Below are 225,488 nucleotides of genomic sequence, written 5' to 3' on the forward strand. Positions count from 1 at the left end.
AAATTGTTTGCACAAAAGTCCAGGCCTGTGGCTTTTCTGGTAATTAGTTTAATAGGATAGAACATGCAGTTAATTCCAAGGAAAAACTGTGCAATTGGTTAAAAATACTACAGTTTTGACAGTGTGAAATAATAATTTGCTTTATATTTTTCTACATAGTTCATCATATGAGATTATGTAACGGTCACATTTACTCTTGATTTAAATTTACACAAAGTAAATTCTAAATTTGATACATCATTTATCTTCAAAAATTATAGACCAATTATAGACTTCTTTCCCATAATTTCTCATTTAGCATTTCTTAATTAATGATTAATTTTTCAGTGTTACAAGATTAACTGTTTATGTACAATACCCAGTGCCCCATGCGATATGTACCTTCTTTAATGCCCACCAATAAGCTCACCCAAACCCTCCACTTACCTCCTCTCCAAAACCCTCAGTTTGTTTCTCAGAGTCCACAGTCTTTCATGGTTCCTCTCCCCACTCCCGATTTCTCCCAACTCACTTTTCCTTTCCTTCTCCTAACGTGCTCCATGTTATTCCTCCTGTTTCACAAGTAAGTGAAACCCTATGATAATTGACTTCCTCTGCTTGACTTATGTCACTCAGCACAATCTCCTCTAGTCCCATCCATGTTGATGCAAGTTTTGGATATTCATCATTTCTGATAGCTGAGTAGTATTTCATTGTATATATGGACTACTTCTGTTTCCATTCATCTGGTGAAGGGCATCTTGGTTCTTTCCACAGTTTGGCTATTGTGGCCATTGCTGCTATGAACATTGAGGTACAGATGGCCCTTCTTTTCACTACATCTGTATCTTTGAGGTAAATACCCAGTAGTGCAATTGCAGGGTCATAGGATAGTTCTATTTTTAATTTCTTAAAGAATCTCCACACTGTTTTCCAAAGTGGTTGCACCAACTTGCATTCCCACCAATAGTGTAAGAGTGCTCCCCTTTCCTCACATCCTCTCCAACATTTGTTGTGTCCTGTCCTGTTCATGGTCATTGTAACTCGTGTAAGGTGGTATCTCCTACGCTTTTGATTTGAATTTCCCTGATGGCTAATGATGATGAACATTTTTTCCTGTGTTTGTTAGCCATTTGTATGTCTTCATTGGAGAATGTCTGTTCATGTCTTCTTCCTGTTTTTTGGCATGATTATCTGGTCTTTGGGTGTTGAGTTTGAGGAGTTCTTTATAGATCTTGGATATCAGCCCTTTGTAGTGTTATTTGTGAATATCTTCTCCCATTCCATGGGTTGCTTCTTGGTTTTGTTGACTGTTTCCTTTGCTGTGCAGAAGCTTTTTATCTTGATTTTTGCTTTTGTTTCTTTTGCCTTTGGAGACGTCTTGAAAGAAGTTGGTGAGGTCAATGTCCAAGAGGTTACTCCCTATGTTCTCTAGGATTTTGATGGATTCCTGTCTCATGTTGAAGCCTTTCATCCATTTCAAGTTTATTTTGTGTATGGTGTAAGAGAATGGTCAAGTTTCATTCTTCTATACATAGCTGTCCAATTTTCCCAGCTCCATTTATTGAAGAGACTGTCTTTTTTTTCCACTGGATGTTTTTCCCCTGCTTTGTTGAAGATATATTTGACTATAGATTTGAGGGTCTATATCTGGACTCTCTACTCTGTTCTGCTGGTCTATTTTTTTGTTTCTGTGTCAGTACCATGCTGTCTTGATACTTACAGTTTTGTAATGAAGTTTGAATTTAGGCAGCATGATACCCCCAGCTTTGTTTTTCTTTTTCAACATTTCTGTAGCGATTTGGAGTCTTCTGGTTCCATACAAATTTTAGGATTGTTTGTTCCAGCACTTTGAAAAATGCTGGTGGAATTTTGATCAGGATGACATTGAAAGTATAGATTGCTCTGGGTAGTATAGACATTTTTTAAAATTTTCAGCCTAACAGTATTCATTATTTTTGCACCACACCCAGTGCTCCACGCAATCTGTGCCCTCTCTAATACCCAGCTGGTTCCCTCAACCTCCCACCCCCCACCACTTCAAACCCCTCAGATTATTTTTCAGAGTCCATAGTCTCTCGTGGTTCACCTCCCCCTTCCAATTTCCCCCAACTCCCTTCTCCTCTCTAACTCCCCATGTCCTACATGCTATTTGTTATGCTCCACAAATAAGTGAAACCATGTGATACTCGACTCTCTGCTTGACTTATTTCACTCCACACAATCTCTAGTATAGACATTTTAACAATGTTTATTCTACCGATCCCTGAGCATGGAATGTTTTTCCATCTTTTTGTGTCTTCTTCAGTTTCTTTTATGAGTGTTCTGCAGTTCCTCGAGTATTCATCCTTTACCTCTTTGGTTAAGTTTAGTTCAAGTTGTATTATGGTTCTTTGTATAAATGGAATCGATTCTTTAATTTCCCTTTCTATACTTTCATTGTTAGTGTATAAGAAAATAAATGATTTCTGTGCCCAGATTTTCTGTCCTGCCACATTAAAGAATTGCTCTATGAGTTCTAGTAATTTGGGGGTGGAGTCTTTTGGTTTTCCACATAAGGTATCATTTCATCTGCAAAGAGAGAAGGTTGACTTCTTTGACAATTTGAAAACTTTTATTTCTTCTTGTTTTCTGATTACTGTTGCTAGGACTTCTTATGTTGAACAACAGTGATGAGAATGGGCATCCTTGTTGTGTTCCTGCTCTCAATGGTAAGGCTCTCAGCTTTTCCTCATTGAGAGTGATACTTGCTGTGGGTTTTTCATATGGATTTTATGAAGTTGAGGATTGCTCCCTTTATACCTACACTCTGAAGAGTTTTAATCCGGAAAGGATAACTATATTTTGTCAAATGCTTTTTCTACATCAATTGAGAGGACCATATGTTTCTTCTCTCTTCTCTTATTTATTTGTTCTATCACATTGATTGATTTGCAAATGTTGAATGACACTTGCAACCCAGGGATAAATCCACCTGGTCATGGTGTATAATCTTTTCAATGTACTGTTGGATCATGTTAGCTAGGATCTTGTTGAGAATCCTGGCATTCATATTCATCAGGGATATTGGTCTGAAATTCTCCTTTTTGACAGGTTCTTTGCCTGGTTTTGGGATCATGGTATTGCTGGCTTCATAGAAAGAGTCTGGAAGTTTTCATTCTCTTTTTTTGGAAACATCTTCAGGAAAATAGGCATTATTTCTTTGAATGTTCGGTAGAATTCCCCAGGTTGTCCATCAGGTTCCAGACACTTGTTTTTGGGGAGTTTTTTGATCAACGCTTCAATCTCGTTACTAGATATTAGTCTATTCATATCATTTCTTCCACTTTCAGACTTGAAAGTTTATATGTTTCCAGGAATGCATCCATTTTTTCTAGGTTCCTTAACTTATTGGCATATAACTGTTGATAATAATTTCTGATGATTGTTTCTATTTCCTGGGTATTAGTTTTCATCTCTCTCTTCTCATTCATAATTTTATTAATTTGGGTCATCTTTCTTTTCTTTTGGATTAGTTTGGCCAGTGGTTTATTTGCCTTATTAATTCTTTCAGAGAAAAAGCCTGTAGTTTTATTGATGTGTTCACTGTATCTCTGGTTTCTAAGTCCTTGATCTCTGCTCTAACCTTAATTATGTCCCTTTTTGTGATGGGGTTGGTTTAGTTTGTTGTTGATTTTCCAGTTCTTTGAGGTGTAAAGAAAGTTTGTGTATTTGGGATTTTTCAGTTTTTTTGAGTGAGGCTTGGATGGCTATGTATTTCCCGCTTAGGACCGCCTTTGCCACACCCATAGGTTTTAGACCAATGTGTCTTCATTCTCATTGGTTTCCATGAATTATTTAAGTTCTTCTTTGATTTCCTGGTTGATGTGAACATTCTTAAGCAGGGTGGTCTTTTAGATTCCAGGTGTTTGAATTCCTCCCAAACATTTTCTTGTGGTTGAGTTCTAGTTTCAAAGCATTGTGGTCTGAGAATATGCAGGGAATAATCTCAGTCTTTTGGTATGAGTTGAGCCCTGATTCGTGACCCAGTATGTGGTCTATTCTGGAGAACGTTCCATGTGTGCTTGAGAAGAATGAATATTTGGTTGTTTTAGTTGTTCTGTAAATATCTATAAGGTCCATCTGGTCCAGTGGGTCATTCAAACCTATTTTTCCTTTGTTGATTTTCTGCTTTGATGACCTGTCTACCGCTGAGAGTGGCTCATTAAGATTCCCTACAATTAATGTATTCATATCAATATAACTCTTTATTTTGATTAGCAGTTGGGTTATGTAGTTGTGTTATGTATTAGCAGTTGGCTGCTCCCATGTTGGGGGTATAAGTATTTACAATTGTTAGATCTTTGTGGATAGACCCTATAAGAATGATGTAGTGTCCTTCTGTATCTCTGACTATAGTCTTTAGCTTTAAATCTAATTTATCTGATATGAGAATCGCTACTGCAGCTTTCTTTTGAGGCAGTTTGGCATAAAATATAGTTCTCCATGTATCTTTAGGTTCCTAATGTGTCTTGTAGACAGCATATGGATGGGTCCTGTCATTTTGTCCAGTCTGCAACATCTCAGCATTTTTATGGGAGCATTTAGGCTGTTCACATTGAGAGTGATTATTAAAGAAAAGTCTTTATTGTCATCATGTTTCTTGTGAAGTCCTTGTTTCTGTAGACTGTCTCTGTAAATTTCTGTTCTGTGTGACTCTTGGGTTCGCTCTTCTTTTTTTGAATCCCCCTTAATATTTCTTGTAGTGCTGGGTTGGTGGTCACATAATCTTTTAAACTTTGCTGGTCTTGGAAGCTCTTTATCTCTTTTCCATTCTGAATGGCAGCCTTGCTGGATACATTCAACATTTCCTAAGGTAGCATGTTTTCATATAGTGTTGGGGCAAGAATTACTGTTCTGTTTAATGGCTGTATTTTATTCACAGTTTCCATGCCAACTACTTTCATTTGTTTTAAATTTCCAAATTTTGACTTCTACCATCCTGAAGTTTTCTATGTTTTATATAAACAAGTTATGTAAGATAAAGATTACTGTGAATAAAATATTAACAATATATCAAAACTTGAAATAAGAAGGCAAGGCACATGGTTATTTCAGAAGTCATATGAAAGTTGTTGTACTAGGTTGATGAAATGGAAATATTGAGAAATAATGTGATTTTTTATGCATTTTGAAAGTATTGTCAGTCCTACTTGATAAAGTGTTGAATGGTGGGTGAAACAAGAATGGGATTCAAATAAGATAGTTGTGATCATGCCTCACTAAATGTGTAAATGGGAATACCATTTACTATGCTAGACAGAGTTGATTTTCTCAAAATGCATGGTAAGAAAGAGATCTATTTTGCCAGTTTTATATTCATATGATACCCATGGGTTAAGATTTTGACTTTTAATGTAGAAATAGGGCTCAGGCAAGGGCACAGGGTATATGCTGGGGACTGAGTTACTACATTTAATGAATCAGTACAGGCTCTTATTTATGGCAATTTGAAAGGCTGACACCTAGAGATGGTGTATAGGTAGGAGTAGGAATATATTCACCCTAAGACTGTGCCACCACTGGGCTCCTGGGTGGCTCAGTGGGTTAAGCCGCTGCCTTCGGCTCAGGTCATGGTCTCAGGGTCCTGGGATCGAGTCCCACATCAGGCTCTCTGCTCAGCAGGGAGCCTGCTTCCTCTTCTCTCTCTCTCTGCCTGCCTCTCTGCCTACTTGTGATCTCTCTCTGTCAAATAAATAAATAAAATCTTAAAAAAAAGACTGTGCCACCACTAGAATTCGATATGTATTGAGTAAATGAGAATTTATTAAAAGAGATTATCAAGTATGGCTTGAGTCACTGTGTGAAATTTAAAGGATTTCATTGTTCCTGAAGGGAAATGAATGCATTAAAAAAATGAAATCGCAGTTGGCCTTCATATGGCATTGAAAGGCATAGTTAATTTTCAAATAAATAGAATGTCATTGACTTTAAGTAAAAGTCCTGTGTGGTAGGGGAGGATAGGTACTGCTTTTAATCAAAGGAGCCATCCAAGTCCACAATTTGCTTTGTAATATTGTTAGCAGTGTCAACCTGGCATAGAAACATGCTGATGTCTTCTGAGTTTCTTGCATGAATCATAATAAAATGAAGATAATCTCAGTTGTACAATTTGAGATCCTCTTCAGTATTATACATTATATGCATACAGGATATAATTGGTTGTCTTCATTACAACTACTCAGTCTTCCAGTAATAAACTTTGTGCATTAATAATGAATTTTGGAACACCAAAAAATAAAATAAAATGTAAAAATAAAAAATAATAATCTTTGTGCAACTTTATCCATTGAGTTCCCACTTGTGTTGATCTGATTCTACATCTATTGAACACAGTAGCATTTTTCATTATGGCAAAACTGCTTTGTAGTTCTGGAGATCTTGTTTTTTGTGATATGTTGAGCAAAGGCTATTGAGGAAAGGAGCAGGTGAGGAGACAAGGAAAAGAAAAGCCAACAGCCTAATCATGTACAAATGAAAAAGTCATGAAGAAAGGATGATGCTAGGCATCAAGTGAGTGAAGCAAGACAAAATGTATAGAAGGAAGAATTTTGACAGAAAGAGCTATAAGGACAAGGTTAAAGTGTGCTGAAAGTACATTTTAAATACTAGTTCTGCAGGATAGTAAATATAAATGACACCTCTAAGGTCAAGGAGAAGATAAGAATATGGAAAGTGATCTTTCTTAATTGAATCTGGAATACTTTTCAAAAATTTACTATACATTGTCATTCCCTAACGTTTCAGGAATGACCGTGGAAATTTTTATCTGACTGGTCTGAATTACCACCATTTATACCATTTATATCATGCTTCTAACATTTCAGTTGCCAGATTTGGGTTTGTTTATGTGTCTTAGCAGACTAGAAATAATGAGCTCCTCTTGACAGGGATGTTTTCCTATTCATATTTAACTTTCTGTTACCTTACAGAGCCTAGTATGTAGCAGATACATTAAGGTGTAGATAATGTAATTTTGTAATTGTGTTGACTAACTTCTTATTTAGTGTGTGGATGAATGAGATTTTGATGAATTATTCACTTAAAGGGTTAGGAAAGTAAAATTTATCAAGACCGAGTATGAGGCAGCTCCTTGAGAATATTTTTTAGGGAATATTTTGGCCATGACTGAGGAAATCTTAGATTCTTTAGGCGTGCTTTGTTGGAAATTGCAAATCTAGATTATAGTACAGGAAAATTGAGTATCTCCTGGATTAGACTTTTTATGTTGAAAATTATGGGTTGAGTTATAAATTCCCATTGACAATTATGGTGGAATAAAATACCATCCTTGTTTACTTCCCTGCTTGCTTGGTATGGCAGACTTTTGGATGGTAGACTTTTGGTGGAATTATTGATTATAGACTTTTTCTTCTGGATAGAATGAACATGTTTTGTAGTATTTATCTTTTTATGTGTAATCTGTCCCTGAGAATACATTTATTTTCTATGTATTATACACTTCTCTACTTTTAAAATTACCTTGCCAAAAAAAAAATCGTCTTGAAAGAGAAGAGTTGTTCTTGAGGAGAGACTGAGGACAGGTCAATTTAATGATAATACATTAAGGTGTAGAATATAGTCACTAAGGACATTCAGTCATGGAAAGGAACACTATAAATAATATATATGACTGACTTTAGTGAGACCATTCAGTGTCCCTAAACTGTATTAATATTGCTGTCTTTGAATTTTCTAACTTATAAAAATTATTCTTTTGTGTATCTGTATGCCATTCTACCATGCTAAGTATGATGGGTATTCCCCAGAAGAGAATGTTAGTTATAACCATTTATGTGACCCAGTTTATTTATTTAGTATTAGGATTCAAGGAGTGCTGAAGAAAAGTCTACTAACTAATGATGGATGGGGATTATATGTAGGTGTTTTAAATGGTAGTCTAGAAGAGACAACAAGGAAAGGTAGGAATTGTACATGGGCCTTTCTTGTTACTCTTAGGTTGGAAAGTCCAGAAAAGTAAGAAGAATCACCTTTGTGGAGACTATGAAGAGATGATAACTGCCCTTTCAGTAAGGGCTGACCAAGTTGTCAGAAAGTGTTGAATTCCAGAAAGACAATGAAACAATAGGTAAATAAGATCTGTACTCCTTGCTTTTCTTCGGGCTTTTCAGCAGTTCTGAGTAAGTTTAAGATATCTTATGACTACATTACCTTTAGAATTCCTGACCTTCAGTAACTTCAGAAAAGTACTGCTATTGATTCAATTTGGAGGAGTGATAGATCCAACCAATGCCTTGTTAAATTGTGTCATCGATTAATGGTTATCTTCATTCATAATAATATTGTACGTTGTCATTCCCTAATGGTTTAGTAATACTTGTATGCTCATCATGGGGCTTGAACTCATGACTCTGAGATTAACAAGAGTCATGTGCTGTACTGACTGAGCCTGCAGGAGCCCCAAGTCTAGAAATGTTTTGTCCATCCTGGATACCCACACCCATACCTCCCCTCCATTAGTGGAGAAAATGCTGGTTTGGAGAGAGCATCTGAATGGATTCTTTTTTTTTTCCAATTTATTTATTTTCAGAAAAACATTATTCATTATTTTTTCACCACACCCAGTGCTCCATGCAAGCCGTGGCCTCTATAATACCCACCACCTGGTACCCCCCACCTCCCACCCCCCCCCCGCCATTTCAAACCCCTCAGACTGTTTTTCAGAGTCCATAGTCTCTCATGGTTCACCTCCCCTTCCAATTTACCCAAATTCCCTACTCCTCTCTAATGCCCCTTGTCCTCCATGCTATTTGTTATGCTCCACAAATAAGTGAAACCATATGATAATTGACTCTCTCTGCTTGACTTATTTCACTCAGCACAATGGTCTCATCCTAAATTTACCATTTTATTCATGAATAAATTATTTTATTCATGAATAAAATGGTAAATTTAGGATGAGACCATTGTTGAATGGCACCCATATCTGAAGTGTCTCAGGATTGGTCCTTACGCCTTAATGTAAATAGCTGCATTCATTGAATCCTATTTGCTTTGGCTCCCTACTTCCAGCACTTAAGTGTTTTGTTTATATCATTATCAATGCACACACCAATTTTGATTCATTTTATGCCTGGCTTTACACATACATTAATTATACATTATTTATATTTACACACATACACAGAGACACATATATAGATTAGATATAGATATAGATATAGATATAGATATAGATATAGATATACACACACATGAGCTCCTACTTGACAGGGACTTTTTTTCTATTATGTTGCAATACCTGAAAGTAAGAATTTCATTAAAGTTGGGAAAATAAATTCGTGATAAAATGAGTGAGAGAGGTCATAAATAATGAGAGAGAATCTAACAATAAAAGAATGAGAGTGTGATTCAGAGAGACAAATCATATTTGAGTAATTTGACAAGCTCATGTTTGACAATGTTGAAAGAAAAGAACATTAGATTTAGTGATTATTTTTTTCTGATACATCGACATGGAGATATTAACTCTGAGAATAAAATGGTTTACAGATAAACCTCTCATAAGTTGAAAATGTCATATGTTGAAAATACATTTAATACACCCAACATACCAAACATCATAGCTTAACCTACCTTACTTTAAACATGCTCAGAACATTTCTATTATCCACAACTAGGCAAATAATCTAACACAAAGCCTGTTGTATAGTAAAATATTGACGTTAATGTAATATGTTGATTAATGAAAGTGAAAAAATGGTTGTATAGGTATTGAGTGATTATAAGTTTATCAGTTGTTTACTCTAATGATCCCCTGGCTGACTAGGAGCTGCTACTTGATGCCTCTGACTAGAATCACAAGAGAGTATCATATTGTATGTCACTATCCCTGGAATAGATTAAAATTCAAAATTCAAAGTTTAGTTCTACTGAGTATATACAACTTTTAAGCAACATAAAGTAAAAAAATCATTAAGTCAAACCAACATAAGTCAGGGATGTCTGTATTTAAAAATAATGGTTGAAGTGCATTGAACATGTCTAAATTTGCGAAATGAGAACAGGATTATTCTTTGGGCCTCCTTTCTAAGTATGTATTGGCACTTGGCTAACTCTTGAACTTATGCAGGGAAGGGAGAGGGCCACCCTGATACCACTTTAGTTTTGTCTGCACGTTTTTTTGTGATGCAAAGAAAATGCTCTCTCTGTTGTCTATGGAAATATAAGGGCTTATTTGTATCAGTTCCCACTGCTTAAAAAATCTTTGATACTGCTTAAAAATCTAACTAAATTTTGGTCAGTTTTATTGAGGTATGACCGATATATATGATTGTAAGATCTTGAAAGTATGATGTGAATTTGTAAGATCTATAAAGTGATAATTAAGGATGATTTGATATATATAATACACATATGCACATATTGTATATGATATATATTACACAGACATAACATACACATGTGTATATATGTATACAGATATTTAATTAACATATGTATATATACACTTGTGTATACATGCATAAATACATATATACACACAATATGAGAGGATTTCCCCTGTGAAGTTAATTAAAATATCTATCATCTCATATATTTGCTTTCTTTTTGTGAGAATATTTAAGTTCTGCTCTCTTAACAAATTCATCCTCTATAAGACAATGTAACAAATTATAGTCAACATATTTTATATTAGATCCTCAGATGCCCTTCATCTTATAATTAAAACTTCATACCCTTTCCCAGCTTCTCCCTATTTACCACAACCCCAAGCCGATGGAAACTGCTTATCTACTTTGCTTAGGAAGTTTACATTTTTTTTTTTTTTTAAGATTTCTCATGTAAGTGATACCATGCAGTATTTGATTTGTATTTTGATCTGGCTTATTTCACTTAGTGTAATGTCCTCCAGTTTCATCCATGTTGTCACAGAAGACAAGATTTCTTTGTTTTTAAGCGTTAATGATATTTAATTATAGTATAGTAAAATATTACATAATTACAATTATATATTATAAATTTTATATAGTTATAATTTAATCTCTTATCTATCTATATCTATCTTATATATGCACACCATTTTTCCTTATTGAGTTATTTGTTAATGGACACATAGGCTGTTTCCATTCGTTGGCTACTATGAATAATGCTGCTATGAAAATAGGAGTATAGCTATGTTTTCAAATAATTTTATTTCCTTTGGATGTATACCCAAAAGTGGGATTGCCACTTGAGGAGGTTGTTCCATTTTTAATTTCTTGAGAAATCTACTTACTGTTTTCCATTTATATTCCCACTAATCCTGTACAAAGGTTCACTTTTCTCTGAAGTGTCACCATTTATGTCCTGTCTTGTTTTCTTTTTTTATTTAATAATTTATTTACTTTAAAAAGAACGATTGAGAGAGAGAGAGAGAAAAAGGAATAGGGAGAGGAGGAACACACATACCTTCGAGATTGGGGAGAAGGGTAGAGGGAGAGAACCTTCAAGTAGACTCCCTGACTTGGAGCTCTATCTCATAACCCATGAGATTATGACCTGAGCCAAAACCAAGAGTCAGATATTTAACCAGCTGAGTCACCCGAGTGCCACTGGTGTCTTATTAACATCAGACATCCTAACAGGTGCCAGGTAATATCATATTGTGGTTTTGATTTGCATTTCCTTCATGATTACTGATATTGAATACATTTATATGTGCTATTGGACATTTGTTTGTCTTTGGAAGATACAGGTCCTTGCCTTTTTAAAATTTGAGTTATTTGTTTGTTTTGTTACTGAGTTCTATGCATTATATGTGTATTTTAGCTAATTAACCCCTATATATGTTGTTTACAAATAATTTTTCCCATTATATAGGTTGCCTTTTGATTTTGCTGATGGATTTCTTTGTGGAACAGAAGCTATTTAATTTTATGTAGCCTCAGGTGAAATCCCAAAAACTGTTGCCAGGACCAATGTCAAGGACCTTTTTCCTACGGAGTTTTATGATGTCAGGTCTTTTATTCAAGTTGTTAATCCATCTTGAGTTGATTTTTTTGTGTATTGTATAAAATAAGAGCCTAGGTTTTTTTTCATTTTTTTTAAAGATTTTATTTATTTATTTGAGAGAGAGACAGTGAGAGAGAGCATGAGCGAGGAGAAGGTCAGAGAGCGAAGCAGACTCCCCATGGTGCTGGGAGCCTGATGTGGGACTCGATCTCGGGACTCCGGGATCATGACCTGAGCCGAAGGCAGTCGTCCAACCAACTGAGCCACCCAGGCATCCCGGTTTTTTTCATTTTTTAAATATGTGGCTGTCCAGGGTTTCATTATTATTTATTGAAGGAACTGTTCTTTCCTTCTTATGTATTCTTGGCTTTTTTGTTGAAAATTAATTGACCAAAGCTGAATGGATTTATGTCTGGACTCTCTATGTAGTTCTACTGATCTATGTGTCTACTTCTGTACTATACTGATTACTCTATCTTTGTAATATAGTTTTGAAATCAGGAAGTGTGATACCTCTGGCTTTGTTCTTCTTTCTGAAGATGGCTTTGGCTGACCAGGGTCTCTTCTGGCCTCATAAAAATTTCAGAAATTCTTCCTACTTTAGTAAAAAAAATTCCATTGGAATTTTTATAGAGATTGAATTTAATCTGTGGTTTGCTTTGGGTAGTATGGCCATTTAACTATTAATTCTTCTAATCCCTAAAGACAGAATATTTAATTTCATTAATTAATCAATTTCTTTCATTAATATCTTATAGGTTTTAGTGAACAGATCTTTTACCTCTTTCCTTAAATTTATTCCTAAGTATTTTATTATTTTTAATGCTGTTGTAAATTAAATTATTTTCTTAATTTCTCTTCAAAAGTTTATTGTCCATGTATAGCAACAGAATTGATTTTTGTATATTGATTTTTGTGTCCTGCAATTTTACTGAAATTGTTTATTACTTCTAACAGTTTTTTGTTCGAGTCATTAGAGTTGTCTATATATACCATGTCATATGTAAATAGTTAGAGTTTTACTTTTTTCTTTCTTATATGGATTCCTTTTATTTCTTTTTATTGCCTGATTGCATTGTTTGGGACTTCCAGTAGTGTTGAAAGTGGCAAGAGTGGGCATCCTTGTTTTGTTCCTGATCTTAGAGGAAAAGCTTTTGGCTTTTTACTTTTTTTTTTTTTTAAGATTTTATTTATTTATTTGACAGAGAGAAATCACAAGTAGATGGAGAGGCAGGCAGAGAGAGAGAGAGAGAGGGAAGCAGGCTCCCTGCTGAGCAGAGAGCCCGATGCGGGACTCAGTCCCAGGACCCTGAGATCATGACCTGAGCCGAAGGCAGCGGCTTAACCCACTGAGCCACCCAGGTGCCCGGCTTTTTACTTTTTTGAGTGTGATGTTAGCTATGGGAGTGTCATATTAGCTTTCATTATGTTGAGATACATTTAAAACCACCTTGTTGAGAGTTTTTAATCATGAATAGATGTTGATTTTTAAAATGATTTAAATAACGATTCTATGATTTTTATTCTTCATTTTGTTTATGTGGTATATGTTGAGATACATTTAAAACCACCTTGTTGAGAGTTTTTATCATGAATATATGTTGATTTTTAAAATGATTTAAATAACGATTCTTTGATTTTTATTCTTCATTTTGTTTATGTGGTATATCATATTTATTGATTTGCAGATGCCAAACTACCTTGTATCTCTGGGAATAAATCTCACTTTATGGTGGTCTATGATCATTGGTTCATTTTAATGTATTATTCAATTGGTTTGCTAAAATTTTGTTGAGAATTTTTACATCTGTGTTGATCAGGGATATCAGCCTATAATTTTCTTTTCATGTGTGTTTTTGTCTGATTTTGGTAATGTTGGCTTTATAAAATGTGTTTGGGAGTGTTCTCTTATCTTCTATTTTTGGCAATAATTAAGAAGGTTTGATTAGTTCTTAAATGTTTTATAGACTTTACTAGTGAATCTATCTGGTTCTGGATTTTTCTTTGTTGGAACGTTTTTGATTACTGATTCAGTCTCCTTACTAGTAGTTAATCCGTTCAGATTTTCTATTTCTTCATGATTCAGTCTTCATAGGTTTTATATTTTTAGGGATTTGTCCATTTATTCTGGATTATCCAGTTTGTTGGCATACATTGTCAAAGTAGTCTCTTTTTTTATTTTTTATTTATTTTATTTTTTTTAATTTATTTATTTTCAGAAAAACAGTATTCATTATTTTTTCACCACACCCAGTGCTCCATGAAATCCATGCCCTCTATAATACCCACCACCTGGTACCCCAACCTCCCACCCCCCCCGCCGCCTCTTCAAACCCCTCAGATTGTTTTTCAGAGTCCATAGTCTCTCATGGTTCACCTCCTCTTATAATTTTTTGTATTTTTCTGTATCTGCTCTAATCTTTCTAATTTCTTTCCTTTTGTTAACTTTTGGCTTAGTTCTTTTTCTTATTCCTTGAGGTATAAAGTTTGTTTATTTGATATTTTTTCTTAATGTAGGTGCTTATCACAATAAACTGCTCTATTAAAACTGATTTTGCTGCATATTGAAGTTTTTATATTTTTCTTTGATATATTTATTTTTCTGAAGCATATTGTTTAATTTTTATATATTTGTGTATTTTTCAGTTCTCTTACAATTGATTTCTAGTTTCATACCACTGTGGTAAGAAAAACTGTTTAAATGATTTCAATCTTCTTTTTACATTAACTTTTTAAAATTTGAATTCAGTTTAATTAACATATACTATATTATTTCAGAGGTAAGATTTAGTGATTCATTAGTTGCACATAACATCCTGTGCTCATTATTTCAAGTGACCTTCCTAATGCCCATGCCCCAATCACCCCACTTCCCTCCAGCAACCCTCAGTTTGTTTCCTATTGTTAGTAGTCTCATGGTTTGCCCTCCTCTCTGTTTTCATCTTATTTTATTTTTCCTTCATACTTTATTTTATTTTTCCTGTGGTCATCTGTTTTGTTTCTTAAGTTCCACATACTAGTGAAATGATATTTTTTCTTTCTCTTACTGAATTATTTCACTTAGCATAATACTCTCTAGTTCCATCCACCCCTTTGCAAATGTCAAGATTTCATTCTTTTTGATGGTTCAGTAACATCCCGTTGTATATATATAACACTTCTTCTTTATCCATCTATTGATGGAAATCTGGGCTCTTTCCATATTTTGGCTATTGTGAACATTATTTCTATAAACAATCTTCTTAAATATATTAAGACTTGTTTTGTAGTCTTATATTTGTCCTAGAGAATGTTCCCATGTTCACTTGAGAACAATTTGCATTTTGCTGTTTTTAGATCTAATAAGTAGTTTAAGTTCAGCATTTCTGTATTGATTTTACATCTGGATGATCTATTCATTGTTGAAAATGGATGATTGAAGTTCTCTGTTATTATTGTACTATCCTATCTTTCTCTTTTTGGATCTGCCAATGTTTGCTTTATGTATTTTGGTGTTAATGTTGGGTGTATAAATTTTGACAGTTGTCATATCCTCTTAATGAATTGATCCCTTTATTTTTGTATAATGACTTTTATGTCTTTTCTTACAGTCATTGGCTTAAAGTCTCCTTTTTTCTGATATAAGTATAGGTACCCCTGCATTATTTTGGTTTCTGTTTGCATGGAATATATCTTTCCATCCCTTCACTTTATTTCTATGTATGTCCTTAAAGTTTACTTGAGTCTCTTAAAAGCAATATATAATTGGGTCTTAAAGGCAATATGTAATTGGATCTTGTTTATTTATTTTTTGTTACTAATTAAAAATATTCTGTCCAGCCACTTTGTCTTTTGATTGGAGACCTTGGTCCATTTACATTTAAAGTAATTATTGATAGGTTTGAATTTACTCTTCTTGTTTTTTAAGATTTTGTTTATTTATCTGAGAGAGAGAGAGAGAGAAGTGAGAGAGAGAAAGAGAGAGAATGAGAGGAGGAGAGAGAGCATGAGAAGGGGAAAATCAGAGGGAGTAGCACACTCCCTGCCATGCATGATCCCAGGACTCCAGAATCATGACCTGAGATGAAGCCAGTCGCTTAACTGACTGAGCCACACAGGCGCCCCTACTGTTGGTATTTTAATTGTTTTCTAAATTGTTTTGTAATGCCTTTGTTTTCTTTTTCCTTTCTTAATCTGTTACTTTGTGATTTGATGATTTTTTTTACAGTAGTATACTTTGGTACCTTTGTTTTTATCTTCTGTGTATCTAGTATAGGCTTGTATTTTGTGATTACCATGAAGAATGCATAAAAAATCTTTTTTGTATAACAGTCTGTTTTAAGCTGATAATAACTTCAAATGTATAAAATATGCCCTAACCCAACATATTTTTGATGTCACTATTTACATCTTTTTTATGTTGTGTATCCATCAATATATTGTTATAATTTATTTTTTCTTTTAATCTTTATTCCTGTTTTAAGTGATTTACTCATTACTCTTTTAACTTTAGACCACTATGAATTTATCTCTATATTTAACTTTACTAGTAATTTTATACTTTAATATGGTTTCTTATTATTAATTAACATCCCTTATTATTAATTCTTTCTTATTATTCATCCTTTCTTATTATTAATTAACATTCCTTATTATAATTAACATCCCTTAACATCCTTTAACATTTATGGTAGGCCTTGTCTAGTAGTGATGAACTTTTTGATCTTTTGTTTGCCTGGAAAACTCTTTATCCTTTTTTAATTCTGAGGAACGACTTTGCTGGGTAGAGTATTCTTCATTGGTAGTGAGTTTTTGTTTGTTTGGTTGGTTTTTGGTGTGTTTGTGTTTTTTTTTTTCCTTTTTAGCAGTTTGAATATATCCTCATACTCCTTTCTGGCAATAAAGATTTCTGCTGAAAGATATATTGATAGTCTTAGGGGGGTTCTTCATCCATTCATTTTCTTGGTATTTAAAAAAAAACAAAAACAATACAAAAAAATATATAGGGGCACCTCACTGGCTCAGTCAGGAGAATATGTGACTCTTGATCTCAGGGTTGTAGGTTTGAGCCTCATCATGGGTGTAGAGATGACTTAAAAATAAAATCTTTTTAAAAATTCACTATCTCTGTTGAAATTCTTACTTTTTCTTTGTTCATGCATTGCTTTCCTGACTTTGGTGAACATATATGTGACCATTACTTTCATCATATTTTGATCAGGTAATTCACTTATCTCCATTTTATTAAGATTTTTAAAGACTAATTAAATTTTTTAATTAGATAGAATGATCTGTTATAGAAGAGGAAATACACTGATCAACTCAGCCTGAGTTCCTTTCAAACCTTCATTATTGTCAAAGCCTTCTTTGTACTTTGTGGCTGTGGGTGTACCAAAACCCATAAGTGTCCCAAAGGGGAGGATCAGTCAGCACATAGATGCAGGAGATGCAGGCTAATTATATTCTTGCTTCTTAGGCAGCAGGTGGGAAACTGAAGCCCCTTCCAGAGGTAACGTGTGTGTGTGTGTGTGTGTGTGTGTTTGTTCATAAAAATATTTCTGCCAAATCATTTCATGATTTGGATTCTCTCTCTCTCTCTCTTTTTTTTTAAACCTGCTTCTTCTCCTGTGACCTGGGTGTATAGCCATGGGAGTGTGCTCCTGAAGTCATTAGGAACTACTTTGTTTGCTACTGTCCTTTGGAATTTGTAAATGCAAGCCCTCTTGGCTGTTAAAACCAGGTGATCTTAGGGCATGTCACTCAGGTGAATGTTGCAAAAATTGGGGCTCCAGATGTGTATAGAAAGTTCTTCCAGGTAAATAATGGTAACTTGATTTTATTATTGGAGCAAGGTAAAGGGAGAAGGTTCAAGAAGTGTCCACCTACTTTCTTGGTTTTTGTAGAAGATTGCAGCCAGCTCTTAGATGCCTGACAGATTAGAAGCTCAGCTAGTTTCTGTATCTCTTTCAGAGGAAACTACTCAATCTGTAGCTGTACATTCAGTCTGTCTGAGGGAGGAGATAAATTTAGGATTGTCCTGAGTCTCCATATTAGTTGATTCTCAATAATTTTTAATCGTTCTCAATCAAAATCGTTGACTTTGTTCTAAAATTGTTCCACACCCCAAAATTTGAAATATTTTCTTCAACTATATTTTAATAACAGAGTTTTCTTAGCTTTGGGTAAGATTCCTTAATTTAAAAACAATAAAAAATTTATTTCTGTCAAATCTTTTCCTGAAGTGTGGAACCATTCTTCAAGAATTGCATTTTAGTTCTTTGCAGACTTCCCCCTTCATGTAAGGTTTGGTTAATCTTAAAACAGTGGAAAATAATAGTTTCATCAGCTACAACAGATTAGCTACACAAATATTTATTTCCCTCACCATTTCTGTTTATATTTTAAAGAGTGTGTGTGTGTGTGATTTATTTTACTGACAGAGATCACAAGTAGGCAGAGAGGCAGACAGAGAGAGAGGGAGAAGCAGGCCCCCGCTGAGCAGAGAGCCCATGGTGGGGCTCGATCCCAGATCCTGGGATCATGACCTTAGCTGAAGGCAGATGCTTTAACCCACTGAGCCACCACCCAGGAGCCCTCTTTATCTTTAAAGGTATTTTATTTTATGGATTTCTAATCTTTTATGCTTATTGAAGGAAAATTTAAACAAAAGTGCATTTGTTCTTAAGTCATGGGCTATAGTGTTTTATAAATGTATATTAGGAGAGGTTTGATAGTATTTTTGTATTCTTCTATGCTGATATTTTGTCTTGTTTTATAAATTACCAAAGGAGTTGAATTTAAAATAATCAACTATGATTATGGATTTGTCTACAACTCCTTTTATTTATATCAGTTTCATTTCACATAATTTGAAATTGTTATTAGTCACAAGCATTCATAATTATTAATGTATTCCTTATAATTTGACCCTCTTAGGAAATATTTCTATCTCTGGTAACATATTCTTGAAGTTTACTTTATCTGAAATTAATAAAGCCATTCTAGTCTTAATATGCTAACTGTTTGCATGGTATATATTTTCATCTTTTTTTCCTGCCAACCTATATCTTTAAAGTTTTATTATTTTAGATAGTATATAGTGGGTATATGTTTTAAGCTTTAACAGATGGATTATTTATTCTAATTTGCACTTACTATAATGTTTATGGTAATTATGTTAGAGCATAATTGATCATGTTAATTATGTTAATATAATTTTTATGTTTAAATGGTGGATTTAGGTCTACCATTTTAATCATTTATTTTTAAGTGTGAACTACTCTCCCTTGTCTCTCTTCTGTTTTTTGTTCTTCTATTCCTTCTTCTCTGCATCCTTTGATTGCATTTTTTCAGATAATTCCATCTCCTCTTATCTTTTTAACTCGATCTCTTTACATATTTTAGTGGACATTCTAGTAATTAAAGTATACATAATTGGTTATTTTCAGTATTTTAAGACTAAGTATTATATCACTTCACATAAACCATAAAATTTACAACCGTATATGTTCACTTCTCTAGTTCCTGTCCCCCCCCTTTTTTTAAATTTTATTTTATTTTTCAGTGTTTCGAGTTTCACGGTTTTATGCACCTTACCCAGTGCTCCATGCAATACATCCCCTCCTTAATAGTCACTAACCCGCTCACCCATCCCCCCATCACACTCCCCTCCAAAACCCTCAATTTGTATCTCATGAGAGTCCCGTCCACTTTCCTCCCTTCACTTTTCCTTTAATTCCCCTAATGTCCTTCATGTTATTCCTTATGATCCAAACATAAGTGAAATCATATGATAAATGACTTCTTTTTCTTGAATTATTTCACTTAGCATAATCTCCTCCATTCCCGTCCATGTTGATAAAAAAAGTTGGGTATTCATCCTTTCTCATGGCTGCGTAATATTCAGTTCTATATATGGACTCTATCTTCTTTATCCATTTATTTGTTGAAGGGCATCTTGGCTCCTTCAACAGTTTGGTGATTGTGTTCATTGCTGCTTTGAACATTGGGGTACATATGGCCCTTTTTTGCATTACATCTGTATCTTTGGGGTAAATACCCAGTAGTACAAAGGCAGGGTCATAGGATAGCTTTATTTTTAACTTTTTTCAGGAATCATCACACTGTTTTCCAAAGTGGCTGCACCAACTTGCATTCCCACCAACAGTATAAGAGGGTTCCCCTTTCTCCACATCCTCTCCCACACATGTTGCTTCCTGTCTTGTTAATTTTGGTCATTCTATCTGGTGTAAAGTGGTATCTCAGTATGCTTTTTTAAAAATTATTTTTTAAAAAAGATTTTATTTATTTATTAGAGAGAGAGAGAGACAGAGAGAGATATCACCAGTAGGCAGAGAGGCAGGTGGGGGTTGGGGGAAGCAGGCTCCCTGCTGAGCAGAAAGCCCAATGTAGGGCTCAATCTCAGAATCCTGAGATCATGACCTGAGCCGAAGGCAGAGGCTCAACCCACTAAGCCACTTAGGCCTCCCTCAGTGTGGTTTTCATTTAAATCTCCCTAACGGCTAGTGATGAGGAACATTTCTTCATGTGTCTTTTAGCCATGTGTATGCCTTTTTTGGAGAAGTGTCTGTTTATATCTTATGCCTATTTTTTGACATGATTGTCTGTTTTGTGTGTGTTGACTTCGAGGAGTTCTTTATAGCTCTTGGATATCAGCCCTTTGTCTGTAGTGTCATTTGTGAATATCCTCTCCCATTCTGTGCATTGTCTCTTGGTTTTGTTGACTGTTTTCTTTGCTGTGCAGAAGCGTTTTATCTTGATGAAGTCCCAAAAGTTCATTTTTGCCCTTGTTTCCTTTGCCTTTGGAGATGTTTCTTGAAAGAAGTTGCTGAGGTTGATTTCAAAGAATCTGTTACTGCCTTTGTTCTCCTCAAGGATTTTGATTGATTCCTGCCTCACATTGAGGTTTTTCATCCATTTTGAGTTTTTCTTTGTGTATAGTATAAAAGAATGGTCAAGTTTCATTCTTCTATACATAGCTGTTTCCCAGCACCATTTATTGAAGAGAATTTTTTCTACTGGGTATTTTTTCCTGCTTTGTTGAAGATATATTTGACCATAGAGTTGATGGTCCACATCTGTGCTCTCTATTCTGTTCCATTGGTCTCTTTGTCTGGTTTTTTGCCAGTACCATGCCATTTTGGCGATCACATCTTTGTAATAAAGTTTTAAATCAGACAGCATGATACCCAAGCTTTGTTTTTCTTTTTCAACACTTCCTTAGCTATTCACAGTCTTTTCTTGTTCCATATACATTTTAGGATTGTTTGTTCTAGCACTTGGAAATGTCTATATTGCCCAGAGCAATCTATACTTTCAATGCCATCCTGATCAAAGTTCCTGTCCCCTTTTATGCTAGAGTTGTCATATATCTACATTTGCCAGAAACCCTATAGCCCTACACCAATGATATAATTGTTCTAAATAGGTATATTTTCCTAACAGAAGAGGAAAAAATCCTATTTATTTAAATATTAACCAGTTTCAGTGCTCTTCTATCCTGAAGATCCATGTTTCCTTCTGTTTTTATTATCTATCTTTGTAAGGAATTTTTAGCACCAGAATTACTGGTGGTAATTCTCAGTTTTCTTTTATATGGCAGTTTTCCTTTATCTGACAGTAGCTTTATTTAGCATTTTTTTTGAAATTTAGCAGTCTTTATTGAGGTATGTTGTTACTGAATATAGAATTCTGTTTTTACTTTTTTATCACTAGTACTTTAAAGATATTTAAAACAATATTGCACATTTTTTTAAATTAAAAGAAAAGTTTCCTTCTTTGGATAGTTGTAGAAAATAGTAGAAACAAAAATTTTATCTAGTAGAACAGGATTTGATACTTTAATAAAGGGTAGTTCTGAAGAGTTCCTAATTGTCTTATGTCTTCCTCTCTGTTTCTCTTTCATGGTTTTGATAAAATGAGCTCCTTTGACAGGGAATTGGTTTTTTTAAAATATATATTCATATCTTATATGCAAAGTCATAAAAATAATCATTCCATATTTTTAAATGGTTGGCTTAGCTTTCATGGTATTATAGTGAAAAAATAAGTTAGAGAGTATAAGGATGACTTAAATGGTTGCAGGAGTGTTAAGAAAAAGGGTAAAAAGATTGGGGTGAATTGATGATAGAAGTCTGATTTCATTTAATTATTTGGTTACCCTGTCATTATGGTAAAAGCATAGAAATATGGAATGTTTTGTGAATTGTCCTGTATTGTAAACATTTGATGTGAATTCTCAACACAGAATTGATCTAGCTCTTAAAATTTTATTTTTATTAAAGATAAGTGGGGCATAGGCATTTTATAACTTCTGAATTTGGGAAAGATAACATTTGATATGAATGGAATTTTTTTTCACTTTGGCTTGTCTCCCGTGTGTCAACCCCCATGACAATCAGTGCAGAAAAGGAAAGCTGTTGTAGTTTTTTTCCCATGCACATCCTTACAAAACAAACTACTGTTCATCTATGATCTTATGAGAAATTTAGAACTAACATTCCAGTGAATGTGTACGGTAAATACAGTTTTGTAGAAACAGATGCTCAGTTTTTTTAAAAATTAAATTAATTTATTTATTTTCAGAAAAACAGTATTCATTATTTATTCACCACACCCAGTGCTCCATGCAATCTTGAGAAACACTCTGATTGATGTCATTAGGTCTTATGTTAATCCCAGTGCTCCATGCAATCTTGAGAAACACTCTGATTGATGTCATTAGGTCTTATGTTAATGATTTTCAAATTCAGTCCTATTCTGCTTTCATCTATCTACCTGACAATATATTTTCCATAATCTGTTTATCTCGGCCTACCAATAATTTGTCTGTCATTCATTTTACCTGTTAGTCTATCATATATTTGTTGGCTTATCTGTATATCCATCCTGCCATTAGATATGGGAGGAAGAAGAAGGTAGAAATGGAGGACCAGGGAGTTATTTCCCATGTGTGAGGACAACGGTAACAGTGTCCCTGTGGTGATCATGTATAGAAGGAGAAAGCAAAAACAAAGCATGAATGAGAAAAATTAGTTCAAGGACCTGCCTAGTAGGAACCCTGGCCTTATTATTATACTTAAACTCTGTCAATCAAAATATAGCTGCTTCCATTATATGTCAGACTTACATGAGAAAATTTAAATATGAGGACTTTACTTTTCCAGTCTTCCTTTACTTCCATATTTTAATATTCAAGTTCTAATTACTTGGAATTATCACCTCAGTCCATATTATAGCAGACCATGGATTAGCAAGTCTTTGCTGTAAAAGGCCAAATAACCTTTCTAATTTTTCAGGCTGTTGCAGTTGCCATTGCTCTCTGCTGTTCTGGTATGAAAGCAGCCAAACACAATGTGTAATTGAGTAAGTGTTGCTGTATTCCAGCAAAAGTGTTGTGGTTTTTTTTCCAACAACAGACTTTAGGCTTGAATTTACCAACCCTTGAACTAGAGCTTTGGTTAAACAGGTACCTGAACAATTATCAGATTAATTTAGACACATGGTAAAAATATCTGAGAATTGTATCTCCATTTTATTTTCATTAAAATTATTTTAGCTCCTTTGCTATATTTTCTTCACAAGAGAGTCATATAAATGTGTGGTATATATTATGATAACCTAAACAATGTGAAACAGCACTTTATAAGGAGTTAGAGTAAAATGAACCCCTTTCCAGTTAAAACCAATAAATTAAATTTCAAAATTGAAAGTATTTCTACCACATTCCATTTGTAATGGCACCAAGGAATTAGTGACCAAAATCTTGCCTGCTTTCTTTTCTCCTTTCACATAGTTTGAGTTGAAATGTTGTCTAAGCCTCCTCTAGTATTCTTTTTTTTTTTAAAAAAGATTTTATTTATTTATTTGACAGACAGAGATCTCAGGTAGGCAGAGAAGCAGGCAGAGAGAGAGGGGGAAGCAGACATCCTACTGAGCAGAGAGCCTGATGTGGGGCTCTATCCCAGGACCCTTGGATCATGACCTGAGCTGAAGGCAGAGGCTTTAACCCACTGAGCCACCCAGACTCCCTGGTATCCAGTATTCTTATGCAATGGCTCAATTAAACTGTGACTTCCAAGTTTACTCCTGTTTTCTCGTGTTATCTGCATGAAGGGATTAGAGGAGAGAAAAACAGAATCTCTAAAACTTGGTAACTTAAGATTAGGCTATTTCTTTGCAGTCAAATAAAAGTATATGTGTGTATTTATTTAAAATTTATATGACAAATTCAGTGTTAATATTCTCTGAAAGCCTCACTCACATCAGTTTAGAAAAAGACAAGCATCCCAGTACAAGAAGGGTAAGCATATAAATGAACAATTGATAAGAGAAGAGCATTGTGAATGGCCAAAAGCATAGAATAATATCCTCAGATCTGCCACTCTTTATAATTAAATATATATGAAATTATTATAAACTATTATAAATATAATGAAATTTAAATGTGTGTGAGCACATGTATATACACATGTAATGCCATGAATCAACAATTGTCTTTTTTCACCTATCAGATTAATAGGTACATTTGTTAATCAAGAATGGAGAATTTGGATTTCCTAGTATGTTAAAGCCTTTCCAGAAGACAGTGTAAAATATATTAGATGGAAATAAACACATTTTGACTAACAATTTTATTTTTAGTAATTTACCTAAGTTTGTAATGGGAAGTGTTCCAAGATGTATGTGAACTCAAGGGTAATCATTACAGCCTTAGTTGTACTTGTAAAATTGTAAGTTACCTGTTTACCTAAAATCATAATTCTAAGTAAATTCATGTTGATACATTTATCCAGTTGGATTATATTCTGTTATATATGACAATGTATGTTTGAATTAATTGATATGCAAATCCAAGCCTTTCATAAGTTTATCTACCACTTACTGAGTATCAAGTATGTTTGAGGCAATAACATTGTATTTAATTCATGTAAAATGATATAAATATGTGCTTGTGCAGATATGATCAATAAACCAATTTTATAGAAAGAATATTAAAAATGTTGATAATGAGTTCTGGTCATTATTTTGCTGTTTCATTTGTGCGTTGTGTTGTATGTGTGAGTATGTGTGGTTTCAGATACACATTTTAATTACATATAGCAGTCACTGAGTTGTTAGTCTAAGTCAGTCTATCAAATGCCAAAAGAAACACTACTTAATGAATTAGCTCAGTCAATGCTAATAATAATCCTAGAAAGTAGGGTATTTATGCCTTTTCTAAAAATAGGAAAATAAAAACTGAGTCTTAGGCTATTTGTGCAATCCATACTGTTGTTTGCAACTTAAAAATAAAAACGCAACCTTATGGTGTAACAGCTAGTGAAAGATATTAATCAAAAATACTTATACTTTGGGGAAACTGGCTGGCTCAGTCAGTGGAGCATCAGACTCTTGATCTCAGGATTGTGGGTTCTAGCCCCATGTTGGACATGGAAGCTACTTAAAAAATACTTATATTCTGCTAAATAATTTGAGTAAAACTGTTTTGGGGAAGAACATTACATTTCTGACATCATATTCATTCTCCCTGTGTTTTAAAGATCAGAGCAATAAAGATTTTCAAGTGCAATTCCTCAGGCTAAAAAGTGTAGCTGTTGAGATATTGCAGGAATAGGAGAAAATAATGTCTGGACACTGGTTTGTGGAAAATTCCATGACATAAAGCGACAAGGAATGATCTCTAGAAATATTGGGTGCCAGTGCTTAGGAGATGGGCCACTGTCTTTTTTAGCAGAAACCATCTCATTGATAGAACTCTGGGATGCCATGGGAGCATAGATCAAACTCCAAATGCCAAAAGGAAGAGTGTCACTAAATAGAATAAACCAACTTAGTAGGTTTTTTTATTTTTATTTTTATATTTAATTTTTTATTGTGTTATGTTAGTCACCATACAGTACATCATTAGTTTTTGATGTAGTGTTCCATGATTCATTGTTTGTGTGTAACACCCAGTTCTCCATGTAATCTGTGCCCTCCACCAGGAGGAGTACCCATCACCAGGCTCACCCATCCCCCTCCTCTAAAACCTTCTGTTTCCTGGAGTCTAGAATCTCATGGTTCATCTCCCATCCTAACTTTGGAATAGATATGATATGATGGCAGACAATATGCAGGCATAAATACTGCAGGTAGTAGGGAAAAGGCCAATGACGATCTCAGGGTGAAGAAGCAATCCCCAACTGATAAAATTTTAAATGTTATGATTTCCTATCAGGATATTTTTTCTTTCTGTAATTTATGACCATGTAGTCTGGATTCTAAACCGTTTACCTCCATTGAATATGGGTTTCACAATTAGTTTACATTCCCTAGCTATCTGTATTCATTCTAGCCCTTCTCTAAAAATAACACTTGGTGTCTTGCAAGTATAATTATCAACTCAGAACTAGTAGCTAAAATGTTGGCCAAAATGGTAAAGACAATTGTGACAAATTCTGCCTGACTATGCTATAACACTGGTTAGATTATGTTTAGAATTTGACTGGCTTATAATGTAAGAAATGTGCAAAGCTATTCTAACTTTGCCTTTTTATCTTCTGGCATTTTGAGGGGAAATGGACTATGTACAATACTCCCAGTTGGGTCTCTAGAACATCCGGAATGCTGAAGGAGGAGTAGAAGTACAGAAGGAGAAAGCTTTCACAGATGGATAAGGCTGCATCCGCCAAAGATGCTTGACATTGAGGAGTGAGCCACCTCTTGTTTTGACTGATAAAATTCAGGCATGTCTGGACATGGTAAATCTCTAAGGAATGAAAAAAAAAACATTAATAATGATAAAATGTTTATAATGAACTAATATGTGAATGAATGAGTGAGTGAAGGGTAAATAGGGTAGAAAGTAAAATGCCATATAACAGCTGTAATAAATGAGGTAGAAATGATATAAAATAAAGACATTTGGAATGATCATAATTTTTTTCAATCAGGAAACCTCAAAGGATGCTAAAACTTCTTGGAGGAAATTTGAGGAGAAACAGGATATTTTTATAGATTTTATTATCTCCTTCATGATACACTTACCAGTTGCAAAGAAAAGGTAATTGTGGAGAACCTGGAAGATACCACCCGAATTAAGTAAGACATGAAAGATAATACTCCTGTGATGGAATCATCTGGCATCACTGATAGGAAGCACTGGGAAGAACCTAGCCTTATTTCTGAAGTATCTCAGACTAAAGTAAATAAAACTGAATCAACTCATGAGAAAATAACAGACCCAAGTTAAGTAAAATTCTATAAAACAAAACAAAACTCCCACAAACTGCCATTTAGTCTACAAACGTTAATATCACTACTATCACTGAGGAAATGTTCTAGATTATGTTAGACTAAATAGGTATGAAAACAGTACAATATTGATTTAGGATTTCTATAAAAGACATTAAGGGAAACACTGGAAAAATGTAAAATTCCATTAATAGATTATAGTATTATATAAGGATGGTAATAATTGCCTAGCCTTAATAATAATAGTATTATGGCTATATAGTAGAAAATCCTTGTTTTGAAGAAATTAAAATGACTTAAGGGATAAAAGAAAATCATAGCTTTTTGTAAGGTAAATTGTTGAAATACAGGTACAGACAAATATTTTTACTCTTAATCACTTAGCAAAATATTCTCACAGTTAAGCCATGTATCATGTATCAGAATCTCATTCCCTTTTTATGGATGAGTAATATTTCACTGTGGGGATATATCACATTTTGTTTATCCATTTATCAGTTAGGGGATATTTGTGTTTTCACCTTTTGTATATTATGAATAACTTTGCCAAGAACATTTGTGTAGAGGCTTTTGTGTATACCTATGTTTTTTAACTTTTTAGGAGTGAGAATATGATAAATCTATGTTACTATGTTGGGGAATTGCTTGACCAGGATTTTTAAGATCATATTTGTTGCAATTAAAAGAAAAGTCTATGCACAGTTAATATTATGCTAAATAGTGGTGGAAACTCTTACTGTAGATATAATTAAGTCAATTGAGTAAGTGTTATATACCATTGAAGTCTATTTCCTTATACCTGTTGACTTAGTGGATGTAAATATTTTTTTATCATAGAGTTTTGCTTTTGTATTTTCATGAGAATTCTAGACGTATAGAATCAATGTCAGTTTGAATATAAAGCATTTCCTTGTCTTGTAACGTCAAGATGCAGAAAGGATGTCTAGGATAAATGAGCTGCATAATACTCAAAGATAGTAGAGATTGTTAAAATCAGTAGAATTTTGCCACAGAAATCATGTCAATTTTTTTTTAAAACTAATGTTCATGTAGACTACAGTGAAAAACTTTCGCTTATGGAGTTCGTAACTGACACAGCCATCATTTATTATCATCTCCAGTTTTTATGTGTAAATCAAGTGGTTCAGTATGTTTTAGGTTTATGAAAATTTGTGTGATTTCATGGGTGACTTCAAGGTCATAAACATCAAGTGAAAAGTACCCTTTTGAATGAATGTAAAAAATGTGAAGAAAATGAGAGACAAAACCACTGTTGGTGAACAGTACACTGTTTCTATTATAAACAGATGAAGGTGAACTTCTACTTACTCATTTAAGTGCTAGCTCACAATTTTTATGGTTTTGAATTCTACCAGTTTTGCATGTATTAAATATTTAATCAATGAGTATCTTGTTCTTTGGTTAAATGGTGTTCCTTTGCTTGTGTGCCTGCTAGCAAATATATGAGCTTTTATTTTTTTTTAAGATTTTATTTATTTATTTGTCAGAGAGAGAGGTAGAGCAAGCGCGAGCACAAGCAGACAGAGTGGCAGGCAGAGTCAGAGGGAGAAGCTGGCTCCCTGCAGAGAAAGGATCCCAATGCGGGACTCGATCCCAGGACGCTGGGATCATGACCTGAGCCGGAGGCAGCTGCTTAACCAACTGAGCCACCCAGGCGTCCCTATATGAGCTTTTAATACATGAGAGTGTGAAGTGAATATATGTCTGTCCCAGCCTGTTTTCAATTTTATATTTGTACTTTTAATTTTTTTTTAAATCTTACCTGCAGTAAAATTCACTATCGTGCAGATATATGTGTATTTTGACAAGTGTATAGAATAGTATATCTAACACCACAAATATGATATGGAGGAGTTCCATTACCCATAAAAACCCTCTTCATTTTACTCCTTTCTAGTCAGCCCCTCATTCTACCCTATAATCTCTTGTGACCACTATTATTATAGTTTTGCCTTTAACAAAATGTCATTTAAATGGAATCTAACATTACATAACCTCTGAGGTACAGCTCCTTGTACCAAGCATTTTGAGTCCCCCAGTTCACTAGCAAGCATTTATCCTTCAAATACCTATGCTAGCCAATCAATGAACTCTTAGGATAATTAATTGCATTCTGTTTTGAATAAAAATCAGCTATGGTTATTCTATCTCAGTCCTCTTACGTCTTGATCTTCTGATGTTCTTTTCCATTTTGTTCTATTTTATAATTTCCATATCTTATGAAATTTTTTGACTGTTTTTTAATTTTTAAAATTGTTCCATTAGTTTTTATATGTTGTAATATATTTTCAAAGTTCTTATCTCTTACTTCAAAAATATAAGTCTTACAACACCCCTATCATGTGCCTTTAATTTATGCATCAAAAAGCATCTTCATAAAGGCTTTATTTGGTAGAATACAACCTTAGGGTTTCTCATTCAAAAAGAAAATTGCTGTGCCACCACTTTATATAGCATGGTAGAGAGGATTATTAATGATTTGAAGAATGAATAATTCAGAGAGGAAATAAGTGAAGACATGAATGGCAAAGATGGTTAAGAACCATCTGTGGTTGATAGTTGATGGCTAAGAACAAATGATTGTGATTTATTTTTAAATGGATTTCATGTATTCTGGGCTCTAACTTATATTATTTGTGATGTTTTCCTGCAGGACAAAGACTGGACCATGTAACATACTTTAGGGAAGAGAGATGTGCAGCTATCTGATGCTTTTAAATTTCTGTGTGTGTTGTGACCAGTGATGTCAGAACATCACATTCTCTCGGTTCATTATTTCAAAAGTCCAAGGTAGAATATTTTGATAATAGGTTTCTTTTCCCCATAAATGTGCCTACTTTGTTAAATGAATATTCATTATTACTTCTCTCCTTCATTAAATTAAAAAAGTCTCTTCTGGAAGTAACCTCTATAATTTCTGGGAGTCATTGATGTATTTCCTTTTTGTACTATTTTATAGTGTATGCAAGTAATCTGGTAAAGAAAATGAAATGAACCAAAATATTCCTTTATTTATCTTTTTATTATTGGCAAGTCCAGAATATAAATGTTTCAACTCCTATTCTACTGTAATCATACCTTATTTGCTACCACATTTATGAATGCATCCCTATTTCTCCTTGAAATTTTAGTTGACTATTTTTAAAATTTTCCCAATTGATTTTGTGTCATTTTATTAGAAAATCCAAGGTTATATGCCTTTTGTTTTATGTACATAAGAGTTCCATTATTCAGATACTAAATAAAACATCTCTTGTGCATTTACTAGTCTTTATAATGCAGTAGATAAGCCTGAAGAAAATAAGCCTGGCTATGGAAATGCTTATTTGTTTGAGAGGATGTTTGTCTGGATCAATGATGAGCACAATTGTCTGAGGATGCTGAGGGACTCATTCCAGATGTCAATCTGAGGTCCAGATGAGTGGCCCTCTGCTAGGACAAATAAGACTCTCAAAGCCTGGCTGTATTTGATGACTTTAAGTGAAAAAAAAAAAACAATACTGCTGTGAGCATGCCTTTTATTTCTCTTGGAGCAAGGTGTTAGCCTCCTATCTCATGAGGAAGTATGCAACTTTAGGTACATTGTATGGCCCCAGACTTGCTTCATTTTGCTCACATTGAAAATAGAGTTACCAATAGATATTTGTATATAGGGAACATTTTCTTGTGTAATACATGAAACAAAAGAAAGATTAAATTAAGAGTTCAAGCAACTGTGATGAGTACTTGAAGTGTCATTAGAGTTGGCTAAAAGAAGGAAATATTGCATACTTATATTAAATATTGACAATGAAATCAATTTTACTGCTTGTTATTTTTCAGTGTAGACAACTTTCAGAGATTACATGTTTGCTTTTCTTTCTGTCATATTTTTCTGAGGTAGATGGGATGGAATGAAGTTCTCCACTTCAGAGAAGAGCAGTGAGTAACTACACCAGCATCCTTTAAATTCATATGTCTTGTGTTCTGTGCCTCATCCTGAGGTCTCTGTGTTCCATCTTTTCAATGACTTACAGGATGATATCTTCCTTATGTCTCATTTTTAAAAAATATTTTATTTGTTTATTTGACGCAGAGAGAGTGAGCTCAAGAAGGAGAAGTGGCAGGTAGAGGGAGAGAGAGAAGCAGACTCCCGGCTGAGCAGGGAGCCCAACATGGGGCTCAATCCCAGCACCCTGGGATCATGACCTGAGACAAAGGCAGATGCTTGGTTAAGCCATCTGAGCCATCTGTGAATCCCCATTATGTGTCATTTTCTTTGGTGAGTGTCTTCACCCTCCTTTCCAAATTTTAAATTTTATTTTATGAGTTCTATATGGATTTACAGTTGTAGAACTTTGGAAAATTTATTGATTTTAGTTTTATATTGCAGTGAAATATTCTTTTATGAAATTAAGCTACAATTGGAGTTCCTTAAAATTGTGATAGTTTCATAATGTTGACTCCATGATTAAGATTATGATAGATGATTTTGTTCAGATCTGTAATATCATTATGGATCATTATTGCTACTTTTTGCATCATTGGGACTTTACATTTATCTTTTCATTTTTTGGTGTGAAAAACTATATATTTTATAAAATCTTTCTAAGGGCTTAATTTTATTTTAAAATGTTTTAATTATGTATTTATGACATATCATGAGCTCACAAGAGTGGGGAGAGACAGAGGGAGAGAGAGAATTGCAGGTAGACTCTAAGCTGGGCCCAGAGCCTGATGCAAGATTTGATCTCATGATCTGAGACCATGACATGAATGAAAACCAATAGTTGGGTGCTTAATTCATTAACACAACCAGGTGCCCCCTAAGGCCTTTATTTAAATGATAAAGAACCAAATTAAAAAACGATTTTTCTACAACACAAAGAAATTCAATTTTCCATATGGTCTTTGTCTCATAAACACTATTATTTTGGATTAATCCAGTGAATAGATAACAAAATTGCATATATTAATTTATTAATCATTTTTTTATAATTTGAAATATCCATAAATAAGAAAAATAGTCTGTGTCTTCCTTGTCAGGATAATATAGAAGGTTTATGTTACCTGGAACCTGGTGTTTAATGTTTTAGGAAGAGGTCAATGTTTTTTTCTTGACAATGTTCTTGTCACACATTTTTACAATGAGTAGTTGTATTTGTGTTTTCTTTATACTTATATATTTGTGTATGTATGTAGATATATATTTACATATTTTAAAGTGTGTATTTATTTTTCCAGAATGTAGCAAGGTCATTCAAATGAAATCAGTAGTAATGAACAAAATAGACTTGAACACTAATAATTGTAACATCATAAATTAAAAGAGCTTTATCAGATACTGAAGTAAACTACAGAATTTCCACTATTAAAATAAATATGTGTCTATATATATATCTATATCTATCTATCTATATATTGAGAAAAATATTTGAGGACGAATATAAACGATAGGAACACTAGAATATATTTCAGTATAATCAAATGATCCTACAAATAATCACTTGTGTATTTTCCCATCTGTATATTTATATAATATTTATTTTAATATAAAAGTGAATTTGTAGTGCATGGTTGTTGTTTCAAGGTATAGAAGTGTATCACATATAATATTTATTCTTTAAGGGGCAGGTATTAAAAATGTACTACCTTGGGGCACCTGGGTGGCTCAGTGGGTTAAGCCTCTGCCCTCGGCTCAGGTCATGATTTCAGGGTCCTGAGATCGAACCCCACATAGGGCTCTCAGCTCGGTGGGGAGCCCGCTTTCCCCTCTCTCTCTCTGCCTGCCTCTCTGCCTATTTGTGATCTCTGTTTGTCAAGTAAATAAATAAAATCTTTTAAAAAAATGTACAACCCAGGGGCAACTGGGTGACTCAGTTGGGTAAGTGTCTGACTGTTGGTTTCAGTTCAGGTCATGATCTCATGGTCATGGGATTGAGCCCAAGATCAGGCTCTGTTCTCAGCATGGAGCCTGCTTGATATTCTCTCTCTCTTCTCCCTTTGCTCCTTCCCCCAATTGTCTCTCTTTAAAAAAAAAAAAATATTTTTTTTAAATTAAAATAAAAATGTACAACCCAGTATGTTTTAAAAAGACGTCCTTTTGGGGTGCCTGGGTGGCTCAGTGGGTTAAAGCCTCTGCCTTCAGCTCAGGTCATGATCTCAGGGTCCTGGGATCAAGCCCCACATCGGGCTCTCTGCTCGGCAGGGAGCCTGCTTCCTCCTCTCTCTCTCTGCCTGCCACTCTGCCTACTTGTGATCTCTGTATGTCAAATAAATAAATAAATTAGATCTTTAAAAAGAAGTCATTTTTTCTAAGATTGTGAACAAGACAACAATGTCCTCTCCTATCACATCTATTTATATGGTTCTGTATAGTCATAAACCAAGAAAAGGAAATAAAAAGCATAAAAATCAGAAAGTAAGAAAAAGGGCTTTTTTTTTACAAGAAACTCAATTACCTGTATTAGAAAAAATCAAAAAAATCTACAATAACAATCCCATTTATTTGATGTTTGTTTATTTATTTGTTTATTGATCTTGTATCCTGCAATCTTGCTAAACTCAGTTTTTTAGAGTTTAGCAAACTGAGTTTAGCAAGATTGCTAAACTGAGTTTAGCAATCTGAGTTTAGTAAGACTCAGATGTTTGAGTCTGAGTTTAGCAAGACTGCAGGATACAAGATCATTATATAAAAGTCAATTATATTACTATATACTAGCAATAAACACATGGAATTTGAAATAAATGCCATTTTCAATAGCACAAATATGAGCTACTTATGTAATAAAATGCAGTACAATATATGCAGTATCTCTATGATGAAAATGCAAAACACGGATTAAAATTATCAAAGAAGACCTAAGTAAATACAGAGGTATACTCTGTTCATGGATCAGAAGTCTCAGTATTGTATAGTTGTTAGTTATTCCAATTTCATGTGTAGATTCACTACAATGCAAGTAAAGATCACTGTAAGCCTGTTTGTAGTTATCAACAAGATATTTCTAAAATTCATACTAAAGGTAAAATAACTAGAATAGCAAAAGAGATTAAGAAAATGTAAATAGAGGCACCTGGGTGGCTCAGTTGTTAGGTGTCTACCTTTGGCTCAGGTCATAATTCCTGGGTTCTGAGATCGAGCCCCACATCAGGTGCCTTTCTGAGTGGGGAGCCTGCTTTTCCCTCTCTTACCCGCTCTGCTCTGTTCCCTCTTTCGATGTGTCCCTCTCTGTCAAAATAAATAAATAAAATCTTTAAAAACAAGAAAATGTAAATAAATTTAGAGAACTCACATTATGTTATTTTTAAAGCTTACTGTAAAACTATAGTATACAATAAAGTGTTAGTAAAGGTATTAAAGCACAAAGAAGATAACATCAGTTCAAGAGTCATGCAGAAAGATAGCATGGGTGGTTTCTGTAATGCTGGCAATGTTTGTTTCTGGATATGTTTGTTGGAAAATTTCTGTATTGAAAGATGAAAATGAACTTACCTCTATAATTGAAATCATGCACATTACTGTATCATTATTATACTTCAAAAAAAGTTTAAAATATTATATAAACTTGCCATTTTGGAAGATTAAAATTAATTGAGCTCAATAATTTAAGAATACACTTTGCTCTATATTAGACTTGGAAAAAAGGTTAAAATATCACATATAAATACTGTAAATACTAGATAATACATTACCAAGAAATGTATTTAATTTAAATGTAGATAATACATTACCAAGAAATATTATTGAATACTGTGTTTCTTGGGGCCTGATGTTCTCAGGATATTCAAGAGTGTTCTTCTTTTGGACAACATTTCAATCAGCTCTTGAACAGGGGTGGTAAATTCAATCACCATAATGAAAATGGAGCTTACTTAAAAAAGAGCATTATCTATTTAACCACAGGCAAGTCAGAAAACCATAAGCTCATTATGTATATAAGTATTCATATTTTGTACATATTAAAATATTTTTGATTAGTTTATTGAATTCCAAGTCCATGTTATGATGAAGGGAGACATATTTACAAAAATAATTTTGGCAATATTTTACTCCTACATTAATTGACATGAAAATCATCATTTCAAAATTACTATACAGAAAATTCTATTGACTTATAAATCCTGATGGTGGAATATGGGCTCACCACTGAACAGAGATGTACCGGGCAAGGAGTATTTGCATGTTTATTTGGAGGCACGGCCTACAAAGGCCCCTAGCTGTGGACAGATCAGTACCCTGGGTGGGAAAGGGCCCGGCATTCAGTCAGGAGTTAAGCTGGCCCTCAATGGGACAGGGGCACTGATTGCCAAGGGTTGTGCTGCCTGCACGGCAAGGCACTTTCAGCTGAGTGTGCGGACATGAGGCCTATGCAGAGTTCATGGCCGCCCCAACTATCGCTAGGGCTTTGGGTCAGTGTAAGGCGTGGACCTCAAGACCCAGGAGTGGCAGGCTTCAAGTGTGCCCTGGAATATTATTGATGCTTGCTGAGGATCTGTCTCCTCCAGGCACGCTGCGACCATCAGCAAGACAAACACCACATTGCAGAGGCCTCCCTTCCCACCAGCAAGTGCAAAGGGAGACAGTATGCTGTGCAATGCCAGAAGGACATGAACAGAGGGTGTGTCTGGCCTTTTTCAGCAACACCCTGGGGGTGTAAAAAGTGGAGACTGGAGATTCTGTGGAACTGATCTTGTGGCGCAGCAAAGAAGGCCGGGCGGACAAGAGTCCTTGTCCAGGAGGGCTGTATCCGGGCTAGTAGGACTACTCCAAAGGGCGACCACCCGATGGCCACCCCGACTGAAGAATCATACTGACCCACCACCTCCCTCCAAACTGGCCACGGGGCCTACAAGGGCTCCCCACCCTCACACGCCAACAATACACTTGGTCACACCCAACAATACACCACTTCTGGACACATGCATTAACGCGCCCCTACACACACACAAACACACACACACACACACACAGAGACACACCAGCAAACATCCACACACAGATTCAATACATGCAGACTCACACCCGACCCCACAGATACCATGCGCAACCAAACCTGCGGGACAGAGAGTAAGCACGAGGCAGAGGCAAGGCTTCCCCCCAGGAACGTTCTGAGCCGTGTGGCGAGCTGCGCCCTTGGGTCCGTGGCTAACGCGTACGTGCTCCTTCTCCACACTTGTCAGGTGCAGTGGCCACGCCAAGCGGGCTCCCGGTCGGCACAGAGAAGATGGCCTTCCTGTCCTCGAATGCGGGGAGTTTGGCCGGGTCGCGGAAGACGTGCAGTCCAGCGCGGGCACCCTGCAGATGGATCGGCGAGACGGTAAGCCTTCCCCTGTCTCAGGTGGAACTGGTGACGGTGGGATAGCCCGCGCCTGCCCCAGAGGCTGCCAGTGCTCGCCAGCCTTGCGGCGAGCGGGGTCTGGTTCTCGGTGCGAGGTTGCAGCGTTCCTCTTGCTCAGGGGCGTGGGTCCGGATGGGCCGGGATGCCGCAAGGCTCTGAGGCCATCGGCTTACCCTCCGAGCCACCCAGCCTGGCCTGTTCAGTTACCAGGCGGCCCCGAATGTGCTCGGATCGATGATGACTCCCTCATTCTGCATTCCTTGGAAAAGCTGAACAAAATGAGTGAGAACTCCCTACCGTCGTTCTCATCGAAACTGAGGTCCAGCACGTTGTCTCCCCCGGGGCAGAAGGTAGGAGCGAGGGACAGCTTCCCCTCGGTCACACGCTGGTAGCCACCACCACCACCAACACCAACACCACAACCTCCACCACCACCTCCACCACCGCCGCCGCCTCCGCAACCGTCGACACCGCCAGCACCGCCAGCACCACCAGCTCTAGCCCCCGAGGGACCTCGGCCTGGGAAAGCCGCATGTGCGGCTCAGGGCCCGGGAGGCGTTTCCCCGCCTTAGCCGTTCGGATGTCCTGGGAGGCGCAGCCGGGCTCTTGTGTCGAATTGGGCAGATGGTATCCCGTTCGTGGGAGTCCCCCATGGAGGCGCTTGGTGAGGCCCTCTGAGCGCCTGTCCCGGAGCAGCGTGGGCCGGGGTGGCGTTTCAGGCAGAGCTCCTGGGGAAGCGTGTGTTAGAGGGTGCAGCGGCAGGCGCCATGGGTTGCGAGAGCCCTTGGGCCTCTCACCCCGGTGGCATCGTTGGTGATCCCCGGGGGCTTGTGGGTAGAGGGCAGAGGCCCACTGCCAGGACGCTGCCCTTGACAGCACCTGAAGGTAAGCCCGTGGAGGCCCAGTGGGGCCCCACAAGGCCCGAGCCCTGAGACCAGAGCGAACATGGAGCCGCCGTGCAGGCTCTCGGCCTACCCAGAAATGGCAGCGCGGGGGGGGGGGGGTAGGCAGGTGGGCTGCTGGCGGGGTGCTGTGTGGCCCTAGCCTCTGGTTGTATTCTGCCACACGTGGTCATGGCTTTGGTGGCTGTGGGGGCCGTGCCCGACATCACCCGTCCCCGCTGGGCGGCCTCCTGGTGGCTACGGGGACTGGCTCTGGGGTGCGTCGGGGCCGCGTTTCGGTCCCTTAGCGGAGTGGGCCCGGGGTCTCCATCCGCGAGTTGCGGCGATCGGTGGGCGTCTTCCCAGCGACCCCCAGGAGTGCGATTGATTGCGATGAACCCCAGCAGGGCCGGGACTCTGTCCCCCGGGCAAGCCATGGGAGCCGTGGAGGGCTTGCTCCCCACCCCCCGGGGCTTGGGCACGCACAGCAGTAGGTATTTCTCAGAAGGCCCCAGAAACTGGTAGGCCAGATGCCCCGATGCCAAGTGGGATGGGGTACACTTGAGACCTGTCCTTGCTCGCCTGCGCCCTAGGCAGGACGGGGCAAGCCCCACGAGCACGGATCCTAGTCCGGCGCTGTGACCTGGCCAGATGTGGAGTTGGGTAAAGGGCAGCTGTCGTGGGGCTGGAGGAGAGGTGGCTTCCTTCCCTTGCTCCTCGCGCCATTCCATGGCGTCGCAGTGGGTGAGCGATGCTGCCAGGGCCGGGGGACTCATTCCTGCGCGGAGTGAAGGGCCCTGCCTAGCTGTCACTCTCGCCAGCAAGAACGACCAGGAGACTTCAGCGAAGCAAGCTTTATTTCTGGGTAGCTGTTGGGATCTCTCCCACCCCCGCCTGTGCATGTCTATATATATCAAAGTTGCACAACCAATCACTTGCCGCCACATAGATACAAACAAAATCCTCAGTTCCGCCTACTGGCTCGCAAACAGCCGTCATCTTAATGGCGTGTTTACTTTCGGGCACCGACAAAGTCGTGCGGCGCCCAGGGCTCCCCTGCGGGCCCAGCCGGAGCAGCTCCGCATGGTCGCCACCAAGAAGAACAATAGGCAGCCGCTCACCCGGCGGCAGCGACGGCTTGAGGCAGCGGCAGCCGAGGCAACAAGCGGGCATGGCAGTCTCAGTGGAGCCCAGAAGCATCACCGCGGCTGCTCCGGCTCCGTGCTGGCCCTGCACACAGCCCAACCCGCTGCGCATGCACCACAAGCCGCTCGGGCACTGACATCTCCCCCTTTTCTTTTATATTAGGCATGCAAGGCAGGAGATCGTGCCTGTCTTAGGTTGTCAGCTGCCATGAACATGCTTACCCATCATCGGATAATTCCCCCTGGTTGGGGAACTCCTGGCTTAGGTTGCTATGTGCATGCAGCCAATCTTACCCGTCATTGACTACCGGTCTAACGCTGCCAGCCAGATTTGGGGAAATGTACCAGCTTCCAGTGTCATGCAAGCTTGTACTAGCGCCAACTGTTGCCTACGTTGTTGTTTACGTAATGATGCAAAATGGCATAACATAAGGATTTACAACAGACACCCAATCCCGTAATGGAGCTATGTCAGTCTTATCTGCTTAACTCTTTCGACAGATTAGCAGCAATAGAAAGGTCATTGTAGACCACGGAGGTTATGCAAAGTCCAGAAAGTGATTGGATGCATCTGGTCGTCAATAGTTTCTGGAGAATGTCCACTTGTTACAGACGTGGTGAGAGCTACAGCTGCTGCAGTTGCTGCAGCTGTGGAGGCCGCTACAGCCGCAATAATGGCTGCAGTGATCCCAAAGTCTCTTTTATGTCTTGAGAGCAATACAGGCAAATCGTTAGGATTTACAGAAACGGGCATGGGAATGAAAGTAGGTATACAGGAGGGAGGATGGCGGACTCATTCGTCAGTGGCATGGGGAACGGCCAGGCTTTCACTATTGCCCATTGGTGCATCTGTTGAAGGGATGCTGGTGTCACCAGGATCGCTATCAGGCCGAGCATCAGGACGGGTCGGGCCATGTTGATTGATTCTTCTAATTAGTCGCTCCAGGACACAGATAGGCACTTGGGCATCCTGTGGAAAAAGACAAACAGAACCTCGGTGCCATCTTAGGACCGGGTCAGGGCCTCTCCATTGGCCCGTGAATATATCCTTCCACTTTTCCTGGGCTAGAGTGCGTTCGGTAACCGCTGCATGCCTGTCTGCTGCAGATGTACCATTATGGTCCAAGGACAAAAAATTTAAAATGTAAAGGGTGAGAGATGTAAGATCACGGGGTGACTTGTAGTCATTCCCTATTCCCCCTTTTCTTATTTTTTGTAAGCATCGTTTGAAGGTGCCATTGGCACATTCAATTATTCCTTGACCTTGTGGATTGTAGGGTATACCTGTAGCTATTGATTGGGGGCTGTATATAGTTCCAGTTGTCAGGCGGACGCTCATCTGTTCCAAAACGTCTCGTCCCCAGAGGGAAATAGGAATATTGCAGACATAGGGCTGAAAAGTTCCCCTATGGCCTTCGTCATCCTCCCACTCAAGGGTAGCTGCGCTTTGATCAGGACTTTGAGTGATTCCTAAACCCCTGAGTGTTTGTTTTGCTTGTGTTAGGGGCCATCTCGGAGGCCACTCTTGTTGGCTGATGATGCTCTTATCGGCGCCCATATCCAGTAACCCTAAAAATTTTCTTCCTTGCACCTTGAGGGTAATTATGGGCCTATCAGTCATATCCAGGGTCAGGCATGTTAGGTCAACTCCCGTAGACCCCAAACCTCTCGTACCTTTTTCTTTTCCTTTACTGGGAAAGGCTTCATGATGGCTAGGGAGTATGAGAAGTTGAGCTATCCGATCTCCTGGGCTAATTGCAGTAACTGCCCTTGGTGAAGACACCAGTATCTTGATCTCTCCCTCATAATCTGAATCTATTACCCCAGGGTGAACTATCAGACCTTTGAGATAAGTGGAGCTTCGGCCAAGTAATAAACCTACAGTACCATGAGGGGGGCCCCCTCTTAGATCGGAGGCCAGTGCTTGAATGCCCATCTCTGGTGTTAGGACCATTCGGGTGGCTGCTCTGATATCGAGCCCTGCTGATCCAGAGGTTGCAAGCCTTTTTCCGAGGGAGGATACCATGTCCTGGGCATTTGCGTTAGTGCCCCATAAATTTGTGTTGGGCCCCGGGATGCGGGGCCCTGCTTCCCGTTTTTTAAGTCATTGGATTGAATCCAATTATTCGGCGGCAGGGGATTTCCTTGAATATCTTTCTAGGACCTACATTCATTAGCCCAATGATTCCCTTTACGGCAACGAGGGCACAACCCAGGTGCGGGCTTCACTGGTCTAGGAGGTCCTTTACCCTTTGGACAATCCCTCTTAAGATGACCGTCCCTCAAGATGGCGGGGTACTAGGAAGAGGCGTCTTTTCAGCTGGTACCCAAAAGTGAGCTGATTACCTACCAAAGAACTCTGATCACCCATGAAATCAGCCTGAGATCAGAATTATACACGTCTGGATCTCTACAGGGGCAGAAGATGCCAGTGAGCAGGTAAAGCGGAATGGGAACAGCGTACTGATACCGGAAGATAAACAAAAGGGGGAAGGAGCCACCAGAGGCAACCGGTGCAAAAGTAATACCCCGATACGAGCGAGAGTGCCCTGCGTCTGGGGACCAGCATTAACTTGGAGACTGGTTGAAAGCACTCCAAAAGAGCAAAGGATTGCGGGGGCAAATTGTGGGAATCGGGGCGGCTTGGGACAGGGGCTTAAGTCCCCGGTCCCAGAAGGCCTCCCCGGCGCGGAGGCAGAGAGAGTGCGGCGGAGAAACCGGCTCCTGGTCCCTAAGCCGCCAGCGCGCCCTAGAGCGCGGGGGTTCCGGCTCCTGTGATGGGATGGGAGCTGCACCGGTCTGCAGAACGCGCACTAGCCCTACCACAAAGCTTGAGATGCGCGCGCATGTCCCTCCAGCTCTCCTGGGTTTCTAAGGCCCGGGGGCGCTTCTTGACCCGCGCCATTGTTTCAAAGTCTAAGGCGCGCGCGAAACTCTTCCCCGGACACAGGCGCGCAAAAGCCTAGCCTGCAGCTTACGGACCAGCGCCCAGTTCTCAGTGCCCCAGACGCGCGCCCGACCCACAGCCGCCTCTGAAAAGAGGTGCGCGCATTCCGGGCACTCCCAGCCCGGTCCGGTGGCAAAATCTCAGTGTGCGATCACTGCTTGGAACCTCTCTGGTGGTCAGGAGCTCCCAGACAGCCGCCACTGCCTTGGCTTTGGGGACGAGCAAGAGATCCTGCGCCCCCAGGGTCTTTAACTTGGAACCTGCACTGCCAGCGTCCAAGGGGGAATTTATTCAGCTTCTGCACCCAGACTGAGGCTTCTCTCTGAGACGGAGATCAGGAAGTGTTCCAGGGTGCACCTTGACTGCACCAGAGTTGATACATCCAGCTATATCTGTTCAGTCTTCTCCCACCAAAATGACTAGGAGGAGGAATGCCCAACAGAAGAAAAATACAGAGGATGGACCTTCTGCAATAGAGCTAACGGCTATCAACATAGACAATATGTCGGAAAGAGAATTCAGGCTAACAATTATCCAGGCAATAGCTAGGTTGGAGAAAGCCATGGATGACCAAACAGAATTGATTAGGGCCGAACTGAAAGCGACCAGACAGGATGTTCACAATGTTAGGGCGGAGCTTAAAGCTACCAGGGAGGAGGTCCACAATTCTCTCAATGAGTTCCAATCCAATCTAAACTCTCTCAAAGCTGGGGTAACTGAGACAGAAGATAGAATTAGTGATCTGGAAGACAAACAGATAGAGAGAAAGGATCAGGAGGAAGCCTGGAACAAACAGCTTAGATCCCACGAAAGCAGAATTAGGGAAATAAATGATGCCATGAAGCGTTCCAACGTCAGAATTATTGGAATTCCTGAAGGGGAGGAGAAATAAAGAAGTCTAGAAGATATCGTGGAACAAGTCCTTCATGAAAATTTTCCGAATCTCGCGAATGAAACCAGCTTTCATGTACTAGAGGCTGAACGGTCTCCACCCAAGATTATACACTCCAAAAAAACATCACGACACCTGATAGTCAAATTGAGAAATTATAATTGTAGGTATAATCTCTTGAAAGCTGCGAGGGCAAAGAGGCTCCTTACTTACAGAGGGAAGCCCATCAGAATAACGTCAGACCTGTCCACAGAGACCTGGCAAGCCAGAAGAGGCTGGCAAGATATATTCAGGGCACTAAATGAGAAGAACATGCAGCCAAGAATACTTTATCCAGCAAGACTGACATTTAAAATGGATGGAGAGATAAAGAGTTTCCAAGACCGGCAAGGCTTAAAAGACTATGCAACCACCAAGCCGACACTGCAGGAAATATTAAGGGGGGTTCTATAAAAGAGGAAAAATCCCAAGAATAACATTGAACAGAAATATAGAGACAGTCTACAGAAAGAAAGACTTCAAAGGTAACTCGATGTCAATAAAAACGTATCTATCAATAATCACTCTCAATGTGAATGGCCTAAATGCACCCATAAAACGGCACAGGGTTGCAGATTGGATAAAACGACAGGACCCATCCATATGCTGTCTACAAGAGACCCATTTTGAACCTAAAGATACACGCAGACTGAAAGTGAAGGGGTGCAGAAGCATCATTTATGCCAATGGGACTCAAAAGAAGGCTGGGGTAGCGATTCTCATATCAGATAAATTAGACTTCAAACTAAAGACTGTAGTCAGAGATACAGAAGGACACTACATAATCCTTAAAGGGACTATCCACCAAGGTGATCTAACAATTGTAAATATCTATGCTCCCAATATGGGAGCAGCCAATTACTTAAGAAAACTGTTAATCAAGATAAAGAGTCATATTGATATGAATACACTAATCGTAGGAGATCTTAACATGCCTCTTTCAGAATTAGACAGATCATCGAAGCAGAAAATCAATAAAGAAACAAGAGCATTGAATGACACATTGGACCAGATGGACCTCATAGATATATACAGAACATTCCACCCTAAAACAGCAGAATACTCATTCTTCTCAAGTGCACACGGAACCTTCTCCAGAATAGACCACATACTGGGTCACAAATCAGGACTCAGCCGATACCAAAAGACTGAGATTATTCCCTGCATATTCTCAGATCACAATGCTTTGAAACTGGAGCTCAATCACAAGGAAAAGTTCCGAAGGAACTCAAACACCTGGAAGCTAAAGACCACCTTGCTTAAGAATGCTTGGATCAACCAGGAGATCAAAGAAGAACTGAAACAACTCATGGAAACCAATGAGAATGAAGACACTTCGGTCCAAAACCTATGGGATAAGGCAAAGGCGGTCCTAAGGGGAAAATATATAACCATCAAGCCTTACTCAAAAAAATTGAAAAATCCAGAACACACCAGCTGTCTCTACACCTTAAAGAACTGGAGGATCAACAACAAATCAAACCAACTCCACACATAAGAAGGGAAATCATCAAGATTAGAGCTGAGATCAATGAGGGAGAAACCAGAGATACAGTAGAACGTATCAATGAAACTAGAAGCTGGTTTTTTGAAAGAATCAATAAGATCGATAAGCCACTGGCTACACTAATCCGAAAGAAAAGAGAGAAATCCCAAATTCATAAAATTATGAATGAAAAGGGAGAGATCACAACTAACGCCAAGGAAGTAGAAACAATCATCAGAAGTTATTACGAACAGTTATATGCCAATAAGCTTAGCAACCTAGATGAAATGGATGGATTCCTGGAAAAATATAAACTACCAACATTGAACCAGGAAGAAGTCGACAACTTGAATAGACCGATATCTAATAACGAGATTGAAGCAGTGATCAAAAATCTCCCAAAAAACAAGAGCCCAGGACCTGACGGATTCCCTGGGGAATTCTACCAAACCTTCCAAGAAGAAATAACTCCTATTATCCTGAAGCTGTTTCAAAAAATTGAAGCAGAAGGAAAACTTCCAAACTCTTTCTATGAAGCCAGCATTACCCTGATCCCCAAACCAGGCAAGGACCATACCAAAAAGGAGAATTTCAGACCAATATCACTGATGAATATGGATGCTAAGATTCTCAACAAGATCCTAGCCAACAGGATCCAACAACACATTAAAAAGATTATCCACCATGATCAGGTGGGATTCATCCCTGGGCTACAAGGATGGTTCAACATTCATAAATCAATCAATGTGATACAACAAATTAATATGAGAAGAGAGAAGAACCACATGGTCCTCTCAATTGATGCAGAAAAAGCATTTGACAAAATGCAGCATCCGTTCCTGATTAAAACGCTTCAAAGTATAGAGATAGAGGGAACATTCCTGAACCTCATCAAATCTATCTATGAAAGACCCACAGCAAATATCATCCTCAATGGGAAAAAGCTTGCAGCCTTCCCGTTGAGATCAGGAACAAGACAAGGATGCCCACTTTCACCACTCTTGTTCAACATAGTATTAGAAGTCCTAGCAACAGCAATCAGACAACAGAGAGAAATAAAAGGTATCCAAATTGGTAATGAAGAAGTCAAACTCTCTCTCTTCGCAGATGACATGATTCTTTATATGGAAAACCCAAAAGACTCCACCCCCAAACTACTAGAACTCATACAGCAATTCAGCAGCGTGGCAGGATACAAAGTCAATGTGCAGAAATCAGTGGCTTTCTTATACACTAACAATGAAAATACAGAAAGTGAAATTAGAGAATCGATTCCATTTACTATAGCACCAAGAACCATAAGATACCTGGCAATAAACCTAACTAAAGAGGTAAAGGATCTATACTTGAGGAACTATAGAACACTCATGAAAGAAATTGAAGAAGACACAAAAAGATGGAAGACCATTCCATGCTCTTTGATCGGAAGAATAAACATTGTTAAAATGTCTATACTGCCTAGAGCAATCTATACTTTTAATGCCATTCCGATCAAAATTACACCGGCATTTTTCAAAGAGCTGGAATAAATAATCCTAAAATTTGTATGGAATCAGAAGACACCCCGAATCGCTAAGGAAATGTTGAAAAACAAAAATAAAGCTGGCGGCATCACCTTACCTGATTTCAAGCTTTATTACAAAGCTGTGATCACCAAGACAGCATGGTACTGGCATAAAAACGGACACATAGACCAGTGGAACAGAGTAGAGAGCCCTGATATGGACCCTCAACTCTATCGTCAATTAATCTTCGACAAAACAGGAAAAAATATACAGTGGAAAAAAGACAGTCTCTTCAATAAATGGTGCTGGGAAAACTGGTCAGCTATATGTAGAAGAATGAAACTCGACCATTCTCTTACACCATACACAAAGATAAACTCAAAATGGATAAAAGACCTCAACGTGAGACAGGAATCTATCAGAATCTTAGAGGAGAACATAGGCAGTAATCTCTTTGATATCAGCCACAGCAACTTCTTTCAAGATACGTCTCCAAAGGCAAAGGAAACAAAAGCGAAAATAAACTTCTGGGACTTCATCAAAATCAAAAGCTTCTGCACAGCAAAGGAAACAGTCAAAAAAACAAAGAGGCAACCCACGGAATGGGAGAAGATATTTGCAAATGACAGTACAGACAAAAGGTTGATATCCAGGATCTATAATGAACTCCTCAAACTCAACCCACACGAAACAGACAAACACATCAAAAAATGGGCAGAAGATATGAACAGACACTTCTCCAATCAAGGAATACAAATGGCTATCAGACACATGAAAAAATGCTCATCGTCATTAGCCCTCAGGGAGATTCAAATTAAAACCACATTGAGATATCACCTTACACCAGTTAGAATGGCCCAAATTAACAAAACAGGAAACAACATGTGTTGGAGAGGATGTGGAGAAAGGGGAACCCTCTTCCACTGTTGGTGGGAATGCAAGTTGGTGCAGCCTCTTTGGAGAACAGTGTGGAGATTCCTCAAGAAATTAAAAATAGAGCTTCCCTACCACCCTGCAATTGCACACCTGGGTATTTACCCCAAAGATACAGATGTCGTGAAAAGAAGGGCCATCTGTACCCCAATGTTTATAGCAGCAATGGCCACAGTCGCCAAACTATGGAAAGAACCAAGATGCCCTTCAACGGATGAATGGATAAGGAAGATGTGGTCCATATACACTAACCAAGATGCCCTTCAACGGATGAATGGATAAGGAAGATGTGGTCCATATACACTATGGAGTATTATGCCTCCATCAGAAAGGACGAATATCCAACTTTTGTAGCAACATGGACGGGACTGGAAGAGATTATGCTGAGTGAAATAAGTCAAGCAGAGAGAGTCAATTATCATATGGTTTCACTCATTTGTGGAGCATAACCAATAGCATGGAGGACAAGGGGCGTTAGAGAGGAGTAGGGAATTTGGGTAAATTGGAAGGGGAGGTGAACCATGAGAGACTATGGACTCTGAAAAACAGTCTGAGGGGTTTGAAGTGGCGGGGGGGTGGGAGGTTGGGGTACCAGGTGGTGGGTATTATAGAGGGCACGGCTTGCATGGAGCACTGGGTGTGGTGAAAAAATAATGAATACTGTTTTTCTGAAAATAATTAAATTGGGAAAAAAAAAAAAAAGATGACCGTCCCTTCCACAAAGGAAACAAGCCTTGGAAGAACTCCTGGTTCCTCCATTGAAACTTCTTATCCCTTGGGCTACTGCTGCTGCCACAACTTGGCCCCGAACAACTGTATCAGTGATGTCTCGACACACTTTGATATACGTAGTCAGGTCCTTAGACTTTTACACCATTTATTTGCTTGTTCATAGGTTAATTGTTTAACAAGGGGCATTGCTTGGTCACATCCCCAAATATGCGCCTTGCTACTTGAAGCAGACGATCTACAAAGTCAGCATAGGGTTCTCTAGGCCCCTGCAACACCTTGGAAAGTTGTCCCTGCAAATCGCCAGAACCTTGTATGGTCTTCCAAGCCCTAGTGGCTGCAGCTGCTATCTGTACATACACCCCTGGGGGGTACCCAATCTGATTGTTTTGTCCCACAAATTGACCTCCTCCCATGAGCATGTCAATATTCTAGTGGGGATTCCCTGATGCGGCGTTACGCTGGGCAGTTTCTGAGCTACACTCTCGCCAAGCAGTTTTCCATATCAAGTATTGTCCACCAGACAGAGTTGCTTTTGCCATGTTAGTCCAATCGTCTGGGGTAAGGTTCATGCTACCGACTGCTTCCAAAAGTGAAAGTGTATAAGCAGCCTGTGGCCCATAAGTAGTGACTGCTTCCTTAAACTGTTTAATAAGTTTGAAGTCTAGTGGTTGATGAAACCTCTGTTGATTTTGATCTTCTAACACTGAGTATGCAAGAGGGGAGGGTTTAGTAAAGTCCGTAATGTCCCTCCATCCTGCATTTCTACATTCTGGACAACCGCATGCCCCTTGGGAGCATGAAGTGTTATATGTTGGCGGCCATTCTGCAGGTGGTGCTATAGGCCTACATTCAGGGGTAGGAATTCTTGACCTTCTGACAGAGGGCGCTAGGGAGTCATATTTTTTCCCGGCTTCTTTGTATGTCTTTCCCTTTAAAGGTTCATTAGGGACTTCCTCTTTTAATTTTAAGTGTGTCATGGCTTCCCCAAGCTCATCTTCAGAGGAGCTCTCCTCTGAATTTTCTCCCCCTCTGCTATCCTGCCTTAGAGGCTTCTCTGATCTGCTTCTTGATAACATTTTTAACCGTTTTATGGTTAGAATTTAGCGGAGTGGGTTAGCCTTAAGCACTTCCGTCAGTAATCCTCCCATCTTAGTAAACTTTGATTCCATTATTTCTCATCCTATGCCTAGGAACCCTTTTACTTCTCATCCTATACGTAGGAACTTTCTTACTTCTCGTCCTATACTTAGGAACTTTCTTATCTGAAATTTTGTGCGCACTTACTGGATCATTGCGTTCACTGAGAACTCCTCAGATTCTGAGGTTTCCCGGGTTTCGGCACCACTTGTCGCTCTCGCCAGCAAGAACGACCAGGAGACCTCAATGAAGCAAGCTTTATTTCTGGGTAGCTGTTGGGATCTCTCCCACCCCGCGCATGTCTATATATATCAAAGTTGCACAACCAATCACTTGCAGCCACATAGATACAAAATTCTCAGTTTCGCCTATTGGCTCGCATCCGGCCGCCATCTTAATGGCGTGTTTACTTCCGGGCACCACAAAGTCATGCGGCACTCGGGGGCCCCCCCGCGGGCCCAGCCGGAGCAGCTCCGAACCTTCGCCACCAAGAAGAACAATAGGCAGCCGCTTACCAGGCGGCGGCGATGGCTTGAGGCAGCGGTGGCCGGCCGAAGCAACGAGTGGGCACGGCGGTCTCAGTGGAGCCCAGAAGCATCACTGTGGCTGCTCCGGCTCCGCGCTGGCCCTGCACACAGCCCAACCTGCTGCGCATGCGCCACAAGCCACTCAGGCACCGACACCTAACGTCCCGCATGGTGTGTGACAGAAACGTCCACTGGGCTTGTGGCCGAGCGTTTCAAGATCCCTGCCTTGGAGGAGCGAGGCCCGTGGGAGCCCAGGATGGGGGGGACTTGCCGAGCCGGCCAGAGCCTGCGCACGTGGGAACCGGGCTGCCGGATGAGAGCTCGTTGCCTCAGGGGTGGGACCCACGAAGCCCGCTGGTCGTAGACACACCCGTGCCCTGGGTGGAAATGGGCCCTGCATTCAGTGGGAGGGTCAGCTGGCCCTCGGCGGGTCATGGGAACCGCTTGCCACAAGGTGTGCTGCCTGACCCGGCAGGGCCTTTCGGCTGAGAACACGGGAGGTGGCGCTTGGCCTGGACTACAAGCCCCTTCTCCTCTCATGAGGGCCTTGGGGCGGCATAGGGCCAGCGCCTGATGTGCCAGGGCATGCCGTTTCCGTGGGCCCTGGGATTTTGTCGGTGGTCACTGAGGGTTTCTTTCCTGCGGTCACGCTGGGTGATGCTTGGGCAAGCATCAGGGTCACAGAGTTCACATCGCAGTGGCCTCCTTCCACGGCAGTGGGTGTGGCTAGCCAGATCCGGCGTGCTCTGCTTTGCCAGGAGACATTGGACACGCGATCTGTCTGGCCTTTTTCCCGTCAGGCCTCGGGGGTGTCGAACGTGGCACTTGGAGATTCTGTGGCACCGATCTTGCGGAGTGGCGTGGCAGGCCAGGAGGCCAGGGGTCCCCGTCCCGGGAGAGCTCTGAACAGGCCTGAGGCCCCCTCTAAGGGCGACCACCTGGTGGCCACCCCGACTGCGGAAACGTGTCCACACGCCACAGCCCTCCCACAAGTCCACGTGGCCCACAAGGGCTCCCCGCCCATACACGCCAGGGACAAACCCAACCATATACCACTTCCACAAAAACGCTCGCATGCACGCACCCCTACACACACACACACACATACATACACACACACCCATCAACACACGCAAGCACGCACACTCTGCACACACAGACTCACACCCGACCCCACGGAGACCCACGCATCTGCGGCCATGCCTGGCCGACCCGCGTGGCATCCTGCCCGGCTGCCGCCAAGCCTGAGGGACTGAGGGTCAGCACCAGGCAGAGGCAAGGCTTCCCCCCAGGCACGTTCTGAGCCACGTGGCGAGTTGTTCCCCTGGGTCCGTGTCTCACGCGTGTGTGCTCCTTTTCCACACCTGTCAGATGCGGTGGCCACGCTAGGCCGGCCCATGGTCAGCGCAGAGAAGATGGCTTTCCTGTCTGAAGAGATTGGCCGGGTCCGCGGAAGACATGCAGTCCAGCGCGAGCACCCTGCGGACGGATCGGCGAGACGGTAAGCCTTCCCCTGTCTCAGGTGGATCTGGTGACGGTGGGATAGCCCGCGCCTGCCGCAGAGACTGCCAGTGCATGCCAGCCTTGCGGCGAGCGGGGTCTGGCTCCTGGTGCTAGGTTGCACCGTTCCTCTTGCTCAGGGGCGTGGGTCTGGATGGGCCGGGCTGCCGCAGGGCTCTGAGGCCATCGGCTTACCCTCCGAGCCACCCAGCCTGGCGTGTTTAGTTGGCCAGGCGGCCCCGAATGTGCTCGGATCGATGATGACTCCCTCATTCTGCATTCCTTGGAAAAGCTGAACAAAATGAGTGAGAACTCCCTACCGTCGTTCTCATCGAAACTGAGGTCCAGCACGTAGTCTTCCCCGGGGCAGAAAGTAGGAGCGAGGGACAGCTTCCCCTCGGTCACACCCCGGTAGCTGCCACCACCACCACCACCACCTCCACCACCACCAACACAACCACCTCCACCACCACCGCCGCCTCTGCAACCGCCGACATTGCAGCACTGCCAGCACTACCAGCCCGAGCCTCTGGTTGTATTCTGCCACACGCGGTCATGGCTTTGGGGACTGTGGGGGCCGTGCCCGACATAACCCATTCCCACTGGGCGGCCACCTGGTGGCTACGGGGACTTGCTCCGGGGTGCGTCGTGGCCGCGTTTTGGTCCCTTAGCGGAGTGGGCCCGGGGTCTCCGTCCGCGAGGAGCAGCGATCGGTGGGCGTCTTCCCAGGGACCCCCAGGAGTGTAATTGATTGCGATGAACCCAGCACGGCCGGGACGCTGTCTGCCGGCGCAAGCCACGGGAGCTGTGGAGGGCTTGCTGCCCCCCGCGGGGCCTGGGCACGCGCTGCTGTAGGTATTTCTCAGAAGGTCCCAGAGACTGGTGGGCCAGATGCCCCGATGCCCAGTGGAATGGGGAACGCTCGAGACCTGTCCTTGCTCGCCTGTGCCCTAAGCAGGACGGGGCCAGCCCCGCGAGCACAGATCCCAGTCCGGCGCTGTGGCCTGGCCAGACGTGGAGCTGGGCAAAGTGCAGCTGTCGTAGGGCTGGAGGAGAGGTGGCTTCCTTCCCTTGCTCCTCGCGCCTTTCCGTGGCGTCGCAGTGGGTGAGCGATGCCACCAGGGCCAGGGTCCTCAGTCCTGCGCTGAGTGAGCGGCCCTGCCTAGCGTCCCGCACGGCGTCTGATGGAAACGTCCGCTGGGCATGTGTCCGAGCGTTTAAAGATCCCTGCCTTGGAGAATCGAGGCCCGTGGGAGCCCAGGGTGGGGGAGACTTTCCGAGCCGGCTGGAGCCTGCGCACGTGGGGACCGGGTTGCTGGATGAGAGATCGTTGCCTCAGGGGCTGGGCCCATGAAGTCCAGTGGTCGTGGACACACCCGTGCCCTGGGTGGGAATGGGTCCTGTGTTCAGTGGTAGGGTCAGCTGGCCCTCGGCGTGTCATGGGAATCGCTTGCCACAAGGTGTGCTGCCTGACCCGGCAGGGACTTTCGGCTGAGAGCAAGGGAGGTGGCACTGGGCCCGGAGTCCAAGCCCCTTCTCCTCTCGCAAGGGCCTTGGGGCAGCGTAGGGCCAGCGCCTGATGTGCCAGGGCTTGCTGTTTCCCTGGGCCCCGTGATTTTGTCGGTCGTCGCTGAGGGTCTCTCTCCTGCGGTCATGTCGCTCTCGCCATCAAGAACAACCCGGGGACACTCAGGGTGGCAAACTTCTTTATTGTGCTCTCTTCATAGCCTCGCCTCCTACACGGAAGTTCACACATATATATATACAGTTTGCAACAGCCAATGAGAAGCCCTTACATGCAGCGTGCGCGTGATCATTCCCTTCCACCACCTAAGGGTCACGCAGTGTTCATGCATCTCTTACATAAGCTGTCAGCCAATCACATCTAGTTCCTCAAAAGCACATGCGCCATCTTGTTCTTGTTCTGCCAGCATGGCTCTCGACAGCTCCCCCTTTTTTATTTTATTTATATGTGATGCCTGAGACCGTGCCTGTCTTAGGTTGCCGATCCTCACTACCCATGCTTACCCGTCATTGGGTACTCCTCCTGGTCTAGGGGCCCCTGTCTTAGGTTGCTATGGTGTGGGATCAGTTTTACCCGTCTTTGACTACCGGTCTAGCATGCTTAGCCATACTTGGGGGGAGGTACCAGCCTCGAGAGCCATCATGGCCTGGGCCATGAGTTGTTGCTGTCGACGCTGTCAACGACTGAGGCTACAAAACCAGCGTATCATAAATACATTGGCTATCACTAGCAGGATGGCCAAGGCTCCCAGGCCGGCCCATTGTTTGAGGAACGAGACTGATTGCTGCAGCATGTTAAGCCAATCTTGGACTGAGGCAATGGGCACCTTAGTGGCATTTAGGGTGACAATTTGAGCTCTTAACTGTCGGTTTAAATTCTGGAACTTGAGATTCCAGGTACCATTGAGCATATGTCCCAGCTGTTTGGAGAGATTTGCTGCAATAGTTAAATTACTATAAGTTACTGGGGTAACACAGAGTCCTGGCATGTTGCTTATGCATCCAACAGCCAATAATGACCCCAGGATATCAACCTGTTCTTGTACTAGATCTACTCTCTGATTTACAATGAGAATCCCTGCATGTAAATGTCCATTGGTTTGGTCTTGTGTTGCGAAAGCCTTGGCCACCAGTCCTGTGACGTTGTTGAGAGTTGTAGCAGTTTGTACTGATGTTGTTAGCGCTATTGCTGCGGCGGCTGTGGTGGCTGTAGACGCTGCAATGGCTGCAATTACGGTTGCGGTGATCCCAAAGTCTCGTTTGTGGCAAAGCAACACCGGCAAATTGTTCGAGTCCACTTGTACTGGCATTGGGATATACATAGGGATTCTGGTAAGTATTGCAGAGTCGCCCCTCGAGGTGTTCCAGCATTCAGACAGGAGGCAAGTCTGCGATGTACAGGGGAGACTAGAAACATGGTTATCGGAAGCATTAAACATTATAAAGAAAAAAGGAGCTTTAACACAGGCGGGGGTGGGTAGAAAAGACCGTGATTTTGCTGTGCTACAACTGGCTGTAACGTTTGTCTCAAAGGTACTGCTGTGGTAAGAATATGAACAGTTAGACCACGTAGAGCCATTAAGGAAATGTAGGGCCTCTACACCCGTACATGCTTGAGCTGAGTTGCATTACAGCCATTTATCAAAGAGATGGGCTGATGCGGCTTGGGCGGGATTTTGAAAGGTAAAATTGTAACCTGAAAAGGTGCTATTGGAGTAGGTGGAGAACTTAGGACTGAAAAAGTACCCCGTTCCTACCCAAACCCCTGAAAGACTATTATGGCAACCACTCCATAAGGGGGGCCAGTTCTGCTGAGGCTGGCACAAAAATCCTCTCCGAGTCCCGATGGGCACCGAAAAGTTCCATATGGCTTTTGGGAGTAACCGAGGCACAAGGCCTGTACTAACAGTAACATTCCCCTGATGTTTGGCAGTAGCATTAAAGGGCTTGAAGGCTCCTAGAGTTTGATTACCTAATCTGATACAAGGCGTCACAGCACTGTTATTCCAGACCAATTTAGTAGTGAAGCAAAGACTACCAGCTAATTCTAAGGTTATGTTGCTAATGGGTTTTTCTTCAGCGGTGTAGGGAATCCAAGGCAATCCTGTAGAAGCATTAGTGGTAAAAATGGGGGGTAGAATATCTGATTCATTTGCCAGGGACAGTGGGAACAGCCATGCTTTCACGAGAGCTCACAGCTGAACTGGCTCCGCCGTTGTCTTGGTGTTGGGATGTAGATTTATCATCATCATCATCCACAGGGTCCACAGGCTGCATGACCACCATCCTTGTGAGCCTCTCCGGCACCCAGATTGGAGTTGGCGCATCCTGAGGAAAAACACAGAGAGATCCTTGGTGCCGTCGGAGCACCGGGTCCGGGCCTCTCCAGAGGCCTGTAAGTATATCTTTCCATTTGACCATCATTTGCATCTTTTTTTGCTGGCCCCAATGTTGCTCTGCAGCGGAAAGGCCATCTTTGTCCAGGGTTAGAAAATTTAAAATGAAGGTTACTAGGTTAGTGAGATCATTAGGTGTGTTGTAGTCCTCCCCTATTCCCCCTTTTTTAATTTTTTGTAGGGTTGTTTTAAATGTCAGGTGGGCTCTCTCCACCACTCCTTGACCTTGTGGATTATATGGTATTCCAGTGCTATGTTGAATATTGTAGCATGCTAAAAAACTCTTAAGAGTTTTGGAGGTGTAAGCAGGTGCGTTATCTGTTTTTAGGTTTTTAGGTACTCCCCAGCATGCAAAGCTGCGCAAGCAATGGGTCATCACATTCTTTGCATTTTCACCCCTTAGGGGGGTTGCACTGATTATTCCAGAGCAGGTGTCAACACTTAAGTGTAAATATTGTTGCTGACCAAAGGATGGTATGTGAGTTACATCCATCTGCCAAAGATGATTAGGCAACAATCCTTTTGGGTTTACTCTAAGGAGGGTGTAGGAAGGTGCACAGTGCAATTACCGCATCCTTTCACTATATCACGTGCGTTTGCTCTTGAAATATTAAATCGCGTTTTTAGGGTTAGGGAGTTCACATGCCATTTTTTATGATATTCTCTAGCCTCTTCTATTGTCCCACAGAAATCAAATTTTGCATTAGCATCGGCTATTTTATTTCCTTCTGCCATAGACCCTGGCATTTCTGAATGAGCTCTAATATGTCCAATGTAGAAGGGTGTGTGCCTAGCCAACACTGCCTCCTATAAACTTGTCAGCAAAGAAGAGATAGGTGATTGACTGGTGGAGATAATGGCTGTTTCTATCAGCTGAGTGGCGGCAACTGCATATTTACTGTCTGAGATTATATTGATGGGTTGATCACCAAATCTTTGTAAGACTATGATGACCATTAGCAATTCAGTTCATTGGGCTGAGTTTTCAGGCACCACCACAGGTGTAACTTGTCCATTAATGACGTAAGCACCCGTTCCTTGCTTACTGCCGTCAGCGAATATTGTGGTGGCACCAGCTAAGGGTTCTAGCCTGCATGTCTTTGGCCAAATGAGTTGGGTATCCTTACAGAAATCAATTAATGGGTGTGATGGGTAATGGTTATCAAATCTGACAGGATAGGAGGTTGTTACAATGGCCCAATCATCGACAGTGTTTGTAAGGATGTCTAGCTGGTTCTTGTCATAAGGGACTACACATATGTCAGGCAGCCTTCCGAGAATTCGTATGCTTGCCTTAAGGACTTTGTTAGCTACAGTAGCCACCGCAGTGGTGTAAGGGGTAATGACCCGGGTAAGGTTATGTGGTAAATAAATCCACTGTAGGGGTCCTCCTTGCCATAACACTCCCGTAGGCGATCCCGGGGATGGGATGACTATGGCATATACAGGCTTTTCTAGATCACATCTGTCTGCTGTCGTTAGGGCTAACCTATTTTCAACTAACTGTAAAGCTTTGATGGCATTCGGGGTGAGTGCTCTTGGAGAATCCAATTTAGGGTCCCCAGGCAGGATTTCAAATAATGGCTTCAACTCTGATGTAGTTATTTTTAAGTATGGTCGTATCCAGTTAATATCTCCTAGAAGTTTTTGAAAATCATTTAATGTTTTGAGCTGGTCTTTACGGATATGCATTCTCTGTGGTGTTATTATAGAATTGGAGACTTGTAAGCCTAGGTATTCCTTTAAATTTCCCATTTGAATTTTTTCTGGGAAGATTGTTAACCCCCATATAGCCAATTGTTGCTGTAAATAGGTCAGCGCCGCTGGGAGAGTCTGCGCATCATTACCACAAATTAGAATATCATACATATAGTGATAACAGTAAACATTTGGGAACGCATTTCAGAATGGCTTTAGAGCCCTGCTGACATATATCTGACACATGGTCGGACTATTGGCCATACCTTGAGGGAGCACTGTCCACTCATATCTGTGATCAGGCTCAGTATGATTGATGGCCAGCAAGGTAAAAGAAAATCTTTTTGTGTCATCTTGATGTAGGGGTATGGAAAAGAAACAATCCTTGATATCAATTACTATAGAAGGCCAATCTTTAGGCAAGGCAGTGACAACTGGGAGACCCAGTTGGATGGGTCCCATTATTTGCATCTGGCTATTTATTCGTTTTAAATCATGTAATAATCTCCATTTTCCTGATTTTTTCTTTATAACAAATATGGGGGTATTCCAGGGAGATACTGATTCACGTAAGTGCCCAGCTTTAAGCTGTTCCTCAACCAAATGTTTTGCAGCTGTTAATTTTTCTTTTGTCAATGGCCACTGAGGCACCCGTCGTGGTTTGTCATCCTTCCATTCAATCTTTATTGCCTCAGTGGCCACTGGGAAAAACCCTGGCCTCCCATGGGTGTTGGTTCAGGAGTCCCCTGCCCTTTTGGGCCCAGGCCGTGACCAGGTTTATAGCCCATGGCTTTCGTCATATTTCTAGCGTTGTCACTATAAATTCTTTCTGTGGTTAATACAACATCCATTTGTTCAAGTACATCTCGTCCTTAGAGGGTTATTGGGAGAGAACATACATAGGGCTGAAAAACTCCCTTATGGCCTTCCTCATCCTCCCAATCTAGTGATGAGGCACTGATATCTGGGCTGGTAGCTACTCCTAACACTCTCAGAGTTTGGTTGGCCTTAACGAGTGCCCATTGTTTTGGCCAATCTGCTAGATTTATTATACTCTTATCTGCTCCTGTATCCAATAGTCCCCAGAATTGTTTTCCTCTTATTTTTAGAAATGTCATAGGCCTATCTTTCATGTCCATTGTTAAACAGGCTAGAGAAGTCCCTGTTGATCCAAACCCTCCACTCCTTTGCCTGCCTGTAGATTCATAATTGTCATGTTTACTAGGCAGTATCAAAAGTTGAGCAATTCTATCCCATGGATTGATAACTGAGATGCCCTTTGGGGATGACACTAGGATTTTTACCTCCCCTGTAAAATCTGGATCGATCACCCCAGGGTGGACAATAAGGCCTCGCAGGGTGGAAGAGCTTCTGCTTAGAAGTAGTCCTACTGTGCCCTCCGGTGGGCCCCCGTGAAAGTTGGAGGGCAGTGCCTGCACTCCCATTTCTGGGGTTAAGACCAATCTGGTGGCGGCACAGATGTCAAGTCCTGCTGAGCCTGAGGTGGCTCTTCTGGGCCTGTCGGTGGGTACGATTGTCTCAGCATTTGTGGCAGCATCATAACCGCCCCGTACATTTGATTCGGGTCCTGGGGGGACGGGCCCTGCTTCCCGTTTTTTGAATTTCCCCAATTATTTGTGGGAAGGACGTTTCCTTCAATATCAGCCACAGAGCGACATTCGCTAGTCCAGTGATTTCCTTTTCTGCACCTCGGGCAAAGTTGCGGTTTAGGGCCTCCCTGCAGTTTAGCCAAGGGTGCTCCTTCTGGCCTTACAAACTTAACTGGCTGCGGCTGTTTCTGTCCCCCCGCTTGGGTCCCTCGTTTTGGGCAATCCCTTTTCAGATGGCCTTCCTGGCCACAGAGGAAGCACCCTTTGGGACGAGTCCCCCCAGCGCCTTGTAAGGCCTGTGTGAAGGCGGCGGCCATAACTTGACCTTGGACCATTGGTCCCGAGATGTCTCTGCAGACTTTAATATATGCTGACAAATCCTTCGCCCTCCAAGGCCTAATGGCTTCTCTGCACCATTTATTAGCATTCTCAAAGGCTAGCTGCTTGACCAATGGCATAGCTGCGTCCGCGTCCCGGAACATTCTGCCTGCTGTTTGCATTAATCTGTCCACAAAGTCTGCATAAGTTTCATTTGGTCCTTGTATCACCTTGGACAGTTGCCCCTGTAAGTCTCCTGCCCCCCGCAGAGTCTTCGAAGCCCTTAAGGCTGCAGTTGCTATCTGCTGATACACTCCAGGTGGATAATTGCTCTGTGCATGGGATCCGAGGTATTGTCCTGTGCCTGTTAACATGTCTATGTTCCATTGAGGATTACCTGTGGTTGCATTTCTCCGCGCTGTGTCCTGACAGTTATCCTGATTTTGGATCTTCCACTCCAAATATTGACCTCTGGTCAAAACCGCTTTAGCTAGGTTGCCCCAGTGTGAGGAAAAGGCTCCCTATAGTTTCTACCAGGGACACAGTAAAGGCAGCCTGGGGCCCATAAGACATGACTGCCTCCTTTAATTGCTTTACTAGTTTAAAGTCCAGAGGTTGGTGATATCTCTGTTGATTCTGATCCTCCATAACAGGGAAAAACCCCCTTTCCGGACCAAGAACCTCCCTCCAGTTTTGAGCAGTGCAAGTTGGACAATGGCAAGTTCTGGAACAGCTAGATTTATAAGGTGGAGGCCACTCATAAGGTGGAGCAGTTGGGCCGGGATGCGGAAGAGTAGGGTCCACATGTCATTTAGCTCACTGTCCGAGAGCCCTTCTGAGCTTTCACTTTCAGAATCGGAGTCTCGTGAGGACCCTTTACGGGACTCCTCCTTCACTTGCTCAAAAATTCCTGTTCCTGTTGCACTGCTTGCTTTAAGGGGTCTCATGTAGATTGTAAGCAGACCCTCACCAAAGACCACAAGGCAAGAGTTCCAGGTGCGATATTTGGACTGTGCCTGAGATCTTCCCCTAAATGCTCCCATTGCGGAATATTCAGCAGCCCCTCCTCTAGGAACCAGGGAGCGACCTCCCCCACCTCTCTTAAAAATGAGCGGGCCGTTTTCGCTTTCAAGGGTGTGCCATTTGCCTTAAGGTCCCTTAACGGCCCCTCCATTCTATACCTTGCCATCTCGTTTCCCATTCCGGAAACCTTTACTTTTCTTGTCCCTAAGGAACTTCCCTGTCACAAGACAGAAATGGGTGCACTCTTACCTTATCATTGCCTAGCTCCTGTGTGTCCTCCCATCACTTAAGCGTTCCCGGGTTTTGGCACCACCTGTTGCCCTTGCCATCAAGAACGACCCGGGGACACACAGGGTGGCAAGCTTCTTTATTGCGCTCTCTTCATAGCCTCGCCTCCTACACAGAAGTTCACACATATATATACAATTTTCAACAGCCAGTGAGCAGCCCTTACATGCAGCGCGTGCGTGATCATTCCCTTCCACCACCTAAGGGTCACGCAGTGTTCATGCACCTCTTACATAAGCTGTCAGCCAATCAAATCTAGTTCCTCAAAAGCACATGCGCCATCTTGTTCTTGTTCTGCCAGCGTGGCTCCCGACGCGGTCACACTGTGTGATGCTGGGGCAAGCGTCAGGGTCACAGAGTTCACATCGCAGTGGCCTCCGTCCCCGGCAGCGGGTGTAGCTAGCCAGAACCAGCGTGCTCTGCTTTGCCATGAGACCTTGGACACGCGTTCTGTCTGGCCTTTTCCCGTCAGGCCTCGGGGGTGTCGAACTTGGTGCTCGGAGATTCCATGGCACCGATTGCGGAGCGGCGTGGCAGGATGGGAGGCCAGGGGTCCCCATCCTGGGAGAGCTCTGTGGGCCTGAGGCCCCCTCCAAGGGCGACCACCATGTGGCAACTCCGACTGCGGAAACATGCCCATGTGCCACCGCCCTCCCACACGTCCATGTGGCCCACAAGGGTTCCCCACCCTCACACGCCAGGAACAAACCCAAACATACACCACTTCTGCAAATCCCCTTGCATCCACGCTCCACTACACACACACAAACACACACACACACACACACCCATCAACACATGCACGCACCCTCGAGACACGCAGACTCACACCTGATACCCCGGAGACCCACACATCCGTGGCTTTGCCCACCTGGCACGTGTGGCATCCTGCCCTGCTGCCTCTAAGCCTGATGGACAGAGGGTCAGGACCAGGCATAGGAAAGGCTTCACCCCCGCCCGTTCTGAGCTACATTGGGAGCTGTGCTCCTGGGTCCGTGGCTTACGCATGTGTGCTCCTTGTCCACACTTGTCAGGTGCAGGGCCCACGCTAGGAGAGCCTCCGGTCAACCCAGAGATGATGGCCTTCCCGTCCTCGGATGCATGGAGCTTGGCTGGGTCCGCGGAAGAATGTGTAGTCCACCGCGGGCACCCTGCGGATGGATCGGCGAGATGGTAAGCCTTCCCCGGTCTCAGGTGGATCTGGTGACGGTGGGATAGCCCGCGCCTGCCGCAGAGGCTGCCAGTGCACGCCAGCCTTGCGGCGAGCGGGGTCTGGCTCCCTGTGCGAGGTTGCACCGTTCCTCTTGCTCAGGGGCGTGGGTCCGGACGGGCCGGGCTGCCGCAGGGCTCTGAGGCCATCGGCTTACCTTACGAGCCACCCAGCCTGGCCCGTTCAGTTGGCCAGGCGGCCCCGAATGTGCTCGGATCGATGATGACTCCCTCATTCTGCATTCCTTGGAAAAACTGAACAAAATGAGTGAGAACTCCCTACTGTCGTTCTCATCGAAACTGAGGTCCAGCACATTGTCTCCCCCGGAGCAGAAGGTAAGAGCGAGGGACAGCTTCTCCTCGGTCACACGCCGGTAGCCACCACAACCACCACCACCACCTCCTCCACCATTGCCGCCGCCTCCACCACCACCGCTGCCGCCTCCGCAACCCCCAGCACCGCCGGCACCGCCAGCAACGCCAGCACCACCAGCTCTAGCCCCCAAGGCACCTCGGCCTGGGAAAGCCGCATGTGCGGCTCAGGGCCCGGGAGGCGTTTCCCCACCTTACCCGGTCGGAGGTCCTCGGAGGCGCCGCCGGGCTCTTGTGTCGAGTCGGGCAGATGGTATCCCGTTCATGGGAGTCCCTTAAGGAGGCACTGGGCGAGGCCCTCGGAGGCCTGTCCGGAGCAGCGTGGGCCGGGGTGGTGCTTCAGGCAGAGATCCTGAGGGAGCGTGTGGTAGAGGGTGCAGTGGCAGGCGCCATGGGTTGCGAGAGCCCTGGGGCCCGTCACCCCGGTGGCATTGTTGGTATGCCCCGGGGGCTTGTGGGTAGAGGGCAGAGGCCCACTGCCAGGATGCTGGCCTTGACAGCACCTAAAGGTAAGCCTGTGGAGGCCCAATGAAGCCCCACAAGTCCCAAGCCGTGAGACCAGGGCGAACGTGGAGCCGCCGTGCAGGCTCTCGGCCTACCCAGAAATGGCAGGCCCAGGGTGGGGGATGGCAGGCGGGCTGGTGGCGGGGTGCTGCGTGGCCCGAGCCTCTGGTTGTATTCTGCCACACACGGTCATGGCTTTGGGGACTGTAGGGGCCGTGCCCAACATCACCCGTCCCCGCTGGGTGGCCACCTGGTGGCTACCGGGAGTGGCTCCGGGGTGCGTCGGGCAGCGTTTCAGTCCCTTAGCGGATTGGGCCCGGGTCTCCGTCCGCGAGGAGTGGCGATCGGTGGGCGTCTTCCCAGGGACCCCCAGGAGTGCGATTGATTGCGATGAATCCCTGCAGGGCCGGGACGCAGTCTGCCGGCGCAAGCCACGGGAGCTGTGGAGGGCTTGCTGCCCCCCCGCGGGGCCTGGGCACGCGCAGCTCTAGGTATATCTCAAAGGTCCCAGAGAATGGTGGACCAGATGCCCCGATGCCCAGTGGGATGGGTAACGGTCGAGACCTGTCCTTGCTCGCCTGGGCCCTAGGGAGGACGGGGCAAGCCCCGCGATTATGCATCCCAGTCCGGCGCTGTGGCCTGGCCGGATGTGGAGCTGGGTAAATGGTGGCTGTCGTGGGGCTGGAGGCGAGGTGGCTTCCTTCCCTTGCTCCTCGCACCTTTCTGTGGCATCTAGTGGGTGAGCGATGCCGCCAGGGCCGGGGTCCTCAGTCCTGAGCCGAGCGAGGGGCCCTGCCTAGAGTCCCGCATGGTGTCTGACGGAAACGTCCACTGGGCTTGTGGCCGAGCGTTTCAAGATCCGTGCCTTGGAGGAGAGAGGCCCGTGGGAGCCCAGGGTGGGGGGAATTGCCGAGCAGGTCAGAGCCTGTGCATATGGGGACCGGGCTGCCGGATGAGAGCTCGTTGCCTCAGGGGCGGGGCCCACAAAGCCCGCTGGAAGTGGACACACCCATGCCCTGGGTGGGAATGGGCCCTGCATTCAGTGGGAGGGTCAGCTGGCCCTGGACGTGTCATGGGAACCGCTTGCCAAGAGGTGTGCTGCCTGACCCGGCAGGACCTTTCGGCTGAGACCACGGGAGGTGGCGCTGGGGCCGGAGTCCAAGCCCCTTCTCCTCTCATGAGGGCCTTGGGGCAGCATAGGGCCAGCGCCTGATGTGCCAGGGCATGCCGTTTCCGTGGGCCTCGGGATTTTGTCGGTGGTCGCTGAGGGTTTCACTCCTGTGTTTACGCTGGGTGTTGCCTGGGCAAGCGTCAGGGTCACAGAGTTCACATTGCAGTGGCCTCCTTCCCCGGCAGTGGGTGTGGCTACCCAGAACCGGCATGCTCTGCTTTGCCAGGAGACCTTGGACACGCGTTCTGTCTGGCCTTTTCCCGTCAGGCCTCGGGGGTGTCGAACGTGGCGCTCGGAGATTCTGTAGCACCGATCTTGTGGAGAGGCATGGCATGCCAGGAGGCCAGGGGCCCCTGTCGCGGGAGGGCTCTAAATGGGCCTGAGGCCCCCTCCAAGGGCGACCACCCGGTGGCTACCCCGACTGCGGAAACGCGCCCACACGCCACAGCCCTCCCACACGTCCAAGGGGCCCTCAAGGGCTCCCCGCCTTTACACGCCAGGGCCAAACCCAACCATACCACTTCTGCAAAAACGCTCGCATGCATGCGCCCCTTCACACACACACACACACTCACACCCATCAACACACGCATGCACGCACACTCGGCACACGCAGACTCACACCCGACACCACGGAGACCCACGCTTCAACGGCCATGCCTGGCCGGCCCGCGTGGCATCCTGCCCGGCTGCCACCAAGCCTGAGGGACTAAGGGTCAGCACCAGGCAGAGGCAAGGCTTCCCCCCAGGCACGTTCTGAGCCGCGTGGCGAGCTGTGCCCCTGGGTCCGTGGCTCACGCGTGCGTGATACTTTTCCACACTTGTCAGGTGCGGTGGGCACGCTAGGCCGGCCCCTGGTCGGCCCAGAGAAGATGGCCTTCCTGTCTTCGGATGCGCGGAGCTTGGCCGGGTCCGCGGAAGACGTGCAGTCCAGCGCGGGCATCCTGCGGACGGATCGGCGAGACGGTAAGCCTTCCCCTGTCTCAGGTGGCACTGGTGACGGTGGAATAGCCAGCGCCTGCCCCAGAGGCTGCCAATGCGCGCCAGCCTTGCGGCGAGCGGGGTCTGGTTCTCGGTGCGAGGTTGCACCGTTCCTCTTGCTCAGGGGCGTTGGTCCGGATGGGCCGGGCTGCTGCAGGGCTCTGAGGCCATCGGCTTACCTTACGAGCTACCCAACCTGGCCCATTCAGTTGGCCAGGCGGCCCCGAATGTGCTCGGATCGATGATGACTCCCTCATTCTGCATTCCTTGGAAAAGCTGAACAAAATGAGTGAGAAATCCCTACCGTCGTTCTCATTGAAACTGAGGTCCAGCACGTTGTCCCCCCCGGGGGCAGAAGGTAGGAGCGAGGGACAGCTTCCCCTCGGTCACACACCGGTAGCCGCCACCACCACCACCTCCAACACCACCAACACCAGCACCTCCACCACCACCGCCGCCTCCGCAACTGCCAGCATCGCAGCACCGCCAGCACTACCAGCCCGAGCCTCTGGTTGTATTCTGTCCTACGCGGTCATGGCTTTGGGGACTGTGGGGGCCGTGCCCGACATCACCCGTTCCCGCTGGCGGCCACCTGGTGGCTACGGGGACTTGCTCCGGGGTGCGTGGGGCCGCGTTTCAGTCCCTTAGCAGAGTGGGCTGGGGATCTCCGTCCGCGAGGAGCGGCAATCACTGGGCGTCTTTTCAGGGACCCCCAGGTGTGCAATTGATTGCGATGAACCCCAGCATGGCCGGGACGCTGTCTGCCGACGCAAGCCACGAGAGCCGTGGAGGGCTTCCTGCCCCCCACGGGGCCTGGGCATGCGCTGCTGTAGGAATTTCTAAGAAGGTCCCAGATACTGGTGGGCCAGATGCCCCGATGCCCAGTGGGATGGGGAATGCTGGAGACCTGTCCTTGCTCGCCTGTGCCCTAGGCAGGACAGGGCAAGCCCCAATGCACGGATCCCAGTCCGGCACTGTGGCCTAGCCAGATATGGATCTGGGCAAAGTGCAGCTGTCGTGGGGCTGGAGGAGAGGTGGCTTCCTTCCCTTGCTCCTCGCACCATTCTGTGGCGTCGCAGTAGGTGAGCGATGCCGCCAGGGCCGTGGTCCTCAGTCCTGCCCCGAGCGAGCGGCCCTGCCTAGCGTCCCGCACGGTGTCTGACGGAAACGTCCGCAGGGCATGTGGCCGAGCGTTTAAAGATCCCTGCCTTGGAGGAATGAGGCCCGTGGGAGCCCAGGCTGGGACGGACTTGCCGAGCCAGCCAGAGCCTGTGCACGTGGGGACCGGGCTGCCGGATGAGAGCTCGTTGCCTCAGGGGCAGGGCCCACGAAGCCCGCTGGTTGTAGACACACCCGTGCCCTGGGTGGGAATGGGCCCTGCGTTCAGTGGGAGGGTCAGCTGGACCTCGGCGGGTCATGGGAACCGCTTGTCAAGAGGTGTCTGCCTGACCAGGCAGGGCCTTTCGGCTGAGAACACGGGAGGTGGCGCTGGGCCCGGAGTCCAAGCCCCTTTTCCTCTCGTGAGGGCTTTGGGGTGGCGTAGGGCCAGCGCCTGATGTGCCAGGGCTTGCCATTTCCACGGGCCCCGGGATTTTGTCGGTGGTCGCTGAGGATTTCTCTCCTGTGGTCATGCTGGATGTTGCCTGGGCAAGCGTCAGGGTCACAGAGTTCACATCGCAGTTGTCTCCTTCCCCGGCAGCGGGTGTGGCTAGCCAGATCCGGCGTGCTCTGCTTTGCCAGGAGACCTTGGCCACGCGTTCTGTCTGGCCTTTTCCTGTCAGGCCTCGGGGGAGTCGAACGTGGCGCTCGGAGATTTCGTGGCACCGATGTTGCGGAGCGGCGTGGCAGGCCGGAAGGCCCGGGGTCCCCGTCCCGGGAGGGCTCTGAACTGGCCTGAGGCCCTCTCCAAGGGCGACCACCCTGTGGCCACCCCGACTGCGGAAACGCGCCCACACGCCACAGCCCTCCCTCACGTCCACGTGGCCCACAAGGGCTCCCTGCCCTTACACGCCAGGGCCAAACCTAACCATAAACCACTTCCGAAAAAACGCTCGCATGAACGCTCCCCTACACACACACACACACACACACACACACTCACACCCATCGACACACGCCCGAACGCACACTCGGCACACGCAGACTCACACCCGACCCCACGGTGATCCACACGTCCGCGGCCATGCCTGGCCTGCCCGCGTGGCATCCTACCCAGCTGCTGCCAAGCCTGAGGAACTGAGGGTCAGCACCAGGCAGAGGCAAGGCTTTCCCTAAGGCACGTTCTGAGGCGCGTGGCGAGCTGTTCCCCTGGGTCCGTGGCTCACGCGTGCGTGATCCTTTTCCACACTTGAAAGGTGCGGTGGCCACGCTAGGCCGGCCCCTGGTCGGCCCAGAGAAGATGGCCTTCCTGTCTTCGGATGCGCGGAGCTTGGCTGGGTCAACGGAAGACGTGCAGTCCAGCGCGAGCACCCTATGGACGGATCGGCGAGACGGTAAGACTTCCCCTGTCTCAGGTGGAACTGGTGACGGTGGGATATCGCGCGCCTGCCGCAGAGGCTGCCAGTGCGCGCCAGCCTTGCGGCGAGCGGGGTATGGTTCTCGGTGCGAGGTTGCACCGTTCCTCTTGCTCAGGGGCTTGGGTCCGGATGGGCCGGGCTGCCGCAAGGCTCTGAGGCCATCGGCTTACCCTCCGAGCCACCCAGCCTGGCCTGTTCAGTTACCAGGCGGCCCCGAATGTGCTCGGATCGATGATGACTCCCTCATTCTGCATTCCTTGGAAAAGCTGAACAAAATGAGTGAGAACTCCCTACCGTCGTTCTCATCGAAACTGAGGTCCAGCACGTAGTCTTCCCCGGGGCAGAAAGTAGGAGCGAGGGACAGCTTCCCCTCGGTAACACGCTGGTAGCCACCACCACCACCACCACCACCACCACCACCTCCACCACCACCACCACCTCCACCACCGCTGCCGCCTCCGCAACCGCCGGTACCGCTAGCTCCGCCAGTACCACCAGCTCTAGCCCCCGAGGGACCTCAGCCTGGGAAAGCCGCATGTGCGGCTCAGGGCCCGCGAGGCGTTTCCCCGCCTTAGGCGGTCGGAGGTCCTCGGTGGCGCCGCCGGTGTCTTGTGTCGAGTCGGGCAGATGGTATCCGGTTCGTGGGAGTCCCTTAAGGAGGCGCTGGGTGAGGCCCTCGGAGGCCTGTCCCGGAGCAGCGTGGGCCGGGGTGGCGCTTCAGGCAGAGCTCCTGGGGGAGCGTGTGGTAGAGGGTGCAACGGCAGGGGCCATGGGTTGCGAGGAGAGCCCCGGGGCCCGTCACCCCTGTGGCATCGTTGGTGTGCCCCGGGGGCTTGTAGGTAGAGGGCAGAGGCCCACTGCCAGGACGCTGACCTTTACAGCACCTGAAGGTAAGCCCGTGGAGGCCCAATGGGGCCCCACAAGGCACGAGCCGTGAGACCAGGTCAACGTGGAGCTGCCGTGCAGGCTCTCGGCATACCCAGAAACGGCAGCGCCGGAGGGGAAGGCAGGCGGGCTGCTGGCGTGGTGCTGGCCGGGTGTTGCGTGGCCTGAGCCTCTGGCTGTATTCTGCAACACGCGGTCATGGCTTTGGGGACTGTGGGGGCCGTGCCCGACATCACCCGTTCCCGCTGGGCGGCCACCTGGTGGCTACGGGGACTTGCTCCGGGGTGCGTCGGGGCCGCGTTTCGGTCCCTTAGCGGAGTGGGCCGGGGGTCTCTGTCCGCGAGGTGCAGCGATCGGTGGGCGTCTTCCCAGGGACCCCCAGGAGTGCAATTGATTGTGATGATCCCCAGCACGGCCGGGACTCTGTGTGCCGGCGCAAGCCACGGAAGCAGTGGAGGGCTTGCTGCCCCCCGCGGGGCCTGGGCATGCGCTGCTGTAGGTATTTCTCAGAATGTCCCAGAGACTGTGGGCCAGATGCCCCGATGCCCAGTGGGATGGGGAACGCTCGAGACCTGTCCTTGCTCGCCTGCGCCCTAGGCAGGACGGGTCAAGCCCCGCGAGCATGGATCCCAGTCTGGCGCTGTGGCCTGGTCAGACGTGGATTTGGACAAAGTGCAGCTGTTGTGGGGCTGGAGGAGAGGTAGCTTCCTTCCCTTGCTCCTTGCACCTTTCCGTGGCGTCGCAGTGGGTGAGCGATGCCACCAGGGCCTGGGTCCTCAGTCCTGTGCCGAGTGAGCGGCCCTGCCTAGCATCCTGCACGGTGTCTGACGGAAACCTCCACTGGGCATGTGTCCGAGCGTTTAAAGATCCCTGCCTTGGAGGAGCGAGGCCCGAGGGAGCCCAGGGTTGGACGGACTTGCCGAGCCAGCTGGATCCTGCACACGTGGGGACCGTGCTGCCCGATGAGAGCTCGTTGCTCAGGGGCGGGTCCCACGGAAGTCCCGCTGGTCGTGGACACACCCGTGCCCTGGGTGGGAATGGGTCCTGTGTTCAGTGGGAGGGTCAGCTGGCCCTGGGCGTGTCATGGGAATCGCTTGCCAAGAGGTGTGCTGCCTGACACGGCAGGGACTCTCGGCTGAGAGCACAGAGCTGGCGCTGCGACCGCAGTCCAAACCCCTTCTCTTCTCACAAGGGCCTTGGGGCACCGTAGGACCAGCGCCTGATGTGCCAGGCCTTGCCGTTTCCGTGGGCCCCGGGGTTGTGTCGGTCGTCGCTGAGGATTTCTCTCCTGTGGTCATGCTGGATGTTGCCTGGGCAAGCGTCAGGGTCACAGAGTTCACATAGCAGTGGTCTCCTACCCCGGCAGCGGGTGTGGCTAGCCAGATCCGGCGTGCTCTGCTTTGCCAGGAGACCTTGGCCACGAGTTCTGTCTGGCCTTTTCCTGTCAGGCCTCGGGGGAGTCGAACGTGGCGCTCGGAGATTTCGTGGCACCGATGTTGCGGAGCGGCGTGGCAGGCCGGAAGGCCCGGGGTCCCCGTCCCGGGAGGGCTCTGAACTGACCTGAGGCCCTCTCCAAGGGCGACCTCCCTGTGGCCATCCCGACTGCGGAAACGCGCCCACACGCCACAGCCCTCCCACACGTCCACGTGGCCCACAAGGGCTCCCTGCCCTTACACGCCAGGGCCAAACCCAACCATAAACCACTTCCGAAAAAACGCTCGAATGAACGCTCCCCTACACACACACACACACACACACACACACACACACTCACACCCATCGACACACGCCCGAACGCACACTCGGCACACGCAGACTCACACCCGACCCCACGGTGATCCACACGTCCGCGGCCATGCCTGGCCTGCCCGCGTGGCATCCTACCCGGCTGCCGCGAAGCCTGAGGGACTGAGGGTCAGCACCAGGCAGAGGCAAGGCTTCCCCTAAGGCACGTTCTGAGGCGCGTGGCGAGCTGTTCCCCTGGGTCCGTGGCTCACGCGTGCGTGATCCTTTTCCACACTTGAAAGGTGCGGTGGCCACGCTAGGCCGGCCCCTGGTCGGCCCAGAGAGGATGGCCTTCCTGTCTTCGGATGCGTGGAGCTTGGCTGGGTCAACGGAAGACGTGCAGTCCAGCGCGAGCACCCTGCGGACGGATCGGCGAGACGGTAAGCCTTCCCCTGTCTCAGGTGGAACTGGTGACGGTGGGATATCGCGCCTGCCGCAGAGGCTGCCAGTGCGCGCCAGCCTTGCGGCAACCGGGGTCTGGTTCTCGGTGCGTGGTTGCACCGTTCCTCTTGCTCAGGGGCGTGGGTCCGGATGGGCCGGGCTGCCGCAAGGCTCTGAGGCCATCGGCTTACCCTCCGAGCCACCCAGCCTGGCCTGTTCAGTTACCAGGCGGCCCCCAATGGGCTCGGATCGATGATGACTCCCTCATTCTGCATTCCTTGGAAAAGCTGAACAAAATAAGTGAGAAATCCCTACCGTCGTTCTCATCGAAACTGAGGTCCAGCACGTAGTCTTCCCCGGGGCAGAAAGTAGGAGCGAGGGACAGCTTCCCCTCGGTCACACGCTGGTAGCCACAACCACCACAACCACCACCTCCACCACCGCTGCCGCCTCCGCAACCGCCGGTACCGCCAGCATCGCCAGTACCACCAGCTCTAGCCCCCGAGGGACCTCAGCCTGGGAAAGCCGCATGTGCGGCTCAGGGCCCGCGAGGCGTTTCCCCGCCTTAGGCGGTCGGAGGTCCTCGGTGGCGCCGCCGGTGTCTTGTGTCGAGTCGGGCAGATGGTATCCGGTTCGTGGGAGTCCCTTAAGGAGGTGCTGGGTGAGGCCCTCGGAGGCCTGTCCCGGAGCAGGGTGGGCCGGGGTGGCGCTTCAGGCAGAGCTCCTGGGGGAGCGTGTGGTACAGGGTGCAACGGCAGGGGCCATGGGTTGCGAGGAGAGCCCCGGGGCCCGTCACCCAGGTGGCATCGTTGGTGTGCCCCGGGGGCTTGTAGGTAGAGGGCAGAGGCCCACTGCCAGGACGCTGACCTTTACAGCACCTGAAGGTAAGCCCGTGGAGGCCCAATGGGGCCCCACAGGGCCCGAGCCGTGAGACCAGGTCAAACGTGGAGCCGCCGTGCAGGCTCTCGGCATACCCAGAAACGGCAGAGCCGGAGGGGAAGGCAGGCGGGCTGCTGGCATGGTGCTGGCCGGGTGTTGCGTGGCCCGAGCCTCTGGCTGTATTCTGCAACACGCGGTCATGGCTTTGGGGACTGTGGGGGCCGTGCCCGACATCACCCGTTCCCGCTGGGCGGCCACCTGGTGGCTACAGGGACTTGCTCCGGGGTGCGTTGGGGCCGCGTTTCGGTCCCTTAGCGGAGTGGGCCTGCGGTCTCCGTCCGCGAGGTGCAGCGATCGGTGGGCGTCTTCCCAGGGACCCCCAGGAGTGCAATTGATTGTGATGAACCCCAGCACGGCCGGGACTCTGTGCGCCGGCGCAAGCCACGGAAGCAGTGGAGGGCTTGCTGCCCCCCGCGGGGCCTGGGCATGCGCTGCTGTAGGTATTTCTCAGAATGTCCCAGAGACTGTGGGCCAGATGCCCCGATGCCCAGTGGGATGGGGAACGCTCGAGACCTGTCCTTGCTCGCCTGCGCCCTAGGCAGGACGGGTCAAGCCCCGCGAGCATGGATCCCAGTCTGGCGCTGTGGCCTGGTCAGACGTGGATTTGGACAAAGTGCAGCTGTTGTGGGGCTGGAGGAGAGGTAGCTTCCTTCCCTTGCTCCTTGCACCTTTCCGTGGCGTCGCAGTGGGTGAGTGATGCCACCAAGGCCTGGGTCCTCAGTCCTGTGCCGAGTGAGCGGCCCTGCCTAGCATCCTGCACGGTGTCTGACGGAAACCTCCACTGGGCATGTGTCCGAGCATTTAAAGATCCCTGCCTTGGAGGAGCGAGGCCCGTGGGAGCCAAGGGTTGGACGGACTTGCCGAGCCAGCTGGATCCTGCACACGTGGGGACCGTGCTGCCCGATGAGAGCTCGTTGCTCAGGGGCGGGTCCCACGGAAGTCCCGCTGGTCGTGGACACACCCGTGCCCTGGGTGGGAATGGGTCCTGTGTTCAGTGGGAGGGTCAGCTGGCCCTGGGAGTGTCATGGGAATCGCTTGCCAAGAGGTGTGCTGCCTGACACGGCAGGGACTCTCGGCTGAGAGCACGGGAGGTGGCGCTGCGACCGCAGTCCAAACCCCTTCTCTTCTCGCAAGGGCCTTGGGGCTCCGTAGGACCAGTGCCTGATGGGCCAGGGCTTGCCGTTTCTGTGGGCCCCGGGGTTGTGTCGGTCGTCGCTGTGGGTCTCTCTCCTGCGGTCACGCTGTGTGACGCTGGGGCAAGCGTCAGGGTCACAGAGTTCATATCGCATTGGCCTCCGTCCCCGGCAGCCGGTGTAGCTAGCCAGAACCGGCGTGCTCTGCTTTGCCAGGAGACCTTGGACACGCGTTCTGTAAGGCCGTTTCCCGTCAGGCCACGAGGGTTTGGAACGTGGCGCTTGCTGATTCCGTGGCACCGATATTGCAGAGCGGCGTGGCAGGCCACGACGCCAGGGGTCCCCTTCCTGGGAGGGCTCTGTGGGCCTAAGGTCCCCTCCAAGGGCAACCACCCTGTTGCAACTCCGACTGCGGAAATGCGCCCATGTGCCACCGCCCTCCCACACGTCCATGTGGCCCACAAGGGCTCCCCACCCTCACACGCCAGGACCAAACCCAAACATACACCATTTCCGCAAACCGCCCCGCATCCCCGCTCCGCTACACACACACACACACACACACACACACACACACACCCATCAACACATGCACCCACCTCGGTAAACGCAGACTCACACCTGACGCCCCGGAGACCCACATGTCCGTGGCTTGCCCAGGCGGCACGTGTGGCATCCTGCACTGCTGCCTCCAAGCCTGATGGACAGAATGACAGGACCGGGCATAGGAAAGGCTTCTCCCCCCCCGTTGTGAGCTACACTGGGAGCTGTGCTCCTGGGTCTGTGACTTACGCGTGCATGCTCCTTGTCCACACTTGTCAGGTACAGGACCCACGCTAGGAGGGCCTCTGTTCACCCCATAGATGATGTCCTTCCTGTCCTCGGATGCGCGGAGCTTGGCCGGGTCCGCGGAAGACGTGCAGTCCAGCGCCGGCACCCTGCGGACAGATCGTCGAGACGGTAAGCCTTCCCCTGTCTCAGGTGGAACTGGTGACGGTGGGATAGCCCGCGCCTGCCGCAGAGGCTGCCAGTGCGCGCCAGCCTTGCGGCGAGCGGGGTCTGGTTCTCGGTGCAAGGTTGCACCGTTCCTCTTGCTCAGGGGCGTAGGTCCTGACGGGCTGGGCTGCCGCAGGACTCTGAGGCCATCGGCTTACCCTCCGAGCCACCCAGCCTGGCCTGTTCAGTTACCAGGCGGCCCTGAATGTGCTCGGATCGATGATGACTCCCTCATTCTGCATTCCTTGGAAAAGCTGAACAAAATGAGTGAGAACTCCCTACCGTCGTTCTCATCGAAACTGAGGTCCAGCACGTTGTCTCCCCCGGGGCAGAAGGTAGGAGCGAGGGACAGCTTCCCCTCGGTCACACGCTGGTAGCCACCACCACCACCACCACCACCACCACCACCTCCACCAACACCACCACCTCCACCACCACCACCACCTCCACCACCGCTGCCGCCTCCGCAACCGCCGGTACCGCTAGCTCCGCCAGCACCACCATGTCTAGCCCCCGAGGGACTTCGGCCTGGGAAAGCCGCATGTGTGGCTCAGGGCCCGGGAGGCGTTTTCCCGCCTTAGCCAGTCGGAGGTCCTCAGAGGCGCCGCCGGGCTCTTGTGTCGAGTCGGGCAGATGGTATCCGGTTCGTGGGAGTCCCTTAAGGAGGCGCTGGGTGAGGCCCTCGGAGGCCTGTCCCGGAGCAGCGTGGGCCGGGGTGGCGCTTCAGGCAGAGCTCCTGGGGGAGCGTGTGGTACATTGTGCAACGGCAGGGGCCATGGGTTTCGAGGAGAGCCCCGGGGCCCGTCACCCCGGTGGCATCGTTGGTGTGCCCCGGGGGCTTGTAGGTAGACGGCTAAGGCCCACTGCCAGGACGCTGACCTTGACCGCAGCACCTGAAGGTAAGCCCGTGGAGGCTCAATGGGGCCCCACAAGGCCCGAGCCGTGAGACCAGGGCACACGTGGAGCCGCCGTGCAGGCTCTCGGCCTACCCAAAAACGGCAGCGCCGTGGGGGAAGGCAGACGGGGTGCTGGTGGGGTGCCGGCGGGGTGCTGCGTGGCCCGAGCCTCTGGTTGTATTCTGCCACACGCGGTCATGGCTTTGGGGACTGTGGGGGCCGTGCCCGACATCACCCATTCCCGCTGGGCGGCCACCTGGTGGCTACGGGGACTTGCTCCGGGGTGCGTCGGGGCCGCGTTTCGGTCCCTTAGCGTAGTGGGCCCGGGGTCTCCGTCCGCGAGGTGCAGCGATCGGTGGGCGTCTTCCCAGGGACCCCCAGGAGGGCAATTGATTGTGATGAACCCCAGCACGTCCGGGACGCTGTCCGCCGGCGCAAGCCACGGAAGCCGTGGAGGGCTTGCTGCCCCCCGCGGGGCCTGGGCATGCGCTGCTGTAGGTATTTCTCAGAAGGTCCCAGAGACTGGTGGGCCAGATGCCCCGATGCCCATGGGGATGGGGAACGCTCGAGACCTGTCCTTGCTCGCCTGCGCCCTTGGCAGGACGGGGCAAGCCCCGCGAGCATGGATCCCAGTCTGGCGCTGTGGCCTGGTCAGACGTGGATCTGGACAAAGTGCAGCTGTCGTGGGGCTGGAGGAGAAGTGGCTTCCTTCCCTTGCTCCTTGCACCTTTCCGTGGCATCGCAGTGGGTGAGCGACGCCGCAAAGGCCTGGGTCCTCAGTCCTGCGCCGATGAGCAGCCCTGCCTAGCGTCCTGCACGGTGTCTGACGGAAACGTCCGCTGGGAATGTGTCCGAGCGTTTAAAGATCCCTGCCTTAGAGGAGCGAGGCCTGTGGGAGCCCAGGGTGGGACGGACTTGCCGAGCCAGCTGGATCCTGCACACGTGGGGACCGTGCTGCCCGATGAGAGCTCGTTGCTCAGGGGCGAGGCCCACGGAAGTCCGCTGGTCGTGGACACACTCGTGCCCTTGGTGGGAATGGGTCCTGTGTTCAGTGGGAGGGTCAGCTGGCCCTAGGCGTGTCATGGGAATCGCTTGCCAAGAGGTGTGCTGCCTGACACGGCAGGGACTCTCGGCTGAGAGCACGGGAGGTAGCGTTGCGACCGCAGTCCAAACCCCTTCTCCTCTCGCAAGGGCCTTGGGGAGGCGTAGGACCAACGCCTGATGTGCCAGCGCTTGCCGTTTCCGTGGGCCCCGGGGTTGTGTCGGTCGTCGCTGTGGGTCTCTCTCCTGCGGTCACGCTGTGTGACGCTGGGGCAAGCGTCAGGGTCACAGAGTTCATATCGCATTGGCCTCCGTCCCCGGCAGCGGGTGTCGCTAGCCAGAACCGGCGTGCTCTGCTTTGCCAGAGACCGTGGACACGCGTTCTGTAAGGCCGTTTCCCGTCAGGCCACGAGGGTTTCGAACGTGGCGCTCGGAGCATCCGTGGCACCGATATTGCGGAGCGGCGTGGCAGGCCACGAGGCCAGGGGTCCCCGTCCTGGGAGGGCTCTGTGGGCCTAAGGTCCCCTCCAAGGGCGACCACCCTGTGGCAACTTCGACTGCGGAAATGCGCCCACGTGCCACCGCTCTCCCACATGTCCATGTGGCCCACAAGGGCTCCCAACCCTCACACGCCAGGACCAAACCCAAACATACACCATTTCTGCAAACCGCCCAGCATCCACGCTCCGCTACACACACACACACATGCACACACACACACACCCCTCAACACATGCACGACCCTCGGCACACGCAGACTCATACCTGACGCCCCGCAGACCCACACGCCCGTGGCTTGCCCAGGTGGCACGTGTGGCATCCTGCCCTGCTGCCACCAACCCTGATGGACAGAGGGTCAGGACTAGGCATAGGAAAGGCTTCTCCCCCGCCCGTTGTGAGCTACACTGGGAGCTGTGCTCCTGGGTCTGTGGCTTACACGTGCGTGCTCCTTGTCCACACTTGTCAGGTGCAGGGCCCACGCTAGGAGGGCCTCCGTTCTGCCCAGAGATGATGTCCTTCCTGTCCTCGGATGCGCAGAGCTTGGTCGGGTCCGCGGAAGACGCGCAGTCCAGCGCCGGCACCCTGCGGACAGATCGTCGAGACGGTAAGCCTTCCCCTGTCTCAGGTGGAACTGGTGACGGTGGGATATCGCGCGCCTGCCGCAGAGGCTGCCAGTGCGCGCCAGCCTGGCGGCGAGCGGGGTCTGGTTCTCGGTGCAAGGTTGCACCGTTCCTCTTGCTCAGGAGTGTGGGTCCGGACGGGCCGGGCTGCCGCAGGGCTCTGAGGCCATCGGCTTACCCTCCTAGCCACCCAGCCTGGCCTGTTCAGTTACCAGGCGGCCCCGAATGTGCTCGGATCGATGATGACTCCCTCATTCTGCATTCCTTGGAAAAGCTGAACAAAATGAGTGAGAACTCCCTACCGTCGTTCTCATCGAAACTGAGGTCCAGCACGTTGTCTCCCCCGGGGCAGAAGGTAGGAGCGAGGGACAGCTTCCCCTCGGTCACACGCTGGTAGCCACCACCACCACCACCACCACCACCACCACCTCCACCAACACCACCACCTCCACCACCACCACCACCTCCACCACCGCTGCCGCCTCCGCAACCGCCGGTACCGCTAGCTCCGCCAGCACCACCATGTCTAGCCCCCGAGGGACTTCGGCCTGGGAAAGCCGCATGTGTGGCTCAGGGCCCGGGAGGCGTTTTCCCGCCTTAGCCAGTCGGAGGTCCTCAGAGGCGCCGCCGGGCTCTTGTGTCGAGTCGGGCAGATGGTATCCGGTTCGTGGGAGTCCCTTAAGGAGGCGCTGGGTGAGGCCCTCGGAGGCCTGTCCCGGAGCAGCGTGGGCCGGGGTGGCGCTTCAGGCAGAGCTCCTGGGGGAGCGTGTGGTACATTGTGCAACGGCAGGGGCCATGGGTTTCGAGGAGAGCCCCGGGGCCCGTCACCCCTGTGGCATCGTTGGTGTGCCCCGGGGGCTTGTAGGTAGACGGCTAAGGCCCACTGCCAGGACGCTGACCTTGACCGCAGCACCTGAAGGTAAGCCCGTGGAGGCTCAATGGGGCCCCACAAGGCCCGAGCCGTGAGACCAGGGCACACGTGGAGCCGCCGTGCAGGCTCTCGGCCTACCCAAAAACGGCAGCGCCGTGGGGGAAGGCAGACGGGGTGCTGGTGGGGTGCCGGCGGGGTGCTGCGTGGCCCGAGCCTCTGGTTGTATTCTGCCACACGCGGTCATGGCTTTGGGGACTGTGGGGGCCGTGCCCGACATCACCCATTCCCGCTGGGCGGCCACCTGGTGGCTACGGGGACTTGCTCCGGGGTGCGTCGGGGCCGCGTTTCGGTCCCTTAGCGTAGTGGGCCCGGGGTCTCCGTCCGCGAGGTGCAGCGATCGGTGGGCGTCTTCCCAGGGACCCCCAGGAGGGCAATTGATTGTGATGAACCCCAGCACGTCCGGGACGCTGTCCGCCGGCGCAAGCCACGGAAGCCGTGGAGGGCTTGCTGCCCCCCGCGGGGCCTGGGCATGCGCTGCTGTAGGTATTTCTCAGAAGGTCCCAGAGACTGGTGGGCCAGATGCCCCGATGCCCATGGGGATGGGGAACGCTCGAGACCTGTCCTTGCTCGCCTGCGCCCTTGGCAGGACGGGGCAAGCCCCGCGAGCATGGATCCCAGTCTGGCGCTGTGGCCTGGTCAGACGTGGATCTGGACAAAGTGCAGCTGTCGTGGGGCTGGAGGAGAAGTGGCTTCCTTCCCTTGCTCCTTGCACCTTTCCGTGGCATCGCAGTGGGTGAGCGACGCCGCAAAGGCCTGGGTCCTCAGTCCTGCGCCGATGAGCAGCCCTGCCTAGCGTCCTGCACGGTGTCTGACGGAAACGTCCGCTGGGAATGTGTCCGAGCGTTTAAAGATCCCTGCCTTAGAGGAGCGAGGCCTGTGGGAGCCCAGGGTGGGACGGACTTGCCGAGCCAGCTGGATCCTGCACACGTGGGGACCGTGCTGCCCGATGAGAGCTCGTTGCTCAGGGGCGAGGCCCACGGAAGTCCGCTGGTCGTGGACACACTCGTGCCCTTGGTGGGAATGGGTCCTGTGTTCAGTGGGAGGGTCAGCTGGCCCTAGGCGTGTCATGGGAATCGCTTGCCAAGAGGTGTGCTGCCTGACACGGCAGGGACTCTCGGCTGAGAGCACGGGAGGTAGCGTTGCGACCGCAGTCCAAACCCCTTCTCCTCTCGCAAGGGCCTTGGGGAGGCGTAGGACCAACGCCTGATGTGCCAGCGCTTGCCGTTTCCGTGGGCCCCGGGGTTGTGTCGGTCGTCGCTGTGGGTCTCTCTCCTGCGGTCACGCTGTGTGACGCTGGGGCAAGCGTCAGGGTCACAGAGTTCATATCGCATTGGCCTCCGTCCCCGGCAGCGGGTGTCGCTAGCCAGAACCGGCGTGCTCTGCTTTGCCAGAGACCGTGGACACGCGTTCTGTAAGGCCGTTTCCCGTCAGGCCACGAGGGTTTCGAACGTGGCGCTCGGAGCATCCGTGGCACCGATATTGCGGAGCGGCGTGGCAGGCCACGAGGCCAGGGGTCCCCGTCCTGGGAGGGCTCTGTGGGCCTAAGGTCCCCTCCAAGGGCGACCACCCTGTGGCAACTTCGACTGCGGAAATGCGCCCACGTGCCACCGCTCTCCCACATGTCCATGTGGCCCACAAGGGCTCCCAACCCTCACACGCCAGGACCAAACCCAAACATACACCATTTCTGCAAACCGCCCAGCATCCACGCTCCGCTACACACACACACACATGCACACACACACACACCCCTCAACACATGCACGACCCTCGGCACACGCAGACTCATACCTGACGCCCCGCAGACCCACACGCCCGTGGCTTGCCCAGGTGGCACGTGTGGCATCCTGCCCTGCTGCCACCAACCCTGATGGACAGAGGGTCAGGACTAGGCATAGGAAAGGCTTCTCCCCCGCCCGTTGTGAGCTACACTGGGAGCTGTGCTCCTGGGTCTGTGGCTTACACGTGCGTGCTCCTTGTCCACACTTGTCAGGTGCAGGGCCCACGCTAGGAGGGCCTCCGTTCTGCCCAGAGATGATGTCCTTCCTGTCCTCGGATGCGCAGAGCTTGGTCGGGTCCGCGGAAGACGCGCAGTCCAGCGCCGGCACCCTGCGGACAGATCGTCGAGACGGTAAGCCTTCCCCTGTCTCAGGTGGAACTGGTGACGGTGGGATATCGCGCGCCTGCCGCAGAGGCTGCCAGTGCGCGCCAGCCTGGCGGCGAGCGGGGTCTGGTTCTCGGTGCAAGGTTGCACCGTTCCTCTTGCTCAGGAGTGTGGGTCCGGACGGGCCGGGCTGCCGCAGGGCTCTGAGGCCATCGGCTTACCCTCCTAGCCACCCAGCCTGGCCTGTTCAGTTACCAGGCGGCCCCGAATGTGCTCGGATCGATGATGACTCCCTCATTCTGCATTCCTTGGAAAAGCTGAACAAAATGAGTGAGAACTCCCTACCGTCGTTCTCATCGAAACTGAGGTCCAGCACGTTGTCTCCCCCGGGGCAGAAGGTAGGAGCGAGGGACAGCTTCCCCTCGGTCACACGCTGGTAGCCACCACCACCACCACCACCACCACCACCACCTCCACCAACACCACCACCTCCACCACCACCACCACCTCCACCACCGCTGCCGCCTCCGCAACCGCCGGTACCGCTAGCTCCGCCAGCACCACCATGTCTAGCCCCCGAGGGACTTCGGCCTGGGAAAGCCGCATGTGTGGCTCAGGGCCCGGGAGGCGTTTGCCCGCCTTAGCCAGTCGGAGGTCCTCAGAGGCGCCGCCGGGCTCTTGTGTCGAGTCGGGCAGATGGTATCCGGTTCGTGGGAGTCCCTTAAGGAGGCGCTGGGTGAGGCCCTCGGAGGCCTGTCCCGGAGCAGCGTGGGCCGGGGTGGCGCTTCAAGCAGAACTCCTGAGGGAGCGTGTGGTACAGGGTGCAACGGCAGGGGCCCTGGGTTGCGAGGAGAGCCCCGGGGCCCGTTACCCCTGTGGCATCGTTGGTGTGCCCCGGGGGCTTGTAGGTAGAGGGCAGAGGCCCACTGCCAGGACGCTGACCTTGACAGCAGCACCTGAAGGTAAGCCCGTGGAGGCCCAATGGGGCCCCACAAGGCACGAGCCGTGAGACCAGGGCACACGTGGAGCCGCCGTGCAGGCTCTCGGCCTACCCAAAAACGGCAGCGCCGGGGGGGAAGGCAGGCGGGGTGCTGGCGGGGTGCCGGCGGGGTGCTGCGTGGCCCGAGCCTCTGGTTGTATTCTGCCACACGCGGTCATGGCTTTGGGGACTGTGGGGGCCGTGCCCGACATCACCCGTTCCCGCTGGGCGGCCACCTGGTGGCTACGGGGACTTGCTCCGGGGTGCGTCGGGGCCGCGTTTCGGTCCCTTAGCGGAGTGGGCCCGGGGTCTCCGTCCCCGAGGTGCAGCGATCGGTGGGCGTCTTCCCAGGGACCCCCAGGAGTGCAATTGATTGTGATGAACCCCAGCACGTCCGGGACGCTGTCCGCCGGCGCAAGCCACGGAAGCCGTGGAGGGCTTGCTGCCCCCCGCGGGGCCTGGGCATGCACTGCTGTAGGTATTTCTCAGAAGGTCCCAGAGACTGGTGGGCCAGATGCCCCGATGCCCAGTGGGATGGGGAACGCTCGAGACCTGTCCTTGCTCGCCTGCGCCCTTGGCAGGACGGGGCAAGCCCCGCGAGCATGGATCCCAGTCTGGCGCTGTGGCCTGGTCAGACGTGGATCTGGACAAAGTGCAGCTGTCGTGGGGCTGGAGGAGAAGTGGCTTCCTTCCCTTGCTCCTTGCACCTTTCCGTGGCATCGCAGTGGGTGAGCGACGCAGCCAGGGCCTGGGTCCTCAGTCCTGCGCCGAATGAGCAGCCCTGCCTAGCGTCCTGCACGGTGTCTGACGGAAACGTCCGCTGGGAATGTGTCCGAGCGTTTAAAGATCCCTGCCTTAGAGGAGCGAGGCCTGTGGGAGCCCAGGGTGGGACGGACTTGCCGAGCCAGCTGGATCCTGCACACGTGGGGACCGTGCTGCCCGATGAGAGCTCGTTGCTCAGGGGCGAGGCCCACGGAAGTCCGCTGGTCGTGGAAACACCCGTGCCCTTGGTGGGAATGGGTCCTGTGTTCAGTGGGAGGGTCAGCTGCTTGGTGGGAATGGGTCCTGTGTTCAGTGGGAGGGTCAGCTGGCCCTAGGCGTGTCATGGGAATCGCTTGCCAAGAGGTGTGCTGCCTGACACGGCAGGGACTCTCGGCTGAGAGCACGGGAGGTAGCATTGCGACCGCAGTCCAAACCCCTTCTCCTCTCGCAAGGGCCTTGGGGAGGCGTAGGACCAACGCCTGATGTGCCAGCGCTTGCCGTTTCCGTGGGCCCCGGGGTTGTGTCGGTCGTCGCTGTGGGTCTCTCTCCTGCGGTCACGCTGTGTGACGCTGGGGCAAGCGTCAGGGTCACAGAGTTCATATCGCATTGGCCTCCGTCCCCGGCAGCGGGTGTCGCTAGCCAGAACCGGCGTGCTCTGCTTTGCCAGGAGACCTTGGACACGCGTTCTGTAAGGCCGTTTCCCGTCCGGCCACGAGGGTTTCGAACGTGGCGCTCGGAGCATCCGTGGCACCGATATTGCGGAGCGGCGTGGCAGGCCACGAGGCCAGGGGTCCCCGTCCTGGGAGGGCTCTGTGGGCCTGAGGTCCCCTCCAAGGGCGACCACCCTGTGGCAACTCCGACTGCGGAAATGCGCCCACATGCCACCGCCCTCCCACACGTCCATGTGGTCCACAAGGGCTCCCCACCCTCACACGCCAGGACCAAACCCAAACATACACCATTTCCGCAAACCGCCCAGCATCCACGCTCCACTACACACATACACACACGCACACACACACACACACACACACACACACACACACACATATCAACACATGCACGCCCCCTCGGCATACGCAGACTCATACCTGACGCCCCGGAGACCCACACGTCCGTGGCTTGCCCAGGCGGCACGTGTGGCATCCTGCCCGGCTGCCACCAAGTCAGATGGACAGAGGGTCAGAGGGTCAGGACTTGGCATAGGAAAGGCTTCTCCCCCACCCGTTGTGAGCTACACTGGGAGCTGTGCTCCTGGGTCTGTGGCTTACACGTGCGTGCTCCTTGTCCACACTTGTCAGGTGCAGGGCCCACGCTAGGAGGGCCTCCGTTCTGCCCAGAGATGATGTCCTTCCTGTCCTCGGATGCGCAGAGCTTGGTCGGGTCCGCGGAAGACGTGCAGTCCAGCGCCGGCACCCTGCGGACAGATCGTCGAGACGGTAAGCCTTCCCCTGTCTCAGGTGGAACTGGTGACGGTGGGATATCGCGCGCCTGCCGCAGAGGCTGCCAGTGCGCGCCAGCCTGGCGGCGAGCGGGGTCTGGTTCTCGGTGCGAGGTTGCACCGTTCCTCTTGCTCAGGAGTGTGGGTCCGGACGGGCCGGGCTGCCGCAGGGCTCTGAGGCCATCGGCTTACCCTCCTAGCCACCCAGCCTGGCCTGTTCAGTTACCAGGCGGCCCCGAATGTGCTCGGATCGATGATGACTCCCTCATTCTGCATTCCTTGGAAAAGCTGAACAAAATGAGTGAGAACTCCCTACCGTCGTTCTCATCGAAACTGAGGTCCAGCACGTTGTCTCCCCCGGGGCAGAAGGTAGGAGCGAGGGACAGCTTCCCCTCGGTCACACGCTGGTAGCCACCACCACCACCACCACCACCACCACCACCTCCACCAACACCACCACCTCCACCACCACCACCACCTCCACCACCGCTGCCGCCTCCGCAACCGCCGGTACCGCTAGCTCCGCCAGCACCACCATGTCTAGCCCCCGAGGGACTTCGGCCTGGGAAAGCCGCATGTGTGGCTCAGGGCCCGGGAGGCGTTTGCCCGCCTTAGCCAGTCGGAGGTCCTCAGAGGCGCCGCCGGGCTCTTGTGTCGAGTCGGGCAGATGGTATCCGGTTCGTGGGAGTCCCTTAAGGAGGCGCTGGGTGAGGCCCTCGGAGGCCTGTCCCGGAGCAGCGTGGGCCGGGGTGGCGCTTCAAGCAGAACTCCTGAGGGAGCGTGTGGTACAGGGTGCAACGGCAGGGGCCATGGGTTGCGAGGAGAGCCCCGGGGCCCGTTACCCCTGTGGCATCGTTGGTGTGCCCCGGGGGCTTGTAGGTAGAGGGCAGAGGCCCACTGCCAGGACGCTGACCTTGACAGCAGCACCTGAAGGTAAGCCCGTGGAGGCCCAATGGGGCCCCACAAGGCACGAGCCGTGAGACCAGGGCACACGTGGAGCCGCCGTGCAGGCTCTCGGCCTACCCAAAAACGGCAGCGCCGGGGGGGAAGGCAGGCGGGGTGCTGGCGGGGTGCCGGCGGGGTGCTGCGTGGCCCGAGCCTCTGGTTGTATTCTGCCACACGCGGTCATGGCTTTGGGGACTGTGGGGGCCGTGCCCGACATCACCCGTTCCCGCTGGGCGGCCACCTGGTGGCTACGGGGACTTGCTCCGGGGTGCGTCGGGGCCGCGTTTCGGTCCCTTAGCGGAGTGGGCCCGGGGTCTCCGTCCCCGAGGTGCAGCGATCGGTGGGCGTCTTCCCAGGGACCCCCAGGAGTGCAATTGATTGTGATGAACCCCAGCACGTCCGGGACGCTGTCCGCCGGCGCAAGCCACGGAAGCCGTGGAGGGCTTGCTGCCCCCCGCGGGGCCTGGGCATGCACTGCTGTAGGTATTTCTCAGAAGGTCCCAGAGACTGGTGGGCCAGATGCCCCGATGCCCAGTGGGATGGGGAACGCTCGAGACCTGTCCTTGCTCGCCTGCGCCCTTGGCAGGACGGGGCAAGCCCCGCGAGCATGGATCCCAGTCTGGCGCTGTGGCCTGGTCAGACGTGGATCTGGACAAAGTGCAGCTGTCGTGGGGCTGGAGGAGAAGTGGCTTCCTTCCCTTGTTCTTGCACCTTTCCGTGGCATCGCAGTGGGTGAGCGACGCAGCCAGGGCCTGGGTCCTCAGTCCTGCGCCGAATGAGCAGCCCTGCCTAGCGTCCTGCACGGTGTCTGACGGAAACGTCCGCTGGGAATGTGTCCGAGCGTTTAAAGATCCCTGCCTTAGAGGAGCGAGGCCTGTGGGAGCCCAGGGTGGGACGGACTTGCCGAGCCAGCTGGATCCTGCACACGTGGGGACCGTGCTGCCCGATGAGAGCTCGTTGCTCAGGGGCGAGGCCCACGGAAGTCCGCTGGTCGTGGAAACACCCGTGCCCTTGGTGGGAATGGGTCCTGTGTTCAGTGGGAGGGTCAGCTGCTTGGTGGGAATGGGTCCTGTGTTCAGTGGGAGGGTCAGCTGGCCCTAGGCGTGTCATGGGAATCGCTTGCCAAGAGGTGTGCTGCCTGACACGGCAGGGACTCTCGGCTGAGAGCACGGGAGGTAGCATTGCGACCGCAGTCCAAACCCCTTCTCCTCTCGCAAGGGCCTTGGGGAGGCGTAGGACCAACGCCTGATGTGCCAGCGCTTGCCGTTTCCGTGGGCCCCGGGGTTGTGTCGGTCGTCGCTGTGGGTCTCTCTCCTGCGGTCACGCTGTGTGACGCTGGGGCAAGCGTCAGGGTCACAGAGTTCATATCGCATTGGCCTCCGTCCCCGGCAGCGGGTGTAGCTAGCCAGAACCGGCGTGCTCTGCTTTGCCAGGAGACCTTGGACACGCGTTCTGTAAGGCCGTTTCCCGTCCGGCCACGAGGGTTTCGAACGTGGCGCTCGGAGATTCCGTGGCACCGATATTGCGGAGCGGCGTGGCAGGCCACGAGGCCAGGGGTCCCCGTCCTGGGAGGGCTCTGTGGGCCTGAGGTCCCCTCCAAGGGCGACCACCCTGTGGCAACTCCGACTGCGGAAATGCGCCCACATGCCACCGCCCTCCCACACGTCCATGTGGTCCACAAGGGCTCCCCACCCTCACACGCCAGGACCAAACCCAAACATACACCATTTCCGCAAACCGCCCAGCATCCACGCTCCACTACACACATACACACACGCACACACACACACACACACACACACACACACACACACACATATCAACACATGCACGCCCCCTCGGCATACGCAGACTCATACCTGACGCCCCGGAGACCCACACGTCCGTGGCTTGCCCAGGCGGCACGTGTGGCATCCTGCCCGGCTGCCACCAAGTCAGATGGACAGAGGGTCAGAGGGTCAGGACTTGGCATAGGAAAGGCTTCTCCCCCACCCGTTGTGAGCTACATTGGGAGCTGTGCTCCTGGGTCTGTGGCTTACACGTGCGTGCTCCTTGTCCACACTTGTCAGGTGCAGGGCCCACGCTAGGAGGGCCTCCGTTCTGCCCAGAGATGATGTCCTTCCTGTCCTCGGATGCGCAGAGCTTGGTCGGGTCCGCGGAAGACGTGCAGTCCAGCGCCGGCACCCTGCGGACAGATCGTCGAGACGGTAAGCCTTCCCCTGTCTCAGGTGGAACTGGTGACGGTGGGATATCGCGCGCCTGCCGCAGAGGCTGCCAGTGCGCGCCAGCCTGGCGGCGAGCGGGGTCTGGTTCTCGGTGCGAGGTTGCACCGTTCCTCTTGCTCAGGAGTGTGGGTCCGGACGGGCCGGGCTGCCGCAGGGCTCTGAGGCCATCGGCTTACCCTCCTAGCCACCCAGCCTGGCCTGTTCAGTTACCAGGCGGCCCCGAATGTGCTCGGATCGATGATGACTCCCTCATTCTGCATTCCTTGGAAAAGCTGAACAAAATGAGTGAGAACTCCCTACCGTCGTTCTCATCGAAACTGAGGTCCAGCACGTTGTCTCCCCCGGGGCAGAAGGTAGGAGCGAGGGACAGCTTCCCCTCGGTCACACGCTGGTAGCCACCACCACCACCACCACCACCACCACCACCTCCACCAACACCACCACCTCCACCACCACCACCACCTCCACCACCGCTGCCGCCTCCGCAACCGCCGGTACCGCTAGCTCCGCCAGCACCACCATGTCTAGCCCCCGAGGGACTTCGGCCTGGGAAAGCCGCATGTGTGGCTCAGGGCCCGGGAGGCGTTTGCCCGCCTTAGCCAGTCGGAGGTCCTCAGAGGCGCCGCCGGGCTCTTGTGTCGAGTCGGGCAGATGGTATCCGGTTCGTGGGAGTCCCTTAAGGAGGCGCTGGGTGAGGCCCTCGGAGGCCTGTCCCGGAGCAGCGTGGGCCGGGGTGGCGCTTCAAGCAGAACTCCTGAGGGAGCGTGTGGTACAGGGTGCAACGGCAGGGGCCATGGGTTGCGAGGAGAGCCCCGGGGCCCGTTACCCCTGTGGCATCGTTGGTGTGCCCCGGGGGCTTGTAGGTAGAGGGCAGAGGCCCACTGCCAGGACGCTGACCTTGACAGCAGCACCTGAAGGTAAGCCCGTGGAGGCCCAATGGGGCCCCACAAGGCACGAGCCGTGAGACCAGGGCACACGTGGAGCCGCCGTGCAGGCTCTCGGCCTACCCAAAAACGGCAGCGCCGGGGGGGAAGGCAGGCGGGGTGCTGGCGGGGTGCCGGCGGGGTGCTGCGTGGCCCGAGCCTCTGGTTGTATTCTGCCACACGCGGTCATGGCTTTGGGGACTGTGGGGGCCGTGCCCGACATCACCCGTTCCCGCTGGGCGGCCACCTGGTGGCTACGGGGACTTGCTCCGGGGTGCGTCGGGGCCGCGTTTCGGTCCCTTAGCGGAGTGGGCCCGGGGTCTCCGTCCCCGAGGTGCAGCGATCGGTGGGCGTCTTCCCAGGGACCCCCAGGAGTGCAATTGATTGTGATGAACCCCAGCACGTCCGGGACGCTGTCCGCCGGCGCAAGGCACGGAAGCCGTGGAGGGCTTGCTGCCCCCCGCGGGGCCTGGGCATGCGCTGCTGTAGGTATTTCTCAGAAGGTCCCAGAGACTGGTGGGCCAGATGCCCCGATGCCCAGTGGGATGGGGAACGCTCGAGACCTGTCCTTGCTCGCCTGCGCCCTTGGCAGGACGGGGCAAGCCCCGCGAGCATGGATCCCAGTCTGGCGCTGTGGCCTGGTCAGACGTGGATCTGGACAAAGTGCAGCTGTCGTGGGGCTGGAGGAGAAGTGGCTTCCTTCCCTTGCTCCTTGCACCTTTCCGTGGCATCGCAGTGGGTGAGCGACGCCGCCAGGGCCTGGGTCCTCAGTCCTGCGCCGAATGAGCAGCCCTGCCTAGCGTCCTGCACGGTGTCTGACGGAAACGTCCGCTGGGAATGTGTCCGAGCGTTTAAAGATCCCTGCCTTAGAGGAGCGAGGCCTGTGGGAGCCCAGGGTGGGACGGACTTGCCGAGCCAGCTGGATCCTGCACACGTGGGGACCGTGCTGCCCGATGAGAGCTCGTTGCTCAGGGGCGAGGCCCACGGAAGTCCGCTGGTCGTGGAAACACCCGTGCCCTTGGTGGGAATGGGTCCTGTGTTCAGTGGGAGGGTCAGCTGCTTGGTGGGAATGGGTCCTGTGTTCAGTGGGAGGGTCAGCTGGCCCTAGGCGTGTCATGGGAATCGCTTGCCAAGAGGTGTGCTGCCTGACACGGCAGGGACTCTCGGCTGAGAGCACGGGAGGTAGCGTTGCGACCGCAGTCCAAACCCCTTCTCCTCTCGCAAGGGCCTTGGGGAGGCGTAGGACCAACGCCTGATGTGCCAGCGCTTGCCGTTTCCGTGGGCCCCGGGGTTGTGTCGGTCGTCGCTGTGGGTCTCTCTCCTGCGGTCACGCTGTGTGACGCTGGGGCAAGCGTCAGGGTCACAGAGTTCATATCGCATTGGCCTCCGTCCCCGGCAGCGGGTGTAGCTAGCCAGAACCGGCGTGCTCTGCTTTGCCAGGAGACCTTGGACACGCGTTCTGTAAGGCCGTTTCCCGTCCGGCCACGAGGGTTTCGAATGTGGCGCTCGGAGATTCCGTGGCACCGATATTGCGGAGCGGCGTGGCAGGCCACGAGGCCAGGGGTCCCCGTCCTGGGAGGGCTCTGTGGGCCTGAGGTCCCCTCCAAGGGCGACCACCCTGTGGCAACTCCGACTGCGGAAATGCGCCCACATGCCACCGCCCTCCCACACGTCCATGTGGTCCACAAGGGCTCCCCACCCTCACACGCCAGGACCAAACCCAAACATACACCATTTCCGCAAACCGCCCAGCATCCACGCTCCACTACACACATACACACATGCACACACACACACACACACACACACACACATATCAACACATGCACGCCCCCTCGGCATACGCAGACTCATACCTGACGCCCCGGAGACCCACACGTCCGTGGCTTGCCCAGGCGGCACGTGTGGCATCCTGCCCGGCTGCCACCAAGTCAGATGGACAGAGGGTCAGAGGGTCAGGACTTGGCATAGGAAAGGCTTCTCCCCCACCCGTTGTGAGCTACACTGGGAGCTGTGCTCCTGGGTCTGTGGCTTACACGTGCGTGCTCCTTGTCCACACTTGTCAGGTGCAGGGCCCACGCTAGTAGGGCCTCCGTTCTGCCCAGAGATGATGTCCTTCCTGTCCTCGGATGCGCAGAGCTTGGTCGGGTCCGCGGAAGACGTGCAGTCCAGCGCCGGCACCCTGCGGACAGATCGTCGAGACGGTAAGCCTTCCCCTGTCTCAGGTGGAACTGGTGACGGTGGGATATCGCGCGCCTGCCGCAGAGGCTGCCAGTGCGCGCCAGCCTGGCGGCGAGCGGGGTCTGGTTCTCGGTGCGAGGTTGCACCGTTCCTCTTGCTCAGGAGTGTGGGTCCGGACGGGCCGGGCTGCCGCAGGGCTCTGAGGCCATCGGCTTACCCTCCTAGCCACCCAGCCTGGCCTGTTCAGTTACCAGGCGGCCCCGAATGTGCTCGGATCGATGATGACTCCCTCATTCTGCATTCCTTGGAAAAGCTGAACAAAATGAGTGAGAACTCCCTACCGTCGTTCTCATCGAAACTGAGGTCCAGCACGTTGTCTCCCCCGGGGCAGAAGGTAGGAGCGAGGGACAGCTTCCCCTCGGTCACACGCTGGTAGCCACCACCACCACCACCACCACCACCACCACCTCCACCAACACCACCACCTCCACCACCACCACCACCTCCACCACCGCTGCCGCCTCCGCAACCGCCGGTACCGCTAGCTCCGCCAGCACCACCATGTCTAGCCCCCGAGGGACTTCGGCCTGGGAAAGCCGCATGTGTGGCTCAGGGCCCGGGAGGCGTTTGCCCGCCTTAGCCAGTCGGAGGTCCTCAGAGGCGCCGCCGGGCTCTTGTGTCGAGTCGGGCAGATGGTATCCGGTTCGTGGGAGTCCCTTAAGGAGGCGCTGGGTGAGGCCCTCGGAGGCCTGTCCCGGAGCAGCGTGGGCCGGGGTGGCGCTTCAAGCAGAACTCCTGAGGGAGCGTGTGGTACAGGGTGCAACGGCAGGGGCCCTGGGTTGCGAGGAGAGCCCCGGGGCCCGTTACCCCTGTGGCATCGTTGGTGTGCCCCGGGGGCTTGTAGGTAGAGGGCAGAGGCCCACTGCCAGGACGCTGACCTTGACAGCAGCACCTGAAGGTAAGCCCGTGGAGGCCCAATGGGGCCCCACAAGGCACGAGCCGTGAGACCAGGGCACACGTGGAGCCGCCGTGCAGGCTCTCGGCCTACCCAAAAACGGCAGCGCCGGGGGGGAAGGCAGGCGGGGTGCTGGCGGGGTGCCGGCGGGGTGCTGCGTGGCCCGAGCCTCTGGTTGTATTCTGCCACACGCGGTCATGGCTTTGGGGACTGTGGGGGCCGTGCCCGACATCACCCGTTCCCGCTGGGCGGCCACCTGGTGGCTACGGGGACTTGCTCCGGGGTGCGTCGGGGCCGCGTTTCGGTCCCTTAGCGGAGTGGGCCCGGGGTCTCCGTCCCCGAGGTGCAGCGATCGGTGGGCGTCTTCCCAGGGACCCCCAGGAGTGCAATTGATTGTGATGAACCCCAGCACGTCCGGGACGCTGTCCGCCGGCGCAAGGCACGGAAGCCGTGGAGGGCTTGCTGCCCCCCGCGGGGCCTGGGCATGCGCTGCTGTAGGTATTTCTCAGAAGGTCCCAGAGACTGGTGGGCCAGATGCCCCGATGCCCAGTGGGATGGGGAACGCTCGAGACCTGTCCTTGCTCGCCTGCGCCCTTGGCAGGACGGGGCAAGCCCCGCGAGCATGGATCCCAGTCTGGCGCTGTGGCCTGGTCAGACGTGGATCTGGACAAAGTGCAGCTGTCGTGGGGCTGGAGGAGAAGTGGCTTCCTTCCCTTGCTCCTTGCACCTTTCCGTGGCATCGCAGTGGGTGAGCGACGCCGCCAGGGCCTGGGTCCTCAGTCCTGCGCCGAATGAGCAGCCCTGCCTAGCGTCCTGCACGGTGTCTGACGGAAACGTCCGCTGGGAATGTGTCCGAGCGTTTAAAGATCCCTGCCTTAGAGGAGCGAGGCCTGTGGGAGCCCAGGGTGGGACGGACTTGCCGAGCCAGCTGGATCCTGCACACGTGGGGACCGTGCTGCCCGATGAGAGCTCGTTGCTCAGGGGCGAGGCCCACGGAAGTCCGCTGGTCGTGGAAACACCCGTGCCCTTGGTGGGAATGGGTCCTGTGTTCAGTGGGAGGGTCAGCTGCTTGGTGGGAATGGGTCCTGTGTTCAGTGGGAGGGTCAGCTGGCCCTAGGCGTGTCATGGGAATCGCTTGCCAAGAGGTGTGCTGCCTGACACGGCAGGGACTCTCGGCTGAGAGCACGGGAGGTAGCGTTGCGACCGCAGTCCAAACCCCTTCTCCTCTCGCAAGGGCCTTGGGGAGGCGTAGGACCAACGCCTGATGTGCCAGCGCTTGCCGTTTCCGTGGGCCCCGGGGTTGTGTCGGTCGTCGCTGTGGGTCTCTCTCCTGCGGTCACGCTGTGTGACGCTGGGGCAAGCGTCAGGGTCACAGAGTTCATATCGCATTGGCCTCCGTCCCCGGCAGCGGGTGTAGCTAGCCAGAACCGGCGTGCTCTGCTTTGCCAGGAGACCTTGGACACGCGTTCTGTAAGGCCGTTTCCCGTCCGGCCACGAGGGTTTCGAACGTGGCGCTCGGAGATTCCGTGGCACCGATATTGCGGAGCGGCGTGGCAGGCCACGAGGCCAGGGGTCCCCGTCCTGGGAGGGCTCTGTGGGCCTGAGGTCCCCTCCAAGGGCGACCACCCTGTGGCAACTCCGACTGCGGAAATGCGCCCACATGCCACCGCCCTCCCACACGTCCATGTGGTCCACAAGGGCTCCCCACCCTCACACGCCAGGACCAAACCCAAACATACACCATTTCCGCAAACCGCCCAGCATCCACGCTCCACTACACACATACACACATGCACACACACACACACACACACACACACACATATCAACACATGCACGCCCCCTCGGCATACGCAGACTCATACCTGACGCCCCGGAGACCCACACGTCCGTGGCTTGCCCAGGCGGCACGTGTGGCATCCTGCCCGGCTGCCACCAAGTCAGATGGACAGAGGGTCAGAGGGTCAGGACTTGGCATAGGAAAGGCTTCTCCCCCACCCGTTGTGAGCTACACTGGGAGCTGTGCTCCTGGGTCTGTGGCTTACACGTGCGTGCTCCTTGTCCACACTTGTCAGGTGCAGGGCCCACGCTAGGAGGGCCTCCGTTCTGCCCAGAGATGATGTCCTTCCTGTCCTCGGATGCGCAGAGCTTGGTCGGGTCCGCGGAAGACGTGCAGTCCAGCGCCGGCACCCTGCGGACAGATCGTCGAGACGGTAAGCCTTCCCCTGTCTCAGGTGGAACTGGTGACGGTGGGATATCGCGCGCCTGCCGCAGAGGCTGCCAGTGCGCGCCAGCCTGGCGGCGAGCGGGGTCTGGTTCTCGGTGCGAGGTTGCAGCGTTCCTCTTGCTCAGGAGTGTGGGTCCGGACGGGCCGGGCTGCCGCAGGGCTCTGAGGCCATCGGCTTACCCTCCTAGCCACCCAGCCTGGCCTGTTCAGTTACCAGGCGGCCCCGAATGTGCTCGGATCGATGATGACTCCCTCATTCTGCATTCCTTGGAAAAGCTGAACAAAATGAGTGAGAACTCCCTACCGTCGTTCTCATCGAAACTGAGGTCCAGCACGTTGTCTCCCCCGGGGCAGAAGGTAGGAGCGAGGGACAGCTTCCCCTCGGTCACACGCTGGTAGCCACCACCACCACCACCACCACCACCACCACCTCCACCAACACCACCACCTCCACCACCACCACCACCTCCACCACCGCTGCCGCCTCCGCAACCGCCGGTACCGCTAGCTCCGCCAGCACCACCATGTCTAGCCCCCGAGGGACTTCGGCCTGGGAAAGCCGCATGTGTGGCTCAGGGCCCGGGAGGCGTTTGCCCGCCTTAGCCAGTCGGAGGTCCTCAGAGGCGCCGCCGGGCTCTTGTGTCGAGTCGGGCAGATGGTATCCGGTTCGTGGGAGTCCCTTAAGGAGGCGCTGGGTGAGGCCCTCGGAGGCCTGTCCCGGAGCAGCGTGGGCCGGGGTGGCGCTTCAAGCAGAACTCCTGAGGGAGCGTGTGGTACAGGGTGCAACGGCAGGGGCCCTGGGTTGCGAGGAGAGCCCCGGGGCCCGTTACCCCTGTGGCATCGTTGGTGTGCCCCGGGGGCTTGTAGGTAGAGGGCAGAGGCCCACTGCCAGGACGCTGACCTTGACAGCAGCACCTGAAGGTAAGCCCGTGGAGGCCCAATGGGGCCCCACAAGGCACGAGCCGTGAGACCAGGGCACACGTGGAGCCGCCGTGCAGGCTCTCGGCCTACCCAAAAACGGCAGCGCCGGGGGGGAAGGCAGGCGGGGTGCTGGCGGGGTGCCGGCGGGGTGCTGCGTGGCCCGAGCCTCTGGTTGTATTCTGCCACACGCGGTCATGGCTTTGGGGACTGTGGGGGCCGTGCCCGACATCACCCGTTCCCGCTGGGCGGCCACCTGGTGGCTACGGGGACTTGCTCCGGGGTGCGTCGGGGCCGCGTTTCGGTCCCTTAGCGGAGTGGGCCCGGGGTCTCCGTCCCCGAGGTGCAGCGATCGGTGGGCGTCTTCCCAGGGACCCCCAGGAGTGCAATTGATTGTGATGAACCCCAGCACGTCCGGGACGCTGTCCGCCGGCGCAAGGCACGGAAGCCGTGGAGGGCTTGCTGCCCCCCGCGGGGCCTGGGCATGCGCTGCTGTAGGTATTTCTCAGAAGGTCCCAGAGACTGGTGGGCCAGATGCCCCGATGCCCAGTGGGATGGGGAACGCTCGAGACCTGTCCTTGCTCGCCTGCGCCCTTGGCAGGACGGGGCAAGCCCCGCGAGCATGGATCCCAGTCTGGCGCTGTGGCCTGGTCAGACGTGGATCTGGACAAAGTGCAGCTGTCGTGGGGCTGGAGGAGAAGTGGCTTCCTTCCCTTGCTCCTTGCACCTTTCCGTGGCATCGCAGTGGGTGAGCGACGCCGCCAGGGCCTGGGTCCTCAGTCCTGCGCCGAATGAGCAGCCCTGCCTAGCGTCCTGCACGGTGTCTGACGGAAACGTCCGCTGGGAATGTGTCCGAGCGTTTAAAGATCCCTGCCTTAGAGGAGCGAGGCCTGTGGGAGCCCAGGGTGGGACGGACTTGCCGAGCCAGCTGGATCCTGCACACGTGGGGACCGTGCTGCCCGATGAGAGCTCGTTGCTCAGGGGCGAGGCCCACGGAAGTCCGCTGGTCGTGGAAACACCCGTGCCCTTGGTGGGAATGGGTCCTGTGTTCAGTGGGAGGGTCAGCTGCTTGGTGGGAATGGGTCCTGTGTTCAGTGGGAGGGTCAGCTGGCCCTAGGCGTGTCATGGGAATCGCTTGCCAAGAGGTGTGCTGCCTGACACGGCAGGGACTCTCGGCTGAGAGCACGGGAGGTAGCGTTGCGACCGCAGTCCAAACCCCTTCTCCTCTCGCAAGGGCCTTGGGGAGGCGTAGGACCAACGCCTGATGTGCCAGCGCTTGCCGTTTCCGTGGGCCCCGGGGTTGTGTCGGTCGTCGCTGTGGGTCTCTCTCCTGCGGTCACGCTGTGTGACGCTGGGGCAAGCGTCAGGGTCACAGAGTTCATATCGCATTGGCCTCCGTCCCCGGCAGCGGGTGTAGCTAGCCAGAACCGGCGTGCTCTGCTTTGCCAGGAGACCTTGGACACGCGTTCTGTAAGGCCGTTTCCCGTCCGGCCACGAGGGTTTCGAACGTGGCGCTCGGAGATTCCGTGGCACCGATATTGCGGAGCGGCGTGGCAGGCCACGAGGCCAGGGGTCCCCGTCCTGGGAGGGCTCTGTGGGCCTGAGGTCCCCTCCAAGGGCGACCACCCTGTGGCAACTCCGACTGCGGAAATGCGCCCACATGCCACCGCCCTCCCACACGTCCATGTGGTCCACAAGGGCTCCCCACCCTCACACGCCAGGACCAAACCCAAACATACACCATTTCCGCAAACCGCCCAGCATCCACGCTCCACTACACACATACACACACGCACACACACACACACACACACACACACACATATCAACACATGCACGCCCCCTCGGCATACGCAGACTCATACCTGACGCCCCGGAGACCCACACGTCCGTGGCTTGCCCAGGCGGCACGTGTGGCATCCTGCCCGGCTGCCACCAAGTCAGATGGACAGAGGGTCAGAGGGTCAGGACTTGGCATAGGAAAGGCTTCTCCCCCACCCGTTGTGAGCTACACTGGGAGCTGTGCTCCTGGGTCTGTGGCTTACACGTGCGTGCTCCTTGTCCACACTTGTCAGGTGCAGGGCCCACGCTAGGAGGGCCTCCGTTCTGCCCAGAGATGATGTCCTTCCTGTCCTCGGATGCGCAGAGCTTGGTCGGGTCCGCGGAAGACGTGCAGTCCAGCGCCGGCACCCTGCGGACAGATCGTCGAGACGGTAAGCCTTCCCCTGTCTCAGGTGGAACTGGTGACGGTGGGATATCGCGCGCCTGCCGCAGAGGCTGCCAGTGCGCGCCAGCCTGGCGGCGAGCGGGGTCTGGTTCTCGGTGCGAGGTTGCACCGTTCCTCTTGCTCAGGAGTGTGGGTCCGGACGGGCCGGGCTGCCGCAGGGCTCTGAGGCCATCGGCTTACCCTCCTAGCCACCCAGCCTGGCCTGTTCAGTTACCAGGCGGCCCCGAATGTGCTCGGATCGATGATGACTCCCTCATTCTGCATTCCTTGGAAAAGCTGAACAAAATGAGTGAGAACTCCCTACCGTCGTTCTCATCGAAACTGAGGTCCAGCACGTTGTCTCCCCCGGGGCAGAAGGTAGGAGCGAGGGACAGCTTCCCCTCGGTCACACGCTGGTAGCCACCACCACCACCACCACCACCACCACCACCTCCACCAACACCACCACCTCCACCACCACCACCACCTCCACCACCGCTGCCGCCTCCGCAACCGCCGGTACCGCTAGCTCCGCCAGCACCACCATGTCTAGCCCCCGAGGGACTTCGGCCTGGGAAAGCCGCATGTGTGGCTCAGGGCCCGGGAGGCGTTTGCCCGCCTTAGCCAGTCGGAGGTCCTCAGAGGCGCCGCCGGGCTCTTGTGTCGAGTCGGGCAGATGGTATCCGGTTCGTGGGAGTCCCTTAAGGAGGCGCTGGGTGAGGCCCTCGGAGGCCTGTCCCGGAGCAGCGTGGGCCGGGGTGGCGCTTCAAGCAGAACTCCTGAGGGAGCGTGTGGTACAGGGTGCAACGGCAGGGGCCATGGGTTGCGAGGAGAGCCCCGGGGCCCGTTACCCCTGTGGCATCGTTGGTGTGCCCCGGGGGCTTGTAGGTAGAGGGCAGAGGCCCACTGCCAGGACGCTGACCTTGACAGCAGCACCTGAAGGTAAGCCCGTGGAGGCCCAATGGGGCCCCACAAGGCACGAGCCGTGAGACCAGGGCACACGTGGAGCCGCCGTGCAGGCTCTCGGCCTACCCAAAAACGGCAGCGCCGGGGGGGAAGGCAGGCGGGGTGCTGGCGGGGTGCCGGCGGGGTGCTGCGTGGCCCGAGCCTCTGGTTGTATTCTGCCACACGCGGTCATGGCTTTGGGGACTGTGGGGGCCGTGCCCGACATCACCCGTTCCCGCTGGGCGGCCACCTGGTGGCTACGGGGACTTGCTCCGGGGTGCGTCGGGGCCGCGTTTCGGTCCCTTAGCGGAGTGGGCCCGGGGTCTCCGTCCCCGAGGTGCAGCGATCGGTGGGCGTCTTCCCAGGGACCCCCAGGAGTGCAATTGACTGTGATGAACCCCAGCACGTCCGGGACGCTGTCCGCCGGCGCAAGGCACGGAAGCCGTGGAGGGCTTGCTGCCCCCCGCGGGGCCTGGGCATGCACTGCTGTAGGTATTTCTCAGAAGGTCCCAGAGACTGGTGGGCCAGATGCCCCGATGCCCAGTGGGATGGGGAACGCTCGAGACCTGTCCTTGCTCGCCTGCGCCCTTGGCAGGACGGGGCAAGCCCCGCGAGCATGGATCCCAGTCTGGCGCTGTGGCCTGGTCAGACGTGGATCTGGACAAAGTGCAGCTGTCGTGGGGCTGGAGGAGAAGTGGCTTCCTTCCCTTGCTCCTTGCACCTTTCCGTGGCATCGCAGTGGGTGAGCGACGCAGCCAGGGCCTGGGTCCTCAGTCCTGCGCCGAATGAGCAGCCCTGCCTAGCGTCCTGCACGGTGTCTGACGGAAACGTCCGCTGGGAATGTGTCCGAGCGTTTAAAGATCCCTGCCTTAGAGGAGCGAGGCCTGTGGGAGCCCAGGGTGGGACGGACTTGCCGAGCCAGCTGGATCCTGCACACGTGGGGACCGTGCTGCCCGATGAGAGCTCGTTGCTCAGGGGCGAGGCCCACGGAAGTCCGCTGGTCGTGGAAACACCCGTGCCCTTGGTGGGAATGGGTCCTGTGTTCAGTGGGAGGGTCAGCTGCTTGGTGGGAATGGGTCCTGTGTTCAGTGGGAGGGTCAGCTGGCCCTAGGCGTGTCATGGGAATCGCTTGCCAAGAGGTGTGCTGCCTGACACGGCAGGGACTCTCGGCTGAGAGCACGGGAGGTAGCGTTGCGACCGCAGTCCAAACCCCTTCTCCTCTCGCAAGGGCCTTGGGGAGGCGTAGGACCAACGCCTGATGTGCCAGCGCTTGCCGTTTCCGTGGGCCCCGGGGTTGTGTCGGTCGTCGCTGTGGGTCTCTCTCCTGCGGTCACGCTGTGTGACGCTGGGGCAAGCGTCAGGGTCACAGAGTTCATATCGCATTGGCCTCCGTCCCCGGCAGCGGGTGTAGCTAGCCAGAACCGGCGTGCTCTGCTTTGCCAGGAGACCTTGGACACGCGTTCTGTAAGGCCGTTTCCCGTCCGGCCACGAGGGTTTCGAATGTGGCGCTCGGAGATTCCGTGGCACCGATATTGCGGAGCGGCGTGGCAGGCCACGAGGCCAGGGGTCCCCGTCCTGGGAGGGCTCTGTGGGCCTGAGGTCCCCTCCAAGGGCGACCACCCTGTGGCAACTCCGACTGCGGAAATGCGCCCACATGCCACCGCCCTCCCACACGTCCATGTGGTCCACAAGGGCTCCCCACCCTCACACGCCAGGACCAAACCCAAACATACACCATTTCCGCAAACCGCCCAGCATCCACGCTCCACTACACACATACACACATGCACACACACACACACACACACACACACACATATCAACACATGCACGCCCCCTCGGCATACGCAGACTCATACCTGACGCCCCGGAGACCCACACGTCCGTGGCTTGCCCAGGCGGCACGTGTGGCATCCTGCCCGGCTGCCACCAAGTCAGATGGACAGAGGGTCAGAGGGTCAGGACTTGGCATAGGAAAGGCTTCTCCCCCACCCGTTGTGAGCTACACTGGGAGCTGTGCTCCTGGGTCTGTGGCTTACACGTGCGTGCTCCTTGTCCACACTTGTCAGGTGCAGGGCCCACGCTAGTAGGGCCTCCGTTCTGCCCAGAGATGATGTCCTTCCTGTCCTCGGATGCGCAGAGCTTGGTCGGGTCCGCGGAAGACGTGCAGTCCAGCGCCGGCACCCTGCGGACAGATCGTCGAGACGGTAAGCCTTCCCCTGTCTCAGGTGGAACTGGTGACGGTGGGATATCGCGCGCCTGCCGCAGAGGCTGCCAGTGCGCGCCAGCCTGGCGGCGAGCGGGGTCTGGTTCTCGGTGCGAGGTTGCACCGTTCCTCTTGCTCAGGAGTGTGGGTCCGGACGGGCCGGGCTGCCGCAGGGCTCTGAGGCCATCGGCTTACCCTCCTAGCCACCCAGCCTGGCCTGTTCAGTTACCAGGCGGCCCCGAATGTGCTCGGATCGATGATGACTCCCTCATTCTGCATTCCTTGGAAAAGCTGAACAAAATGAGTGAGAACTCCCTACCGTCGTTCTCATCGAAACTGAGGTCCAGCACGTTGTCTCCCCCGGGGCAGAAGGTAGGAGCGAGGGACAGCTTCCCCTCGGTCACACGCTGGTAGCCACCACCACCACCACCACCACCACCACCACCTCCACCAACACCACCACCTCCACCACCACCACCACCTCCACCACCGCTGCCGCCTCCGCAACCGCCGGTACCGCTAGCTCCGCCAGCACCACCATGTCTAGCCCCCGAGGGACTTCGGCCTGGGAAAGCCGCATGTGTGGCTCAGGGCCCGGGAGGCGTTTGCCCGCCTTAGCCAGTCGGAGGTCCTCAGAGGCGCCGCCGGGCTCTTGTGTCGAGTCGGGCAGATGGTATCCGGTTCGTGGGAGTCCCTTAAGGAGGCGCTGGGTGAGGCCCTCGGAGGCCTGTCCCGGAGCAGCGTGGGCCGGGGTGGCGCTTCAAGCAGAACTCCTGAGGGAGCGTGTGGTACAGGGTGCAACGGCAGGGGCCCTGGGTTGCGAGGAGAGCCCCGGGGCCCGTTACCCCTGTGGCATCGTTGGTGTGCCCCGGGGGCTTGTAGGTAGAGGGCAGAGGCCCACTGCCAGGACGCTGACCTTGACAGCAGCACCTGAAGGTAAGCCCGTGGAGGCCCAATGGGGCCCCACAAGGCACGAGCCGTGAGACCAGGGCACACGTGGAGCCGCCGTGCAGGCTCTCGGCCTACCCAAAAACGGCAGCGCCGGGGGGGAAGGCAGGCGGGGTGCTGGCGGGGTGCCGGCGGGGTGCTGCGTGGCCCGAGCCTCTGGTTGTATTCTGCCACACGCGGTCATGGCTTTGGGGACTGTGGGGGCCGTGCCCGACATCACCCGTTCCCGCTGGGCGGCCACCTGGTGGCTACGGGGACTTGCTCCGGGGTGCGTCGGGGCCGCGTTTCGGTCCCTTAGCGGAGTGGGCCCGGGGTCTCCGTCCCCGAGGTGCAGCGATCGGTGGGCGTCTTCCCAGGGACCCCCAGGAGTGCAATTGATTGTGATGAACCCCAGCACGTCCGGGACGCTGTCCGCCGGCGCAAGGCACGGAAGCCGTGGAGGGCTTGCTGCCCCCCGCGGGGCCTGGGCATGCGCTGCTGTAGGTATTTCTCAGAAGGTCCCAGAGACTGGTGGGCCAGATGCCCCGATGCCCAGTGGGATGGGGAACGCTCGAGACCTGTCCTTGCTCGCCTGCGCCCTTGGCAGGACGGGGCAAGCCCCGCGAGCATGGATCCCAGTCTGGCGCTGTGGCCTGGTCAGACGTGGATCTGGACAAAGTGCAGCTGTCGTGGGGCTGGAGGAGAAGTGGCTTCCTTCCCTTGCTCCTTGCACCTTTCCGTGGCATCGCAGTGGGTGAGCGACGCCGCCAGGGCCTGGGTCCTCAGTCCTGCGCCGAATGAGCAGCCCTGCCTAGCGTCCTGCACGGTGTCTGACGGAAACGTCCGCTGGGAATGTGTCCGAGCGTTTAAAGATCCCTGCCTTAGAGGAGCGAGGCCTGTGGGAGCCCAGGGTGGGACGGACTTGCCGAGCCAGCTGGATCCTGCACACGTGGGGACCGTGCTGCCCGATGAGAGCTCGTTGCTCAGGGGCGAGGCCCACGGAAGTCCGCTGGTCGTGGAAACACCCGTGCCCTTGGTGGGAATGGGTCCTGTGTTCAGTGGGAGGGTCAGCTGCTTGGTGGGAATGGGTCCTGTGTTCAGTGGGAGGGTCAGCTGGCCCTAGGCGTGTCATGGGAATCGCTTGCCAAGAGGTGTGCTGCCTGACACGGCAGGGACTCTCGGCTGAGAGCACGGGAGGTAGCGTTGCGACCGCAGTCCAAACCCCTTCTCCTCTCGCAAGGGCCTTGGGGAGGCGTAGGACCAACGCCTGATGTGCCAGCGCTTGCCGTTTCCGTGGGCCCCGGGGTTGTGTCGGTCGTCGCTGTGGGTCTCTCTCCTGCGGTCACGCTGTGTGACGCTGGGGCAAGCGTCAGGGTCACAGAGTTCATATCGCATTGGCCTCCGTCCCCGGCAGCGGGTGTAGCTAGCCAGAACCGGCGTGCTCTGCTTTGCCAGGAGACCTTGGACACGCGTTCTGTAAGGCCGTTTCCCGTCCGGCCACGAGGGTTTCGAACGTGGCGCTCGGAGATTCCGTGGCACCGATATTGCGGAGCGGCGTGGCAGGCCACGAGGCCAGGGGTCCCCGTCCTGGGAGGGCTCTGTGGGCCTGAGGTCCCCTCCAAGGGCGACCACCCTGTGGCAACTCCGACTGCGGAAATGCGCCCACATGCCACCGCCCTCCCACACGTCCATGTGGTCCACAAGGGCTCCCCACCCTCACACGCCAGGACCAAACCCAAACATACACCATTTCCGCAAACCGCCCAGCATCCACGCTCCACTACACACATACACACATGCACACACACACACACACACACACACACACATATCAACACATGCACGCCCCCTCGGCATACGCAGACTCATACCTGACGCCCCGGAGACCCACACGTCCGTGGCTTGCCCAGGCGGCACGTGTGGCATCCTGCCCGGCTGCCACCAAGTCAGATGGACAGAGGGTCAGAGGGTCAGGACTTGGCATAGGAAAGGCTTCTCCCCCACCCGTTGTGAGCTACACTGGGAGCTGTGCTCCTGGGTCTGTGGCTTACACGTGCGTGCTCCTTGTCCACACTTGTCAGGTGCAGGGCCCACGCTAGGAGGGCCTCCGTTCTGCCCAGAGATGATGTCCTTCCTGTCCTCGGATGCGCAGAGCTTGGTCGGGTCCGCGGAAGACGTGCAGTCCAGCGCCGGCACCCTGCGGACAGATCGTCGAGACGGTAAGCCTTCCCCTGTCTCAGGTGGAACTGGTGACGGTGGGATATCGCGCGCCTGCCGCAGAGGCTGCCAGTGCGCGCCAGCCTGGCGGCGAGCGGGGTCTGGTTCTCGGTGCGAGGTTGCACCGTTCCTCTTGCTCAGGAGTGTGGGTCCGGACGGGCCGGGCTGCCGCAGGGCTCTGAGGCCATCGGCTTACCCTCCTAGCCACCCAGCCTGGCCTGTTCAGTTACCAGGCGGCCCCGAATGTGCTCGGATCGATGATGACTCCCTCATTCTGCATTCCTTGGAAAAGCTGAACAAAATGAGTGAGAACTCCCTACCGTCGTTCTCATCGAAACTGAGGTCCAGCACGTTGTCTCCCCCGGGGCAGAAGGTAGGAGCGAGGGACAGCTTCCCCTCGGTCACACGCTGGTAGCCACCACCACCACCACCACCACCACCACCACCTCCACCAACACCACCACCTCCACCACCACCACCACCTCCACCACCGCTGCCGCCTCCGCAACCGCCGGTACCGCTAGCTCCGCCAGCACCACCATGTCTAGCCCCCGAGGGACTTCGGCCTGGGAAAGCCGCATGTGTGGCTCAGGGCCCGGGAGGCGTTTGCCCGCCTTAGCCAGTCGGAGGTCCTCAGAGGCGCCGCCGGGCTCTTGTGTCGAGTCGGGCAGATGGTATCCGGTTCGTGGGAGTCCCTTAAGGAGGCGCTGGGTGAGGCCCTCGGAGGCCTGTCCCGGAGCAGCGTGGGCCGGGGTGGCGCTTCAAGCAGAACTCCTGAGGGAGCGTGTGGTACAGGGTGCAACGGCAGGGGCCCTGGGTTGCGAGGAGAGCCCCGGGGCCCGTTACCCCTGTGGCATCGTTGGTGTGCCCCGGGGGCTTGTAGGTAGAGGGCAGAGGCCCACTGCCAGGACGCTGACCTTGACAGCAGCACCTGAAGGTAAGCCCGTGGAGGCCCAATGGGGCCCCACAAGGCACGAGCCGTGAGACCAGGGCACACGTGGAGCCGCCGTGCAGGCTCTCGGCCTACCCAAAAACGGCAGCGCCGGGGGGGAAGGCAGGCGGGGTGCTGGCGGGGTGCCGGCGGGGTGCTGCGTGGCCCGAGCCTCTGGTTGTATTCTGCCACACGCGGTCATGGCTTTGGGGACTGTGGGGGCCGTGCCCGACATCACCCGTTCCCGCTGGGCGGCCACCTGGTGGCTACGGGGACTTGCTCCGGGGTGCGTCGGGGCCGCGTTTCGGTCCCTTAGCGGAGTGGGCCCGGGGTCTCCGTCCCCGAGGTGCAGCGATCGGTGGGCGTCTTCCCAGGGACCCCCAGGAGTGCAATTGATTGTGATGAACCCCAGCACGTCCGGGACGCTGTCCGCCGGCGCAAGGCACGGAAGCCGTGGAGGGCTTGCTGCCCCCCGCGGGGCCTGGGCATGCGCTGCTGTAGGTATTTCTCAGAAGGTCCCAGAGACTGGTGGGCCAGATGCCCCGATGCCCAGTGGGATGGGGAACGCTCGAGACCTGTCCTTGCTCGCCTGCGCCCTTGGCAGGACGGGGCAAGCCCCGCGAGCATGGATCCCAGTCTGGCGCTGTGGCCTGGTCAGACGTGGATCTGGACAAAGTGCAGCTGTCGTGGGGCTGGAGGAGAAGTGGCTTCCTTCCCTTGCTCCTTGCACCTTTCCGTGGCATCGCAGTGGGTGAGCGACGCCGCCAGGGCCTGGGTCCTCAGTCCTGCGCCGAATGAGCAGCCCTGCCTAGCGTCCTGCACGGTGTCTGACGGAAACGTCCGCTGGGAATGTGTCCGAGCGTTTAAAGATCCCTGCCTTAGAGGAGCGAGGCCTGTGGGAGCCCAGGGTGGGACGGACTTGCCGAGCCAGCTGGATCCTGCACACGTGGGGACCGTGCTGCCCGATGAGAGCTCGTTGCTCAGGGGCGAGGCCCACGGAAGTCCGCTGGTCGTGGAAACACCCGTGCCCTTGGTGGGAATGGGTCCTGTGTTCAGTGGGAGGGTCAGCTGCTTGGTGGGAATGGGTCCTGTGTTCAGTGGGAGGGTCAGCTGGCCCTAGGCGTGTCATGGGAATCGCTTGCCAAGAGGTGTGCTGCCTGACACGGCAGGGACTCTCGGCTGAGAGCACGGGAGGTAGCGTTGCGACCGCAGTCCAAACCCCTTCTCCTCTCGCAAGGGCCTTGGGGAGGCGTAGGACCAACGCCTGATGTGCCAGCGCTTGCCGTTTCCGTGGGCCCCGGGGTTGTGTCGGTCGTCGCTGTGGGTCTCTCTCCTGCGGTCACGCTGTGTGACGCTGGGGCAAGCGTCAGGGTCACAGAGTTCATATCGCATTGGCCTCCGTCCCCGGCAGCGGGTGTAGCTAGCCAGAACCGGCGTGCTCTGCTTTGCCAGGAGACCTTGGACACGCGTTCTGTAAGGCCGTTTCCCGTCCGGCCACGAGGGTTTCGAACGTGGCGCTCGGAGATTCCGTGGCACCGATATTGCGGAGCGGCGTGGCAGGCCACGAGGCCAGGGGTCCCCGTCCTGGGAGGGCTCTGTGGGCCTGAGGTCCCCTCCAAGGGCGACCACCCTGTGGCAACTCCGACTGCGGAAATGCGCCCACATGCCACCGCCCTCCCACACGTCCATGTGGTCCACAAGGGCTCCCCACCCTCACACGCCAGGACCAAACCCAAACATACACCATTTCCGCAAACCGCCCAGCATCCACGCTCCACTACACACATACACACACGCACACACACACACACACACACACACACACATATCAACACATGCACGCCCCCTCGGCATACGCAGACTCATACCTGACGCCCCGGAGACCCACACGTCCGTGGCTTGCCCAGGCGGCACGTGTGGCATCCTGCCCGGCTGCCACCAAGTCAGATGGACAGAGGGTCAGAGGGTCAGGACTTGGCATAGGAAAGGCTTCTCCCCCACCCGTTGTGAGCTACACTGGGAGCTGTGCTCCTGGGTCTGTGGCTTACACGTGCGTGCTCCTTGTCCACACTTGTCAGGTGCAGGGCCCACGCTAGGAGGGCCTCCGTTCTGCCCAGAGATGATGTCCTTCCTGTCCTCGGATGCGCAGAGCTTGGTCGGGTCCGCGGAAGACGTGCAGTCCAGCGCCGGCACCCTGCGGACAGATCGTCGAGACGGTAAGCCTTCCCCTGTCTCAGGTGGAACTGGTGACGGTGGGATATCGCGCGCCTGCCGCAGAGGCTGCCAGTGCGCGCCAGCCTGGCGGCGAGCGGGGTCTGGTTCTCGGTGCGAGGTTGCACCGTTCCTCTTGCTCAGGAGTGTGGGTCCGGACGGGCCGGGCTGCCGCAGGGCTCTGAGGCCATCGGCTTACCCTCCTAGCCACCCAGCCTGGCCTGTTCAGTTACCAGGCGGCCCCGAATGTGCTCGGATCGATGATGACTCCCTCATTCTGCATTCCTTGGAAAAGCTGAACAAAATGAGTGAGAACTCCCTACCGTCGTTCTCATCGAAACTGAGGTCCAGCACGTTGTCTCCCCCGGGGCAGAAGGTAGGAGCGAGGGACAGCTTCCCCTCGGTCACACGCTGGTAGCCACCACCACCACCACCACCACCACCACCACCTCCACCAACACCACCACCTCCACCACCACCACCACCTCCACCACCGCTGCCGCCTCCGCAACCGCCGGTACCGCTAGCTCCGCCAGCACCACCATGTCTAGCCCCCGAGGGACTTCGGCCTGGGAAAGCCGCATGTGTGGCTCAGGGCCCGGGAGGCGTTTGCCCGCCTTAGCCAGTCGGAGGTCCTCAGAGGCGCCGCCGGGCTCTTGTGTCGAGTCGGGCAGATGGTATCCGGTTCGTGGGAGTCCCTTAAGGAGGCGCTGGGTGAGGCCCTCGGAGGCCTGTCCCGGAGCAGCGTGGGCCGGGGTGGCGCTTCAAGCAGAACTCCTGAGGGAGCGTGTGGTACAGGGTGCAACGGCAGGGGCCATGGGTTGCGAGGAGAGCCCCGGGGCCCGTTACCCCTGTGGCATCGTTGGTGTGCCCCGGGGGCTTGTAGGTAGAGGGCAGAGGCCCACTGCCAGGACGCTGACCTTGACAGCAGCACCTGAAGGTAAGCCCGTGGAGGCCCAATGGGGCCCCACAAGGCACGAGCCGTGAGACCAGGGCACACGTGGAGCCGCCGTGCAGGCTCTCGGCCTACCCAAAAACGGCAGCGCCGGGGGGGAAGGCAGGCGGGGTGCTGGCGGGGTGCCGGCGGGGTGCTGCGTGGCCCGAGCCTCTGGTTGTATTCTGCCACACGCGGTCATGGCTTTGGGGACTGTGGGGGCCGTGCCCGACATCACCCGTTCCCGCTGGGCGGCCACCTGGTGGCTACGGGGACTTGCTCCGGGGTGCGTCGGGGCCGCGTTTCGGTCCCTTAGCGGAGTGGGCCCGGGGTCTCCGTCCCCGAGGTGCAGCGATCGGTGGGCGTCTTCCCAGGGACCCCCAGGAGTGCAATTGACTGTGATGAACCCCAGCACGTCCGGGACGCTGTCCGCCGGCGCAAGGCACGGAAGCCGTGGAGGGCTTGCTGCCCCCCGCGGGGCCTGGGCATGCACTGCTGTAGGTATTTCTCAGAAGGTCCCAGAGACTGGTGGGCCAGATGCCCCGATGCCCAGTGGGATGGGGAACGCTCGAGACCTGTCCTTGCTCGCCTGCGCCCTTGGCAGGACGGGGCAAGCCCCGCGAGCATGGATCCCAGTCTGGCGCTGTGGCCTGGTCAGACGTGGATCTGGACAAAGTGCAGCTGTCGTGGGGCTGGAGGAGAAGTGGCTTCCTTCCCTTGCTCCTTGCACCTTTCCGTGGCATCGCAGTGGGTGAGCGACGCAGCCAGGGCCTGGGTCCTCAGTCCTGCGCCGAATGAGCAGCCCTGCCTAGCGTCCTGCACGGTGTCTGACGGAAACGTCCGCTGGGAATGTGTCCGAGCGTTTAAAGATCCCTGCCTTAGAGGAGCGAGGCCTGTGGGAGCCCAGGGTGGGACGGACTTGCCGAGCCAGCTGGATCCTGCACACGTGGGGACCGTGCTGCCCGATGAGAGCTCGTTGCTCAGGGGCGAGGCCCACGGAAGTCCGCTGGTCGTGGAAACACCCGTGCCCTTGGTGGGAATGGGTCCTGTGTTCAGTGGGAGGGTCAGCTGCTTGGTGGGAATGGGTCCTGTGTTCAGTGGGAGGGTCAGCTGGCCCTAGGCGTGTCATGGGAATCGCTTGCCAAGAGGTGTGCTGCCTGACACGGCAGGGACTCTCGGCTGAGAGCACGGGAGGTAGCGTTGCGACCGCAGTCCAAACCCCTTCTCCTCTCGCAAGGGCCTTGGGGAGGCGTAGGACCAACGCCTGATGTGCCAGCGCTTGCCGTTTCCGTGGGCCCCGGGGTTGTGTCGGTCGTCGCTGTGGGTCTCTCTCCTGCGGTCACGCTGTGTGACGCTGGGGCAAGCGTCAGGGTCACAGAGTTCATATCGCATTGGCCTCCGTCCCCGGCAGCGGGTGTAGCTAGCCAGAACCGGCGTGCTCTGCTTTGCCAGGAGACCTTGGACACGCGTTCTGTAAGGCCGTTTCCCGTCCGGCCACGAGGGTTTCGAACGTGGCGCTCGGAGATTCCGTGGCACCGATATTGCGGAGCGGCGTGGCAGGCCACGAGGCCAGGGGTCCCCGTCCTGGGAGGGCTCTGTGGGCCTGAGGTCCCCTCCAAGGGCGACCACCCTGTGGCAACTCCGACTGCGGAAATGCGCCCACATGCCACCGCCCTCCCACACGTCCATGTGGTCCACAAGGGCTCCCCACCCTCACACGCCAGGACCAAACCCAAACATACACCATTTCCGCAAACCGCCCAGCATCCACGCTCCACTACACACATACACACACGCACACACACACACACACACACACACACACACATATCAACACATGCACGCCCCCTCGGCATACGCAGACTCATACCTGACGCCCCGGAGACCCACACGTCCGTGGCTTGCCCAGGCGGCACGTGTGGCATCCTGCCCGGCTGCCACCAAGTCAGATGGACAGAGGGTCAGAGGGTCAGGACTTGGCATAGGAAAGGCTTCTCCCCCACCCGTTGTGAGCTACACTGGGAGCTGTGCTCCTGGGTCTGTGGCTTACACGTGCGTGCTCCTTGTCCACACTTGTCAGGTGCAGGGCCCACGCTAGTAGGGCCTCCGTTCTGCCCAGAGATGATGTCCTTCCTGTCCTCGGATGCGCAGAGCTTGGTCGGGTCCGCGGAAGACGTGCAGTCCAGCGCCGGCACCCTGCGGACAGATCGTCGAGACGGTAAGCCTTCCCCTGTCTCAGGTGGAACTGGTGACGGTGGGATATCGCGCGCCTGCCGCAGAGGCTGCCAGTGCGCGCCAGCCTGGCGGCGAGCGGGGTCTGGTTCTCGGTGCGAGGTTGCACCGTTCCTCTTGCTCAGGAGTGTGGGTCCGGACGGGCCGGGCTGCCGCAGGGCTCTGAGGCCATCGGCTTACCCTCCTAGCCACCCAGCCTGGCCTGTTCAGTTACCAGGCGGCCCCGAATGTGCTCGGATCGATGATGACTCCCTCATTCTGCATTCCTTGGAAAAGCTGAACAAAATGAGTGAGAACTCCCTACCGTCGTTCTCATCGAAACTGAGGTCCAGCACGTTGTCTCCCCCGGGGCAGAAGGTAGGAGCGAGGGACAGCTTCCCCTCGGTCACACGCTGGTAGCCACCACCACCACCACCACCACCACCACCACCTCCACCAACACCACCACCTCCACCACCACCACCACCTCCACCACCGCTGCCGCCTCCGCAACCGCCGGTACCGCTAGCTCCGCCAGCACCACCATGTCTAGCCCCCGAGGGACTTCGGCCTGGGAAAGCCGCATGTGTGGCTCAGGGCCCGGGAGGCGTTTGCCCGCCTTAGCCAGTCGGAGGTCCTCAGAGGCGCCGCCGGGCTCTTGTGTCGAGTCGGGCAGATGGTATCCGGTTCGTGGGAGTCCCTTAAGGAGGCGCTGGGTGAGGCCCTCGGAGGCCTGTCCCGGAGCAGCGTGGGCCGGGGTGGCGCTTCAAGCAGAACTCCTGAGGGAGCGTGTGGTACAGGGTGCAACGGCAGGGGCCATGGGTTGCGAGGAGAGCCCCGGGGCCCGTTACCCCTGTGGCATCGTTGGTGTGCCCCGGGGGCTTGTAGGTAGAGGGCAGAGGCCCACTGCCAGGACGCTGACCTTGACAGCAGCACCTGAAGGTAAGCCCGTGGAGGCCCAATGGGGCCCCACAAGGCACGAGCCGTGAGACCAGGGCACACGTGGAGCCGCCGTGCAGGCTCTCGGCCTACCCAAAAACGGCAGCGCCGGGGGGGAAGGCAGGCGGGGTGCTGGCGGGGTGCCGGCGGGGTGCTGCGTGGCCCGAGCCTCTGGTTGTATTCTGCCACACGCGGTCATGGCTTTGGGGACTGTGGGGGCCGTGCCCGACATCACCCGTTCCCGCTGGGCGGCCACCTGGTGGCTACGGGGACTTGCTCCGGGGTGCGTCGGGGCCGCGTTTCGGTCCCTTAGCGGAGTGGGCCCGGGGTCTCCGTCCCCGAGGTGCAGCGATCGGTGGGCGTCTTCCCAGGGACCCCCAGGAGTGCAATTGATTGTGATGAACCCCAGCACGTCCGGGACGCTGTCCGCCGGCGCAAGCCACGGAAGCCGTGGAGGGCTTGCTGCCCCCCGCGGGGCCTGGGCATGCACTGCTGTAGGTATTTCTCAGAAGGTCCCAGAGACTGGTGGGCCAGATGCCCCGATGCCCAGTGGGATGGGGAACGCTCGAGACCTGTCCTTGCTCGCCTGCGCCCTTGGCAGGACGGGGCAAGCCCCGCGAGCATGGATCCCAGTCTGGCGCTGTGGCCTGGTCAGACGTGGATCTGGACAAAGTGCAGCTGTCGTGGGGCTGGAGGAGAAGTGGCTTCCTTCCCTTGCTCCTTGCACCTTTCCGTGGCATCGCAGTGGGTGAGCGACGCAGCCAGGGCCTGGGTCCTCAGTCCTGCGCCGAATGAGCAGCCCTGCCTAGCGTCCTGCACGGTGTCTGACGGAAACGTCCGCTGGGAATGTGTCCGAGCGTTTAAAGATCCCTGCCTTAGAGGAGCGAGGCCTGTGGGAGCCCAGGGTGGGACGGACTTGCCGAGCCAGCTGGATCCTGCACACGTGGGGACCGTGCTGCCCGATGAGAGCTCGTTGCTCAGGGGCGAGGCCCACGGAAGTCCGCTGGTCGTGGAAACACCCGTGCCCTTGGTGGGAATGGGTCCTGTGTTCAGTGGGAGGGTCAGCTGCTTGGTGGGAATGGGTCCTGTGTTCAGTGGGAGGGTCAGCTGGCCCTAGGCGTGTCATGGGAATCGCTTGCCAAGAGGTGTGCTGCCTGACACGGCAGGGACTCTCGGCTGAGAGCACGGGAGGTAGCATTGCGACCGCAGTCCAAACACCTTCTCCTCTCGCAAGGGCCTTGGGGAGGCGTAGGACCAACGCCTGATGTGCCAGCGCTTGCCGTTTCCGTGGGCCCCGGGGTTGTGTCGGTCGTCGCTGTGGGTCTCTCTCCTGCGGTCACGCTGTGTGACGCTGGGGCAAGCGTCAGGGTCACAGAGTTCATATCGCATTGGCCTCCGTCCCCGGCAGCGGGTGTAGCTAGCCAGAACCGGCGTGCTCTGCTTTGCCAGGAGACCTTGGACACGCGTTCTGTAAGGCCGTTTCCCGTCCGGCCACGAGGGTTTCGAACGTGGCGCTCGGAGATTCCGTGGCACCGATATTGCGGAGCGGCGTGGCAGGCCACGAGGCCAGGGGTCCCCGTCCTGGGAGGGCTCTGTGGGCCTGAGGTCCCCTCCAAGGGCGACCACCCTGTGGCAACTCCGACTGCGGAAATGCGCCCACATGCCACCGCCCTCCCACACGTCCATGTGGTCCACAAGGGCTCCCCACCCTCACACGCCAGGACCAAACCCAAACATACACCATTTCCGCAAACCGCCCAGCATCCACGCTCCACTACACACATACACACACGCACACACACACACACACACACACACACACACATATCAACACATGCACGCCCCCTCGGCATACGCAGACTCATACCTGACGCCCCGGAGACCCACACGTCCGTGGCTTGCCCAGGCGGCACGTGTGGCATCCTGCCCGGCTGCCACCAAGTCAGATGGACAGAGGGTCAGAGGGTCAGGACTTGGCATAGGAAAGGCTTCTCCCCCACCCGTTGTGAGCTACACTGGGAGCTGTGCTCCTGGGTCTGTGGCTTACACGTGCGTGCTCCTTGTCCACACTTGTCAGGTGCAGGGCCCACGCTAGGAGGGCCTCCGTTCTGCCCAGAGATGATGTCCTTCCTGTCCTCGGATGCGCAGAGCTTGGTCGGGTCCGCGGAAGACGTGCAGTCCAGCGCCGGCACCCTGCGGACAGATCGTCGAGACGGTAAGCCTTCCCCTGTCTCAGGTGGAACTGGTGACGGTGGGATATCGCGCGCCTGCCGCAGAGGCTGCCAGTGCGCGCCAGCCTGGCGGCGAGCGGGGTCTGGTTCTCGGTGCGAGGTTGCACCGTTCCTCTTGCTCAGGAGTGTGGGTCCGGACGGGCCGGGCTGCCGCAGGGCTCTGAGGCCATCGGCTTACCCTCCTAGCCACCCAGCCTGGCCTGTTCAGTTACCAGGCGGCCCCGAATGTGCTCGGATCGATGATGACTCCCTCATTCTGCATTCCTTGGAAAAGCTGAACAAAATGAGTGAGAACTCCCTACCGTCGTTCTCATCGAAACTGAGGTCCAGCACGTTGTCTCCCCCGGGGCAGAAGGTAGGAGCGAGGGACAGCTTCCCCTCGGTCACACGCTGGTAGCCACCACCACCACCACCACCACCACCACCACCTCCACCAACACCACCACCTCCACCACCACCACCACCTCCACCACCGCTGCCGCCTCCGCAACCGCCGGTACCGCTAGCTCCGCCAGCACCACCATGTCTAGCCCCCGAGGGACTTCGGCCTGGGAAAGCCGCATGTGTGGCTCAGGGCCCGGGAGGCGTTTGCCCGCCTTAGCCAGTCGGAGGTCCTCAGAGGCGCCGCCGGGCTCTTGTGTCGAGTCGGGCAGATGGTATCCGGTTCGTGGGAGTCCCTTAAGGAGGCGCTGGGTGAGGCCCTCGGAGGCCTGTCCCGGAGCAGCGTGGGCCGGGGTGGCGCTTCAAGCAGAACTCCTGAGGGAGCGTGTGGTACAGGGTGCAACGGCAGGGGCCCTGGGTTGCGAGGAGAGCCCCGGGGCCCGTTACCCCTGTGGCATCGTTGGTGTGCCCCGGGGGCTTGTAGGTAGAGGGCAGAGGCCCACTGCCAGGACGCTGACCTTGACAGCAGCACCTGAAGGTAAGCCCGTGGAGGCCCAATGGGGCCCCACAAGGCACGAGCCGTGAGACCAGGGCACACGTGGAGCCGCCGTGCAGGCTCTCGGCCTACCCAAAAACGGCAGCGCCGGGGGGGAAGGCAGGCGGGGTGCTGGCGGGGTGCCGGCGGGGTGCTGCGTGGCCCGAGCCTCTGGTTGTATTCTGCCACACGCGGTCATGGCTTTGGGGACTGTGGGGGCCGTGCCCGACATCACCCGTTCCCGCTGGGCGGCCACCTGGTGGCTACGGGGACTTGCTCCGGGGTGCGTCGGGGCCGCGTTTCGGTCCCTTAGCGGAGTGGGCCCGGGGTCTCCGTCCCCGAGGTGCAGCGATCGGTGGGCGTCTTCCCAGGGACCCCCAGGAGTGCAATTGATTGTGATGAACCCCAGCACGTCCGGGACGCTGTCCGCCGGCGCAAGGCACGGAAGCCGTGGAGGGCTTGCTGCCCCCCGCGGGGCCTGGGCATGCGCTGCTGTAGGTATTTCTCAGAAGGTCCCAGAGACTGGTGGGCCAGATGCCCCGATGCCCAGTGGGATGGGGAACGCTCGAGACCTGTCCTTGCTCGCCTGCGCCCTTGGCAGGACGGGGCAAGCCCCGCGAGCATGGATCCCAGTCTGGCGCTGTGGCCTGGTCAGACGTGGATCTGGACAAAGTGCAGCTGTCGTGGGGCTGGAGGAGAAGTGGCTTCCTTCCCTTGCTCCTTGCACCTTTCCGTGGCATCGCAGTGGGTGAGCGACGCCGCCAGGGCCTGGGTCCTCAGTCCTGCGCCGAATGAGCAGCCCTGCCTAGCGTCCTGCACGGTGTCTGACGGAAACGTCCGCTGGGAATGTGTCCGAGCGTTTAAAGATCCCTGCCTTAGAGGAGCGAGGCCTGTGGGAGCCCAGGGTGGGACGGACTTGCCGAGCCAGCTGGATCCTGCACACGTGGGGACCGTGCTGCCCGATGAGAGCTCGTTGCTCAGGGGCGAGGCCCACGGAAGTCCGCTGTCGTGGCAACACCCGTGCCCTTGGTGGGAATGGGTCCTGTGTTCAGTGGGAGGGTCAGCTGCTTGGTGGGAATGGGTCCTGTGTTCAGTGGGAGGGTCAGCTGGCCCTAGGCGTGTCATGGGAATCGCTTGCCAAGAGGTGTGCTGCCTGACACGGCAGGGACTCTCGGCTGAGAGCACGGGAGGTAGCGTTGCGACCGCAGTCCAAACCCCTTCTCCTCTCGCAAGGGCCTTGGGGAGGCGTAGGACCAACGCCTGATGTGCCAGCGCTTGCCGTTTCCGTGGGCCCCGGGGTTGTGTCGGTCGTCGCTGTGGGTCTCTCTCCTGCGGTCACGCTGTGTGACGCTGGGGCAAGCGTCAGGGTCACAGAGTTCATATCGCATTGGCCTCCGTCCCCGGCAGCGGGTGTAGCTAGCCAGAACCGGCGTGCTCTGCTTTGCCAGGAGACCTTGGACACGCGTTCTGTAAGGCCGTTTCCCGTCCGGCCACGAGGGTTTCGAACGTGGCGCTCGGAGATTCCGTGGCACCGATATTGCGGAGCGGCGTGGCAGGCCACGAGGCCAGGGGTCCCCGTCCTGGGAGGGCTCTGTGGGCCTGAGGTCCCCTCCAAGGGCGACCACCCTGTGGCAACTCCGACTGCGGAAATGCGCCCACATGCCACCGCCCTCCCACACGTCCATGTGGTCCACAAGGGCTCCCCACCCTCACACGCCAGGACCAAACCCAAACATACACCATTTCCGCAAACCGCCCAGCATCCACGCTCCACTACACACATACACACACGCACACACACACACACACACACACACACACACATATCAACACATGCACGCCCCCTCGGCATACGCAGACTCATACCTGACGCCCCGGAGACCCACACGTCCGTGGCTTGCCCAGGCGGCACGTGTGGCATCCTGCCCGGCTGCCACCAAGTCAGATGGACAGAGGGTCAGAGGGTCAGGACTTGGCATAGGAAAGGCTTCTCCCCCACCCGTTGTGAGCTACACTGGGAGCTGTGCTCCTGGGTCTGTGGCTTACACGTGCGTGCTCCTTGTCCACACTTGTCAGGTGCAGGGCCCACGCTAGGAGGGCCTCCGTTCTGCCCAGAGATGATGTCCTTCCTGTCCTCGGATGCGCAGAGCTTGGTCGGGTCCGCGGAAGACGTGCAGTCCAGCGCCGGCACCCTGCGGACAGATCGTCGAGACGGTAAGCCTTCCCCTGTCTCAGGTGGAACTGGTGACGGTGGGATATCGCGCGCCTGCCGCAGAGGCTGCCAGTGCGCGCCAGCCTGGCGGCGAGCGGGGTCTGGTTCTCGGTGCGAGGTTGCACCGTTCCTCTTGCTCAGGAGTGTGGGTCCGGACGGGCCGGGCTGCCGCAGGGCTCTGAGGCCATCGGCTTACCCTCCTAGCCACCCAGCCTGGCCTGTTCAGTTACCAGGCGGCCCCGAATGTGCTCGGATCGATGATGACTCCCTCATTCTGCATTCCTTGGAAAAGCTGAACAAAATGAGTGAGAACTCCCTACCGTCGTTCTCATCGAAACTGAGGTCCAGCACGTTGTCTCCCCCGGGGCAGAAGGTAGGAGCGAGGGACAGCTTCCCCTCGGTCACACGCTGGTAGCCACCACCACCACCACCACCACCACCACCACCTCCACCAACACCACCACCTCCACCACCACCACCACCTCCACCACCGCTGCCGCCTCCGCAACCGCCGGTACCGCTAGCTCCGCCAGCACCACCATGTCTAGCCCCCGAGGGACTTCGGCCTGGGAAAGCCGCATGTGTGGCTCAGGGCCCGGGAGGCGTTTGCCCGCCTTAGCCAGTCGGAGGTCCTCAGAGGCGCCGCCGGGCTCTTGTGTCGAGTCGGGCAGATGGTATCCGGTTCGTGGGAGTCCCTTAAGGAGGCGCTGGGTGAGGCCCTCGGAGGCCTGTCCCGGAGCAGCGTGGGCCGGGGTGGCGCTTCAAGCAGAACTCCTGAGGGAGCGTGTGGTACAGGGTGCAACGGCAGGGGCCATGGGTTGCGAGGAGAGCCCCGGGGCCCGTTACCCCTGTGGCATCGTTGGTGTGCCCCGGGGGCTTGTAGGTAGAGGGCAGAGGCCCACTGCCAGGACGCTGACCTTGACAGCAGCACCTGAAGCTAAGCCCGTGGAGGCCCAATGGGGCCCCACAAGGCACGAGCCGTGAGACCAGGGCACACGTGGAGCCGCCGTGCAGGCTCTCGGCCTACCCAAAAACGGCAGCGCCGGGGGGGAAGGCAGGCGGGGTGCTGGCGGGGTGCCGGCGGGGTGCTGCGTGGCCCGAGCCTCTGGTTGTATTCTGCCACACGCGGTCATGGCTTTGGGGACTGTGGGGGCCGTGCCCGACATCACCCGTTCCCGCTGGGCGGCCACCTGGTGGCTACGGGGACTTGCTCCGGGGTGCGTCGGGGCCGCGTTTCGGTCCCTTAGCGGAGTGGGCCCGGGGTCTCCGTCCCCGAGGTGCAGCGATCGGTGGGCGTCTTCCCAGGGACCCCCAGGAGTGCAATTGATTGTGATGAACCCCAGCACGTCCGGGACGCTGTCCGCCGGCGCAAGCCACGGAAGCCGTGGAGGGCTTGCTGCCCCCCGCGGGGCCTGGGCATGCACTGCTGTAGGTATTTCTCAGAAGGTCCCAGAGACTGGTGGGCCAGATGCCCCGATGCCCAGTGGGATGGGGAACGCTCGAGACCTGTCCTTGCTCGCCTGCGCCCTTGGCAGGACGGGGCAAGCCCCGCGAGCATGGATCCCAGTCTGGCGCTGTGGCCTGGTCAGACGTGGATCTGGACAAAGTGCAGCTGTCGTGGGGCTGGAGGAGAAGTGGCTTCCTTCCCTTGCTCCTTGCACCTTTCCGTGGCATCGCAGTGGGTGAGCGACGCCGCCAGGGCCTGGGTCCTCAGTCCTGCGCCGAATGAGCAGCCCTGCCTAGCGTCCTGCACGGTGTCTGACGGAAACGTCCGCTGGGAATGTGTCCGAGCGTTTAAAGATCCCTGCCTTAGAGGAGCGAGGCCTGTGGGAGCCCAGGGTGGGACGGACTTGCCGAGCCAGCTGGATCCTGCACACGTGGGGACCGTGCTGCCCGATGAGAGCTCGTTGCTCAGGGGCGAGGCCCACGGAAGTCCGCTGGTCGTGGAAACACCCGTGCCCTTGGTGGGAATGGGTCCTGTGTTCAGTGGGAGGGTCAGCTGCTTGGTGGGAATGGGTCCTGTGTTCAGTGGGAGGGTCAGCTGGCCCTAGGCGTGTCATGGGAATCGCTTGCCAAGAGGTGTGCTGCCTGACACGGCAGGGACTCTCGGCTGAGAGCACGGGAGGTAGCATTGCGACCGCAGTCCAAACACCTTCTCCTCTCGCAAGGGCCTTGGGGAGGCGTAGGACCAACGCCTGATGTGCCAGCGCTTGCCGTTTCCGTGGGCCCCGGGGTTGTGTCGGTCGTCGCTGTGGGTCTCTCTCCTGCGGTCACGCTGTGTGACGCTGGGGCAAGCGTCAGGGTCACAGAGTTCATATCGCATTGGCCTCCGTCCCCGGCAGCGGGTGTAGCTAGCCAGAACCGGCGTGCTCTGCTTTGCCAGGAGACCTTGGACACGCGTTCTGTAAGGCCGTTTCCCGTCCGGCCACGAGGGTTTCGAACGTGGCGCTCGGAGATTCCGTGGCACCGATATTGCGGAGCGGCGTGGCAGGCCACGAGGCCAGGGGTCCCCGTCCTGGGAGGGCTCTGTGGGCCTGAGGTCCCCTCCAAGGGCGACCACCCTGTGGCAACTCCGACTGCGGAAATGCGCCCACATGCCACCGCCCTCCCACACGTCCATGTGGTCCACAAGGGCTCCCCACCCTCACACGCCAGGACCAAACCCAAACATACACCATTTCCGCAAACCGCCCAGCATCCACGCTCCACTACACACATACACACATGCACACACACACACACACACACACACACACATATCAACACATGCACGCCCCCTCGGCATACGCAGACTCATACCTGACGCCCCGGAGACCCACACGTCCGTGGCTTGCCCAGGCGGCACGTGTGGCATCCTGCCCGGCTGCCACCAAGTCAGATGGACAGAGGGTCAGAGGGTCAGGACTTGGCATAGGAAAGGCTTCTCCCCCACCCGTTGTGAGCTACACTGGGAGCTGTGCTCCTGGGTCTGTGGCTTACACGTGCGTGCTCCTTGTCCACACTTGTCAGGTGCAGGGCCCACGCTAGGAGGGCCTCCGTTCTGCCCAGAGATGATGTCCTTCCTGTCCTCGGATGCGCAGAGCTTGGTCGGGTCCGCGGAAGACGTGCAGTCCAGCGCCGGCACCCTGCGGACAGATCGTCGAGACGGTAAGCCTTCCCCTGTCTCAGGTGGAACTGGTGACGGTGGGATATCGCGCGCCTGCCGCAGAGGCTGCCAGTGCGCGCCAGCCTGGCGGCGAGCGGGGTCTGGTTCTCGGTGCGAGGTTGCACCGTTCCTCTTGCTCAGGAGTGTGGGTCCGGACGGGCCGGGCTGCCGCAGGGCTCTGAGGCCATCGGCTTACCCTCCTAGCCACCCAGCCTGGCCTGTTCAGTTACCAGGCGGCCCCGAATGTGCTCGGATCGATGATGACTCCCTCATTCTGCATTCCTTGGAAAAGCTGAACAAAATGAGTGAGAACTCCCTACCGTCGTTCTCATCGAAACTGAGGTCCAGCACGTTGTCTCCCCCGGGGCAGAAGGTAGGAGCGAGGGACAGCTTCCCCTCGGTCACACGCTGGTAGCCACCACCACCACCACCACCACCACCACCACCTCCACCAACACCACCACCTCCACCACCACCACCACCTCCACCACCGCTGCCGCCTCCGCAACCGCCGGTACCGCTAGCTCCGCCAGCACCACCATGTCTAGCCCCCGAGGGACTTCGGCCTGGGAAAGCCGCATGTGTGGCTCAGGGCCCGGGAGGCGTTTGCCCGCCTTAGCCAGTCGGAGGTCCTCAGAGGCGCCGCCGGGCTCTTGTGTCGAGTCGGGCAGATGGTATCCGGTTCGTGGGAGTCCCTTAAGGAGGCGCTGGGTGAGGCCCTCGGAGGCCTGTCCCGGAGCAGCGTGGGCCGGGGTGGCGCTTCAAGCAGAACTCCTGAGGGAGCGTGTGGTACAGGGTGCAACGGCAGGGGCCATGGGTTGCGAGGAGAGCCCCGGGGCCCGTTACCCCTGTGGCATCGTTGGTGTGCCCCGGGGGCTTGTAGGTAGAGGGCAGAGGCCCACTGCCAGGACGCTGACCTTGACAGCAGCACCTGAAGCTAAGCCCGTGGAGGCCCAATGGGGCCCCACAAGGCACGAGCCGTGAGACCAGGGCACACGTGGAGCCGCCGTGCAGGCTCTCGGCCTACCCAAAAACGGCAGCGCCGGGGGGGAAGGCAGGCGGGGTGCTGGCGGGGTGCCGGCGGGGTGCTGCGTGGCCCGAGCCTCTGGTTGTATTCTGCCACACGCGGTCATGGCTTTGGGGACTGTGGGGGCCGTGCCCGACATCACCCGTTCCCGCTGGGCGGCCACCTGGTGGCTACGGGGACTTGCTCCGGGGTGCGTCGGGGCCGCGTTTCGGTCCCTTAGCGGAGTGGGCCCGGGGTCTCCGTCCCCGAGGTGCAGCGATCGGTGGGCGTCTTCCCAGGGACCCCCAGGAGTGCAATTGATTGTGATGAACCCCAGCACGTCCGGGACGCTGTCCGCCGGCGCAAGGCACGGAAGCCGTGGAGGGCTTGCTGCCCCCCGCGGGGCCTGGGCATGCGCTGCTGTAGGTATTTCTCAGAAGGTCCCAGAGACTGGTGGGCCAGATGCCCCGATGCCCAGTGGGATGGGGAACGCTCGAGACCTGTCCTTGCTCGCCTGCGCCCTTGGCAGGACGGGGCAAGCCCCGCGAGCATGGATCCCAGTCTGGCGCTGTGGCCTGGTCAGACGTGGATCTGGACAAAGTGCAGCTGTCGTGGGGCTGGAGGAGAAGTGGCTTCCTTCCCTTGCTCCTTGCACCTTTCCGTGGCATCGCAGTGGGTGAGCGACGCCGCCAGGGCCTGGGTCCTCAGTCCTGCGCCGAATGAGCAGCCCTGCCTAGCGTCCTGCACGGTGTCTGACGGAAACGTCCGCTGGGAATGTGTCCGAGCGTTTAAAGATCCCTGCCTTAGAGGAGCGAGGCCTGTGGGAGCCCAGGGTGGGACGGACTTGCCGAGCCAGCTGGATCCTGCACACGTGGGGACCGTGCTGCCCGATGAGAGCTCGTTGCTCAGGGGCGAGGCCCACGGAAGTCCGCTGGTCGTGGAAACACCCGTGCCCTTGGTGGGAATGGGTCCTGTGTTCAGTGGGAGGGTCAGCTGCTTGGTGGGAATGGGTCCTGTGTTCAGTGGGAGGGTCAGCTGGCCCTAGGCGTGTCATGGGAATCGCTTGCCAAGAGGTGTGCTGCCTGACACGGCAGGGACTCTCGGCTGAGAGCACGGGAGGTAGCGTTGCGACCGCAGTCCAAACCCCTTCTCCTCTCGCAAGGGCCTTGGGGAGGCGTAGGACCAACGCCTGATGTGCCAGCGCTTGCCGTTTCCGTGGGCCCCGGGGTTGTGTCGGTCGTCGCTGTGGGTCTCTCTCCTGCGGTCACGCTGTGTGACGCTGGGGCAAGCGTCAGGGTCACAGAGTTCATATCGCATTGGCCTCCGTCCCCGGCAGCGGGTGTAGCTAGCCAGAACCGGCGTGCTCTGCTTTGCCAGGAGACCTTGGACACGCGTTCTGTAAGGCCGTTTCCCGTCCGGCCACGAGGGTTTCGAACGTGGCGCTCGGAGATTCCGTGGCACCGATATTGCGGAGCGGCGTGGCAGGCCACGAGGCCAGGGGTCCCCGTCCTGGGAGGGCTCTGTGGGCCTGAGGTCCCCTCCAAGGGCGACCACCCTGTGGCAACTCCGACTGCGGAAATGCGCCCACATGCCACCGCCCTCCCACACGTCCATGTGGTCCACAAGGGCTCCCCACCCTCACACGCCAGGACCAAACCCAAACATACACCATTTCCGCAAACCGCCCAGCATCCACGCTCCACTACACACATACACACACGCACACACACACACACACACACACACACACACACACACATATCAACACATGCACGCCCCCTCGGCATACGCAGACTCATACCTGACGCCCCGGAGACCCACACGTCCGTGGCTTGCCCTGGCGGCACGTGTGGCATCCTGCCCGGCTGCCACCAAGTCAGATGGACAGAGGGTCAGAGGGTCAGGACTTGGCATAGGAAAGGCTTCTCCCCCACCCGTTGTGAGCTACACTGGGAGCTGTGCTCCTGGGTCTGTGGCTTACACGTGCGTGCTCCTTGTCCACACTTGTCAGGTGCAGGGCCCACGCTAGGAGGGCCTCCGTTCTGCCCAGAGATGATGTCCTTCCTGTCCTCGGATGCGCAGAGCTTGGTCGGGTCCGCGGAAGACGTGCAGTCCAGCGCCGGCACCCTGCGGACAGATCGTCGAGACGGTAAGCCTTCCCCTGTCTCAGGTGGAACTGGTGACGGTGGGATATCGCGCGCCTGCCGCAGAGGCTGCCAGTGCGCGCCAGCCTGGCGGCGAGCGGGGTCTGGTTCTCGGTGCGAGGTTGCACCGTTCCTCTTGCTCAGGAGTGTGGGTCCGGACGGGCCGGGCTGCCGCAGGGCTCTGAGGCCATCGGCTTACCCTCCTAGCCACCCAGCCTGGCCTGTTCAGTTACCAGGCGGCCCCGAATGTGCTCGGATCGATGATGACTCCCTCATTCTGCATTCCTTGGAAAAGCTGAACAAAATGAGTGAGAACTCCCTACCGTCGTTCTCATCGAAACTGAGGTCCAGCACGTTGTCTCCCCCGGGGCAGAAGGTAGGAGCGAGGGACAGCTTCCCCTCGGTCACACGCTGGTAGCCACCACCACCACCACCACCACCACCACCACCTCCACCAACACCACCACCTCCACCACCACCACCACCTCCACCACCGCTGCCGCCTCCGCAACCGCCGGTACCGCTAGCTCCGCCAGCACCACCATGTCTAGCCCCCGAGGGACTTCGGCCTGGGAAAGCCGCATGTGTGGCTCAGGGCCCGGGAGGCGTTTGCCCGCCTTAGCCAGTCGGAGGTCCTCAGAGGCGCCGCCGGGCTCTTGTGTCGAGTCGGGCAGATGGTATCCGGTTCGTGGGAGTCCCTTAAGGAGGCGCTGGGTGAGGCCCTCGGAGGCCTGTCCCGGAGCAGCGTGGGCCGGGGTGGCGCTTCAAGCAGAACTCCTGAGGGAGCGTGTGGTACAGGGTGCAACGGCAGGGGCCATGGGTTGCGAGGAGAGCCCCGGGGCCCGTTACCCCTGTGGCATCGTTGGTGTGCCCCGGGGGCTTGTAGGTAGAGGGCAGAGGCCCACTGCCAGGACGCTGACCTTGACAGCAGCACCTGAAGGTAAGCCCGTGGAGGCCCAATGGGGCCCCACAAGGCACGAGCCGTGAGACCAGGGCACACGTGGAGCCGCCGTGCAGGCTCTCGGCCTACCCAAAAACGGCAGCGCCGGGGGGGAAGGCAGGCGGGGTGCTGGCGGGGTGCCGGCGGGGTGCTGCGTGGCCCGAGCCTCTGGTTGTATTCTGCCACACGCGGTCATGGCTTTGGGGACTGTGGGGGCCGTGCCCGACATCACCCGTTCCCGCTGGGCGGCCACCTGGTGGCTACGGGGACTTGCTCCGGGGTGCGTCGGGGCCGCGTTTCGGTCCCTTAGCGGAGTGGGCCCGGGGTCTCCGTCCCCGAGGTGCAGCGATCGGTGGGCGTCTTCCCAGGGACCCCCAGGAGTGCAATTGATTGTGATGAACCCCAGCACGTCCGGGACGCTGTCCGCCGGCGCAAGCCACGGAAGCCGTGGAGGGCTTGCTGCCCCCCGCGGGGCCTGGGCATGCGCTGCTGTAGGTATTTCTCAGAAGGTCCCAGAGACTGGTGGGCCAGATGCCCCGATGCCCAGTGGGATGGGGAACGCTCGAGACCTGTCCTTGCTCGCCTGCGCCCTTGGCAGGACGGGGCAAGCCCCGCGAGCATGGATCCCAGTCTGGCGCTGTGGCCTGGTCAGACGTGGATCTGGACAAAGTGCAGCTGTCGTGGGGCTGGAGGAGAAGTGGCTTCCTTCCCTTGCTCCTTGCACCTTTCCGTGGCATCGCAGTGGGTGAGCGACGCCGCCAGGGCCTGGGTCCTCAGTCCTGCGCCGAATGAGCAGCCCTGCCTAGCGTCCTGCACGGTGTCTGACGGAAACGTCCGCTGGGAATGTGTCCGAGCGTTTAAAGATCCCTGCCTTAGAGGAGCGAGGCCTGTGGGAGCCCAGGGTGGGACGGACTTGCCGAGCCAGCTGGATCCTGCACACGTGGGGACCGTGCTGCCCGATGAGTGCTCGTTGCTCAGGGGCGAGGCCCACGGAAGTCCGCTGGTCGTGGAAACACCCGTGCCCTTGGTGGGAATGGGTCCTGTGTTCAGTGGGAGGGTCAGCTGCTTGGTGGGAATGGGTCCTGTGTTCAGTGGGAGGGTCAGCTGGCCCTAGGCGTGTCATGGGAATCGCTTGCCAAGAGGTGTGCTGCCTGACACGGCAGGGACTCTCGGCTGAGAGCACGGGAGGTAGCGTTGCGACCGCAGTCCAAACCCCTTCTCCTCTCGCAAGGGCCTTGGGGAGGCGTAGGACCAACGCCTGATGTGCCAGCGCTTGCCGTTTCCGTGGGCCCCGGGGTTGTGTCGGTCGTCGCTGTGGGTCTCTCTCCTGCGGTCACGCTGTGTGACGCTGGGGCAAGCGTCAGGGTCACAGAGTTCATATCGCATTGGCCTCCGTCCCCGGCAGCGGGTGTAGCTAGCCAGAACCGGCGTGCTCTGCTTTGCCAGGAGACCTTGGACACGCGTTCTGTAAGGCCGTTTCCCGTCCGGCCACGAGGGTTTCGAACGTGGCGCTCGGAGATTCCGTGGCACCGATATTGCGGAGCGGCGTGGCAGGCCACGAGGCCAGGGGTCCCCGTCCTGGGAGGGCTCTGTGGGCCTGAGGTCCCCTCCAAGGGCGACCACCCTGTGGCAACTCCGACTGCGGAAATGCGCCCACATGCCACCGCCCTCCCACACGTCCATGTGGTCCACAAGGGCTCCCCACCCTCACACGCCAGGACCAAACCCAAACATACACCATTTCCGCAAACCGCCCAGCATCCACGCTCCACTACACACATACACACACGCACACACACACACACACACACACACACACACACACATATCAACACATGCACGCCCCCTCGGCATACGCAGACTCATACCTGACGCCCCGGAGACCCACACGTCCGTGGCTTGCCCAGGCGGCACGTGTGGCATCCTGCCCGGCTGCCACCAAGTCAGATGGACAGAGGGTCAGAGGGTCAGGACTTGGCATAGGAAAGGCTTCTCCCCCACCCGTTGTGAGCTACACTGGGAGCTGTGCTCCTGGGTCTGTGGCTTACACGTGCGTGCTCCTTGTCCACACTTGTCAGGTGCAGGGCCCACGCTAGGAGGGCCTCCGTTCTGCCCAGAGATGATGTCCTTCCTGTCCTCGGATGCGCAGAGCTTGGTCGGGTCCGCGGAAGACGTGCAGTCCAGCGCCGGCACCCTGCGGACAGATCGTCGAGACGGTAAGCCTTCCCCTGTCTCAGGTGGAACTGGTGACGGTGGGATATCGCGCGCCTGCCGCAGAGGCTGCCAGTGCGCGCCAGCCTGGCGGCGAGCGGGGTCTGGTTCTCGGTGCGAGGTTGCACCGTTCCTCTTGCTCAGGAGTGTGGGTCCGGACGGGCCGGGCTGCCGCAGGGCTCTGAGGCCATCGGCTTACCCTCCTAGCCACCCAGCCTGGCCTGTTCAGTTACCAGGCGGCCCCGAATGTGCTCGGATCGATGATGACTCCCTCATTCTGCATTCCTTGGAAAAGCTGAACAAAATGAGTGAGAACTCCCTACCGTCGTTCTCATCGAAACTGAGGTCCAGCACGTTGTCTCCCCCGGGGCAGAAGGTAGGAGCGAGGGACAGCTTCCCCTCGGTCACACGCTGGTAGCCACCACCACCACCACCACCACCACCACCACCTCCACCAACACCACCACCTCCACCACCACCACCACCTCCACCACCGCTGCCGCCTCCGCAACCGCCGGTACCGCTAGCTCCGCCAGCACCACCATGTCTAGCCCCCGAGGGACTTCGGCCTGGGAAAGCCGCATGTGTGGCTCAGGGCCCGGGAGGCGTTTGCCCGCCTTAGCCAGTCGGAGGTCCTCAGAGGCGCCGCCGGGCTCTTGTGTCGAGTCGGGCAGATGGTATCCGGTTCGTGGGAGTCCCTTAAGGAGGCGCTGGGTGAGGCCCTCGGAGGCCTGTCCCGGAGCAGCGTGGGCCGGGGTGGCGCTTCAAGCAGAACTCCTGAGGGAGCGTGTGGTACAGGGTGCAACGGCAGGGGCCCTGGGTTGCGAGGAGAGCCCCGGGGCCCGTTACCCCTGTGGCATCGTTGGTGTGCCCCGGGGGCTTGTAGGTAGAGGGCAGAGGCCCACTGCCAGGACGCTGACCTTGACAGCAGCACCTGAAGGTAAGCCCGTGGAGGCCCAATGGGGCCCCACAAGGCACGAGCCGTGAGACCAGGGCACACGTGGAGCCGCCGTGCAGGCTCTCGGCCTACCCAAAAACGGCAGCGCCGGGGGGGAAGGCAGGCGGGGTGCTGGCGGGGTGCCGGCGGGGTGCTGCGTGGCCCGAGCCTCTGGTTGTATTCTGCCACACGCGGTCATGGCTTTGGGGACTGTGGGGGCCGTGCCCGACATCACCCGTTCCCGCTGGGCGGCCACCTGGTGGCTACGGGGACTTGCTCCGGGGTGCGTCGGGGCCGCGTTTCGGTCCCTTAGCGGAGTGGGCCCGGGGTCTCCGTCCCCGAGGTGCAGCGATCGGTGGGCGTCTTCCCAGGGACCCCCAGGAGTGCAATTGATTGTGATGAACCCCAGCACGTCCGGGACGCTGTCCGCCGGCGCAAGCCACGGAAGCCGTGGAGGGCTTGCTGCCCCCCGCGGGGCCTGGGCATGCGCTGCTGTAGGTATTTCTCAGAAGGTCCCAGAGACTGGTGGGCCAGATGCCCCGATGCCCAGTGGGATGGGGAACGCTCGAGACCTGTCCTTGCTCGCCTGCGCCCTTGGCAGGACGGGGCAAGCCCCGCGAGCATGGATCCCAGTCTGGCGCTGTGGCCTGGTCAGACGTGGATCTGGACAAAGTGCAGCTGTCGTGGGGCTGGAGGAGAAGTGGCTTCCTTCCCTTGCTCCTTGCACCTTTCCGTGGCATCGCAGTGGGTGAGCGACGCAGCCAGGGCCTGGGTCCTCAGTCCTGCGCCGAATGAGCAGCCCTGCCTAGCGTCCTGCACGGTGTCTGACGGAAACGTCCGCTGGGAATGTGTCCGAGCGTTTAAAGATCCCTGCCTTAGAGGAGCGAGGCCTGTGGGAGCCCAGGGTGGGACGGACTTGCCGAGCCAGCTGGATCCTGCACACGTGGGGACCGTGCTGCCCGATGAGAGCTCGTTGCTCAGGGGCGAGGCCCACGGAAGTCCGCTGGTCGTGGAAACACCCGTGCCCTTGGTGGGAATGGGTCCTGTGTTCAGTGGGAGGGTCAGCTGCTTGGTGGGAATGGGTCCTGTGTTCAGTGGGAGGGTCAGCTGGCCCTAGGCGTGTCATGGGAATCGCTTGCCAAGAGGTGTGCTGCCTGACACGGCAGGGACTCTCGGCTGAGAGCACGGGAGGTAGCGTTGCGACCGCAGTCCAAACCCCTTCTCCTCTCGCAAGGGCCTTGGGGAGGCGTAGGACCAACGCCTGATGTGCCAGCGCTTGCCGTTTCCGTGGGCCCCGGGGTTGTGTCGGTCGTCGCTGTGGTCTCTCTCCTGCGGTCACGCTGTGTGACGCTGGGGCAAGCGTCAGGGTCACAGAGTTCATATCGCATTGGCCTCCGTCCCCGGCAGCGGGTGTAGCTAGCCAGAACCGGCGTGCTCTGCTTTGCCAGGAGACCTTGGACACGCGTTCTGTAAGGCCGTTTCCCGTCCGGCCACGAGGGTTTCGAACGTGGCGCTCGGAGATTCCGTGGCACCGATATTGCGGAGCGGCGTGGCAGGCCACGAGGCCAGGGGTCCCCGTCCTGGGAGGGCTCTGTGGGCCTGAGGTCCCCTCCAAGGGCGACCACCCTGTGGCAACTCCGACTGCGGAAATGCGCCCACATGCCACCGCCCTCCCACACGTCCATGTGGTCCACAAGGGCTCCCCACCCTCACACGCCAGGACCAAACCCAAACATACACCATTTCCGCAAACCGCCCAGCATCCACGCTCCACTACACACATACACACATGCACACACACACACACACACACACACACACATATCAACACATGCACGCCCCCTCGGCATACGCAGACTCATACCTGACGCCCCGGAGACCCACACGTCCGTGGCTTGCCCAGGCGGCACGTGTGGCATCCTGCCCGGCTGCCACCAAGTCAGATGGACAGAGGGTCAGAGGGTCAGGACTTGGCATAGGAAAGGCTTCTCCCCCGCCCGTTGTGAGCTACACTGGGAGCTGTGCTCCTGGGTCTGTGGCTTACACGTGCGTGCTCCTTGTCCACACTTGTCAGGTGCAGGGCCCACGCTAGGAGGGCCTCCGTTCTGCCCAGAGATGATGTCCTTCCTGTCCTCGGATGCGCAGAGCTTGGTCGGGTCCGCGGAAGACGTGCAGTCCAGCGCCGGCACCCTGCGGACAGATCGTCGAGACGGTAAGCCTTCCCCTGTCTCAGGTGGAACTGGTGACTGTGGGATAGCCCGCGCCTGCCGCAGAGGCTGCCAGTGCGCGCCAGCCTGGCGGCGAGCGGGGTCTGGTTCTCGGTGCGAGGTTGCACCGTTCCTCTTGCTCAGGAGTGTGGGTCCGGACGGGCCGGGCTGCCGCAGGGCTCTGAGGCCATCGGCTTACCCTCCTAGCCACCCAGCCTGGCCTGTTCAGTTACCAGGCGGCCCCGAATGTGCTCGGATCGATGATGACTCCCTCATTCTGCATTCCTTGGAAAAGCTGAACAAAATGAGTGAGAACTCCCTACCGTCGTTCTCATCGAAACTGAGGTCCAGCACGTTGTCTCCCCCGGGGCAGAAGGTAGGAGCGAGGGACAGCTTCCCCTCGGTCACACGCTGGTAGCCACCACCACCACCACCACCACCACCACCACCTCCACCAACACCACCACCTCCACCACCACCACCACCTCCACCACCGCTGCCGCCTCCGCAACCGCCGGTACCGCTAGCTCCGCCAGCACCACCATGTCTAGCCCCCGAGGGACTTCGGCCTGGGAAAGCCGCATGTGTGGCTCAGGGCCCGGGAGGCGTTTGCCCGCCTTAGCCAGTCGGAGGTCCTCAGAGGCGCCGCCGGGCTCTTGTGTCGAGTCGGGCAGATGGTATCCGGTTCGTGGGAGTCCCTTAAGGAGGCGCTGGGTGAGGCCCTCGGAGGCCTGTCCCGGAGCAGCGTGGGCCGGGGTGGCGCTTCAAGCAGAACTCCTGAGGGAGCGTGTGGTACAGGGTGCAACGGCAGGGGCCATGGGTTGCGAGGAGAGCCCCGGGGCCCGTTACCCCTGTGGCATCGTTGGTGTGCCCCGGGGGCTTGTAGGTAGAGGGCAGAGGCCCACTGCCAGGATGCTGACCTTGACAGCAGCACCTGAAGGTAAGCCCGTGGAGGCCCAATGGGGCCCCACAAGGCACGAGCCGTGAGACCAGGGCACACGTGGAGCCGCCGTGCAGGCTCTCGGCCTACCCAAAAACGGCAGCGCCGGGGGGGAAGGCAGGCGGGGTGCTGGCGGGGTGCCGGCGGGGTGCTGCGTGGCCCGAGCCTCTGGTTGTATTCTGCCACACGCGGTCATGGCTTTGGGGACTGTGGGGGCCGTGCCCGACATCACCCGTTCCCGCTGGGCGGCCACCTGGTGGCTACGGGGACTTGCTCCGGGGTGCGTCGGGGCCGCGTTTCGGTCCCTTAGCGGAGTGGGCCCGGGGTCTCCGTCCCCGAGGTGCAGCGATCGGTGGGCGTCTTCCCAGGGACCCCCAGGAGTGCAATTGATTGTGATGAACCCCAGCACGTCCGGGACGCTGTCCGCCGGCGCAAGCCACGGAAGCCGTGGAGGGCTTGCTGCCCCCCGCGGGGCCTTGGCATGCGCTGCTGTAGGTATTTCTCAGAAGGTCCCAGAGACTGGTGGGCCAGATGCCCCGATGCCCAGTGGGATGGGGAACGCTCGAGACCTGTCCTTGCTCGCCTGCGCCCTTGGCAGGACGGGGCAAGCCCCGCGAGCATGGATCCCAGTCTGGCGCTGTGGCCTGGTCAGACGTGGATCTGGACAAAGTGCAGCTGTCGTGGGGCTGGAGGAGAAGTGGCTTCCTTCCCTTGCTCCTTGCACCTTTCCGTGGCATCGCAGTGGGTGAGCGACGCAGCCAGGGCCTGGGTCCTCAGTCCTGCGCCGAATGAGCAGCCCTGCCTAGCGTCCTGCACGGTGTCTGACGGAAACGTCCGCTGGGAATGTGTCCGAGCGTTTAAAGATCCCTGCCTTAGAGGAGCGAGGCCTGTGGGAGCCCAGGGTGGGACGGACTTGCCGAGCCAGCTGGATCCTGCACACGTGGGGACCGTGCTGCCCGATGAGAGCTCGTTGCTCAGGGGCGAGGCCCACGGAAGTCCGCTGGTCGTGGAAACACCCGTGCCCTTGGTGGGAATGGGTCCTGTGTTCAGTGGGAGGGTCAGCTGCTTGGTGGGAATGGGTCCTGTGTTCAGTGGGAGGGTCAGCTGGCCCTAGGCGTGTCATGGGAATCGCTTGCCAAGAGGTGTGCTGCCTGACACGGCAGGGACTCTCGGCTGAGAGCACGGGAGGTAGCGTTGCGACCGCAGTCCAAACCCCTTCTCCTCTCGCAAGGGCCTTGGGGAGGCGTAGGACCAACGCCTGATGTGCCAGCGCTTGCCGTTTCCGTGGGCCCCGGGGTTGTGTCGGTCGTCGCTGTGGGTCTCTCTCCTGCGGTCACGCTGTGTGACGCTGGGGCAAGCGTCAGGGTCACAGAGTTCATATCGCATTGGCCTCCGTCCCCGGCAGCGGGTGTAGCTAGCCAGAACCGGCGTGCTCTGCTTTGCCAGGAGACCTTGGACACGCGTTCTGTAAGGCCGTTTCCCGTCCGGCCACGAGGGTTTCGAACGTGGCGCTCGGAGATTCCGTGGCACCGATATTGCGGAGCGGCGTGGCAGGCCACGAGGCCAGGGGTCCCCGTCCTGGGAGGGCTCTGTGGGCCTGAGGTCCCCTCCAAGGGCGACCACCCTGTGGCAACTCCGACTGCGGAAATGCGCCCACATGCCACCGCCCTCCCACACGTCCATGTGGTCCACAAGGGCTCCCCACCCTCACACGCCAGGACCAAACCCAAACATACACCATTTCCGCAAACCGCCCAGCATCCACGCTCCACTACACACATACACACATGCACACACACACACACACACACACACACACACACATATCAACACATGCACGCCCCCTCGGCATACGCAGACTCATACCTGACGCCCCGGAGACCCACACGTCCGTGGCTTGCCCAGGCGGCACGTGTGGCATCCTGCCCGGCTGCCACCAAGTCAGATGGACAGAGGGTCAGAGGGTCAGGACTTGGCATAGGAAAGGCTTCTCCCCCGCCCGTTGTGAGCTACACTGGGAGCTGTGCTCCTGGGTCTGTGGCTTACACGTGCGTGCTCCTTGTCCACACTTGTCAGGTGCAGGGCCCACGCTAGGAGGGCCTCCGTTCTGCCCAGAGATGATGTCCTTCCTGTCCTCGGATGCGCAGAGCTTGGTCGGGTCCGCGGAAGACGTGCAGTCCAGCGCCGGCACCCTGCGGACAGATCGTCGAGACGGTAAGCCTTCCCCTGTCTCAGGTGGAACTGGTGACGGTGGGATATCGCGCGCCTGCCGCAGAGGCTGCCAGTGCGCGCCAGCCTGGCGGCGAGCGGGGTCTGGTTCTCGGTGCGAGGTTGCACCGTTCCTCTTGCTCAGGAGTGTGGGTCCGGACGGGCCGGGCTGCCGCAGGGCTCTGAGGCCATCGGCTTACCCTCCTAGCCACCCAGCCTGGCCTGTTCAGTTACCAGGCGGCCCCGAATGTGCTCGGATCGATGATGACTCCCTCATTCTGCATTCCTTGGAAAAGCTGAACAAAATGAGTGAGAACTCCCTACCGTCGTTCTCATCGAAACTGAGGTCCAGCACGTTGTCTCCCCCGGGGCAGAAGGTAGGAGCGAGGGACAGCTTCCCCTCGGTCACACGCTGGTAGCCACCACCACCACCACCACCACCACCACCACCTCCACCAACACCACCACCTCCACCACCACCACCACCTCCACCACCGCTGCCGCCTCCGCAACCGCCGGTACCGCTAGCTCCGCCAGCACCACCATGTCTAGCCCCCGAGGGACTTCGGCCTGGGAAAGCCGCATGTGTGGCTCAGGGCCCGGGAGGCGTTTGCCCGCCTTAGCCAGTCGGAGGTCCTCAGAGGCGCCGCCGGGCTCTTGTGTCGAGTCGGGCAGATGGTATCCGGTTCGTGGGAGTCCCTTAAGGAGGCGCTGGGTGAGGCCCTCGGAGGCCTGTCCCGGAGCAGCGTGGGCCGGGGTGGCGCTTCAAGCAGAACTCCTGAGGGAGCGTGTGGTACAGGGTGCAACGGCAGGGGCCATGGGTTGCGAGGAGAGCCCCGGGGCCCGTTACCCCTGTGGCATCGTTGGTGTGCCCCGGGGGCTTGTAGGTAGAGGGCAGAGGCCCACTGCCAGGACGCTGACCTTGACAGCAGCACCTGAAGGTAAGCCCGTGGAGGCCCAATGGGGCCCCACAAGGCACGAGCCGTGAGACCAGGGCACACGTGGAGCCGCCGTGCAGGCTCTCGGCCTACCCAAAAACGGCAGCGCCGGGGGGGAAGGCAGGCGGGGTGCTGGCGGGGTGCCGGCGGGGTGCTGCGTGGCCCGAGCCTCTGGTTGTATTCTGCCACACGCGGTCATGGCTTTGGGGACTGTGGGGGCCGTGCCCGACATCACCCGTTCCCGCTGGGCGGCCACCTGGTGGCTACGGGGACTTGCTCCGGGGTGCGTCGGGGCCGCGTTTCGGTCCCTTAGCGGAGTGGGCCCGGGGTCTCCGTCCCCGAGGTGCAGCGATCGGTGGGCGTCTTCCCAGGGACCCCCAGGAGTGCAATTGATTGTGATGAACCCCAGCACGTCCGGGACGCTGTCCGCCGGCGCAAGCCACGGAAGCCGTGGAGGGCTTGCTGCCCCCCGCGGGGCCTGGGCATGCGCTGCTGTAGGTATTTCTCAGAAGGTCCCAGAGACTGGTGGGCCAGATGCCCCGATGCCCAGTGGGATGGGGAACGCTCGAGACCTGTCCTTGCTCGCCTGCGCCCTTGGCAGGACGGGGCAAGCCCCGCGAGCATGGATCCCAGTCTGGCGCTGTGGCCTGGTCAGACGTGGATCTGGACAAAGTGCAGCTGTCGTGGGGCTGGAGGAGAAGTGGCTTCCTTCCCTTGCTCCTTGCACCTTTCCGTGGCATCGCAGTGGGTGAGCGACGCAGCCAGGGCCTGGGTCCTCAGTCCTGCGCCGAATGAGCAGCCCTGCCAAGCGTCCTGCACGGTGTCTGACGGAAACGTCCGCTGGGAATGTGTCCGAGCGTTTAAAGATCCCTGCCTTAGAGGAGCGAGGCCTGTGGGAGCCCAGGGTGGGACGGACTTGCCGAGCCAGCTGGATCCTGCACACGTGGGGACCGTGCTGCCCGATGAGAGCTCGTTGCTCAGGGGCGAGGCCCACGGAAGTCCGCTGGTCGTGGAAACACCCGTGCCCTTGGTGGGAATGGGTCCTGTGTTCAGTGGGAGGGTCAGCTGCTTGGTGGGAATGGGTCCTGTGTTCAGTGGGAGGGTCAGCTGGCCCTAGGCGTGTCATGGGAATCGCTTGCCAAGAGGTGTGCTGCCTGACACGGCAGGGACTCTCAGCTGAGAGCACGGGAGGTAGCGTTGCGACCGCAGTCCAAACCCCTTCTCCTCTCGCAAGGGCCTTGGGGAGGCGTAGGACCAACGCCTGATGTGCCAGCGCTTGCCGTTTCCGTGGGCCCCGGGGTTGTGTCGGTCGTCGCTGTGGGTCTCTCTCCTGCGGTCACGCTGTGTGACGCTGGGGCAAGCGTCAGGGTCACAGAGTTCATATCGCATTGGCCTCCGTCCCCGGCAGCGGGTGTAGCTAGCCAGAACCGGCGTGCTCTGCTTTGCCAGAGACCTTGGACACGCATTCTGTAAGGCCGTTTCCCGTCAGGCCACGAGGATTTCGAACGTGGCGCTCGGAGATTCCGTGGCACCGATATTGCGGAGCGGCGTGGCAGGCCACGAGGCCAGGGGTCCCCGTCCTGGGAGGGCTCTGTGGGCCTGAGGTCCCCTCCAAGGGCGACCACCCTGTGGCAACTCCGACTGAGGAAATGCGCCCACATGCCACCGCCCTCCCACACGCCCATGTGGTCCACAAGGGCTCCCCACCCTCACACGCCAGGACCAAACCCAAACATACACCATTTCCGCAAACCGCCCAGCATCCACGCTCCACTACACACATACACACATGCACACACACACACACACACACACACACACACATATCAACACATGCACGCCCCCTCGGCATACGCAGACTCATACCTGACGCCCCGGAGACCCACACGTCCGTGGCTTGCCCAGGCGGCACGTGTGGCATCCTGCCCGGCTGCCACCAAGTCAGATGGACAGAGGGTCAGAGGGTCAGGACTTGGCATAGGAAAGGCTTCTCCCCCACCCGTTGTGAGCTACACTGGGAGCTGTGCTCCTGGGTCTGTGGCTTACACGTGCGTGCTCCTTGTCCACACTTGTCAGGTGCAGGGCCCACGCTAGGAGGGCCTCCGTTCTGCCCAGAGATGATGTCCTTCCTGTCCTCGGATGCGCAGAGCTTGGTCGGGTCCGCGGAAGACGTGCAGTCCAGCGCCGGCACCCTGCGGACAGATCGTCGAGACGGTAAGCCTTCCCCTGTCTCAGGTGGAACTGGTGACGGTGGGATATCGCGCGCCTGCCGCAGAGGCTGCCAGTGCGCGCCAGCCTGGCGGCGAGCGGGGTCTGGTTCTCGGTGCGAGGTTGCACCGTTCCTCTTGCTCAGGAGTGTGGGTCCGGACGGGCCGGGCTGCCGCAGGGCTCTGAGGCCATCGGCTTACCCTCCTAGCCACCCAGCCTGGCCTGTTCAGTTACCAGGCGGCCCCGAATGTGCTCGGATCGATGATGACTCCCTCATTCTGCATTCCTTGGAAAGCTGAACAAAATGAGTGAGAACTCCCTACCGTCGTTCTCATCGAAACTGAGGTCCAGCACGTTGTCTCCCCCGGGGCAGAAGGTAGGAGCGAGGGACAGCTTCCCCTCGGTCACACGCTGGTAGCCACCACCACCACCACCACCACCACCACCACCTCCACCAACACCACCACCTCCACCACCACCACCACCTCCACCACCGCTGCCGCCTCCGCAACCGCCGGTACCGCTAGCTCCGCCAGCACCACCATGTCTAGCCCCCGAGGGACTTCGGCCTGGGAAAGCCGCATGTGTGGCTCAGGGCCCGGGAGGCGTTTGCCCGCCTTAGCCAGTCGGAGGTCCTCAGAGGCGCCGCCGGGCTCTTGTGTCGAGTCGGGCAGATGGTATCCGGTTCGTGGGAGTCCCTTAAGGAGGCGCTGGGTGAGGCCCTCGGAGGCCTGTCCCGGAGCAGCGTGGGCCGGGGTGGCGCTTCAAGCAGAACTCCTGAGGGAGCGTGTGGTACAGGATGCAACGGCAGGGGCCATGGGTTGCGAGGAGAGCCCCGGGGCCCGTTACCCCTGTGGCATCGTTGGTGTGCCCCGGGGGCTTGTAGGTAGAGGGCAGAGGCCCACTGCCAGGACGCTGACCTTGACAGCAGCACCTGAAGGTAAGCCCGTGGAGGCCCAATGGGGCCCCACAAGGCACGAGCCGTGAGACCAGGGCACACGTGGAGCCGCTGTGCAGGCTCTCGGCCTACCCAAAAACGGCAGCGCCGGGGGGGAAGGCAGGCGGGGTGCTGGCGGGGTGCCGGCGGGGTGCTGCGTGGCCCGAGCCTCTGGTTGTATTCTGCCACACGCGGTCATGGCTTTGGGGACTGTGGGGGCCGTGCCCGACATCACCCGTTCCCGCTGGGCGGCCACCTGGTGGCTACGGGGACTTGCTCCGGGGTGCGTCGGGGCCGCGTTTCGGTCCCTTAGCGGAGTGGGCCCGGGGTCTCCGTCCCCGAGGTGCAGCGATCGGTGGGCGTCTTCCCAGGGACCCCCAGGAGTGCAATTGAATGTGATGAACCCCAGCACGTCCGGGACGCTGTCCGCCGGCGCAAGCCACGGAAGCCGTGGAGGGCTTGCTGCCCCCCGCGGGGCCTGGGCATGCGCTGCTGTAGGTATTTCTCAGAAGGTCCCAGAGACTGGTGGGCCAGATGCCCCGATGCCCAGTGGGATGGGGAACGCTCGAGACCTGTCCTTGCTCGCCTGCGCCCTTGGCAGGACGGGGCAAGCCCCGCGAGCATGGATCCCAGTCTGGCGCTGTGGCCTGGTCAGACGTGGATCTGGACAAAGTGCAGCTGTCGTGGGGCTGGAGGAGAAGTGGCTTCCTTCCCTTGCTCCTTGCACCTTTCCGTGGCATCGCAGTGGGTGAGCGACGCAGCCAGGGCCTGGGTCCTCAGTCCTGCGCCGAATGAGCAGCCCTGCCAAGCGTCCTGCACGGTGTCTGACGGAAACATCCGCTGGGAATGTGTCCGAGCGTTTAAAGATCCCTGCCTTAGAGGAGCGAGGCCTGTGGGAGCCCAGGGTGGGACGGACTTGCCGAGCCAGCTGGATCCTGCACACGTGGGGACCGTGCTGCCCGATGAGAGCTCGTTGCTCAGGGGCGAGGCCCACGGAAGTCCGCTGGTCGTGGAAACACACGTGCCCTTGGTGGGAATGGGTCCTGTGTTCAGTGGGAGGGTCAGCTGCTTGGTGGGAATGGGTCCTGTGTTCAGTGGGAGGGTCAGCTGGCCCTAGGCGTGTCATGGGAATCGCTTGCCAAGAGGTGTGCTGCCTGACACGGCAGGGACTCTCGGCTGAGAGCACGGGAGGTAGCGTTGCGACCGCAGTCCAAACCCCTTCTCCTCTCGCAAGGGCCTTGGGGAGGCGTAGGACCAACGCCTGATGTGCCAGCGCTTGCCGTTTCCGTGGGCCCCGGGGTTGTGTCGGTCGTCGCTGTGGGTCTCTCTCCTGCGGTCACGCTGTGTGACGCTGGGGCAAGCGTCAGGGTCACAGAGTTCATATCGCATTGGCCTCCGTCCCCGGCAGCGGGTGTAGCTAGCCAGAACCGGCGTGCTCTGCTTTGCCAGAGACCTTGGACACGCGTTCTGTAAGGCCGTTTCCCGTCAGGCCACGAGGATTTCGAACGTGGCGCTCGGAGATTCCGTGGCACCGATATTGCGGAGCGGCGTGGCAGGCCACGAGGCCAGGGGTCCCCGTCCTGGGAGGGCTCTGTGGGCCTGAGGTCCCCTCCAAGGGCGACCACCCTGTGGCAACTCCGACTGCGGAAATGCGCCCACATGCCACCGCCCTCCCACACGTCCATGTGGTCCACAAGGGCTCCCCACCCTCACACGCCAGGACCAAACCCAAACATACACCATTTCCGCAAACCGCCCAGCATCCACGCTCCACTACACACATACACACACGCACACACACACACACACACACACACACACACACACATCAACACATGCACGCCCCCTCGGCATACGCAGACTCATACCTGACGCCCCGGAGACCCACACGTCCGTGGCTTGCCCAGGCGGCACGTGTGGCATCCTGCCCGGCTGCCACCAAATCAGATGGACAGAGGGTCAGAGGGTCAGGACTTGGCATAGGAAAGGCTTCTCCCCCACCCGTTGTGAGCTACACTGGGAGCTGTGCTCCTGGGTCTGTGGCTTACACGTGCGTGCTCCTTGTCCACACTTGTCAGGTGCAGGGCCCACGCTAGGAGGGCCTCCGTTCTGCCCAGAGATGATGTCCTTCCTGTCCTCGGATGCGCAGAGCTTGGTCGGGTCCGCGGAAGACGTGCAGTCCAGCGCCGGCACCCTGCGGACAGATCGTCGAGACGGTAAGCCTTCCCCTGTCTCAGGTGGAACTGGTGACGGTGGGATATCGCGCGCCTGCCGCAGAGGCTGCCAGTGCGCGCCAGCCTGGCGGCGAGCGGGGTCTGGTTCTCGGTGCGAGGTTGCACCGTTCCTCTTGCTCAGGAGTGTGGATCCGGACGGGCCGGCTGCCGCAGGGCTCTGAGGCCATCGGCTTACCCTCCTAGCCACCCAGCCTGGCCTGTTCAGTTACCAGGCGGCCCCGAATGTGCTCGGATCGATGATGACTCCCTCATTCTGCATTCCTTGGAAAAGCTGAACAAAATGAGTGAGAACTCCCTACCGTCGTTCTCATCGAAACTGAGGTCCAGCACGTTGTCTCCCCCGGGGCAGAAGGTAGGAGCGAGGGACAGCTTCCCCTCGGTCACACGCTGGTAGCCACCACCACCACCACCACCACCACCACCACCTCCACCAACACCACCACCTCCACCACCACCACCACCTCCACCACCGCTGCCGCCTCCACAACCGCCGGTACCGCCAGCACCGCCAGCATCACTAGCTCTAGCCCCCGAGGGACTTCGGCCTGGGAAAGCTGCATGTGCGGCTCAGGGTCCCGGAGGCCTTTGCCCGCCTTATCCAGGCGGAGTTCCTCGGAGGCGCCGCCGGGCTCTTGTGTCGAGTCGGACAGATGGTATCCGGTTCGTGGGAGTCCCTTAAGGAGGCGCTGGTTGAGGCCCTCGGAGGCTTGTCCCGGAGCAGCGTGGGCCTGGGTGGCGCTTCCGGCAGAGCTCCTGGGGGAGCGTGTGGTAGAGGGTGCAACGGCAGGGGCCCTGGGTTGCGAGGAGAGCCCCGGGGCCCGTCACCCCGGTGGCATCGTTGGTGTGCCCCGGGGGCTTGTAGGTAGAGGGCAGAGGCCCACTGCCAGGACGCTGACCTTGACAGCAGCACCTGAAGGTAAGCCCGTGGAGGCCCAATGGGGCCCCACAAGGCACGAGCCGTGAGACCAGGGCACACGTGGAGCCGCCGTGCAGGCTCTCGGCCTACCCAAAAACGGCAGCGCCGGGGGGGAAGGCAGGCGGGGTGCCGGCGGGGTGCCGGCGGGGTGCTGTGTGGCCCGAGCCTCTGGTTGTATTCTGCCACACGCGGTCATGGCTTTGGGGACTGTGGGGGCCGTGCCCGACATCACCCGTTCCCGCTGGGCGGCCACCTGGTGGCTACGGGGACTTGCTCCGGGGTGCGTAGGGGCCGCGTTTCGGTCCCTTAGCGGAGTGGGCCCGGGGTCTCCGTCCCCGAGGTGCAGCGATCGGTGGGCGTCTTCCCAGGGACCCCCAGGAGTGCAATTGATTGCGATGAACCCAGCACGTCCGGGACGCTGTCCGCCGGCGCATGCTACGGAAGCCGTGGAGGGCTTGCTGCCCCCCGCGGGTCCTGGGCACGCGCTGCTGTAGGTATTTCTCAGAAAGTTCCAGAGACTGGTGGGCCAGATGCCCCGATGCCCAGTGGGATGGGGAACGCTCGAGACCTGTCCTTGCTCGCCTGCGCCATAGGCAGGACGGGTCAAGCCCCGCGAGCATGGATCCCAGTCCATCGCTGTGCCCTGGTCAGACGTGGATCTGGACAAAGTGCAGCTGTCGTGGGGCTGGAGGAGAGGTGGCTTCCTTCCCATGCTCCTTGCACCTTTCCGTGGCGTCGCAGTGGGTGAGCGATGCCGCCAGGGCCTGGGTCTTCAGTCCTGCGCCGAGTGAGCGGCCCTGCCTAACTTCCTGCACGGTGTCTGACAGATACGTCCGCTGGGCATATGTGCGAGCGTTTAAAGATCCCTGCCTTGGAGGATCAAGGCCCGTGGGAGCCCAGGGTGGGACGGACTTGCCGAGTCAGCTGGATCCTGCACACGTGGGGACCGTGCTGCCTGATGAGAGCTCGTTGCACAGGGGCGGGGTCCAAAGAAGTCCGCTGGTCGTGGACACACCCGTGCCCTGGGTTGGAATGGGTCCTGTGTTCAGTGGGAGGGTCAGCTGGCCCTAGGCGTGTCATGGGAATCGCTTGCCAAGAGGTGTGCTGCCTGACACGGCAGGGACTCTCGGCTGAGAGCACGGGAGGTGGCGTTGCGACCGCAGTCCAAACCCCTTCTCCTCTCGCAAGGGCCTTGATGCGGCGTAGGACCAGCGCCTGATGTGCCAGGCCTTGCCGTTTCCTTGGGCCCTGGGGTTGTGTTGGTCGTCGCTGTGGGTCTCTCTCCTGCGGTCACGCTGTGTGACGCTGGGGCAAGCGTCAGGGTCACAGAGTTCATATCGCATTGGCCTCCGTTCCTGGCAGCGGGTGTAGCTAGCCAGAACCGGCGTGCTCTGCTTTGTCAGGACCTTGAACACGCGTTCTGTAAGGCCGTTTCCCGTCCGGCCACGAGGGTTTCGATCGTGTCGCTCGGAGATTCCGTGGCACCGATATTGCGGAGCGGCGTGGCAGGCCACGAGGCCAGGGTTCCCCGTCCTTGGAGGGCTCTGTGGGTCTGAGGTCCCCTCCAAGGGCGACCACCCTGTGGCAACTCCGACTGCGGAAATGCGCCCACATGCCACCGCCATCCCACACGTCCATGTGGTCCACAAGGGCTCCCCACCCTCACACGCCAGGACCAAACCCAAACATACACCATTTCCGCAAACCGCCCAGCATCCACGCTCCACTACACACATACACACACGCACACACACACATACACACACATATCAACACATGCACGCCCCCTCGGCATACGCAGACTCATACCTGACGCCCCGGAGACCCACACGTCCGTGGCTTGCCCAGGTGGCACGTGTGGCATCCTGCCCGGCTGCCACCAAGTCAGATGGACAGAGGGTCAGAGGGTCAGGACTTGGCATAGGAAAGGCTTCTCCCCCACCCGTTGTGAGCTACACTGGGAGCTGTGCTCCTGGGTCTGTGGCTTACACGTGCGTGCTCCTTGTCCACACTTGTCAGGTGCAGGGCCCACGCTAGGAGGGCCTCCGTTCTGCCCAGAGATGATGTCCTTCCTGTCCTCGGATGCGCAGAGCTTGGTCGGGTCCGCGGAAGACGTGCAGTCCAGCGCCGGCACCCTGCGGACAGATCGTCGAGACGGTAAGCCTTCCCCTGTCTCAGGTGGAACTGGTGACGGTGGGATAGCCCGCGCCTGCCGCAGAGGCTGCCAGTGCGCGCCAGCCTTGCGGCGAGCGGGGTCTGGTTCTCGGTGCGAGGTTGCACCGTTCCTCTTGCTCAGGAGTGTGGGTCCGGACGGGCCGGGCTGCCGCAGGTCTCTGAGGCCATCGGTTTACCCTCCTAGCCACCCAGCCTGGCCTGTTCAGTTACCAGGCGGCCCCGAATGTGCTCGGATCGATGATGACTCCCTCATTCTGCATTCCTTGGAAAAGCTGAACAAAATGAGTGAGAACTCCCTACCGTCGTTCTCATCGAAACTGAGGTCCAGCACGTTGTCTCCCCCGGGGCAGAAGGTAGGAGCGAGGGACAGCTTCCCCTCGGTCACACGCTGGTAGCCACCACCACCACCACCACCACCACCACCACCTCCACCAACACCACCACCTCCACCACCACCACCACCTCCACCACCGCTGCCGCCTCCGCAACCGCCGGTACCGCTAGCTCCGCCAGCACCACCATGTCTAGCCCCCGAGGGACTTCGGCCTGGGAAAGCCGCATGTGTGGCTCAGGGCCCGGGAGGCGTTTGCCCGCCTTAGCCAGTCGGAGGTCCTCAGAGGCGCCGCCGGGCTCTTGTGTCGAGTCGGGCAGATGGTATCCGGTTCGTGGGAGTCCCTTAAGGAGGCGCTGGGTGAGGCCCTCGGATGCCTGTCCCGGAGCAGCATGGGCCGTGGTGGCGCTTCAAGCAGAGCTCCTGGGGGAGCGTGTGGTAGAGGGTGCAACGGCAGGGGCCATGGGTTGCGAGGAGAGCCCCGGGGCCCGTTACCCCTGTGGCATCGTTGGTGTGCCCCGGGGGCTTGTAGGTAGAGGGCAGAGGCCCACTGCCAGGACGCTGACCTTGACAGCACCTGAAGGTAAGCCCGTGGAGGCCCAATGGGGCCCCACAAGGCCCGAGCCGTGAGACCAGGGCAAACATGGAGCCGCCGTGCAGGCTCTCGGCCTACCCAAAAACGGCAGCGCCGGGGGGGAAGGCTGGCGGGGTCCTGGCGGTTTGCTGCGTGGCCCGAGCCTCTGGTTGTATTCTGCCACACGCGGTCATGGCTTTGGGGACTGTGGAGGCCGTGCCCGACATCACCCGTTCCCGCTGGGCGGCCACCTGGTGGCTACGGGGACTTGCTCCGGGGTGCGTTGGGGCCGCGTTTCGGTCCCTTAGCGGAGTGGGCCCGGGGTCTCCGTCCGCGAGGTGCAGCGATCGGTGGGCGTCTTCCCAGGGACCCCAAGGTGAGCAATTGATTGCGATGAACCCCAGCACGGCCGGGACACTGTCCGCCGGTGCAAGCCACGGAAGCCATGGAGGGCTTGCTGCCCCCCGCTGATCCTGGGCATGCACAGCTGTAGGTATTTCTCAGAAGGTCCCAGAGACTGGTGGGCCAGATGCCCCGATGCCCTGTAGGATGGGGAACGGTCAAGACCTTTCCTTGCTCGCCTGGGCCCTTGGCAGAACGGGGCAAGCCCCGAGAATACGTCCGGCGTTGTGGCCTGGCCGGACGTCGAGCAGGATAAATCGTGGTTGTCGTGGGGCTTGTGGAGAGGTGGCTTCCTTCCCTTGCTCCTTGCACCTTTCCGTGGCATCTAGTGGGTGAGCGATGCCGCCAGGGCTGGGGTTCTCGGTCTCGCGCCGAGCGAGGGGCCCTGCCTATCGTCCCGCATGGTGTCTGACGGAAGCGTCCGCTTGGCTTTTGGCCGAGCGTTTCAAGATCCCTGCCTTGGAGGAGCGAGGCCCGTGGGAGCCCAGGGTTGGGGGGACTTGCCGAGCCGGCCGGAGCCTGCGCACGTGGGGATCGGGCTGCCGGATGAGAGCTCGTTGCCTCAGGTTCAGGGACCACGAAGCCCTCTGGTTGTAGACACACCCATGCCCTGCGTCGTAATGGGCCCTGCCTTTAGTGGGAGGGTCAGCTGTCCCTCGGCAGGTCATGGGAACCGCTAGCCAAGTGGTGTACTGCCTGACCAGGCAGGGCTTTTCGGCTGAAAGCAAGGGAGGTGGCGCTGGGCCCGGAGTCCAAGCCCCTTCTCCTCTAGTGAGGCTTTGGGGCGGCATAGGGCCAGCGCCTGATGTGCCAGGGCTTGCTGTTTCCGTGGGCCCCGGGATTTTGTCGGTGGTCGCTGAGTGTTTCTCTCCCGTGGTCAAGCTGGATGTTGCCTGGGCACGCGTCAGGGTCACAGAGTTCACATTGCAGTGGCCTCCTTCCCCGGCAGCGGGTGTGGCTAGCCAGATCCGGCATGCTCTGCTTTACCAGGAGACCTTGGACACGCGTTCTGTCTGGCCTATTCCCGTCAGGCCTCGGGGGTGTCGAACGTGGCGCTTGGATATTCCGTGGCACTGATCTTGCGGAGCGGCGTGGCAGGCCGGGAGGCCAGGGGTCCCCGTCCCGGGAGGGCTCTGAACGGGCCTGAGGCCCCCTCCAAGGGCGACCACCCGGCGGCCACCCCGACTGCGGAAACGTGCCCATACACCACAGCCCTCCCACAAGTCCACGTGGCCCACAAGGGCTCCCCGCCCTTACACACCAGGGCCAAACCCAACCATACACCACATCCACAAAAACGCTCGCATGCATGCGCCCCTACACACATACACCCACACTTACACACACACACACTCAAACCCATAAACACACGCACGCACGAGCACTCGGCACACGCAGACTCACACCCAACCCCACAGAGACCCACAAGTCCGCGGCCATGCCTGGCAGGTCCGCGTCTCATCCTGCCCAGCTACCGCCAAGCCTGAGGGACTGAGGGTCAGCACCAGGCAGAGGCAAGGCTTCCCCCCAGGCACCGTCTGAGCCGCGTGGCGAGCTGTTCCCCTGGGTCCGTGGCTCACGCGTGCGTGCTCCTTTTCCACACTTGTCAGGTGCGGTGGCCACACTAGGCCGGCCCCTGGTCGGCTCAGAGAAGATGGCATTCCTGTCTTCGGATGCGCAGATCTTGGCCGGGTCCGCGGAAGAGGTGCAGTCCAGCGCGAGCGCCCTATGGACGGATTGGCGAGACGGTAAGCCTTCCCCTGTCTCAGGTGGAACTGGTGACGTTGGGATAGTCCGCACCTGCCGCAGAGACTGCCAGTGCGCGCCAGCCTTTCGGCAAGCAGGGTCTGGCTCCCGGTGCGAGGTTGCACCGTTCCTCTTGCTCAGGGGCGTGGGTCCGGACGGGCCGGGCTGCCGCAGGGCTCTGAGGCCATCGGCTTACCCTCCGAGCCGCCCAGCCTGGCCTGTTCAGTTACCAGGCGGCCCCGAATGTGCTCGGATCGATGATGACTCCCTCATTCTGCATTCCTTGGAAAAGCTGAACAAAATGAGTGAGAACTCCCTACCGTCGTTCTCATCGAAACTGAGGTCCAGCACGTAGTCTCCCCTGGGGCAGAAGGTAGGAGTGAGGGACAGCTTCCCCTCGGTCACACGCCGGTAGCCACCACCCCACCACCTCCACCACCACCAATACCACCACCTCCACCACCACCGCCGTCTCCGCAACCGCCGGCATCGCAGCACTGTCAGCACTACCAGCCCGAGCCTCTGGTTGTATTCTGCCACACGCGGTCATGGCTTTGGGGACTGTGGGGGCAGTGCCAACATAACCCGTTCCCACTGGCCGGCCACCTGGTGGCTACGGGGACTTGCAGCGATCGTGTGCGTCTTCCTAGGGACCCCCAGGAGTGCGATTGATTGTGATGAACCGCAGCACGGCCGGGACACAGTCCGCCGGCACAAGCCATGGGAGCCGTGGAGGGCTTGCTCCCCGCTGCGGGGCCTGGGCCCCTACAGCTGTAGGTATTTCTCAGAAGGTCCCAGAGACTGGTGGGCCAGCTGCCCCGATGCCCAGTGGGATGGGGAACGCTCTAGACCTGTCCTTGCCCGCCTGTGCCCTAGGCAGGACAGGGTAAGCCCCGCGATTACGGATCCCAGTCCGGCGCTGTGGCCTGGCCGGATGTGGAGCTTGGCAAAGTGCAGCTGTCGTGGGGCTGGAGGAGAGGTGGCTTCCTTCCCTTGCTCCTCGCACCTTTCCGTGGCATCTAGTGGGTGAGCGATGCTGCCAGGGCCGGGGTCCTCGGTCCGGCGCCGAGCAAGGGGCCCTGCCTAGCGTCCCGCATGGTGTCTGACGGAAATGTCCACTGGGCATGTGGCCGAGCGTTTCAAGATCCCTGCCTTGGAGGAGCGAGGCCCGTGGGAGCCCAGGGTGGGGGGTACTTGCCGAGCCGGCCAGAGCCTGTGCACGTGGGGACGGGCTGCCGGATGAGAGCTCATTTCCTCAGGGGCGTGGCCCATGAAGCCCGCTGGTTGTCGACACCCCCGTGCCCTGGGTGGGAATGGGCCCTGCATTCAGTGGGAGGGTCAGCTGGCCCTCGGCTTGTCATGGGAATCGCTTGCCAAGAGGTGTGCTGCCTGACCTGGCAGGGCCTTTCGGCTGAGAGCACGGGAGGTGGCGCTGCGACCGGAGTCCAAGCCCCTTCTCCTCTCGCGAGCCCCTTGGGGCGGCGTAGGCCATCACCTGATGTGCCAGGGCTTGCCGTTTCCGTGGGCCCCGGGATTTTGTCTGTGGTCGCTGAGGGTCTCTCTCCGGTCATGCTGTGTGACGCTGGGGCAAGTGTCAGGGTCACAGAGTTCACATCGTAGTGCCTTCCTTCCCTGACAGCGGGTGTGGCTAGCCAGATCCGGCGTGCTCTGCTTTGCCAGGAGACCTTGGACACACGTTCTGTCTGGCCTTTTCCCGTCAGGCCTCTGGAGTGTCGAACGTGGCGCTCGGAGATTCTGTGGCACCGATATTGCGGAGCGGCGTGGCAGGACGGGAGGCCAGGGGTCCCCGTCCCGGGAGGGCGCTGAACGGGCCTGAGGCCCCTCTAAGGGCCACCACTCCGTGGCCACCCCGACTGCAGAAACGCGCCCACCCGCCACCGCCCTCCCACACGTCCACGTGGCCCACAAGGGCTCCCTTCCCTCACACCAGGACCATACCCAAACATACACCACTTCCGCAAACCCCCTCGCATACACACTCCCCTACACACACACACACACACACACTCACACCCATCAACACACGCACGCACAAACACTCACACCCATCAACACACGCACACACACACACTCACACCCATCAACACACGCACGCACACACACTCGGCACACGCAGACTCACACCCGACCCCACGGACACCCACGCGTCCGCGGCCATGCCTGGCCAGTCTGCTTGGTATCCTGCCCGGCTGCCGCCAAGCCTGAGGAACTGAGGGTCAGCACCAAGCAGAGGCAAGGCTTCCCCCCAGGCACATTCTGAGCCGCGTGGCGAGCTGTTCCCCTGGGTCCGTGGCTCACGCATGCGTGATCCTTTTCCACACTTGTCAGGTGCGGTGGCCACGCTAGGCCGGCCCCTGGTCGGCCCAGAGAAGATGGCCTTCCTGTCTTCGGATGCGCGGAGCTTGGCCGGGTCCGCGGAAGACGTGCAGTCCAGCGCAAGCACCCTGCGGACAGATCGGCGAGACGGTAAGCCTTCCCCTGTCTCAGGTGGAACTGGTGACGGTGGGATAGCCCGCGCCTGCCGCAGAGGCTGCCAGTGAACGCCAGCCTTTCGGCAAGCAGGGTCTGGCTCCCGGTGCGAGGTTGCACCGTTCCTCTTGCTCAGGGGCGTGGGTCCGGACGGGCTGGGCTGCCGCAGGGCTCTGAGGCCATCGGCTTACCCTCCGAGCCACCCAGCCTGGCCCGTTCAGTTGGCCAGGCGGCCCCGAATATGCTCGGATCGATGATGACTCCCTCATGCTGCATTCCTTGGAATAGATGAACAAAATGGTGGGAACTTCCTACCGTCGTTCTCATTGAAACTGAGGTCCAGCACGTTGTCTCTTCCATGTCGGAAGTTAGGTATGTGGGACAGCTTCCTTTTGGTCACACACCGGAAACCACTACTGCCACCCCATAACCTGGAGCACCAGAACCACTAGCATCTCTAGTCCTTGCAAAGGACTCCCTCCTTCTCGTAAGTCTGTGTTGCCAGTTGGACTGCCACAGGCTGGATCCGGTTGGGTTCAGGGTATGAGATTGGCGCTTTGACATAATGCAGTCGAGATTGCAGAATGTTGTGGCCTGTCGACAATTCCTTGCTGCCTGCTGGTCCAAGTCACATGTGGTTTAAGAGTGGCTTGCTTTTGGGGCAGATTTTTGGATGAGGGGCCCGTACATGGCTGAGTTCTTTTTTATGCCCGGCAGTGCACCTGGTCAGAGGCTCAGCCTCCTGTGCCACCGAAGACCTGGTCATGCTTCCCCACCCTGCGGGCATTTTTGGGCCAGGTCCCAGTTCCCCATCGCTGCTGGCTATGCCATCGTCCAAGAGTACCAATTGGAGGCGGGGGGACAGGCGGGTGGAATGAGTGCTTGGGTCACCGCTTCACGCAGCTTGCTTCTGAGCACGCAGGAATGAAGGGGACATGACCTCCTGCGGGATGGGTTTGTGGTGGCCCCACAGGAACTGGGGTATGTTGAGGACGGGGTGGGTTTTCTGTATGCAGGAATGGACGACTTCGGTCCATGGCAGGGAGGGCAGCAGCTTTGGGGCTCACCTATGGGAGGACATTTGCCCCCACCCTGAAGCAGGGGCTCATTGTTCCGGGGGTCATTGCCCTGGAACCAAGGGGTGTTCCCTCTGGTTGGCTTACTGATGCATCTTCGTGTTGTTGGATGTGCATCTCCTTGACAGGCTGAGTATGTGCTGGGTGTGTGGTGAGTCCCCCGTTCGGGGGAGGCTGGTTGGGGAGGGATTCCCGCAGGTGTCGTACCTCATGGCAGAGGGAGAGGTGGCTTGGATACCCCTGGTGCTCGCTGGGGATGTGCCGCACGCGGGCCATGTGTGCACTCCATGGAGGAGACCGGTCTTGCCCTATGTGGTCTAGAGGCTGTCCCATGTCTCGAACCCACCGTGCAACCCACCCCTCATCACTCTCTCCCCTTCCTGCCACCCTTCCATCCATTTTCCCCCACCCAGCTCCGTGTCTGCATGCTTGGAGGCCTCCATGTGTAGACATCGGTCCTCAGGCACGAGATCAGGCACTGTTGATAATAGGGAGAGGTAGAGCAGAGTGTCCCCACTGCGTGGCACTGGTGTGGAGCCCCACAGATGTGTCCCTGGGCTGAGGCACTGCTGTCACTTCTCCCCATGTCCCAGGTGGAGTTGGCTGGATGTGGGTGTCGGTGACAGTTGGTGAATCCCATTTTCCTGATCCGTGATGCCCTGCCTGTGAGGCGAGGACGCCCCTGCAGAGACAGAGTGTGTAGAGTGCGGCCACCTGGGAGTCGCCCACATCTGCAGTAAGTGTCTCACCCTTGCCACCACGTGCCCAGGTCTTTCCCGAGGCCTCCTTGGCCAAGGATGACCCCCTTGGCCACCCTGTGGCCTGGGGCTGGGTGTTCACAAGGGCCGACGTGTCTGAGCTCAGTGGCCGTGCCAGGCTAGAGCCAGCCCTTTGAATGCTCCGTGTCCTGAGACGTGCTCGGATCGATGATGACTCCCTACAAATGCATTCCTTGGAAATCTGAACAAAATGAGTGACAATCCCTACCGTCGTCCTCATCGGAACTGAGGTCCAGCACGTGGTTCCCCGCCTGGAAGTCCAAGTGAGAGATTCAGGCCACCCGAGATCTTTGCCACTAACTCGGAGTGCTCGGCACGTGGGGATGTTGTGCCTCTGGACGGGGAACTGCTCTGTGGCAGAGGGAGACTGCCCCCTCCTGTAGCAAATGGCCAGTGGGGACCAGGGCCCTCTGGGGTCCAAGGTCTGGCTGCTTCCAGAGAGGCCAGGGAGGGCGTGCGTGCCAGAAGTTGGCCACCCACATGGCCCAGAGCCCCCGAGGCCCTCCACGCCACTCACCACTCACCGCCACCAGCACCGCTGTCCTTGCCGCGGTCCCTGGCCTTTGTGCCTCCAACTCCCTTGTGCCTTGTTCACTGAGGGCAGAGAGGTTTTAACCCACTGAGCCACCCAGGCGCCCCAAGGGCAGAGAGGTTTTAGACATGGAATGGGAAGAGAATCCTGGGCCAGGAGTGGAGCATACTTCATCTGCAATGGCTCCACGTCGGAGGGCATGAGGCCCACCTTGGTGGCTGGGCATCCTCAGGGAGTTCCAGGACTGGGCAGGATGTTGACTCCGATGACATCGCCTGGGCCAGAGCATCCATTCTTTGGGCCCCGGCCACTGTGGAGTTTTACATGGGGTGGGAGGGAGGCTAAAGGGCTGCACACATGGGGGCCGGGAGGAAGCCCTGGGCAGAGACCAAGGCAGCTAGAAGCATCATCCCAGGAAAGACTCGGCCATGCAATGCTGGGATGGGAGGCGGCGGAACCTCCACCGCAGGGCCATTTCTCCCCTTGCTGGAGGTTCACATTGGTAAGGCTGCCCAGGTGACTGTGAGCCATGGGTGTGCGTGGAGTCCAACCATGGCGGGTATGATGGGTTTCCTCGCGGTTGGTGGCAGCATCACCTGGGCACCCTAGTGGTGCCCGGCTAGGTTCGGTGGGGCATGTCATATCTGGAGGGTGACGCCCTTTGCAATTCCTTGTGCTGACATGGCAGTGGATGTGTTCGTGGAGAGGCTTCTTCAGGGTGGGTTGCCGGCACCTGCCTGCTTCCCACAGGTCTGTGTTGCCAGCTGGACTGCAGCAGGCAGAATCCAGGTGGGACCTGGGCATGAGAATGGCTCTCATACAGGTGGCAGGCGAGGCTATGGGATGTGGGAGCGTGCCGACAACGCCTTGCTGCCTGCTGGTCCAAGTAACTTGTGGTTCTGCAGTGGCCTGCATTTGCGATAGATTTAGGGACCCCAGGCCCAGAGACACTGGGTCCTGTGGCAAGCCAGGCAGTGCTCCAGGTCAGAGGCTCAGCCTCCTGTGCCACCGAAGACCTGGGGCGTGTTGCCCCTACCCATGGGCAATTTTGGGCCAGGTCCCAGAGCCCCAGAACTGCTGGCTGCGCCAGCTTCCGAGGGTGCTAATGGGAGGCGGGGGGACGGGTCAGTGGCATGAGCGCACGGGGTCACCGCCTCACGCAGCTTGCTCCTGAGCCCACAGGAACGAGAGGGACGTGACCTCCTGCGGGGTGGGTTTGTGGTCAGCGCTTTGGGACCTGGGGTATCTTGGAGCCGGCGTGGGTTTTCTCTATGGAGGAAGAGAGGGGATCGGGCTATGTCAGGGAGGACAGCAGCGTTGGGCCCCACCTGTGGGAGGCCACTTACTCCCACCCCGAACCCAGGGCTCATTGCTCCTAGGGTGATTGCCCTGGAGCCAAGGGGATTTCCCTCGGGTTGGTTCACTGATGCCGCATCATGTTGCTGGGACGTGCATCTCCTTGTCGGGCCGAGTAGGTGCTGGGTGCATGGTGGGTATCCCCGTTAGGAGGCGGCTAGTTAGGGAGGTGCTCCCTCTGGGGTCATACCCCTCAGAGGAGGGCAAGGTCGCTCGGATGCCCCTGGTGCTCGCTGGGGATGCGCCACAAACGGGCCCTGTGTGCACCCCATGGAGGAGACCAGTGTTGCCGTATGTGGTCTAGGGACTCGTTTCCATTAAAGGACACAGTGTGTGGGCTGTCCCACATCTCAAACCCACCGTGCGCCCCCGCCACTCTCTCCCCTTCCTGCCACCCTTCCCTCCATTTCCCCCTCCCGGCCCCATGCCTGCATACTTGGAGGCCTCCATGTGTAGACATTGGTCCTCAGGCACAGGACCAGGTACTGCCCATCGTAGGGAGAGGTAGAGCAGAGTGTCTCCACTGCATGGCACTGGTGTGGAGCCCCACAGATGTGTCCCTGGGCTGAGGCGCTCCTGTCACTTCTCCCCATGTCCCAGGTGGAGTTGGCTGGACGCGGGTGTTGGTGACTGTTGGTGAATCCCATTTTCCTGATCTGCGATGCCCTACCTGTGTGGCGAGGACACCCCTGCAGAGACAGAGTGTGTAGAGTGCGGCCACCTGGGAGTCGCCCACATCTGCAGTAAGTGTCTCACCCTTGCCACCACGTGCCCAGGTCTTTCCCGAGGCCTCCTTGGCCAAGGATGACCCCCTTGGCCACTCCGTGGCCTGGGGCTGGGTGTTCACAAGGGCCGACGTGTCTGAGCTCAGTGGCCGTGTCAGGCTAGAGCCGGCCCTTTGAATGCTCCGTGTCCTGAGACGTGCTCGGATCGATGATGACTCCCTACAAATGCATTCCTTGGAAATCTGAACAAAATGAGTGACAATCCCTACCGTCGTCCTCATCGGAACTGAGGTCCAGCACGTGGTTCCCCGCCAGGATGTCCGAGTGAGAGATTCAGGCCACCCGAGATCTTTGCCACTAACTCGGAGTGCTCAGCACGTGGGGATGTTGCCTCTCTGGCCGGGTAACTGCTCCGTGGCAGAGGGAGACTGCCCCCTCCTGTAGCAGATGGCCAGCGAGGACCAGAACCCTCTGGGGTCAAAGGTCTGGCTGCTTCCAGAGAGGCCAGGGAGGGTGTGCATGCCAGAGGTTGGCCGCCCACATGGTCCAGAGCCCCCGAGGCCCTCCCCACCACTCACCGCTCACCGCCACCAGCACCGCTATCCTCGCCACATCCCCTGGCCCCTGCTCCTCCAACTCCCTTGTGCCTTGTCCACTGAGGGAAGAGACATTTTGGACACCCAATGGGAGGAGGACCCTGGGCCAGAAGTGGGGCATATTTCGTCTGTAGCTGCTCCACGTCGAAGGGCATGAGGTCCGCTGTGGCGGCTGGGAAGCCTCAGGGATCTCCGGGACGGGGCAGAACGGTGACTCCGATGACATCGCCTAGGCCAGAGCATCCATTCTTTGGGTCCCGGCCACCGTGGAGTTTTACATGGGGTGGGAGGGAGGCTAAAGGGCTGCACGCATGGGGGCCGGGAGGAAGCCCTGGGCAGAGACCAAGGCAGCTAGAAGCATCATCCCAGGAAAGACTCGGCCATGCAATGCTGGCATGGGAGGCGGTGGAACCTCCACCGCAGGGCCATTTCTCCCCGTGCTGGAGGTTCACGTTGAGTAAGGCTGCCCAGGTGACTGTGAGCCACGGGTGTGCATGGAGTCCAACCATGGTGGGTATGATGGGTTTCCTCGCGGTTGGTGGCGGCATCACCTGGGCACCCTAGTGGTGCCCGGCTAGGTTCGGTGGGGCATGTCATATCTGGAGGGTGACGCCCTTTGCAAAACCTTACACTGGCATGGCAGTGGATGCGTTCATGGAGAGGCTTCTTCAGGGTGGGTTGGTTGCCGGCACCTGCCTGCTTCCCACAAGTCTGTGTTGCCAGTTGGACTGCAGCAGGCAGAATGGGGGGGGCCAGGGTACGAGAATGGCTCTCATACGAGTGGCAGAGAGGCTGCGGGATGTGGGAGCATGCCGACAACGCCTTGCTGCCTGCTGGTCCAAGTCACATGTGTTTCCGGAGTGGCCTGCATTTGGGATAGATTTAGGGACCCCGGGCCTGGAGACGGCTGGGTTCTGTGGTGGGCCAGGCAGTGCTCCGGGTCAGAGGCTCAGCCTCCTGTGCCACCAAAGACCTGGGCATGCTGCTCCAACCCGTGGGCAATTTCAGGCCAGGTCCCACAGCCCCAGAGCTGCTGGCTGCGCTGGTTTCTGAGGTTTCCAATAGGAGGCGGGAGTAGGGGTGGTGTCACCGCCTCACGCGGCTTGCTTCTGAGCACGCAGGAACGAGGGGGACATGTCATCCTATGGGATGGGTTTGTGGTCAGCCCCTTGGGACCCGGGGTATCTTGAGTCTGAGGTGGGTTTTCTGTATGGAGGAAGGGAGGGGATTGGGCCATGTCAGGGAGGATAGCAGCGTTGAGGCCCACTTGCTGGGAGGCCACTTGGTCCCAATAGGAGCCCAGGGCTCATTGCTCCTGGGGTGATTGCCCTGGAGCTAAGGGGATTTCCCCCGGGTTGGTTCACTGATGCCGCATCGTGTTGCTGGGACGTGCATCTCCTTGTCGGGCCGAGTAGGTGCTGGGTGCGTTGGGAGGTGGCTGGTTGGGGAGGTGCTCCCTCTGGGATCATACCCCTCGGGGGAGGGCGAGGTTGCACGGATGCCTCTGGTGCTCACTGGGGATGCGCCACAAACGGGCCCTGTGTGTACCCCATGGAGGAGACTGGTTTTGCCATATATGGTCTAGGGACTCGTTTCCATTAAAGGACACAGTGTGAGGGCTGTCCCACGTCTTGAATCCACCACGTGCCCCCCCACTCTCTCCCCTTCCTGCCCCCCTTCCCTCCATACCCCCGCCGCCCGACCCCGTGTCTGCACGCTTGGAGGCCTCCATGTGTAAACATCAGTCCTCAGGCATGGGACCAGGCACTGCCCATCGTAGGGAGAGGTAGAGCAGAGTGTCCCCACTGCGTGGCACTGGCGTGGAGCCCCACAGATGTGTCCCTGGGCTGAGGTGCTCCTGTAACTTCTCCCCAAGTCCCAGGTGGAGTTGACTGGATGCGAGTGTTGGTGACAGTTGGTGAATCCCATTTTCCTGATCCGCGATGCCCTGCCTGTGAGGCGAGGACACCCCTGCAGAGGCAGGGTGTGTAGGCTGCCGTCACCTGGGAGTCACCCACACCTGCGGTAAGTGTCTCGCCCCTGCCACCACGTGCCCAGGTCTTTCCCGAGGCTTCATTGGCCGAGAATGCCCCCCTTGGCCGCCCTGTGGCCTGGGGCTGGGTGTTCACAAGGGCCAACATGTCTGAGCTCAGTGGCCGTGCCAGGCTAGAGCCGGCCCTTTGAATGCTCTGTGTCCTGAGACGTACTCAGATCGATGATGACTCCCTACAAATGCATTCCTTGGAAATCTGAACAAAATGAGTGACAATCCCTACCGTCATCCTCATCAGAACTGAGGTCCAGCACATGGTTCCCCACCAGGAAGTCCGAGTGAGGGAATTAGGCCACCCGAGATCATTACCGTGAACTCGGAGTGCTCAGCATGTGGGGATGTCACCCCTCTGGCTGAGTAACTGCTCCTTTTTGGAGGGAGACCGCCCCCTCCTGTAGCAGATGGCCAGCAGGGACCAGGGCCCTGAGCCACTGAATAATCCGTATGTAGGCATTGGTCCTCCGTCCCAGCACCAGCCCCCCATCGTAGGGTGAGGTGGAACAGATTATCCCCACTTCTGTCTGTGGCTTGATCCTCCGCAGACGTGTCCACCTTGCTGTGGCACTCCTGTCACTTCTCCCCATGCCCCAGGTGGTGTTGGCTGGACATGGGTGTCGTAGACATCAGTGAGTCCCATTTGCCTGATTCAGCCTCCTGTGCCACCAAAGACCTGGGCATGCTGCTCCAACCCGTGGGCAATTTCAGGCCAGGTCCCACAGCCCCAGAGCTGCTGGCTGCGCTGGTTTCTGAGGTTTCCAATAGGAGGCGGGAGTAGGGGTGGTGTCACCGCCTCACGCGGCTTGCTTCTGAGCACGCAGGAACGAGGGGGACATGTCATCCTATGGGATGGGTTTGTGGTCAGCCCCTTGGGACCCGGGGTATCTTGAGTCTGAGGTGGGTTTTCTGTATGGAGGAAGGGAGGGGATTGGGCCATGTCAGGGAGGATAGCAGCGTTGAGGCCCACTTGCTGGGAGGCCACTTGGTCCCAATAGGAACCCAGGGCTCATTGCTCCTGGGGTGATTGCCCTGGAGCCAAGGGGATTTCCCCCGGGTTGGTTCACTGATGCCGCATCGTGTTGGTGGGACGTGCATCTCCTTGTCGGTGGTGTTGGCTGGACATGGGTGTCGTAGACATCAGTGAGTCCCATTTGCCTGATTCTCAATACCTGGCCTGCCTGGAGAGGATGGCCCTTTAGAGCCATGGGGTGTGGTTTGTGGTTATCTGAGAGTAGCCTGTGTCTGCAGTAAGTGGCTTGCCCCTTTCACCTCCTGCCCTGGTCATTCCTGTGGCCTTCTGTACCAAGGATCACTCCCCTGGCCATGCTGTGGCCTAGCCATTTGTTTTCATGAGGGCTGACACGCCTGAACTCCATGGCTGTCCCAGGCTAGAGTCCTACCCTTTTCACGTTCCATGTCCTTAGATGTTCTGAGATTGGTGATGACTCCCTACAAATGCATTCTTAGAAATCTGAACAAAATGAGTACTAATCTCTACTGTCATCCTCACTGGAAATGAGTTCCAGCACGTGTTTCTGCACCCAGGCCACTTGAGAATATTGCTGGAGCTCGTAGTGCTTGGCACATTGAGATGGCACCCCTCTGGCCAGGGAACATCTCCATGGCAAAGGAAGACCTGTCCCCTCCTGTAGTGGAGGGGGCCTCTACCCCTCCCTTGCCTTTTTGCCTTGTCTGTTCCAGGGCTGAGAGGTTTTGGATACAGGATGGGAGGAGGGCCTTGGGCCAGGCATGGGACATACTTCCTCCTTAGCTGCTCTGCATCAGAGTTCACACAGCCCACCATGCTTGCTGGGCAGGCTCAGGGGGCTCTGGGCCTGGGCAAGGTCGGTGACTCTGATTGCATCCCCTGGGCGAGTGTGTCCACCCTGTAGACTTTGGCCAGTGTGAAGGTTTACAGGGAGGTGGGAGGGAGGTCACAGGGCTGTGGCACATGGGGGCCCCGAGGAAGCCCTGGGTAGAGACTGAGGCAGCTAGAACCATTGTCCCAAGAGCAACCTGGCCTTGTGACATCAATGTTTGTGTCTTGCGGATCCCCCGTGCTTGGGTTTTGGACAGGAGCCTGGAGGACTATCCAAGGCTAGGAGTTGGGCAGGCTTCTTCATCTGTTGCTTGGCAGAGGGCACATGATATGCTGTTATGTTTCCTTGTGGTTGTCTAGTATATTTAGTGTCATTTGGGTCTTGATCTTTTTGCATTCCTGTCTACCCTGCCTGGGATATACCATCTTTTTAGAGTGTGTTTCTTTGCCTCTTATTTCATTTTCCCCTTTAAATGCGTATCTTCTTTTTTTGAGTCTGCCTGTCATCTTCACTTGCTTAGGTAGGATCACAGTATAAATGATTTTTTTTCAACTTTTTACTTACTAGATGTGTTATAGTATTTGTGTGATTTTTCTTTCTCTCATCTTCACACTTTTTACTGCAAAATTTTTTGTCTATTTTTATTTTCTGTGTTTCCATATATGCTGCTTATTTTTTTCATTTTTAGAAATTCTCACATCAGTAAGCATTTTGTCCTGAAAACACTGACATATCTCTCAGGGCATTGTGGCACTTCAGTGACAATGAGACTCTGCCTATTCTAATCAGCAAGATAAAATCTGGGTCATCAGTGATTCTGGTCTCCATGATCAAGTTAGTATGGATCAAGGTCTCCTAGGGTAAGAAAATCCTGAGTGCTCAGTGTCTACCATGTATCTCATTCTGATGGTTGCCTCTATAAATGTTCCTGGGTAAATTATGACTCCACAGATGGATCTTCTTGAAATATGAATGCAGTGAGTAACAAAAATAACTTCTATAAGTGAAGTCATTCCAACCCATAGATCATGCTAAACAAAAATGTGAAGGGAAGTTTAATTTGGTCCGCAAGTGTTACCAAAAAAAAAAAAAAAAAAAAAAGTACTGTGGTATTTGAAAAATAAAATGCTGGCATGTGCTGGAGGAAATGAACTGTAGAAAGGTCTATATAACCAATTGCAGAATGTTACTATAACTTTTGGCTGCCAGTATCTACAAGTCTACAAGACAAGTATCTATAAGTCATAAATAGATCCTGTGGGATCACCACTTAAATAATAAATTCTGTGAGAAATATCTGTGACTACCTTTGACCTATTTATATGTTTGAGTTGCCAGAATCTTCTGAGTCATGATCGGTGTCTCTAGTGTGACTGGATTATTAAAATCCAAAGATACTATTAAATTTTATTTATCATTTTCTATTAAGTGGAACAATTGTATTTAAATTGAAAAGTAGGTACCCTATATACAATCTTCATATTTTAATTTGCTTGTCATCCCAGTCACTAGGCATGATTGGAACAGTTGTTTACACATGTTTTATTTTTTTCTATAACCTGAGCAAGAAATTTCATATACTTTCAAGTGATGGCTTCAACTACATGCTAGGTTAAACATTTTTAGATGTGAGATGATTATATTTAAAATTATTGGATTCTTACATGAATTTCATTGGCCACTTTCATATATTATCAGTGGGTTTCTAATGTGTTTAGAGAAACACTCTAGTTATAATACATGATTTTGTATGAGCGTGCTAGGAAAATTTTGAGAAAAATATCTTAGAAGCAATTATTTCTGTACTACTTTTTTTTTCATTTTTTTCCAATTTATTTATTTTCAGAAAAACATTATTCATTATTTTTTCACCACACCCAGTGCTCCATGCAAGCCGTGCCCTCTATAATATCCACCAACTGGTACCCCAACCTCCCACCCCCCCGCCACTTCAAACCCCTCAGACTGTTTATCAGAGTCCATAGTCTCTCATGGTTCACCTCCCCTTCCAATTTACCCAAATTCCCTACTACTCTCTAACGCCCCTTGTCCTCCATGATATTGGTTATGCTCTACAAATAAGTGAAACCATATGATAGTTGACTCTCTCTGCTTGACTTATTTCACTCAGCATAATCTCTTCCAGTCCCGTCCATGTTGCTACAAAAGTTGGGTATTCATCCTTTCTGATGGAGGCATAATACTCCATAGCGTATATGGACCACGTCTTCCTTATCCTTTTGTCCGTTGAAGGGCATCGTGGTTCTTTCCACAGTTTGGCGACCGTGGCCATTGCTGCTATAAACATTGGGGTACAGATGGCCCTTCTTTTCACGACATCTGTGTCTTTGGGGTAAATACCCAGGAGTGCAATTGCAGGGTCATAGGGAAGCTCTATTTTTAATCTCTTGAGGAATCTCCACACTGTCCTCCAAAGAGGCTGCACCAACTTGCATTCCCACCAACAGTGTAAGAGGGTTCCCCTTTCTCCACATCCTCTCCAACACATGTTGTTTCCTGTTTTGTTAATTTTGGCCATTCTAACTGGTGTAAGGTGATATCTCAATGTGGTTTTAATTTGAATCTCCCTGAGGGCTAATGATGATGAGCATTTTTTCATATGTCTGATAGCCATTTGTATGTCTTGATTGGAGAAGTGTCTGTTCATATCTTCTGCCCATTTTTTGATGTGTTTGCCTGTTTCGTGTGGGTTCAGTTTGAGGAGTTCATTATAGATCCTGGATATCAACCTTTTGTCTGTACTGTCGTTTGCAAATAACTTCTCCCATTCCGTGGGTTGCCTCTTTGTTTTTTTGACTGTTTCCTTTGCTGTGCAGAAGCTATTTATCTTTTTTCTTTTTTTTTTTAATTTTTTTCAAATTTATTTATTTTCAGAAAAACAGTATTCATTATTTTTTCACCACACCCAGTGCTCCATGCAAGCCGTGCCCTCTATAATACCCACCACCTGGTACCCCAACCTCCCACCCCTCCACCACTTCACTCCCCTCAGATTGTTTTTCAGAGTCCATAGTCTCTCATGGTTCACCACCCCTTCCAATTTACCCAAAAGCACATACCCTCCCCAATGTCCATATCGCTACCCCGCTTCTCCCAACCCCCCTCCCCCCAGCAACCCACAGTTTGTTTCGTGAGATTATGAGTCACTTATGGTTTGTCTCCCTCCCTATCCCATCTTGTTTCATGGATTCTGTGCAGAAGCTTTTGATTTTGATGAAGTCCCAGAAGTTTATTTTCGCTTTTGTTTCCTTTACCTTTGGAGACGTATCTTGAAAGAAGTTGCTGTGGCTGATATCAAAGAGATTACTGCCTATGTTCTCCTCTAAGATTCTGATGGATTCCTGTCTCACGTTGAGGTCTTTTATCCATTTTGAGTTGATCTTTGTGTACTGTGTAAGAGAATGGTCCAGTTTTATTCTTCTACATATAGCTGTCCAGTTTGCCCAGCACAATTTATTGAAGAGACTGTCTTTTTTCCACTGTATATTTTTTCCTGTTTTATCAAAGATTAATTGACCATAGAGTTGAGGGTCCATATCTGGGCTCTCTACTCTGTTCCACTGGTCTATGTGTCTGTTTTTATGCCAGTACCATGCTGTCTTGGTGATCACAGCTTTGTAATAAAGCTTGAAATCAGGTAAGGTGATGCCGCCAGCTTTATTTTTGTTTTTCAACATTTCCTTAGCGATTAGGGGTCTCTTCTGATTCCACACAAATTTTAGGATTATTTGCTCCAGCTCTTTGAAGAATCCTGGTGGAATTTTGATCGGAATGGCATTAAAAGTATATATTGCTCTAGGCAGTATAGACATTTTAACAATGTTTATTCTTCCGATCCAAGAGCATGGAATGGTCTTCCATCTATTTGTGTCTTCTTCAATTTCTTTCATGAGTGTTCTGTAGTTCCTCAAGTACAGATCCTTTACCTCTATAGTTAGGTTTATTCCCAGGTATCTTATGGTTCTTGGTGCTATAGTAAATGGAATCGATTCTCTAATATCCCTTTCTGTATTTTCATTGTTAGTGTATAAGAAAGCCACTGATTTCTGCACATTGACTTTGTAACCCGCCACGTTGCTGAATTGCTGTATGAGTTCTAGTAGTTTGGGGGTGGAGTCTTTTGGGTTTTCCATATAAAGAATCATGTCATCTACGAAGAGAGAGAGTTTGACTTCTTCATTACCAATTTGGATACCTTTTATTTCTCTCTGTTGTCTGATTGCTGTTGCTAGGACTTCTAATACTATGTTGAACAAGAGTGGTGAGAGTGGGCATCCTTGTCTTGTTCCTGATGTCAATGGGAAGGCTGCAAGCTTTTTCCCATTGAGGATGATATTTGCTGTGGGTCTTTCATAGATAGATTTGTTGAGGTTCAGGAATGATCCCTCTATCCCTATACTTTGAAGCATTTTAATCAGGAACGGATGCTGGATTTTGTCAAATGCTTTTTCTGCATCAATTGAGAGGACCATGTGGTTCTTCTCTCTTCTCATATTAATTTGTTCTATCACATTGATTGATTTGCAAAAGTTGAACCATCCTTATAGCCCAGGGATGAATCCCACCTGATCATGGTGGATAATCTTTTTAATGTGTTGTTGGATCCTGTTGGCTAGGATCTTGTTGAGAATCTTAGCATCCATATTCATCAGTGATATTGGTCTGAAATTCTCCCTTTTGGTATAGTCCTTGCCTGGTTTGGGGATCAGGGTAATGCTGGCTTCATAGAAAGAGTCTGGAAGTTTTCCTTCTGCTTCAATTTTTTGAAACAGATTCAGGAGAATAGGTGTTATTTCTTCTTTGAAGGTTTGGTGGAATTCCACAGGGAATCCATCAGGTCCTGGGCTCTTGTTTTTTGGGAGGTTTTTGATCACTGATTCAATCTCATTATTAGATATTGGTCTATTCAGTTTGTCGATTTCTTCCTGGTTCATTTTTGGTAGTTTATAATTTTCCAGGAATGCATCCATTTCATCTAGGTTGCTAAGCTTATTGGCATATAACTGTTCGTAATAACTTCTGATGACTGTTTCTACTTCCTTGTTGTTCGTTGTGATCTCTCCCTTTTCATTCATAATTTTATGAATTTGGACTTTCTCTCTTTTCTTTTGGATTAGTGTAGCCAGTGGCTTATGGATCTTATTGATTCTTTCAAAAAACCAGCTTCTAGTTTCATTGATACGTTCTACTGTATCTCTGGTTTCTCCCTCATTGATCTCAGCTCTAATCTTGATGATTTCCCTTCTTATGTGTGGAGCTGGTTTGATTTGTTGTTGATCCTCCAGTTCTTTAAGGTGTAGAGACAGCTGGTGTGTTCTGGATTTTTCAATTTTTTTGAGCGAGGCTTGGATGGCTATATATTTTCCCCTTAGGACCGCCTTTGCTGTATCCCATAGGTTTTGGACCGAAGTGTCTTCATTCTCATTGGTTTCCATGAATTGTTTCAGTTCTTCTTTGATCTCCTGGTTGATCCAAGCATTCTTAAGCAAGGTAGTCTTTAGCTTCCAGGTGTTTGAGTTCCTTCTGAACTTTTCCTTGTGATTGAGCTCCAGTTTCAAAGCATTGTGATCTGAGAATATGCAGGGAATAATCTCAGTCTTTTGGTATCGGTTGAGTCCTGATTTGTGACCCAGTATGTGGTCTATTCTGGAGAAGGTTCCGTGTGCACTTGAGAAGAATGACTATTCTGTTGTTTTAGGGTGGAATGTTCTGTATATATCTATGAGGTCCATCTGGTCCAATGTGTCATTCAATGCTCTTGTTTCTTTATTGATTTTCTGCTTCGATGATCTGTCTAATTCTGAAAGAGGTGTGTTAAGATCTCCTACGATTAGTGTATTCATATCAATATGACTCTTTATCTTGATTAACAGTTTTCTTAAGTAATTGGCTGCTCCCATATTGGGAGCATAGATATTTACAACTGTTAGATCATCTTGGTGGATGGTCCCTTTAAGGATTATGTAGTGTCCTTCTGTATCTCTGACTACAGTCTTTAGTTTGAAGTCTAATTTATCTGATATGAGAATCGCTACCCCAGCCTTCTTTTGAGTCCCATTGGCATGAAAGATGCTTTCCACCCCGTCACTTTCAGTCTGCGTGTATCTTTAGGTTCAAAATGGGTCTCTTGTAGACAGCATATAGATGGGTCCTGTCGTTTTATCCAATCTGCAACCCTGTGCCGTTTTATGGGTGCATTTAGGCCATTCACATTGAGAGTGATTATTGATAGATACGTTTTTATTGACATCGAGTTACCTTTGAAGTCTTTCTTTCTGTAGACTGTCTCTATATTTCTGTTCAATGCTATTCTTGGGATTTTTCCTCTTTTATAGAACCCCCCTTAATATTTCCTGCAGTGTCGGCTTGGTGGTTGCATAGTCTTTTAAGCCTTGCCGGTCTTGGAAACTCTTTATCTCTCCATCCACTTTGAAAGTCAGTCTTGCTGGATAAAGTATTCTTGGCTGCATGTTCTTCTCATTTAGTGCCCTGAATATATCTTGCCAGCCTCTTCTGGCTTGCCAGGTCTCTGTGGACAGGTCTGACGTTATTCTGATGGGCTTCCCTCTGTAAGTAAGGAGCCTCTTTGCCCTTGCGGCTTTCAAGAGATTATATCTACAATTATAATTCCTCAATTTGACTATCAGGTGTCGTGATGTTTTTTTGGAGTGTATAATCTTGGGTGGAGACCGTTCAGCCTCTAGTACATGAACGCTGGTTTCATTCGCGAGATTCGGATAATTTTCATGAAGGACTTGTTCCACGATATCTTCTAGACTTCTTTCTTTCTCCTCCCCTTCAGGAATTCCAATAATTCTGTCATTGGAACGCTTCATGGCATCATTTATTTCCCTAATTCTGCTTTCGTGGGATCTAAGCTGTTTGTTCCAGGCTTCCTCCTGATCCTTTCTCTCTATCTGTTTGTCTTTCAGATCACTAATTCTATCTTCTGTCTCAGTTACCCTAGCTTTGAGGGAGTTTAGATTAGATTGGAGCTCACTGAGAGCATTGTGGACCTCCTCCCTGGTAGCTTTAAGCTCCGCCCTAACATTGTGAACATCCTGTCTGGTCGCTTTCAGTTCAGCCCTAATCAATTCTGTTTGGTCATCCATGGCTTTCTCCAACCTAGCTATTGCCTGGATAATTGTTAGCTTGAATTCTCTTTCCGACATATTGTCTATGTTGATAGCCGTTAGCTCTGTTGCAGAAGGTCCATCCTCTGTATTTTTCTTCTTTTGGGCATTCCTCCTCCTAGTCATTTTGGTGGGAGAAGACTGAACAGATGTAGCTGGATGTATCAACTCTGGTGCAGTCAAGGTGCACCCTGGAACACTTCTGAGCAATCAGGATTCCCCACCCAAACGAGAGACAAAAGAAAAGAAAAAGGAAAAGAAGAAAAAGAAAAAGAAAAAAAAGAGAGAGAGAGAGAGAGACAGGAAAGAAAGGGAAGATGAAAGAGAAGGTTCAGCCCAGATGGGCCCCAAGGTAAAATTTATGAAGTAGACAAACAAAAAGAGATAAAAAGACTGATACAATTATATGGCAAGAGAAAGAAAAAAAATTTATATATATATGCAAATAAAGAAAGAACGTCGTCAAAAAGAACCACAAGTGTAAAATTTATATGCTATCAGGACAAACTCAAAAAACACAGAAACACTGGTGGAAGAAGATGGGAGAGTTCTTATAAATTCTCAGTGTGTGCGAGGAAGGTTGTTTTGATTCTTCCTGGATGTATCTTGATATCTTTGTTAAAGGACTCAACTTTCCTAAGATAAAGGGGATTAAAAAATTGGTTTACCTATAGGGGTAGTATTGATTGGGGAAAGGGGATTACTTTGAAGTTAACTCTATATGAATATTAGAGGATAAAAATAAAAAGAATATACTAAACTAAACTAAAATTTTAAAAAAAATTTATTCAAAAAATAAAAATGCAAAAGAAAAATATAGGTGTATATATCAAAAAGTTCAGGTTAGAAAGGTATTATGGAATTTGATGTACTGTACAGCTCGCTGTGATGGTAAATAGGTTAAAAAAATTACCTATGTGTAAAAAAAATATATATATATATATATATATATATATGAACCGGAATAGTGGAAACGAGTGAATAATACAAGTTTTCCTATGAAGTAGTGGTGGTTCTCTTGTAGTCCTTTTTTTTTTTTTCTTTCTTGGTTTGTTTTCTGGGGGAGGGGCCTGCCACGTCGGTTGTCAGTCAATGATGTTTCCTGAGTTGAGTCCCCCCGCCCCCCTCAAGGGGGTGGGCTCTGGGGAAACTGGTTTTTTTCAGGCTTTTGTTCTCTGATGGTTTTTTTGCTTGTTCACTTTTTTCCCTCTCACCTTGACCGCCTTTGATGGTTTTTATAGTATTAGAAGAAATCAAACCACACCCTGATCTCCGTCTCAGAGAGAAGCCTCAGTCTGGGTGAAGAAGCTGAATAAATTCCCCCTTGGACGCTGGCAGTGCAGGTTCCAAGTTGCAGACCCTGGGGACGCAGGATCTTTTGCTCGTCCCCAAAGCCAAGGCAGTGGCGGCTGTCTGGGAGCTCCCGACCGCCAGAGAGATTCCAAGCAGCGATCGCACACTGAGATTTTGCCACCGGCCCGGCTGGGAGTGCCCGGCTTGCGCGCACCTCTTTTCAGAGGCGGCTGTGGGTCGGGCGCGCGTCTGGGGCACTGAGAACCGGGCGCTGGTCTGTAAGCCGCAGGCTGGGCTTTTGCGCGCCTCTGTCTGGGGAAGAGTTTCGCGCGCGCGCGGCTTAGGCTTTGAAACAATGGCGCGGGTCAAGAAGCGCCGGCCCGGCCTCAGTAATCCAGTGGAGCTCGAGAGACGTGCGCGCGTATCTCAAGCTTTGTGGTAGGGCTAGCGCACGTTCTGCAGACCGGCGCAGCTCCCATCCCCTCACAGGAGCCAGAACCCACGTGCTCTGGGGCGCGCTGGTGGCTTAGGGACCAGGAGCTGGTTTCTCAGCCGCACTCTCTCAGCCTCCACGCCGGGGAGGCCATCTGGGACCGGGGACTTAAGCCCCTGTCCCTAGCCACCCCGATTCCCACAATTTCCCCCCGCCATCCTTTGCTCTTCTGGAGTGCTTTCAACCAGTCTCCAAGTTAATGCTGGTCCCCAAACGCAGGGCACTCTCGCTCGTATTGGGGTATTACTTTCCCACCGGTCACCACTGGTGGCTCCCTCCCCCTTTTGTTTATCTTCTGATATCAGTCCGCTGTTCCCATTCCGCTTTACCTGCTCACTGGCGTCTTCTGCCCCTGTAGAGATCCAGACGTGTATAATTCTGATCTCAGGCTGATTTCATGGGTGATCGGAGTTCTTTGGTAGGTAATCAGCTCACTTTGGGATACCAGCTGAAAAGACGCCTCTTCCTACTACCCCGCCATCTTGTCCCCCCCCATTTCTGTACTACTTTGATCAAAATTTGAGCATAGTCATTCTTGTCATCAGATGGTCCAATGACTATCCATTATGAATTCTTATAACTTTTTATACTAAATATTCCACTAGGAAAATTTTGTTTTGCAATTTCTCTATTTTCCTATATAATTTGTAGACTGAGTGTAGTATTAGAATTCCATGGACTTTCATCACTGCACCAATGAAGTGCTTATTTTGAAATGCTCCCTTATCTGGAAAGGAAAGAAACAATTGACCCCTGATACAACACACAGTTTATAGTAAATTTATGTATCTCTCTTATTATTATTATTTTTTTTCCAATTCATTCATTTTCAGAAAAACAGTATTAATTATTTTTTCACCACACCCAGTGCTCCATGCAAGCCGTGCCCTCTATAATACCCACCACTTGGTACCCCAACCTCCCACCCCACCGCCACTTCAAACCCCTCAGATTGTTTTTCAGAGTCCATAGTCTCTTATTATTTTTTAAGTAATCAAAAATTTAATTGAGTTAGTGGACAGTTAATACAAACTATTATTAGCATCAATAATCCATTGGGTTATGTGAAGCTTCAGTCTCCCTTATTTTCCATATTTTATTCTTTCCCCTACTTCAAATAATCAGAAACAGCCTACATGTATAATAAATTAGTATATTTTTACATAAAGGTACATAGTAAGTCTTGTCTTTTGCCATTTTGGCAGATGGTCATATATACCTTTTAGATTTCCACATTTATAATTTTACCACAGGCAAGTGTGGACCAAACACTGGGTTTCATATAGATGGTTTATTACTTCTCCTTGATGTATGACATGAATAAAAGTATTGAGAATAACTCTGCCTCCCATCCTTAAGGGCCACTGGGAATTTTAACATCAGTAAGCATTTTGTCCTGAAAGTGCTGACATCCCTCTTAGTGAATCGTAACACTCCAATTAGACTGGCTATGCTAGTCAGCCATGAGGCCGGGTCAGCATTTCCCAGGTTGGTAGAATCCTGATTGCTCTAGTATCTATCACAGCTCTCATTCTAAATATCTATTTTATAAATGTGTTTCTATCAGTAAAGTCTTCAAAAATGGGTCTTGTAGAAATCTGAACAAAATGAGTTCACTTCTATAGAAATCACTTCTATAAGCTGAACTCCAGGATAGGGACCATGCAAGGCATAAACTCTGGAGAATTCAGTTGATGAGGTAGTAGTACCAACAGGGTATTTGAAAGCTAACCAGAATGTATAAATTAAGGGAAAGTAATTCTATAGTTGTCTACAAGTATCTAATTGTTGGGGAAAATGGCAACATTTTATTTGCTGCATGGGTAGCATCTATGTACTCATAGTAAACAGACCATGGATAACCAACTCATGAATAATGAACTCAGTGGAAAATGGCTATACATACCCTTAAGTCATTCATGCTATTTTCTTAGAAGACTCTTCTGAATGAGGAGCAGTATATTGAGATCTATTAGAGAACCTATTTGAAAGAACTTATGAGTCTCATTTGTCCTTTATCTCAAGTAGAACAAATGAATGATGATTTTTGAGTTGATTTTATTCCTGTGAATGTTTTAGAATGTATTTTAATTAGATTGGTGATAGAGTCATGGGAAGTGGAATAGCTTTTTTCTTCTTCTTCTTCTTATCATCCAAGGGGCAATTTTCTAGACATTAGAGTAAAGGGTTCAGGTAGATAGTACATGAAACATTTTTTAAATAATAAAATAAATAAATTTCTCATTCTTGGTATTCAAGATATATTTCACTGACTGATATTTCTTCAGCTGATTTTATAAGTATTTAAAGGTGGATTATAGTCATAATGGATGACACTAAGGGGGATAATTGGGGAAATTTTGACACCAGACGTTCTATGCTACTCTCTTTCAAGGAGTGAGTATAATTTTCTTGTCAGGTAGGTTGTCTCATGCATATCTATATATTTAATTCCTTGGAACCTGTTAATTATAGATATTTAATTAGGAAGGTTTTCTTTTCAATGCTTCCCCCAAGCATTATTGTTTGGAAATGACATTGAAATTGCCTGAAATTGTTCTTTCTACACCACTGGAAATGTTGATGTTGTTACTTTTACAAATACCCCTTTCTAGAAATGACCAGAACACTGATTTCCAAAGAAATTACATCTTTTTTTGGCTTTTTTGAAAAACTTAATTTCTTTTCAGTGTAACAGATTTCATTGTTTATGCACCACACCCAGTGCTCCATGCAATACGTGCCCTCCATAATACTACCACCACCAGGCTCATCCAACCTCCCACCCCCCTCCCTTTCAAAACCCTCAGATTGTTTTTCAGAGTCCGTAGTCTCTCATGGTTCATATCTCCCTCCAATTTCCCTCAACTCCCTTCTCCTCTCCATCTCCCCATGTCCTCCGTGTTATCCCTTATGCTCCATAAATAAGTGAAACCATATGATAATTGACTCTCTCTGCTTGACTTATTTCACACAGCATAATCTCTTCCAGTCCCATCCATGTTGCTACAAAAGTTGGGTATTCATCCTTTCTGATGGAAGCATCATACTCCATAGTGTATATGGACCACATCTTCCTTATCCATTTGTCCATTGAAGGGCATCTTGGCTCTTTCCACAGTTTGGCGATCGTGGCCATTGCTGCTATGAACATTAAGGTACAGATGCCCTTCTTTTCACTACATCTGTTTCTTTGGGGTAAATACCCAGTAGTGCAATTGCAGGGTCATAGGGAAGCTCTATTTTTAATTTCTTGAGGAATCTTCACACTGTTCTCCAAAGTGGCTGCACCAACTTGCATTCCCACCAACAGTGTAAGAGGGTTCCCCTTTCTCCACATCCTCTCCAACACATGTTGTTTCCTGTCTTGCTAATTTTGGCCATTCTAACTGGTATACGATGGTACCTCAATGTGGTTTTAATTTGAATCTCCCTGATGGCTAGTGATGATGAACATTATTTCATGTGTCTGAATAGCCATTTGTATGTTATTTTTCATGGATCACTCATTTATTTTTTTAAATTTTTATTTAAATTCTGGTTGGTTAACATACAGTGTAATATCAGTTTTAAATATACAATATAGTCATTCAGCAGTTTCTACAACACCTGTTTCTCATCACAGCAAGTGCACACTTTTTTTTAAACTAGTTAATAATTGGTTTTGCAAAAGTTCTGTGAAACTAACCAGGGTTAGGTTTAATAATTTTTGTAGTCATCTGGGGCTTCTGTCTCACTTATTTCCAAGAATAATATCAGAAAAAATCCTAGTAAAGTAGCAAGTTAGTATATTTTATATGCAGGTAAATAAGGAACCATTCAGTCTTTTCCATGGTTGACAAATGGACATATATACTTCTCATATTTTCTTATTTTTATTCTACTTTCACAGGCCAATGGAAACTCAAATCTTGGTTTATTAAGAATAAAAAATGATCCCTCCCTCTTGAAATGTGAAAAAGAAGAAAATATTGAGAATAATCATCCCATCTCATCCTCAAGAGCCAGCTGGAATTCTACCGCCAGTAAGCATTTTGTCCTAAAGATACTGACATTTCTCTTAAGATGCTATAACACTTCTATTACGGTAAGACTCTGGCTGTGCTAGTCAGCCATGAATTCAGATCATTAACTGTGATGCCTGGTCTCCATGAATAAAAACTATGGTTTAGTATGTCCCAGGGTGAAGTAGTTGGGAGTGCTCAGTGTTTGCCACATATGTCAGGATCAAAATTTTTTTTTTAAATGTGTCTGGATCTTTGATTCTTATTGAAGTCCAAACAAAATTAGTGAAAAAGTTGCTTCTGTGAACTGAGGTCCAGCACAAGAGAGCATGCTAGGCAAAAAATATGGAGGGAGTTTCAGTTTGGTCATCTGGTATGACTAATATGGAATATAGTAATTGAATTCTACCCTGATTGCATATATTAACAGTACTAAATTATACAAGTATCTTTCAATTTCTAATTTAGGAACGACATGGCAACTCTTTGAGTGCTGGGCTGGCAACCTCCATACATTCATAGTAACTGAACCCTGGAGAACCAACATGTGAAGAGACAGACAAATAGTAAATGATTATGCCTACCTTTGATCCATTCACACATTTCTCTTACAAGCCAAAATCTTTAGAATGAAGAGCAATTGACAGATCAACTAGATAATCAAGGTAAAGTATATGAGTCTTTACTTATTTATCTCTTAAGTAAAAGAAATACGGAAGTTGAAGAGTAGTTTCCATTTGTCAAAACATTTTAATTTCCTTGCTGATAAGGTCACAAGAATTAGATAATTCTTTTCCCCCCTGTCTCCCAATCAGAAATGTTCTAGACATTTGAGCTGTGGACTCAGGTAGATGCTGAACTAAACATTTTTAATTATAAAATGTTTGTATTTTCAATCTTGGTGTTTTGGGTAGATTTTATTGCCTAATATTCATATTTTGTTAGTGAGTTTCATATTTAGTGTTGAAAGGGAGATACTAGTTTAATGCCCAGTGCTGATGGAGGCCATTTGGGGAAACTTTGGAACCAAGGTCTTGTGACCTTCAGCACTACCCTGTTTCAATTAGTGAACGTATTTTTTATGGTTATTTAGAGAGTCAGATGAATAAATATCGTGTATTTTTTTTATAACTTGTTGCTAGTAAACTTTCAATTATAGTGGTTTTGCTTGTCAACTTTCCTAATTTCCCAGTATATTTTATAGATTATAAATGATAATTGAAATTGGTGATAAAATTTCTACCACTGCTTCAATGAACTGCTGATTTTGTCATTGTTACTAGTTCTCTTCTATGAGAATAAGCAGAACAATGTACTCCAGAGTAACTTTACAATTTTTAATTAAATTTAGTATTTATTATAATTTAGGTTATTTCTTGTTTATTGTGGGCAAACAAGATTACACATAATTTTAAGAGTCTCTTAATCTAAAAATGTGAAGCCTATTTTTTCTGGGTTATCTGAGGCTTCTGTGTATATTTCCCCCAGGATTTATATGCTTTCTCTTTTAAATCACATCAGAAGGGCCTACTTGAAAAATAGTATTATAATATAGTTATGCATAGTAAACCTCTTGTGTTGTGAATGATACCAATGGACATGTATACTTCTCATCTTTCCATAATTTTATTCTATGCTAACTTCAGCATGTATATAGAACTTGGTTTCATATAAAAGCTTTTGTTTCTTTTCTTTTTTTTATGTACAGCTTTTTAAAAATTTCTTTTCAGCATAACAGAATTCATTGTTTTTGCACCACACCCAGTGCTCCATGTCATATGTGCCCTCCATAATACCCACCACCTGGCTACCCCAACCTTTTACCACCTTCCCCTTCAAAACCCTCAGATTGTTTTTCAGAGTCCATAGTCTCTCATGGTTCACCTCCCCTTCCAATTTCCCTCAACTCCCTTCTCCTATCCATCTCCCCATGTCCTCCATGTTATTTGTTATGCTCCACAAATAAGTGAAACCATATGATAATTGACTCTTTGCTTGACTTATTTCACTCAGCATGATCTTTTCCAGTCCCGTCCATGTTGCTACAAAAGTTGGGTATCCATCCTTTCTGATGGAGGCATAATACTCCATAGTCTATATGGACCATTACTTCCTTATCCATTCGTCCGTTGAAGGGCATCTTGGCTCTTTCCACAGTTTGGCGATCGTGGCCATTGCTACTATGAACACTGGGGTACAGATGGCCCTTCTTTTCACTACATCTGTATCATTGGGGTAAATACCCAGGAGTGCAATTGCAGGGTCATAGGGAAGCTCTATTTTTAATTTCTTGAGGAATCTCCACACTGTTCTCCAAAGAGGCTGCACCAACTTGCATTCCCACCAACAGTGTAAGAGGGTTCCCCTTTCTCCACATCCTCTCCAACACATGTTGTTTCCTTTCTTGCTAATTTTGTTATTCTAACTGGTGAAAGGTGGTATCTCAATGTGGTTTTAATTTGAATCTCCCTGATGGCTAATAATGATGAATATTTTTTCATGAGTCTGATAGTCATTTGTATGTCTTCATTGGAGAAGTGTCTGTTCATACTTCTGCCCATTTTTTGATATGATTATCTGTTTTGTGTGTGTTGAGTTTGAGAAGTTCTTTATAGATCCTGGATATCAACCTTGTGTCTGTACTGTCATTTGCAAATATCTTCTCCCATTCCGTGGGTTGTCTCTTTGTTTTGTTGACTGTTTTCTTTGCTGTGCAGAAGCTTTTGATATTGTTGAAGTCCCAAAAGTTCATTTTCACTTTTGTTTCCTTTGCCTTTGGAGACCTATCTTGAAAGAAGTTTCTGTGTCTGACATCGAAGAGGTTACTGCCTATGTTTCTTTTGAGACATGAAATGAAGGAAAGTTTGGGAGGAATTCTGCATCCCTCAAGGGCCAGTGGGAATTTTTATGCTGGTAAGCATTTTTTTTCTGACTGTCATTCCTCTCAGGAAATTATAACCTCTACTGATACAATTTTGACAAAGCTCATCAGTCATGAGGCTAGATCCTTGACTGTAGTGACAAGTCTCCATAACTGAATAGTATGGTTCAGTGTGTCCTAGGGAAACATAATCCTGAGTATTCAGTGTCTGCCATATATCTCAGGATTAAAATCACTTTTGCAAATGTTCTTAGAAGAATGATGGCTTCACAAATTGGTCTTGTTGAAATCTGAATAAAATGAGTGACAAAAATCACTTCTATAAGCTGAGGAGCATGGTACTAGGAAAAAAATGTGAAAGAGAATTCAATTTGGTCAGCAAGTGGTACCAAATAAAAAGGATTATGGCATTGGAAAGCTAGCATGATATCAAATGCTAGAGGACATGAATGGTACACAAATAACCACTGTGGAATGACATAGAAACTCTGAGTGCTGGCCTGATAGCCTTCATACACCCACAGTAAGCAGTGTATGCAAAAACATGAGTAGTGAATACTGGGAATGGCTGTGTCTAGTCTTGAGCCATTTACACCATTTTCTCAGTCACAGTAATTTGTGAGAATCAACATATTTAGGTCTTATTAGATAGAAATAAATTATTCATGTTTTTGCTTGCCATTTATCTCTTAAATATAATATGAGAAAGTTGAAGAGTAAGCAGATCATGTTTATTGGATGATATTACTATGTTTTGATTTTTTTTTAGGCTAGTTTCAAGAATAGAACTTCTATTTTCTTTTTTCTACTCACTCAGGGAGAAATTTTCTAGATATTTGATGGCAGATTAAATTAGATATTTCACTGAACATTTTAACATAAAAAGATTAAATTTCTGGGGGGACAAGATGGCGGGGTAGTAGGAAGAGGCGTCTTTTCAGCCGGTACCCCAAAGTGAGCTGATTACCTACCAAAGAACTCCGATCACCCATGAAATCAGCCTGAGATCAGAATTATACACGGCTGGATCTCTACAGGGGCAGAAGACGCCAGTGAGCAGGTAAAGCGGAATGGGAACAGTGGACTGATATCAGAAGATAAACAAAAGGGGGAGGGAGCCACCAGAGGCGCCGGTGCAAAAGTAATACCCCGATACGAGCGAGAGTGCCCTGCGTCTGGGGACCAGCATTAACTTGGAGACTGGTTGAAAGCACTCCAAAAGAGCAAAGGACCGAGGGGGCAAATTGTGGGAATCGGGGCGGCTGGGGACAGGGGCTTAAGTCCCCAGTCCCAGACGGCCTCCCCGGCGCGGAGGCAGAGAGAGTGCGGCAGAGAAACCGGCTCCTAGTCCCTAAGCTGCCAGCGTGCCCCAGAGCTCGGGGGTTCCAGCTCCTGTGAGGGGATGGGAGCTGCGCCGGTCTGCAGAACGCGCGCTAACGCTACCACAAAGCTTGAGATGCACGCGCACGTCCCTCCAGCTCTCCTGGGTTTCTAAGGCCCGGGGGCGCTTCTTGACCCGCGCCATTGTTTCAAAGTCTAAGCCGCGCGCGTGCGCGCGAAACTCTTCCCCGGACAGAGGCGCGCAAAAGCCCAGCCTGCAGCTTACGGACCAGCGCCCCAATCTCAGTGCCCCAGACATGCTCCCGACCCACAGCCGCCTCTGAAAAGAGGTGCGCGCAAGCAAGGCACTCCCAGCCCGGGCCGGCGGCAAAATCTCAGTGTGCAATCGCTGCTTGGAACCTCTCCGGCGGTCGGGAGCTCCCAGACAGCCGCCACTGCCTTGGCTTTGGGGACGAGCAAAAGATCCTGCGCCCCCAGGGTCTTTAACTTGGAACCTGCACTGCCAGCGTCCAAGGGGGAATTTATTCAGCTTCTGCACCCAGACTGAGGCTTCTCTCTGAGACGGAGATCAGGAAGTGTTCCAGGGTGCACCTTGACTGCACCAGAGTTGATACATCCAGCTACATCTGTTCAGTCTTCTCCCACCAAAATGACTAAGAGGAGGAATGCCCAAAAGAAGAAAAATACAGAGGAAGGACCTTCTGCAATAGAGCTAACGGCTATCAACATAGACAATATGTCGGAAAGAGAATTCAGGCTAACAATTATCCAGGTAATAGCTAGGTTGGAGAAAGCCGTGGATGACCAAACAGAATTGATTAGGGCCGAACTGAAAGCGACCAGACAGGATGTTCACAATGTTAGGGCGGAGCTTAAAGCTACCAGGGAGGAGGTTCACAATGCTCTCAATGAGTTCCAATCCAATCTAAACTCTCTCAAAGCTAGGGTAACTGAGACAGAAGATAGAATGAGTGATCTGGAAGACAAACAGATAGAGAGAAAGGATGAGGAGGAAGCCTGGAACAAACAGCTTAGATCCCACGAAAGCAGAATTAGGGAAATAAAAGATGCCATGAAGCATTCCAATGTCAGAATTATTGGAATTCCTGAAGGGGAGGAGAAAGAAAGAAGTCTAGAAGATATCGTGGAACAAGTCCTTCATGAAAATTTTTCGAATCTCGCGAATGAATCCAGCGTTCATGTACTAGAGGCTGAACGGTCTCCACCCAAGATTATACACTCCAAAAAAACATCACGACACCTGATAGTCAAATTGAGAAATTATAATTGTAGTTATAATCTCTTGAAAGCTGCCAGGGCATAGAGGCTCCTTACTTACAGAGGGAAGCCCATCAGAATAACGTCAGACCTGTCCACAGTGACCTGGCAAGCCAGAAGAGGCTGGCAAGATATATTCAGGGCACTAAATGAGAAGAACATGCAGCCAAGAATACTTTATCCAGCAAGACTGACATTCAAAATGGATGGAGAGATAAAGAGTTTCCAAGACCGGCAAGGCTTAAAAGACTATGCAACCACCAAGCCGACACTGCAGGAAATATTAAGGGGGATTCTATAAGAGAGGAAAAATCCCAAGAATAGCATTGAACAGAAATATAGAGACAGTCTACAGAAAGACTTCAAAGATAACTCAATGTCAATAAAAACGTATCTATGAATAATCACTCTCAATGTGAATGGCCTAAATGCACCCATAAAACGGCACAGGGTTGCAGATTGGATAAAACGACAGGACCCATCCATATGCTGTCTACAAGAGACCCATTTTGAACCTAAAGATACATGCAGACTGAAAGTGACGGGGTGGAAAAGCATCTTTCATGCCAATGGGAATCAAAAGAAGGCTGGGGTAGCGATTCTCATATCAGATAAATTAGACTTCAAACTAAAGACTGTAGTCAGAGATACAGAAGGACACTACATAATCCTTAAAGGGACCATCCACCAAGATGATCTAACAGTTGTAAATATCTATGCTCCCAATATGGGAGCAGCCAATTACTTAAGAAAACTGTTAATCAAGATAAAGAGTCATATTGATATGAATACACTAATCGTAGGAGATCTTAACACACCTCTTTCAGAATTAGACAGATCATCGAAGCAGAAAATCAATAAAGAAACAAGAGCATTGAATGACACATTGGACCAGATGGACCTCATAGATATATACAGAACATTCCACCCTAAAACAGCAGAATAGTCATTCTTCTCAAGTGCACACGGAACCTTCTCCAGAATAGACCACATACTGGGTCACAAATCAGGACTCAGCTGATACCAAAAGACAGATTATTCCCTGCATATTCTCAGATCACAATGCTTTGAAACTGGAGCTCAATCACAAGGAAAAGTTCAGAAGGAACTCAAACACCTGGAAGCTAAAGACCACCTTGCTTACGAATGCTTGGATTAAGCAGGAGATCAAAGAAGAACTGAAACAATTCATGGAAACCAATGAGAATGAATACACTTCGGTCCAAAACCTATGGGATAGAGCAAGGGCGTTCCTAAGGGGAAAATATATAGCCATCCAAGCCTTGCTCAAAAAAATTGAAAAATCCAGAACACACCAGCTGTCTCTACACCTTAAAGAACTGGAAGATCAACAACAAATCAAACCACCTCCACACATAGGAAGGGAAATCATCAAGATTAGAGCTGAGATCAATGAGGGAGAAACCAGAGATACAGTAGAATGTATCAATGAAACTAGAAGCTGGTTTTTTGAAAGAATCAATAAGATCGATAAGCCACTGGCTACACTAATCCGAAAGAAAAGAGAGAAATCCCAAATTCATAAAATTATGAATGAAAAGGGAGAGATCACAACGAACACCAAGGAAGTAGAAACAATCATCAGAAGTTATTATCAACAGTTATATGCCAATAAGCTTAGCAACCTAGATGAAATGGATGCATTCCTGGAAAAATATAAACTACCAACATTGAACCAGGAAGAAATCGACAACCTGAATAGACCGATATCTAATAACGAGATTGAAGCAGTGATCAAAAATCTCCCAAAAAACCAGAGCCCAGGACCTGACGGATTCCCTGGAGAATTCTACCAAACCTTCCAAGAAGAAATAACACCTATTCTCCTGAAGCTGTTTCAAAAAATTGAAGCAGAAGGAAAACTTCCAGACTCTTTCTATGAAGCCAGCATTACCCTGATCCCCAAACCAGGCAAGGACTATACCAAAGAGGAGAATTTCAGACCAATATCACTGATGAATATGGATGCTAAGATTCTCAACATGATCCTAGCCAACAGGATCCAACAACACATTAAAAAGATTATCCACCATGATCAGGTGGGATTCATCCCTGGGCTACAAGGATGGTTCAACATTCGTAAATCAATCAATGTGATAGAACAAATTAATATGAGAAGAGAGAAGAACCACATGGTCCTCTCAATTGATGCAGAAAAAGCATTTGACAAAATCCAACATCCGTTCCTGATTAAAACGCTTCAAAGTATAGGGATAGAGGGAACATTCCTGAACCTCATCAAATCTATCTATGAAGGACCCACAGCAAATATCATCCTCAATGGGAAAAAGCTTGCAGCCTTCCCATTGAGATCAGGAACAAGACAAGGATGCCCACTTTCACCACTCTTGTTCAACATAGTATTAGAAATCCTAGCAACAGCAATCAGACAACAGAGAGAAATAAAAGGTATCCAAATTGGTAATGAATTAGTCAAACTCTCTCTCTTCGCAGATGACATGATTCTTTATATGGAAAACCCAAAAGACTCCACCCCCAAACTACTAGAACTCATACAGCAATTCAGCAACGTGGCAGGATACAAAGTCAATGTGCAGAAATCAGTGGCTTTCTTATACACAAACAATGAAAATACAGAAAGGGAAATTAGAGAATCGATTCCATTTACTATAGCACCAAGAACCATAAGATACCTGGGAATAAACCTAACTAAAAAGTAAAGGATCTATACTTGAGGAACTATAGAACACTCATGAAAGAAATTGAAGAAGACACAAAAAGATGGAAGACCATTCCATGCTCTTGGATCGGAAGAATAAACATTGTTAAAATGTCTATACTGCCTAGAGCAATCTATACTTTTAATGCCATTCCGATCAAAATTCCACCGGCATTCTTCAAAGAGCTGGAGCAAATAATCGTAATATGTATGGAAACAGAAGAGACCCCGAATCGCTAAGAAAATGTTGAAAAACAAAAATAAAGCTGGCGGCATCACCTTACCTGATTTCAAGCTTTATTACAAAGCTGTGATCACCAAGACAGCATGGTACTGGCATAAAAACAGACACATAGACCAGTGGAACAGAGTAGAGAGCCCAGATATGGACCCCCCTCAACTCTATGGTCAATTAATCTTTGACAAAACAGGAAAAAATATACAGTGGAAAAAAGACAGTCTCTTCAATAAATTGTGCTGGGAAAACTGGACAGCTATATGTAGAAGAATGAAACTCGACCATTCTCTTACACCGTACACAAACATCAACTCAAAATGGATAAAAGACCTCAACGTGCGACAGGAATCCATCAGAATCTTAGAGGAGAACATAGGCAGTAATCTCTTTGATATCAGCCACAGCAACTTCTTTCAAGATACGTCTCCAAAGGCAAAGGAAACAAAAGCGAAAATAAACTTCTGGGACTTCATCAAAATCAAAATCTTCTGCACAGCAAAGGAAACAGTCAAAAAAACAAAGAGGCAACCCACGGAATGGGAGAAGATATTTGCAAATGACAGTACAGACAAAAGGTTGATATCCAGGATCTATAATGAACTCCTCAAACTCAACCCACACGAAACAGACAAACACATCAAAAAATGGGCAGAAGATATGAACAGACACTTCTCCAATCAAGGAATACAAATGGGAGCGCCTGGGTGGCTCAGTGGGTTAAGCCACTGCCTTCGGCTCAGGTCATGATCCCAGGGTCCTGGGATCAAGTCCCACATCTGGCTCTCTGCTCAGCGGGGAGCCTGCTTCCCTTCCTCTCTCTCTGCCTGCCTCTCTGCCTACTTGTGATCTCTCTCTGTCAAATAAATAAATAAATTCTTTAAAAAAAAAAAAAAAGAAATACAAATGGCTATCAGACACATGAAAAAATGCTCATCATCATTAGCCCTCAGGGAGATTCAAATTAAAACCACATTGAGATACCACCTTACACCAGTTAGAATGGCCAAAATTAACAAAACAGGAAACAACATGTGTTGGAGAGGATGTGGAGAAAGGGGAACCCTCTTACACTGTTGGTGGGAATGCAAGTTGGTGCAGCCTCTTTGGAGGACAGTGTGGAGATTCCTCAAGAAATTAGAAATAGAGCTTCCCTACGACCCTGCAATTGCACTCCTGGGTATTTACCCCAAAGATACAGATGTCCTGAAAAGAAGGGCCATCTGTACCCCAATGTTTATAGCAGCAATGGCCACAGTCGCCAAACTATGGAAAGAACCAAGATCCCCTTCAACGGATGAATGGATAAGGAAAATGTCGTCCCTATACACTATGGAGTATTTCGCCTCCATCAGAAAGGACGAATATCCAACTTTTGTAGCAACATGGACGGGACTGGAAGAGATTATGCTGAGTGAAATCAGTCAAGCAGAGAGAGTCAATTATCATATGGTTTCACTCATTTGTGGAGCATAACCAATAGCATGGAGGACAAGGGGCATTAGAGAGGAGTAGGGAATTTGGGTAAAATGGAAGGGGAGGTGAACCATGAGAGACTATGGACTCTGAAAAACAGTCTGAGGGGTTTCATGTGGCGGGGGGGGTGGGAGGTTGGGGTACCAGGTGGTGGGTATTATAGAGGGCACAGCTTGCATGGAGCACTGGGTGTGGTGAAAAAATAATGAATACTGTTTTTCTGAAAATAAATAAATTGGGAAAAAAAAGATTAAATTTCCAAATCTTGGAATTTTATGGTGACATCATTGCCTAACATTCATATTCCATCAGTGGGTTTATGTGTATAAAGATAAGTTATAATTTTAGTTAGTAATGCTTGGGAGGTGGGCTTTGTGTCAGCTTTGAGACCAAAGTTTTAGAAAATTTGATTTTCTATACTACTTTTTTCCTGAGGAAAGAATAATTTTTCTAGTTATGTAGATGGTCAAGGGAACATCTTTGATTACTTAATTATCTATTATCAGTAAACATTCAACTGGGAAGACCTTGTTTCACAAATTTTTAAATTTCCTGTGTTTTTGTGGAATGTGATTTTTTAATTGCATAAAATACTCATCACCATAACAAATTTTGTCATTTTTATCAGTTCCTTTTCTGAGATGGACCAAAACAATGGATTCCAAGGGTAACAACCAATTTTAAATAAGTATACTTTTATGGCTTATTTTAAAAATATTTTTCTGTAGTCAAGTAGATAATTGGTTTTGTGAAGTATCTGTTAATCCAGGCAATGTGAATTATTATTTATCTGGTGAAATGTGAAATATTTTGTCTCTTTTTTTTCCAGGATTTTTATGACTTCTCTATTTGAATAATAGCAGAAACATCCTAGTAAAGTAATATGAGTTCATTTGATATGAAGGTATATTATAATCTCTTCTGTATTACGCATGTTTGACAAATGGACATCACATCTTTCCATATTTTACTCTATTTTAACAGGTTGACATAAACCACTATACGGGTCTCATATAATTTATTCCTTCTTCTTGAGAGAATTCCATTGGGGGGGTGTCCTTGGATGGCTCAGTTATGCTTCTGTGTTTGGCTCAGGTCATGATCCTGGAGTCCCAGGTTCGATCATGTCTCACATCAGGATCCTTGCTCAGTGGGGAATCTGCTTCTTCCTTTCCCTCTGCCCCTCACCATGCTGCTTCTCTTTCTCTCACTCTCTCTCTCTGTCAAATAAATAAATAAAATCTTTTAAAAAAGAGAATTACATCAGTAAACATTTTGTCCTGAAAATACTGGCATTCCTCTTGGGATACTCGAACATTCATATGATAGTAAAATTCTGACTGTACTAATCAGTTGTTAGGCTGTCATTGACTATGATGACTAGTCTCCATGATTAAGTAGTAGGGACGAGTGTGTCGCAGGGAGAGAGAATCTGGAGTGCTTAGTGTTTGTCACATATCGTAGGATCAGTATCCTTTTTATAAATGTGACTGGATCAATGATGAATTAATATGTGGATTTCATTAAAATCTGAAAAAAAAATAAGTGACAGAAACAATTCTGTGAGCTGAGGTCTGCCAAATGACCATATGAGGCAAAAAATTATGGATAATGTTCAGTTAATGAGGTAATAGTAACAGCTAGGTCTGTGGAATTTTAAACCTAAACTTGCTGCATACATTAGGAGAAAAAGATTATACAGATATCTATAAATATCTGATTTAGAAATGACATGGTAATTCTTTGAGTGCTTGGCTGGCAGCATGCATACACTCATAATAACCAGACACTGGGGAACCTGCACATGAGTATTGAGACTGATGAGTCACATTTTTGTCTACCCTTAAGCCATTCATATGATTTCCTAAGATGCTGCAGTCTTGTGAGTGAGGCATAGTCCATTGAGGTCAAATAGATAATTAAAAAGATATTATAAATAATTAGTTGCCAATTATTTTTTAGATAAGGAAAATATAATAGAAGCTGAACAATGGTTTGTATTTATGGGAATATCTCAGTGTTTTAATTTGGTTGTTAACTCAGTTGCAATAATTCATACAGAATTTTTTTCTTGTCACTCAAAGAGAAATTTTCTAGACATTTGAGTGATGGATTCAAGTATATATTGTATTAAATATTTTTTTAGAAGAGAGGGAGTGGGGGGTAGGCTAGCCAGGTGATGGGTATTAAGGAGGGACATGTTATGATGAGCACTGGGTGTTATACACAACTAATGAATCATTGAACCCTACATCAAAAACTAATATTGTACTATCTGTTGGCTAACTGAACAAAATTAAAGAAATAAAAAATAAATATTTGTAACTGTGAAATTATTGCCAGTTATTTCCAAATCTTGGAATTTTATTGGTTAATATTGATATTCTTTCAGTTTTTTTCCTTCTGTTTAAAGGAAGGTCCTTGGAGAAACTTTGACTAGGTCTTAAAACAAATTACTTTCTATACCATTCTATTCCATGGAGCAGGGTACTTTTTATTCTTGTCATATAGGTGGTCATTGAAAGTATATAATTAATTGCTTATAAGCTCTTGTCAATAAACTTTGAATTTGAAAGTTTTTCTTCCTTAGCTCCTCTGATTGTCCCTGTGGTTTGTAGGTTGGAAGTAAGATGGCAGTTGCATGGAATTCTTGCCACTTCACCAAAGAATACTTGATTTTGTCACTTTTACCAACTCCCTTATCTGAAAAGAAACAATGATGCACTCTTAAGGTAATACCCAAATTTTTATGAACTTTTTCCTAGGTTATTTTTTATTATTTGTTTAAGTAATCAAGAATTAATTAATGTTGTATAGAGTCAATTTAAACACTGTGAGGCTTTAATAATCTAGATTCTTCAAGATTTTTGTTTATTTTTTTCCCAAATTTTTGCAGTTTCTCAGTCTTTCCATTATTGCCTAATAATTCCTGTTAGGCACAGAAATGATGGCAAGGTTTTTTTCACCAGTGTAGCAGTGTTCGTACCAAAAAGTGTGCTTACCCAAATGCCATTAGTACTTAGCAGTGTATCTTTGTGAACACCACACTAAAAATAGAATGAGAAGTATTTTAATTAAGAGGGTTCAGTGTCTGAGTTTTCTGTATACTCTGAACCCCTCTAGTCATGTGTCATATGTATTATGCCTGTGTGAGCCCTGCATGCATTGCTGTGACCACACTGTGGAATTAGGTGTAGCATAACCCTATGTGTCCTCTGAAAATTGCCATGTTCCTGAGCTCAAGCAGATTAAGTGCTGTAAGTAATTTTTAAACAACTGGCCTTTATTTCCCTATAATATCTTTTTGTGATTTCCTCCTCTCCAAATCACTGCATCATCTTTGAGGATAAAATAATTCTGAGGTTGAGTTACCGGAGATATATGTGCATTGTTGTGATTGAAATTTTCACCAGACCAACATTTTCTTGGAACTTTAAGCATACTCAGATACTTTAGTTGCTCATTTAATTTGTATGGCAGAAAAATTTGGACAAAATTTGCTCTGATGGAGGCTAGAAATTAACACAATTAATGTATTTTTGGAATATCATTGGAAAGATCCTAAGATAGCAGTATATTAGGTTATTCAATAAGAGGCACATTATTGAACCCTCCTACCTTGTGCCTCTGGCAGACTAATGAACATATTTATTTCTCATCTTTCTACGTATTTACTTTATCCCCAAAGGTCAATGAAGATAAAGATCAGGTTTCACACAAAAATGTTTTTCCTTACCCTTGAGATATGACACCATCCTCAAGGGCCAGTAGGAATGCTCAATAATTTTTAGTTAGCATTTGTCCCTAAAATATTGATCTTTCTTTTAGGGATTATGTGATACTTCAGTTATCATAAGGTACTCTATGATTGTCAGCTAGAAAACATGAATCATTAATGTTGGGGCTGGTCTCCATGACTGAATAGGGACTATTTCCCAGAGTAATGAATTTCAGAGTGCTCAGTTTCTTTTGTTTTCTGAGGTACACAATATCCTATTTTAGGAACTTGTATGTATCAGTGGTGACTGTAATTGAGGTCATTGAAAAATCTGAACAAAATAAGTTATGCAATTGTTTCTGTGAAACTGAGGTCCATCACAGATATCCATTGTAGAGAAAATATGTACAAGAAGGAGATTTGTGTTTTCATTTGTGTGGTACCGGCAATAACTGCAGTATTAGAAAACCATGGTATTGATTTTTAAAAATATTTCATTTATTTATTTGACAGAGAGATGTGAGAGAGGGAATGCAAGCAGGGAGAGTGGGAGAATGAGAAGCAGGCTTCCCACTGAGCTGTGAGCCTGGTACAAGGCTTGATGCCAGGGCCCTGGGATCATGACTTGAGCCAAAGGCAGACACTTAATTCCTAAGCTACGCAGGTGTCCCAAAAGCTGCTGAATTCTTAAGATGGTGAAGTAGTAGGGGGATTATATTCTTGCTTCATTCTTCAAACGCAGCTAGATAGATATCAATCATTCTGAATACCCAATAAATTCATCTGAGGACTGAGAATGAACTGCATACATAGAGGAGGAAAAATGGCCACATTGTGGAAGGTAGGTGCTGTGGAGAGTTGATTTGGGGGAGAAAAGAATTGCAGGTGCTGCAGAGGTGATGGAGCCCTGATCACAGAGAGAGGGGAGAGAGAGAGAGAAAGAGAGGAAGAAAGAGTGAGCACAGTATACAGGGAGTTGCACAAGAAAAACTCTTCCTGAAAACCATTTACTGAGAAAAGGAGAAGAGCTGACTGTCACAAGATTTTATAATCAGTGGAGCTGAAAGTCTGAAGCTTTAGAAGTCTATGCTATCACCAGGGTCATGCCTGACAGGCTTAGGAGTGCTCCTATGGGGAAGGAGGGCAGAAACCCAAGAGGAGACAGCATCTATGGATCCCCTAAGACACAGTAAAATAGGCAGTGCATTTGGGAAATACAGCCCTCTCTCAGGACAAAAAAGATGGCAGGCGTGATTAAGCAAATATTTAATTAGCATACCAGCAGAGGCATCTCCTGAAGGCAGCTAACCTGGAAACCATCTTTTTGCTGTGCTTTACCATAAACTCTGAGCCCCTGTGTGGTCATGTGACTACTTTTCTGGGACAAATGGCACCACCCACACCACAGCAAGACCCTATTTCAGAGGACCAGTGTGGGTATGAGTTGTGCTGGGTCCCTAGAATTTGGAGTTTTGAAACCCCGCCATGTGACTGAGATAAAACACAGAAGCACTGTGCTGCCACACAGACAGCTAGCTCAGACACACACAGGGTGAGGGCAGGGTTCTGATGGAAACCAGGACACCGGAGGGGAAAGAATTTGCTCTTCTGTGAGGGCTCCCTAAATAGCTGCAGGTGTGAACTCCCCTCTCTGGGGACATGAGAGTGGGATGACACCCTTTCCCCCAAAACCTATCAGTACAGACATATCTCAGTGAACAGCATAGCACCCCCAGTGGAGATTGGAGCTACTTAAACCAATGCCCATCTCACTGTGCCCTGTGGATGCGTCTTTTTTTTTTTAATTTTAATTTTAATTTTATTTTATGTTTTAGAGTGAGAGGGGATGGGGTGAAGGGCAGAAGGAGAAGGAGAGAGAGAATCTTAAGCAGGTCCAGCACAGAGCCAAAGCAGGACTTGACCTCATGACCATGAAATCATGACTGGAGCCAAAAATCAAGAGTTGGTTGCTTAACCATCTAAGCCACCAATATGCCCCTGCAGGCCAATCCTTACTAGGTCAAGTCTGCCTGAGAATCAGAACAGTAGGTCCATCCCCCAGAAGACCTGCACAGCACAACCCTCTAGACACACATACACACACACACACACACACACACACACACACACACACCAATTCTACTGGTCATGAAGTGCTGCAATTCTTCAGCTATAGGCAAAGTAGAATTAGCCTTTTCTAACAAGCAGACCAAAACATACCTAATTAAAACTTACCACACAGTGGACCAGGTCCAAACACACCCCACTGAAGGCAACTTCCTGAAGCACAAGGCCCTAGACAGAATATGACCTCTTCTTAATATAGCCATTACTTTCAAGAGCAAGAAACATAACAAGTTCCCTTAACATACAGAAGAAGGAGGTCTAGGCAAAAATGCTACATGGAGAAATTTATCCCAAAATAAAGAACAAGAAGCAATCACAGCCAGTGTCTAATCAAAACAGAAGTAAGTAATATACATGAATGATAATTTATAAAAACAATAATAAGGATTGTAGCTGGGATAGAAAAAACATAGAAGACTCTAGGAAGTCTTACTGCAGAGATAAAGGAACTAAAAACTAGTCAGGTCAAAATAAAAAATGTTATAACTGAGATGCAAAACCAACTGAATATATTGGCAAGGATGGGAGAAGCAGAGAAATTAGTCAGTTATATAGAAGATAAAATTATGGAAAAAATGAAGCTGAAAGGAAGAAAGAAAAATATTGCATCATGAACGTAGACTTAAGGAACTTGATAAGTCCATAAAGAGTAATAACATTCATATCACAGGAGTCCCAGAAGAGGGAAAAAGAGGGGCAGAAGGTTTATTTGAACAAATTATAGCTAAAAACTTCCCTAATCTGGAGACAGAAACAGACATCCAGATCCAGGAGACATAGAGAATTCCCATCAAATTCAACAAAGGCCAGCCATCAAGACAAATCACAGTAAAATTGGCAAAATACACAGAAAAGGAAAGAATCCTGAAAGTAGCAAGGGGAAATTGTCTTTAACATACAAGGGTAGACAAATGAGTTTTGCAGCATATCTCTCCACAGAAACTTGGCAAACCAGAGAAAAGTGGCATGATACATTCAATGAGCTGAATAAGAAAAATATGGAGCCAAGAATAATTTATCCAGCAAGGCTGACATTCAGAATAGAAAGAGAGATAGACTATTAGCTATAGAGAATTAAGTGAGGATTGGTGGTGGGAATGTGTGTGGGGAAATGGGTTAATTGGGTAATGGGCATTAAGGAAAATGCTTAAAATGAATGCTAAGTCTTACACATAATGATGAATCACTGGATTCTACTCCCGAAACTAATACTACACTGTGTGTTAACCAACTTAAATTTAAATACAAACTTGGGAGAAAATGAACATACAGAAAAAGAAGGAGAGATAAAGAGTTTTCCAGACAAATAAAAACTAAAGTAGTTCCCAGACCAATAAACCAGCCCTGCAAGAAATATTAAAGGGGGCCTTTCAAATGTGAAAGAAAGATCAAAAGCAACAAAGAAAGGAACAGAGAAAATCTCCAGAAACACCAATGTTACAGATAATACAATTGGACTAAGTACGTGTCTATCACTAATCATCCTAAATGTAAATGAACTAAATACTCCAATCAAAAAGGTATCTGAATGGATAAAAGGATAAGACTCATCTATATATTGCTTACCTCATCTATATATTGCTTACAAGAGACTCACTTTAGACCTAAATAAACGTCCAGATTAAAAGTGAGAGGATGTAGAACCATCTATCATGCCAAAGGACATCAAAAGAAAGCCAAAGAAGCAATACTTACATTAGATAAACTATATTTTAAACCAAGGAATGTAATAAGAGATGAAGAAGGACACTATATCATAATTAAGGGGTATATCCAATAAGAAGTTCTAGCAATTGTAAATATTAATGCTGCCAATTTAGGAGTAGCCAAATATATAAATCAATTAATAATAAACATAAAGAAACTCAATGACTTATTACGGTAATACTAGGGGACTGTAACACCCCACTTACAGCAATGGACAGATCATTTAAGCAGAATACCAACAATGAAGCAGAGGTACTTAATGGATATATCCAGAACATGTTATCCTAAAGCAGCTTTTCTAGGTCACATGCTACATTCTCCAGAGTAGATCACGTACTGGGTCAAGTACAAAAGGATGTATAAGTACAATAAGATTGAGGTCATACCATGCATATTTTCAGACCACAATGCTATGAAACTTGAAATCAATCCTCTCCCCCACACACACACCAAAAAATAAAGTTGGAAAGACACAAATACATGGAGGTTAAAGAATATCCTACTAAAGAATGAATAGGTTAACCAGGAAATTAAGGAAGTAATAAAAAATACATAGAAGCAAATGACAAAACATGATAGTCCAAATTCTTTGGAATTCAAAGGGACATATATAGCAATACAGGACTACCTGGTGGCCAGTTGGTTGAGCGTCTGCCTTTGGCTCAGGTCATGATCCTAGGGTCCTGGGATCAAGTCCCACATTGAGCTTCATGCTTAGCAGGGTGCTAACTCACCCTCTGCCTGTTCTGCCTGCAGCTCTCTGTGCTTCTGCTCTCTCTCTGACAAATAAATAAATCTTAAACAAACAAAAAAGTCTCAGATATACAACCTAACCTTACAACAGAGGGAACTAGAAGAGGAAGAGCAAATAAAACATAAAGGCAATAGAAGAAGGAAAATAATAAAGATTAGAGCAGAAATAAATGACATAGAAACAAGCAAAAAAGCTGTAGAACAGATCAACAAAACTAAGATCTTGGTCTTAGAAAGAATTAACAAAATTGATAAACTCCTAGCCACTTACCAAAAAGCAAAGAGAAGGGAACAAAATAAATATAATCATTACTTTAGGAGAGATCATAACTAACACCATAGAAATACAAACAATTATAAGAGAATGTTATGAATAATCATATGCCCATAAACTGTAGGCAATCTGGAAGAAATAGATAAATTGTTAGAAACATGCAAACTACCAAAGCTGAAACAGGAAGGAACAAAAAATTTGAACAGACCCATAACCAGCAAAAAATTGAATCAGTTATCAAATATTTCCCAACAAACAAAAGTCCAGGAGCAGATGGTTTCCCAGGGGAATTCTACCAGACATTTAAAGATGAGTTAATACATTTTCTTCTCAATCTGTTCCAAAAAATTGAACTGGAAGGAAAACTTCCAAACTCATTCTACAAGCTAGCATTACCTTGATTCCCAAACCCACAAGAACCCCCACTAAAAAGGAGAATTACAGACCAATATCCCTGATGAACACAGATTTTAAAATTCCCATTGAGATATGAGCAGATCTAATACAACAGTACATTAAAAGAATTATTCACCATGGTCAAGTGAGATTTATTCCTGTGCTTCAGAAGTGGTTCAATATCTGAAAATCAAGCAGTGTTATACACCACATTAATAAAAGAATAAGAACCTTATGGTCATCTCAAAAGATGCATAAAAAACATTTGATAAAATATAGCATCCATTCTTGATTAAAATCATCAACAAAGTAGGGATAGAGGTAACATACCTTAGCATCATAAAGGCCTTATATGAAAAAAACACAGCTAATATCCTCACTGGGGAAATCTGAGAGCTTTGGTTCTAAGGTCATGTAGAAGAGAGAGATGTCCTATTTAACGTAGTACTGGGAGTACTGGCCTCAGCAAAAAAGACAACAAAAAGAAATAAAAAACATTCAAATTAGTAAGGCAAAAGTAAAACTTTCACTATTCACAGAGGACATAATATTCTATGTAGAAAACCTGAAAGACTCCATCAAAAAAATTGTGAGAACTGATACAAGACTTCAGCTAAGTCTCAGGATATAAAATCAGTGTACAGAATTCAGTTGCATTTCTATACAGCAATAATGAAGCAGCAGAAATAAAACTCAAGGAATCAATCCCTTTTACAATTACACCAAAAACCAAAAGATACCTAGGAATAAACCTAGACAAAGAGGTAAAACTCTGTAAACCATATAAAACATATGAAAGAAATTGAAGATAACACAAAGAAATGGAAAAACATCTCATGCTTATGGATTGGAAAAATAAATATTGTTAAAATGTCTATATTACCCAAAGAAATCTACACATTTAATGCAGTCCCTCTCAAAATACCACCAGCATTTTTCACAGAACAAGAATAAAAAAATCCTAAAATTTGTGTGGAGCCACAGAAAAATCCTGAGGATCATTCTTAAAAAAGAAAAATTCTAAACTTGCAGCTATATTACAAAGCTGTAGTCATCAAGATAATATGGCACAGACACAAAAACAGACACACAGATCAATGGAACAGAAGAGAAAACCCAGAAATGAGCCCACACCTGTATGATCAATAATCTTTGACAAAGCAGGAAAAGATATCCAATGGAAAAATAGTCTTGAATAAATGTTGGAAAGACTGGACTGCAGCATGCAGAACAATGAAATTGGACCATACACAAAAATAAATTTAAAATGGTTGAAAGTCCTAAATGTGACAAAGTAAACCATCAAAATCCTTAAGGATATCACAGGAAGCAACCTCTTTGACCTAGGTAGTAGCAAATTATTAGTAGACATACCTTGGGAGGCAATGAAAACAAAAGTGAAAATGAACCACTGGGACTTCATCAAGACAAAAAGCTTCTGCACAACAAAGAAAGCAATCAACAAATGTAAAAAACAGCCTATGCAGTGGAGTAAGATATTTGCAAATGACATATCAGATAAAGAATTTATCATACTCAATACCCATAAAACAATCCAGTTGGGAAATGGGCCAAAGACATGAATAGACACATTTCCAAAGAAGGCATCAAAATGGCCAAGAGACACATGAAAAGTTGCTTAACATCACTGAGCATCAGGGGAATATACAAATCAAAACCACAATGAGATACCACCTCATACCTGTCAGAAAGGCTAAAATTAACAGCATAGGAAACAGCATAGGTGCTGGCAAAGATATAGAGAAAGAGGAAACCTCTTACAATCCATTGTATAAATGCAAACTGGTGCAGTCACTTTGTTCAAAATATTCAAAATAGAAGTACCCTATTACCGTCTAATTGCACTGCTAGCTATTCACTCAAAGGTTTAAAAAAAAATACTGGTTGAAGGAGGATATGTCTCCTGATGTTCATAGCAGGATTATAAACAATAGCCAAATCATGCGATGAGCCCAAATGTCCATCAACTGATGAACAGATAAAGAAGAGATTATATATGTACATATATATATATATAATGGAGCAGTCATCAAAAGTCATCAGTCATCAAAAAAATTAAATCTTGGGCGCCTGGGTGGCTCAGTGGGTTAAGCCGCTGCCTTCGGCTCAGGTCATGATCTCAGGGTCCTGGGATCGAGTCCCGCATCGGGCTCTCTGCTCGGCGGGGAGCCTGCTTCCTCCTCTCTCTCTCTACCTGCCTCTCTGCCTACTTGTGATAAATAAAATAAATAAAATCTTTAAAAAAATTAAATCTTGCCATTTGCAACAACATGAATAGAGCTTGTGTGTTAAACAAAATATATCAGTTCAGAGAAAGATACCATATGATTTCAGTTACATATGGAATTTCAAGAAAAAAAGGGATGAACACAGGAGAAGGGGAGAAAGAGAAGCCAACCATAAATGACTTTTTAAAATTTAAATTCAGTTACTTAAAATAAAGAATATTTTTGATTCAGATATAGTGTTCAGTGATTCATCAGTTGTGTATAAAACCCAATACTCTTGGTAAATTGGAAGGGGAGGTGAACCATGAGAGACTATGGACTCTGAAAAACAATCTGAGGGGTTTGAAGTGGTTGGGGGGTGGGAGGTTGGGGTACCAGGTGGTGGGTATTATAGAGGGCACGGCTTGCATGGAGCACTGGGTGTGGTGAAAAAATAATGAATAATGTTTTTCTGAAAATAAATAAATTGAAAAAAAAAACCCAGGACTCATCACATCACATGCCCCCCTTAATGCCCATTACTCAATTACCAACTCAAAATGGATGAAAGACCTAAATGTGGGACAATAATCCATCAAAATCCTAGAGGAGAACCTAGGGAGGAGCCTCTTTGACCACAGCCACAGCAACTTCTCACTTGACACGTCTCCAAAGGCAAGAGAAACTAAAGTAAAAATGAGCTATTGGGACTTCATCAAGATAAAAAGCTTTTACACAACAAAGGAAACAGTCAACAAGACTAAAAGGCAACCTACAAAATGGGGAAAAGATATTTGCAAATGACAATACAGATAAAGGGCTAATATCTAAGATCTATAAAGAACTCATGAAGCTCAAGAGCCAAAAAACCAAATAATCCAGTCAAGAAATGGGCAGAAGACATGAACAGATAATTTCTTGATGGTATTTTCATTGGGATTTCATGAATGTGTAGATTGCTATGTGTAGCATAGACATTTTAACAGTATTTATTCTTCTAACCCATGAGCATGGAATGTTTTTCCATCTCTTTGTATCATTTTCAATTTCTTTCATAAGTATTCTATAGTTTTTAGAGTACAGATTCTTTGTCTCTTTGATTAGGTTTATTCCTATGTATCATATGCTTTTTGATGAAATTATAAATAGTATTGATTCCCCAATTTCTCTGTCTTCAGTCACACTGTTAGTGTATAGAAATGCCACTGATTTCTGTGCATTGATTTTATATCCTGACATGTTGCTGAATTCCTGTATGAATTCTAGAAATATTGGTGTTGAGTCTTTTGGGTTTCTGCATAAAGTATCATGTCATCTGCAAAGGGTGAGAGACTGACTTCTTCTTTGCCCATTTGAATGCATTTATTTCTTTTTGATATGTGTGTGCTGAGGCTACGACTTCAAGTACTATGTTGAACAACAGTGATGAGAGTGGATATCCGTGTCTTGTTCCTGACCTCAGGAATAAGCTCTCAGGCTTTCCACATTGAGAATGATATTCACTATGGGCTTTTTATATATGGCTTTTATGATTTTGAAGTATGTTCCCTTTATGTGGAGAATTTTAATTAAGAAAGAATGTTATATTTTATTAAATGCTTTTCTGCATCAATTGAGAGGATCATATGATTCTTGTCCTTTATTTTACTGTGATGTATCAAGTTGATTGATTTGTGAATTTTGAACCAACCTTTCAGCCCAGTAATAAATCCCACTTGGTTGTGGTAAATAATCCTCTTAATATACTTTTGGAACCTATTGGCTAGTATCTTGGTAAGAATTTTTGCATCCATTTTCATCATGATATTGATCTATAATTCTCCTTTTTGGTGGGGTCTTTAATTTGGGGATCAAGGTAATGCTGGCTTCATAGAACAAGTATGGAAGTTTTTCCTCCTTTTCTGTTTTCGAAACAGCTTCAGAAGAATAGGTATTATTATTATTTTTTAAAGTTTGGTAGAAGTCCCATTGACAGCCATCTGACCCTGGACTCTTGTTTTTTTGGAGATTTTTTTTTTTTATTACTGCTTCAATTTCCTTGCTGGTCATGGGTCTGTTCAGGTTTTCTATTTCTTCCTATTTCAGTTTTGGTAGTTTGCATGTTTCCAGGAATGTGTCCATTTCTTCCAGACTGCCTAATTTGTTGGCATAGAGTTGCTCATGTTAAGTTCTTAAAATTATTTGTATTTCCTTGCCATCAATTGTGATCTTTCCTCTTTCATTCATGATTTTATTAATTTGGGTCCTTTCTCTTTTCTTTTTGATAAGTCTGGCTGGGGGGGTTATTGATCTCATTAATTCTTTCAAAGTATTAGCTCCTAGTTTCATTGATCTGTTCTACTTTTCTTTTGGTTTCTATTTCATTGATTTTTGCTCTGACATTTATTATTTCTCTTATCTTGCTTGATTTAGGCTTTATTTGCTGTTCTTTATCCAGCTCCTTTAGGTGTATTTTAAGATTGTTTATTTGAGGCTTTTCTTGTTTCTTGGGGAAAGGCTTATATTACTATGTATTTCCTTCTCAAGACTGCCTTTGCTGCATCCAAAATGATTTGAACATTTGTGTTTTCATTTTCATTTGTTTCCATGAATTTTACAATTCTTTTTAAGTTTCCTTATTTACCCATTCATTCTTTAGTAGGATGCTCTTGGACCTCCTAGTGTTCGAGTTTCTTCAAAAGTTTCTCTTATGTGGCTGATATCGAAGAGATTACTGCCTATGTTCTCTTCTAGGATTCTGATGGATTCCTGTCTCACGTTGAGGTTTTTTATCCATTTTGAGTTTATCTTTGTGTACGGTGTAAGAGAATGGTCCAGTTTTATTCTTCTACATATAGCTGCCCAATTTTCCCAGCACCATTTATTGAAGAGACTGTCTTTTTCCACTGTATATTTTTTCCTGCTTTGTCGAAGATTATTTGCCCATAGAGTTGAGGGTCCATATCTGGGCTCTCTACTCTGTTCCACTAGTGTATATGTCTGTTTTTATGCCAGTACCATGCTGTCTTGGTGATCACAGCTTTGTAATAAAGACTGAAATCAGGTAACGTGATGCGCCCAGTTTTATTTTTGTTTTTCAACATTTCCTTAGCAATTCGGGGTCTCTTCTGATTCCATACAAACTTTTGGATTATTTGCTTCAGCTCTTTGAGGAATATCAGTAGAATTTTGATCGGAATGGCATTAAAAGTGTAGATTGCTCTAGGAAGTATAGACATTTTAACAATGTTTATTCTTCCGATCCAAGAGCATGGAATGGTCTTCCATCTTTTTGTGTCTTCTTCAATTTCTTTCATGAGTGTTTTGTAGTTCCTCAAGTACAGATCCTTTACCTGTTTGGTTAGGTTTATTCCCAGGTATCTTATGGTTCTTGGTGCTATAGTAAATGGAATCGATTCTCTAATTTCCCTTTCTGTATTTTCACTGTTAGTGTGTAAGAAAGCCACTGATTTCTGTACATTGACTTTTTATCCTGCCACATTGTTGAATTGCTGTATGAGTTCTAGTAGTTTGGGGGTGGAGTCTTTTGGGTTTTCGATATAAAGAATCATGTCATTTGCGAAGACAGAGAGTTTGACTTCTTCATTACCAATTTGGATACCTTTTATTTCTCTCTGTTGTCTGATTGCTGTTGCTAGGACTTCTAATACTATGTTCAACAAGAGTGGTGAGAGTGGGCATCCTTGTTGTGTTCCTGATCTCAACGGGAAGACTGCAAACTTTTTCCCATTGAGGATGCTATTTGCTGTGGGTCTTTCATAGGTAGATTTTATGAAGTTCAGGAATGTTCCCTCTATTCCTATACTTTGAAGCATTTTAATCAGGAACGGATGTTGGATTTTGTCAAATGCTTTTTCTGCATTGATTGTGAGGACCATGTCGTTCTTCTCTCTTCTCATATTAATTTGTTCTATCGGCCACAGCAACTTCTTTCAAGATATGTCTCCAAAGGCAAAGGAAACAAAAGCGAAAATAAACTTTTGCACAGCAAAGGAAATAGTCAAAAAAGCAAAGAGGCAACCCATGGAATGGGAGAAGATATTTGCAAATGACAGTACAGACAAAAGGTTGAAATCCAGGATCTATAATGAACTCCTCAAACTCAACACACACAAAACAGACAATCATATCAAAAAATGGGCAGAAGATATGAACAGACACTTCTCCAATGAAGACATACAAATGGCTATCAGACACATGCAAAAAATGTTCATCATCACTAGCCATCAGGGAGATTCAAATTAAAACCACAATGAGATACCACCTTACACCAGTTAGAATGGCCAAAATTAACAAGACAGATAACAACATGTGTTGGAGAGGATGTGGAGAAAGGGGAACCCTCTTACACTGTTGGTGGGAATGCAAGTTGGTGCAGCCACTTAGGAGAACAGTGTGGAGATTCCTCAAGAAATTAAAAATAGAGCTTCCCTATGACCCTGCAGTTGCACTCCTGGGTATTTACCCCAATGATACAGATGTAGTGAAAAGAAGCAGCAATGGCCATGGTCGCTAAACTGTGGAAAGAACCAAGATGCCCTTCAACAGATGAATGGATAAGGAAGATGTGGTCCATGTACACTATGGAGTATCATGCCTCCATCAGAAAGGATGAATACCCAACTTTTGTAGCAACATGGATGGGACTGGAAGAGATTATGCTGAGTGAAATAAGTCAATCAGAGAGAGTCAATTATCATATGGTTTCTCTTATTTGTGGAGCATAACAAATAGCATGGAAGACATGGGCAGTTAGAGAGAAGGGGGTTGAGGGAAATTGGAAGGGGAGGTGAACCATGAGAGACTATGGACTCTAAAAAACAATCTGAGGGGTTTGAATAGGAGGGTGGGTGGGAGTTTGGGGTACCAGGTGGTTGGTATTATAGAGGGCACAGCTTGCATGGAGCACTGGGTGTGGTGAAAAAATAATGAATACTGTTATGCCGAAAATAAATAAAAAATAAATTAAAAAAAGAGAAAATCTTAATAAAATAAACTAAAATGTTAAAAAAATGTTCCTCTTATGATTGAGGTTAAGTTTTAAAGCATTGTGGTCTGAAAACATGCCGGGAATAATCCTGGTCTTTTGGTACTGTTTGAGATTTGATTTGTGACCCAGTATGTGATCTATTCTGGAGAACGGTCCATGTGCACTTGAGAAGAATGTGTATTCTGTTGCTTTAGGATGGAATGTTCTGCGTATATCTGTGAAGTCCATCTGGTCCAGTGTTTCATTCAAAGCCCTTGTTTCCTTGTTTATATTCTGCTTAGATGATCTGTTCATTGCTGTGAGTGAGGTGTTAAAATCCCCTAGTATTTTTGTATTATTATCAATGTGTTTCTTTAATTTTGTTATTAATTGGATTATATAATTGGCTACTTCTAAGTTAGGAGCATGAATAATTATAATTTTTAGACCTTCTTCTAGGGTGGATCTTTTAAGCATTATATAGTGTCCCTCTCCTTCCCTTACTATTGTATTTTGTTTAAAGTCTCATTTATCTCATAGGATTGCTATCTCAACTTTTTTTTTAATGTCTATTAGCATGATGAATTGTTCTTTGGGTCTAAAATGAATCTCTTGTAGACAGCATATGGTTGGGCCTTGCATTTTTATCCAGTCTGACACCCTGTGTCTTGATTAGAGCATTTAGCCCATTTACATTGAGAGTCATTATTGAAAGATATGAATTTAGTGTCATTGTATTACCTGTAAAATCACTCTCTGTATTTTTTCTGTATTCCTGTCTGGCCTGTATTTCTTTTGGTCTCTCTTTAACTTACAGGATCCCCTTAAATATTTCTGCAGGGCTGGTTTAATGATCACAAGTTCTTTTAGATTCTGTTTATCCTGAAAGCTCTTTATATCTTCTTCCATTCTGAATCACAGTCCTGCTGGATAAAGTATTCTTGGCTGCATGTTTTTCTCATGTATTACCCTGAATATATCATGCCAGCTGTTTCTGTCCTGGCAGGTCTCTGTGGATAGATCTGATGCCAGTCTACTGTTTCCATCCTTGTAGGTTAAGGAACTTTTATCTTGAGCTGCTTTCAGGATTTTCTATTTCTGAAATTTGCAAGGCTCACTACAATATGTCTGGGTGTTGATATATATGTACTGATTCTGAGGAGGGTTCTTCTTGTCTTCTGGACACAAATGTTTGTTTCCTTCCCTGGATTAGGCAACTTCTCAGCTATTATTTGCTCACATATACCTCTCTCCCTTTCTCTTTCCTCTTCCCCTAGGACCCCAATTATTCTAATATTGTTTCACTTCATGGTGTTGCTGATTTCTTGAAGCCTCCATTCATGATCCAGTAGTTGTTTATCTCTTTTTCGCAGCCTCCTTACTTTCTGTCATTTGTCTTCTGTGCCATTGACTCTGTTCTGTCTCATATACCCTAGCCATTAGAGTGTCCATTAGACTGCATCTCAGTTAAAGAAATTTTTTGACTGATTAGATCTTAGTTCTTTTATTTCTGTACTAAGGGATTCTATAGTGTTGTTTATGCTTTTTTTTCAATCTATCTAGTATCTTTGTAATCATTATTCTGAATTCTAGGTCTGATATCTTACTTATATCTATGATTAAATCTATGACAGATAGTATTACTTCTGGTTCTTTCTTTCATTGGAATCTCTCCTTCTAGTCATTTTTTTCCAAAGGAGACTAGATGAATGAGAGAACAAAATAAAAAATATCCACCATGATTCCAGAGAAATGTACACTAGACAAATCTGAAGAGATTAGAAACCAGAAAAGAAAAGAAAAAAGGAAAAAGAAAGAATAAATCTAATAGGTGGATAAAAACACTTGGTCCTGGATGTATTCTAGTCTCTGTGTTAGAAGACACTAAGTCCCAAAACTGTAATTAAACTCAGATATGTAAATACAGAAGAAAAAATGTGTACAGTGAAAGGAAGCCAAAATGAAGAATATATCTATAAATGGTAAATGTAAAAATAAAAATTAAAAAAGTACTTTAAAAAAGATTTGATAAGTTAAAAAAAACTAGTTGAAAGTAAAATAAAAAATAAAAAGAGAAAAAGAAAATTTTAAACTGAAAGACTAAGGAATCATGAGAAAAAACCCTCAAATTCTATATACTGTTTCACCCAGTGTAGGAGTTTTTCAGTTCTCTGTGATCCATAAACTTGACATTAGCCTAATATTCCTGCTGGTCTTTTGTGGGAGGAGCTTGTTCCATTGATCCTCAGTTATCTTCTCCTGGGTGGAGTTGCAGAACCCCTTGTTAATTGGCCAAGCTCAGTTTAATCTGCACTGGGTTGCTCTATGTGGCTTTTGTTCCCTGGAGGCTTTTCTAGCCACTTGAGAGAATAAAGAAAAAAAATAAATAAAATAAAAATGGTGGCACCCTGATTTCCAGCCCTGAAACTGGAAGATCGTGGCTTGCACTCTTCACTGTACCCTCTGGCAAGAGCAGTTAGTTACTTTTGTGTGTCCCAAAGTCTGCAGAGTTCTATAGTGCACAACCCCACTTATCTTCCCAGGGGAATGAGTAAGGTCTTGCTGATGTCCTGCCACTTGTTGGGCCCCTGCTCAGATAGCAGCTGCCCAACTGTGCCATGGTTCATGGTGTGACAACACTGATTCGAGAGCCCACTCCTGGGATTAGTGACCATAGCTGGCTTCTTCATTCCAATGACTGGAAATTCTGCCACACTCAGACACCCCTGTTATTTCTGTGACCCCAGGGACATGAGTCCACACTGGCCCACCTAGGATTCTGCCCCACATCACCATGTGAACACATTTCTGGTATGGATGTCCCTAACAGGTGCAGACTTCTAAAAGTTCTGATTTTGCACACCACTGCTATACCTCTTTCTGGTAGCCAGTTTATGCAGGCTCACACCCCTTGGTGATTTTCTTCCAATATATCCCCCCCAACTCACTTATCCACACCTCCTCCCTTGCAAAAGTGGTTGCTTTTCTATTGGTAGAATTACAGAAATTCTTTTCTTAGATCTCAGGTTGAATTCACAGGTGGTCAGAATAATTGGATAGATATCTTGCTGAATTCAAGGGACCAGATGAAACGAGGGTCCCCCATTCTTCCACCATATTCCCTGCACATCAAGATCTCAAGATACTCCTTATCATACAGAAGAAGCTGAGGGCTGATGGAGGGGAGGTGGCTGGGGGATGGGCAAAATGGACAATGGGTATTAAGGAAGACATTTGTTGTATTTAGAACTGGGTGTTATTTGTAAGTGATGAATCACTAAATTCTATTCCTGAAACTGATATGAACCTATATGTTAACCCAATAGAATTTAAATATTTGTAAATGAAAAAAAGGAAGGCTAAGCCATTTATATGCATTAGAGGGATTGAATTATACTGTGATCTATACATATCCAATTCATGGGTGAAGCTATCTATTTGAGTGCATAGATGGCAGCCTAAATATACTTGTAGTAAAGAGACCTGGGGAATTATCACATGAGCACTGAAAATTTGAGAAATGGTTCTGTCTACATGTGAGCCATTTACACATTTGTCTGTGATGATGGAAACTTCTCAGTGTTCATTGGTCTTTTGGGGACTGTTAGATGGTCAAAATCCAAAAAGATTATAGATTTATTTTTCTCTAGTAAGTGAAACAAATATATGAAAATCAAACAGTAGGTATGCATCTTATTCCAAGAATACTGATATTATTCCAGGGAATTATAATGCTCCAAATGGCAGTAAGCTTCTGCTTACATTGGCTAGCCATTGATTGTATTTGCTGTTCTCCCTGACTTCAAGATGTGATTCTAGTGTCCAATGATCACAAAATCCTTAACGTTTAGTGTCTATCACTTATCTCAGATGGTCAGCCACTTACAAACATGCCTGGGTCAATGATGACATCAATAATTTGTTGGAAAACCTGAATGACAAAAACATTTCTCTGAAACTGAGTTCAAGTCATATAAAGACCACATAACAAAGTTAGTTTGACCTGAAATAGATAGAGGTAACTTAAGATCTATTTTATTGGATAAAATAGATATCAGGAAAATAAAGGCACAGGATAAATACTAAGTAATAACACAAAATTACCACAGGGAGGGTGTCTGGGTGACTCAGTCAGTTGATCATCCAACTCTTGATTTCAGCTCAGATTTTGATCTCAGGATCATGAGTTCAAGCCCCACATTGGGCTCCATGCTGGGCGTGGAGCCTACTTAAATATATATAATTACAAAATGATCCCTAAATGATTTAAATAGTACAATAGCAAAGTACCCATTTAATAAAAAAAGAAAGCAGCTAAGAATGAATAGAGGGGCCAAAATGATGCAAGATATATAGAAGACAGAAGAAGGGGGAACATAAATCCAACCATATGACTATTAAGTTTAAAAGACAGAAAGTGGGAGATCCATCAAATTTAAACAGCTATACTCACAGTCTTCCCATTGAGATCAAGAATACGACAAGGATGCCGACTCTCACCACTCTTGTTCAACATAGTATTAGAAGTCCTAGCAGTAGCAACCAGACAACAAGAGAAATAAGTATCCAAATTGGCAATGAAGAAGTCAAACTCTCTCTCTTCACAGATGACACGATACTTTATATGGAAAACCCAAAAGACTCCATCCACAAACTCCTAGAACTCATACAGCAATTCAGTAACGTGGCAGGATACAAAGCCAATGTACAGAAATAAGTGGCTTTCTTATACACTTAACAATGAAAATACAGAAAGGGAAATTAGAGAATTGATTCCATTTAATATAGCACCAAGAACAATAAGATACCTGGGAATAAACCTACCCAAAGAGGTAAAGGATCTGTACTCGAGGAACTACAGAACACTCATGAATGAAACTGAAGAAGACACAAAAAATGTACGACCATTCCATGCTTATAGATCAGAAAAATAAACATTGTAATAATGCCTAAACTCACTAGATAATCTATAATTTCATTGCCATTCTGATCAAAATTCCACCGGCATTTTTCAAAGAGTTGGAGCAAACAATCCAAAAATTATATGGAATCAGAAGAGTCTGTGAATTGCTAAGGAAATGTTGAAAAAGAAAAACAAAACTGGGGGCATCATGTTGCCTGATTTCAAGCTTTACTACAAAGCTGTGATCTAACAGCATGGTACTGGCATAATAACAGACACATAGACTAGTGGAACAGAGTAGAGAACCCAGATATGGACCCTCAACTCTATGGGCAAATAATCTTTGACAAAGCAAAAAGAAATATACAATGGAAAAAAGACAGTCTCTACAATAAATGGTGCTGGGAAAATTGGAGAGCTGTATGTAGAAGAATGAAACTCGAACATTCTCTTACACCGGACACAAAGATTAACTCAAAATGGATAAAAGACCTCAATGTGAGACAGGAATCCATCAGAATCCTAGAGGAGAACATAGGCAGTAACCTTTTCGATATCAGCCACAGCAACTTCTTTCAAGATATGTCTCCAAAAGCAAAGGAAACAAAAGCGAAAATGAACTTTTGGGACTTCATCAAGATCAAATGCTTCTGCACAGCAAAGGAAACAGTCAACAAAACAAAGAGGCAACCCACGGAATGGGAGAAGATATTTGCAAATGACAGTGCAGACAAAAGGTTGATATCCAGGATCTATAAAGAGCTCCTCAAACTCAACACACACACAGAACAGATAATCATATCAAAAAATGGGCAGAAGATATGAACAGACACTTCTCCAATGAAGACATACAAATGGCTATCAGACACACACACAAAAAATGTTCATCATCACTAGCCATCAGGGAGATTCAAATTAAAAACACAATGAGATACCACCTTACACCAGTTAGAATGGCCAAAATTAACAAGACAGATAACAACATGTGTTGGAGAGGATGTGGAGAAAGGGGAACCCTCTTACACTTTTGGTGGGAATGCAAGTTGGTGCAGCCACTTAGGAGAACAGTGTGGAGATTCCTCAAGAAATTAAAAGTAGAGCTTCCCTATGACCCTGCAATTGCACTCCTGGGTATTTACCCCAAAGATACAGATGTCATGAAAAGAAGGGCCATCTGTACCCCAATGTTTATAGCAGCAATGGCCATGGTCGCCAAACTGTGGAAAGAACCAAGATGTCCTTCAACGGACGAATGGATAAGGAAGATGTGGTCCATGTACACTTTGGAGTATTATGCCTCCATCAGAAAGGATGAATGCCCGACTTTTGTGGCAACATGGATGGGACTGGAAGAGATTATGTTGAGTGAAATAAGTCAAGCAGAGAGAGTCAGTTATCATATGGTCTCACTTATTTGTGGAGCATAACAAATAGCATGGAGGACATGGGGAGATGGAGAGGAGAAGGGAGTTGAGGGAAATTGGAAGGGGAGGTGAACCATGAGAGACTATGGACTCTGAAAAACAATCTGAGGGTTTTGAAGGGGCGGGGATGGGAGGTTGGGGGAGCCAGGTGGTGGGTATAATGGAGGGCACATAAGACATGGAGCACTGGGTGTGGTGCATAAACAATGAATTCTGTTATGCTGAAAAGAAATTAATTTAAAAAATTAAGCAACTATACGTTATTTTTGAAAGAGACAATTTAGAATAAAATACACAAATTGTTTGAAAGTTAATGATGGGTAAAACTATATTATGCAAGGGATATCCAGAAGAGAACTGGAGTTTCTATTCTGATATAGAAAACAGGCCTTAAGTTAAAATATTATTGGAAATGAAAACAGATATTATATAATGATAGATGGATAAATCTGTTTTTTAAATTTAACTTTATTTTTTCAGTGTTCCAAGATTCATTGTTTATGCACCACACCCACTGTTCCATGCATATGTGCCCTCCTTAATACCCACTACCAGGTTCACCTACTCCCTTCCAAAACCCTCAGTTTGTTTCTCAGACTCCACAGTCTCTCTTGTTTTATTTTTGTGTATGTTATAAGAGAATGGTCAAGTTTCCCTCTTCTGTACATAGCTGTTCAATTTTCCCAGCACCATTTATTGAAGAGACTTTGTTTCTTTCACTGGATATTTTCCCCTGCTTTATTGAACATTATTTGGCCATAGAGTTGTAGGTCCATTTCTGGACCCGCTACTCTCTTTAACTGGTGCATGTGTTTTTGTGCCAATACCATGCTGCCTTTAGGACATGAGCATTGGTTCCATTCCCCAGATTGGGAAAAATTTTTATCCAGAATTTGTTCAACTATATCTTCTAGTCTTCTCTCTCTCTCTCTCCACTCCCTCAGGGATCCCAGTAATTCCGACATTGGAACATTTTATGGCGTCATTTATTTCCTTAATTCGGTTTTCATGTTTTATAAGCTGTTTCTTCCATCCTCCTCCTGATCCTTTTTCTCTATCACTTTGTTCCCTAGATCACTAATTCCATATTCTGCCTCAGTTACCCTAGCTGTTAGAGTATTTAGATTAGATTGAATCTCATTGATAGCATTTTTAAGTTCTCCCCAGGCAGCTATTACTTCTTCCCTTAGAGGTTCTATATTGTCACTAATGGTTTTCTCCAACCTAGCCATTGTCTGGATAATTGTTACCCTGTTTTTCCTTTCCAACATACTGTTTATGTCCATATCCAATAGTTCTGATGGAGAGGGCACAGTATCTGAATTTTTCCTCTGTTGGGTGTTCCTCCTTCTAGTCATTTTGGTGAGAGGTGGGTGAGAGGATGTATAGCTGAATGTAACAACTGTGATCCAGGCAAGGTGCACCCTGGAACATTTTGGAGCAATCAGAGGTCACCACCAAAAAGAAAGAAGAAAGAAAAAAAAGAGAGAGAAAGAGAACCACAACAACAAAAAAATAAAACCCAGCCAAAATGAGCCTGCAAAGTAAGATTTATAAGGTAAATAAACAAAAACTAACAACCAAAAGGACCGACAAAATAAATGACAGGGGAAAAAAGAAGAGCCCAGCCAAAATGAATCCCAAGAATATGATTTATATGACCCCAGAACAAAACAAATACACAGAAACACTAACAGAAGAATAAGATAGGATGGTGGTTATAAATCCTTGATATGGATGAGGAATGTTATTTTGGTTTTTCCTGGGTGTATCTTGATATCTTTGTTAAAGGATTCAATAACCAGAGATACAGGGAAATAAAACTGGTTTATATATAAGGGTAGTGTTGAATAGGGAAAAAAGATTACCTTAAGCTTATATCTATATGTATATTTTTAAAAAGAAAAGAAAAAGAAACAGAAACACAGGTTTATGTACGGAAAAAGTTTAAATTAAAAAGTCAGTCATCATATGATTTCACTCATTTGTGGAGCATAACAAATAGCATGGAGGACATGGGGAGTTAGAAAGGAGAAGGGAGTTGGGGAAAATTGGAAAGGGAAGTGAACCATGAGAGACTGGGCTCTGAAAAACAATCTGAGGGTTTTGAATGGGTAGAGGGTGGGAGGTTGGGGTACCAGGTGGTGGGTATTATAGAGGGCACGGATTGCATGGAGTACTGGGTGTGGCGAAAAAATAATGAATGCTGTTTTTCTGAAAATATATAAATTGGAAAAAAAATAATGAATACAGTTATGCTGAAAATAAATAAATAAATAAATAAACAACAAAAAAAATTATTATGGTTTGACCTGGGTGGCTCAGTGGATTAGGCCTTTGCCTTTGGCTCAGGTCATGGTCTTGGGGTCCTGGAATCAAGCCCCCATCAGGTTCTCTGCTCAGCAGGGAACCTGCTTCCCCTCTCTCTCTGCCTGCCTCTCTGCCGACTTGTGATATTTGTCAAATAAATAAATAAGATTTTTTTAAAAAGTTATTATGGAATATGTTGCATTAAACCTCTAGTTGTAATGGTAAGTAGATTTTAAAAAATTAACAGAACAAGAATCATGAGAACAAATTTTTAAAAAATTATCTATGAAATATGCAGGTTTTTAAAAATTTATTTATTTTTTTCAGTGTAACAGTATTCATTGTTTTTGCACCACACCCAGTGCTCCATGCAATCCGTGCCCTCTCTAGTACCCACCACCTGCTTCCCCCAACCTCCCACCCCCCGCCCCTTCAAAACCCTCAGATTGTTTTTCAGAGTCCATAGTCTCTCATGGTTCACCTCCATTTCCAATTTCCCCCAACTCCCTTCTCCTCTCCATCTCCCCATGTCCTCCATGCTATTTGTTATGCTCCACAAATAAGTGAAACCATATGATAATTGACTCTCTCTGCTTGACTTATTTCACTCAGCATAATCTCTTCCAGTCCCATTCATGTTGCCACAAAAGTCGGGCATTCATCCTTTCTGATGGAGGCATAATACTCCAAAGTGTACATGGACCACATCTTCCTTATCCATTCGTCCGTTGAAGGACATCTTGGTTCTTTCCACAGTTTGGCGACCATGGCCATTGCTGCTATAAACATTGGGGTACAGATGGCCCTTCTTTTCATGACATCTGTATCTTTGGGGTAAATACCCAGGAGTGCAATTGCAGGGTCATAGGGAAGCTCTACTTTTAATTTCTTGAGGAATCTCCACACTGTTCTCCTAAGTGGCTGCACCAACTTGCATTCCCACCAAAAGTGTAAGAGGGTTCCCCTTTCTCCACATCCTCTCCAACACATGTTGTTATCTGTCTTGTTAATTTTGGCCATTCTAACTGGTGTAAGGTGGTATCTCATTGTGTTTTTAATTTGAATCTCCCTGATGGCTAGTGATGATGAACATTTTTTGTGTGTGTGTCTGATAGCCATTTGTATGTCTTCATTGGAGAAGTGTCTGTTCATATCTTCTGCCCATATTTTTGACATTATTATCTGTTCTGTGTGTGTTGAGTTTGAGAAGTTCTTTATAGATCCTGGATATCAGACTTTTATCTGTACTGTCATTTACAAATATCTTCTCCCATTCCTTGTGTTGCCTCTTTGTTTTGTTGACTGTTTTAGGGGAATACCGTGAGCTTAATATATTGTTTTCCCCTGGTGTTAGTGTTTTACAGTTTTATGGGGACCCTGTTGTGTTGTCTCTTGTTCTTTTGGCTTCTCTGGGTGGGGGAGTGCTGCTGCGTTGTTCTCCTGTCAGTCTTGCTTGGGTTGAATTGCCCTGCAGGTTATCAAGGGGTTGGGCTCTGTGGAAACCAGTTTTTCAGGCTTTTGTTCCCTGGAGGTTTTTGTTCTTTGGTGTTTTTTGTGGATTTTTGGAGGGTCAGAGCAAAGAATGTATCTGTCTTCACTCAGACCCCTGCCTCAGAGAAAAGCCTCAGACTGTTTCCCTCTGGGTGGTCCAAAGCACACACACTTCCTCTCTCTTAAACCACTGAACAGTGCAACTGCCCATAGGCTGTGTGCACCCCAAGTCACCATCCCAGTGGTCACCTGAGGCCCCTGCTTCTTTCTGAACCCCCATTCCACTAAAACTGTGAGAGATATTGGTCTAGGGAGCCTACTTCCAGTGGCTGCCTTTGCCGGGACTGCTTTCTGGAGTCTAGGGCCATACCAGGTATGCTCAGACCCACTGGTCATGCAGGTCATGGAGGGCTGCCTGCTGAGGGATTCTGACCTGAGGTTGCACTGACTTCTCTCAGGCATGGGCTGGGAGTGTCTGGACCCTGTGGCTGGTTGTGGAAGTCTGCAGTCCTAGAGAACACTGGCTGGCGCCCACATCTGGTTCTCTCAGGGACAAGCGGGAGTGTGTTCAGCCTGAATGGTGGTGCAAGCAGCAGAAAGCCATGGGCTCAGGGACCATGGACTGGAGGCCCCGCTGGACCCCACTGGACTCTCCGGCCTGGGTAGTCACCAGCGGTGACTGTCCTGGGAATGTGGGCTTTGGCCTGTGCCCATGACTGCTTGATTCCACCAGTTGCCCCTTAAGATGTTTTGCTCTTTTTGAGTGCTTTTAACCAGACTCCAAGTTAATGCTGGTCCCCAATCACAGGGCACTTTTTTATTGGGTATTTCTTTCCAATGGGTCACTTCTGGTGGCTCGCTCCCCTTCTGATTATCCTCCCACATCAGTCCAAGCATTTCCACTGTGTTTTACCTCTCCATTGATGTCTTCTGCCCCCAAAGAGATCCAGAAGTGTATAATCTTATATCTTAGGCTGATTTTGTGGGTGTTCACAGTGTTCTGGTAGACATTCAGCTCACTTTAGGGGACCAGTTGAAACAGGGTATCCTAATTCTCCACCATCTTGCCCATCACCCAAGATTTATAGTTTTAAATGACTATGAGAAAAGAGTAATATATCAAATAAATAACCTAAACTCCTATCTTAAGATACAAGAAAAAGACTCAACTAGAAAATCAAGTATGTAGAAGTAAATAAATATTTGAACAAAGTCAATGAAATACAAATAAAACCTCCAAAAAAACTGTAAAGAAAACCCATGAGACCAAAAGTTACATTTCTTCAAAGGTTAATGAAACTCTAAAATCTAAAAAGACTTTAATTAGACTGAACAAGAAACCAAAAAAGTTAGGAATGAAAGAGGGGCATTGCTAATGACCTCTAGATTCCATCAGAAATATTATTTACCTCTCTATCTATCTCCCCATGTCCTCCATGCTATTGAAGAGAGTTGGGGGAAATTGGAAGGGGAGGTGAACCATGAGAGACTATGGATTCTGAAAAACAATCTGAGGGTTTTGAAGGGGCAGGGGGTGGGAGGTCGGGGTACCAGGTGGTGGGTATTATAGAGGGCATGGATTGCATGGAGCACTGGATGTGGTGCAAAAATGATGAATACTGTTATGCTGAAAATAAAAAATAAATTAAAAAAAGAGAAATATTATTTACCTTGTGTTTTCTTGAGGGGAGATGGATATGGAGGAATCCAAGGTATAGTTTCACTTAAGACTCAACAATTGTGCCACTGATTAGATTCCAATCAATATCAGTGCTTATCTATGTGAAACTTCCAGAAGGTCCCTTGACACTATTGTATAATCCATTCATGTTTATCTATGTTTCTAGCCAATGTCTGTTTTAATTAGTCAATAATTTAATCAATTTTAGGAGACCTTTCATAATCTCAACTTTAGATACATACATTAATGATATTGTGAGTCCTCCATATTTTCCATTCCTATGGACTCTAGGATTTGGGGCATTTTTGTGTTTAGACCAAAGCATAAAAGCATAGTTCTTTTCAGGCAAGAAGATGACATTGGACAAAGTAAGGTATGTGATTGAGAGAACATCCCTGAGCCCTCAATAGTGTGACCTGTTAGGTACAAGCATTAGAAAAGAATAAGAAACCACTGTAAACACATTTCATGACAAGTTGGAAGACTGTATGCACTCCCAACCTGTTTAGTTATTTTCCTCAATTTTCTGTACACCTTGGCTCTCAAAAGAGTTGATGTCATATTTCTGAGGTGAAAATTAGTTCTTGGGAGCAAAAGAAATCTTAAATATTAAGTGTATCATGGCCCTCCAGACATCCACCATACATGAGTGATATAAAATGTATCTAAGGTATTAAAGTTTAAGGGTGTGAAAACTAGGGGGAGATGTCTAAAAAAATATCCATGAAGGTGATAATAATTTTTTTAAATGTTGAGAAACACTATCATACAAGTTTAAAGAAAATCTATTTCTGCCACCTAACTGTAAGAATCAGATGTGATGGAAGCTAGAGCAGTTGCTACAGTTGGTCAAGATTTCCTCAGTAGTAGCAGTTTTTTCAGTGACAGTGGTTCTTTTCCCATTTAGATTCATTTAAATCTTTTTCTTCCAGGATATATTATTCTAACTTAGATCTTAAATATTTTCTGAAGAACTGTATCTGTGTGGTTCCTTTGAAAGGAAAGGCTTTTGTCTTTCATTGGGACTTTGAGAAAACCCCAAGGTCCACATCTATTTATTTGCTAACAGCAATTTTCAGAATCAAATTTACTCTGAGACCAGAGAATTATATATGCACAATGTTATCCCATTATTTTGGCCCCTGAGATTTATAAACTTTTGTTCAGCAGGAGCCAAACTTCTGTTGGAAATAAATTATCTAGAACTACTCTCATATATGCCAATACATTATTAAATATATGGATCTTATAAAAATAACTCTTTAAAATATTTTGGTGAAAATATATTTGAAAATAGAATTATAAGATACCACATAATGATAAATATCTCTAAATTTGTCAGTAGACAGGAACTGAAATAAAAAAGACAATGATATTGTATCAATATGTTTATATTCAGAAGACAAATACACTTTGTAACAATTATGGGGTTTTTTTGCTTAGTTTTTCTTTAATATAAAGGTTAACATTTTACACCTTTACATAAATTTAGTACTTCAAGATATTTTAATGGTTTACATGTTAAAAGAAAAAAATCTAAGTATATTTGATTAACTTTGTGATACGATGTTCTACAGATGACTTCAGAAAGACATTTTAGGACATTGTTTTAAGATAGACATAGTTCTAGTTCACTGAGTAATCAGTAAATTTGAGATTTAAGAAAATAACTTTGTTTTGTGGCAAATATTAGACTGTTGTTATAAAAGAGTAATTTAGTTTAGTCTAATTTTTCCAAATATTTGTATATTATTGATGTGTGTATTTTCTTCTGAAGATGGTCTTGAAAACATTGATAAATAACAATTTTCTTTTGTAATTGGAATTGTTGGGAACGTCCCTTGGACTTCACCAGATAGTAATAGAGAAACCATATTTTTAGAGATCTATGTATAATAGTAAAAATGTTTTGTAACATGCAGTCTTAATAGGATAAGAATATTTTACTTTGCTAAAATAATTATTAGCCAGCCACTTTTTGGCTCTATTGGATCTCAGGGGAAGGGAGAGCAGTGCACATTTGAAGTAAGATATTACAAGTCTTTATGCCCATGACACATAAAGACTTAGTAATATCCACCCTTCGAAATCTGTAAAACATGATACCCACAATTTGTGAATATTTTATTGCAAAATTTGATTATATATACAGCTCTTTGTGTATATAGGTAAATTTATATTTATATCTGCATATTTTTTTCTTAATTCGTTATTTTTCCTCTTTTATTTTCCTGCTAGATAATGATGGATGCATATGCCATTTCCAGAGAGTGAGATGACAAATTATTTTTAAGTCAGTGGTTCTCCATTGCTACCTGTCGCCTTTTGGACGCCCTTGCAGGTATGACTACATTATCAGGGAACTGCATGATTACTGGGAAAAAAAAATCCCAAGAGGGACAGCAGTTGATAGATCTTACTCTTCTTAAGCTTGATGACATTTTGTTGTAACTAAATATCATTAAAAACTCATCCAAGATCCAGGTAATAGTGGGCACAAAAACTGGGAGTTGTATCTGTGGGTCATGACAGGTCTTACCAAATGGGGGACTTCCTCAACAATCACTCCTAAAACAGAATCAACTTCTATAAGACCATTTACTAAGTTGCTTCTCAGGTCTTTATTTCTATGTTTGACTAATCAAAAGGGCTTTTAATTTCTTATGACCTGATTTTTTTTTTCAGCATAACAGTATTCATTATTTTTTCACCACACCTAGTGTTCCATGCAATCCGTGCCCTCTATAATACCTACCGCCTGGTACCCCAACCTCCCACCCCCCAGCCACTTCAAACCCCTCAAATTGTTTTTCAGAGTCCATAGTCTCTCATGGTTCACCTCCCCTTCCAATTTCCCCCAACTCCCTTTCAATGACCTGATATTTTTAGTTTACTTTTGTGATACAAGTACCTATGGATTGCCAGGCATAGAATAGGTTCTCAATGAACTTTTATTGAATATAGATATGTAAGTAGATTATTTAAGTGATTTTGTAAATAACCTGGCCAACTAAGCAGAAAATGATAAATGATGGGGGAAAAGAGGCATGATTTTCAGTGGGATTCAAGCAATTCAGGCTGTCTTGGAAATGCACAGGAGAGAAAGGTTCTGATAAAATATGTTGATATTGAAATGTATAGAGTTATAGTGCAAATAGCTGTAGTTTCAGAGCTGTGTGAGTAAGAAGCAGCTCCCAAATGAAATTAATATGAAAAAGTACCAAAGAATAACTTCCCAGTATCCAGCTGATTAACCTTTTTCACTAGAAGTGGTATTTCTCATTTTTCTCCCTCAGATTACTTCTTGGGAACTCTTGGGTATGAGTGATACCAGTAAATCTCTGAAACAAGACTCTTCAGACAAGGAGACTGTGGTCTGAGGACCACGCTTTGAAGGTAAAGTTTTTTCAGAATAGTCCTTGATTTCTAGGAGCAATCATATTTAAGTAGGAAAATATATGTTAGTTTTCTGAAGATTGATGATTTGGTTATATTCTAATTGAAGATTGATGATTTTGGCTATATTCTAATTGACTCAAGGGCCACAATGCATGGGAGTTAAGAGATACAGCTTCTCAGGTGGTGCAGTAGGTTAAGTACCAAACTCTTGGTTTCCGCTCAGATTGTTATCTCAGGGCCCTGAAACCAAGCCCTGTGTCGGGATCCACACTCAGTGCCGAGTTTGCTTAAAACTCTCTCTTCCTCTCCCTCTTCCTTTCCTCTCTTCTCTCTCAATCTCTCTCTCTCTCTCTCTCTCAAATAAATAAATAAATATTTTTTTTAAAAAGAGATACAGCTTTTCTTATATACCTTCATAGATATTCTATATTTCTGTTAGTGTGTTTATGGTGACTATGAAAGATTTCCCTAGCTTTTCTTATCCAATGACCTAAGCTCCTACTTGGCTGAATTCATTGTGTTAACAGAAAGTGGTTGTGTGCATGAGATTTAGTGGTTTTCAGTATCTATTGGACTGGAAGAAAGAATAATAGTTTTGTCTGAAATAATTGATCAAATGAATGAGTGACCTAGAATTTTAAGGTCCAATACAGAGAGAAAGAGACAGATAAAATTCTTAGTTAATTGAAGATATCTATTAGTTTTTAGCTTGGTGAAGAAGAAAAAGTAGCACTGATGTTGATTTAGGAAGGTTTAAAGTAATTTTTCTGGCCACATGGTGAATGCAGCATCTAAAAATGTGGCTTTCTTTTTGTCCTCTGAGTAGATTCATACATAGCACATGTAGACGTAGAGTTTATAAGGATTTCATAATCCTCAGTGTGCTCCTTACAAAATGTCTCTCACCTTTGCCATTTTTTCCTCTGTATCCTTGCAGGTGGTGACCACCAATATGAGGTCGATTTGTTATTGTGGGTGCCATTACTTCTACCACCAACTGCACCAAAACAATGATACACTCTTCTTTATGCTTGGCGATTCCTCTCTTTCCCGTGTTGCAGTGGACACCTCCTGCAGATAAGAAATGCTTAACTGAGAAATGCTCATGTTGGGATATCATCGATGAGACTTTAATTTGGGCATGGTGACTGTTTCCCTTGCTGCCACTTGACTCAATCCCAGGAGCCTCAGTAGAGGAAATATTATTATACAAGAAACTCAAAATGGTGGAATTTCTCAGTGCTCCCATAAATATACATTTATAATTTCCATTTACCATATGGTAAAAATTTTAAATAGGATATATTAAAATAAACTGCACAATTTTTTTTCAAAAATCCAAAGCATATTTAAATATCTAATATATAAAATATGTGCCCTCCTCTCTGCCAGTTCTCTCCCTCAGAGTTTTCTTCTCTTAAGAGTTGTGTGCATTCTTTAAGTGGATAGATGCACACACACAGACACACATATACACAAACTATTTAGAGGGGTTCTGGAAGTGGGGCCATACTGTACACATTCTTCTGCAAATTGCCTTTCATTTTACAGTTTTAATACCATTTTCTATTTCAATAATATACATCTGTGTCATTTGTTGAATGACTGCATGACTGTTTTGTAGATGAAATATAATTAAATGTTATAAGACTTTCTCATCCATAGATATTTGTTAGCACAAAATTTTTGTGCAGTGAACCTCCCTATCAATAATTTTGCATTTGTTTCTTATATCATAATAAATTACTTAGCAGTTGAAATACTGGGATTATGCACATTTAAAATTATTACAAGATTTCCTTAAAATGTGGTAACAACTTTATCTTCAAATGGCAATGAATGAGATTGCCAGCTTTCCCACAACTACACAGATAATGGATTTTATAAATATTTAAACTTTTTGCAAATGTGATAGCCCAAACTATTGTCTTAAATTGTATTTCTTTTGTTTTTGAGTTTGATCATTTTTTCATATGTTTATTAGCCATTTGTATTCTTTAATTTCCTCTTTATGTCCAATTTGGGGGTGGAGGTTTAATCTTCTAATTTTGAAGAGCTCATTTATTATTGAAGAAAAAAGGTTTGGATTGTTAAGCTTTACAGATATTTTTTATGCACTTTTAAACTTTATTTTTGTTATAAGAATGTGTATGATTGTTATATGTCCAAGTATAACCATGTTTGCTTTAATGGCTTATGAGTTTCATGACATTTTGGAAAAATATTTATACTGATTTCATAAAACCGTTCACCTATGTTAACTTTTATTCTTTTGTCTTTCTTTTATTCAAATTCTTAAATCATGAGAAATTTTTTTGATTTGAAATCTTAAAGTTGCCAAGTTATTTGCCATTACTTGCGATTATTTGCCAATAATTGCCCATTTATCTGTGATGCCATCTTGCACACGTGCTGTATTCTCATCTGTGACTGGCACCATTTTTGTTCTGTGGATCTGTGTGTCTCTTCTTCTGCCTCCTGTTTCATGTGTCTTCTCGTTGAAAGAAATTACAGTTTAGACTGCAATTTCATCAACTTTAATAAATTAATTTAGGGGAGAATTTGGTTTTTAATAATATAAGTCTTCCTACCCAAGAATAAGGTATGTCTTTCTTTTTATTAAACAATTTTAATTACTGTTAATATTTTCACTTTGTGATGGGGGGTTTATTTTCTCCCTTGATATTTTTTCTACATCTCAAAGTTTTGCTTTGGGGGGTAAGTGCTCACCTTACTCTTTCTCATGACATTTCAGATTTTTCCAAAATACATACCAAAACCTTTGCAAATGCTGATCATCTTGATTCTTTTCTTCCAAGTGATATTGATTTATTTATATTGATAATGTTCACTGACTGGTACTTTCAGAGCACTTAAATGTGAAATTATTACCCATCCTTAATTTAATCAGTTTTTAATGGAATGTTTCTCAGGTTTGACCAGTACATTGTTGCTGGTCTATTACCCCAAAAGACTCCAAGGGAAAAAAAACTATAATCAACAAGAGCTGAGTGTGTTAAACTTACTGCAGCAAGGGAAAACACCATTTTGACAATGTTTAATAGTGTTCTAAAAGTTGGCTTTGAGGTCTGGGCTGATGTGATTTAAGATGGGCTTTTCAAAGAACTGTCTAAGAATGGACAAAATTTGTGAAGCAGTAGTATAAGGTTGGCAAAAGAGTAACATGAGGTCCTTGATGTGAGTCTAGAAAAACAAATTGTTGTCTGATGAGCTGTATGCCTATGCGAGTAAGATGTTTTCAGTGATAGAAGAGATATTAGCTTATATGAGAAAACTGTAAATGTATTTATTTGTTTGCAGTTCTATCTTTTGTATAGGACTCTACTAGGGGTGGTATCAAGTCCTAGTCCCAATAGGTAAGTTATTTTGATTTAGGTGGTCTCAACCATCAATGAAATATGTGAATTTTAAATTTGAAATGTTTTTGTGTATCATGTTAGGTAAGTCTCCCACTTTATATATATTTCTAAGAAATTTTAATCAGAACCAGGTTGTAGATGTAATAAATGCTTTTTGCATAAAAAATTGTATTATTCTTCAAACTTTTATTATTGTGAAATAATTCTATTATTGAAATTTTCTTTTATTCCTTAAATGAAAAAACCCTATTTGGTACCAAAAAGTTGCTCTAAATTTATTACTAAATTATGAGTATCTTAATTTGATTTTGACTTTTTGCAAGTATGCTATTAAATGAAGTTGATCTGCAATTTTTTTCTTTTTCCTTTTTTTAAAATTTTTTTTCAATGTTCCAGAATTCATTGTTTATGTACCACACTCAGTGTTCCATGTAATACATGCCCTCCATAATACCCACCACCAGGCTCACCCAACTTCCCACCTCTCACCCCTCTATATATTTGCCATATTTTGATTTCAGATGCTCTGTTTGCATTAAGTAATTTCTAGGATTTTGTTTTTTACTCAATTCTGTGGAATGGGTTGAAAATCTTTAGCATTAATATGAATAGTTAAGTGAACACATCAATTAAATAATCTGACCTCTCCTTTGATTTTGGTGGTTTGAAGTAGAACTAAGGCTATCTAGAAAATTATCTCACCTTTTTCCGCAGTGATTCCTTTTTTCTTTTTTCAACTTTTACTTAACTTGTTTCATCCTAGAAAATCGTAAGCCAAGCATATTTTCCAACACAGTGACAGGAAGTTATGCAAAGTGTTCTTTCATCACTCTTATTAAATTCTCATTTCAATTAATATTAATTTTCATCCCAGTTTTGGTTATTTCTGCTATGCTTTTTTTTTTTTTAATGAAGTCTAACTCATGGAATTTTAGCAATATTAGCTCTTCCTTTTCCTTTCCTGCAATCAGCTTTTTGGTGTAACTTATCAGTGTGGGGTTTTTTTATGTTCTAATTTATTTATATATTTTTCTGTAGTCTTTTGTGTTTTTTAAATAAATTCTAAACATGTATAATACTCTTATTTTCACTTGTTTTGGTAATGAAAGATTGTTCTATTGTAACTTTTATAAAACTTCTCTCATTATGAACACAGTGTAAATATGCAGAGAGTAAAGAGAAAAGAACAGTAAATTTGCAGACATCAGGAAACCAGGGTCCACCATTATCAACAGTTTACCATATTTACTTCATGTTAATTATAAGGTATTTTCAAATAACTTACAGAAATTATAAAACTTCTCTTTCCCCAGAATCATTTTTAAAATTGTATATTTTTTACAGGTAATATATGTTACAAAATTTACAAAAGTATATTCAGCAAAAGTAATTCAGCTCAATTCTGTGCTTTATAACTACCCAATTTCCCGTTTTTGGAGAAAACTAACCTTATAGCTTCTTGTTTCTCCTCTCAGACACACACAGACACAGACACAGACAAACACACACATTTTGTAATGTTGTGTATCTTAGTTTTCTGTATTTATGTACTATATAAATATTTTACTATTTCTAGGGACAATTGGATGGCTCAGCTGGTTAAGCATCTGCCTTCAGCTCAGGTCATGATCCCAGGGTCCGGAAACTAAGTTCTGTACTGGACTCCTTGTTCAGTGGGGAGCCTACTTCTTCCTCTGCCTCTGCCACTCCTACTGCTTGTGGTTTTTTCCTTTTCTCACACAAATACATAAAGAAATCTTTTTTAAAAAGGAATATTTTACTATTTCTGGCAAATCAATTCATATCAGTATTGAGAAGCTTTTTAAATATTTGTATTCTCACACAGCTAACATTTCCATAGTTAAATGCAGAGATCTTAACTGTATAATTCATTGAGTTTTCCTAAGTGCATACCCATGCAACTACTACCTTAATCAGGAAGTAGAATCTTTTTATTACTTGAGAACCTCCTCTGCTGCTTCAATCACATCTATTTCTCATATGAAACAGTGTTCTAATTTCTATAATAAATGAGTTTTATCTGTTCTTGAGATTAATACAAATCGAATCACACGGTATGTGCTCCTTTCACCCATCATGATATTAGAATTCATCCATGTTATTCTGTATATTAGTGGATTTTAAAACTTTCAACTGCAGGGTAACATTTAACTGAATAAGCATATTATAATTCACTTACCTATTCTTCTATTGATGGAATAGGTAATGGGCTGTTTCTAGCCATTTTGAATATGTTAGCAGATTTCTTACATAATTGCCTAAAAATGGAATGTGCTTGATCATAAGATAGAATTTGCTTAACTTTATAGGAAACATCAAAAATGTACTCTAATATTTGGCATATTTTTACACTCTCAACCCATGCTATATGATATTTTCAGTTACTATCCATTATCACTAACCTTGGATATTGTCATTCTCTTAAATTTTATCTATTTCAGTGGGTGTGAAGTGATATCCTACTGTGACTTCAATTTTCAATGTGTTTATTTAAAAAGATAAACAAGTTTTCATGAGGTTAGCTGCCAGTTATATATATTATTTGTTAAAATTTATTTTCAATTTATTTATTTTCAGAAAAACAGTATTCATTATTTTTTCACCACACCCAGTGCTCCATGCAATCCGTGCCCTCTATAATACCCACCACCTGGTACACCAACCTCCTACCCCCCCCACCACTTCCAACCCCTCAGACTGTTTTTCAGAGTCCATAGTCTCTCGTGGTTCACCTCCCCTTCCAATTTACCCCAACTCCCTTCTCCTCTCTAACATCCCTTGTCTGTTTCTTTTTTCCAAAGTTTATTTTTTTCTTCCAAGCTTTTATTTAAATTACATTTGGTAACATTCAATGAAATATTTGATTCAGGTATATAATTTAGTGATTCAACACTTACATACAATACCAGTTCTCATCACAGCAAGTGCATTTTTAAAGTCTTATTAATGTATTTTTTAAAAAATTTTCAGCATAACAGTATTCATTGTTTTTGCACCACACCCAGTGCTCTGAGCCCTCTATCTACCCACCACCTCGTTCCCCCAACCTCCCACCCCCCGCCCCTTCAAACCCCTCAGATTGTTTTTCAGAGTTCATAGGCTCTCATGGTTCACCTTCCCCTCCAATTTCCCCCAACTCCCTTCTCCTCTCTAACTCCTTTTGTCCTCCATGCTATTTGTTATGCTCCACAAATAAGTGAAACCATATGATAATTGACTCTCTCTGCTTGACTTATTTCACTCAGCATGATCTCTTCCAGTCACGTCCATGTGGCTATAAAAGTTGGGTATTCATCATTTCTGATGGAGACATAATACTCCATAGTGTATATGGACCACATCTTCTTTATCCATTCATCCATTGAAGGGCATCTTGGTTCTTTCCATGGTTAGGCGACCGTGGCCATTGCTGCTATAAACATTGGGGTACAGATGGCCCTTCTTTTCACTACATTGGTTTCATTGGGGTAAATACCCAGGAGTGAAATTGCAGTGTAATAAGGAAGCTCTATTTTTCATTTCTTGAGGAATCTCCACACTGTTCTCCAAAGTGGCTGCACCAACCAACCAACAGTGTAAGAGGGTTCCCCTTTCTCCACATCCCCTCCAAAACATATTGTTTCCTGTCTTGCTAATTTTGGCCAATCTAACTGGTATAAGGTGATACCTCAATGTAGTTTTAATTTGAATCTCCCTGAGGGCTAGTGATGATGAACATTTTTTCATGTGTCTGTTTCCATTGGTATGTCTTGATTGGAGAAGTGTCTGTTCATATCTTCTGCCCATTTTTTGATATGATTATCTGTTCTGTGTGTGTTGAGTTTGAGGAGCTCTTTATAGATCCTGGATATCAACCTTTTGTCTGCACTGTCCATTTGCAAATATCTTCTCCCATTCCGTGGGTTGCCTCTTTGTTTTGTTGACTGTTTCCTTTGCTGTGCAGAAGCATTTGATCTTGATGAAGTCCCAAAAGTTCATTTTTGCTTTTGTTTCCTTTGCTTTTGGAGACATATCTTAAAAGAAGTTGCTGTGGCTGATATCGAAAAGGTTACTGCCTATGTTCTCCTCTAGGATTCTGATGGATTCCTGTCTCACATTGAGGTCTTTTATCCATTTTGAGTTTATCTTTGTGTACAGTGTAAGAGAATAGTCGAGTTTCATTCTTCTACATACAGTTCTCCAATTTTCCCAGCACCATTTATTGTAGAGACTCTCTTTTTTCCATTTTATATTTCTAACTGCTTTGTCAAAGATTATTTGCCCATAGAGTTGAGGGTCCATATCTGGGCTCTCTACTCTGTTCCACGTGTCTGTTTTTATGATATTACCATGCTGTCTTGGTGATCACAGCTTTGTAATAATGCTTGAAATCAGGTAACGTGATGCCCCAAGTTATATTCTTGTTTTTCAACATTTCCTTAGCGATTCCGGGTCTCTTCTGATTCCATACAAATTTTTGGATTATTTGCTCCAACTCTTTGAAAAATGATGGTATAATTTTGATTGGAATGGCATGAAAAGTATAGATTGCTCTAGGCAGTATAGACATTTTAACAATGTTTATTCTTCCAGTCCAAGAGCATGGAATGGTCTTCCATCTTTTTGTGTCTTCTTCAATTTCTTTCATGAGTGTTCTGTAGTTCCTCGAGTACAGATCCTTTACCTCTTTGGTTAGGTTTCTTCCTAGGTATCTCATGGTTCTTTGTGCTATAGTAAATGGAATAGATTCTCTAGTTTCCCTTTCTGTATTTTGATTATTAGTGTATAAGAAAGCCACTGATTTCTGTACATTGACTTTGTAACCTGTCAAGTTACTGAATTGCTATATGAATTCTAGTAGTTTGGGGGTGGAATCTTTTGGGTTTTCCATATAAAGAATAATGTCATCAGCAAAGACAGAGAGTTTGACTTTTTCATTACCAATTTGGATACCTTTTATTTCTCTTTGTTGTCTGATTGCTGTTGCTAGGACTTCTAATACTATGTTGAACAGAGTGGTGAGAGTGGGCATCCTTGTCATGTTCCTGATCTCAACAGGAAGGCAGCAAGCTTTTTCCCATTGAGGATGCTATTTGCTGTGGGTCTTTCATAGATAGATTTGATGAAGTTCAGGAATTTCCCTCTATCCCTATACTTTGAGGCTTTTTTTTTCAATTTATTTATTTTCAGAAAAACATTATTCATTATTTTTTCACCACACCCAGTGCTCCATGCAAACCGTGCCCTCTATCATACCCACCACCTGGTACCCCAACCTCCCACCCCCCCCGCCATTTCAAACCCCTCAGATTGTTTTTCAGAGTCCATAGTCTTTCATGGTTCACCTCCCCTTCCAATTTACCCAAATTCCCCAATCCTCTCTAATGCCCCTTGTCCTCCATGCTATTGGTTATGCTCCACAATAAGTGAAACCATATGATAATTGACTCTCTCTGCTTGACTTATTTAACTCAGCATAATCTCTTCCAGTCCCATCCATGTTGCTACAAAAGTTGGGTATTCATCCTTTCTGATGGAGGCATAATACTCCATAGTGTATATGGACCACATCTTCCTTATCCATTCATCCGTTGAAGGGCATCTTGGTTCTTTCCATAGTTTGGCGACTGTGGCCATTGCTGCTATAAACATTGGAGTACAGATGGCCCTTCTTTTCATGACATCTTTATCTTTGGGGTAAATACCCAGGAGTGCAATTGCAGTGTCATAGGGAAGCTCTATTTTTAATTTGAGGCATTTTAATCAGGAACGGATGCTGGATTTGTCAAATGCTTTTTCTGCATCAATTGAGAGGACCATGTGGTTCTTCTCTCTTCTCATATTAATTTGTTCTATCACATTGATTGATTTGCGAATGTTGAACAATCCTTGTAGCCCAGGGATGAACCCCACCTGATCATGGTGGATAATCTTTTTAATGTGCTGTTGGATCCTGTTTTCTAGGATATTGTTGAGAATATTAGCATCCATATTCATCAGTGAAATTGGTCTGAAATTCTCCTTTTTGGTAGGGTCTTTGCCTGGTTTGGGCATCAGTGTAATGCTGGCTTCATAGAAAGAGTTTGGAAGTTTTCCTTCTCCTTCAATTTTTTGAAACAGTTCAGGAGAATAGGTGTTATTTCTTCTTTGAAGGTTTGGTAGAATTCCCCAGGGAATCCATCACATCCTGGGCTCTTGTTTTTTGGGAGGCTTTTGATCACTGCTTCAATCTCATTACTAGATATCAGTCTATTCAGGTTGTCAGTTTCTTCCTGGTTCAATTTTGGGAGTTTACAGTTTTCCAGGAATGCATCCATTTCATCTAGGTTGCTAAGCTTATTGGCATATAACTGTTGATAATAACTTCTGATGATTATTTCTACTTCCTTGGTGTTCGTTGTGATCTCTCCCTTTTCATTCATAATTTTATGAATTTGGGCTTTCTCTCTTTTCTTTTGGATTAGTGTGGCCAATGGTTTATTGATCTTATTGATTCTTTCAAAAAAACAGCTTCTACTTTCATTGATACGTTCTACTGTATCCCTGGTTTCTACCTCATTGATCTCAGCTCTAATCTTGATTATTTCCCTTCTTATGTGTGGAGTTGGTTTGACTTGTTGTTGATTCTCCAGTTCTTTAATGTGTAGAGACAGCTGCTGTGTTCTGGATTTTTCAGTCTTTTGAGGGAGGCTTGGATGGCTATGTATTTCCCTCTTAGGACTGCCTTTGCTGTATCCCATAGGTTTTGGACTGAAGTGTCTTTATTCTCATTGGTTTCCATGAATTGCTTCAGTTCTTCTATGATCTCCTGGTTGATCCAAGCATTCTTAAACAAGGTGGTCTTTAGCTTTCAGGTGTTTGAGTTCCTTCGGAACTTTTCCTTGTGATTGAACTCCAGTTTCAACGCATTGTGATCTGAGAATATGCAGGGAATAATCTCAGTCTTTCGGTATCAGTTGAGTCCTGATTTGTGACCCAGTATGTGGTCTATTCTGGAGAAGGTTCCATGTGCTCTGGAGAAGAATGAGTATTCTGTTGTTTTAGGGTGGAACTATCTGTCTATATCTATGAGGTCCATCTGGTCCAATGTGTCATTCAATGCTCTTGTTTCTTTATTGATTTTCTGCTTCAAAGATCTATTTCTGAGAGACGTGTGTTAAGATCTCCTACTATTAATATATTCATATCAATATGACTCTTTATCTTGATTAACAGTTTTCTTATGTAATTGGCTGCTCCTATATTGGGGGCATAGATATTTACAATTGTTAGATCATCTTGGTGGATAGTCCCTTTAAGAATGATGTAGTGTCCTTCTATATCTCTGAATACAGTCTTTAGTTTAAAAATGAATTTTTCTGATATGAGAATCGCCACCCCGGCCTTCTTTTGAGGCCCATTGGCATGAAAGATGCTTCTCCATCTCTTCACTCTCAGTCTGGGTGTATCTTTAGGTTCAAAATTGGTCTCTTGTAGACAACATATGGATGGGTCCTGTCGTTTTATCCAATCTGAAACCCTGTGCCATTTTATGGGTGCATTTAGGCCATTCACATTGAGAGTGATTATTGATAGATATGTTTTTATTGACATCGTGTTACCTTTGAAGTCTTTCTTTCTGTAGATTGTCTCTATATTTCTGTTCAATGCTATTCTTATTATTTTTCCTCTTTTATAGAACCCCCCTTAATATTTCCTGCAGTGTCAGCTTGGTGGTTGCGTAGTCTTTTAAGCCTTGCCGGTCTTAGAAACTCTTTTATCTCTCCATCCATTTTGAATTTCTGTCTTGCTGGATAAAGTATCCTTGGCTGCATGTTCTTCTCCTTTAGTGCCCTGAATATATCTTGCCAGCCCTTTCTGGCTTTCCAGGTCTCTGTGGACAGGTCTGACGTTATTCTGATGGGCTTTCCTCTGTGAGTAAAAACTTCTTTGTCCTAGTGGCTTTCAAGAGATTATATCTGCAATTATGATTCCTCAATTTGACTATCAGGGCCTTGGTGTTTTTGTGGAATCTATAATCTTGGGTGGAGACCATTCGGCCTCTAGTACATGAATGCTGGTTCCATTCACGAGATTGGGAAACTTTTCATGAAGAACTTGTTTCACTATATCTTCTAGACTTCTTTCTTCTCCCCTTCAGGGATTCCAATTATTCTGATGTTGGAACATTTCATGGCATCATTTATTTCCCTGATTCTGTTTTTGTGGCTTCTAAGCTGTTTGTTCTAGGCTTCCTCCTGATCCTTTCTCTCTATCTGTTTGTCCTCCAGATCACTAATTCTATCTTCTATCTCAGTTACCCTAACTTTGAGAGAATTTAGATTAGATTGGAACTCACCCAGAGCATTGTGAACCTCATCCCTGGTACCTTCAGCTCTGCCCTAAGATTGTGAACATCATCTCTGGTCGCTTTTAGTTTGGCCCTAATCAATTCCATTTTGTCATCCATGGCTTTCTCCAACTTAGCTATTGCCTGGATAATTGTTAGCCTGAATTCTCTTTCCAACATATTGTCCATGTTGAGAGCCATTAGCTCTGTTGCAGAAGACCCATCCTCTGTATTATTCTTTTGTTGGGCATTCCTCCTCCTAGTCATTTTGGTGAGAGATGACTAAACGGAGGTAGCTGGATGTATCAACCACGGTGCAGTCAAGGTGCATCCTGGAACACTTCTGAGCAATCAAAATTCCCCACCCAAATGAGAGAAAAAAGAAAATAAAAAGAAAAGAGGGAGAGAGAGAGAGAGAGAGACAGGAAAGAAAGGGAAGATGAAAGAGAAGGTTCAGCCAAAATGGGCCCGAAGGTAAGATTTATGAAGTATACAAAAAAAAAAAAACAGACAAACAAAAAGATTGAATAAAGTATATGACAAGATAATTATATATATATACATACAAATTATATATATATATATATATATATATATATATATATATGCAAATAAAGAAAGAATCTCATCAAAAAGAACCCCAAGTGTAAGATTTATATACTATCAGGACAAACACAAAAACACAGAAACACTGGTGGAAGAAAAAGATAGGAGAGTGGTTATAAATTCTCAGTGTGGGCGAGGAAGGTTGTTTTGATTCTTTCTGGATGCATCTTGATATCTTTGTTAAAGGACTCAACTTTCCTAAGATAATGGGGGATTAAAAATTGGTTTACCTATAGGGGTAGTATTTATTGGGGAAAGGGGATTTGGAGTTTAACTCTATATGAATATTAGAAAATATAAATAAAAAAGGAATAAACTATACTAAACTAAACTAAAATTTAAAAAAGAAATTAAAAAATAGAAATGCAAAAGAAAAACATACGTGTATGTATCAAAAAGTTCAAGTGAGAAGGTTATTATGGAATTTTATGTACTGGACAGCTCACTGTGATGATAAATAAGTGTAAAAAATGATCTATATAAAAAAAATCAGCCAGAATAGTGGGAACAAATTAAAAATAAAAGTTGTCCTATGAAGTAGTTGTGGATGTTCTCTTGTATTCTTTTTTTTTTTTTTTTCCTGGTTGGTTTTCTCGGGGAGGGGCCTGCCATGTGGGTTTTCAGTCAGTGATGTTCCCTGAGTTAAGTCCTCCCACACCCCTCAAGGGGATGGGCTCTGAGGAAACCGGTTTTTTCAGGCTTTTGTTCTCTGGAGGTTTTTATGTTTGTTCACTTTTTTTTTCTTTCACCTTGACTGCTTTTGATGGTTTTTGTAGGTTTAGAGGAAAGCAAACTGCACCCTGACCTCCCTCTCAGAGAGAAGCCTCCATCAGCTCTTCTGTGGGTGTTGCAGAGCCCATATAAATTCCTCCTTGGCCCCTGGCAGAGCAGGTTCTGAATAGCGGTCCCTGGGGACGCAGGATCTTATGCTTGTACCCAAAACAACAGCAGCGGAGGCTGTCTGGGCAGCTCCAGACGGCCAGAGAGGCTCCAAGCAGTGATCGCACATTGAGATTTTCCTGCTGTCCTGGGCTGGGAGTGCCTGGTCTTTCTGGGTCTAAGAGCACCCGGCTTGTACACACCTCTCTCAGGGGAGAGTTTAGGGCAAGCATCTCAGGCTCTGAAACAATGGTGCGGATCTAAAAGCGCCGGGTGGGCCTTTGTGCACCTCTCTCAGGGGAGGGTGAGGGGCGCATGTGTCTCAGGCTCTATAGCAGGGTTCGGCGTTCTGCCATCTGGCGAGGCTCCCAGCCCCTCACAGGAGCCAGACCCCATGCAATCTCGGGTGCAGTGGCAGCTCAGGGACCAAGACCTGGTTTCTCCGCTGCACTCTCTCTGGCTCAGCATGAGGGGAGGTTGTCCTGGGTCCGGGGACCTAAGGCCTAAGACCTAGGTGGCTGTCCCTAGCCACCCCGATTCCCACAACCCCCTCCCCCAATCCTTTGCTCTTTTGGAGTGCGTTCAACCAGTCTCCAAATTAATGCTGGTCCCCAGATGCAGGGCACTCTATTATTAGGGGTATTACTTTCCAACCGGTCACCTCTGGTGGCTCCCTCCCACTTTTGTTTATCTTCCGGTATCAAGTCTGATGTTCCCACTCTGCTTTACCTGCCCACTGGTGTCTTCTTCCCCTGTAGAGATCCAGACATGTATAATTCTGATCTCAGGCTGATTTCATGGGTGATCGGAGTGCTTTGGTAGGTAATCAGCTCACTTTAGGGTACATGTTGAAAAGGTGCCTCCTCCTACCTCCCCGCCATCTTGTCTCCCCCTCAAGTGCATTTCTTTATTCCCCATCACCTATTTAACCCATCTGTCCACCCACCTCCCCTCTGCTAACCATCAGTTTGTACTCTATAGTTAAGAATCTGTTTCTTGGTTTTCCTCTCTTTTCCCCCCTATGTTTTTTTGTTGTTGCTGCTTTATTTTGTTTATTAAGTTCCACTTATGAGGGCGCCTGTGTGGCGCAGTGGGTTAAGCCTCTGCCTTCAGCTCAGGTCATGATCTCAGGGTCCTGGGATCGAGTCCCACATTGGGCTCTCTGCTCCGCAGGGAACCTGCTTCCATTCCTCTCTCTCTCTTTGCCTGCCTCTCTGCCTAGTTGTGATCTCTCTCTGTCAAATAAATAAACAAAATCTTTAAAAAAGAAATTCCACATATGAATGATGTCCTGTGGTATTTGTCTTTCTTTGACTCACTTATTTTCCTTAGTATAATACCCTCTACGTCTATTCATGTGGTTGCAAATGGCAAGATTTCATTATCTTTGATGGCTGAGTAATATTCCTTTGTGTGTATATGTGTGTGTATATATAAAAATGTTTTATATCTATATATAGATATAAGAAGATTTTATATCTATATACATATACGTACATATCTATATACATATACCTATATACATTTATATAAAATCTATAAAATCTATTTATATCTATATCTATGTATATAGATATAAAATCTTCTTTACCCATTTATCAGTTAATGGACATTTGGGTTCTTTCCATAATTTGGCTACTGTTGATAATTCTGTTATAAACATTGGGGTGCATGTATCCCTTTAAATTAATATTTTTGTATCCTTTAGGTATTTTGCAAATGATATATCTGATCCTGGGTTAGTATAAAAAGCATATAAAGATCTTATAAAACTCAACACCCAATAACAAATAATGCAGTTAAAAAATGAGCAGAAGATGTGAATAGACACTTTTCCAAGGAAGACATACAGATGTCCAACAGACACATGAAAAGATATTCAACATCTCTCATCGTCAGGGAAATACAAATTAAAACTCCAAAGAAATATCACCTCACACCAGTCAAAATAGCTAAAATTAACAACACAGAAAGCAACAAGTGTTTTCAAGGATGTAGAGAAAGGGGAACCCTCTTGCACTGTTGGTGGGATTGCAAACTGGTGCAGCCACTCTGGAAAACAATATGGAAGTTCCTCAAAAAGTTTAAAATAGTACTATGCTATGATCCAGCAATTGCATTACTAAATATGTAATTTATAGTAAGTTTTCAAAAAATAGTAAAGTTCGGGGCGCCTGGGTGGCTCAGTGGGTTAAAGCCTCTGCCTTCGGCTCAGGTCATGATCTCAGGGTCCTGGGATCGAGCCCCGCATTGGGCTTTCTGCTCCGCAGGGAGCCTACTTCCTCCTCTCTCTCTTCCTGCCTCTCTGCCTAATTGTGATTTCTTTCTGTCAAATAAATAAAATATTTTAAAAAATAGTAAAGTTCATATGTATTTTTTACTCTGCTTTCCTAATGTTAACATCTTATGTAATTATTGTAACATTGATACATAAAACAATTATTGAAATATATTAACATTGACATAATACTATTAAAAGGTCTGAGGACCATATTATAATTTTGTTAGTTTCCTACTATCATTTTTTTTCTAGTTCAGAATCCAATTCAAAATCCCACATACATTTATTCATTGCATTTCCTTGTCTTACTACCCAACCCTCAACTCCCCCAATGGCAGAGTTCCTCAGTCTTTCTTTGCATTTCATAACCTTGACACATTTGATGAAAACTAGATTGTAATCTTGTATGATAGTCTTCAATTTGAATTTTTTAAATATTTTCTCATGACTAGATTGTGGTTATGCATTTCTGGTAAAAAGAAAAAAGAGTGTTAATGGTGTGTGGTTTTCAGTGGATCATATAAGAACTATATGACGTCATTATGCTTTATTTCTGTTGATGTTAAATATACTCATTTGGTTAAAGTGATGTATGCAAGATTTCTCTACTACAAAGTTACTGTGTTCTCTTTGTAGTTATTAAGTATGTTGAAAGAGATATGCAGATATCTTCTTTTTCATCATATATTTACTAACTAATTTTAGCACCCATTGATGATTCTTTTTTTTAAAGATTTTTATTTATTCATTTGACAGACAGAGACCAGAAGTGGGCAGAGAGGCAGGCAGGGAGAGAGAGAGGGGTAAGCAGGCTCCTGCGAGCAGAGAGCCCGATGCGGGGCTCGATCCCAGGACCCCGAGATCATGACCTGAGCTGAAGGCAGAGGCTTTAACCCACTGAGCCACCCAGGCGCCCCCGCATTGATGATTCTTGCCTACAGCAATTATTACCCTCTTCCTTCCTTCTCATTTTTTTTCCTTATGGTGTTGGTTGTTGTTTCTTCATTTTTTATTTTATTTGTGTTCTCTCTCTTTTTCTTAATGAGCTTAAGATTTATCAATTGTGTTTATCTTTTCAAAAAGCAGTACCTGATTTCATTGATAGGATCTATGGTTTTTAAGTCTCTATTTCATTTATTTCTGCTCTAATTTTTATTATTTCTTTCCTGCTATCAGCTTGAGTTTTATTAGTTCTTTTTCTAGATACTTTAGGTATAAAATTAAGTTGTTTACTTGAGATTTTACTTATTTCTTTTTTTTAAGATTTTATTTATTTATTTAACACAGAGAGATAGACACAGGTAGGCAGAGAGGCAGACAGAAAGAGGGGGAATCAGGCCCTGCTGAGCAGAGACCCCGATGTGGGGCTCCATCCCAAAGCCCTGAAACCATAACCTGAACTGAAGGCAGAGGCTTAACCCACTGAGCCACCCAAGCACCCCAACATGCATTGTTATATTAGATTCAGAGGTACAGTGTAATATTTTAATAATCTCATGTATTTCTCAGTGCTTATTAAGATAAGAATACTCTTAATCTCTTTATATATTTCACCCATTCCCCACCCATCTTCCCTCTGGCAACCACCAGCTTCTTGTGTGTATGTGAAAGTCTGTTTTTATTTGCTTGTCATTTTTTTGTTCACTGGTTTTGTTTTTTTAAATTTCATGTATAAAGGATATTGTATGGTATTTGTCTTTCTCTGATTTATTTCACTTAGTATTATTTCCCGCATGTCCATCCAAATTGTCACAAAAGGGCAAAATTTCATTCCCTATGCTTACTGAAACATTATTTATTATAGCTAAGATATGGAAACAGCACAAATGTCCTTCAGTGGATGAATATATAAAGAAGGTATGTGTGTGTGTATATATTTATACATGCATATACTCAGCCATAGATAAGCAGGCATTACTAATTTTGATGAAGATCCAGTGTATCAATCTGATTCTTTCATTTTTAGTGGTTATTATGAACTCACTATTAACTTTTTGCTTACCCCAAGTGTGCAAATATGTTCTAAGTTTTCTTCTAGAAGCTTTACATTAATAGCTTCTCCACATAAGTGTAATATCTATCTCAAAACATTCTTTTTTAAATTTTTTTATTTTTTTATTTCTTTTCACTGTTCCAGAATTCATTCTTTATGCACCACACCCAGTGTTCCATGCAATATGTGCCCTCCATGATACCCACCACCAGGTTCACCCAACCTCCCACCCCTCCCCTCCAAAACCCTCAGTTAATTCCTCAGAGTCCACAGTCTCTCACGGTTCATCTTCCCCTCCAATTTCCCCCAACTCCCTTCTCCTCTCCATCTTCCCATGTCCTCCATGTTTTGCCTTATTCTCCACAAATAAGCAAAACCATATAATTGACTTTCTCTGCTTGACTTACTTCACTCAGTATAATCTCTTCCAGTCCCATCCATGTTGATATAAAAGTTGGGTATCCATCCTTTCTAATGGAGGCATAATACTCCATGGTATATACGGACAACATCTTCTTTATCCATTCGTTTATTGAAGGGCATCTTGGTTCTTTCCACAGTTTGGGGATTGTGGCCATTGCTGCTATGAACACTGGCGTACAGATGGCCCTTCTTTTCGCTACATCTGTATCTTTGGGGTAAATACCCAGTAGTGCAATTGCAGGGTCATAGGGAAGTTCTATTTTTAATTTCTTGAGGAATCTCCACACTGTTCTCCAACGAGGCTGCACCAACTTGCATTCCCACCAACAGTGTAAGAGGGTTCCCCTTTCTCCACATCCCCTCCAACACATGTTGTTTCCTGTCTTGCTAATTTTGGCCATTCTAACTGGTGTAAGGTGATATCTCAATGTGGTTTTAATTTGAATCTCCCTGATGGCTAGTGATGATGAACATTTTTTCATGTGTCTGTTACCATTTGTATGTCTTCATTGGAGAAGTGTCTGTTCATATCTTCTGCCCATTTTTTGACATGATTATCTGTTTTGTGTGTGTTGAGTTTGAGGAGCTCTTTATAGATCTTAGATATCAGACCTTTGCCTGGACTGTCATTTGTGAATATCTTCTCCCATTCTGCGGGTTGCCTCTTTGTTTTGTTGACTGTTTCCTTTGCTGTGCAGAAGCTTTTTATCTTAATAAAGTCCCAAACGTTCATTTTTGCTTTTGTTTCCTTTGTCTTTGGAGACATATCTTGAAAGAAGTTGCTGTGGCTGATGTCGAATAGGTTACTGCTTACGTTCTCCTCTAGGATTATGATGGAGTCCTGCCTCACATTTAGGTCTTTTATCCATTTTGAGTTTATCTTTGTGTATGGTGTAAGAGAATGGTTGAGTTTCACTCTTCCACACATAGCTGTCCAATTTTCCCAGCACCATTTATTGAAGAAACTGTCTTTTTTCCACTGCATATTTTTTCTTGCTTTGT

At 49.7% G+C, this 225,488-nt stretch overlaps 2 protein-coding genes, 2 long non-coding RNA genes, 35 other non-coding genes and 1 pseudogene across 40 annotated transcripts; all 40 read left to right on the forward strand.

Annotated features, from left to right (window-relative positions):
* The first annotated feature begins 29,890 nt into the window (after positions 1-29,890).
* LOC122893842 lies at positions 29,891-31,341 on the forward strand. The gene is made up of 3 exons (XR_006381699.1): positions 29,891-30,018; positions 31,112-31,149; positions 31,304-31,341. It is a non-coding gene; the product is annotated as an uncharacterized LOC122893842 (long non-coding RNA).
* LOC122894755 lies at positions 30,577-30,643 on the forward strand. Its single transcript, XR_006381826.1, has one exon. It is a non-coding gene; the product is annotated as a small nucleolar RNA SNORD109A (small nucleolar RNA).
* A 5,435-nt stretch (positions 31,342-36,776) lies between the features above and the next one.
* On the forward strand, positions 36,777-36,871 carry LOC122895135. The gene has a single exon (XR_006382117.1). It is a non-coding gene; the product is annotated as a small nucleolar RNA SNORD116 (small nucleolar RNA).
* Positions 36,872-50,523: 13,652 nt separating this feature from the next.
* LOC122895136 lies at positions 50,524-50,618 on the forward strand. Its single transcript, XR_006382118.1, has one exon. It is a non-coding gene; the product is annotated as a small nucleolar RNA SNORD116 (small nucleolar RNA).
* Positions 50,619-60,552: 9,934 nt separating this feature from the next.
* LOC122895162 lies at positions 60,553-60,647 on the forward strand. The gene has a single exon (XR_006382143.1). It is a non-coding gene; the product is annotated as a small nucleolar RNA SNORD116 (small nucleolar RNA).
* Positions 60,648-63,601: 2,954 nt separating this feature from the next.
* Positions 63,602-63,696, forward strand: LOC122895161. Its single transcript, XR_006382142.1, has one exon. It is a non-coding gene; the product is annotated as a small nucleolar RNA SNORD116 (small nucleolar RNA).
* A 2,411-nt stretch (positions 63,697-66,107) lies between these two features.
* Positions 66,108-66,202, forward strand: LOC122895137. Its single transcript, XR_006382119.1, has one exon. It is a non-coding gene; the product is annotated as a small nucleolar RNA SNORD116 (small nucleolar RNA).
* A 2,977-nt stretch (positions 66,203-69,179) lies between these two features.
* On the forward strand, positions 69,180-69,274 carry LOC122895165. Its single transcript, XR_006382146.1, has one exon. It is a non-coding gene; the product is annotated as a small nucleolar RNA SNORD116 (small nucleolar RNA).
* Positions 69,275-71,871: 2,597 nt separating this feature from the next.
* On the forward strand, positions 71,872-84,871 carry LOC122894668. Its single transcript, XM_044232418.1, has 6 exons — positions 71,872-71,965; positions 74,906-75,043; positions 77,984-78,121; positions 81,137-81,274; positions 84,291-84,428; positions 84,631-84,871. The coding sequence occupies exons 1-6, from the start codon at positions 71,872-71,874 to the stop codon at positions 84,720-84,722; spliced, it is 738 nt and encodes a 245-aa protein (XP_044088353.1). The 3' UTR covers positions 84,723-84,871.
* Positions 72,215-72,309, forward strand: LOC122895138. Its single transcript, XR_006382120.1, has one exon. It is a non-coding gene; the product is annotated as a small nucleolar RNA SNORD116 (small nucleolar RNA).
* Positions 75,293-75,387, forward strand: LOC122895139. The gene has a single exon (XR_006382121.1). It is a non-coding gene; the product is annotated as a small nucleolar RNA SNORD116 (small nucleolar RNA).
* On the forward strand, positions 78,371-78,465 carry LOC122895140. Its single transcript, XR_006382122.1, has one exon. It is a non-coding gene; the product is annotated as a small nucleolar RNA SNORD116 (small nucleolar RNA).
* On the forward strand, positions 81,524-81,618 carry LOC122895141. Its single transcript, XR_006382123.1, has one exon. It is a non-coding gene; the product is annotated as a small nucleolar RNA SNORD116 (small nucleolar RNA).
* LOC122895142 lies at positions 84,678-84,772 on the forward strand. The gene has a single exon (XR_006382124.1). It is a non-coding gene; the product is annotated as a small nucleolar RNA SNORD116 (small nucleolar RNA).
* A 2,951-nt stretch (positions 84,872-87,822) lies between the features above and the next one.
* LOC122895143 lies at positions 87,823-87,917 on the forward strand. The gene has a single exon (XR_006382125.1). It is a non-coding gene; the product is annotated as a small nucleolar RNA SNORD116 (small nucleolar RNA).
* A 3,050-nt stretch (positions 87,918-90,967) lies between these two features.
* LOC122895144 lies at positions 90,968-91,062 on the forward strand. The gene has a single exon (XR_006382126.1). It is a non-coding gene; the product is annotated as a small nucleolar RNA SNORD116 (small nucleolar RNA).
* Positions 91,063-94,112: 3,050 nt separating this feature from the next.
* LOC122895145 lies at positions 94,113-94,207 on the forward strand. The gene has a single exon (XR_006382127.1). It is a non-coding gene; the product is annotated as a small nucleolar RNA SNORD116 (small nucleolar RNA).
* A 3,050-nt stretch (positions 94,208-97,257) lies between these two features.
* On the forward strand, positions 97,258-97,352 carry LOC122895146. Its single transcript, XR_006382128.1, has one exon. It is a non-coding gene; the product is annotated as a small nucleolar RNA SNORD116 (small nucleolar RNA).
* A 3,050-nt stretch (positions 97,353-100,402) lies between these two features.
* LOC122895147 lies at positions 100,403-100,497 on the forward strand. The gene has a single exon (XR_006382129.1). It is a non-coding gene; the product is annotated as a small nucleolar RNA SNORD116 (small nucleolar RNA).
* A 3,050-nt stretch (positions 100,498-103,547) lies between these two features.
* Positions 103,548-103,642, forward strand: LOC122895148. The gene has a single exon (XR_006382130.1). It is a non-coding gene; the product is annotated as a small nucleolar RNA SNORD116 (small nucleolar RNA).
* A 2,695-nt stretch (positions 103,643-106,337) lies between these two features.
* Positions 106,338-142,772, forward strand: LOC122894669. The gene is made up of 13 exons (XM_044232419.1): positions 106,338-106,445; positions 109,455-109,592; positions 112,601-112,738; positions 115,746-115,883; positions 118,899-119,036; positions 122,050-122,187; positions 125,194-125,331; positions 128,343-128,480; positions 131,489-131,626; positions 134,636-134,773; positions 137,727-137,864; positions 140,800-140,937; positions 142,657-142,772. Exons 1-13 carry the CDS (start codon positions 106,349-106,351, stop codon positions 142,770-142,772), a joined length of 1,731 nt encoding a protein of 576 aa, XP_044088354.1. The 5' UTR covers positions 106,338-106,348.
* On the forward strand, positions 106,695-106,789 carry LOC122895149. Its single transcript, XR_006382131.1, has one exon. It is a non-coding gene; the product is annotated as a small nucleolar RNA SNORD116 (small nucleolar RNA).
* LOC122895150 lies at positions 109,842-109,936 on the forward strand. Its single transcript, XR_006382132.1, has one exon. It is a non-coding gene; the product is annotated as a small nucleolar RNA SNORD116 (small nucleolar RNA).
* Positions 112,988-113,082, forward strand: LOC122895151. Its single transcript, XR_006382133.1, has one exon. It is a non-coding gene; the product is annotated as a small nucleolar RNA SNORD116 (small nucleolar RNA).
* Positions 116,133-116,227, forward strand: LOC122895152. Its single transcript, XR_006382134.1, has one exon. It is a non-coding gene; the product is annotated as a small nucleolar RNA SNORD116 (small nucleolar RNA).
* Positions 119,286-119,380, forward strand: LOC122895153. Its single transcript, XR_006382135.1, has one exon. It is a non-coding gene; the product is annotated as a small nucleolar RNA SNORD116 (small nucleolar RNA).
* LOC122895154 lies at positions 122,437-122,531 on the forward strand. The gene has a single exon (XR_006382136.1). It is a non-coding gene; the product is annotated as a small nucleolar RNA SNORD116 (small nucleolar RNA).
* Positions 125,581-125,675, forward strand: LOC122895155. Its single transcript, XR_006382137.1, has one exon. It is a non-coding gene; the product is annotated as a small nucleolar RNA SNORD116 (small nucleolar RNA).
* On the forward strand, positions 128,730-128,824 carry LOC122895156. The gene has a single exon (XR_006382138.1). It is a non-coding gene; the product is annotated as a small nucleolar RNA SNORD116 (small nucleolar RNA).
* On the forward strand, positions 131,876-131,969 carry LOC122895134. The gene has a single exon (XR_006382116.1). It is a non-coding gene; the product is annotated as a small nucleolar RNA SNORD116 (small nucleolar RNA).
* Positions 135,022-135,116, forward strand: LOC122895158. Its single transcript, XR_006382139.1, has one exon. It is a non-coding gene; the product is annotated as a small nucleolar RNA SNORD116 (small nucleolar RNA).
* Positions 138,114-138,208, forward strand: LOC122895159. The gene has a single exon (XR_006382140.1). It is a non-coding gene; the product is annotated as a small nucleolar RNA SNORD116 (small nucleolar RNA).
* Positions 141,187-141,281, forward strand: LOC122895160. Its single transcript, XR_006382141.1, has one exon. It is a non-coding gene; the product is annotated as a small nucleolar RNA SNORD116 (small nucleolar RNA).
* Positions 142,773-143,291: 519 nt separating the features above from the next.
* On the forward strand, positions 143,292-209,388 carry LOC122892950. 2 transcript variants are annotated; one of them, XR_006381543.1, is made up of 12 exons: positions 143,292-143,422; positions 145,095-145,237; positions 147,769-147,911; positions 150,366-150,514; positions 165,192-165,324; positions 165,772-165,968; positions 168,085-168,216; positions 176,045-176,119; positions 177,834-177,947; positions 205,435-205,537; positions 206,493-206,592; positions 207,533-209,388. It is a non-coding gene; the product is annotated as an uncharacterized LOC122892950 (long non-coding RNA). The 2 variants fall into 2 exon arrangements; XR_006381544.1 differs by lacking the exons at positions 143,292-143,422; positions 147,769-147,911 and having other exon boundaries at positions 145,226-145,237.
* LOC122895168 lies at positions 143,673-143,766 on the forward strand. The gene has a single exon (XR_006382148.1). It is a non-coding gene; the product is annotated as a small nucleolar RNA SNORD116 (small nucleolar RNA).
* Positions 145,422-145,514, forward strand: LOC122895163. Its single transcript, XR_006382144.1, has one exon. It is a non-coding gene; the product is annotated as a small nucleolar RNA SNORD116 (small nucleolar RNA).
* Positions 148,096-148,188, forward strand: LOC122895164. Its single transcript, XR_006382145.1, has one exon. It is a non-coding gene; the product is annotated as a small nucleolar RNA SNORD116 (small nucleolar RNA).
* On the forward strand, positions 150,699-150,791 carry LOC122895167. The gene has a single exon (XR_006382147.1). It is a non-coding gene; the product is annotated as a small nucleolar RNA SNORD116 (small nucleolar RNA).
* On the forward strand, positions 151,972-152,063 carry LOC122895169. The gene has a single exon (XR_006382149.1). It is a non-coding gene; the product is annotated as a small nucleolar RNA SNORD116 (small nucleolar RNA).
* Positions 176,708-176,791, forward strand: LOC122895170 (annotated as a pseudogene).
* Positions 209,389-225,488: the final 16,100 nt, after the last annotated feature.

Source organism: Neovison vison, chromosome 13 (assembly GCF_020171115.1).
Source record: "Neovison vison isolate M4711 chromosome 13, ASM_NN_V1, whole genome shotgun sequence".
Lineage (NCBI taxonomy): Eukaryota > Metazoa > Chordata > Mammalia > Carnivora > Mustelidae > Neogale > Neogale vison.

Coding starts and splice junctions, on each gene's coding strand:
- LOC122894668 (XM_044232418.1), top strand. CDS start 71,872: ATGTCCTTCCTGTCCTCGGATGCGCGGAGCTTGGCCGGGTCCGCGGAA. Junction 75,044..77,983: donor GCGGACAGATCGTCGAGACG/GTAAGCCTTCCC, acceptor CACACTTGTCAG/GTGCAGGGCCCACGCTAGGA. Junction 78,122..81,136: donor GCGGACAGATCGTCGAGACG/GTAAGCCTTCCC, acceptor CACACTTGTCAG/GTGCAGGGCCCACGCTAGGA.
- LOC122894669 (XM_044232419.1), top strand. CDS start 106,349: ATGATGTCCTTCCTGTCCTCGGATGCGCAGAGCTTGGTCGGGTCCGCG. Junction 115,884..118,898: donor GCGGACAGATCGTCGAGACG/GTAAGCCTTCCC, acceptor CACACTTGTCAG/GTGCAGGGCCCACGCTAGGA. Junction 140,938..142,656: donor ATGGACGGATTGGCGAGACG/GTAAGCCTTCCC, acceptor TTTTCCCGTCAG/GCCTCTGGAGTGTCGAACGT.